The 288,358-nt window shown below is 39.1% G+C and overlaps 1 protein-coding gene and 1 pseudogene across 2 annotated transcripts; one reads left to right on the top strand and one right to left on the bottom strand.

The window, feature by feature from the left end:
• Positions 1-84,715: 84,715 nt before the first annotated feature.
• Positions 84,716-189,581, bottom strand: EDA2R (ectodysplasin A2 receptor). Of its 2 annotated transcripts, none has more exons than XM_043897502.1 (7): positions 189,468-189,581; positions 166,947-167,043; positions 93,404-93,582; positions 92,766-92,851; positions 91,018-91,182; positions 87,721-88,120; positions 84,716-86,481 (listed from the first exon to the last, which is right to left on the bottom strand). In XM_043897502.1, exons 2-6 carry the CDS (start codon positions 167,031-167,033, stop codon positions 87,744-87,746), a joined length of 894 nt encoding a protein of 297 aa, XP_043753437.1. In that variant the 5' UTR covers positions 167,034-167,043; positions 189,468-189,581; the 3' UTR covers positions 84,716-86,481; positions 87,721-87,743. The 2 variants fall into 2 exon arrangements, with proteins under 2 accessions (XP_043753437.1, XP_043753436.1); XM_043897501.1 differs by lacking the exon at positions 189,468-189,581 and adding an exon at positions 167,594-167,617.
• Positions 189,582-268,974: 79,393 nt separating this feature from the next.
• LOC122690621 lies at positions 268,975-270,382 on the top strand (annotated as a pseudogene).
• The last annotated feature ends 17,976 nt before the right edge of the window (positions 270,383-288,358 follow it).

Raw genomic sequence — 288,358 nt, 5'->3', positions numbered from 1 at the left:
CCTAATTACATTTAAAAGCTTTGGCACAATGAAAGAAACTATAAGGGGAAAAGACAACCCACAGAATGGGACAAAATAGTAAACAAAACAACTGACAAAGAATTGATCTCCAAAATATACAAGCAGCTAATCCAGCTCAGTGCCAGGAAAACAAACAATCCAATCAAAAAGTGGGCAGAAGATCTAAACAGACATTTCTCCAAAGAAAACATCAGTTCAGTTCAGTCTCTCAGTTGTGTCTGACTCTTTGCAACCCCATGGACTGCAACACACCAGGTTTCCCTGTGCATCACCAACTCCTGGAGTTCCTCAAACTCATGTTCATTGAGTCGGTGATGCCATCCAACCATCTCATCCTCTATCGTCCCCTTCTCTTCCTGCCTTCAATCTTTACCAGCATCAGGCTCTTTTCCAATGAGTCGGCTCTTCGCATCAGGTGGCCAAAGTATTGGAGTTTCAGCTTCAGCATCAGTCCTTCCTATGAATATTCAGGGTTGATTTCCTTCAGGATGGACTGGTTGGATCTCCTTGCAGTCCAAGGGACTCTCAAGAGTCTTCTCCAACACCGCAGTTCAAAACCATCAATTCTTTGGTGCCCAGCTTTCCTTATAGTCCAACTCTCACATTCATACATGACTACTGGAAAAACCATAGTTGTGACTAGATGGACCTTTGTCGGCAAAGTAATGCCTCTGCTTTTTAATATGCTGTCTAGGTTGGTCCTAACTTTTCTACCAGGAAGCAAGCGTCTTTTAATTTCATGGCTGCAGTCATCATCTGCAGTGATTTGGAGCCCCCCAAAATAAAGTCTGTCACTGTTTCCATTGTTTCCCCATCTATTTGCCATGACGTGATGAGACCGGATACCATGATCTTAGTTTTATGAATGTTGAGTTTTAAGCCGACTTTTTCACTATCTTCTTTCACTTTCATCAAGAGGCTCTTTAGTTCTTTGTTTTCTGCCATAAAGGTGGTGTCATCTACATAACTGAGATGACATTATTGATATTCCTCCCGGCAATCTTGATTCCAGCTTTTGCTTCATCCAGCCTGGCATTTCGCATGATGTACTCTGCTGGATCATTGAAAAAGCAAGAGAGTTCCAGAAAAACATCTATTTCTGCTTTATTGACTACACCAAAGCCTTCGACTGTGTGGCTCACAATAAACTGTGGAAAATTCTGAAAGAGATGGGAATACCAGACCACCTGACCTGCCTCTTGAGAAATCTGTATGCAGGTCACGAAGCAACAGTTAGAACTGGACATGGAACAACAGACTGGTTCCAAATAGGAAAAGGAGTACGCCAAGGCTGTATATTGTCACCCTGCTTATTTAACTTAGATGCAGAGTACAACATGAGAAACGCTGGGCTAGAAGAAGCACAAGCTGGAATCAAGATTTCTGGGAGAAATATCAATAACCTCAGATATGCAGATGACACCACCCTTATGGCAGAGAGTGAAGAGGAACTAAAAAGCCTCTTGATGAAAGTGAAACAGAAGAGTGAAAAAGTTGGCGAGTGCAGCTATGAAATTAAAAGACGCTTACTCCTTGGAAGGAAAGTTATGACCAACCTAGATAGTATATTAAAAAGCAGAGACATTACTTTGCCAGCAAAGGTCCGTCTGGTCAATGCTATGGTTTTTCCAGTGGTCATGTATGGATGTGAGAGTTGGACTGTGAAGAAAGCTGAGTGCCGCAAAATCGATGCTTTTGAACTGTGGTGTTGGAGAAGACTTTTGAGAGTCCCTTGGACTGCAAGGAGATCTAACCAGTCCATCCTAAAGGAGATTAGTTCTGGGTGTTCATTGGAATGACTGATGCTGAAGCTGAAACTCCAGTACTTTGGCCACATCATGCAAAGAGTTGACTCATTGGAAAAGATCCTGATGCCGGGACAGATTGGGGGCAGGAGGAGAAGGGGACGACAGAGGATGAGATGTTTTGATGGCATCACTGACTCGATGGACATGAGTTTGAGTAAACTCCGGGAGTTGGTGATGGACAGGGAGGCCTGGCATGCTGCGATCCATGGGGTCGCAAAGAGTCGGACACGACTGAGTGACTGAACCGAACTGACTGACTTTGCATATAAGTTAAATAAGCAGGGTGACCATACACAGCCTTGACATACTCCTTTCTTGATTTGGAACCAGTCTGTTGTTCCCTGTCCAGTTCTAACTGTTGCTTCTTGACCTGCATATAGATTTCTCAGGGGGCAGGTCAGGTGGTCTGGTATTCCCACCTCTCTCAGAATTTTCCACTGTTTGTTGTGATCCACACAGTCAAAGGCCTTAGCATAGTCAGTAAAGCAAAAGCAGATGTTTTTCTGGAACTCTCTTGCTTTTTCAAAAGGCTTTCATCAAAAAGTCTACAAACAATAAATGCTGGAGAGGGTGTGGAGAAAAGGGAATCCTCTTACCCTGTTGATGGGAATGCAAACTGATACAATCACTATGGAGAACAGTAGGAGATTCCTTAAAATCTTGCACTAGAACTATCATATCACCCAGCAATCCACTTCTACGCATATACCCTGAAGAAGCCATAATTGAAAAAGACACATGTGCCCCAATGCTCATTGCAGCACTATTTACAATAGCTAGGATATGGAAGCCATTTTGATGTCCATTAGCAGATGAATGGTGGAAAAGGAAACGGCAACCCACTCCAGTATTCTTGCCTGGAGAATCCCAGGGACAGGGGAGCCTGGTGGGCTGCCGTCTATGGGGTCGCACAGAGTCGGACATGACTGAGGTGACGCAGCAGCAGCAGCAGCAGCAGATGAATGGATAAAGAAGTTGTGGTACATACACACAACAGAATATTACTCAGCTCTAAAAGGAATGCATTTGAGTCCATCCTAATGAGGTGGATGAACCTAGAGCCTATTATACAGAATGAATTAAGTTAGAAAGAGAAAGACAAATACCATTATTAACACATGCATGTGTGATATACAGAGTTCATACTGATGATCCTATGTACAAGGCAGCAAAGGAGACACAGACATAAAGAACAGAATTTGGACTCAGTGGGAGAAGAAGAGGGTGGGATGATTTGAGAGAATAGCATTGAAACATACATCACCATATGTAAAAGAGATAGCCAGTGGGAGTTTGATGTATGATGCAGGGCAACAAAAGTCAGTGCTCTGTGACAACCTGGAGGGGTGCGGTGGGGAGGGAAGAGGGAGGGGGGTTCAGGAGGGAGGGGACACATATATACCTTTGGCCAATTCATATTGAAAGTGAAAGTCGCTCGGTTGTGTCCAACTCTTTGCAACCCCATGGACTATAGAGAGTCCATGGAATTCTTCAGGCCAGGATGATGGAGTGGGTAACTTTTCCCTTCTCCAGGGTATTTTCCCAACCTAGGGATGGAACCCAGGTCTCCCACATTGCAGGAGGATTCTTGATTTATGGCAAAAATCATCACAATGCTGTAAAGTAATTATCCTCCAGTTAAAATAAATAAAAATTTAAAAAAACATATCAAAATTGGTGAATTTTTATATAGCAATTTTAATATAGAAGAAGGAAGAAAAAAGGAACATTTTGGGATATTATTATACTTTATTATATCAAGAAAGGTAAAAACTCAATTGAAATGCAAGAAAAGATTTATGCAGTGTATGGAGAAAGTGCTGTGACAGTTTCAGTGTGTCAACAGTGGTTTGTGAAGTTTCATGCTTGAGATTTCTCACTGGCCGATGCTCTACAGTTGGGTAGACCTGTTGAAGTTGACAGAGATCAAATGGAGGCATTAATTGAGATCAATCAACATTATACCACACGGAAGATAGGTGGCATACTTAAAATATCCAAATCAAGTCTTGGAAATTATTTACATTAACTTGGTTATATTAATCACTTTTATGTTTGGGTTCCACATAAGTTAAGTGAAAAACAAAACAAAACACCTTCTTGACCATATTTCCACATGTGATTCTCTATTTAAACATAACAAAAACATCCCATTTTTAAAACAAATTGTGATGGGTGATGAAAAATGGGTACTGTACAAAAATATGGAATGGAAGAGGTCATGGGGCAAGCGAAATGAACCACCACCATCCACTCCAAAGTTTGGCCTTCATCCAAAGAAGGTGATGTTGTGTATATGGTGGAACTGGAAGGGAGTCCTCTACTATAAGCTCCTTCCAGAAAGCCAAATGATTAATTCCAACAAGTACTTTCAATTAGACCAATTGAAAGCAGCACTTGCATCATCCCGAATTAGTCACTAGAAAATGCATAGTCTTCCATCAGGATAACCCAAGACTGCATGTTTCTTTGATGATCTGGCAAATAACTATTACTTTTTGGCTAAGAAGTTCTGAGTCATCTGCCATATTCAGCAGACATTGCACCTTCGGATTTCCATTTACTTCGGTCCTTACAAAATTCTCTTAATGAAAAAAAAAAAAATTCAATTCCATGGAAGACTGTAAAAGGCACCTGGAGCAGTTCCTTGTGCAAAAAGATAAACGGTTTTGGGAACACAGAATTATGAAATTGCCTGAAAAATGGCAGAAGGTAGTGAAACAAAATGGTGAATACATTGTTCAATAAAGTTCTTGCATAAAAATGAAAAACACATCTTTTATTTTTCACTTAAAAACTGAAGGAAAATTTTTGCCAACCCAATAAAATATTGCCTGTCATTTATACACATTTTTTAAGGAGAGAAGGAAATTTTCTGGTGCTCCAATGGTTTGGACTTGGTATTTTCACTGGGAGGACCTGTCTTCAATTCCTGGTTGAGAAACTAAGATCCTGCAAGTCAAAAATTAAATAAATAAATTTTAAAATAAGAAAAAATACTATCTTTAAAAAACTAACAGAGATTAGTGAGATAAAAAGCAGATGTCACATGAAACTTGACAAGTGTATGGGTTGAAAGGACAGTATCTACTGAAGTTTGACTCTCAAGTGGCTCAGACAGATTGAGGAATTGAAGAGGAACAGTCATGGCATACTACTGAAATGTTTGTTTGTTTAAAAAAACTTTATTATTTTTTAAAGGAGTTTTGAGTTCACAGCGAAGTTAGGCAGAGTACAGAGAGGTGCCATAAGTCCCCTGCTTTGCTATTCCCACCTCCATCCCTTCATCCCCACCCCCACACAGTTGTTCGAAACCTACTGCTCCCCAACTGTCCTATCAATATTCTGTGTGTCAATTACTATGGATGAATCTACTTGAATACATCATGGTCATCAGAGTCCAGCATCTACATTAGGCATCATTCCTAGTGTTGTACATTCTACGGATTTTGACAAATTTATCTCACCATGAGTTTATTACACTGTATAATTTCCTGTCTTAAAAATCCTCTGTGCTTGACCTACTTATTACTCCCTGACCAACCCCTCAACCCTGTCACAAACTCCTGGCTATGCACTGATCTTCTCACCCTTTCTGTGGTTTGCCCTTTCAGGAATATCCTAGGTAGGTGGTATCCTGAACTTTGCCACTTTTCCAGATTGGCTTCTTTCAATGAGTAATATGCACTTAAGGTTCCCCACCTGTCTCTCTGTGGTTCCATTTCTCAGATGTCTTTTCAACACCAAAGAACATCCTGTTGCATGGATGGAGTCCAGTCTATGTGTCTATTCACCTCCCGAAGGACATCTTGGTTCTGCCAGTTCAGAACTTGGTTCATCCAAGTTCTGCCAGTTATGAATAAAGCTTCCATAAATGTTCTATGTAGATTTCTATAAGCATTAGATGAAAGCGTTTGACTCATTTGGGCCCACTGATACGAGAGAGTTCGAGGGATGGATCATATGGTAAGAATGTGTTTCATTTTCAGAGTTTCTGAAGATGGTAGCTGCCAGCATGCCAGCATACTGAGGAATTAAGCCAAGAAAGAAGGTAGAATTCAATGATGCCACCAAGAAAGATGTCGTCAAGACTAACCCATATTTCCACCCTCTTAGGATTGACAGTTGATCTTGAGAACTAAGTGGACACAAGACAGATGCACAGGAGAGAAGCATCCACATTTATTTCCCATGAGTTTTATTTAGCCCAGGGCACCCTCCTAAGGAAATGAAGAAAGACCGAGAGAAGTGGCAAAGCCAAAATTATTCTCTGTTTTGTTGAACAAATAGAGGTGACTGTGGAAAAGGAACTACACTATGTGGGGGAGGCTAAGGAGGATGAGGATTGTGTTCAACAAGACGTGTTTGTATAGAGTTCTCTCATTCTCAATTCTCTGCCCTTGACAACATCAATGTCATTCTCCTTCCAGTGGACAAGAAATATTCCATGGGGATGAGGGTGGAGATGTTCTCTCCCGCTTTCAGGAAGAAAGAGGGGAAGTCTCAGCTTACACTTCTTGCACTTGCTGTATTAAGGGGGTTGCTTTGTTATTGCTGTTTTTGAAAGTGTCTGTCTGTATGTACGTGTATGTGTTAATTGCTCAGTTTTGTCTGACTCTTTGTAATGCCATGAACTGTAGCTTGCCAGGCTTCTTTGTCTATGGAATTCTTCAGGCAAGAATACTGAAGTGGATAGCCATCCCCATCTCCAGGGAATCTTCCAAACCCAGGGACTGAACTTGGGGCTCCTGTGTTGCAGGCAGATTATTTACCATCTGAGTTACCTGGGAAGCCCCAAAGTACCTATAGCTCAAGACAATACTCTGGTTTCCTTTAAATCTAAGTCCTTTACCTGGGGTTTGCTTCTTATAGGAGGAGGGACACCTTTTTCTGCCATGATGGGTCAGGCAGGCAGAGGAGGATAAAATGGGTGTAGGCCGGTGTCTGCTCTTTTTTCATGTGTTAGGGAGATTATTCTGCTCTTGCTAGATGGGATCCAATCTCTCCATGAACAATCTAGCAAAATATCAGATGAAAAGAGGAAGAAAAAAGGTCAGGAGTACATGGAGAAGATTGATGATAGATGCTGGGGTCTCCTGAGCAATGGTTTTGTTAGAGGCACACACACATCCCTGGTCTCTGGAGCACCATGTTTATGGCAGATTTGGTGTGTCAGTCATTTTGAAGGTACTGTGCTACCATCAGGCCACTTTGGGGCACTGTGTCCAGCTCACTCACCAAGGATGCATCCTGACAGAGAAAGGGACACAGCAGTAAGTCATTTGAGCTGAAATCCTTCTGAGAGAGTGACTCTTAAGTGACTGAGGTGGAAGGAAACCAGCTGTAGGTTTGTTGGCTTCTTTGCTGAGTATTGGCTTGGGTGCTATTAGGATGAGGAAAAAGAACTCTTAAAGTGGAGGTGTTTGTACAAAGGGTCTGGTAGGATGGGAAGTGCAGGTCAGTCTATGTGCCAAGAAATGCAGAGACTCTGGAGAGGTTTCTAAGGGAGTTGCTCCAAAGGAGCAATTAAGATATAGGAATGAACCTCTACACTTTAATATATATCAAATGGAGAAGCCAAAAGGACATACAGAATACCACAGGAAAGTCTAGGGGACACACCGTAATCACCTTATAGGAAAAAGAACCAGAAAGAGAACATATAAACATCTAAGTGGTGACAAGTCAAGTTCTTGTAACACTAGAAACAAACAAACAAAAATCAGACTCAGCTTTTCTCAGAAATAGGCAAAGAGAGTAGTTGGCTTCAGTCATCACAGAGTTAATTGACACCTCAGCAGTCACGACAGAAGTTTCCCAGAACAAACTGATCTGCAGAAGCCAGCATATCTGCAGCCCTCCACCCTCAGGCCTCAGCTCTCAGAGTGTATCTTCCACAGGAGAGATTTATTTCCTGCTTCCAAGGAGACAGACAGGAGATGGAACCCTTAAACTTACCCTTGAATTGTGCCCTTTAACATGATACTGGGTATGGGAGAAGGACTGGCCACCTGAATCTTTCAGGGAGATTCCTTCCAGTCTCCGGCCTGAAGATGGAAGAGGAGGGATCCTCATCCTCCTAGTCACACCCAACTGGAGTTGATCCTTGTCAACCTGAGTTTTCAGCAGAAGAGAGGGAGCATGTCATGGAAAAGAGGGCATGGGTCAGGGTTAGTTGTCACATAGCTCCCTGTTCTTCAAAGATGTAGCTGACTATTTGGATTGTTTCTCCATTTTTGTCTGCTCTTAAGTCAATTTCCAGGACCTGAAATGGTCTGGTTTTTTTTCCTTCATATTTTTCACTAGTTTTGCCTGTTTACTAGGATGTGGGTCAAAGTTGTTCTTTGTGTGCTCACTATTCAGTCACTTCAGAACCACATGGAGTCATCAGAGAAACTGTGAATTTCGGAAAAGTTATAGCTAATCAGAAAACCAATGTTCATTATTCAAAATTGTTTATGTTTTTCCTAGAGCAAATAGTTACTGGAACCACAAAGTAAATAATAAAAGTTAATACCTCTACACTGTAATATTTAACATAGATTCATCTGAGCTTTATTTACACACCAAGACGAACATCTGAACTGCTCCTTAGTGTGGGCAACAAAACCTTTCAGTGAGCTCCCCTGAGCTCAGTGAGAAATGGGAGCATTTTCTCTGCATTTAACATACATGAGGCTGGGCATTAGGAATTCACAGATGTTGCAACTTTTAATTCTCTGAGTTATATGTGTTACCAAACTAGGTTTGTTCTCCCCATAGTGCATGTGTGCTCAGACATGTTCAACTCTTTGTGACTCCAAGGACTGTAGTCTGACAGGCTGCTCTGTCAGTGGGGTTTCCCAGGCAAGAATACTGGAGTGGGTTGCCATGCCCTCCTCCAGGGGATCTTCCTGACCCAAGGAGGAGGAATTAGGAAGTGTCTCGAGGATCAAGGGTAAGGGGGAAGAAATAATGAGACACAAACCTTGGGTGTTTCTCCTGGTCCATTGCACTCCAATTGACAATCCAAGCACAGGATTTTTCCTGAGGCTCTGCTTGCCCAAGGAACTGGAGTTGGGTTTGAAGAAATGCTGCCACCTTGTGGCCACATCCAGTAACAACTTTAAAACCAATTTTTTAAATATATACTAATTATTCCATTTTGCTTTTATTTTTTAATTTTTTTTCATTTATTTTTATTAGTTGGAGGCTAATTACTTTGCAACATTGCAGTGGGTTTTGTCATACATTGACATGAATCAGCCATGGAGTTACATGTATTCCCCATCCCGATCCCCCCTCCCACCTCCCTCTCCACCCGATTCCTCTGGGTCTTCCCAGTGCACCAGGCCTGAGCACTTGTCTCATGCATCCCACCTGGGCTGGTGATCTGTTTCCCTATAGATAATATACATGCTGTTCTCTTGAAACATCCCACCCTCGCCTTCTCCCACACAGTCCAAAAGTCTGTTCTGTACATCTGTGTCTCTTTTTCTGTTTTGCATATAGGGTTATCATTACCATCTTTCTAAATTCCATATATATGTGTTAGTATGCTGTAATGTTCTTTATCTTTCTGGCTTACTTCACTCTGTATAATGGGCTCCAGTTTCATCCATCTCATTAGAACTGGTTCAAATGAATTCTTTTTAATGGCTGAGTAATATTCCATGGTGTATATGTACCACAGCTTCCTTATCCATTCGTCTGCTGATGGGCATCTAGGTTGCTTCCATGTCCTAGCTATTATAAACAGTGCTGCGATGAACATTGGGGTGCATGTGTCTCTTTCAGATCTGGTTTCCTCCGTGTGTATGCCCAGAAGTGGGATTGCTGGGTCATATGGCAGTTCTAGTTCCAGTTTTTTAAGAAATCTCCACACTGTTTTCCATAGTGGCTGTACTAGTTTGCATTCCCACCAACAGTGTAAGAGGGTTCCCTTTTCTCCACACCCTCTCCAGCATTTCTTGCTTGTAGACTTTTGGATGGCAGCCATCCTGACTGGCATGTAATGGTACCTCATTGTGGTTTTGATTTGTATTTCTCTGATAATGAGTGATGTTGAGCATCTTTTCATGTGTTTGTTAGCCATCTGTATGTCTTCTTTGGAGAAATGTCTGTTTAGTTCTTTGGCCCATTTTTTAATTGGGTCATTTATTTTTCTGGAATTGAGCTTCAGGAGTTGCTTGTATATTTTTGAGATTAATCCTTCTTAAGGGTTCTTACTGTTCAAATGGAGAAGGAAATGGCAACACACTCCAGTATTCTTGCCTGGAAAATCCCATAGACGGAGGAGCCTGGTATGCTACAGTCCATGGGGTCGCAAAGAGTCGGACACGACTGAGCAACTTCACTGTTCAAAAGGCCTGAGACTGTAAATGACACCTACCCTTAAGGTCCCTCAGAAAATTGCCAGTAAAGAATTCAAAGCAGGGCCCAATTTCAAGAAGCCAATTTCAAGAGGTACATTGTATTTGCACTGTCTAAAGTCCAAAAGCATCTGGAAACATACTCCACACGACTACCTCCTGAAACGAGGCCAATCAAAACCACCACAAGGAATCACCTCATATTGCTTAGAAAGACCAGCATCAAAGAGATCTACTGATACTAAGTCTTGCAGAGGGCCTAGATAAAAAGGAATCATCCTCCCCCCTTCATTTGGATGTAAATTGATACAGGAAGGATGCAAAGCAGCATAGGGGTTTCAAAAAAAAAATCAAACCCTAGGAATAGGAGAACCTTCTGATGGGGCTAGCCCAGTCTCCCACTCCTGGGCTTAGATCTAGAGAAAATCAGAAGATGACATGTGCACCCCTGTTTTCAGGGCAGCATGATTTACAAAAGCCAAGACATCAGAATCAAACCAGTTGCCCAAAATAGAAATTGAGGTCTAAGAGGTTTACCTCTCCACTGGAATCCTGCTAACTTATAAGACAGCACAAAATAATGCCAGTGTCTGCAGCATAGATGGACCCAGAAACTGGGATACTATGGGAAGTGAGTCAGAGAGAGAAAGACAAATACCATAAGATAGCCTTGACCAGTGGAATCTAAAAATTCTTACAAAGGAACTCATTTACAAAAGAGAAACAGACTTACAAAACAAAATCATGATTTTCAATAAGAAAATGCTAGGGCAGAGGGAGCAATTAAGATGTCGGGCTGAACCTCTACACTTTAATATATATCAAATCAAGAAGCCAAAAGGACCTACTGAATACCATAGGAAAGGCTAGGGAACACACTGTAATCACCTTATAGGAAAAAGAACCAGAAAGAGAGCAGATGAACATCTAAGTGGAACCAAACTGAGTTCTTATACACTGGAAGCAAATAGGACAACACAAATTAACCCTACTCCAATACACAATAACAATGAAATTAAAGCAGGAATAAAAAAAAAAAAAAAACAGCGTGAGGCCTGAAGACATGTGGTCACCTATTTTTTTTTTTTTTTTGCCATAAAACCACTTGCAAAGGTGTGTGGATAAGCACTCCATATTCACAAGACCCATAGGGCAGTCAGAAATACCTCCCCTCACAAAATACCCTAGGGCTGGACATTGAAAAGGAATTCCAACCTGGGCAGACCTTCAAGAAGCCAATTTCGACAGGTAAGTTTCAATTACACCATTCTAAACAAGTCCTATGAACAATTGTCAACATCAATAAGTGTTAGAGAAATGGAAATCCAAAGTACCACAAGTTATCAACTCACACTGATCAGAGTGGTCATTGTCAAAAACTCCACAGATAGTAAGTTGTGCAGAGGGTGTGGACAAAAGGGAATGCTCCTCGACTGAAGTTGAGGATGGACCTTGGTAAGAGCCACGATGGACAACAGTGTGGAGGTTCCTTAAACAATGAAAAAGAGAATGAGACGGGAAGACTTGCTAACACCATACACCAAAAGAAACTCCAAGTAATATAAGGTTCTGAATGTAAGCATGGATCCTAGGAAATTCTGGAGGAAAATATCAGAGCAACACACTTTGTCATCAACCACATCAAGTACTTTTTACATGCACTTCTTAGAATATTGGAAAAACCAGAAACAAGAAAACAGGGCTGAATAAGAAAATGTTGGCTGCACAGTGCTGGAGTGGCAAGCAGCAGCTATCTGGCGATGGAGCAGCTGAGAGGAGATACCCCACGTCCAAGGTCAGGAGTGGCAGCTGTGCTTTGCTGGAGCAGCCGTGAAGAGAGATACCCCACATCCAAGGTCAGGAGTGGTTTGCTTTGCTGGACCAGCTGTGAGGAGATAACCCACATCCATGGTCAGAGAAACCCCAGTAAGATGGTAGGCGCTGGAGCGGCTGTGAGGAGATAATCCATGTCCAAAGGCAAAGGAGAAGCCCCAGCAAGATGGTAGGAGGGATGAATTTGCATTTAGAATCAAACCCCATTCCCGCCAGAGATGCTCAGAGGGCTCATACAAACCTTGTGTGCACCAGGACCCAGGGACCTCACAGAGACTGAGACAGAACTGTGTTTGAGCATCTCCTGTGGGTGTACGGGTCAGCAGTGGACTGCTGCAGGGGCAGGGGCTCTGGGTGCAACACACTTGGGTATGGGATAAGCCCTTTTGGAGGAGGTGGCCATTAAACCCACCACAGAGTTGCCAGAACTTACACAGGACTGGGAAATACTCTTGGAGGGCATAAACAGAACCTTGTGCACCAGGACCCAGGAGAAAGGAGCAGTGACCCCACAAGAGACTGACCCAGATGTGCCTGGGAGTGTCCAGGAGTCTCCAACGGAGGTGTGGGTCTGTGGTGGCCTGCTGCAGGATTGTGGGCACTGAGTGTAGCCGTACATGCATGGGATCTTTTGAAGGAGTCACCATTGTCTTCATTACCTCCATTACAGTTTGAAAGAAAGTGAAAGTCACTCAGTCATGTCCGACTCTTTGTGATTCCATAGACTATATAGTTCATGGAATTCTCCAGGCCAGAATACTGGAGTGGGTAGCCTTTCCCTTCTCCAGGGGATCTTCCCAACCCAGGGATCCAACCCAAGTCTCCTGCATTGCAGGCAGATTCTTTACCAGCTGAGTCACAAGAGACGCCCAAATAGTTTTGGCCCCAGGTAAATAGCAAGGAGGTAACACAGCTCCACCCATCAACATAAAATTGGATTAAAGATGTACTGAGCATGGCCCTGCCCATCAGAATAAGACCCAGTTTACCCCACAGTCAGTCTCTTCCATCAGGAAGCTTCCATAAGCCTTTTATCCTTCCATCAGAGAGCAGACAGGCTGAAAACCACAATCACAGAAAACTAACCAACCTAATCACATGGACCACAGCCTTGTTTAACTCAATGAAACTATGAGCCATGCCCTGTAGGGCCACCCAAGACAGACGGATCATGGTGGAGAGCTCTCACAAAATATGGTACACTGGAGAAGGGAATGGCAAAACACTTCAGTATTCTTGCCTTGGGAACCCCATGAACAGCATGAAAAGGCAAAAAGGTATGACACTGAAAGATGAACTCCCCAGGTTGGTAGGTGCCCAATATGCTACTGGCGTTCAGTGGAGAAATGACTTCAGAAAGAATGAAGAGATGGAGCCAAAGCAAAAACAATGCCCAGTTGTGGATGTGACTGGTGATGGAAGCAAGGCCTGATGCTATAAAGAGCAATATTTCATAGGAACCTGGAATGTTAGGTCCATGAATCAAGGCAAATTGGAAGTGGTCAAACAGCAGATAGCAAGAGGGAACATCGATATTTTAGAAATCAGTGAACTAAAATGAACTGGAAAGGGTGAATTTAACTCAGGTGACCATTATATTTACTACTGGGGGCAAGAATCCCTTAGAAGAAAGGGAGTAGCCATCATAGTCAACAAAAGAGTCCAAAATGCAGTACTTGCATGCAATCTCAAAAATGACAGAATGATCTCTGTTGGTTTCCAAGGCAAACCATTCCATCTCACAGTAATCCAAGCCTATGCCCCAACCAGTAATGCTGAGAAAGCTGAAGTTGAATAGTTCTATGAAGACCTACAAAACCTTTTAGAACTAATTCCAAAAGAGATGTCCTTTTCATTATAGGGGACTGGAATGCAAAAGTAGGAAGTCAAGAAACACCTGGAGTAACAGGCAAATTTGACCTTGGAGGACAGAATGAAGCAGAGCAAAGGCTAATAGTGTTTTGCCAAGAGAACGCACTGGTCATAGCAAATACCCTCTTCCAACAACACACAAGAAGACTCTACACATGGACATCACCAGATGGTCAACACTGAAATCAGACTGATTCTATTCTTTGCAGCTAAAGATGGAGAAGCTCTATACAGTCAGTAAAACAAGACCAGGAGCTGACTGTGGCTCAGATCATGAACTCCTTATTAACAAATTTGGACATAAATTGAAGACAGTAGGGAAAACCACCTGACCATTCAAGTATGACCTAAATCAAATCCTTTACGATTATACAGTGGAAGTGAGATTTAGATTTTAAAGGACTAGGTCTGATAGCAGAGTGCCTGATGAACTATGGACGGAAGTTTGTACAGGACATTGTACAGACATTGTACAGGAGTCAGGGATCAAGACTATGCCCAAGGAAAAGAAATGCCAAAAAGCAAAATGGCTGTCTAAGGAGGGCTTACACATAGCTGTGAAAAGAAGAGAAGCAAAAAGCAAAGGAGAAAAGAAAAGATACACCTATTTGAATTCAGAGTTCCAAAGAATAGCAAGGAGAGAAAAGAAAGCCTTCTTCAGTGGTCAGTGCAAAGAAATAGAGGACAAAAATAGAATGGAAAAGACTAGAGATCTCTTCAACAAAATTAGAGATACCAAGGGAACAGTTCATCCAATGACTGGCTCAATAAAGGACAAAAATGGTATGGGCCTAACAGAAGCAGAAGATATTGAGACGAGGTGGCAAGAATACACAGAAGAAGTGTACAAAAAAGATCTTCATGATCCAGATAATCACAATGGTGTGATCACTCACCTAGAGCCAGACATCCTGGAATTCGAAGTCAAGTGGGCCTTAGGAAGCATCACTATGAACAAAGCTAGTGGAGGTGATGGAATTCCAGTTGAGCTATTTCAGATCCTAAAAGTTGATGCTGTGAAAGTGCTTCACTCAATATGTCAGCAAATTTGGAAAACTCAGTAGTGGCCACAAGACTGGAAAAGGTCAGTTTTCATTCCAATCCCAAAGAAAGGCAATGCCAAAGAATGCTCAAACTACCGCACAATTGCATTCATACATGCTAGTAAACTAATGCTCAAAATTCTCCAAGTCAGAATTCAACAATACATGAACTGTGAACTTTCAGCTGTTCATGCTGGTTTTAGAAAAGGCAGAGGAAGCAGAGATCAAATTGCCAACATCCACTGGATCTTCAAAAAAGCAAGAGAGTTCCAGAAAAACATGTACTTCTGCTTTATTGACTATGCCAAAGCCTTTGACTGTGTGGATCTCAACAAACTGTGGAAAATTCTGAAAGAGATGGGAATACTAGACCACCTAACCTGCCTCTTGAGAAATCTGTATGCAGGTCAGGAAGCAACAGTTAGATCTGGACATGGAACAACAGACTGGTTCCAAATCAGGAAAGGAGTAGATCAAGGCTGTGTACTGTCACCCTGCTCATCTAACTTATATACAGAATACATCATGAGAAACGCTGGGCTGGATAAAGTACAAGCTGGAATCAAGATTTCCAGGAGAAATTTCAATAACCTCAGATATGCAGATGACACCATCCTTATGGCAGAAAGTGAAGAACTAAAGAGCCTCTTGATGAAAGTGAAAGAGGAGAGTGAAAAAGTTGGCTCGAAGTTCAACATTCAGAAAACTATGATCATGGTATCCATTCCCATCAGCTCATGGCAAATAGATGGGGAAACAGTGGAAACAGTGTCAGACTTTATTTTTTTGGGCTCCAAAATCACTGCAGATGGTGAGTGCAGCCATGAAATTAAAAGACGGTTACTCCTTGGAAGGAAAGTTATGACCAACCTAGACAGCATATTAAAAAACAGAGACATTGCTTTACCAACAAAAGTCCATCTAGTCTGGAGAAGCCAATGGTAACCCACTCCAGTACTCTTGCCTGGAAAATCCCATGCATGGAAGAGCCTGGTAGGCTGCAGTCCATGGGGTCGCAAAGAGTCGGACACGACTGAGAGACTTCACTTTCACTTTTCACTTTCATGCATTGGAGAAGGAAATGGCAACCCACTCCAGTGTTCTTGCCTGGAGGATCCCGGGGACAGTGGAGCCTGGTGGGCTGCCATCTATGGGGTCGCACAGAGTCAGACACGGCTGAAGCAACTTAGCAGCAGCAGTCTGTCTAGTCAAGGCTATGGTTTTTCCAGTAGTCGTGTATGGATGTGTGAGTTGGACTATAGAGAAAGCTGAGTGCTGAAGAACTGATACTTTTGAAGAAGTTTTGGAGAAGACTCTTGAGAGTCCCTTGGACTGCAAGGAGATCCAACCAGTTCATGCTAAAGGAAATCAGTCCTGAATAGTCATTGGAAGGACTGATGCTGAAGCTGAAACTCCAATACTTTGGACACCTGATGCAAAGAGCTGACTCATTGGAAAAACCCTGATGCTGGGAAAGATCGAAGGTGGGAGGAGAATGGGATGACAGCAGATGAGATGGTTGGATGGCATCACCGATTCAGTGTACATGAGTTTGAGTAAACTCCAGGAATTGGTGATGGACATGGAGGCCTGGTGTGCTGCAGTCCATGGGGTTGCAAAGAGCCTGACACAACTGAGCGACTGAACTGAGGTGAAGAAAACTGGACCTAATTAACCTCAAAGGCATTTGTACAGCAAAGGAAACCCAACAAAGACAACCCTCAGAATAGGAAAAACATTGGCAGACAAAGTTTGTTTGCAATACACACACTTTGTACAGCTCCACCCAAAATACAAACAACCCCCCCCCCCCCTTAAAAATTGGGCTATGTAGAAAAGGATATTTTTTGGAGGAAGGTATACAGATTGCCATTAGGCACATGAAAAATGCTCAACATCCCTAATTATTAGAGAAATGCTGATCCAAAGTCTAAAGAGCTCTCACCTCTCACTTGTTCAAAGGCTATGTGAAAACATCTCCAAAAACAAATACCTGAAAAAAAAAAAAGAAATACCTGAGAGGGTGTGGAGAGAAGGGAACCCTCCTTCCCTGTGGTAGGGAAAGTATACCGCTATATCCACTAGAGAATGGAGAATAGTGTGAAACTTCCTTAAAAATATAAACATTGAAGTGCCCTAGGACCCAGAGACCCCCAAACTGGGCAATGACCCAGAGAAAACCAATAATTTCAAGACATGGTTACCCCTGCTATCGAGGCAGCACTAGGGAACATTGTTAAGACATGGAAGAAACCTAAGAGGAGCAGAACTGAAGAATGGAGAGAAGGTGGGGTACATACATACACAATGCAATATTACTCAGCCCTAAATAGGAAATGATGCCAGGTCCAGCCACAGGGAAGAAATTCGTGAGGATCATAACAAGTGAAGTAAGGGAGACAAGCATCATATGAGGGTCACTTATCTTGGAATCTATAAACAGATACACATGAACCTCTTTACCAAAGAGAAACATCCTCAGAGAATTATAAGAGAAACTTATGGTTACCAAAAGAAGAAAGGTGTGGGGCAGGGAGAAATGAACTGGTTTAGACTAACATATGCACACCAGTATTGAGAAAATAAGCCACAGAAACCCACTATATAACACAAGAAACCTTACTCAACACTCTATAGCAAACTATCTGGAGAAAGAGGCTGAGACGAAATGTATGTCTCTATCTATAAGTAAACCAAGTTGCTGTAGATGAAAAATGAAAAAAAAAAGGAAATACAGGAAAGAAATGCCCACAACCTTGTAATTCACCTGTATAGTCCAGTTCAAATTATAGGATAAAAAACAAACAAACAAATGTTGAGTTTATTTTTCTTGGGCCATGGTGCCATGGGATGGTGTCACATCTCTGAAGCCTGAGCAAGCTGGGGCCCCAGGGCTGGAGTTTGGAGTGGCTGAGGGAGCTGGCAGCATGTGGCTGGCCATGTGTGCCCAGATGGACCTGGAGTGGCTCTTGCTAGGTTCATGAGCCCCCCAAACTCCGGATGCAGGCAGGCTTTCCTTGAGGAAATCCAAGCCTACTGCACCCAAACATAGTGGAGCCTCTGGGCTGCAAGAGCTTTCAAGACACCCTGAGTTGCATGTGTCCCTAAGACTGGGGTTGTAACCACCGGCCACCTGTCTTAGGGTAGCCTCAGCTCTGGATGATCGCACCCTTCCCAGTGTGGTTTTGCAGGAGTTAGGACGTATCCAAAGGATCGAGGGTAAGGGACAAGAAGTAATGAGACACAAACCTTGGGTGTTTCTCCTGGTCCATTGCACTCTAATTGACAGTCCACACACAGGGTTTTCTCTGAGGCTCCGCTTGCCCAAGGAACTCGAGTTGCGTCTGAAGAAATGCTGCCACCTTGTGGCCACGTCCAGTAACAACAACTTTAAAACTAGTTCTCAAGGGCTCTTACTATTGAAAAGGCCTGAGGCTGTAAATGACACCTGCCCTTAAGGTCCCTGGGAAAATCACCAGTAAAGAATTCAAAGTGGGGCCCAATTTCAAGAAGCCAATTTCAAGAGTTACATTGTATTCACGCTGTCTAAAGTCCAAAAGCATCTGGAAACATTCCACACGACTACCTCCTGAAACCAGGCCAATCAAAACTACCACGAGGAATCATCTCATATTGCTTAGAAAGACCAGCATCAAAAAGATCTAGTTTAACCAAGTCCCACAGAGTGCTTAGGGAAAAAGGAATCCTCCTTCCCTCTTTGTTGGGATGTAAATGGGTACAGGAATTATGCAAAGCAGCATAGGGGTTTCTTAAACAACAACAACAACAACTAAGCATAGGAGAACCTTCTGTGGAATGAAAATATTTTCTGCTGTATTAATACACAAGAAATGTCACAGCCATCAGCGATTTCTGGCCTCCATCAGTTCAGTTCAGTCACTCAGTCATGCCCAACTCTTTGCGACCCCATGGACTGAAGCACACCAGGTCCATCACCAACACCCAGAGCTTGCTCAAACTCATGTGCATTGAGTTGGTGATGCCATCCAACCATCTCATCCTCTGTTGTCCCCTTCTCCTCCTGCCTTCAGTCTTTCCCAAGCATCTGGGGCTTTTCCAATGAGTCAGTTCTTCGCATCAAGTGGCCAAAGTATTGGAGCTTCAGCTTCAGTATCAGTCATTCCAATGAATATTCAGGACTGATTTCCTTTTGGACTGACTGGTTTGATCTCCTTGCAGTCTAAGGGACTTCCAAGATTCTTCAAGAGGCTCTTTAGTTATTCTTCACTTTCTGCCATAAGGGTGGTGTCATCTGTGTATCTGAGGTTATTAATATCTCTCCTGGCAATCTTGATTCCAGCTTGTGCTCCATTCAGCCCAACATTTTGCATGATGCACTCTGCATATAAGTTAAAAAAGCAGGGTGACAGTATACAGCCTTGATGACTCCTTTCTTGATTTGGAACCAGTCTGTTGTTTCAGGTCCATGCTTCTTGACCTGCATACAGATTTCTCAGAATGCAAGTAAGGTGGTCTGGTATTCCCATCTCTTTAAGAATTTTCCATATTTTGTTCTGATCCATGCAGTCAAACGTTTTGGCATAGTCAATAAAGCAGAAGTAGAGGTTATTCTGGAACTCTCTTGCTTTTTTGCTGATCCAATGGATGTTGGCAATTTGATCTCTGTTTCTCCTGCCTTTTCTAAATCCAGCTTGCAAATCCAGAGGTTCATAGTTCACGTACTGTTGAAGTCTGACTTGGAGAATTTTCAGTATTACTTTGCTAGCGTGTGAGATGAGTGCAACTGTGCCATATTTTGAACATTCTTTGGCCTTTCGTTGTGATTGGAATGAAAACTGACCTTTTCCAGTCCTGTGGCCACTGCTGAGTTCTCCAAATTTGCTGGCATATTGAGTGAAGCACTTCCACAGCATCAAATTTTAGGATTTGAAATAGCTCAACTGGAGTCCCATCACCTCCACTAGCTTTGTTCATAGTGATGCTTCCTAAGGCCCACTTGACTTCGAATTCCAGGATGTCTGGCTCTAGGTGAGTGATCACACCATCTTGATTATCTGGGTCGTGAAGATCTTTTTTGTACAATTCTTCTGTGTATTCTTGCCACCTCTTCTCAATATGTTCTGCTTCTGTTAGGTCCACACTGTTTCTGTCTTTATTGTGCCAGTCTTTGCATGAAATGTTCCCTTGGTATCTGAATTTTCTTGAAGAGATGTCTTATCTTCCCATTCTATTGTTTTCCTCTATTTCTTCGCATTGATCGCTGATGAAGGCTTTCTTATCTCTCTTTGCTATTCTTTGGAACTCTGCAGTCAAATGGGAATATCTGTCCTTTTCTTCTTTGTCTTTAGCTTCTCTTATTTTCACAGCTATTTGTAAGGCCTCCTCAGACCGCCATTTTGTCTTTTTGCATTTCTTTTCCTTGGGGCTGGTCTTTATCACTGCCTCCTGTACAATGTCACGAACCCTTGATCCATAGTTCTTGAGGCACCCTGTCTATCAGATCTAATCACTTGAATCTATTTGTCACTTCCACTGTATAATCGTAAAGGATTTGATTTAGGTCATACTGGAATGATCCAGTGAGTTTTCCTACTTTCTTTAATTTAAATCTGAATTTGACAATAAGGAGTTCATGATCTGAGTCACAGTCAGCTCCTGGTCTTGAGCCACAGTTAACTCCTGTCATCTTTTTAGGATTGACCTTCTTGCCTTCAAGTGTGAATCAATTCAATTCAGTCGCGCATTCGTGTCTAACTCTGTGACCCCATGGACTGCAGCACACCAGGCTTCCCTGTCCATCACCAACTCCCAGAGCTTCCTTAAACTCATGTCCTTTGAGTCGGTGATGCCATCCAACCATCTCCAAGTATGAATGAGAGCTTCAAAAACTATGATCCAGCATATACTGCCACCTCCACGATGATTGCTGAGGAGCTGGGGGAATGCAAGAAGAAAGGTGAACAAGGAAACAGGATTGACCCCAGATAGCTGAGGTGCATATGGAAGGCATGAATTCAGTGATCCCAGAGGCTTGCATCTTCCCATACACAGAATGCTAAATTCCTTAACTTGATACCTGAACTTTGATGTTCAGACTGCCAGCTGCCTTTATTGCAAACTTGTATGTAGCCTGAATTCCCATCCTGCCTCCTTTGAGCACTTTTCTCAGAACTACTGAGATGCTGTCTCCAGGGCTTGGATTCCTAAACATTCCCACCGTATAAAATAACTCTCTACTTAAAGGTAGAGATGCTGGGAAAGATAGAAGGCAACAAGGAGAAAGGGATGACAGCAGATGAAATGGTTGGATGGCATCACTGACTCAATGGACATGAGTTTGAGCAAGCTCTGGGAGATGGTGAAGGACAGGGAAGCCTGGTGTGCTGCAGTCTATGCAGTTGCAAAGAGTTGGACACGACTGAGCAACTGAACAACAACAGCAGCTTTCAGGTTGTGAGTATATTTTTTAGTTGACACTTCTGATTGGGCTATCTCAGTCTCCCACTCCTGGGCTTATATCCAGAGAAAATCAGAATTCGAGATGACATGTGCACCCTGTTTCCAAGGCTGCATGATATATAATAGCCAGGATATCAGAATCAAACCAATTGTCCAAAACCAGAAATTGGAGTCTAAAATGTACACCTCCCCACTGTAATCCTGCTAAGTCATAAAACAATAATGCCAGTGTCTGCAGCATAGAAGGACCCAAATACTGGGATACTAAGGGAAGTGAGTCAGAGAAAGAAAGACAAATATCAAAAGATAACCCTGACTGGTGGAATCTAAAAATTCATTCAAAGGAACTCATTTACGCAAGATAAACATCTCACAAGCTTACAAAACACATTTGTGGTTCTGAAAAAGAAAATGTTAGGGCAGAGGGAACAATTGAGAGGTTTGAATGAGCCTCTACACATTTAATAGATAGCAGTTGGAGAAGTCAAAAATACCTACTGAATACCACAGGAAAGGCTAGGGAAAACACTGTAATCACCTTAAAGGTAAAACAAACAAACAAACAAAAAACCAGAAAGAGAACAGATAAACGTCTAAGTTAAACCAAATCAAGTTCTTGTACACTGGAAACAATCAGCACAGCACAAATTAACCCTACTCCAATACACAATAACAATGAAATCACAGCAGGAAAAAAACAGCATTGGGGCCTGAAGCATGCAGTCGCCTTCTGTTTTTTTTCCATAAAACCACTTGCAAAGGGGTGTGGATGGGCACTCCATATTCACAAGGCCCACAAGGCAGTCATTAAGAAACACCCCCCCCCAACAAATTGTCCTAGGGCTGGACATTAAAAAGTAATTCCAACCTGGGCAGACCTTCAAGAAGCCAATTTCAACAGTTAAATTTCAACCACACCATTATTGACTAAAAATACAGTCACAACCTGAAAGTAGAGAGTTATTTTATTTGGTGGAAATGTTTAAGACTCTGAGCCCAGGAGACAGCAACTCAGTAGCTCTGAGAAAATTGCTTCAAAGAGGCAGGAGGGGAAGTCAGGCTATATACAAGTTTGCAACAAAAGGAGCAGACGGTCTGAACATCAAAGATCAGGTGTCAACTTAAGAAATATTGCATTCTATGTATGAGAAGATGCAAGCCTCTGGACTCACTGATTTCATGTCTTTCATATGCACCTCAGCTATCTGGGGGCAATCCTGTTTCCTTGTTCACCATGCTTCTTGCATTTCCCCAGTTCTTCAGCAATCACTTTGGGGGATGGCAGCATCTGCTGGATTGAAGATTTGGGAGCTCTTCTTCACATTGGGCCAGAAATCACTGATGGCTGTGACATTTCTTGTGTATTAACATGGCAGGAGATATTTCCATTTCACAGTCCCTCGCTTTGCTCTTAAATATGAACATGTTAGAGACACATTTCATAACTTTTTTTTTTTTTTGGCTCATGACAGTTCAGTTCAGTTCAGTTGCTCAGTCATGTCGGACTCTTTGCGACCCCATGGACTGCAGCAAGTCAGGCCTCCCTGTCCATCACCAACTCCCTGAGTTTATGCAAGCTCATGTCCATTGAGTTGGTGATGCCATCCAACCATCTCATCCTCTGTCATCACCTTCTCCTCCTGCCCTCAATTTTTCCCAGCATCAGGGTTGTTTCAAATGAGTCAGTTCTTTGCATAAGGTGGCCAAAGTATTGGAGTTTCAACTTCAACATCAGTTCTTAAAGTGAACACCCAGGACTGATCTTTAGGATGGACTGGTTGGATCTCCTTGAAGTCCAAGGGACTCTAAAGAGTCTTTTCCAACACCACAGTTCAAAAGCATCAATTTTTCGGCGCTCAGCTTTCTTTACAGTCCAATTCTCACATCCATACATGACCACTGGAAAAACCATACCCTTGTCTAGACGGACCTTTGTTGGCAAAGTAATGTCTCTGCTTTTTAATATGCTGTCTAGGTTGATCATTACTTTCCTTCCAAGGAATAAGTGTCTTTTAATTTCATGGCTACACTCACCATCTGCAGTGATTTTGGAGCCCTCCAAAATGAAGTCTGTCACTGTTTCCACATCTATTTGCCATGAAGTGATGGGACCAGATGTCATGATCTTAGTTTTCTGAATGTTGAACTTTAAGCCAACTTTTTCAATCTCCTCTTTCACTTTCATCAAGAGACTCTTTAGTTCTTCTTCACTTTCTGCCTAAGGATAGTATCATCTGCATATCTGAGGTTATTGATATTTCTCCTGGCAATCTTGATTCCAGCGTGTGCTTCTTCCAGCCCAGTGTTTCTCATGATGTACTCCACATATAAGTTAAATAAGCAGGGTGACAATATACAGCCTTGACATACTCCTTTCCTTATTTGGAACCAGTCTGTTGTTCCATGTCCAGTTCTAACTTTCTTCCTGACCTGCATACAGATTTCTCAAGAGGCAGGTCAGGTGGCCTGGTATTCCCATCTCTTTCAGAGTTTTCCACAGCTTTGGCATAATCAATAAAGCAGAAATAGATGTTTTTCTGGAACTCTCTTGCTTTTTCAATGATCCAGCTGGTGTTGGCAATTTAATCTCTGCTTCCTCTGCCTTTTCTAAAACCATCTTGAATATCTGAAAGTTTACAGTTCATGTATTGTTGAAGCCTGGCTTGGAGAATTTTGAGCATTACCTTACCAGCATGTGAGATGAGTGCAATTGTGCGGTAGTTTGAGCATTCTTTGGCATTGCCTTTCTTTGGGGTTGGAATGAAAACTGACCTTTTCCAGTCCTGTGGCCACTGCTGAGTTCTCCAAATTTGCTGGCATATTGAGTGAAGCACTTACACAGCATCAACTTTTAGGATTTGAAATAGCTCAACTGGAGTCCCATCACCTCCACTAGCTTTGTTTGTAGTGATGCTTCCTAAGGCCTACTTGACTTCGAATTCCAGGATGTCTGGCTCTAGGTGAGTGATCACATCATTGTGATTATTGGGATCATGAAGATCTTTTTTGTACAATTCTTCTGTGTATTCTTGTCACCTCTTCTCAATATCTTATGCTTCTGTTAGGTCCCATACCATTTCTTTCCTTTATTGAGCCAGTCATTGGATGAACTGTTCCCTTGGTATCTCTAATTTTGTTGAAGAGATCTCTAGTCTTTTCCATTCTATTTTTGTCCTCTATTTCTTTGCACTGACCACTGAGGAAGGCTTTCTTATCTCTCCTTGCTATTCTTTGGAACTCTGAATTCAAATGGGTATATCTTTTCTTTTTTCCTTTGTTTCTTGCTTCTCTTCTTTTCACAGCTATGTGTAAGGCCTCCTCAGACAGCCATTTTGCTTTTTTGCATGTCTTTTTCTTGGAGATAGTCTTTATCACTGCCTCCTCTAAAATGTCACAAACCTCCATCCATAGTTTATCAGGCACTCTGTCTATCAGATCTAGTCCCTTAAATCTATTTCTCACTTCCACTGTATAAATGCAAGGAATTTGATTTAGGTCATACCTGAATGATCTCGTGGTTTTCCCTACTTCCTTCAATTTAAGTCTGAATTTGTTAATAAGGAGTTCATGATCTGAGCCACAGTCAGCTCCTGGTCTTGTTTTTGCTGACTGTATAGAGCTTCTCCATCTTTGGCTGCAAAGAATAGAATCAGTCTGATTTCGGTGTTGATCATCTGGTGATGTCCATGTGTAGAGTCTTCTTGTGTGTTGTTGGAAGAGGGTGTTTGCTATGACCAGTGCGTTCTCTTGGCAAAATTCTATTAGCCTTTGCTCTGCTTCATTCTGTCCTCCAAGGTCAAATTTGCCTGTTACTCCAGGTGTTTCTTGACTTCCTACTTTTGCATTCCAGTCCCCTATAATGAAAAGGACATCTCTTTTGGATATTAGTTCTAAAAGGTTTTGTAGGTCTTCATAGAACTATTCAACTTCAGCTTTCTCAGCATTACTGGTTGGGGCATAGGCTTGGATTACCGTGATATTGAATGGTTTGCCTTGGAAACCAACAGAGATCATTCTGTCATTTTTGAGATTGCATGCAAGTACTGCATTTTGGACTCTTTTGTTGACTATGATGGCTACTCCCTTTCTTCTAAGGGATTCTTGCCCCCAGTAGTAAATATAATGGTCACCTGAGTTAAATTCACCCTTTCCAGTCCATTTTAGTTTGCTGATTTCTAAAATGTTGATGTTCCCTCTTGCCATCTGCTGTTTGGCCACTTCCAATTTGCCTTGATTCATGGACCTAACATTCCAGGTTCCTATGAAATATTGCTCTTTACAGCATCAGGCCTTGCTTCTATCACCAGTCACATCCACAACTCTGCATTGTTTTTGCTTTGGCTCCTTCCCTTCATTCTTTCTGGAATTATTTCTCCACTCTTCTCCAGTAGCATATTGTGCACCTACTGACATGGGAAGTCATCTTTCAGTGTCATATCTTTTTGCCTTTTCCTACTGTTCATGGAGTTCTCAAGGCAAGAATACTGAAGTGGCTTGCCATTCCCTTCTCCAGTAGACCACATTTTGTCAGAACTCTCCACCATGACCCGTCTATCTTGGGTGGCCCTACACAGCATGGCTTAGTTTCATCGATTTAGACAAGGCTCTGGTCCATGTGATCAGATTAGCTAATTTTCTGTGATTGTAGTTTCAGTCTGTCTGCCCTCTGATGCCCTCTCTCAGTGCCTACTGTCTTATTGGGGTTTCTCTTGCTTCAGACGTGGGGTATCTCTTCACAGCTGCTCCAGCAAAGCACAACCACTGCTCCTGACCTTGGATGTGGGGTATCTCCTCTCGGCCGCATGCCGCTCCAGCGCCACCCAGCCACCACTTGCCATAATAAAAGAGTCTCTGTATCCTCTATCTTGTAACCTAACAGGATCCAGGGGATATTTCCCTTGTTGCTTCTTCCCATACCTAGAACCACACTATTACATTTATTCTACATTATAAATGTGATCTATTTCTTTAAGATGTTTCAGTTCAGTTCAGTTGCTCAGTCGTGTCCGACTCTTTGCAACCCCATGAATCGCAGCATGCCAGGCCTCCCTGTCCATCACCAACTCCTGGAGCTTACTTAAACTTATGTCCATTGAGTTGGTGATATTATTAACTCGGCCAGAGGCTTCATTATACATCACAAAAGACAACAATCTTTTAAAATAAACAGATTACAAGTAATACAGCTAATAATGTGATTAAAGTTGCACATAGGGATCTAAGCCATGAGCTTTCAGAACCAAACCATCTTCTTAAAACATCACCCCTTATAGGATTCATCTGGTGCCGGGTGCAGCCCTGGTGGAGTCCAGGGGTTCTCTTCAGATGAGCGGCATCAGCGAAGAAAAGAAAGCGAGTGGAGTCTTGGTTGAGTGCAGGATCAAGACTACTTTATTCTCTTACATCTGTGCTTATATACCCTAAAACCAATAAATCTTTATAGAGGTTTAAGGAGGTGGGAATGATAATATTGTACCGGGTGCAGCAGCGTGAAAAGCCATCTACAAACCTTATCTTGGGAAGCTCAGCCCCAGGCTGAGCTCTGGTATGTAATCCTAAGGGTCAGAGGTCTCATGAATTCCCTCCTGATCACACCCTAAGGAATCTTCTCAATCTCTAATGGACTCTTTATCTACTTTTGCTTATGGGATAGATAGGCCTGTTGCTAGCAGACTTGGTTTTATGCTAGAAGGGTTTTTTTTTTTTTTTTTTTTTTGCAAACATGAGCATTCCAGATTCTAAATTGGCAATCATAATTCCAACAGAGCCAGAAGAGGCAGGATATTCTGTGTAATATTTTCCTTACTTCTGGCCTGTTTATTGGGACCCATGTGCCTCCAGGGACTGTGTTGCTGCCATGCAAAGGTTTCAAGGAGGGATTTTAGGTAAGAGTCAGACTAGTTTTTAGGGAACATAGAAGAACGCCAAGCATCAGAAGATGAAAGGACGAAGGCCTGGGAGTAGATGGTGGGGCGGTCTCAAGAAACCCGCAGAGGTCCAGACGCCTTTGCATGTGGAGCAGTCCCGGAGGTCCAGATGCCTTTGCGTGCCAGCTCCTTGGACCCAGACCTTGTCACGGGCGGGGTTTCTCTCGCCGGCTCCCAACAATCTGGTATATTAGCACAACATTTAGTTTGAATTATAGCACAGGAGTCCTCTTGAGATGCTGTGAGGATATCAAGGGCCATACAATTTTGTAAGACAGCTTTTTTCATCACAGAGACCTCAGAATATAGTAGACTAATAACCTGGTTGGTATCATTTAATGCCTTTTGAGGGAATTTTGTTAAGTCTTCGATGTGAGAAATAACATTTTCCAACCCTACTGATGGTGTAAAAATAGCTGCTAAGTGATCATACCAGTGAAATACAAATCTCTTGGTCAACTGGGCTCATAGTGATGGCAAATTTGCTGGAGTCACATCTAAATTTGTACATAAGTAGTCTTGAGTCCAGGGGAATCTGAAAGTGTACTTCCTAGCCAGCCTGGTGGAAGCCAGAGTCATAGATTGGACCCACAAAGTAATTGAGTCCTGTTAGGCACCAGTCAGTATATTTCCGGACATCTGATCTAATCTGTTCTATATCAAGTACTGCCTTTAAGAGAAATGGTACATTGGCAGTTTCATAAGATACCCAGCCTAATTTTCTAGTGTTATTAGGTTCATTATCTTTGGTATGATTTAATTGTTCCCAGTATAGTGGGGCCTTTAAGCTTAGGTTGCCATAGCCTGGTTGTAGCCAGATAAATCCATCCTATAACTGAGGAAGTGTCCTTCTTAATAGTCTAGAGTTTACATTTTTGACTGGAATTTAGCCTGTTGTTCTGACTGAGCTAGAGTAACCTTAAGGTAAAATGCATATTTATGGCGTTAGAATAAGTATGTTTGATTGGCCAAGTGAGTGTTTACTATCTAGTGATATCAGTAGTAGCCCTGTTCAGTTCAGTCTCTCAGTCATGTCTGACTTTTTGAGACCCCATGGACTGCAGCACACCAGGCCTCCCTGTCTGTCACCAACTCCCAGAGCTTACTCAAACTCAAGTCCATTGGGTTAGTGATGCCATCCAACTAACTCATCCTCTGTCATCCCCTTTTCCTCCCACCTTCAATCTTTTCCAGCATCAGGGTCTTCTGAAATGAGTCAGTTCTTCACATCAGGTGGCCAAAGTATTGGAGTTTCAGCTTCAGCATCAGTCCTTCCAATGACTATTCAGGACCAATTTCCTTTAGGATGGACTGGTTGTATCTCCCTTGCAGTCCAAAGGATTCTCAAGAGTCTTCTCCAACACCACAATTCAAAAGCATCAATTCTTCAGTGCTCAGCTTTCTTTATAGTCCGACTCTCACATTCATACATGACTACTGGAAAAACCATAGCTTTGACTAGATGGACCTTTGTTGGCAAAGTAATGTCTCTGCTTTTTAATATGCAGTCTAGGTTGGTCATAACTTTTCTTCCAAGGGCAAGCATCTTTTAATTTCATGGCTGCAGTTACCATCTGTAGCGATTTTGGAGCCCAAAAAGATAAAGTCTGTCACTGTTTCCACTGTTTCCCCATCTATTTGCCATGAAGTGATGGGACCAGATGTCATTATCTTAGTTTCCTGAATGCTGAGTTTGAAGCCAACCTTTTCACCCTCCAGACAGAACTATAATTCCTATCTTTTAAAATAAACTTTCCAAGAGCCATCCAATTAAACCCTTGGAGGGGAGAAATCCACTGAGGTAAATCAGAGGTACTGGATGCAAGTAATTGACCACAACCCAACAACTTGATTTTTAAAATTTGCATAAAATCATGCCCATGATAGAAAAACATTCGATTTATGCATAAGAGTCCAAGAAATCAAGAAAAAAACGTTATGAACAATCATATGAGTCAGGTCATCTTGAGTCAGCTGTCTACTTCTGATGTTGCCTTCTCACTCTGGCATTGGTTTTTTGTTATTATTACAGCATCTCTTTAAGGTGAGCTTGAGGTCAGCAGTTCTCTCTATAGACCAGTCTGGTGCCAGAGCCCTTTTTAGGTGGGAAATATGTGCCCAAGAGTCAATTCCCTTCCATTTCACTGTGCATGAGCTAGTCAAAAGAACCTGATAATGGCCCTTCCATTTAGGTTGAAAAGAGTCTTTTAAATTATGTCTTTTCCAATGTAAATAATCTCCTGATTTTAAGTTATGGGACATCTGATCTTCATTTGAGGATAGATTACTGCAATAAGCTTTAGAAACACCTTTAGACTGTCTTTGGAGGAGGCAATGGCACCCCACTCCAGTACTCTTGCCTGGAAAATCCCATGGACAGAGGAGCCTGGTAGGCTGAGGTCACTAAGTGTCAGACATGACTGAGTGACTTCACTTTCACGCATTGGAGAAGGAAATGGCAACCCACTCCAGTGTTCTTGCCTGGAGAATCCCAGGGATGGGGGAGCCTGGTGGGCTGCCGTCTATGGGGTTCACAGAGTCGACACGACTGAAGTTACTTAGACTGTCTTGTCAGTAATTTGATTAAACCCTTGTGTATATATAATACAATATATCTCTCTTAAGTAATACAGAGTCATAGTCTTTCATCCAATCTCATTGTCTCCATGTAATAATCTCAAAGGGAGACAAATGATGTTTGCCAAAGGAGTGGATCTGAGGTTGAGGAAAACCAATGGAAGAGCCTTAGGCCAAGGGAAGGAATTAGTATCCATAATTTTAGGCCAGCTGAGTTTTACTTGTTTCATTTGTCCTTTCCACTAACCCAGAAGACTGGGAGGTGATAGTCACAATGGAAATGTTGCATAATCAGCCAAATTTTATGAATTTCCTTAACCATTTGTCCAGTAGAATGGGTCCCTCTGTCACTATGTAGTTCAGTTTTCCCCAGGTGGGAATCACTCTAAAAGCCACTTCCCTACTGATTGTGCCATGGCCTTTCTACATGGTTAAAGATTTGAACAATGTAGTTAGGAAACTTGGATACTTCTGCAACATATAACATTTTAATCTTCAGCAGAGGCATGGGTTGACAGTGGTCTGCTTCAGGGTCAGAGGCACTGAGTGCAGCAGTTCCTGCATGGGATCTTCTGAAGGAGGTCTCTATTATCTTCATTACCTCCACCATAGTTTGGCCTTAAGTCAAGCAACAGGGAGGGAAAACAGCCCCACCCATCAACAGAAAATTGGATTAAAGATTTACTGAACATGGCCTATCAGAACAAGACCCAGTTTCCCACTCAATAAATATCTCCCATCAGGAAGCATCCATAGGCCTCTTATCCTTCTCCATAAGAGGATAGACAGAATGACAACCACAATCACAGAAAACTAACCAAACTGATCACATGGACCACAGCCTTATCTAGCTCAAAGAAACTATGAGCCATGCCCTATAGGGCAACCCAAGACTGACAGGTCATGTCGGAGAGCTGTGATAAAACGTGGTCCACTGAAGAAGGGAATGGCAAACCACTTCAGTATTCTTGCCTTGAGAACTCCATGAACAGTAGGAAAAGGCAAAAAGGCATGACACTGAAAGATGTACTCCCCAGGTCAGTAGGTGCCCAATATGCTACTGGAGAAGAGTGGAGAAATAACTCTGAAAGAATGAAGAGATGGAGCCAAAGCAAAAACAACACCTAGCTGTAGATGTGACTGGTGATGGAAGTAAAGTTGGATGCTGTAAAGAGCAATATTGCATAGGGACTGGGGAATGTTAGGTCCATGAATCAAGGCAAATTGGAAGTGGTCAAACAGCAGATAGCAAAAGTGAATGCCATCATTTTAGAAATCAGTGAACTAAAATGGACTGGAAAGGGTGAATTTAACTCAGATGACCATTATATCTACTACTGTGGGCAAGAATTCCTTAGAAGAAATGGAGTAGCCATCAAAGTCAACAAAAGGGTCCAAAATGCAGTACTTGCATGCAATCTCAAAAATGACAGAATGATCCCTGTTTGTTTTCAAGGCAAACCATTCCATCTCACAGTAATCCAAGTCTATGCCACGATCAGAAATGCTGAAGAAGCTGAAGTTGAATGGTTCTGTGAAGACCTACAAAACCTTCTGGAAATAACACCCCCAAAAGGTGTCTTTTGTAGGGGACTGTAATGCAAAAGTAGGAAGTCAAGAGCTACCTGGAGTAACAGGCAAATTTGGCCTTGGAGTACAAAATGAATCAGGTCAAAGGCTAACAGAGTTTTGTCAAGAGAACACACTGGTCATAGCAAACACCCTCTTGCAACAATACAAGAGAAGACTCTACACATGGACATCACCAGATGGCCAACATCAAAATCAGACTTATTATATTCTTTGCAGCCAAAGACGGAGAAGCTCTATACAGTCAGCAAAAACAAGACCATGAGCTGACTGTGGCTCAGATCATGAATTCCTTATTACCAAATTCGGACTTAAATTGAAGGAAGTTGGGAAAACCACAAGACCATTCAGGTATGACCTAAATCTAATCCCTAACGATTATACAGTGGAAGTGAGAAATAGATTCAAGTGATTAGATCTGATAGACAGGGTGCCTGATGAACTATGGATGGAGGTTCGTGACATTGTACAGGAGGAAGTGAAAAAGGCCATCTCCAAGAAAAGAAATGCAAAAAAGCAAAATGGCTGTCTGAGGAGACCTTACAAATATCTGAGAAAAGCAGAGAAGCTAAAGGCAAAGAAGAAAAGGAAAGATATACCCATTTGAATGCAGAGTTCCAAAGAATAGCAAGGAGAGATGAGAGCCTTCCTCAGTGATCAGTGCAAAGAAATAGAGGAATACAATAGAATGAGAAAGACAAGGTATCTCTTCAAGAAAATTTGAGATACCAAGGGAACATTTCATGCAAAGACGGGCACAATAAAGGACAGAAACAGTACAGACTTAACAGAAGCAGAAGATATTAAGAAGAGGTGGCAAGAATACACAGAAGAACTATACAAAAATGATCTTCATGACCCAGATAACCAGGATGGTGTGATCACTCACCTAGAGCCAGATATTCTGGAATGTGAAGTCATGTGGGCCTTAGGAAGCATCACTACAAACAAAGCTAGTGGAAGTGATGGAATTCCAGTCGAGCTATTTCAAATCCTAAAATTTGATGCTGTGAAAGTGCTTCACTCAATATGCCAGCAAATTTGGAGAACTCAGCAGTGGCCACAGGACTGGAAAAGGTCAGTTTTCATTCCAATCCCAAAGAAAGGCAATGCCAAAGAATGTTCAAACTACTGCACAATTGTGTTCATCTCACACGCTAGGAAAGTAATGCTCAAAATTCTTCAAGCCAGGGCTCAATAGCTTGTCAACCATGAACATCCAGATGTTCCAACTGGATTTAGAAAATGCAGAGGAACCAGAGATAAAATTGCCGATATCATCTGTATCATAAAAAACGAAAGAGAGTTCCAGAAAAAAAATCTGCTTTTGCTTTATTGACTTTGCCAAAGCCTTTAACTGTGTGGATCACAACACACTGTGGGAAATTTTTAAAGAGATGGGAATATCAGACCACCTTGAGAGGGTAAGAGGCAGGAAGACCAGGGGTCTCCAAATGGAGGAAATAGGCTGCAAGTGTCAGACATTTTTATCTCTCTTAAGCGGCAGGAGGAAACAAACTAGTGATATTTTTTTTCCCATCTCTATACAAATTTAAAAGGAGGTTTCTCTTAAAATACTGTGTTGCCATCACACCTGGTTTCACCTGAAGCTAACTATTCTTAAACCTTGAGTTAACCAATATATTTTTCTTATGGAAATGTTTATCTTAAGCTATGTTAATGTACTATGCATTTACCCCAGACTCTGTCTTCAAGTCACTTCCGCCTAATGGCTCAGAATCTACTTGACAAACCAGTATGTTATACTCAGATATGGTTCCCCTAATCTATGTAAATGAAACTATTTATATGGTAATCTGCCCTTCTACAAGATTAAAGTCAATCGTTTTATGGCCCAGGATGAATCATCTGGTGCCAAGATTATCCCAAAATGCATCTTACTGATGAGGGGCCTGGTGCCATTCTGAGTTTTAAGACATTTCTTTCTTTTCATTAACAGACTGCTAGTGACTCTATAACATCCAGCTGAAGACTAGTAGTGGGGTACTCTTTCTGGCTCCTTCTGTTGCCTATGTCAGAAGCTTTCTCTATCTCCTTTATGCTTTAATAAAACTTTATTACACAAAAGCTCTGAGTGATCCAGCCTCATCTCTGGCCTCAGATTGAATTCGTCTCCTCCAGAGGCCAAGAATCCCAGCCTCTTATCGTTCAGCAACAACCTTTCACTCTGACCTGCCTCCTAAGAAATCTGTGTGCAGGTCAAGAAGAAACAGTTTTACTGGACTTGGAACAATCAACTGGTTCAAAATCAGGAAAGGTATATGACAAGGCTGTATATTGTCACCCTGCTTATTTAACTTATATGTAGAGTACATCATGAGAAACGCTGGGCTGGAGGAAGCACAAGCTGGAATCAATTGTTGGGAGAGATATCAATAACCTCACATATGCAGAAGACACCACCTTCATGGCAGAAAGCAAAGAAGAACTAAAGAGCCTCTTGATCAAAGTGAAAGAGGAGAGTGAAAAAGTTGGCTTAAAGTTCAACATTCAGAAAACTAAGATCATGGCATCTGGTCCCATCACTTCATGGCAAATAGATGGGGAAAAAATGGAAACAGTGAGAAACTTTATTTTGGGGGGTTCCAAAAATCACCACAGATGGTGACTGCAGCCATGAAATTAAAAGACACTTGCTCCTCAGAAGAAAAGTTCTGACTAACCTAGACAGCATATTAAAAAGAAGAGACATTACTTCACCAACAAAGTTCTGTCTAGTCAAACCTATGGTTTTTCCAGTAGTCATGTACAGAAGTGAGAATTGGACTGTAAAGAAAGCTGAGCACCGAAGAATTGATGCTTTTGAACTGTGGTGTTGGAGGAGACTCTTGAGAGTCCCTTGGACTGCAAAGGAGATCCAACCAGTCCATCCTAAAAGAAATCAGTCCTGAATATTCATTGGAAAGACTGATGCTGAAGCTGAAATTCCAATATTTTGGCCACCTGATGCGAGGAACTGACTCATTGGAAAACACCCTGTTGCTGGGAAAGATTGAAGGTGGGAGGAGAAGGGGGCAACAGAGGATGAGATGGTTGGATGGCATCACCGACTCAATGGACATGAGTTTGAGTAAGCTCTGGGAGTTGGTGATGGACAGGGAAGCCTGGCGTGCTGCAACCCATGGGGTCGAAAAGAGTCAGACATGACTGATGACTGAACTGAACTGATTGATAACATTTTAACATAATCACTTGAATTATGACTGATAACATTATATCAAGGGCATGTCAGATGTTAGGGATTCCATATAAGTTTTGGAATATCTGTATTAGTGCTATTTATTTATACATTGCAACCTAACATTTACTTTCAATCATTTGACAATGGTTTTGAATTAAAACTATCAAATAAGCTTAGCTTAACATTTGTGTCTGAGGTTTCACAGAGATGTTTTTTCAGAACATCCATCCCAGAGTCAGCTGGAGGCTAAAAAGGATTAGTTAGATTTTGTTTTCTGGAAAGTTTGTTAGAAATATAAGAAAGATTTTAAAACACAGGATCATAGGTCACTGAAACAATATCTATTAATTTAACCAAGGTGTCAAATAAAATAAATATAGATCATTTAAGGGCACAAAAACATACAATCTGTTATCAAAAGGAGCACTGACAGAAATAAAATTTCCAGTCTTGCATTAGCTCACTTAGCAAAGCCCATTTACTTAGATTTAGTCTAAATTTAGTTAATTCTGACTATGCATAAACTTTTCCCTCAGGGTTCCTCTTTATAATCTCTCTTCACTTTTTAAAATCTAGTCTCTTTAATTTTTCATCTAAATAAAATTAACAAGGTTATTCATTTTTTTACTAAAATGTAATTTCATTGCTCATATATTCTTTACTGAAGACATATATTTTATTTCTTACTGTATTCTGAAAATTACTGTATTATTTTAATAGTTTAAATTACATGTTTAAATTAGAATCCTCAACTCTTAAAACTTTAATTTTAGTAAAACTAAGAAGTAAGCAATTAAGCACTGTCTTTACAATGGCATTTTATAAATTGGTGAGCTTAAACATCAGTGGTAATTTAAAAAAAAAAAACAAAAAAAACACATTTGTTTTCTTATAGAGAGTAGCTTGGGTGATACCAAACACTTGGATGAATATTCTCAAATGCTTTTAATTTTTGAAATTTAGTAAACAATGTCTCAGTATCTTTTAAATAAATAAACTTTCATCACTTAGCTTAAATTGGCACAGTTTTAGAATTTTAAGTTACCAAATGTCTGGAAAGGTCATTTTAAGTAGACTTTTCTAAAATATGATTACTTTAAAGCTTTATCCCAAAGTTTTTATCTCATTTACATTTACCTTGAAGTTTCATCATGTCATTATTTTCTTGCAAGAGATTAGTAAGTTCTTATTCTTTAAACCTAGGTACAATAAAGTATTATTCTTAATTTTGATGACTGTTAATGACATCTATATTAATTTAGATCCACACACTTAAACATTAATATCAGATATCAACTTAATATTGAATATTTCCCAGTTCATGTGAACCTGAAAGTCATCTTGACCAGTATTCTTTAAATGTAAGCATTTTTATTTAAAATTAAATAGAGCTCTTTATAAGTTTAATCCTAATACCTTTTAGAAGAATTAATATCTCATATGTATATAGTGTGCACAGACATAGACAAACTAGAGATCTCATGGCTTTACTAAAACTTAGATATGAACCAGGTATTATAATAATGATAAAAATTACTAGTTAACAAAAAGTTGGAATACCTTAAAGTTGCTTGTTCAGATGATTAAGACTTACTATCTATAAGGTTTGGCTGTGGGAACATTTTGAGCAGTTTAGATTTAAAATTGCCACTTTTCCCCACCTTGGTCATGCAGGTCTTGCCCACTTAATTGGGCTTAGTCTAGGTCCTTGTAGCCTGTATTCATATTCTGGTTTAGGCATTTGAAAGGCAGTTGTTTAGTTTTTTAAAGAATGGTTTTGTCACCCATGGTTACTAAAATCAGTGACAAGATTTGTATCAAACTGAAATGTAATTTATGAAGTTCTGTGTTTTATAACTTTCAGTTCAGTTCAGTTCAGTTGCTCAGTCGTGTCTGACTCTTTGTGAGCCCATGGACCACAGCACGCCAGGCCTCCCTATCCATCACCAACTCCTGGAGTCCATCCAAAGCCATGTCCATTGAGTTGGTGATGCCATCCAACCATCTCATCCTCTGTCGTCACCTTCTCCTCCTGCCCTCAATCTTTCCCAGCATCAGGGTCTTTTCCAATGAGTCAGCTCTTCTCATCAGGTGGTCAAAGTATTGAAGTTTCAGCATCAACATCAGTCCTTCCAATGAACACCCAGGACTGATCTCCTTTGGGATGGACTGGTTAGATCTCCTTGCAGTCCAAGGGACTCTCAAGAGTCTTCTCTAACACCGCAGTTCAAAAGAATCAATTCTTCAGCTTTCTTCAGCGCTCAGCTTTCTTTATAGTCCAACTCTCACATCCATACATGACCACTGGAAAACTCATAGCCTTGACTAGACAGACCTTTGTTGGCAAAGTAATGTCTCTGCTTTTTAATATGTTATCTAGGTTGGTCATAACTTTCCTTTCAAGGAGTAAGTGTCTTTTAATTTCATGGCTGCAGTCACCATCTGCAGTGATTTTGGAGCCCAGAAAAATAAAGTCAGCTACTGTTTCCACTGTTTCTCCATCTATTTGCCATGAAGGGATGGGACTGGATGCCATGATCTTAGTTTTCTGAATGTTGAGTTTTAAGCCAATTTTTTCACTCTCCTCTTTCACTTTCATCAAGAGGCTCTTTAGTTCTTCTTCACTTTCTACTGTAAGGGTGGTGTCATATGCATATCGGAGGTTGATATTCTCCCTGCAATCTTGATTCCAGCTTGTGCTTCCTCCAGCCCAGCATTTCTCATGATGTACTCTACATATAAGTTAAATAAGTAGGGTGAGAATATACAGCCTTGACATTCTCCCTTTCCTATTTGGAACCAGTCTGTTCCATGTCCAGTTCTAGCTGTTGCTTCCTGAAATGCATACAGATTTCTCAAGAGGTAGGTCAGGTAGTCTCGTATTCCCATCTCTTTCAGAATTTTCCACAGTTTATTGTGATCCACACTTCCAAAGGCTTTGGCACAGTCAGTAAAGCAGAAATAGATGTTTTTCTAGAACTCTCTTGTTTTTTTGATGATCCAGTGGATGTTGGCAATTTGATCTCTGGTTTCTCTGTTTTTTCTAAAACCAGCTTGAACATCTGGAAGTTCATGATTCATGTATTGCTGAAGCCTGACTTGGAGAATTTTAAGCCTTACATTACTAGCGTGTGAGATGAGTGCAATTGTGCGGTAGTTTGAGCATTCTATGGCATTGCCTTTCTTTGGGATTGGAACGAAAACTGACCTTTTTTTTTATAACTTTAGAATTTTAATTTATCAGGTCTTCAAAGGTTTGTATAATGTATTTAGCAAAGATCTTTCTAAGTTTATAAAATAAACCAAAGAAAATCACTATTTTAAAAAAATAACCCTGGCAAGTTAGTTCCCAGTTTAGTTATTTTGTATGACTCAAGTAACTATTGGTTTCTTCAGTGTGTTTAGTTAATATTTCCTTAGTGGCAGTCTATATACCTTGTATATCTGACGTTATGATTAAATAAGAGCTGTAACCATCTTACATAAAACCCATTTAAATATACCAATTTATATATATTTATCTAAATTTCACCAACTTCTATACCTTTAATTTTAACTTTCATAAGGGTCCAACCAACAAGCTTTGGCCTTATGGGAAAGTTTAAAAAGCTTTTTCTTTTTGTTCCCTATCTATTTTACCTACTTTAATATAAAAGGCTCTGGAATCCCCAGAGTCAAGGAAGTCAGACCGTTTGATCTAACTATACCTACTTTAATATAAAAGGCTCTGGAATCCCCAGAGTCAAGGAAGTCAGACCGTTTGATCTAACTATCCCAAAATAAGTGGTCAGATATCTCAGTGTAAATTTTCTAGCCTTTTAAATACATAATTTAACACTGAGGTAAGTAGAACAGACTTGTTTAGCTTTTAATGTTGGGGACCAGTAGGGTGTCCCTCTTGTCTCATTAAATTTAAGTCCTGTCATATCAAATCTTGTTTAATCATGTAAATGTCTATTTTATTTATCCCATCCTAAATAGCCATCCAGGGAATTTTTATTTATTTGAGGTAACTACTTAAAAAATAATTCCCCCCTCCCCTGTTGAAATAATAGCTAGATATTTTTCTTCCAAGTTTTTTGTTGTTGTTATAGATAATCTTAATTGCTCTTATTAGCATCTCTAAGGCCCATTGAGAAGGCCTCAATGAAATGCTCTAAACCAAATTTTCTTGTTCTCAAAAAAAGTTCTTAGGCTAATTTGACTTTTGTTTTATAGATACCAATAAAAGAGGTGTTTACAATAAGAGTGCTCTAGATTTACTAATTTGTTAGTTTCTCTAATTTTCAAATGATTCTTCATTTAGCCACCAATAAATTACATTTCCACAGAGACACAAATGATTAAGAATGTAAAAAGACCTCTTGTGGGCATAATACAAACAAACAAACACACAATAAAACAACCTAAGAAGATCAGATAGGACACTTATATCTCAAAGACACAGAGAAATCTGAGCTTCTCCCTAGAAGGCCTTACTTAACGTTTTACCAAGACAGCTTTTAATTTTTAACTGCATATGTATTGAAGGGTTTCCTCAATATTTAGGGTGAGATTTAATTTCTCCAGTTAACTAGGCACTTACAAGTATGAGCTTCCATCCTTATGTCTTTCTACAATGGAGCCACCTTGGTGTCTTTCAACATAGTCCTGGGTATTTCTCAGTAAAACCAAGCCTGCCCCCACCCCAGCCTTTTGGATCTCAGTGAGGTGTATAATCATGCAGGTTACCTCATTAGAGTTGACCTAGAAATTCCAGACTGATGGGTTTAAAATTCCAGTCCTGAGGCTGAAACTGCAATTAGGTTAGGTGTTAAGTCTTGGTGTTGTTTAGCAGAAGTGATTCCATTTTGGGCTTGTTTCTTTGACAATAGGTTTAAGGCATGTTGACTGAGAAAAAAAAAAGCAGAACCTAAACATTGAGAATCATGTTTTATTTGGCAGATTGAATAAGGAATTAGCCTGAGATATAGACTCTCAGCTCTGAGGGACTGCTCCAAAGAGCTAAATGAGAAGCCAGGATATATAGGAAATTTTTGCTGGAAAATAAAACATATGGTCAGACATTGAAAAATTACTCCTGATCACAAAAAACCGAACATCTCAAGTTTTCTACTTATGGGATGATTCGAGAGTCTGGGTTCATTGAGATTATACCTTTGGTATACACCTTAAATATCTAGGACCACTATCTTGATTTTTCTCCATCCAGAATTCCCCTCTTGTACTGATGGGGTCAGCTGCAGTGAATGATGGCTTGATGACAACTTCCTTTGTATATGGCAGATAATATTTATTGTCCATAGTCTCTCCTCTTGACCATAAATTCAACCAAAGTTTGGGAGGCATTGTATGACCAGTTTTGTTCCACTGTGCTATGAAGACTCATTCCTAGATCTACAGAGAATTCTGTGACATTTTTGGATTAAGCTTTGTTGATAATTCAAAATTCTCTGGATCAAAATTCTCTGTCTTACTAGTCTATTATGATTCAGGAAAAGTTTCTCTTGTTGTTTCTTCCCATAGCTAGAGTTGCATGACTATGATTATTTCATATAGAGTTATATTTATGATAGATTGCTTCAAGATATTTAGCTATCATTAATTTTATCTGAGGCCTGGTTACACATAGGATATAAGTAATACAGAGTAATGTCAATAAGGTCACTGTACAGCAGAAAGAGGCACAGGCATAAATAATTTGAAAACAATGAGAGAACAAATTGAAACAATGATTAGTATAAGTTGTAATCTGGTTAAAATAAGCCATCAAATCCATACAGAAAACATCTGAAGAAGCCAAATTCTGGAAAGATCAGGTAAAGAGAAAAAGATAATTTAAAAAATTTGTTTATGAAGGTATAATTTTCAATTTATCATAGTATAAAAGAAAGGTTTTCTGGAAAACAAATATTAAAATCCAATTTTTCATAAAAATGTCATAAAACTATGTCATAATTATCAGTTTATTTAGTCCTATGTAATCGTTTTCTTTTGACGTGTGAAGTCATCAGATTTTCCATTAGAGTTTTAAATTTCTTGCCCAGTTCAGTGGCATGATCTAAAAGTCATCAGAAACTTTTACTTCTCAAAAGTCCTTTTTATGAATCTTCTTGAAGCTCTTCATTTTCTAAAAGCATCAGAATAAGACAATGATCATGTATAATTGACAAAAGACTTAAAATATCATGGCTAAAGATTTGATTACAATTCAATTGACAAGAAAATTGGTTATTATCTGTGATATACATTTTAAGGTAACAATTGGTATTATGACTGATAATGTTATACTAGGACATTAGGATTTTAGAAATTCAAAATAAGATTTGAAATATCTGTATTAAAGACATTAACCCATATAACTTAAGGAGCTTTTATTACCACTTATTTGACAATTTTTTCCACTTAACATACCAAATAAACCTAATTAATTTAGTATGTCTCTTTGGGATGTTTCATGGTCCCTTTGAAGCATCCCAAAGTTAGCCAGAGTTAAAAAGAATTTTATTTGGAATTTGACATTTGTACAGTTTGTCAAAAAACATCAAAAGCTTTTTAAAAAAAACACCTTTTTATATAGAATCATAGACCACCACGAAGCAATACTTAATCAACCTGACAATAAAAGATTTTTAAGGCAAGTATAGAGTGTTTGGAAAGCAAAGAGATTCACAATCTGTTATCAAAAGTAGCTCAACATTACAAGAAAACATTGTTCTTTTAAGAGAAAATCAAACTCCAATCCTGCACGGTCCACCCTCAATAACAAAATTCATTTACTTAGTAATATTCAATCCAGTCCCAGCCTTCACAGGTACAAAACTCTTTTTAAGGGCTCCATTTTGACAAACCTTCTACAACTTTATATATCCATATTCATTTAGCCCTTATTTTTCCATCAAAACAAAACAAAACAACTGTATGACAAAATCATTATTTCCCCTTAGTAAAATACATTTTCATTCCTCATACCTACTTTTGCTGAAAACTCATATCCTACTTTCCTTGCGTACTGACACAATTCACTTATTATCTCTAGTAGTTTTGATTACATATTTTAATTTCAACTCTTAAAATATAATCTCTTAAAATCTCTAGCAAAACTTGAGAGGTAAAAATTTTGAACTCTGTGGAAAACCAACATTTTCTGATTGCCAGACTTTGGAACATTCTATAACCTTTAGAAATGTATAACTTTTCATGCTATTTCTTTTCTCAATGTGGTACGAGACATGTGTATAATAAACTTCAAATATATTTAGGTTCACTCTTGTAAAGAGACAAAAGTAGGTAAGTTTAGTCTTGTTTAGCAGTCTGTGTTCCAGTATTTTATCTTATGTGAAATGCTCTGGATGGTCAATGAATTTCATTACTTAAGTTAGCAAAACTCTCAAGTTTCAAGTTACAAAATGTCTGAAGAAACTAATTTAGATAGACATACCCAAAGCATTAGTATTCCTGAAGGGTTCACCTGAAAGCTCCTACATCATTTATCTTTATTTTATAACTTATGAAAATACAATTGTCAGGGGAGTGGGTAATTTCCTTGGTTCTGTCTCGTCACAACAAATATTTGAAATGACAGACGTTAAAACCCTCAGCGCATCACGTCTCTTGGACTGTCTGCATTATAGCTCTCGGACAGACTGTGTTATAGCTCTTGGACAGATCAGTTTTATTTAGAAAATAAAAGAAAATACATCCTCAAGGCGTGAGGTCATGCTTACCCAAAAGACGTGAAGAGAAGAGAGAGAGAGAGCGGGAGAGAGAGAAAGAGAGACCCTTGGCCCTTTGGCTCCTCTTTTTATGTTTTTCCTCCCCCTGGGCCTGTCCTATGTAAATTGGGCTAGCCAGGAATGCTGTTTGTTCTACCTGAAGACCTTCCTTTGTTCTATTTTCACGGGCTTTTGCCTTCCTTCTCTTTTAGCCACTGCCATTCTGGACTCATTTTTCATATTCTAACTACCTAACATTCCCCCTTAAAGAGGTGGGAGACAGAATTCTTTGGGAATAGGGGCGTCAAGGTCTTTCTGGCTACTTCCTGCTGAACTGGGATGGCGAGGGGCATTGGGCCACCCCCTCTTGCTAGTCACAGGCCTCAGAGTCCTTATAGTCGTGTCCACCTAAGGGTGAGTGATATTTTCCGTGGTCGGCTGTAGTTTTATATATCCCTTTGAACTGGCACTGCATGTTGTAGCTTGTTGACGTGGGCAGAGACATAACAGGTTAGACAATTGATAATACATGGAACAATCACAAGCAGCCATCAATATGGCATAACAAGGACTAGTAGGGGCATTAACCAACTCCAAATTTCCATCACCAAGTTGGCTCAAGTCCCTCCTTGTTCAGGGTTCAGAAGATCTTTCTCCTGTCTGTTTTGGAGTACAAACCCTGCCAAGCTGTGTTGGCTCTTTAGAGCTGTCCTGAGAAATCTTATCCCCAGAAAATAGATTTTGGGGATGTTCATTAGAACGGCACTCATTTGTAGTTCTGAATAGGTATCTGAGATGTCCCAGGGGCTCACAGGTGTATTGAGTGTCCTCTTCTGTTTTCTTCCATGGCTTGACTCATGAGTAGTGAATCCGGGAGTCATGTCCTGGTACCTTGACTGCTGTGGGGGTAGAAAGTATTACAGGGTAGGAACCCTTCCATGTGGGCTGGAGTTGAGCCTTTGGGGACCCATCTTTCCAGACTTTAATTAGGACTTGAGTCCCTGGAGCATATAGTGGTGACTCCTTAGAATCTTTTGGATCCTGGTTCACACCCCACAAGCGTATATCCTGTTGGAATTGCCCAATGTCCACGGTATAAGACTGGAGGGTCTGAGCCTCTGAATCTAGGAAGAGGTCATTGACATAAATAAAAGATTTCACATATAGCATCTCATAAGGACTAAGACCAACCTGTGCCTTAGGGACAATAGGGGTGTGGAGGAGAGCTATTGGTAAAGCCTCCTTCCATCCCAGGGAGGTCTCCTGGGTTATCTTTTTTATCACTGATTTTAAGAATTGGTTGGCTCTTTCTACTTTTCCTAAGACTGAGGCCTGCAGGCACAATGGAGATAATAAGTAATGCCCAATGCTTTAGAGACCCCTGGGTGACCTTAGAAGTAAATGATGTCCTATTGTCACTTTGTAATGACCTGGGCAGACCAAATCTCGGAATGATTTCATGGAGCATTTTTTTTTTTTTTTACCACCTCCTCAGCCTTCTCAGTCCAGGTGGGAAAGCCTTCAATCCATACTGTGAATGTATCTATCATGACTAATAGGTATACATACCCTTGAGAAACTGGTATCTGGTTGAAGTCCATCTGCCAGTCCTCTCCTGGGTAGGTCCCATGTCGTTGGATGGACTGGGTCAGCTGGGGTCTTCGATCTCTGCCAGGGTCCAGCTCCAGCGGAGTCCAGGAGTTCCCTTCAGATGAGTGGCATCAGCAAAGAAAAGAAAGTGAGTGGAGTCTTGGTTGAGTGCAGGATCAAGACTACTTTATTCTTTTACATCAGTGCTTATATACCCTAAAACCAATAATCCTTCAAAAAGGTTTAAGGAGGGGGAAATGATAAGATTGTACCAGGTGCATAATCACGGTTTACATAATAAATAACTTTCCAGAAAATCAATACCTACACATAACTTTTAAATAATTCAATGGTAGCAGCTAGTCAACTGTGAAAAGCCATCTACAAGCCTTATCTTGGGAAGCTCAGCCCGGGCAGACTTAACTCTGGTATGTAATCCTAAGGGTCAGAGGTCTCATGAATTCCCTCCTGATCACACCCTAAGGAATCTTCTCAATCTCTGTAATGGACTCTTATCTACTTTTGCTTATAGGATAGATAGCCCTGTTGCTAGCAGAATTGGTTTTGTGCTAGAAGGGTTTTTGTGCAATCATGAGCATTCCAGATTCTAAATTGGCAATCATAATTCCAACAGAGCCAGAAGAGGCAGGATATTCTGTGTAACATATTCCTTACCTCTGGCCTGTTTATTGGGGCCCATGTGCCCCTAGGGACTGTGTTGCTGCCATGCAAAGGTTTCAAGGAGGGATTTTAGGTAAGAGTCAGACTAGTTTTTAGGGAACATAGAAGAACGCCAAGCATCAGAAGATGAAAGGACGAAGGCCTGGGAGTGGATGGTGGGGCGGTCCTGAGAAACCCCCAGAGGTCCGGACGCCTTTGCGTGTGGAGCGGTCCCGGAGGTCTGGATGCCTTTGCGTGCCAGCTCCTTGGACCCAGACCTTGTCAGGGGCGGAGTTTCTCTTGCCGGCTCCCAACAGATCTCCTTGGTAGTTGTTTAATTAGCAAGTGGGACAAGAGGAGAACACTTGCTTTATAGTCGTTTGGAGGCCTGTTCCTTTGAAGGAACTTTCTAGTAATCTTTGGAGGGCTTTTCCCCCTAAATTAGTGGTGGCATGTAAGGAGTTAACCAACTTCCATTGGAGGTTTCCAAGCAGAAAAAGGAGTCCCTCTTTTTGGAACCATCCTATATGATCTTCTTGAAAGCCCTCACTCTTAGCTTTAAGAGTCTCACCTTCAGTATATGAAGGAGTTTCTGGCAAATTAGTCTGTGGAACAAGGTGGCAACACCTATTAGGTCATTGTTCTGTAATTCTGCTCTCCTAGCTGCCTGATCAGCTGCTTGGTTCCCTCGTGACACTTCCGTGCTCCCTTTTTGGTGTCCTTTACAGTGGGAGACTGAAACCTCAGTGGGTTGTCGGGCTGCCTCCAAGAGTCTAAGGATTTGATCACCGTAGTTGATTGGGGAACCTTGAGTGGTCAAGTGGCCCCTTTCTTTCCAAATAGCAGTATGTGCATGTAGCACCAGAAAGGCATACTTGGAGTCAGTGTAAATTGCTACTCTTTTTCCTTTTCCCAGCTCTAAAGCTCAAGTCGGGGCTATGAGCTCAGCTAATTGGCCTGGAGTACCTGGTGCCAAAGCCTTAGCCTCTATAGTCTCAAAATTGGAGACTATGGCATATCCGGCTCATCTTTTTCCATCCAAGGCAAAGCTGCTTCCATCAGTGTACCACATTTCCTCAGGATTGGTCAGAGGATCTTCTGACTATCCCTCTTGGGGTTTTGTCCAGTGGTCCAAGGTTTCTAGGCAAGAGTGAAAGCAAGGTTTCTAGGCAAGAGTGAAAGGGGACAGAGCCCTTCTGGCTAGGCAGGGGGGGTGGCTGGGTTAAGAACCTCACAACGGGGTATAGTGAGGCCTGTATTTTCCATCAGCACTACTTGATATCTGAGGATTCCTTTATCAGACGACCACAAATTGCCTCTCCTGTTTAGGAGTTGTTTCACTTTTTGGCTGGTAAAAATAGTTTGCCCCCAAAAGAGAGTTTTTAAAACATCTTCTATCAGGATTGCAATCACTGCAGAATTCCGAAGGCAGGAAGGCCAGCCTCAGGTGGTTGGATCAAGCCTCTTGGATAAGTAAGCTACGGCTAGGGCTCAGATCCCAACCTTTGAGTTAACACTCCCTAGGTTATTCCTTCTCTTTCGTGGACATAAAGTTGGAATGTTTTTTCTGGGTCTGGCAAACTCAAGGCAGGTGCTTGAGTTAATGCTTGTTTTAGTGTAGCCTCTGCCTTCTTTTGAGGAGTTTCCCACATTAGTGGGATTGAATTATCCTGTCCCTTCAAGTTTTCATATAAGGGTTGGGCAACTAGACCATAGTTGTGTATCCAGATTCTACAATACCCCATTAGCCCCAGGAAAACTTGCAATTGTTTTCAAGTTGTAGGGGGGCAACTGGAGGATTCCTTGTACCTGATCAGAGGACAGCCTTTTGGATCCCTGTGTAATCTAAACTCCCAGGTAAGTGAACTTTTTCTCGACCATCTGTGCCTTAGCATGGGAGACGTTATATCCCCTCTCTGCCAAAAAGTTTAGAACCTGAATTGCATGTTGTTGGGCATTTTTCTCATCTGGAGAGCAGATTGGTAGGTCATCTATGTTTTGTAATATTTTCCCATTAGGTCCCAGGTCCAGATCTAGGACATCCCAGCTAAGAGCCTGTCCAAACAGGTGGGGGCTATCTCTGAACCCTTGAGGTAATACTGTCCAAGTCATCTGTTGATGCTTTTCTCCTGGAGCCTCCCACTCGAAGGCAAAAGGATACTGGGATTATTAAGCCAGTGGTATGCAAAAATATGCATCTTTGAGATCCAAGACTGTAAACCACTTGGCACTGGGTGGGATTTTTCCCAAGATTACATAGGGATTGGGTACTGTGGGATGGAAGGGGACTACAGCTTCATTTCTGATCCAGAGATCTTGAACCATTCACCAGGTTCCGTCCTTTTCCTTTACAGAGAGTGTAGGGGTGTTACATAGCGAATTGGTGGGGACCAATAGCCCACAAGCAAGGAGTATACTTATTAGAAGCTGTAGTCCCTCCCGAGCCTCTCTTCTGAGGGGATATTGTTTCCGGTTAGGAAATCGAGTGGCATCTCAGAGGACAATGATGACTGGTTCAGCTTGGTAGGCTCGTCCAGGAGTCCCCTGGTTCCACACCTGGGGGTTAATTTTATCCTCCCATAGTTTTTGGTCCCTCTCTATTGGAGAGGGTGTAATGGGTTCTTCAGTAGTAACCAGAAGCTGTAGGGCTCTAGGGGCTGAAAAGCTTCCCATCACAAGGGTGGTCCCCACTTTAGTGAGTATATCTCTTCCCAATAAGGGAGTAGGACACTCAGGGACCACCAGAAACTGGTGGGAAAATATTTGTCCATCCCAGAAACAAAGAAGTACTCGGGTGAATCTTTTAGTAGCTGTTTTTCTAGATTCCATATAAATACATTGGAATACAATATTTATCTTTCTCTTTATGACTCACTCTACTCCATATAATAGGCTCTAGATTCATCCACCTCATCAGAACTGACTCAAATGTGTTCTTTTTCATGGCTAAGTAATATTCCATTGTGTATATATACCAAAATTTCTTTATCCATTCATCTGTCAATGGACATCTAAGATGCTTCCATGTTCTAGCTGTTGTAAATAGTGCTGCAATGAACAATGGGATACATGTGTCTTTTTCAATTTTTGTTTCCTCAGGGTATATGCCTAGGAGTGGGATTGCTGGGTCATATGGTGGTTTTATTCCTAATTTTTAAAGGAATCTCCATACCATCTTTCACAGAGGCTGTATTAATTTGCATTCCCACCAACAGTGCAAGAGCGCTCCCTTTTCTCCACACCCTCTCCAGCATTTATTGTTTGTTGATAGTTTGAAGATATCCATTCTGACTGGTGTGGGATGATATCTAATTTTATTCTTCACTTGCATTTCTCTAATAATGAGTAATGTTGAGCATTTCTTCTTGTGTTTGCTAGCCATCTGCCTGTCTACATTGGAGAAATGCCTGTAGATCTCCTGCTCACTTTTTGATTGGGTTGTTTGCTTCTCTGGTATTGAGCTGAATGGGTCGGTTGTATATTTTGGAGATTAATCCTTTGTCAGTTGTTCCATTTGCTATTATTTTCCAACATTCTGAGGTTTGTTTATTCACTGTGCTTATAGTTTCCTTCACTGTGTGAAAGTTTTATAAGATTAATTAGGTCCCATGTGCGTGTTGCACACCAATGGGTTGCTGTCGCTGCAACAGGCCTAGGACCTGGGCCTCAGCAATGGTTTGTGACGCTGGCCAACAACCGGCTGGACTTTGCCAACTCGACCTGTGACACAGCCACACAGCCACGGACTTCGCAGGCAATGCGGCCCTGCTGTTCTCCTATTTGGTGGCGGGCATGAAGGCGCTGCAGCAGCAGGCCACTGGCTGCATGGGCTACTAGCTTGGTTACTACGTGCAGACCATAGGGCTGGAGTGTGCACAGCTCCCCTGCGATAATGAGATGCCAAGTCGGGCTAGGTGCCGCAGTCACCGCTGCATAGCTGGCGCCAACCTCTGCCTGGGCAAGGAGGTCAAGGGCCTGTCCGCAGAGTGCTCGCTGCTGCCACCTGGCCCGCCAAGGACTCTAAGCCCAAGGACCTGTCTGACACCAGCTGGATACAGACGCCCTCCTCCATGAAATCCTTTTGACTTGAGTGACTCTGGCATTTACAGGCAGGCCAAAAGGAGGCAGATCTTGCCCACCAACATGCCCATGTCCGAGACCTCATCCCCACTCAAGAGCGAGGTGCTGGCCCAGCGGGACTGCGAGAACTGTGCCAAGGACACAGGCGGCTACTATGGCTTCTACTCGCACAGCTAGGCTGGCTCCTCATGCCTCTCCCTCTGCTCACGCCCCACCTGGTGCACCCCCTCAGTTTATTTGACCTTAAAACACCACCTGCAGCGAATTAGTACAGGTCTCCTGAGTGTGATTTTAACTTTTTTTTTGCACAGCAGTTTCTGCAGTTACCACATCAACCTTCAACTTGGCCATAAACCTTTTTGGTTTGCCTACTTAACTCTCCCTCTGTGAAATTATCCTAACAGTCCCCCAGCACCGCCCCGTCTTTTTCTCATGGTCTTCTTGTCTTTCTCTTGTCAGGAAACTCTTCACCTTTAGGAGACCTGGGCAGTCCTGTCATGCAGCAGCGATTCCGACACACCAAGTCTCAGACTCACCATTAACCGTAGGATGTTGACTGTAGAACCTGAACCCATCCAGTGCGTTCTTTCTTATCCCCGAGTGGATGGATGGATGGATGGTAGGGATGTTAATAATTCAAGTGGAACAAAGCCTGTGAAATGACTGTATATAGTGTTAATTTACTGTAATGAATGACTAGTTTTTATTCATATTGTCAAGGCACAAAACCAGTTCACGCTTAAACTTTCTCATTAATTTCCTTTTTCTCGAGCTCCCCCTGCCCCTGAAAATGTTTTCTTGTGAGATTATTAACAGTATTCTAAGAGGCTCTGGAAGCTTGAAAGACTAATGAAGAGTTTCTCGCTTCTCCTCAATCCGTTGCATGAAATAACTACTCCGTGCCCTACTGCACACAAATAGCTAAGGAGATTCTGACCAAAAACCTGTAAAGGATAGTGTCTGTTCATAGGCAAGCCGATTAAGTGGCATGATGCCTGCAATGCAAAGTTAACTGGAGTTGTTTGTTTTTTCCTCCTTCCTTCTAAATAGAATAGCTTGACATCAGCAATATTATTTTGCCTTGTTTGTTCTTCCCCAAAGTGACAAATCCATTACTGGTCTGTGCAGGTGCCAAATATGCTGACAAACTGTTTCTGAATATCTTTTCAGTCCCCCCCCCCGCCCACCACCTTTATATGCTTTAAATCTTTGTAGTGAATATTTTACTAATGATATAGATGACTGAATTGTTGGACTCTAGAGTAGTATAGTGAAGATGAATTTTGTGAGTTATATATTTTACTGCCTTTTAGTTTTGAAAATGATTTCCCCACCACCTAGAAACAGTTGAAATTTGACTTCCTTGGGAAAACACTAGCATTAATGCAAGTAAGACTATTTATTCCCCCCTTTAAGTCTTGTTATATTTAATAAGGAGCTCTGATTCCCCCTGAAAATAGATTAGTAGGATTTCTAATGTTGTGTAGTAGACCTATACTTTTTTTTTTTTTTGTATTTTAAAATTAATGTGAACTATACCTTATATACAATGTTCAGTCTAGATTCCAGTCCATTGGGGAGATGTCTTTTTCCTAATAGTAATTCAGGGTCTAAACCTGTGTATATTTTGGCTCTTCTGTAAATCTAATGTTGTGATTTTTATATTTATTTTGCTTTGTCTGTGAACTGAATAATTTATACAAGTACACACTCCATTCAGAAATGTTTTGTTTCTTGCTCGTTTGTATCATCTGTGTATAACAAGTTTGTATTGTTTGTGTATAAGTAAAATAAATCTGGTAAAACTAAAAAAAGAGATTAATTAGGTCTCATTTGTTTATTTTTCTTTTTATTTCCTTTAGTCTAGCAGGTGTGTTTTAAAGGATCTTGCTGTGATTTATGACAGAGTGTGTTCTGCCTATGTTTTCCTCTAAGAGTTTTAAAACTTCTGGCCTTACATTTAGGTCTTTAATCCATTTTGTGTTCATCTTTGTGTATGGTGTTAGTAACAGGATTCTCAGGTGGCTCAGTAAGTAAAGAATCCACCTGCAATGCAATCTCTGGGTCAGGAAGATCCCCTGGAGGAGGGCATGGCAACCCACTCCAGTATTCTTGCCTGGAAAATCCCATGGACAGAGGAGCCTGGCATGCTCCAGTCCATGAGATCACAAAGAGTCAGATACGACTGAAGCAACTGAGTATGCACACATGCACATGGTGTTAGAAAGGGTTCAAATTCCATTTTTTTTTTTTAAGGCACATGTCCAGTTTTCCCAGCACCACTTATTGAAGAGACTATCTTTTCTCATTGTGTATTCTTGCCGCCTTTGTCAAAGATAAGGTACCCATGGGTGCATGGGTTTATCTCTGGGCTTTTATCTTGTTCCATTGGTCTATATTTCTTTTTTTGTGCCAGTATAATACTGTCTTAATGACTGTAGCTTTGTAGTATAGTCAGAAGTCAGGCAGTTTGATTCCTCCAGCTCCATTCTTCATTCTCAAGATTGCTTTGCCTATTTGGGGTATGTTCTGTTTCCACAGAAATTGTGTATTTTTTGTTCTAATTCTGTGAAAAATACCATCAGTAGTTTGATAGGAATTGCATTGAACCTGTGTATTTAGTTATTTCAGAATATTGATTCTTCCAATCCAGGAACATGGTATATCTCTTCATCTGTTTGTGTCATCTTTGATTTCTTTCATCAATGTCTTATAGATTTATGCATACTTGTCTTTTGTCTCTCTAGGTAGATTTTTTTCATGGGTGTTTTATTCTTTTTGTTGCAGTGGTGAATAGGGAATATTTCCTTAATTTCTCTTTCTGATTTTTTATTGTTAGTGTATAAAAATGCAGAGGATTTCTGTGTATAAATTTTGTTGATGTGGGTCTGCTCCCATTTTTTTCTTGATGAGTCTTTCTAATGGTTTGTCAATTTTGTTTATCTTCTCAAAGAGCCAGCTTTTAGTTTTATTGATCTTTGCTACTGTCTTCTTTTATTTTTTACTTATTTCTGCTCTGATTTTTATGATTTCTTTCCTTCTTCTAACTTTGAGGTTTTTTAAATTCTTGTTTTTCTAGTTGCTTTAGGTGTAAGGTTAAGTTCTTTATTCAATGTTTTTCTTGTTTCTTTGGATAGGCTTGTATTACTATAAACGTCCCTCTCAGCATTGCTTTTAGTGCATCTCATAGGTTCTGAGTTGTCATGTTTTCATTGTCATTTGTTTCTAGGTATATTTTCATTTGCTTTTTTATTTCTTCAGTGACCTATTGGTTATTCAGAAGTGTATTGTTTACTCTCCATGAGTTGTGGTTTTTGTATTTTTTTTCCTGTATTTGATATCTATTCTTATAGTGTTGTGGTCAGAAGAGAGGCTTGAAATGATTTTTTTTCCCTAAATTTACCAAGGCTTGATTTTTGGCCCAAGATGTGATCTATCCTGGAGTAAGTTCCATGTGCACTTGAGAAAAAAAGTGAAATCTCCTGTTTTTGGATGAAATATCCTGCAGACATTGATTAGGTCCAAGTGATCCAATGTATCTTTTAAAGCTTGTGTTTTTGAAAGGGTTAATAGCCTTGGTAGGGAGGTCAAAGGTCCCCAAGCAGCAGGAGGAAATAAACTGCAAGTGACAGACTTCTTTTTTTCTTCCCTACACAAAATTAAAGGAGGCTTCTTTTAATTCTGTGTTGCCATGACAACACCTGGTTCTACCTGAATTTATATTTTTCTCAAACCTTGAGCTAACCAATGCAATGTTAGCTGTGGAAATGTTTTTCCTAAGCTATGTTAATAAAACTATTTGTTTTGGAATCTGCTTTTCTTCAAATCGGTTCCACCTAAGGCCAACCTTTTTCTCAAACTTTGAGTTGATAATAGCTCAGCAAACCAGTATGTCTTACTCAAGGAAATGTTTTCTTAAACTATGTTAATGAAACTAAATATTTGCTTGGGAATCTGCCTTTCTTCAAGATTCATGTCAATTGTTTCATGGCTGGAGATGACTCCCCTTGTGCCATTCTATCTCAAAATGCATGCTGTGGGAGAGGGTGCAACTCTCTCAGTCTTAAGGTGTTTCTCTTATCTGATTAGAAACTTGTTAACAGGTATAAAACATCTTGCTAAAAACTAGCAAGGGGGAATTCTTTCTGTCCCCTTCTGATGTCTATGTCAGAAGCTTTCTCTGTCTCTTTTTATACTTTAATAAAACTCTGCTACACAAAAGCTCCAAGTGATCAAGCCTCATCTCTGGCCCCAGATCAAAATCTTCTCCTCTGGAGGTCGTGAATACTGGTGTAGCTCATGCCTCATGATCACAACCTTTCATGTCCTTATTAATTATCTATCTGGATGACCTGCCCACTGGTGTGCAAGTGGTATTAAAGTCCTGAACTATTTTTGTGTAGCTGTCTATTTCTGCTTTAATAGTTTTTGACATTTGTTTTATGTATTCAGGTGCTCTTATGTTGGGTGCATATATATTTATAATTCTTATATATTCTTAGATTGATCCCTTGATCATTATGTAGTATTCTTCCTTGTGTCTTATACGTTCTTCATTTAAAAGTTTATTTCATCTGATGTGAGTATTGCTACTCCCATTTTCTTTTGATTTCAATTTTCATGGAATATCTTTTCCTAGCCCCTCACTTTCAATCTGTGCATGTCCCTAGGTCAGAGATGAGTCTCTTGTAGACAGCATTTATAGGGGTTTCGGTTTTGTACCCATTTAGCCAATCTCATTTTATTTTCCAGATTTTGGATCATCTTTACTATCATTGCTCTGAATTCTTTTTTCAGGTAGGTTGCTTATTTTCTTTTTCTTTATTTGGTCTTATGGGTTTTTACCATGTCCCTTCATTTGCTACATGTTTTTCTGTCTTTTCAATTCATTTAATTTACTGTGTTTGGGGTCTCCTTTCTGCAGGTTGTGGGGTTACTATTCCTCTAAATTGTGAAGTCTGCTCCCCACAGGTGAAGTTGAAGAAGTGCCTTGAGAAGTTTTCCTGGTTGGGAGGACTTGAGACTGCTCTGGTGGATGGACCTGGATCTTGTCTTTCTGAAGGATTGTACCATATCCAGTATTATGCTTTGGGATGTCCATGGGCTTGGTATGGTTTTGGGAATCCTTAGTACTAATGGTCAGGTTTGTTTTTCTCTTGTTTTTTTTTTTTTTTTTTTAAAGCGTGTCTTTCTCTTTATTTGTAATTTTCCTAAGAAACAGTTTGAGGCCAAACATTCAGCTTGCATTCGTGGGGACAATGTCGTAAGAAGGGATTCTTTCATGCACTATTCACTGCATTTCTTTTTCAACTTTTTTTTTTTTTATTAGTTGGAGGCTAATTACTTCACAACATTGCAGTGGGTTTTGTCATACATTGATATGAATCAGCCATAGATTTACACGTATTCCCCATCCCGATCCCCCCTCCCACCTCCCTCTCCACCCGATTCCTCTGGGTCTTCCCAGTGCACCAGGCCCGAGCACTTGTCTCATGCGTCCAGCCTGGGCTGGTGATCTGTTTCACCATAGATAGTATACATGCTGTTCTTTTGAAACATCCCACTCTTACATTCTCCCATAGAGTTCAAAAGTCTGTTCTGTACTTCTGTGTCTCTTTTTCTGTTTTGCATATAGGGTTATCGTTACCATCTTTCTAAATTCCATATATATGTGTTAGTATGCTGTAATGTTCTTTATCTTTCTGGCTTACTTCACTCTGTATAATGGGCTCCAGTTTCATCCATTTCATTAGGACTGATTCAAAGGAATTCTTTTTTAACAGCTGAGTAATATTCCATGGTGTATATGTACCACAGCTTCCTTATCCATTCATCTGCTGATGGGCATCTAGGTTGCTTCCATGTCCTGGCTATTATAAACAGTGCTGCGATGAACATTGGGGTGCACATGTCTCTTTCAGATCTGGTTTCCTCAGTGTGTATGCCCAGAAGTGGGATTGCTGGGTCATATGGCAGTTCTATTTCCAGTTTTTTAAGAAATCTCCACACTGTTTTCCATAGTGGCTGTACTAGTTTGCATTCCCACCAACAGTGTAAGAGGGTTCCCTTTTCTCCACACCCTCTCCAGCATTTATTGCTTGTAGACTTTTGGATAGCAGCCATCCTGACTGGTGTGTAATGGTACCTCATTGTGGTTTTGATTTGCATTTCTCTGATAATGAGTGATGTTGAGCATCTTTTCATGTGTTTGTTAGCCATCTGTATGTCTTCTTTGGAGAAATGTCTGTTTAGTTCTTTGGCCCATTTTTTAATTGGGTCATTTATTTTTCTGGAATTGAGCTTCAGGAGTTGCTTGTATATTTTTGAGATTAATCCTTTGTCTGTTTCTTCATTTGCTATTATTTTCTCCCAATCTGAGGGCTGTCTTTTCAACTTACTTATAGTTTCCTTTGTAGTGCAAAAGCTTTTAAGTTTCATTAGGTCCCATTTGTTTAGTTTTGCTTTTATTTCCAATATTCTGGGAGGTGGGTCATAGAGGATCTTGCAGTGATTTATGTCAGAGAGTGTTTTGCCTATGTTCTCCTCTAGGAGTTTTATAGTTTCTGGTCTTACATTTAGATCTTTAATCCATTTTGAGTTTATTTTTGTGTATGGTGTTAGAAAGTGTTCTAGTTTCATTCTTTTACAAGTGGTTGACCAGCTTTCCCAGCACCACTTGTTAAAGAGGTTGTCTTTTTTCCATTGTATATCCTTGCCTCCTTTGTCAAAGATAAGGTGTCCATAGGTTCGTGGATTTATCTCTGGGCTTTCTATTTTATTCCATTGATCTATATTTCTGTCTTTGTGCCAGTACCATACTGTCTTGATGACTGTGGCTTTGTAGTAGAGTCTGAAGTCAGGCAGGTTGATTCCTCCAGTTCCATTCTTCTTTCTCAAGATTACTTTGGCTATTCGAGGTTTTTTGTATTTCCATACAAATTGTGAAATTCTTTGGTCTAGTTCTGTGAAAAATACCATTGGTAGCTTGATAGGGATTGCATTGAATCTATAGATTGCTTTAGGTAGAATAGCCATTTTGACAATATTGATTCTTCCAATCCATGAACACGGTAGATTTCTCCATCTGTTTGTGTCCTCTTTGATTTCTTTCATCAGTGTTTTATAGTTTTCTATGTACAGGTCTTTTGTTTCTTTAGGTAGATATACTCCTAAGTATTTTATTCTTTTTGTTGCAATGGTGAATGGTATTGTTTCCTTAATTTCTCTTTCTGTTTTTTCATTGTTAGTATATAGGACTGCAAGGGATTTCTGTGTGTTAATTTTATATCCTGCAACTTTACTATATTCATTGATTAGCTCTAGTAATTTTCTGGTAGAGTCTTTAGGGTTTTCTATGTAGAGGATCATGTCATCTGCAAACAGTGAGAGTTTCACTTCTTCTTTTCCTATCTGGATTCCTTTTACTTCTTTTTCTGCTCTGATTGCTGTGGCCAAAACTTCCAACACTATGTTGAATAGTAGTGGTGAGAGTGGGCACCCTTGTCTTGTTCCTGATTTCAGGGGAAATGCTTTCAATTTTTCACCATTGTGGGTGATGCTTGCTGTGGGTTTGTCATATATAGCTTTTATTATGTTGAGGTATGTTCCTTCTATTCCTGCTTTCTGGAGAGTTTTAATCGTAAATGTTTGTTGAATTTTGTCAAAGGCTTTCTCTGCATCCATTGAGGTAATAATATGGTTTTTATGTTTCAATTTGTTAATGTGATGTATTACATTGATTGATTTGTGGATATTAAAGAATCCTTGCATTCCTGGGATAAAGCCCACTTGGTCGTGGTGTATGATTTTTTTAATATGTTGTTGGATTCTGTTTGCTAGAATTTTGTTAAGGATTTTTGCATCTATGTTCATCAGTGATATTGGCCTGTAGTTTTCTTTTTTTGTGGCATCTTTGTCTGGTTTTGGAATTAGGGTGATGGTGGCCTCATAGAATGAGTTTGGAAGCTTACCTTCATCTGCAATTTTCTGGAAGAGTTTGACTAAGATAGGTGTTAGCTCCTCTCTAAATTTTTGGTAGAATTCAGCTGTGAAGCCATCTGGTCCTGGGCTTTTGTTTGCTGGAAGATTTTTGATGACAGTTTCGATTTCCTTGCTTGTGATGGGTCTGTTAAGATCTTCTATTTCTTCCTGGTTCAGTTTTGGAAAGTTATACTTTTCTAAGAATGTGTCCATTTCATCCAAGTTGTCCATTTTATTGGCATAGAGCTGCTGGTAGTAGTCTCTTATGATCCTTTGTATTTCAGTGTTGTCTGTTGTGATCTCTCCATTTTCATTTCTAATTTTGTTAATTTGGTTCTTCTCTCTTTGTTGCTTAATGAGTCTTGCTAATGGTTTGTCAATTTTGTTTTTTTTCCCAAAAAACCAGCTTTTAGCTTTGTTGATTTTTGCTATGGTCTCTTTAGTTTCTATTGCATTTATTTCTGCCCTGATTTTTAAGATTTCTTTCCTTCTGCTAACCCTGGGGTTCTTCATTTCTTCCTTTGCTAGTTGCTTTAGGTGTAGAGTTAGGTTATTTATTTGACTTTTTTCTTGTTTCTTGAGGTAAGCCTGTAATGCTATGAACGTTCCCCTTAGCACTGCTTTTACAGTGTCCCATAGGTTTTGGGTTGTTCTGTTTTCATTTGCATTCATTTCTATGCATATTTTGATTTCTTTTTTGATTTCTTCTATGATTTGTTGATTATTCAGAAGCGTGTTATTTAGCCTCCATATGTTTGAATTTTTAACAATTTTTTTTCCTGTAATTGAGATGATCTAATCTTACTGCACTGTGGTCAGAAAAGATGACTGGAATGATTTCAATTTTTTTGAATTTTCCAAGACCAGATTTATGGCCCAGGATGTGATCTATTCTGGAGAAGGTTCTGTGTGCACTTGAGAAAAAGGTGAAGTTGATTGTTTTGGGATGAAATGTCCTATAGATATCAATTAGGTCTAGCTGGTCCATTGTGTCATTTAAGGTTTGTGTTTCCTTGTTAATTTTCTGTTTATTTGATCTATCCATAGTTGTGAGTGGGGTATTAAAGTCTCCCACTATTATTGTGTTACTATTAATTTCCTCTTTCATACTCGTTAGTGTTTGTTGTACATATTGCGGTGCTCCTATGTTGGGTGCATATATATTTATAATTGTTATATCTTCTTCTTGGATTGATCCTTTGATCATTATGTGGTGTCCTTCTTTGTCTCTTTTCACATCCTTTATTTGAAAGTCTATTTTATCTGATATGAGTATTGCAACTCCTGCTTTCTTTTGGTCTCCGTTTGCATGAAATATTTTTTTCCAGCCCTTCACTTTTAGTCTGTATGTGTCTCTTGTTTTGAGGTGGGTCTCTTGTAGACAGCATATATAGGTGTCTTGTTTTTGTATCCATTCAGCCAATCTTTGTCTTTTGGTTGGGGCATTCAACCCATTTACATTTAAGGTAATTATTGATAGGTGTGGTCCCGTTGCCATTTCCTTTGTTATTTTGGGTTTACGTTTATACAACCTTTCTGCATTTCCTGTCTAGAGAAGATCCTTTAGCATTTGTTGAAGAGCTGGTTTGGTGGTGCTGAATTCTCTCAGCTTTTGTTTATCTGTAAAGCTTTTGAATTCTCCTTCATATCTGAATGAGATCCTTGCTGGATACAGTAATCTAGGTTGTAGGTTATTCTCTTTCATTACTTTCAGGACGTCCTGCCATTCCCTTCTGGCCTGGAGGGTTTCTATTGATAGATCAGCTGTTATTCTTATGGGAATCCCTTTGTGTGTTATTTGTTGTTTCTCCCTTGCTGCTTTTAATATTTGTTCTTTGTGTTTGATCTTTGTTAATTTGATTAATATGTGTCTTGGGGTGTTTCGCCTTGGGTTTATCCTGTTTGGGACTCTCTGGGTTTCTTGGACTTGGGTGGCTATTTCCTTCCAAATTTTAGAGAAGTTTTCAGCTATTATCTCCTCGAGTATTTTCTCATGGCCTTTCTTTTTGCCTTCTTCTTCTGGGACTCCTATGATTCGAATGTTGGGGCGTTTCACATTGTCCCAGAGGTCCCTGAGGTTGTCCTCATTTCTTTTGATCCTTTTTTCTTTTTTCCTTTCTGCTTCATTTATTTCCACCATTTTATCTTCTACCTCACTTATCCTATCTTCTGCCTCCGTTATTCTGCTCTTGGTTCCCTCCAAAGTGTTTTTGATCTCATTCATTGCATTATTCATTTTTAATTGAGTCTTTTTTTATTTCTTCTATGTCTTTATTAAACATTTCTTGCATCTTTTCACTCTTTGTCTCCAGGCTATTTATCTGTAACTCCATTTTGTTTTCAAGATTTTGGATCATTTTTATTATCATTATTCTAAATTCTTTTTCAGGTAGATTCCCTATCTCCTCCTCTTTTGTTTGACTTGGTGGGCATTTTTCATGTTCCTTTACCTGTTGGGTATTTCTTTGCCTTTTCATCTTGTTTAGATTGCTGTGTCTGGAGTGGGCTTTCTGTATTCTGGAGGTCTGTGGTTCCTTTTTATTGTGGAGGATTTACCCAGTGGGTGGGGTTAGACGATTGGCTTGTCAAGGTTTCCTGGTTAGGGAAGCTTGTGTCAGTGTTCTGGTGTGTGGAACTTGATTTCTTCTCTTTGGAGAGCAATGGAGTGCCCAGTAATGAGTTTTGAGATGGGTCTATGTGTTAGGTGTGACCTTGGGCAGCCTGTATGTTGACGTTCAGGGCTATGTTCCTGCGTTGCTGGAGAATTTGCGTGGTATGTCTTGCTCTGGAACTTATTGGTTCTTGGGTGGTGGTTGGTTTCAGTGTAGGTATGGAGGTTTTGGACGGTCACTTATTACTTAAAGTTCCATGTAGTCAGGAGTTTTCTGGTGTTCTCAGGTTTTGGGCTTAAGTCTCCTGCCTCTGGATTTCAGTTTTATTCTTCCTGTAGTCTCAGGACTTCTCCAACTATACAGCACTGACAATAAAACTTCTAGGTTAATGGCAAAAAGATTCTCCCCCATTAGGGACACCCAGAGAGGTTCACAGAGTTACATGAAGAAGATGAGAGGGAGGAGGGAGATAGAGATGAGCAGGAGGAGAAAAAGGGGGACTCAAGAGGAGAGAGACAGATCTACGCAGTTGTCTGTTCCCAGAGTGTTCTCCGTAGCCCAGACACCTACAGAGATTCACAGAATTGGATTGGGAATAGAAGGGGAAAGGAGGAAATAGAGGTGTTCTGAGGTAGAAAACAGAGAGTCAAGATTGGGAGAGAATAATCAACACACTCCTGAATAAAAATGGGAACTGAATTTCGGTTTAAAAATAGGGCTTCTCTTCTTTTTTTTTGGTAAGGTTATAGTGTATTGAAAATGAAAATTAAGGAGTAGTGGAGGAGTACTAGAGGACTTTAAAAGAAATAAGAGAAAAAGAAAAATAGAAAATAGAAGAGAAAAAGGAAAGGAAAAAAAGAAGAAAAAAAAAGAAAAAAAATTTTTTTCCCTAATTAAAAAAATCGTAAAAATCTATGAAAATGAAAGTTAAGGAGTAATGGGGGAGTAATAGGGAATTTTAAAGGAAAATAAAAGAGAAAAATAAAAAAGAAAAAAATAAAAAATTAAAAAAATTTTTTTTTCTTACTTAAAAAAAAAAAAAAAGTAAAAATATATCTAGGAATTTCTCTGGAGCTGTTGCGGTCAGTGTGGGTTCGGCTCAGTTTCAGATAGCTCCTCGATCCAGCTTACACTTCTCGATATCTACAGGCCCCTTCTGGTGTAGTCGGTGTTTTCTACAGGGATTTTAATCTGTTGCACCGGTCCCTTCTGAAGCGGTTCCCTTTGTTTCTTTGGCTTCCGTTTGCCGGTCTCTTCAGAGCCTCATTTCCGCCCTGACACAGGCGGGCGGAGGTGGACTCTTATTCAGGTAGCTAGTTCCGTCGCTCTGCGGGAGGGGCTGGCGCTGCGGGGAGGGGCTGGCGCTGCTTTCTCCGTCTGCGCTGCTCAGGCTCCTGGCCGCTCCATATGGAGCGCGCCCCGCGCTGCGCGCGGTTCCAGCCCTCGGGTGTTCCACAAAAGTGCGGAGCAAAAAGCTGCACCTGCTCTCTGTGCCTTCCCCGTCAGAGCAGTCCAGGCAGCCAGGGGCTTGATGGGCGCACTCTCCCCAGGTGTGGCGCGCCCACTCCCTTCCGCGGACCCAGTGTCGGTTTCCGCCGGCGCCAGTCCGGTGCGTGCGCCTTCTGCCCTCTGCGTCCCCAGCCCCAGTCCCTGCCCGCGCCGGTCGGGTACCTGCACCCTGTGTCTCGCCGCGACCCTCCCCTCCCCCCGTCTCCTGCCTCCGGTGGGGCTGGGCCGGTCCGCAGCCTGCGAGCTCTTCTCTGGACTTTCTTGGTCCCTTTGTTCTGCGAACGGCCAGCAGTGTGTTCGGGCCGGTTAATTTTCTCTCTCTCTGTTTTGCTCTCCCACCGTTCAAGTTGGCAACTCACAGAAGCACCCTCCGATTGTCCTCAGGGCACTCAGGCCCGGACCCTACCCCAAGCAATGCCGCCTAAGACTCCCTTCCCGGGATGGATCTCCGTCCTTAGCTCCTTTGTCTCACTTTTTATCTTTTATATTTTGTCCTACCTCCTTTCGAAGACAATGGGCTGCTTTTCTGGGCGCCTGATGACCTCAGCTAGCGATCAGAAGTTGTTTTGTGAAGTTTGCTCTGCGTTCAGTTATTCTTTTGATGAATTTGTAGGAGAGAAAGTGGTCTCCCCGTCCTACTCCTCTGCCATCTTGGCTCCTCCTTCAGGTTTGTTTTTCTCTTTTGCTAATGGTTTGGCATGAGATGTCTGACATTGGGGCTTTTCAGCCTTTGGGTAGTGTTTGGTCTTAGTGTTGAGATGAAGGGATTTGGAAGAGTTCTCTTCAATTAATTCTCAATGGGGTCTTGAGGTCTCTGGCAGTTCAATGTCCTGGACTTGGATCTACCACCTTGGGGGTTCAGGCCCATCTAACTGTAGCACCAAGAATTCACAGGCCTCACAACGTAGAAGACAAAACTTGCACACTTACAAAGATAAAGGAAGAGAAAAAGGTAAAAAAAAAGGATTAAAACAAGAGTCAAAAAGAAGAGTAATCAATACTTTAAAAATAAAAAGAAATAGAAAATAAATTTATTTAAAAATAAGGTGTTTTACACATGGAAAGTACCAGTTGTAAAAAATAAAAATTAAAGGAATAAAGAAAGAACATGAGAACAATATGGGGGGAAATGAAAATGAAGGAAGGAAGTTAAAAAGAAAGTAGAATAATGTATATAGGTTGGTAGTTCCACCTCTGCCTCCCTAGGAGACCCTCCAATACCAGAGTGTTCTCTGGACCTGCTTTGGCAACAGCTCAGACTCTAATCTGGCTCTACTCATGCTTGTATTTGTCTTCAGTGTACACTGTTGCCAGAGCTAGGGCTTTTCCTTTTGTGTAAGCACTCATTGTCCTTTTATATACTCCATAGACACAAAGTCTACCTAGTTGATCATGTGGATTTAATCTGCAGTTTGTACAGCTGGTGGAAAGGTCTTTGGTCCTCTTCCTTAGCCACACTGTCCCTGGAATTCAGTTGTGGTTTTATCCCCACTTCTGCGTATGAGTCACATACAGGAGTTTGCTCCTAAGGCTGCCCTGGAGGACTTGGCTCTGTCCCAATGAGGGCTGAGCATGGAGGTGGTGCAGCTGCTTGGATCCTGGGGAACTTGGCAGCACCAGGTACACAGGGGAGCCAGTGGCCACAGGTGCAGGGGGATATGGTGCTATTAGTGTTTTTTCCCCCTTGCCTCCGGCACTTCTGCCTCAATGAAGATAGGACATGGAGTTATGGCTGCTCGGATTGTGGGGAACCTGGATGTGTCAGGTGTTCAAGGAAGCCTGCATCCATGGGTGCAGTAGATAAGGCACTATTAGAATCTTTTTCTAGCCTTTGGCATCTTGCATTAAAAAGGGCTTCCCTGGCTGGTCCTTCTGTGTTGCTTGGTGCATCAGGTGCTCAAAGCCCTCCACTGCCCCTCTCCCCCACATGGCTGGGGTCTTTCTCAATTGTTCCATGAATGAGGTACTCAAAGGGCCACCATGTCTGAGGTTTTCCTCCATTGGTCAGCTGCTGGGCACCGGCATGTGGGGAGAGGGAGAGGCTACAGTGATGGCTTCACCCCCTGCATGTGACTGAGCAGTTTTGCCCTTCCTCACATCAGGCTCTCCTCCCAGGGTATTCCCTGCTGGGATCTCCTTCCTAAGCTCCCCTTGGGCTATCTCAACACAGTCAGTAGCTGTCCTCACCCTGGGGTTGCCATCCAATCCCTAAATTTCAGCTCCCATCCACTGCTTGTACCAATGACCAGTGTCCCTGTCCAGGGTATGTAGGGCTGAGGTACAGAATTGTCTGTGTGTTTCTCACCCCATTCAGACTGTCACAGATCAGCTGCTGCACTCTCCAGCAGCCTCAAATCCTTACTTTCTGTCCCAAACAATTGTCCTGATATGGGAATCTGACCCTGCTTCAGTTCCTCCGCCCCTCTGGTGCTTGTTCAGTCCCATTCACTTTCCTCCTCTTTTTCTCTTCCTTCCTTCTTCCCACCGAGTTTTGTGTGAAGAAGTGAAGTGAAGTGAAAGTTGCTCAGTCATGTCAGACTTTTTGCGATCCCATGGACTATAGCCTGCCAGGCCCCTCTGTCCATGGAATTCTCTAGGCAAGAATACTGGAGCGGGTTGGCATTCCCTTCTCCAGGGGATCTTCCTAACCCAGGGATCAAACCCGGGTCTCCTGTGGCTCCTGCATTGCAGGCAAATTCTTTATCATCTGAGCCACCAGGGAGGCCTGAGTTTTATGTGGATCTATATATTTCTTTTCAGTGATCAGGGACTCCAGCCAGCTCTCAGCTGGTGCTCTGTGAGATCCTCTGCATCTGAAGATGTATTCCTGATGCATCCATAGAGAGTACTCCAAGTCTACCTACTCCTCTGCCATCTTGTAATCTCCTTAACCCTCCTTTTAAAGTTAAGTTTGGATGTTGCTTGCTTTCACAGCCTGAAGACTCTGCCCAGGAAGCTGACATATTAGAAACCATCTGTATTTGAGCATAAGTTTACACCTGATTTTGTAATTGGGATGATTTGTAGGGGATTAGTTAATATACATTAGGAATAATACCAGTTTCAACCTCAAAGGGCAAAGAGTTGAGTTTAAGAGAAGGATGGGGAGGCAGGAAACAAAGTTGATGGAAGTTTTTAAAGGGTATTTTAGAGGAGCAAGTAGATTACCTGTGGCCATAACCATGATAAAGAAAGCTGTGAGTAGGAGAGAGAATTTTTCTATAGGGAAGAGGTTTTCAACCCCTGGCTACTTATTAGTATCACTTGGGGAGGTGTTTTTGCTTTTTTAAAATTATGTTCAGGCCGTACTCCAAAACAAGTTAAAATCTCTAGAGATGGGATCTTTGCAACAGTATTTTTTAAACCTCCCCAAGTGATTCCAGTATAAAACCAAGGTTAAGAATCACTGCTGCAGGGGTGTTGGACTAGAGTAGGAAGGCTCAATTCACGTTAATAAGAAACACATCCCATACAAGACAATTGGAAGGTAAAATGAAGAAGTGATTAATCAGTGATTATCAACAACTAAGGCTTCTTGAAGAGAATCTCTGACCAAAACCCAGTCTTTCAATTTTTATCCAAATGTGTTGTTTAATATAATATTTTTCAATATTGTTACTGATTTATGACTTTAACAAGAGATCTAGTGTTATATACAACATACAAATGAGAAGCAAAAATGCATCATGGTCTGGCTCCTTTGTTGTTACTATGGAAAGCTTACTTTCTCAGATACATCTGGAGGATCTGAAAATTACCCCTAGAGGCACATTTAATGAATATTTAGTTAAAATTTCAGGGTATTAATAACAGATGATTCCAAAATAGAATGGAAAGCATCAATAAAACTCATAGGTTAAAAAAGTTGCATTTACTCAGTTGCATTCTAGTCCCTATTTCTGGTTATCTTCTCTGTCCTTCCTCTCCTCTGAAATATCCTGCTACCAAGAGTGAGTCTATAGCAAAACTAGTTCTTGTATGTTCATTGAACATCAGTGTTGGAAAACTCTCATAGATCACTGAGTCCAATATTCTTTGTGCACCATGGGGGAAACTGAGGCCACAAAAAGTACCCTTTTCTTACTCCAGCAACTTAGATCTCCAGCATGTTCTTTCAATGACAACATTGTGGCCAAGGAGACAACATGACCAATGTGGTCCTTCTGATTATATGGGAATGATTAATGTATCATGAGCTCATAATACATTGACACTGCTATGTGATACTTAGAGATGTCTGGGGAGACTCTCTGATGTAGCTTACCAAGCTGGGAACTATGAGAAATCCAGCGGGATAAATAATATTCTCTTTCCTGAGGTATGTCTTAGAGAGGCAGCTGCGGCATAGTGGGAAATGCTTGTGCCTCAGAGTCAGACAGACTTAGACTGGACTTCCAGCACATCATTTACTATTGCATCACCATAAAAAAATCATTAAATCTGTGAATTTGAGTTTCTTTTGTAAAACAAATGTTATAAACAGCACCTACTGCTTAGGGATATCATGAGGATTGAATGAGACAAAATATGAAAATGAGAGCGTACATGGGAGATAACCACTAAATATTGATTATACTTTCCTCTTCTATTTCACTTTTGCACTATTCCTTAGAAAGGAGATGTGAAGGAAGGGAATATACTGGCACTGGAGACCACAAGGCAAACAAAAGCTTTGGGGATGATAATCATGTAACTAGGCAGCTGCTCTCACTGGAGATCTATTTTGTCAAGGCAGGCAGCATTTGAGAAATCAACACACACACACACACACACACACACACACACACACACACACACACACACACACTTTAGAAAGCCTTAAAAAACTACCTGCTGGGTGTACAGAAACTTGCCAATCATGTTGTGAACATAAAGTGAAAGATCATGATATTAGTAGAAATATACAAGTGTTCCTAGTCCCTAATAAAAATAATCAAAGAATGCCTTATTTGACAGTTTGATGACTTGCTTGCTGCTTTAATCCATCTGATTTCCCTATGTCCTTCTTGGGTAAGGAGTAGGAATTCACTGCCCTATGACTTGTACAAGCACACACTGATATTGACTACAACAGATAAATGCTAACCCTTCCTGTGCCTTAATCACTTTCTATAAATTAGAGCATTAAATCTCTTCTACTGTAGCAGGATTCAATTTTTTTGAGTAAGAATGGGAAGTCTGATTGGGGAAAAAGGTCTTTTCTGACACAATAGCAGGACAGACTTACCAAAGGGCCTGGATTCTTACCTGCCAATTAATTCCCAGTTACTGTTCCTCATTCCATAGTGGTTCCCTCAAAAAACTGTAGCCTGTGACGGTATCTTCCAACATCTCTTTTCCCATACCCACCCTTGAAGTTATAGCAGTTTCCTTTGTTCTTTCTCCTTTGCTTTTGAATGATACATCCTGTAAGTTCCTTCTTGATCATCCTTTCTCTTTCCTTCAGGTTAAGTAGAGAGCTCAAAATGAAGAGAAGCAAATAGGACTCTAGTTTTGTCTCTTTCTTTTGTCTTTAGTAATTGGGTCATGTGTGTGTGTGTGTGTGTGTGTGTGTGTGTGTGTGTGAGTGTGTCTGTCTGTCTACCTGAGAGAGGGAGAGAAGGAGAGAGGGAGAGAAAGGGAAAGAGAGAAATTGATATTACTTCTGTCAGTGCAAGTATTTGGAAAGTAATCAGATTGTTAAGTCAAACTCAAGTCTACTCAGATCAATGGTCACAGAATATTTTAAAAAAAGTTTTATTGAAGGATATTTTACATATGACAAAATTCATCCATTTCAAGTGTGCTTTTCAATAATTTTTATTAACTTTACTGAATGTTGAAGCAATCAACCATAGCTCAATTTTAGAACATTTTCATCCCCAAATAAGATCCCTCATGCCTATTTACATTTATAGATTTTTCTTGACTTACAATCAGGTTACATCCTGATAAATTCATCATAATTTTAAACTATCCTGTGTAAAATGCATTTAATGCTCTTAACCTACCAATCATCACAGCTTAGTCCAGTCTGACTTAAATGTGTTCAGAACACTTATATTAGTCTACAGTTGGGAAAAAAAATCATAAAACATTAAGTTTATTTTTATAACAACGTCTTGAATATCTCATGTGATTTATTGAATAGTGCACTGAAAGTGAAAAACAGAATGGCTATATGGATAGAGAATGGTTATAAGTGTATCAGTTGTTTACCTTTGTGATTTTATAGCTGACCAGGAGCTGTGACTCTCAGCATTACAAAAGTAATTAGAGAGGGGTGGTCCTAATGGCAGAGGAATAGGACAGGGGAGACCATTTTCTTTCCCACAAATTCATCGAAGGAACATTTGAACGCTGAGCAAATTACACAAAACAACTTCTGAATGCTGGCAGAGGACATCAGGCACCCAGAAAGGCAGTCCATTGTCTTCGAAAGGAGGTAGGACAAAATATAAAAGATAAAAAGAGAGACAAAAGAGGTAGGGACAGAGATCCGTCCCAGGAAGGGAGTCTTAAAAGAGAAGTTTCCAAACATCAGGAAACACTTTCACTGGCAGGTCTGTGGGGAATCTTGGAATCTTGCCCTCAGAGGGCAACATAACTGGGAGGAAAAATAAATAAATAAATGATTAAAACCCACAGGTTACGTGCCAAACAGCAACTCCCAGTGCTGGCAGCTGCCACCAACAAGCAGAGGCTGAACAGGGAGGCATGGGCTGCATTGCTTGAGGTAAGGACTGGTTGGAGTGTCCTGAGGGCAATCTGAGGGAGCTAATGTGAGATAGCAACCCAAACTGTGGGATAGCCAGAGAGAGAGAAAAATAAAAAAAATAAAAGAGAAAGAGAGAGAGAGAAAACTTCCTGCAAAAAGCCCTAAAATGAGGCACTGCCAGGCCTGCTCATAGAACAAAGGACTGAGGAGAGCTAGCAGGCTGTGGACCGGCCCATCTCCCATCAGAGACAAGCAGGCGGGGGTGGGTGGGGGGCAGCCAAAGCCAGAAAGGGGCAATCATGGCCCCAGACAGGCATCCTCTACCAAACTGCAAAAAGGCTCCATTGCTGACCAAGAGTTCTTGGGATTCTGGATGGTTGACATCCACTGGGAGGGTCACAGCCAGAGATCAGCTCCCCAGAAGAGACACACGTCACACATGAGAAGGCGCGCCCCTTGTATACACAGGAAACTGAGCAGCTGGGGTGGGGAAACAATAAGACGCACCGCCCACCTGTGGAGAGTGTGCTCACCGAGCACCTGGTCACCTGAGCTGCTTGGACCTGGGAAGGGCACAAAACGCAGGCCCAACTGAGTCTGCACCTTTAGGGTGTACTGGAGAACCTGAACCTGAGCAGCTTAGACCTGGGAAGTGCACGCAACCCAGGGCCCACCTCAGACAGTTCCCAGCAGAGCAACCTGGAGCCTGAGCAGTGTAGACTGGGAAAGCACACACGCTGTGAGCGGGGGCAAATCAAGTGTGGCTGAAACACTGTGAGCACTCCCCACACACGTCAGGGATATTTGTCTGCAGTGTTCCTCCCTCCCCACAGCACGACTGGACAAGTGAGATTAAAAAAAAGTGACCTCCTTCACCCCCTTGTGTCAGGATGGAAATTAAACACTGAAGAGACCATCAAACAGAAGAAGCTAAAATAGAGGGAACTGCTTTGGAAGTGACAGGTGCAACAGATTAAAACCCTGTAGTTAGCACCGACTACATTGGAAGGGGCCTATAGATCTTGAAAAGTATAAGCTGGATCAAGGAACTATCTGAAACTTAACTGACCCCACACTGTCCACAACAACTTCAGAGAAATTCCTAGATATATTTTTACTATTATCATTTTTTAAATTAAAAAAATGTTTATTTTTAAGTCCTCTATTACTCCTTTAATTTTCATTTTTATAGTCTACTATTACCTTGCAAAAATGAAGACCCTATTTTTAAAGCAAACTTCATATATATATTTTATAATGTTTGTGACTATTTTGTTTTTTAAATATTGTATTGTTGAGCATCTAACCTCTACTCTAGATTTTTAATCTTTGCTTTTTGATATTTGTTATCAATTTTGTACCTTTAAGAACACAATCTTCAGTACCCATTTTTACTTGGGAGTGTGATTACTGGCTTGATTGCTCTCTTCCCCTTTTGGCTCTCCTTTTTCTCCACCAGGTTGCCTCTATCTTCTCCCTCCCCCTTCTCTTTTCTACCCAACTCTGTGAATATCTTTATGTGTTCTGGGCTGTGGAGAACACATAGTGAACTGATTACTGGCTGGATCTGTCTCTCTACTTTTGATTCCCCCTTTTCTCCTCCTGGTCACCTCTGTCTCCTCCCTCCCTCTTCTTTTCTCTGTGTAACTCCGTGAACATCTCTGAGGGGTCCAGACTGTGGAGAGCACATAGGGAAGTGATTACTGGCTAGCTTGCTCTCTCCCCTTTTGATTCCCCCTCTTCAGCTCCTGGTCACCTCTATCTTCCTCTTCCCTCCTCTCTTCTCTATGTAGCTCTGTGCACCTCTCCAGGTATCCCTCACTGTAGAGAAACTTTTCATCATTAACCTAGATATTTTATCATTGGTGCTGTACAGATGGAGAAGTCTTGAGGTTACTGTAAGAATAAGACTGAAATTCAGAGGCAGGAGGCTTAAGTTCGAAACCTGAGAATACCAGAGAACTCCAGACTCCAGGGAACATTATTCAATAAGATCTCATCCAAAAGCCTCCATACCTACACTTAAACCAAGCATCACCCAAGGGCCAACAAGTTCCAGAGCAAAACATACGATGCAAATTCTCCAGCAACAAAGGAACATAGCCCTGAGCTTCAATATACAGGCTGCCCAAAGTCACACCAAACCCAGTGACATCTCAAAACTCACTACTGGACACTTCATTGCACTCCAGAGAGATGAAATCCAGCTCCACCCACCAGACACCGACACAAGCTTCCCTAACCAGGAAACCTTGACAAGCCACCCATCCAACCCCACCCAAAGTGAGGAACCTCCACAATAAAGAGGAACCACAAACTGCCAGAATATGGAAAGGCCACTCCAAGCACAGCAATCTAAACAAGATGAAAAGGGAGAGAAATACTCAGAAGGTAAAGGAAAAGGATAAATGCCCACCAAACCAAACCACAGAGGAAGAGATAGGGAATCTACCTGAAAAAAATTCAGAATACTGATAGTGAAAATGATCCAAAATCTTGAAAACAAAATGGAGTTACAGACAAATAACCTGGAGACAAGGGTTGAGAAGATGCAAGAAATGTTTAACAAGGACCTAGAAGAAACAAAAAAGAGTCAATATATAATGAACAATGCAATAAATGAGATAAAAAACACTCTGGAGGGAACCAACAGTAGAATGACAGAGGCAGAAGATAGGATAAGTGAGGTCAAGATAGAATGATAGAAATAAATGAAGCACAGATGAAAAAAGAAAAAAAAAAGAATTAAAAGAAATGAGGACAACCTCAGAGACCTCTGGGACAATGTTATACGCCCCAACATTCAAATCATAGGAGTCCCAGAAGAAGCAGACAAAAAGAAAGACCATGAGAAAATACTTGAGGAGATAATGGTTGAAAAATTCCCTAAAATGAGGAAGGAAATAGTGACCCAAGTCCAAGAAATCCAGAGCGTCCCAAACAGGATAAACCCAAGGCGAAACACCCCAAGACACATATTAATCAAATTAACAAAGATCAAACACTAAATACTAAATACTAAAAGCAGCAAGGGAAAAACAACAAATAACACACAAGGGGATTCCCATAAGGATAATATCTGATCTTTCAATAGAAACTCTTCAGGCCAGAAGGGAATGGCAGGACATACTTAAAGTGATGAAAGAGGAAAACCTATAATCCAGATTACTGTACCCAGCAAGGATCTCATTCAAATATGAAGGAGAAATAAAAAGCTTTACAGACAAGCAAAAGCTGAGAGAATTCAGCACCACGAGACCAACTCTCCAACAAATGCTAAAGGATGTTCTCTAGACAGGAAACACAGAAAGGGTGTGTAAACGCAAACCTAAAGCAGCAAAGTAAATGGCGACAGGATCATACTTATCAATAACTACCTTAAATGTAAATGGGTTGAATGCCTCAACCAAAAGACAAAGACTGGCTGAATGGATACGAAAACAAGACCCCTATGTATGTTGCCTACAAGAAACCCACCTCAAAACAAGGGACACATGCAGACTGAAAGTGAAGGGCTGGAAAAAGATAGTCCACACAAATAGAGACAAAAAAAAAAAAAAAAAAAAAAAAAAGCAAGAGTAGCAATACTCATATCAGATAAAATAGACTTTAAAACAAAGGCTGTGAAAAGAGACAAAAGTGGACACTACATAATGATCAATGGATCAAACCAAGAAGAAGATATAACAGTTATAAATATATATGCACCCAACATAGGAGCACTGCGATATATAAGACAAATGCTAACAAGTATGAAAGGGGAAATTAACAATAACACAGTAATAGTGGGAGACTTTAATACCCCACTCACACCTATGGATAGATCAACTAAACAGAAATTAACAAGGAAACACAAACTTTAAATGATACATTAGACCAGATAGACCTAATTGATATCTATAGGACATTTCACCCCAAAACAATGAATTCCACCTTTTTCTCAAGTGCACATGGAACCCTCTCCAGGATAGATCACATCCTGGACCATAAATCTAGCCTTGGTAAATTCAAAAAAATTGAAATCATTCCAAGCATCTTCTCTGACCACAAGGCAGTAAGATTCGATGTCAATTACAGGGGAAAAACTATTAAAAATTCCAACATACGGAGGCTGAACAACATGCTGCTGAATAACCAACAAATCACAGAAGAAATAAAAAAAGAAATAAAAATATGCATATAAAAGAATGAAAATGAAAACACACCAACCCAAAACCTATGGGACACTGTAAAAGCAGTGCTAAGGGGAAGGTTCATAGCAATACAGGCTTACCTCAAGAAACAAGAAAAAAGTTAAATAAATAAGTTAACTCTGCACCTAAAGCAACTAGAAAAGGAAGAAATGAAGAACCCCGGGTTAGTAGAAGGAAATAAATCTTAAAAATTAGGGCAGCAATAAATGCAAAAGAAACAAGAGACCATAGCAAAAATCAACAAGTTAAAAGCTGGTTCTTTGAGAAGATAAATAAAATTGACAAACCATTAGCCAGACTCATCAAGAAACAAAGGGAGAAGAATCAAATCAACAAAATTAGAAATGAAAATGGAGGAATCACAATAGACAACACAGAAAAACAAAGGATCATAAGAGACCACTATTAGCAACTTTATGCCAGTAAAATGGACAACTTGGATGAAATGGACAAATTCTTAGAAAAGTACAACTTTCCACAACTGAACCAAGAAGAATTGGAAAATCTTAACAGACCCATCACAGGAACGGAAATTGAAACTATAATCAGAAATCATCCAGCACACAAAAGCCCAGGACCAGACGGCTTCACAGCCGAATTCTACCAAAAATTTAGAGAAGAGCTAACACCTATCTTACTCAAACTCTTCCAGAAAATTGCAGAGGAAGGTAAACTTCCTATGAGGCCACCATCACCCTCACACCAAAACCAGACAACAAAGCCACACACACAAAAAGAAAACTACAGGCCAATATCACTGATGAACATAGATGCAAAAATCCTTAACAAAATTCTAGCAAACAGAATCCAACAACACATTAAAAAGACCATACATCATGACCAAGTGGGCTTGATCCCAGGGATGCAAAGATTTTTCAGTATCCGCAAATCAATCAATGTAATACACCACATTGACAAATTGAAAGATAAAAACCATATTATTATCTCAATGGATGCAGAGAAAGCCTTTGACAAAATTCAACATTCATTTATGAAAAAACCCTCCAGAAGGCAGGAATAGAGGGAACATACCTCAACATAATATAAAGCTATATATGACAAACCCACAGCAAGCATTATCCTCAATGTTGAAAAATTGAAAGCATTTCCCCTAAAGGCAGGAACAAGACAAGGGTGCCCACTCTCACCACTACTATTCAACATAATTTTGGAAGTTTTGGCCACAGCAATGAGAGCAGAAAAAGAAATAAAAGGAATCCAGATTGGAAAAGAAGAAGTAAAACTCTCACTATTTGCAGATGACATGATCCTCTACATAGAAAACCCTAAAGACTCCACCAGAAAATTACTAGAGCTAATCAATGAATATAGTAAAGTTGTGGGATATAAAATCAACACACAGTAATCCTTTGCATTCCTATACACTAACAATGAGAAAACAGAAAGAGAAATTAAGGAACAATTCCATTCACCATTGCAACGAAAAGAATAAAATACTTAGGAATATATCTACCTAAAGACACAAAAGACCTATATATAGAAAACCATAAAACACTGATGAAAGAAATCAAAGATGACACAAATAGATGGATAAATATACCATGTTCATGGATTGGAAGAATCAATATAGGGAAAATGATTATACTACCCAAAGCAATCTATAGATTCAATGCAATCCATATCTAGCTACCAATGGTAGTTTTCAGAGAACTAAAACAAATGATTTCACAATTTGTATGGAAATACATAAAACCTCAAATAGCCAAAGCTATCTTGAGAAAGAAGAATGGAACTGGAGGAATCAAGCTGCCTGACTTCAGGCTCTACTACAAAGCTATAGTCATCAAGACAGTATGGTACTGGAACAAAGACAGAAATATAGATCAATGGAGCAAAATGGAAAGCCCAGAGATAAATCCATGCACTTATGGACACCTTATCTTTGACAAAGGAGGCAAGAATATACAATGGAGAAAAGACAATCTCTTTAACAAGTGGTGCTGGGAGTAAGACCAGAAACTATAAAACTCCTAGAGGAAAGCATAGGCAAAACACTCTCTGACATAAATCACAGCAGGATCCTCTATGACCCACCTCCCAGAGTAATGGAAATAAAAGCAAAAATAAACAAATGGGACCTAACTAAACTTAAAATTTTTTGCACAACGAAGGAAACTATAAGCAAGGTGAAAAGACAGCCTTCAGAATGGGAGAAAAAATAGCAAATGAAGCAACTGACAGAGAATTAATCTCAAAAATACACAAGGAACACCTGAAGCTCAATTCAAGAAAAATAAACCACCTAATCAAAAAATGGTCCAAAGAAGTAAACATACAGTTCTCCAAAGAAGACATACAGATGGCTAACAAACACATGAAAAGATGCTCAATATCATTCATTATCAGAGAAATGCAAATCAACACCACAATGAGGTACCATTTCATGTCAGTCTGAATGACTGCTATCCAAAAATCTACAAGCAATAAATGCTGGAGAGGGTGTGGAGGAAAGGGAGCCCTCTTACACTGTTGGTGGGAATGCAAACTAGTACAGCCACTATGGAGAATAATGTGGAAATTCCTTAAAAAACTGGAAATAGAACTGCCATATGACCCAGCAATCCCACTGCTAGGCATATGCACTGAGGAAATCAGAATTGAAAGAGACACATGTACCCCAATACTCATTGCAGCACTGTTTATAATAGCCAGGACATGGAAGTAACCCAGATGTCCATCAGTAGACGAATGGATAAGGAAGTTGTGGTACATATATACAATGGAATATTACTCAGCCATTAAAAAGAATACATTTGAATCAGTTCTAATGAGGTGGATGAAACTGGAGTCTATTATACAGAGTGAAGTAAGCCAGCAAGTAAAACATCAATATAGTATACTAACGCATATATGTGTAATTTAGAAAGATGGTAACAATGACCCTATATGTGAGACAGCAAAAGAGACACAGATGTATATAACAGTCTTTGGACTCTGTGGGAGAGGGTGAGGGTGGGATGATTTGGGAGAATGACATTGAAACATGTTTATTATCATATGTGAAATGGATCGCCAGTCTAGGTTTGATGCATGGGACAGGGTGCTCAGGGCTGGTGCACTGGGATGACCCAGGGGGATGGGATGGGGAGGGAGGTGGGAGGGGGTTACAGGATGGGGAACACCCATGTACACCCGTGGTGATTCATGGCAATGTATGGCAAAACCACTACAATATTGTAAAGTAATTAGCCTCCAATTAAAATGAATAAATTTATTAAAAAAGAAGTAAAAAAATGTAATTAGTGTGCACACTGCTAGTTCAGGAAAAGATCAAAACTCAAAATTTGAAGTATGGTTTCCATTGAATATTTATCACCTTCACACCACAATAAAGTCAAAAGTTGTATGTTAAACAACTTACTTATCATAAATTGGGGACTGTCTATAATTCCTTTCCTCAACGCCAGCCTCAGACAACTTTAATTTAACTTCTGTCTCTATTAGCTTGCCTATGTGGACATTTTATACAAATGGAATCATACAATATGCAGTTTCTTTTGTCTGGCTTTTTCACTTAGCTTGCTTTGAGGTTCATTTATGATGCGTCATGTGTTAGTTCAATCCTCTTTATTACTGAGCATTACATTATATGTATACTTGATAATTTGCTTATCCATTCATCAGTTGATAGACATTTAAGTTGTTTCTACTATTTGGATACTGTAAATAATGTTTCTATGAATATTTGTGTAAAATTTTTTTGTGCACATGTATTTTTAATGACCTTGAGGTACATAATAGTGGAAATATTGGATCATGTATTAATTCTAACTTTAACTTTTAGAGGAATTGTTAGGCTGTTTTCAAAAGTAGGTGCACCACTTTACAATCCCACTGAAAATGTATGGGCTTCCCCATTCTCCACAGCCTTGCCAACATGTGTTGTTAGCATATTAAATATGGGAGAAACTTAGATTACTCTAGGTCTTAAATAAGATTATAGTAAAACACAGAATTGAAAGTTAAATAGTATCTCTTTAGGTGGTTCTTTAAATTCAATGAGATTGTAAACAGATTCTAAAATGGCCAGGTAGTACTTCTAAGAGATAATAATCTAGACAGTCTAAAGATAATATGCTTCTATGCTTTAAAAAAATACTATGATCAAAATGAAAAAAAAAAAAATACAAACTCATATTTTGCAGACCTCACAAGATATGTGCATAGTCCTCTTAGGATGGAACCCTGTTTTAAGAAGGGCTAGTTTAGCACACAAAAATTTTATTAGATCTGTAGCCTATGAAAAAGACAGATGCCATAAGCAATTCAGAAATATTGAAGGAAAACTTAGATTATAACCCAGATCTCTTGGGTGGCAACTCAGTGAATCCCACTACCCTTCGTGCTGGATCCACTGATAAGAAACATGTTTCATTGCTATACTCACTGAGCAAAGACACACCAGCCAAAGGAGGCGCCTTAGTTATTTGAAAGTAGAATAATAAACAAGGTTTTTGGATGCATTTTTTCTTTATTGGCTAATATGAAATATCTCCAGAGCATCAGAAATAAAACATTCTGTCAGTAGCTACCACATACATAAGGCTCAAGATTCAACAAAATGTCTCCAAATAACCAATTTAGGATAATAAAAGTAATTGAAATTTACCCACATTCAGTGTAAAACACTAGAGACCTTGGTAGTGAGGTGAGCAGGGTGTTACATGCATAAGAGATTATCTTCCCAGTACAGTAGGGGTTTGTGTTTCAGAGAGGGTGCTACAGTATTGACACTTTTACTGAGCCTGAGTCTGAGAACCTTGAAGGAGAAAGTTGTTCTCCTAGGCTCCTCTCTGTCAAAATTCAAATCTAGGTATACAGAGAAGAAAATACTGAACCAAAAAAGTAAACTCATACCCAGCAAATACCTCCCCTCCCTTACAAACAAGAACACTTTTCTTTTGCTAGTTCAAATATAGACAACTCAATTATTATCTAGTCTTAGGGGCATGTTGAAAATGTTTCCATCACGTGTCTTTTGTGCTTCCACTAACAAATATTACCCAAATAGAATAGACACATGAAAGCAAGGCATTCAAAGATACCTGTACTTTAAGAGTAATGAAATCTTTAAAAGCACTCCCCAGGAACAAAAACTTGAGTGTGACATTTGCCATGACCAAGCAGCAATTATGGAGAAGAACATGGCAACCCCCTCCAGTATTTTTGCCTGGAAACCCCATGGACTGGACGGAGGAGCCTGGTGTGCTGCAGTCCATGGGGTCACAAGGAGTCAGACACGACTGAGCGACTTCACTATAAGCAGTAATTATAAAGAAGAAAAGCATCCTTCACCTCACCTCTACCCAAGATGTCTTAAAAAGCAAAGTAAAACATTTCCCTAGTTCAATTGCTAACTGCAATTTTTAAAATTAACTTATTTAATTGGAGGATAATTACTTTACAATATTGTGATGGTTTTTGCCATACATCAACATGAATCAGCCACAGGCATACATGTGCCCTCCTCATCCTGAACTCCTCTCCTAGAACCAAGGTGATTTTTGTTATGACTTGGGATGATCCCACAATGTTCATACCATGAGGACCTTGCTCCTGGTTGGCATATCCATGTACTGAGGTAAGCTTGGCAACAAAGGCTGGTGTCTTAATTGCTACAGAAAAGGTCATTGCTAAGAAGTTATTCTGGGCTGTGTATTCTAGCCAGAAAGTTTCTTGTCTTGGGTGGAGCTTACAATGAGCTTTGTAGTGATTGTGTTTAAGGATATACCATTGGGAAATTTTGCTACATGGCTGCTGGTTATTTTTCTGCAATGTTGCCCTCAGTGTCACTATGGTAACTGTACCATGTTAAAGCAATTGTTAAAGTGAAATTGTTAAGGGTAAACAGTGGAGAAAGCCCTGGTCCGGGGATCAAAAGACAGGTTAGACTGACCTCTAGTCTGCCAAGTGATATATCTAATATAAGCTGCTTTTCTCTTCTTCAAAAGGAATATTATAACACCCTATTCAGGGGATTGTGAGGATGAAATGAGACCACAAATATATAAAAGAGCTTTGTAAATTATAGTCTAGAGCAGGCACAGTGAAGATGGCTGGCTGTAATATTTTATCATTATATTATTGCTAATATAATTGTGACACAATCACTACCTTTCCCATAGATGCAGCAATATTAGACTTGAACCATGGCAATGCAAATGGTGACTTTTGAATACCTAAGGCCTCCTCAAGCTGAATCATCTTCAATTTGGATACTGGTTCTTGCCCTGCCAGAAGCTCCAGACATGGCTAATTAGAGTCAGTGAGATAAGAATAAACTGTCCCAGAAAGAAAATAACAGAGAACTTAAAAGTCAAGACCTAAACCCTTGGCTCACACATATTTACCAATACCTGTGTTAGGTCAGGCTGCTTGATACAAGCTTGCAATTCAATTGCTTCTAATCCCCAGTGCAGTACAATGGGAACTTCTAATTTTTTCTTAGGTGCTTTTTAGCACCTTGACTAGTGGGTTGCCCTGGGAACCCTCAATCAGTGTTTGTAGATGAACTGTTCCCAATGATACATTTAATAAAACCTTGAAAGCAGAAGTCTGTTGTAGAGAGCATTCATTTGCCAGTGCTAGGACCTATTGAAGTGCACACGCTGTTTAGTGTACTTAATTAACCACCAAGTAATTGTGGGACAAGAATTAGCTGTAAAGGACTCAACAACAACAACAAAAACAGATAATACAGAAGAATACAGCCTCCAAGTTACTTATTACATCATGGTCATGAGATATATCATTTCAGTTCATTTGCTCAGTCATGTCCTACTCTTTGCGACCCCATGGACTGCAGCACACCAGGCTTCCCTGTCTATTACAAACTCCCAGAGCTTGCTCAAATTCATGTCCATTGAGTCGGTGATGTCATCCAACTATCTCATCCTCTGTCACTGTCATCCCCTTCTCCTCCCACCTTCAATCTTTTCCAGGATCAGGGTCTTTTTTAATGAGTCAGTTCTTCGCACCAGGTGGCCAAAGTATTGGAGCTTCAGCTTCAGCATCAGTCCTTCCAATGAATATTCAGGATTGATTTCCTTCAGAATTGAATGGTTTGATGTCCTTGCTGCCCAAGGGACTCTCAAGAGTCTTCTCCAATACCGAAGTTCAAAAGGATAAATTCTTTGGTGCTCAGCTTACTTTATGGTCCAACTCTCACATCCATACATAACTACTGGAAAAACCATAGCTTTGACTATAAGGACCTTTGTTGGCAAAGTAGTATCTCTGCTTTTTAATATGCTGTCTAGGTTCTTCCAAGGAGCAAGCATCTCTTAATTTCATGGCACAGCCACCATCTGCAGTGATTTTGGAGCCCAAGAAAATAAAGTCTGTCATTGTTTCCATTGTTTCCCCATCTATTTTCCATAAAGTGATGGAACCAGATGCCATGATCTTCATTTTTTGAATGTTGAGTTTTAAACCAGCTTTTTCACTCTCCTCTTTCACTTTCATCAAGAGGCTCTTCAGTTCCTCTTTGCTTTCTGCCATAAGGGTGGTGTCACCTGTGTATCTGAGGTTATTGATATTTCTCCCATGAGATATATAGTTAGGAATTAAAGGAAAAGCATAATTCTGAAGGAATCAAACTGGAAGGAATGATGAGAAATATGAGATCCAACTGACATGTCAATAGAAAGAGACAGTAGGTCTTCTTTCCTCTCCCCACCCAGCTACCCTTAAGTATGTTGGGGGATATCTTTGGAGGTCTGCTAGGAGGTACTTTGGGGAAATCAGGCCCAAGAGGGAAGGTCACTTTGGCTCCTAAACTTTCTATAAGGTTCCAAGAAGCCAAATTCCCACCTTGCTCCCTGTTGGAGGCAGGGAGTTATAGGACTTCAAATAAAGGGTGAGGCCCAGGAGATTCACAGGGAAAATATTTGCCCCACCCTATGTTGCAACACAGAACTATCACTCTTAAAACATGCATAAGACGGTCCAGCTGACCCAGGGAGTGTGGTGAGTCTAAAGTGACTTGGAAGAAGGCAGGAGAAAACTTGTAGGCCATAGGAATTAAGAGCTATGTGGAGAGTAAAGCAAAAAAGAAAAGAAACCTTCTCTATCTTGGATGAGGATAAAGCCATGTGCTGTTTTTCAATGGAAGACTATGCTGCTGCCTCCACAACTTAGATTACGGAGCCAGCTGCTTTTTCTGGTGGTGGAAATGAACTGCTTTACTCAATATCCAAAGTCTCTTCCCTATGGTCCTTAATGATCTTTTAAAGGTTATTTAGGCAATGTCTAGTGGATAGAAATAACCAGTGCCCTCCAGCACCTCTGTCTGTCCTGCCATGGTGGTAGTGGTTTAGTCGCTGAGTCATGTCTGACTCTTTGCGAACCCATGGACTGCATGAGATTACCAGGCAAGAATACTGGAGTGCATTGCCATTTCCTTCTCCAGGGTATCTTCCTGACCCAGGGATCAACCCTGGGTCTCCTGAATTTTAGGTGAACTCAGGGAAGCTGAGCCACCAGGGAAGCCCTTCTGCCAGAGTCAAGAGCAGTTTCTGCTTTACCTGACCTTCCCTGGGCTCTATTCTCAGTCATGAAATCCATACTTTGGTCTGGGGATGGGAATATGGAACAGGCTGCCTTTCCCAGATGTGAATTGCTTTGAGTAAGTTACTACTCCTGTCTTGAACTCAGGTTCTTCATCTTTAAAACAGGTATAATGTATGAAAGAACTTTTTTACAATATAAAGCACTAAAGCATTATAATTGACAGATTTTTTCAAATATCTGAAATCTATCTGGGAGAGGCTTTTAAAGATGGGATATTTGCCCTCTCCCACCTCGAAATAAAGTTGAAGACTCAAGCCACTGCCAAAACTAAGATCAGAGACTCTTAAATTGAACACAGGAGGGTAGGAAGGACAAGTAGAGTGTACACTCCTACTGGTGTCAACCTTTCTCTCTTACCCCCCAGGGGAATATGAGGTAAGACAGATGAAGTCCTGTCTGACATTACAGCTATTCTCACTTTTCAATCTCTTGAGAGACAGTGCTGATGGAAAGTCTCTTACTTTACCACTGGCAGAGAATATACATCCAGGCTGGATATAGGGTAGGAGTAGGGGAGCTGATGGGAGGCAGAGAGAATAGGCCTGGTATTGTGGGCAAAGGTATTACATTAATACATTCAGGCATAAGGGCCTTATTTGGCACCCCACCCATTTTCCTTCCCCAAAGAGTTATTTTCTGGAACAGATATGCCAGAAAACCTGCTATTCCAAACACTTCTAGAAAATGAAAATTTCAAGACACTGGAGAGGCCCCTAGCTTTAATAATTATGCTATACATCACTGAGTAACTTAAGATCAGCCACCTTTCATCTCTGAGCCTCAGCTTCATCATAGGCAAACTGGGGATGGTAATCCTGGCCTTCAGTTCAGTTCAGTTGCTCAGTCGTACCCGACTCTTTGTGACCCTGTGAACCACAGCATGCCAGGCCTCTCTGTCCATCACCAACTCCCAGAGTTTACTCAAACTCATGTCCATTGAGTTGGTGATGCCATCCAACCATCTCATCCTCCATCGTCCCCTTCTCCTCCTGCCCTCAATCTTTCCCAGCATCAGGGTCTTTTCAAATGAGTCAACTCTTCACATCAGGGGGCCAAAGTATTGGAGTCTCAGCTTCAACATCAGTCCTTCCAATGAACACCCAGGACTGATCTCCTTTAGGTTGGACTGGTTGGATCTCCTTGCAGTCCAAGGGACTCTCAAGAGTCTTCTCTAACACCACAGTTCAAAAGCATCAATTCTGTGGCACTCAGCTTTCTTTATAGTCCAACTCTCACATCCATACATGACTACTGGAAAAACCATAGCCTTGACTTGATGAACCTTTGTTGACAAAGTAGTGTCTCTGCTTTTTAATATATTGTCTAGGTTGGTCATAACTTTCCTTCCAAGGAGTAAGCATCTTTTAATTTCATGTCTGCAATCACCATCTGCAGTGATTTTGGAGCCCCCCAAAATAAAGTCAGCTACTGTTTCCTGGCCTTGGGTCTGTATAAAGATCCAAAGAGATGATTGCTCTGAATGCAAACTGCAAAGTTTAGTGCATATATGTAGTAAATTCTAGCATTCACATTCTAATATGATTATGTCTAGTCTTGGTTTTTGCAAGTTAAATCACCTCCAACATTCTGGACTATGTTGATGTTCAGTCACCAAGTCATGTCCAGCTCTTCACGACTCCACGGACTGCAGCACGCCAGGCTTCCCTGTCCCTCATCATCTCCTGGAGTTTGCTCAAGTTCATGTCCATTGCATCAGTGACACCATCCAACCATCCCATCCTCTGTCACCCTCTTCTCCTTCAATCTTTCCCAGCTTCAGGGTCTTTTCTAATGAGTCAGCTCTTTGCATCAACTAGTCAAAGTATTGGAGTGTCAGCTTCAGCATCGGTCCTTCCAATGAGTATTCAGGGTTGATTTGCCTTAAGACTGACTGGTTTGATTTCCATGCAGTACAAGGGACTCTCAAGAGTCTTCCCTAGCACCGTAGTTTCAAAGCATCAATTCTTCAGCGCTCTGCCTTCTTTATGATCCAGCTCTCACAACCATACATAACTACTGGAAAGACCATAGCCTTGACTCTATGGACCTTTGTCAGTAAAGTGAAGTCTTTGCTTTTTAACCTACTGTCTAGGTTTGCCATAGCTTTCCTGCCAAGAAGCAATCATCTTCTAATTTCATGGCTGTAGTCACCATCCACAGTGGTTTTAGAGCCAAGAAGAGGAAATCTGTCACTGCTTCCACTTTTGCCCTTCTATTTGCCATGAAGTAATGGAACTGGATGCCATGATCTTAGTTTTTTTAATACTGAATTTTAAGCTTTTTTGCTCTCTTCCTTCACCTTCATCAAGAGGTTCTTTAGTTCCTCTTCACTTTCTGGCATCAGAGTGGTATCATCCACATATCTGAGGTTGTTGATATTTCTCCCAGAAATCTTGACTCCAGCTTATAACTCATCTAGCCTCGAATTTTGCATGATGGGCTCCGTGTATAATTTAAATAAACAGGGTGACAATAAACAGCCTTGTTGTACTCCTTTCTTGTAATTCTGTGACCCTGAGCCAGTCAGCTGTTCCATGTTGTTGTTGTCCAGTCACTCAGTCATGTCTGACTCTTTGTGACCCCATGGAATGCAGCACACCAGGTTTCCCTGTCCTCACCATCTCCCAGAGCTTGCTCAAACTCATATCCATTGAGTCGGTGATGCCATCCAAAAATCTCATCCTCTGTTATACCCTTCTCCTCCTGCCTTCAATCTTTCCCAGGATCAGGGTCTTTTCCAATGAGTCAGCTCTTTGCATTAGGTGGCCAAAGTATTGGAGCTTCAGCTTCAGCATCAGTCCTTCCAATGAATATTCAGTATTGATTTCCTTTAGTATTGATTGGTTTGATCTCCTTGCTGTCCAAGGGATTCTCAAGAGTCTTTCCCAACACCACAGTGCAGAAGCATTGTCTTTGGCGCTCAGCTTTCTTTATGGTCCAACTCTCACATCAATACATGACTACGGGAAAAACCATAGCTTTGACTAGATGGACATTTGCTGGCGAACTAATGTCTCTGCTTTTTAATATGCTGTCTAGGTTGGTCATAGCTTTTCTTCCAAGGTGCAAGCATCTTTTAATATCATGACTACAGTCATCATCTGCAGGGATTTTGGAGCCCTGGAAAATAAAGTTTGTCACTGTTTTCATTGTTTCCCCATCTATTTGCCATGAAGTGATGGGGCCAGATGCCATGATCTTCGTTTTTTAATATTTTTTTTGATCTTCGTTTTTTGAATGTTGAGTTTTAAGCTAGCTTTTTCACTCTCCTTTTGCCTTCATCAAGAGACTCTTTAGTTTCTCTTTGCTTTCTGCCATAAGGGTAGTGTTAAAGTGCCAGTAAATTTGGAAAACCCAGCAGTGGACACAGGACTGGAAAATGTCAGTTTTTCATTTCAATCCCCAAAAAAGGACAGTGCCAAAGAATGTTCAAACTACTGTACAATGGCACTCATTTCACATGCTAGCAAAGTAATGCTCAAAATCTCTATGCTGGGCTTCAACAGTATGTGAACCAAGAACTCCCAGATGTTCAAGGTGGATTTAGAAAAGGCAGAAGAACCATAGATCATATTGCCAACATCTGTTAGATCATAGAAAAAACAAGAGGATTCCAGAAAAACATCTACTCATGCTTCATTGACTACTCCAAAGACTTTGTGTGAATCACAGGAAACTGTGGGAAATTCTTAAAGAGATGGGAATACCAGACCACATTACCTGCCTCCTGAGAAATTTGTAGGCAGGTCAAGAAGCAACAGTTAGAACTGGACATGGAACAATGGACTGGTTCCAAATTGGGAAAGGAGTACGACAAGGCTGTATGTTGTCACTCTGCTTATTTAACTTATATGCAGAGTACGTCATGAGAAACACCAGGCTGGATGAAGCACTAACTGGAATCAAGATTGCTGGGAAAAATATCAGTAACCTCAGATATGCAGATGACACCACCCTTATGGCAGTTGTTCCATATAAGGTTCTAACTGTTGCTTCTTAACTAGCATATAGGTTTCTCAGAGACAGGTAAGATCTCTCTAAGAGCTTTCCACAGTTTGTTATGATCCACACAGTCATCAAAGGCTTTAGTATAGTAGATGAAACAGAGGCAGATGTTTTTCTGGAATTCCCTTGCTTTCTCTATGATCCAGTGAATGTTGGCAATTTGGTCTCTGGTTCCTCTGCCTTTTCTAAACTCAGCTTGGACATCTGGAATTTCTCAGTTAATGTAATGCTGAAGCCTAGCATGCAGGATTTTGAACATAACCTTACTAGCATGGGAGATGAGTGCAACTGTCTGGTGGTTTTAACATTTTTTTGTACTGCCTGTCTTGGGAATTTGGATGAGGATTGACCTTTTCCAGTCCTGTGGCCACTGCTGGGTTTTCCAAATTTGCTGACGTATTGAGTGAATCACTTTGATAGCATCATCTTTTAGGAATTTAAATAGCTCTGCTGGAATTCCATCACCTCCACTAGCTTTATTGACAGCAGTGCTTCCTAGGGCCCACTTAACTTCATACTCTATACTCCATACTTCATACTGGCTCTGGGTGAGTGACCACACCATCATGGTTATCCAGGTCACTAAGATCTATTTTCTATAGCTCTTTTCTGGGTATGCTGGACTATATAGGCTGCTATTAATACCAAGCAAATAAAATAATTGCTCTATTCATCTGGGCAATTTTTATTTCAAAATGTGATCTATGTAAGGGAGTAGATGTCAGCCTAATTATCCTATTATGGACATAAGGGAGACTTAAAATCAGTACGTGGTGCCTACACCTGAGCCTCGATGTTCCAATCTACCATGTAGTATCAGCCATGGAGGGAGAAGTTCTACTTTATTCTAAGAAGCGTGTGAAACTGGTCTTGATGGCTTAGCAATTGATTGGTTTTTCTCTAAACTAAGAGCACCAATGTTTCCTGAGAGGCCCTGGGGCAGGCTTTAACAAAAACCTAAGGTCTTAAGTGTCCCCCTAGAGCTCAGGGACTTCACAATCACCCTAAAAATGCTCTGAGCTCTGAGTTTGGCCCTGGGGATGTAGAGACTCAACCTTGGGCTTAAGAAGATCAGGCACCATGAAGGGACAAAAGAGGCAAGAAAAGAAGATAAATAAGATAAAAGGAACTTTAGGAAGTACCATTTTAAAGGAAACTGAGTTGGATCCCCACTAAAGAAGGTAAGAAACCTGTAAGGGGAAAGGGGGCAAAGGGATTAGCTCTGTGATTGTCACAGCCACAGCAGTCTAAGAGATGTATGGGGAATTGAGGTTTCACGCCTATCCTAACATGTGTGTAGGGGTGTGTGTGTGTGTGTGTGTGTGTGTGTGTGTGTGTGTGTGTGTGTATGTGTGTGTGTGTGTGTGTGTGTGTGTGTGTGTGTGTGTACTGGGGAGGGGAGCAGTGCAGAGTAGCTGAATAGGAAAAGTTTGATTTTGTCTCTAAAGTACAAGGTAGATGTATCAATAGGATACTGAGAGGCTCCTCCTTTAGGTTCACCTGACCAAAAAGGCAGGCAGTAAAACTCTACCCCATTCACTGCCATCTATTCCCCTCTTGTCTATAATCAAGCTGAGCTAGGAACATGTCTGGTAGTCCCACGACTGGGTAATCTGGCTTTCTAGGCTAGCTAGGATAGGAACGCAAGAAATGCTGCTGGTTAGTCTTGGGAAAATGATGAAGAATCAATCCTTTGGTAGGATGAGATAGGATGTGCTCTGTCTGTATAGTACAGGCTGTTGTAGATATCATATCTCATGCCCCTGCTGCTGTTGTGGTTTAAGAACAAGGCAGGAGACTCCAGAGAGAATGATTGGGCTGCCATGAGCCCAAGAGACCTAGGGAGGGAGTAGAGCAAGTTAGAAACCAATGGGGCAATCTCATTATCTGCTTCTTCTCTCCATCCCTCAAAAAATGGTTTAGGCCAGTGGTTAGGGTACAATAGCAGAAAAACGTCACCTGTTTGAGGTGATTACTTGACAATTCTATCTTACTCTACATTGGTAAGACAATTTCACATGAAACTGGATTCAGTTTTAAGTACCCCATACTTTAAATGAACCAAAGTGGTACTTTCCAGACAGGAGATGCTCTCTTTAGACTTCTTCAGGGCTATCTCACGACACAGGAAGCAGATGAGGTCTGTGTGGCCCAAGGAGCAGAGCAGGACCCAGGGTTGGTTACTATAGAGAGAAAGAAAGTTTTTCTTTACAATGAGCTCAAATCCATCAGTCATAGCAACAATACCCATTGATGAGTAGAACTTTCTGACACTGTAAGTATGTGAGCAAGGATGACACCAACACTTCGTGGGGATATTATAAAAGGGACTCAAGCATGGATTGAAGGACTTGGAAGGGAGGTTGGACTATATGACCTTGAAGGTATCTAGACTGACCTTAGTAGCAGTCTTGGCTTTCACCTACATATTGTTTACATTTTCTTAGGTAAGATATAGGGAGGGGTAGTCAATGGGGAGCCTGGACACTATCATAGCTTAGGAGAAATATTGAAATGGGTGGTGAAAGTAGTTGGTTAGTTGAAAAACAAGAGTCCACTCTCATGCTTCATACTGTCCCTTGTTACTTTCTTAAGCGTTTGAGAAAGTAACATTGGCCATGGAACAGTCACATTGATTGAATTGGACAAGCTCTGGATTGGAGCTTCAAAACCTGGGTTCTAGTTCAGTTCTGCCACTGAAATGCTCTGTGACTTTGAGCAAATCATTTCTCCTCTCTGTGTCTCAGGTCTTGCCTCTATAAAATGAAGCTAACAAACCTTGAACTGCTTACCACAAAGGGATGTTATGAAGACCAGATGACTGTAGTGTGTATGTAGGGATATATAAATTGTGACTGGGAGCAAGGAAGGGAAAGAAAAACTAACATGGTTTAAATACCTCTAATGAATTAGACACTGTAAAAGACACTCGCACATGCCATTTCTCACTCACCTCTCACACTATAAGGTGAATAGTATTTCTTATTTTTCACAGATTAAGAACCTGAGGCTCAGAGAGGTGAAGGAATTTATACAAGGTTCACACAGCTATTAAGGAATGGAGGTAGATTTGAAATATAGGACTGCCAGATACTGAGATTTGTGTATTTTCCCATTGTACCTTGCTGATTGAACACATGATGGGAGATAACTGAATATAACTATTAGACAGTGGGGCCCCAAGAAAGTTTTCAAAAGGCCAGGATATAGAAATTGTTATTATGTCAACCTGGCTAGTTACTTGACAACTATAGGCCCAGATCTGATGTATGACTGACTGGCTCAAAATAATTAGCATTACCATTGTTGTCCCTCTATCTACCAGTGTTCTTAGTTTGCTGTTCCTCTACCCCTAGCCCTACTGAACTCCAGGGGATAATTCCTCTGGGGATGGTCACCAGTTTCTGGTCTTTCTGTCTTACCTTTCCAGCTCACCTCAGTAGAGTTAAGGGCTGAGGACTTCAAAGAGCACAGTGAGCTCCGGCCTGTCTCCAGAGCTTTCAGCTGCATTTCCTGCTAATGTCTCAGCTCCAGTATAGGAAGCAGAACTGGAAAACTTTCGCAGGTCCAGCTCTGTGCATTCAATGGGAGTGTGGACCCAGTGGGAGTGGCTCTCTGAGGCGCAGGAGGCCAAGGTAAAAGATTCTTGTATGGGGAAGCCATGAGTTGAGCTGCTGTTGTCATCTAGGATGGAATTAAGTGGCTGGGTCTCAAATATGCTTTCACTCAGTGGGGACTCAGGGCTGGTCTTCTGGCCAGGTGGTATGGGGAAGAGAGATTCCTCCTCTGCTGTCTCACCAGCCTCATACTGAAGCGAACTTCCTGAAATTTGAAACAGAAAGCCACTGGGTCAGAGGAAGCCAAAAGTAGGGGCTCTTCTCAGTGGAGCAGCTGGCCCTGAGCACAAAATTGGGAAATATCTGGGAACTAGTGCACTCCTTCCCATCCCTGGGAATCAGAGCACATAGCACCAGGCTGAGATGACAAAGTTGAGAAACACATTTGCATTGGGGTATCAGATTGAGGCTACCTGGTGGTGGATCAGGGAAAAAGAATCAATTTCTCCAGAGAAAGAGAATCCTTTGTGGGAAGCAGGAGTTTAACAATCTCCACTCTAGATCTGGCAATGAGCTTTATTTCCTGGTGCTATTCCCGTGTATATTTTGTGTTATATGGCAAAAGGCACTTTGCAGGTGGAATTAAGATTATGGACCTTAAACAGGTAGATTATCCTGGATTACCCAAGTGGGCCCAATGTAATCACATGTGTCCCTATAAAGGGAATATGGAGTAAGAAGAGTCAGAGAGAGTATCAGATATGCAAGATGAAAAGCTTTTGACCACCATTGCTAGTTTTGAAAATGGGAAGGGGTCATAAGCCAAAGAGCAGGTGGTATATAGAAACTGGGACTGGCCCTCAGCAAGGAAATGGGACCTCAGCCCTATAACTGCAAGGAACTGAATTCTTCTATCTTTCTGAATGATTCAGGAAGTAGATTATCTTCTGAAGCCTCCAGAAAGGGATAAAGCCTTGGCAACACCTTGATTTCAGCCTCGCTAGACTCTAAGTGATGATCCAGCCAAGCTTACAAAGCTTCTGATCTATGGAAAGGGTAAGATAATAAATGAGTGTTATTTTAAGCTATTAACTTTGTAGTAATTTATTATAGAAGTGATAGAAAATTAATATGCCTTTCATGCATAAATCTAATTCAACATCAGGTTACAAATTAAGAGCCTATGGGATGTGTATTTGTTTGACCCCTGCACTGTGGCATTGGTTGCTTTTAATTACAACTCATTGTTAGAACTTAACACTATTTCATACAAAGATTTAGATTCTTGGCTTCTCTTGAAAATTCAGAAGGTTTTGAAACATTGAATATTCCTACATGGTAGTAAAGAGCTAAAGCTGGGTAGTAGATTCCCTTTAGACAGGGGATGAACTATTCAATTTGTCACAATTCCTACTCCTCTCTATTGTACCTTATATTGGATCCAATTCACATATTAATCTCACCCATACAAGCCCAGTATGCATATAAGTCAGTGACTTCTGATAAACACCTTCCCCAAATGAGAAAATGTCTTACCCTTTTTCCCCTATGGAGACCATGAGGGAGCTACCTGCCCTCGTATCCTCAGAGAAGGGTACTGCATTATTATTTTGAAGACAGAGGAGGTGCCGAGAAAGGTTACCCATTTCTCCTCTCCTAAGGCAGGGGGAGGGAAACAGGTGGCTCTCAAATGTTGCTTCATCTTCTTCCTTCTGGGCCCTGGAGCCAAAATGTTTCATTGCCCATGCCCAGAGATGGGTCAACTGCTCTTATCTGAGAAACTGGCCTCCAAAGTCAGAGACAAGATGGTTCACCCTGAGCCACAATGTTCCGGGAGACATCAGAGAGTAGAGGTGAGAGAACCAGAGTTTTGGAAGGGTCATAAAGGGATAAGAAGGAAATGGCAACCCACTCCAGCATTCTTTCTTGGAGAATCCCATGGACAGAGGAACCTGGCAGGCTACAGTCCATGGGATCGCAAGAGTCAGACACGACTTAATGACTAAACCACAAAGGGATAATAGTGTTCCCCTTGTGCCCTACATCCCTTGAAATTTTAGATTTATCTCCACTTAAGTGGTAGAGTCAAACGTATCCGCTAGGCTTTTTGAAAATCATATATCAGGTCCTAGATCTGAACCTGTAAAAGGCAGGTCTATATAAGCAGGATCTTTACATAGAGAGGTTGAAAAAAGTTGTGTTGCTTTGGATCCAATATCCAGTAGACTGATGAGGAATCCTAAGCATCTGTGTATCTATTAGAATGTATCTTCCCTTACTAAGTCAACTCCATTTACTAGCCTGGGTTCCTATTTTGGTGTTTCTGTTTAGCTCTCAGCTCCCTTGAGGGCACTGAGGGTACACCAAGCCTCAGTACTCTTGATTAAAAATTTAACCCCTTGTTTGGTTTTGGCCAGTCACCATCCCACCTCCCCCATATTTTCCCTCAGTGACCTGGACTTTCTGTCCCACATTCTTGGTTAATGGCTGGACTTGTGCTGAACACAGATCATGATGTTATTCCTAACTTTAAATCTCTTATGGGCTGGGCCAGACCTCTTTGGGTATCATTACTGTCTGAGAAAAAATGTCTCATTTTGTCAGTTCTTCTGGACACTGCACTCTGTTACTCACATCTGGTATATCACTATACTGATAACCGTTGCCTGAGACCTCACTCACTTTTATTACAGTCATGTCTCATTCCAGCCAGCCTCCCTCTTTTCCTGCTCCAGAATCTATACCTATTTGTAGAAATGACTAGTTAGAAAAGAACTTAGAAATTAACTCTATCATTTTAAAGGTTAAGGAGAAAGATTTAAATATTAAGGAGAAAGAAGCTAGATGACATCTGAAATTACACAGTGATTTAGAGGTAGATTTAGAACCTAGGTCTCCAGATGCCTTTCTCAAGGGTTTTCCTAGTGTTGTAGTCCTTTATGAACTCCTGTACCTTAATGAACCAGGTCCCATAAACACACAGGGTCACCCTCAATTATCTCTGAAGTCTTGTGCCCATTGCTACCCTCAGATAGTCTACCTTTGAGGCTTTTCATCACTGTAGGGAAAGTCCATTAACTCTCAATCTCAGAAAATTTCCTCTATTCAGCTAGTCAGAAACTTGTTCCTGATTCATGTAATATGTGAAGCAGCTACCCTTACCACGCTGGCAATGTCTGTTGAAGAACTGCTTGCAGTAGAGGAAGAAGAGCCCCAGGAAGGCCAGGGTAAACACCACGAGCAGACTGCTCACCAGTGCAACAAGTGTGGCCTCCTGAGGGGATACTGTGGGTACATCTGCCTTCACTAAGCTCAGCTGGAAGGCACCTGTGAGACAAGAAAGTGGGGGAGGTCAGTCACTGTAAGCAGTCAATAGTCATCCTGACACTGGGTCTGGACTTCCTCAAGCCATCACCTTCTCCCTAGGGTCTTACTCAATTAGGGTTGATAAATTGGTTCTACTCCCTTGTAGAGCAAAGAACAAAGTGGAGGGACTCGAATATATTGCTGATATGGTATAAATTAGTATAGCTACTTGAAGATTCACATATCCTATGGTCTTTCCATGTCACATCTAGTTATATAACCTAGAAAAATAGAAACAAACTAAAATGTTCATCAGGGCACAGGATAAATAAATCATGATATAATTCTATAATGTGATATTATATAGCATTTAAAATAAAAGACTTATATGGTTCAATATAAATAATCCAGAGGGGAAAAGTAAATTGGAGAATATATAGTTTGATATCATTTAAGCAAAATATTACAAAAATTAAAAAAATAGCATATATTGCCTATGAATATATATATATATATGTATGTATTTATATGTATCAAAATATGGTTGGAGAGTATGGCAGAGTCATAATGCTCACCGGTTATCCACATGCTTCTCTACATTTCCCATATACCCTTGTAGTAAGGCCATCAGAGTAATTCTGGCCAATGAACTGTGAGTGGAAGTAATATATGTTACCTGCAGACTGAAATAGTTAACAGCTAATATGTCTGTCTCCTCTATCTCTTACACTGTCCCACCAACCTGGAAGCCACATGATTTGATGGTATAGTCACAAGATGGAAGAAGACCTTTGCATAGCAAAAAGCAAACTTTTATTATATTAAACCACTGAGATTTGGGAGTTTGTTATTGTAGTATATCCTACCAACAAGATATACACAATTTCATGTTACTGGTTGCCTCTGGGGAGGTAAAGAGAGAATGAAACTCAGAAAGGACAGAAAAATGAGCTCTGTTTAACCTGTGGAATCTTCATTTTAAAAAATATCTGAAGCAAATATGTATGATTTTAAGATTTATTAATTACTGATACTGTATAATTGAACATTTTTATTTTTTATATTTTTCTGCATTTAAAATATTTTTACATTTGAAATACTTCATGTTTTAGAAAGATATCACTCAAAAAATGTGAGTTGACATATAGACAGTAGATAGACAAAAATGATAGACATATAAATGGATAGTGATATGGGTACAGACTAGAACCTAGTACTTCAGCCTGTTACCAGTCCTAACCATTAGGGACTCCTATAAACTTCAAATAAATAATCCACAATTGTACAAATGTTATAATTTATAAAGTGCTTCTAACCTATTATTTCATTAGAAATAGACAGCATCCCACAAGGTATGAGGAACAACAATTTTCATGACTTACATTTTTTTTCAGATAAGGGAAATGAAGTTCAATGAGTTACAATGGCTTTTAGAAGGTTACACAGAAAATATATTGTGAAACTATTATTCAAATGTATCAGATTCCCTTGCCAATCTACCCTATAGGAAGGAGGAGGAGAGGGTAGGGGAAGACTTTACTACCCCATTTTGCTGTCATCCTATGGATTGGGGAAGAAAGGGGAGAAGAGAACTGGATACACACACTGAACTTCAGAGGAGGGTGTCTGCTTTGTGCACGGGATACATTCTTGATCTTGTAGGCCTCCAATACGTGTCTTTTGGTAGAATCTGTGGTCAGAACAATAAGAAATGGCAAGGTGGTCAAACAAGCAATGTACTTGGATTGGTCTGTCTTGAACCATAGGCAGGTTCTAAGAGTCTTGCCCTCTAGGATGCCATCTCTCATTCTGACTCCTTTTGAGTTCTCTGCCTCTATGTCTGTTCCTGACTTAGAATCCCAGACTCCTCACCTCTTCCCCCATTCACCAAACCCTATAGCCAAAAGAGGAACTAGTCTCACAAGAGAAGGAAACACTGCTTTGATACCAACTGCTTCCCAGTCTCTTTTAGATCTACAGTGAGATTTACCTTGAAACTTGGATCTGAGCAAAGTATGCAGGCATGATAAAAAAAAAGCTGTTTACAGCTCATCTATAACTGACTGTGTGCTAGGCACTTTATAGGAGGATCTTGAGAAGATACTGTTTTGCCTACATGGGAGCTTAACCTCATCATTATATGGACAGAAAACTTCAACTAGGCTCTGAGAGGTAAGGGTCAGTGAGACCTCCAAGGTCTAGAGAAGGACCAGAAGAGCTTGACCTCATACAGAAGGCTCACCTGGGCAGACAGTTCCCACAGATGGCATTAGAGGTAGCTGTACAATTGGCCTTCTGGATACGATTGATGACAGCACAGGTGATGCAAGTCTGACATCTATGGTGTCCCCAGCTGCTTTTGTATCTGCGAGGAGGGCAGGCTGTGCAGTATGCATCTCCACCCTCTCCATAACCACAATCCTGTAGAGAAATGTGAGTTACTAACATCACAGAGATTTTGAGAGAGGATTAGCTATGGGACTAGTGGACACTGCATATAGCAACATTTTGCACACTGCAAGTTGCAACCCATTACTGAATCATGACATCAATTTAAAAGGTTTCAACCAGTATTGAAAGTTGAAATAAGATAAAATAAAATAATGACACCAAATGTCAGAGTGCAGAGCATGTACTAAAGCTAGGTATTTATATCAATCATCATAGGCTAGGTCAGTTCAGCACAGTTCACTTGCTCAGTCATGTCTGACTCTTTGCGACCCCATGTACTGCAGCACGCCAGGCCTCCCCATCCATCACCAACTCCCGGAGTTTATTCAAACTCGTGTCCATTGAGTCGGTGGTGCCACCCAACCATCTCATCCTCTGCCATCCCCTTCTCCTCCTGCCTTCAATCTTTCCCAGCAACAGGGTCTTTTCCAATGAGTCAGTTCTTCCCATCAGGTGGCCAGAGTATTGGAGTTTAAGCTTCAGCATCAGTCATTCCAATGAATATTCAGGACTGATTTCATTTAGGATGGACGGGTTGGATCTCCTTGCAGTCCAAGGGACTCTCAAGAGTCCTCTCCAACACCATAGTTCAAAAGCATCAATTCTTCAGCACTCAGCTTTCTTTATAGTCCAACTCTCACCTCTATACATTACTACTGGAAAAACCATAGCTTTGACTAGACGGACCTTTGTTGGCAAAGTAATGTCTCGGATTTTTAATATGCTATCTAGGTTGGTCATAACTTTTCTTCCAAGGAGAAAGTGTCTTTTAATTTCATGGCTGCAGTCACCATCTGCAGTGATTTTGGAGCCCCAAAAGATAAAGTCTGTCACTATTTCCACTGTTTCTCCATCTATTTGCCATGAAGTGATGGGGTCAGATGCCATGATCTTAGTTTTCTGAATGTTGAGTTTTAAGCCAACTTTTCCACTTTCTTTCACTTTCTTCAAGAGGCTTTTTAGTTCCTCTTCACTTTCTGCCATAAGGGTGGTGTCATTTGCATACCAGAGGTTATTGATATTTCTCCCAGCAATCTTGATTTCAGCTTGTGTTTCATCCAGCCCTGCTTTTCTCATGATGTACTCTGCATATAAGTTAAATAAGCAGGGTGACAATATTCAGCCTTGACGTACTCCTTTCCTTATTTGGAACCAGTCCGTTGCTCCATGTCCAGTTCTAACTGTTGCTTCCTGACCTGCATGCAGATTTCTCAAGAGGCAGGTCAGGAGGTTTGATATTCCTGTCTAAGAATTTTCCACATTTTGTTGTGCTCCCCACAGTCAAAGGCTTTGGCATAGTCAATAAAGCAGAAATATATATTTTTCTGGGACTTGCTTGCTTTTTCGATGATCCAGCAGATATTGGCAATTTGATCTCTGGTTCCCCTGCCTTTTCTAAAACCAGCTTGAACATCTGGAATTTCACAGTTCACATACTGTTGAAGCCTGGCTTGGAGAATTTTGAGCTTTACTAACATGTGAGATGAGTGTAATTGTGTGGTGGTTTGAGCATTCTTTGGCATTGTCTTTCTTTGGGATTGGAATGAAAACTGACCTTTTCCAGTCCCTTGGCCACTGCTGAGTTTTCCATATTTGCTGGCATATTTAGTGCAGCACTTTCACAGCATCCTATTTTAGGATTTTAAATAGCTCAACTGAATTCCATCACCTCCACTAGTTTTGTTTGCAGTGATGCTTCATAAGACCCACTTGACTTCGCAGTCCAGGATGTCTGGCTCCAGGTGAGTGATCATACTATCATGATTATCTGTGTTGTGTTTAAAATATTTTCAAAGCAAAGCAATAAGCCAGAGATGCCTGGGGAAAGAAATTATGAGTGGAGACATATAATAGACTGCCTAAGAGAAAGCTGGAGAAGATCATTTGGGAAATTAGGATATTCAAAAGCACCACTATATTTGGAGGGGTAGTTTAAAAAGGTAGCAGCATGTCTATGGCAAGATACATGATTAGAAAAAAGTGGAAAAAACCCAAAGCTTACATGTAAGACTGACCTACAGGCTAAGTGCCAGTTTGGCTAAGTGTTGAAGGAGTGCTTCAGCACAGAGCCGATCTGCAAAGCCTGGGTGAGATATGTGGGGGTTTTGGGTTGTTATTGTTGTTGCTTGCTTTTAACTGCTGGCATTCAAGGAAATCCCTGTTAAAATATTAGCTGAATATGATCTAAATGAATACAGATTTCAGTGATCACATATAACAAGAAATACAGCTTTTGTGCAAATAGTTTTGTTACTGGTTAGGGAGAGGGTCCAAGGGGAACCTCCCTCATGGGCCTCAGTCCTTGTTGAGGACACAGAGAAGAATATGAGCTCTCACCTGTGAAAAATCAAGTTTATTAAGGAAAGATCAGAAACAACACCTCAAGGGAGAGGTAGGCCAAGCCAAGAGAGGCACTGGACCAGGAATGATGAAGTATCAGAGATTTTAATGGTGGGGTGTTTACATATTTATTTAGATGGGCATGAACTGAGAATTTTGATTGATAATTGTAAGTTACATACCAACAGGTTCTATTGTGCGTATCTTTCCCATAACTCAGTCTGCTATAATAAGACGTATGTATGCCTGCAATGCAGGAGACCTGGGTTTGATCCCTGGGTTGGGAAGATCCCCTGGAGGATGGCATGGCAACCCACTCCAGTATTCTTGCCTGGCAAATCCCCATGGACAGAGGTGTCTGGTGGGCTACAGTCCATAGGGTCACAAAGAGTCAGACATGACTAAGCAACTAAATACATGGCACATGTATGTATAGAGTATTTATGAACCCTTAATTGGTTAGAACTGGACATGGAACAACAGACTGGTTCCAAATAGGAAAAGGAGTACGTCAAGGCTGTATATTGTCAACCTGCTTATTTAACTTATATGCAGAGTACATCATGAGAAACGCTGGGCTGGAAGAAGCACAAGCTGGAACCAAGATAGCCAGGAGAAATATCTATAACCTCAGATATGCAGATGACACCACCCTTATGGCAGAAAGTGAAGAGGAACTAAAAAGCCTCTTGAAGAAAGTGAAAGAGGAGAGTGGAAAAATTGGCTTAAAACTCAACATTCAGAAAACTAAGATCATGGCATCTGGTCCCATCACTTCATGGCAAACAGATGGAGAAGCAGTGAAAACAGTGGCTGACTTTATTTTTTGGGCTCCAAAATCACTGCAGATGGTGGTTGCAGCCATGAAATTAAAAGATGCTTGCTCCTTGGAAGGAAAGTTATGACTAACCTAGATAGCATATTAAAAAGCCAAGACATTACTTTGCCAACAAAGGTCCATCTAATTAAGGCTATGGTTACTTTCCAGTGGTCATGTATGGATGTGAGAGTTGGAATGTGAAGAAAGCTGAGTGCTGAAAAATGGATGATTTTGAACTGTGGTGTTGGAGAAGACTCTTGAGAGTCCCTTGGATTGCAAGGGGATCCAACCAGTCCATCCTAAAGGAGATCAGTCCTGGGTGTTCATTGGAAGGACTGATGCTGAAGCTGAAATTCCAATACTTTGGCCACCTCGTGCGAAGAGATGACTCATTGGAAAAGACCCTGATACTGGGAGGGATTGGGAGCAGGAGGAGAAGGGGACAACAGAGGATGAGATGGCTGGATGGCATCACTGACTCAATGGACATGAGTTTGAGTAAACTCCGGGAGTTGGTGATGGACAGGGAGGCCTGGCGTGCTGCGATTCATGGGGTCGCAAAGAGTCGGGCACGACTGTGTGACTGAACTGAACTGAACTGAATAGGTTCCCAGCTGCCTAAGGTCACAGCTGTGTATCAACGGGGCATGTGCCAGGCCTGGAGAAGCCCTATGGTTAGTTTGTATACACTGTGTGCCTAGGGAGCATACACTGGAGTTGGAAAGGTCTCTGTGGTTATTTTGTATATGTGTGAGCTCTCCTTGGCTGTTCTGTGGCATGTCTGGGGTAGGATTTAGAGATCAGCTGGCATCCTTTTCAGCTAGACCACCCCTCATTGCTCATGCCTATCTTCCTACCTGATGGTATGGTTAAAACTCCTAAACAAATGGACTACTATAGCCATCATCAAATAATGTAACAACTGAAAACAGTTAACAATGGGGAAGTGGGGTAATCTGATTTCCAGATTTACCATATTATAATTAAAACAGTGACCAGTTTTTACCAATGACAACAAAAACACAAGGCATAAAAAGAAACAGGAATGTCTGACCCATTTAAAGTAACAAATAAAATTGACATAAACTGTTCCTGAGGAAGTCCAGACATCAGACTTACTAGACAAAGGCAGAAAAGTACTTTCTTAAATGTGTTCAAAGAAAACCATGGAAAAACAGAGACAAAGAATTAAAGAATATAAGGAAATAAATGTATGAACAAAATGGGACTATCAATAAAGAAAAATTGTAAAAAGGAACAAAACAGAAATGCTAGAATTGAAAAGTAAAATAGCGGAAATAAAAAATTCATTAGAAGAGTTCAACAGCTGATCTGAGAAGGTTTAAGAATAAATGAGCAAACCTAAAACGTTACAGTTGAAAGTATAAAGTCGGAGGAGCACAAATTTAAAAATAAGGAAAAAGGCAAACAAAACCTGAGAGACACCATCAAGTGGGCCAATATACACATTATGGGAGGCCCGGAAGTAAGAGAGAGAGAGAGAAAATCAGAAAAAAAAATTTGAACAAATAATGGCTGAAATTTCTCAAGTTTGAGAAAAGACATGAATAACACATTCACCATGCTCAACAAATATCAAGTTGGAAAAACTCAAAAAGATCCATATTGAGACATAAACAAGATGTAGATAGTCAAAGACAAAATGAAAATCCTGAAGCAGAAGGAGAGAAACAATTTATCTAGTACAAGGGATCCTCAATAAATTCAACGTTGATATCTTTTCAGAATCTGTGGAAGCTTGAAGGCAATAAGATGACATACTTAAGTCTCAAAAGAAAAAAACTGCTAGTGTATAGGAATGCAATCCTATACACTAAAAATGAGAAAACAGAAAGAGAAATTAAGGAAAAAATTCCATTCACCATTGCAAAAAAGGAATAAAATACTTAGGAATAAATCAAACTAAAGAAACAAAAGACCTATGTATAGAAACACTGATGAAAGAAATAAAAGATGACACAAATAGATGGAGGAATAGACCATGTTCATGGATCAGAAGAATCAATATAGTGAAAATGAGTATATTACCCAAAAGCAATCTATAGATTCAATGCAATCCCTATCTAGCTACCAACAGTATTTTTCAGAGAACTAAAACAAATAATTTCACAATTTGTATGGAAATACAAAAAACCTCGAATAGCCAAAGCAACCTTGAGAAAGGAGAATGGAACTTGAGGAATCAAGCTGCCTGACTTTAGACTATTCTACAAAGCTACAGTCATCAATGCAGTATGTTACTGACACAAAGACAGAAATATAGTTCAATGGAACAAAATTGAAAGCCCAGAGATAAACCCATGCACCTATGAACACCTTATCTTTGACAAAAGAGGCAAAAATATGCAATGGAGAAAAGACAATCTCTTTAACAAGTGGTGCTGGGAAAACTGGTCAACCACTTGTAAAAGAATGAAACTAGAAACACTAGAAAGTGTTAGAAACACTTTCTAACACCATACACAAAAATAAACTCAAAATGGATTAAAGATCTAAACGTAAGACTAGAAACGATAACACTCCTAGAGGAAAACATAGGCAAAACACTTTCTGATATAAATCACAGCAAGATCCTCTGTTATCCACTTCCCAGAGTAATGGAAATAAAAGCAAAAATAAACAAATGGGACCTAATCAAACTTAAAAGCTTCTGCACAATGAAGGAAACTATAAGCAAGGTGAAAAGACAGTCTTCAGAATGGGAGAAAATAATAGCAAATGAAGCAACTGACAAAGAATTAATCTCAAAAATATACAAGCAGCTCATGCAGCTCTATACCAGAAAAAAAAAAAACCCCACAAAAACAACCCAATCAAAAAATGGGCTCAAGAACTAAACAGACATTTCTCCAAAGAAAACATACAGATGGCTAACAGATACATGAAGAGATGCTCAACATCACTCATTCTCAGAGAAATGCAAATCAAAACCACAATGAGGTACCATGTCATGCTGGTCAGAGTGGTTGTGATCAAAAAGTCTACAAACAATAAATGCTGGATAGAGTGTGGAGAAAAAGGAATGCTCTTACACTGTTGGTGGAAATGCAAACTAGTACAGCCACTATGGAGAACAGTGTGGAGATTCCTTTAGCAACTGGAAATAGAACTGCCGTATGACCTAGAAATCCCACTGCTGGGCATACACACCAAGGAAACCAGAATTGAAAGAGACATGTGTATCCCAATGTTCACTGCAGCACTATTTACAATAGCTAGGACATGGAGGCAATGTAGATGTCCATTAGCAGATGAATGGATAAGAAATCTGTGGTACATATACACAATGGAATATTACTGAGCTTTTAAAAAGAATGCATTTGAATCACTTCTAATGAGGTGGGTGAAACTGGAGCCTGTTGTGCAGAGTGAAGTAAGCCAGAAAGAAAAACACCAATACAGTATATTAACGCATATATATGGAATTTAGAAAATGGTAACCATGACTCTATATGCGAGACAGCAAAAGAGACACAGAGATAAAAAACAGACTTTTGGTCTGTGGGAGAAGGTGAGGGTGGGATGATTTAAGAGTATAGCATTGAAGCATGTATATTACTATATGTGAAATAGATCACCAGTCCAGGTTCGATGCATGAGACTAGGCACTCAAGGCTGGTGAACTGGGATGACCCTGAGGAATGGGATGGGGAGGGAGGTGGCAGGGGGCTTCACGATGGGGGACACATATACACCCATGGCTGATTCATGTCAATGTGTGGCAAAAACCACTACAATATTTTAAAGTAGTTAGCCTCCAATTAAAATAAATAAATTAAAAAATAAATAAAAGAAATAATCTGTTAACCAAGAATGTTATACCCTGAAAAAAATCATTCAAAAATGAGGGAGAAGGGCTTCCCTGCCAGTCCAGTGGTTAAGACTTCACCTTCCAATGTAGGAGGTATGGGCTTGATCCATGGTCAGGGAGCTAAGATCCCACATGCCACATGGCCAAAAAGTCAAAACATAAAACAGAAGCAGTATTTAACACATTGAATAAAGACTTTTAAAATGGTCCACACTGAAAAAAACAAAACAGAACAAACTTTAAAAACATGAGTGAGAAATTAAAACATCCCTAGATAAAGAAAAGAAGCTAAAGGTGTTTGATACTATTAGAGTAGCATTTTAATAAATGCTAAAGGGAATTCTTCACATTAAAATGAAAGCACAGTTGTTTGTAACAGAAAAAAGCAAAAGAAGCAAAAATAGCACAAAGGAAGGTGATATCAAACTGTACAAGAGCAGTTTTTGTATCCTATTGAAGTTATCAATAAGCTGGTATCAATTCAAACCACATTGTTAAAATTTATTATGTAATATATGAAATAACTAATGAGGACCAACTGTATAGCACAGGTAACTCTATTCAATATTCTGTAATGGCCTATATGGGGAAATAATCTAACAAAAGGGGATATATGTATATGTATAACTGATTTACTTTGCTGTATACTTAAAACTATCAACATTGTAAATCAAGTATACTCTAGTAAATTTTTTAAAAAATAAATAAAATTGAGTATGTTAAAGGGAATCCACATGGTAACCACAGAGAAAAATATCCAAAAGAATCTCATGAAAGAAATGGTAAGGGAATTAAAACTTTTCATTGCAAAAAAACAAAAAACAAACAAACAAACCAAAAAAACTAGCACAAAAACAGCAATAAGTAAGACAATAAACAAAAAATGATGTAAGAAATACATAAAACAAACAATAGAATGCCAGGAAGACTCTTTTATCATTATTAATCTTTATGTATGTGGATTAAACTCTTCAAATGTACAGATTGCTGGATAGATAAAAAGAACATAATCTACCTATATGCTATACAGTGAGATTCACTTTAGATCCAAAGACACAGATAAGTTGAAAGTAAAAGAATGGAAAACATAGTCCATGCAAATAGTACTGAAAAGAGAATTGGGATATCTATACTGATAACAGACAAAATAGACTTTAACGTTAATACTTTTATAAGAGAAAAGGAAGAATATTATATATTTAATAAATGGTCAATACATCAAGAAGTTATAACAACCCTCAGCATACATTCACCAAAGAACTAATCCTCCCCCCCCAAAAAAAATCTATGAACCATTGACACAATTTAAATGAGTAATAGCAGTTCTACAAAAATAGTTGGAGACTTTAATATCACATTTAAATAATGGATTGAATATATAGAGAGAAGATCAATGACAACATAGACGGCTTTAATAACACTATAAAACAACTAGATATAACTGACCTATATAGAACACTACACCTAACAAAAGAAGATAACGTTTTTCTCAATTGCACATGGAACACTTTATAAGTTAGATCACACATGTTAGGTAAAAACACAAGTTTCAGTCAATTTTAAAAGACTGAAATTATACAAATTGCTTTTTCTGACCACAAGACAATGATGCTGTAAAACAAAAACAGAAAGAAAATTGAAAAATCTACAAACATGTGGAAATTAAAACACCACATTCTTAAAGGAACTAATGGATCAAAGAAAATAGCTTAAGTGAAACTATAAATTACTTTTAAACTGAATGAAAATGAAAATACCACATACCAAAATGTATAGTATACATCAGGGCAGTAGCACTCTGAAAGAAATTTATACCTGTAAATGCCTATATTAAAAAAGAAAAGAGATTTCAAATCAATAATCTAACTTTACATCATGAGAAATGGGGAAAAAAGAGCAAAGTAAACCCAAAGCTAGCAGAAAGAAGGAAATAATATAGATTAGAGTGGAGATAGAGTAGAAAAAACAACAGGGTAGATGAAATAAAAAGTAGATTCTTTGAAATGAAAAACAAAATTTCCAAGCTTTTAGCTATATTGACAAAGAAAAAAAGAAGATAAGAATGACTAAGATCAGAAACGAAAGCGAGAGTTTCCTGACAAGATGATGGAGTAGAGGGACCTAAGTTTAACTTCTCAATGAAAATACTAAAATCACAACTACCTGCTGAACAGCCATCAACAAAAAAGTACTGGAATCTAGGAAAAGATATTTTACATTCAAAGACAAAGGAAGCCACAGTGAGATGATAGGAGGGGCACATCTGCAATAGAGTGAAATCCTGTACCTGCCAAGTGGGCAACCAACAAACTGGAAACTAAATTTCAGAGGATCTCCCACAGAACTGAGAGTTCTGAGCCCCACATCAGGCTCCCAAGTTTGCTGCTATGGTGTCATTAGGAGGAGCCCCCAGAGCATTTGGCTTTGAAGACCAGTGTGGCTTGATGGCAAGAACTCTGCAAGACTTGAAAAAATAATAACACTCTTAGAGGGAACACATAAGGTTTCATGTGCACCACGACCTAGGGAGAAAAGCAGTGACTTCATAGTAGTCTGGGTCAGACCTACCAGCTGGCCCAGGAGGGTCTCCTGGATAGATAGGAGGCAACTGTGGCTCACTGTGGGGACAAGGACATTGGTGGCAGAGGTAGAGGGGAGTACTCATTGGCATGAGCTGTCTAGGAGGCCACCTCTGACACTATGACCTGGTTCTACACAACAGCCCTTAGACTTCAGTGCTAGGAGATCTCAGACTAAACAACAAACAGGGCAGGAACATAGCCTAAACCATTAGAAGACAGGCCACTTAAAATCTTCCTGAGCACACAGCCATCTCTAAATACACACCTTAACACAGTCTTGCCAACCAGAGTGACAAGACACAGTTCTACCCACAAGTGGGCAGACACCAGTCCCTCTCACCTGGAAGTCTGCACAAGACCAGCCTCAACCACCAGGGGGCAAACACCAGAAAAAAGAACTAAAATCCTACAGCCTGTGGGATCCAAAACACAAAAAGTTAGGCAAAATGAGATGGCGGAGGAATATTTTCCAGATGAAGGAACAAGATAAAACCCCAGAACAACTAAGTGAAGTGGAGAGAGGCAATTTACCCAAGAAAGAGTACAGAGTAATAATTGTAAAGATGATCCAAGAATTCATGAATAGAATGGATGCAGAGAGTGAGAAAATACAAGTTTTTAACAAAGAGGTAGAAAATATAAACAATAACTAAACAGAATTGAAGAATAAAATGACACAAATGAAAAGTACACTACAAGGAACCAAAAAGAGAATAAATGAGGTAGAAGAAGAGTTAAGTGAGCAGGAAGAAAATATGGCAGAAATTAATGTTGTAGAATAGCATAAAGAAAAATGAAAAAAGTAAGGACAGTCTGAGACACTTCTGGGACACATCAACATTCACATTATAAGGGTACCAGAAGGATACAAGATAGATAAAGGATGTGAGAAAATATTTGAAGACACAATAGCCATAAACTTTCCTAACATGAGAAAAGAAATACCCATCCACATCCAGAAAGCACAGAGAGTCCCATACGTGATAAACCCAAAGAGAATTCAGTACCACCAAATGAGTTTTACAGCAAATGATGAAGGAGCTTTACAACAAATGATGAAATAGGCTGAAAATGCCACAATTAGAAACAGGAAAATTACATAATGGGAAAGCTCAACAGTAAATGTAAACATACAGAAAATGTATGGAATCATTCATACACATATTATTGAAACCCACAATCACGAGAAGAGGAGAATACAAACGCAGGATATTGTAAATGTGTTTGAAATGGATAGACCAGCAACTTTAAAGCAATCTTTAAAGCAATATATATGTATATATTTTATGTCAACACCTCATGGGAAGCACAAACCAAAAATCTGTAATAGATACACACATAAAAAATAAAAAAAGAATACAACAGAACTCTTAAGATAGTCATCAAATCCCTGCTGCTGCTGCTGCTAAGTCGCTTCAGTCATGTCCAACTCTGTGCAGCCCCATAGATGGCAGCCCACCAGGCTCCCCTGTCTTTGGGACTCTCCAGACAAGAACACTGGAGTGGGTTGCCATTTCCTTCTCCAATACATGAAAGTGAGAAGTGAAAGTGAAGTCGCTCAGTCGTGTCCGAATCCCAGCGACCCCAGGGACTGCAGCCTACCAGGCTCCTCCGTCCATGGTGTTTTCCAGGCAAGAGCACTGGAGTGGCGTGCCATTGCCTTCTCTGCATCAAATCCCTAGAGAAGAGAATAAGAAGGAAGCGGGGGAAACCTAAAAAACAAATCTAAAACAATTAACAAAATAGCATTAAGACATAAATATCAGTGATTACCTTAAGTGTAAATGGATTAAATGCTCCAACCAAAAGATACAGACTGACTGAATAGATACAAAAACAATATATATATATATATTCTCTCTCTCTCTCTCTCTCTCTATATATATATATATATATATATATACTGTCTATAAGAGACCCACTTCAAATCTAAGGACACACACAGACTGAATGTGAGGGGATGAAAAAAGGTATTCTATGCAAATAGAAATCAAAAGAAAGCTGCAGTAGCAACACTTATATGAGAAAAAATGGACTTTTTTTTAAAATTTATTTTTTAATTTTTATAATATCTTGGTTTCTGCCATACAACAATGCAAATCAGGTGTAATTGTACATACATCCACTCCCTCTCTCCCTTCCCTCCTTTCCCCCACCCCAACCCTTGAAGTCATCACAGAGCACCAGATTGGGTTCACTGTGGTACATAGTAACTTCTCATCAGCTATCCATTTTAAACCTGATAGAGTACATACATTGATGCTACTTTCTCCATTCCTCCCACTTTTGCCTTGCCCCACTGTATCCACAAGTCGATTTTCTACATCTTCCTCTCCATTCCTTCCCTGCAAATATGTTCATCAATGCCATTTTCCCAGATTTCATATACATGTGTTAATATACTATAGTTGTATTTCTCTTTCTGACTTACTTCATTCAGTACAACATGCTCTGGATTCATCGACCTCACTAAAACTGACTCAAATTCATTCCTTTTGATGACTGAGTAATATTTTATTGTATATATGTATCACATCTTCCTTATCCATTCATCTGTCATTGGACATCTAGGTTGTTTCTATGTCCTGGTTACTGTAAATAATGTTGCTATGAACATGGGTGAAAAGTGAAAGTGAAGTTGCTCAGTCGTGTCCAAGTCTTTAGGGTACCTGTGTCTTTTTCAATTATGGCATTCTCAGAGTATATGCCCAGTAGTGGGGTTGCTGGGTCATATGATAGATTTATTCCTAGTTATTTATGGAATCTCCATACAGTTCTTCATAATGGCTGTATCAATTTACATTCACACCAGCAGTGTAGGAGAGTCGCCCTTTCTCGACATCCTCTCCAGCATTTATTGTTTGTAGATTTTTCGATGAGGGCCTTTCTGACTGCTGTGAGGTGAGGTGATAACTCATTGTAGTTTTGATTTGTATTTCTCTAATAATTAGAGTGCTGAGCACATTTTCATGTGTTTACTGTCCATCTGTATGTCTTCTTTGCAAAAATGTCTGTTTAGATCTTTTACCAAATTTTTGATTGCTCTGTTTTCCTAACAAAGCTGTATGAGCTGCTTATATATTCTGGAGATTAATCCCTTCATGGATCACAGCCTTATCATGATAACACATGGCATTGTGTTATCATTGCATAACACAATGAAGCTATGAGCAATGCATTGAAGGGCCACCCAAGACGACTGGGTCATAGTGAGCAGTTCTGACAAAATGTGGTCCACTGCAAGAGGGAATGATAAAACATTCCAATATTCTTGTCAGGAGAACCCCTTGAACAGTGTAAAAAGGCAAAAAGATATGACACCAGGAGGTGAGCCTTCCAGGTGTCCAATAAGCTACAGGGTAAGAGCAGAGGACTATTATTAATAGCTCCAGAAAAGCATGAAGTGGCTGGGACAGAACACAAATGATACTCAGTTGTGGATGTCTGGTGGTGAAAGTAAAATCTGATGCTGCAAATAACAATATTGCATAGGAACCTAGAATGATAGGTTCATGAATTAAGATAAATTGGATGTGGTCAAGCAGGAGATAGCAAGAGTGAACATTGACATCTTAGGAATAAGTGCACTAAAATGGATAGGAACAAGTGAATTTAATTCAGATGACCATAACATCTACTACTGTGGGCAAAAATTCCTTAGAAGAAAGGGAGTGGCCCTCATAGTCAGCAAGAGTCCAAAATGCAGTAATTGGGTGCAGTCTCAAAAATGACAGAATGACCTTGGTTCATTTCCAAGGCGAACCATTCAGCATTACAGTAATCCAAGTCTATGCCCCAAACAGTAATGCAAAAGAAGCTAAAGTTTGCCAGTTCTATGAAGACCTACAACACTTTCAAGAACTAATGCCCAAAAGATGTTTCTCTCATCATAGGGGGTTGCAAAGCAAAAGTAGAAAGTTAAGAGATGCCTGAAGTAACAGGCAAGTTTGCCCTTGGATTTCAAAATTAATCAGGGCAAAAACTAACCCAGTTTTGTCAAGAGAACACACTGGTCATGGCAAACATCATAGTCCAACAACACAAGAGGTGACTCTACACATGGACATCACCAGATGGTCAATAAAATCAGATTAATTCTATTTGTTGCAGCTGAAGATGGAGATCTATACAGTAAGGAAAAACATGATCTGGAGCTGACTGTTGCTAAGATCATGAGCTTTTTATTGCAAAATTCAGGCTTAAATTGAAAAAAAAAAAGTAGTGAAAATCACAGGGCCATTCAGCTATAGCCTAAATCAAATCCCTTATGATTATACAGTAGAGGTGGGGAATAGATTCGAGGGAGTACCTGAAGAACTATGGATGGAGATTGATGACATTGAATAGAAGTCAGTGAAAAAAAGAATCTCAAAGAAAAAGAAATGTAAAAAGGCAAAATGGTTGTCTGAGGAGAGCTGAGGAGAGAAGAGAAAAAAGAGCTGAGAGGAGAAGAGAAGCAAAAGTCAAGGGAAAAAGAGAAAGATACACCCAACTGAGTGCAGAGTTTCACAGAAAAGCACAGAGAGATAAGAAGGCCTTCCTAAACGAACAATAGAAATAAGAAAGGAAAACAATAGAAAGGGAAAGGCTAGAGATCTCTTCAAGTAAACTGGAGATGTCAAGGGAATATTTCATGCAAGGATTGGCATGATAAAGGACAGTAACGGTAAGGCCCTAAGAGAAGCAGAAGAGTTTAAGAAAAGGTGGCAAGAATACACAGAAGAACTATACCAAAAAGGTAATAATGACCTGCATAATCACAATGATTTGATCACTCACTAAGAGCCAGACATTCTGGAGTGTGAAGTCAAGGGACATTAGGAAGCATTACTACAAACAAAGCTAGTGGAGGTGATGGAATTCCAGCGGAGCTATTTAAAATTCTGAAAAAAAAAAAAAAAAAAAAAGATGCTGTTAAAGTGCTCCACTCAATAAGTTATAAAATGTGGAAAACTTGACACTGGCCACAGGACTGGAAAAGGTCAATTTTCATTCCAATCCCAAAGGAGGGAAATGCCAAAGAATGTTCAAACTATTGTACAATTGTACTCATTTCACATGGTAGGAAATTTATGTTCAAAATACTTCAAGCTAGGCTTCAGCAGTATGTGAACTGAGGACTTTCAGATGTACAAGCTGGCTTTAGAAAAGACATTGGAACCAGAAACCAAATTGCCAACATTCACTGGATCACAGAGAAGGCAAGAGAATTCCAGAAAAAAATCATTTAATTCTGATTCATTGACTATGTTAAATATTTGATTGTGGATCACAACAAGCTGTGGAAAATTCTTAAAGAGATGAGAATACCAGAGCACCTTACCTTCTACTGAGAAATTGGTATGTGGGTCAAGAAGTAACAAAAGGAGACATGGAGCAACTGACTGGTTCAAAATTGGGAAAGGAGAAAGACAATAGCTTATTTATTTTATATGCAGAGTACATCATATGAAATGCTTGGTTGGATGAATCACAAACAGGAATCAGGATTGCTGGGAGAAACATCCAACAATCTCGGATATGCAGATGATACCACTCTAATGGTTGAAAGTGAAGATGCACGAAGGAACCTCTTGATGAGGGTGAAAGATGAGAGTGAAAAATCTGGCTTAAAATTCAACATTCCAAAAACTAAGATCATGGCATCTAGATCTATCACATCATGGCAAATAGAAGGGGAAAAAGTGGAAGCAGTGACAGATTTTATTTTCTTGAGCTCTAAAATGACTGAAGATGGTGACTCCAGCCATGAAATTAAAAGATGCCTGCTCCTTGGAAGGAAAGCTATGACAAACCTGGACAGTGAATTAAAAAGTAGACATCACGTTGCACAAAAAGGTCTATGTGGTCAAAGCTATTGTTTTCCCAGTAGTCATGTACTGATGTGAAATTTGGACCATAAAGAAGGCTGAGCATGGAAGAATTGATGCTTTTGAATTGTGGTGCTGGAAAATACTCTTGAGAGATCGTTGGACTATGAGGAGATCAAACCAGTCAATCAGAAAGGAAATCAACCCTGAACATTCATTGGAAGGACTGATCCTGTGAATAGCCAACTCATTGGAAAAGTCCTTGATGCTGGGAAAGATTGAGGGCAAAATGAGAAGGTGGTAGTACAGGATGAGATGGTTAGATTGTACCACCAATTCAATGAACATGAATTTGAAAAAACTCTGGGAGATAGTGAAGGATAGGGGAGTATTGTGTGCTGCGGTACTTGGGGTCACAAAGAGTCAGATATGACTCAGAGACTGAAAAACAACAAAAACAAATTTTTCGTTTGATTTGCAATAATGTTCTCCCATTCTGAGGATTGTCTTTTAATCTGTTTATTGTTTCCTTTTCTGTACAAAAGCTTTTCAAAAAAAATCAATACTGTGAAAATGACTATAATACCCCAAGCAATCTACAGATTCAATGCAATCTGTAGCAAATCACCAATAGTATTTTTTGCAGAACTAGAACAAAAAATTCACAATTTTTTGGAAACACAAAAGACCTTGAATATGCAAAGCAATCCTTAGGAAGAGAAATGGAGCAGGAGGAATCAACTTTATTGTCTTCAAACTATACTACAAAGCTACAGTCATCAAGACAGTGCAGTACTGGGACAAAAACAGAAATAAAGATCAATAGAACAAGACTGAATGCCCAGAGATAAACTCATGCACCTATGGGAACATTATCTTTGACAGAGGAGGTAAGAATATACAGTGGAGAAAAGATAGCCTCTTCAACAAGTGGGGCTGGGAAAACTGGATACCTACATGGAAAAGAGTGAACATAGAACACTTCCTATCCCAATACATAAATATAAACTCAAAATGGATAACTCATGTCCATTGAGTTGGTGATGCCATCCAACCATCTCATCCTCTGTTGTCCCCTTCTCCTCCTGCCTTTTATCTTTCCTAGCATCAGGGTCTTTTCCAGTGAACTGGATCTGTACATCAGGTGGCCAAAGTATTGGAGCTTCAGTCTCAGCATCAGTCCCTTCAATGAATATTCAGGACTGGTTTCCTTTAGGATTGATTGTTTTGATTTTTCTTCAGTCCAAGGGGCTCTCAAGAGTCTTCTCCAACATCACAGTTCAAAAACATTGATTCTTCAGTACTCAGCCTTTATGGTCCAACTCTCACATCTATACATGACTACTGGAAAAACCATAGCTTTGACTATATGGACATTTTTCAACAAAGTAGTGTCTTTGCTTTTTAATATACTGTCTAGGTTTGTTATAGCTTTTCTTCCAAGGAGCAAGCATCTTTCAATTTCATGGCTGCAGTCATCATCTGCAGTGATTTTGGAGCCCAGGAAAATAAAAAACATTACCTCCTAGACTAATTGGACTAAAAGCAAAAGTAAGCAATTGGGTGTAATTAAACTTAAAACCTTTTGCAAAATATATTTAAAATAAAGAGACAAACAAGGATACTACATAATAATCAAGTTATCAATCCAAAGAAGATAACAGTTGCAAATATATATCCATCCAACATAAAAGTACCCCCATATATAAGGCATACACTAACAGTTATAAAAGAAGAGCTAGGTAACATAATAATAGTGGGGAGAGTAACACCCCAATTACATCAATAAATATTCAGACAGAAAATTAATAAGGAAATGCAGGCCTTAAATGACACAATAGACCAGATGAATTTAATATTTATACATCATTCCAACCAAAAGCAGCAGAATACACACTCTTCTCAAGCACAGTTAGAATAATCTACAGGGTATATTACATTCTGAGCCATAAAGAAAACCTTGATAAATTTCAGAAAACTGAAATCATATCAAGCATCTTTTCCAACCACAGTGCTATTAGATTGGAAAACAACTTTAAGAAGAAAATTGTAGAAAACACCCACGAACACATGGAGGCTAAATAATATGCAACTAACAAACAAGATCACTGGATAAATCAATGAGCAAATTAAAGGAAAAACCTAGAGACAAAAGAAAATGGAAACATAGTGATCCAAAAATGATGGGACACAGCAAATGCAGTTCTAAGAGGCAAGTTTATTATAGCAATACTTTATTACCTCAAGAAACATGAAAAACCACAAATATACAACCTAACCGTATACATAAAGCAACTAGAGAGAGAACAAACAAAATCCAAAGTTTCAGGAGGAAAGATGTCATAAAATTTAGAATAGTGGTAAATGAAAGGGACTTAAAAAAATAGAAATGGTCAATGAAAATACAAGCTGGTTCTTTGAAGACATAAGCAAAATTGATAAATCTTTACCTAGATCCATCAAAATAAAAAGAGAGAGGGTCAAATCAATAAAATTAGAAATTAAAAAAGAGAAATCACAATTGACACCACAGAACTACAAAGGATAATGAGACAACTACAATCAACTATATCCCCCCAAAATGTACAACTAGAATGGACAAATTCTTAGAAAGTTACAATCTCCCAAGACTAAACCAGGAAAAAATAGAAAACATGAAGAGACCAATCAGAAGTACTGCAATTGAAACTGTGATTTAAAAAAATAAAGTCAAGGACCTAGTAGCTTCATAGGTGAGTCAACATCCTTCTAAGTACCTTCCCTCCTGAAACTCTTCTAAAAAAGTGCAGAGGTAGGAACATTTAGGAGCTTATTTTGTGAGGTAATCATCACCCTGATACTATCACATCAAAAGAATAAAATACCTAAGAATAAGGCTATTTAAGGAGACAAAAGACCTCTACTCTGAAAACTAAGATGATAATGAAAGAAATCAAAGATGACTCAAACAAGTGGAAAGATATAACATGATTTTGGATTGGAAAAATGGTGTCAAAATGACTATACCACACAAGGTAATCTACAGATTCAATGCAACCTCTATCAATTTACCAGTGGCATTTTTTTAAGAGCTTCTACAAAGCTACAGTCATCAAGACAGTATGTTACTGACACAAAGACAGAAATATAGATCAATGGAACAAAATTGAAAGCCCAGAGATAAATCCATGCACCTATGGACACCTTATCTTTGACAAAAGAGGCAAAAATATACAATGGAGAAAAGACAATCTCTTTAACAAGTGGTGCTGGGAAAACTGGTCAACCACTTGTAAAAGAATGAAACTAGAACACTTTCTAACACCATACACAAAAGTAAACTCAAAATGGATTAAAGATCTAAACGTAAGACCAGAAACGATAACACTCCTAGAGGAAAACATAGGCAAAACACTTTCTGATATAAATCACAGCAAGATCCTCTATAATCCACTTCCCAGAGTAATGGAAATAAAAGCAAAAATAAACAAATGGGACCTAATGAAACTTAAAAGCTTTTGCACAATGAAGGAAACTATAAGCAAGGTGAAAAGACAGTCTTCAGAATGGGAGAAAATAATAGCAAATGAAGCAACTGACAATGAATTAATCTCAAAAATATACAGGCAGTCCAGGCAGTTCTATACCAAAAATAAATAAATAAATAAATAAATAAATAAATAACCCAATAAAAAAATGGACTCAAGAACTAAACAGACATTTCTCCAAAGAAAACATACAGATGGCTAACAGATACATGAAGAGATGCTCAACATCACTCATTCTCAGAGAAATGCAATTCAAAACCATAATGAGGTACCATCTCACACCCGTCAGAATGGCTGCTATCCAAAAGTCTACAAACAATAAATGCTGGAGAGGGTGTGGAGAAAAGGGAGCCCTCCTACACTGTTGGTGGGAATGCAAACTAGTACAGCCACTATGGAGAACAGTGTGGAGATTCCTTCAAAAACTGGAAGTAGAACTGCTATATGACCCAGTAATCCACTGCTGAGCTTAGACACCAAGGAAACCGAACTGAAAGAGACACGTGTACCCCAATGTTCATCGTAGCACTGTTTATAATAGCCAGGACATAGAAGCAACCTAGATGTCCATCGGCAGGTGAATGGATAAGAAATCTGTGGTACATATATACAATATAATATTGCTCAGCCATTAAGAAGAATACATTTGAATCAGTTCTAATGAGGTGGATGAAACTGGAGCCTATTGTATGGAGTGAAGTAAGTCAGAAAGAAAAACACCAATACAGTATACTAATGCATATATATGGAATTTAGAAAGATTATAATGATGACCCTATATGTGAGACAGCAAAAGAGACACAGATGTATAGAACATTCTTTTGGACTCTATGGGAGAAGGCAAGGGTGGGATGATTTGAGAGAATAGCATTGAAACATGTATATTATCATATGTGAAACATTGCCAGCTCAAGTTTGATGCCTAGATAGGGTGCTCAGGGCTGGTGCCCTGGGATGACCCTGAGGGATGGGATGGGGAGGGAGGTGGGAAGGGGGTCAGGATGGGGAACACATGTACAGCCATGAGTGATTCATGTCAATGTGTGGCAAAAACCACTACAATATTGTAAAGTAGTTAGCCTCCAATTAAAATAAATAAATTAAAAAAAAGAACATTCTCAAACACCATACACAAAAAATAAACTCAAAATGGATTAAGGACTTAAAATAAGACTGCATGCTATAAAACTCATAGAGGAAAACATAAGCAGAACAGTCTATGATATAAATTACAGACATATCTTTTTGTATTCACCTCCAGAGTAATGATAATAAAGATAAATGTAAACAAATAGGACCTAATTAAACTTAAAAGGGTTTTCATGGCAGTAGAAACAATAAACAAATCAAAAAGGCAACCCACAGGATGGGATAAAATATTTCCAAATAATGCAATTGACAAAAGATTAATCTCCAAAATATACAAACAGCTCAATATTTTTTTAAAAAGGCAAAGAACCTTATCAAAAAATGGGGAAATGATCTAAATAGATCTTTCTTCAAAGAGGAATAATGGATGGCCAAAAAACACGTGAAAAGATGCTCAACATCACTCATTATTGGGCTTTCCAGGTGGCACCAGCCATAAAGAATCCACCTGCCAATGCAGGAGATGCAGGTTCAAACCCTGGGTCGAGTAGATCCCCTGGAGAAGGGAATGGCAACCCACTCCAGTGTTCTTGTCTGGAAAATCCCGTGGATAGAGGAGCCTGGTGGGCTACAGTCCATGGGGTCACAAAGAGCTGGACATGGCTGAGTTTCTGAGCATTTTTGGAATTAATAATCACTAATTATTAGAGAAATACAAATCAAAACTGCAATGTAATATCACCTCACACTGGTCAGAATGACCATCTTCAAAAAATCTATAGACAATAAATGCTGGAGAGGACGTGGAGAGAAGGGAACCCTCTTGCATTGTTGATGGGAATGTAAATTGATAAAGCTACTATAGAGAACAGTATGGAGGTTCTTCAGAAAACTAAAAATAGAGTTACCAGAAGATCCAGCAATCCCACTCCTGGGCATATACATGGCAAAAACCATACTTCAGAAAGATACTTGAACTCAAATATTCATTGAGCACTATTTACAATAGTCAAGGTATGGAAATAATCTAAATGTCCATCTACAGTGAAAGGTTAAAGAGATGTGGTACATTTGTATAATGGAATATTATTTAGTTATAAAAACTGAAATAATGCCCTTTGCCACAACACAAATGGAACAATAGATTATCATACTAAGTGAAGTAAGTCAGACAGAAAAAAAAAAACAAATACGATATCATTCATATGTGGAATCTATATCAATGTATGACAAAACCCACTGAAATGTTGTGAAGTAATTAGCCTCCAACTAATAAAAAATAAAAAAATTAAAAAAAAAACAAAAAACATATCACCACAAAAAAAAAAAAGTGATACAAATAAACTTATTCAAAAAACAGAAAGGGACTCACAGATTTAGAAAATAAACTTATAGTTAACAAATGAAACGTTGAGCGGAGGGATAAATTAGGAGGTTGGTTTTAACAGATACACATTACTATATATAAAATAGATAATCAACAAGGACCTACTGTATAGCACAGAGAACTCGTCTCAGTATTCTCTAATAACCTATATGGAAAAAGGATCTGAAAAATAATATATTATGTACACATGTATAACTAAATCACTTTTCTGTATATCTGAAACAAACGCAACATTGTAAATCAAGTATACATATAAAATAAATATTAATAAAAATAAATGAATCTGGGTATATTATTATTAATTACAAGCTTACAGAAATTAAATAAAATTAGCAAAGAATATTTAAATAATTATATATTAACAAATTAGATAATCTAGATGAAGGGGGTAAGCTCCTAGAAATCCACAAATTACCTAAGCTGAGTCAATAAGAAATAGATAATATCAACAGAGTTATAACAAGGAAAGAGTGTGAATCAGTAATCATAAATCTCTCAATGTAGAAAAATCCAGGAAGAGATAGCTTCTCTACTGACTCTAACAAACATTAAAAGAATTACTCCTAATCTTTTTCAAAATTTACCAAAAAATTAAATGAAGTTTAATATCTAACTCATGTTATGAGGCCAGCAATAACCTGATAAAATACCAGATAAAAACACACCACAAGAAAAGAAAATTATACACCAATATTGCTCATGTATATTCACTTAAAAATTTAAAAAAATATAAGCGTAATGAATCCTATAGCATATTAAAAGGATTACACACCAAGAGAAGTTTATCATAAGCATGCATGGATGATTTAACATGATAAAATAAGTGTTAACATCATTCACTAATAGAATAAAGAGAAAAAAAAGACATGATCATCTCAATTGCCAAATTAAAGTAGAAATAAAAGGGAACGTCCCCATTATGGTAAAAAACATACATGAAAAATCCAACGTTTATATCAAACTCAATGGCAAAATACTGACACCTTCTCCCTATGATTAGAAAGAAACAAAAAGAATGGCCACTTTTACTACTACAAGTCAGCATCTTAATAGAAGTTCTAGCCAGAGTTATTATAGAAGGAAAATATATAAAATAAATACAAATTGGAAATAAAGAAGTCCCTGGACCACTAGGGACTCCCCTGGTGGCCCAGTGGTTAAGACTCTGCACTTCCAATGTAGGGGGTGAAGATTTGATCCCTGATTGGGGAATTAAGATCCCACGTCCTGTGCAGCATGGCCAAGAAAAAAAGTAAAACTATACTTGTAGATCACAAGATCCTATGTGTAGAAAAACCCAATTATTCCACACAAATGCCTACTAGTAAATTTTATGGGCTAAATTATGTGCTGTGCTTATTCACTCAGTCAAGTCCAACTCTTTGTGACCCTATGTACTGTAGCCTGCCAGTCTCCTCTGTCCATGGAATTCTCCAGGCAAGAATACTAGAGTGGATAGCTTTTCTCTTCTCCGGGGGATCTTCCCAATCCAGGAATCGAACCCAGGTCTCCTGCATTGCAGGTGGATTCTCTTATCAGTTGAGCCACCAGGGGAGCCCAAGAATACTGGAGTGGGTAGCCTATCCTTTCTCCAGTGGATTTTCCCAACCCAGGAATTGAACCAGGGTCTCCTGCATTGCAGGTGGATTCTTTACCAGCTGAGCTACCAGAGAAGACCACAGAATTATGTCCCACCCCTCAAATCATACGTTGAAGCCATAACTCTTGTACCTCAGAATGTGACTGTATTTCCAAACTGGAACATTTACAGAGATAATTTAATTAAAATGGGATGGTAGGGTGTACCCTAATTCAATATGACTAATATCCTTACAAGAAGAGATTTTGGGGGGCAGTCCCAAGATGAAGGAGGAATAGGATAGGAAGTTCACTTTCTCCCCCCAAAATACAACAAAAGATCATCTGCATGTGGAGCAACTCCCACAGAACAACTTCTGAACACTGATGAAGGACACCAAATGCCCAGAAATGCAAACAAATCTCAGAATGATGATAGGGATGAAAAGAGAGACAAAGGGTTTTGGGACAGGGACTCTTCTTGGGGAGGGAGTCATGAAGGAGAAGAAGTTCACACACAATAGGAAACCTTCTCAAAGGCAGGGTCAATGGGAGCTTAGGAAACTCAGAGAGAAGACCGAGAAAACTTCACCACAGAAATAGTGCTGAGAAGAGGCTCACATGCTTGCATCCACCCACAGCGAGTGGGAGCTGGGTGCAGAGGCATGGGCTGTGTCATTGGTTCTCAGGGAAAGGACCTGGGTTGAATGCTGTGAGGATACTCTGAGGGGGCTAATGTGACAAAGCACAGACAGAATGGGGAAAACGTGGGATTGCCAGAGAAACAAAGGACCGTTCCCAAAGGACAGCTCTAATGCCTCATTTTGATTCCCAGTGTGCTCATAGAATCAGAATACCAAAGTGGGGTGAGCTTGCCCTAGTGAATATCACAGTGGGGTGAGCTTGCTGCCATTTATAGCCCAGGAAGCAGAGAGGCAGGTGTGCACCAGCCAGAGGCAGAAGGCAAAGGGCCGCTGCAGTCTCAACCCCAGAGACCACATCTGCTGCCAAGATATGAGCAGACTGCCAGCCACTACCCATGTCTTCCTGGGATCCTGGACAGCTCAGATCTGCTGGGAGTGTCACAACTTGAGACCAGCTCCCCTGAGGAGACCCATGGTCCACCTGGGACTGTGACCTCACAATACACCTGGGAGCCCAAATGGATTGGCCCTGGGAGATGCACACCCACCATGAGCTGGTGGCAATCCCTGTGTGGTCCATCCACTCATACACACCAGCAGTATCTCTCCCTCTCCACAGCACAACTGAGCAAGTGAGCCCGAATAAGTGGCCACTCTTGCCCCCTAGTGTCAGGGTGGAGATCAGACACTGAAGATAGACTTGCAAGCAGAAGCAGCCTGCGAGAGTAAAGAAAGAAGGGGGAACCACCCCAGAAATGGCAGGTGCAACAGATTAAAATCCTGCAGGCCTTCCTAGATATATCAGAAGGCCTTCTGAGTGAGCAACTCACCTGGAGCAGGGAAAGAGAACATTCACCTAAGTACCACTGGATACATACTTTCTGCCTCCTATAAATTTTTATTATAATTATTATTTTAATTTTTTATTTTATTATTTTAAAATTTTAATTTTTTTCTTTTTTCCCCATTTTCCCCCTTTCTTTGACCTCCTTTTTTCTTTTTTCCCTCATACTGTCCTATATGCTTCTTTATTACTATTTTAACTTCCATTTTTTACTCTACTTTTATCTTTATAAAAAAATTTATTTTAAAATAAATTCCACCAAGGAAACCAGATCTGAAAGAGACACATGTACCCCAATGTTCATCGCAGCATTGTTTATAATAGCCAGGACATGGAAGCAACCTAGATGCCCATCAGCAGACGAATGGATAAGAAAGCTGTGGTATATATACACTATGGAATATTACTCAGCCATAAAAAAGAATTCATTTGAATCAGTTCTAATGAGATGGATGAAACTGGAGCCCATTATACAGAGTGAAGTAAGCCAGAAAGATAAAGACCAATACAGTATACTAACGCATATATATGGAATTTAGAAAGATGGTAACAATAACCCTATATGCAAAACAGAAAAAGAGACACAGATGTACAGAACAGACTTTTAGACTCTGTGGGAGAAGGCGAGGGTGGGATGTTCAGAGAGAACAGCATTGAAACAAGTATACTATCAAGGGTGAAACAGATCACCAGCCCAGGTTGGATGCATGAGACGGGTGCTCAGGGCTGGTGCACTGGGAAGACCCAGAGGGATGGGATGGAGAGGGAGGTGGGAGGCGGGATCGGGATGGGGAACACATGTAAATCCATGTCTGATTCATGTCAATGTATGGCAAAAACCACTACAATATTGTAAAGTAATTAGCCTCCAACAAATAAAAATAAATGGAAAATCAAATAAAATAAATTCAATAAGTTTTAAAATGTTGTATTTGATTTTGTCTTTTTTTTTTTGATTTTGTCTTTTATATTGCACTTTTGAGAGTCTAATTTTTATTCTAGGTTTTAATTTTTGCATTTTGATCTTTTGTTATTTTGTGTCTTAAAATTCTAATTTTTTAGTATTCATTTTCACTTAGGGATTTGATTATTGGATTGATTGCTCTCTTCCCTTTTGACCCTCCCTTTTTCTCCTCCTTGTCACCTCTTTCCCCCTCCTCCCTCTTCTCTTCTCTATATAACTCTGTGATTCTCCTAGGATGTTCCTGGCTGGGGAGAGTTGTTTCAGCATTAATATATGGGTTTTGTCTTCTGTGCTGTGTGGACTGAGAAGTGAAAACCTGAGGCAAGAGGCTCAACTCCAGAACTTTGGGCCATCATAGAAATCCTGAGCCCAGGGAACATTAATAGATGAGAGTCTGCCCAAAAGCCTCTACACGTCTACTGAAACCAAGCACCACCCAAGAGCCAAAGTTCCAGTGCAAGACTCCCCATGCTTATCCTCCAGCAAAACAGGAAAATAACCCTGATCATTAACAGATAAGCTGCCCAAAGCCATGCCAAACTCAGAGACACCGCAAAACTCACTACCGGACACTGTACTGCCCTTCAGAGAGACAAGATCCAGCTCTATCCACCAGAACACAGAAATTCCCCCACCCAGGAAACCATCACAAGGCACTGGTCCAACTCAACCCAGAGGGAGCAAACTTTCTGTTTGCAGAAAGGAGACCCCAAACAGAGAAAACTAAACAAAATGAAAAGATAGAGAAATATCTAGCAGGTAAAAGAACAGGATAAAAACTTACCAAAGCAAACTAAAGAGGAGGAGATAGGGAGTCTACCTGAAAAAGAATTCAGAATAGTGATAGCAAAGATGATTCAAAATTTTGAAAACAAAAGGGAGATACAGATAACTAGACTAGAGACACGGATTGAGAAGTTGCAAGAAATGTTTAACAAGGACCTCGAAGAATTAAAGAACAGCCAATCAACAATAAACAACACAATAACTGAGATTAAGAACACTCTAGAGGAAACCAAAAGTAGAGTAACTGTGGTGGAAGAATGGATAAGTGAGCTAAAAGCAGATGGTGGAAATAAATGAAGCAGAGTAGAATAAAGAAAAAAGAATAAAAAGAAATGAGGACAGCCTCAGAGATCTCTGTGACAATGTTAAGCACCCCAGCTTTTGAATCATAGGTGTCCCAGAAGAAGACAAAAGGAAAGGGCATGAGAAAATACTTTAGAGATAATAGTCAAAAACTTCCCTAAAATGGGGAAGGGAATAGCCACCCAACTCCAAGAAGCTCAGAGAGTCCCATACAGGATCATTCCAAGGAGAAACACACCAAGATACATATTAATCAAGCTAACAAAAATTAACCATGAAGAGCAAATATTAAACACAGCAAGGAAAAAGCAACAAATAACATACAAGGTGACCCCCCAAAGGCTAACAGCTGAATTTTTCAACAGAAACTCTGCAGGCCAGAAGGAAATGGCAGGGTATACTTAAAGTGATGAAAGGGAAAAACCTACAAGCAAGATTACTCTATCCAGCAAGGATCTCATTCAGATGTGAAGGAGAAATAAAAAACTTTACAGATAAGCAAAAACAAAGATCATTCAGCACCTCAAAGCTGGCTCTTCAACAAATGCTAAAGGGAAACAGACAAGGTCAATAAAAAGGAATTCAAAACAATGAAGTAAATGGTAATGGGATCATACTTCTCACTAATTACATTAAATGTAAATGTGTTAAGTGCTCCAACCAAAAGACACAAATTGGCTGAATAGATATAAAAAATAAGACTCTATATTTGCTGTCTACAAGAGACTCACTTCAAACGTAGGGACACATACAGACTGAAAGTGAGGGGCTTGAAAACACTATTTCATGCAAACAGAGACCAAAAGAAAGTGGGAGTAGCAATGCTCATATGAAATAAAATAGACTTTAAAATAAAGACTGTTATAAGAGACAATGAAGGGCACTAAATAATGCAGGGACCATTCCAAGAAGACACAACAATTATTATTATATATGCACCCAACATAGTAGAACCAAAATACATAAGGTAAATGCTAAGAACTATCAAAGGGGAGTTCATCTTTCAGTATCATATCTTTTTGCCTTTTCATACTGTTCATGGGGTTCTCAAGGAAAGAATGCTGAAGTGGTTTGCCATTCCCTTCTCCAGTGGACCACGTTTTGTCTGAACTCTCCATCATGACCCGTCCGTCCTGGGTGGCCCTACATGGCATGGCTCAGAGCTTCATTGAGTTAGACAAGGCTGTGATCCATGTGATCAGTTTGGTTAGTTTCCTGTGATTGTGGTTTTCATTCTGTCTCCCCTCTGATGGATGAGGCTGAGGCTTGTGAAAGCTTCCTGATGGGAGGGGACTGCCTGTGGGGAGAACTGGGTCTTGCTCTAGTGGGCAAGGCTATGCTTAGTAAATATTTAATACAATTTTCTGCTGATGGGTGGGGCTGTGTTCCCTCCATATAGTTTGGCCTAAGGCCAAATTATGGTAGGGGTAATGGTGACCTCCTCCAAAGGACTTATGCCAGTATGATGCAAAGAGTTGACCCATTGGAAAAGACCCTGATGCTGGGAAAGATAGAAGGCAGAAGGGGGAGAGGACAACAGAGGACCAGATGGCATCATTGACTCAATAGACATGAGTTTGAGCAAGCTCTGGGAGATGGTGAAGGACAGACAAGCCTGGCATGCTGCAGTCCATGGGGTTACAAAGAGTCAGGCACAACTGAGTGGCTGAACAACAACAAAAATAAAGGGGAAATTGACACTAACCCAACAATAGGGGGGACTTTAATACTCTAGTCACACAATGAACATATCATCCAGACAGAAAATTAATAAGAAAACACAAGCTTTAAATGATACATTGGAACAGTTGGATATAATTGATATATATAGGGCATTTCATACAAAAAAAATGGATTTCACCTTTTTATCACGTACACATGGAATATTCTCCAGGACCAATCAAATCCTGGGCCAAAAATCAAGTCTTAGTAAATTAAAAAAAATAACTAAAATATTTTCAAACATCTTTTATGATCACAATGCTATAAGATTAAATATCAACAATAAAAAAATAACAAACACATGGAATTGTGTTCATTGTTCAGAAAAACCACCCTTCTGAATAACCAACAGATCACTGAAGAAATCAGAAAGGAAATCAATATCTGCATAGAAACAAATGAAAATGAAAAAAATGACAAGTCAAACCTATGGGATCAGTAAAAGCAGTGACAAGAGGGAAGTTTATAGCAATACAGTCTACCTCAAGAAACAAGAAAAACATCAAATAAACAACCTGACATTATACATAAAGTGACTAGAAAAAGAAGGAAAAAACCCACTAAAGTTAGTAGAAGGAAAGAAATCATAAAGATTAGAGCAGAAATAAATGAAAAGGAAATGAAGGAGAATATAGCAAAAATTAATACAAGAAAAAAATGGTTCTTTGAGAAGATAGAATAGAAAAAAACATTAGGCCGACTCATCAATAAAGAAGGGAGAAGACTAAAATCAATAAAATTACAAATGAAAAAGAAATTACAACAGACAACACAGAAATAGAATCATAAGATACTACTATGAGCAATGATATGCCAACAAAATGGACAACTTGGAAGAAATGGAAAAATCCTTAGAAAAGTATAACCTTTCAAAACTGAACCAGGAAGAAACAGAAAATATGAACAGATCAATCACAAGCACGGAAGTTGAAACTATGATCATAAGTTTATAAACAAAAGCCCAGGACCACATGGCCTCACAGGAAAGTTCTACCAAAAATTTAGAGAAGAGCTAACACCTATCCTGCTCAAACTTTTCCAGAAAATTACAGAGGAAGGAAAACTCAAAAAATCATTTTTAGAAAGCCACCATCACCCTGATACCAAAACCCAACAAAGAAAGAGAAAATTACAGGCCAATATTACTGATGAACACAGGTGCAAAAACCAAACCCCAGCAAAAAGAAACCAACAACATATTAAAAAGTTCAAACATCATGATCAAGTGGGCTTCATCCCAGGGATGAAAGAATTCTTCAATATATGCAAATCAATCAATGTTATATACCATACTAACAAATTGAAAGATAAAAACCATACAATTATTTCAATAGATGCAGAGAAAGTCTTTGATAAAATTAAAAGTCTGTTCATGATTTAAAAAAAACTCTCAAGAAAGTAGGCACCGAAGGAACAAACCTCAATATAATAAAAGCCATATACTCAAACCCACAGCAAACATTATCCTTAATGGTAAAAAATTGAAAGCATTTCCTCTAAAATCAAGAACAAGACAAGGGTGCTTCCTCTCATCACTGCTATTCACCATAGTTTTGGAAGTCCTAGCCATAGCAATTAGAGTAGAAAAAGAAATAAAAATAATTCAGGTTGGAAAAGAAGAAATAAAATTCTCACTGTTTCCAGGTGACACGATTCTCTACATAGAAAACCCTAAAGATGTCACCAGAAAATCACTAGAGGTAATCAATGAGTATAAATCACAGGATATAAAATTAATACCCATAAATCCTCTGCATTCCTATATACTAATAATTAAAAATCAGAAAGAGAAATTAAGGAAAGAATCTCATTCACCACTACAACAAAAAGAATAAAATACTTACAAATAAATTTAGCTAAAGAGAGAAAAGACCTGTATAGAGAAAACTACAAAATGCTGATGAATGAAATCAAAGATGAGACAAATAGAAGGAGAAATATATCATGTTCTTGAATTGGAAGAATCAATATAGTGAAAATGACTATATTACCTAAAGCAATCTATAAATTAAATGCAATTCCTATCAAACTACCAATGGTACTTTTCACAGAACTAGAACATATCATTTCACAATTTGTATGGGAACACAAAAGATCTTGAATACCCAAAGCAGTCTTGAGAGAATGAAAATGGACAAATCTACTTTCCTGACTTCAGACTATAGTACAAAGCTACAGTCATCAAGAGAGTATGGTACTGCCACAGAAACAGAAATATAGATCAATGGAACAATATAGGAATCCCAGATATAAATCCAAACACCTATTGAAACCCTATCTTTGACCAAGGAAGCAAAAATATGCAAGAGAGTAAAGACAGTCTCTTCAACAAGCGGTGTTGGGAAAACTGGTCAATTATATGTAAAAGAATGAAACTACAACACTTTCTAACACCATACACAAAAATAAACTCAAAATGGATTAAATGCCTAAGTGTAAGACCAGAAACCATAAAACTCTTAGAGGAAAACACAGGCAGAACACACTCTCGACATAAATCACAGTAAGATTTTCTATGACCCACCTCCCAAAGTTATAGAAATAAAACAAAAAATAAACAGAGCTTAATTACACTTAAAATCTTTTGCACAATGAAGGAAAGTATAAGCAGGTGAAAAGACAACCCTTAGAATGGGAGAAAACTATAACAAATGAAACCACTCACAAAGAATTAATCTCCAAAAAATACAAGTAACTCATGCAGCTCAATGCTAGAAAAACAGACAACCCAATCAAAAAGTGAGCTGAAGACCTAAACAGACATTTCTCCAAAGAAGACATACAGATGGCTAATAAACACATGCTCAGCATCACTCATATTATAGAAATGCTAATCAAAACTACAATGAGGTATCATCTCACACAGGTCAGTATGGACATCGTCAAAAAGTCTACAAACAATAAATGCTGGAGAGGGTGTGGAGAAAAGGGAATCTTCTTATACTGTTCATGTGAATGCAAACTGATACAAGTAGTGTGGAAAACAATATGGAGATTCCTTAAACAAAAACAACTAGGAATAAAACTATCATACAACCCAGTAATACCACTACTGGGCATTGAAAAAGACACATGTACCCCAGTATTCATTATAGCACTGTTTACAATTGCTAGGACTTGGAAGCAACCTAGATTTCCATTTATAGATAAATGGATAAGGAAGTTATAGTATATATACACACAATGGAATATTACTCAGCTATAAAAAGGAATGAATCTGAGTCAGTTCTAATGAGGTGGAGGAACCTAGAGCCTATTATACAGAATGAAGTACGTCAGAAAGAGAAAGACAAATATCATGTATTAACACATATATATGAAATCTAGAAAGATGGTATCAGTGATCCTATGTACAGGGCAACAAAGGAGACACAGACATAAAGAACATATTTTGGACTCAGTGGGAGGAGGAAGGGTGGAATGATTTGAGATATTAGCATTGAAATTTATACATTACCACATGTAAAAGAGATAACCAGTGCGAGTTTGATTTATGAAGCAGGGCACCCAAAACAGGTGCTCTGCGACAATCTGGAGGAATACGGTGGGGTGGGATGTGGGAGGAGATTCAGGAAAAAGAGGGGACACATGTATGCTTATGGATGACTCATACTGATGTATGGAAAAACTGTTACAATATTGTAAAGTAATTATCCTCCAAATAAATAGATAAATTAATTAAAAATAAGAAAGAGATTAGGGCATAGAGAAAGGGAGATACCAGATTCACACATATACATGCATAGAGAGAAAATCGTGAAAACAAAGAACAAAAAGAGAGATGTAAGCAAGGAGGGCCTCAGAATAAACAAAAGCTAGTCTACACTTTGATTTCAGCATTCTAACCTCAAGAACTATGAGAAGTAAAACTTCACTGCTTGCATATATATATATATATATATATATATATATATATATATATATATTCAGTTCAGTTCAGTTCAGTTCAGTCACTCAGTCGTGTTTGACTCTTTGTGACCCCATGAACTGCAGCACGCCAGGCTTCCCTGTCCATCACCAGCTCCCAGAGTTTACCCAAATTCATGTCCATTGAGTCAGTGATGCCATCTAACCATCTCCACAAGCGGGTGTTGTTTTTGCTTTGGTTCCATCCCTTCATTCTTTCTGGAGTTATTTCTCCACTGATCTCCAGTAGCATATCAGGCATCTACCGAACTGGGGAGTTCATCTTTCAGTGTTTTATATTTTTGCCTTTTCATACTGTTCACGGGATTCTCAAAGCAAGAATACTGAAGTGGCTTGCCATTCCCTTCTCCAGTGGATCACATTCTGTCAGACCTCTCCACCATGTCCCAGCCATCTCGGGTGGCCCCACACGGCATGGTTTAGTTTCACTGAGTTATACATATATACATACATACACACACATATTTATAACAACTGTTGATGTTGTTCAGTCACTACGGCTCATCTGACTCTTTGAGACCCCATGGACTGCAGCACACCAGGCTTCCTTGTCCTTCATCATCTCCTGGAGTCTGCTCAAACTCATGTTCATTGAGTTGGTGACACCCTCCAACCGTCTCATCTTCTGTCGCCCACTTCTCCTGCCCTCAATCTTCCCCAGTGTCAGGGTCTTTTCCAGTGATTCAGTTCTTTGCATTAGGTGGCCAAAGTATTAGAGCTTCAGATTCAACGTCAGTCTTTTCAATGAATATTCAGGGTTGATTTCCTTTCTGATTGACTGGTTTGATCTCCTGGCAGTCCAAGACTCTCAAGAGTCTTCTCCAGCAGCACAATTCAAAAGGGCTCAGCCTTCTTTAAGGCCCAACTCTCACATTGGTACATGACAACTGGAAAAATGGGTTTTTTTGGCCAATGGACCTTTGTCAGCAAAATGATGTCTCTGCATTTTTGCTGTCTAGGTTTGTTATAGCTTTTCTTCCAGGTATCAAGAAACTCTCAGTTTCATGGCTGCAGTCACCATCTGCAGTGATTTTGGAACTCAAGAAAATAATGTCTGTCACTGTTTCCATGTTTTTCCCATCTATTAGCCTTGAAATGATGGGACCAGATACCATCTTTAGTTGGCATCTTAGTTTTTTGAATGTTGAGTTTTAAGCCAAATTTTTCACTCTCCTCATTTATCTTCATCAAGAGACTCTTTAGTTTCTCCTCACTTTCTGTCATTAGGGTGGTGTTGTCTGCATATCTGAAGTTATTGATATTTCTCCTGGCAATCTTAATTCCAGTTTGTGATTCATGAAGCCCAGCATTTCCCATGATGTACTCTGCATAAAATTTAAATGAGCAGGGTGAAATTATACAGCCTTGACATACTCTTTTCACAATTTTCAACCAGCCCATTGTTCCATGTACGGTTATAACTGTTGCTTCTTGTCCTGCATACAGGTTTCTCAGGAGGCAGGTAAGGTCCTCTGGTATTCCTATCTCTTTAATTATTTTCCAGTTTGTTGTGATACACACAGACAAAGGCTTTAGAATAGTCAATGAAACAGAAGTAGATGCTTTTCTGGACTTCTCTTGAAGTTTCTATGATCCACAATTGTTGGCAATTTGATCTCTGGTTCCTCTGCCTTTTCTAAGTCCAGCTTGTACATCTTGAAGTTCTCAGTTCATGTCCTGTTGAAGCCTAGCTTGAAGAATTTTGAGCATTACCTTGCTATTATGTGAAATGCAGACCATTGTACAGTAGTTTGAACAGTCTTAGGCATTGCCCTTCCTTGGGATTGGAATGAAAACTGACCTTTTCCAGTCCTGTGGTCGCTGCTGAGTTTTCCATGTTTGTTGGCAGATTGAGTGCAGAACTTTAATAGTATTATCTTTTAAGATTTTAAATGGCCCAGCTAGAATTCCATTATCCACACTAGCTTTGATTTTAGTAATACTTCCTAAGGCTAAAGGAGATCAGTCCTGGGTGTTCATTGGAAGGACTGATGCTGAAGCTGAAACTCCAATACTTTGGCCACCTCATGTGAAGAGTTGACTCATTGGAAAAGACCCTGATGCTGGGAGGGATTGGGGGCAGGAGGAGAAGGGGACGACAGAGGATGAGATGGCTGGATGGCATCACCGACTCGATGGGCATGAGTTTGAGTAAATTCCGGGAGTTGGTGATGGACAGGGAGGCCTGGCATGCTGTGATTCATGGGGTCGCAAAGAGTTGGACATGACTGAGTGACTGAACTGAACTGAACTGAAGGCCCGCTTGATTTCCCACTTTAAGCTCTGTCTCTAGGTGAATGAACATACCATCATGGTTATCTGGGCCACTAAGACCTTTTTTTGTGCAGTTCTTCTGTGTATTCTTGCCACCTCTTCTTAATCTCTTTTGCTTCTGTTAGGTCCTTGCCATTTTTGTCCTTATTGTGCCTATCTTTGCATGAAATTTCCCCTTGGTATCTCTAATTTTCTTGAAGAGATCTCTAGTCTTTCCCATTCTATTGTTTTCCTGTATTTCTTTGCATTGTTCATTTAAGAAATTATATATACATAGATTCCAGACACATATATAGTTATAGTTCTACAGCTATAGTAGCCCTAGCAAAGTAATACATATATGAACTCAGAAAAGTAGCAGTATATAAGATAAACACAAAAAAACTGGTGTATTTCAATACCCCACAAGAAGCAATCCAAAGAGGAAATTAAAAAGCAGTTACACTTCATGATATCTAAATACATAAAATATTTGGAAGTAAATTTAACTGAAGAGAGGAGTGCCCAAAATGGCACAATAGGAATATTCTGAACTAATCCTCTGCCATCAACATACAATTGCAATTATTTACAGAGGACCTATTGATGACAAAGCTTGGAAGATTAGAAAAAAAAAAAAGATCTTCCACAGCTCAAGGTAAAGAAAGAACTACACCAAAAACGTAGGACAGACAAAAGTATGATATATTCAAGACTTACATCCCAATGTGGGTGATTCATAATTAGGAGGACAACTACAACTGCAAAAGTTCTCCCTTAAGGAGTAAGGGGGCCGAGACCCACATTAGGGTCTACAGTCCAGGAGTCCTGAACTGGGAACACAAGTCCTCAGGACATTTGGCTCTGAAGGCCATTTGGGTCTACTTACAGGAGAGCCAGAGGGTTGTGGGAAACAGAGACTCCATTCTTATTTTTTTAACAAATAAATTTATTTGGCTGCACAAGTCCTAGTTTTGTCATGCAAAATCCTCTAGTTACACCATGTGAACTCTTAGTTGTGGCATGCTGGGTCTAGTTCTCTGACCAGGGATCAAACCCCAGGACCCCTGCATTGGAAGTGTGGAATCTTAGCCACTGGAACACCAGGGAAGTCCCATAGAGACTCCATTCTTAGAGGATGGAGAGACTAGAGAGCAATTGTACCAAACAAAATCTCACACACTCTAGGACCCAGATCAGAAGCAGTAATCTTATAGGATGCTGGGTCATACCCACCTGTTGGTCTTGGATTGCCTCCTGGAGAGACAAGATGCAACTGGAGACAGTTCACCCTGGGGACATAGATACTTATTGCAGCAATTTTTTTGTGAGCTGGTTCTACCATGAAGATGCTGGTGCTGGTAATTGCCATTTTGTAATTACCCTTCTAGTTTATTAGTGCAGGGAGCCAGCCCTGCCTGCCAGCCTGTCAGCAACAGTATTGGGACACCTACAGCCAAACAACTAGTCACCAGGCAGGGATGAAGACCCACTGATGAGGAGGAAGGCTGCCTTAAGATCCCTTGAGCCTACGGTCAACCAGGAACACAACTCAGTCCACCAGAGGGCCTGAAACTTTGGCCTGCAACAAACCAGTTCACCAGCACTAGACCTGGGAATGCAGGGCCTTGCAGCCACAGATGCTGAAATCTGACTATGTTCACTACTGGACCACCATTAGCTCTGAGATCAGCTTCACTCCCCAGTTGATAGAAACTGTCCCCAGGTCCCAGTGAGTTCAATTCTGCTCACCAGGGACCTTAAACACCAACACTAGGATCCCCATGGTCCCATGACCTGGTTCTGCCACCAATGATCTGGTACTAGCCTTGAGAAATTCTAGGCCTCAGTCCTACCCTCCAGTGGGCCAATACAAGCTCTGGGATGACCAGGCCCTGCAGCCAGAGGCCTCAGGATATGGTTCTGTCTACCAGTATGCCAGCACTAGCCCCAGGGCATGGTTTCACCCACCAATGAGTGGACAACTGCCCAGAGATAACTTGGACCCTAGCCAGGTGACCCATGATGTAGATCCATTCACCAAAAGGCCAGCATTTATTTGGGATGCCCTAGACCCAGGAAATGACCTAGCTCAACAAAAACAGATCTGGGAATACCAACCCTCAACCACCCAATGCAGAACCTGGCTCCCCTCACCAGAGGGCCAGGACTAGCCCTGGGAAAACATGGGGTTCTGTAGCCAGCTACCTTGTGATCTGGCCCTACCAATCTGTGGCAGGTAGCCTCTTCACAAGGAAGGGCCTAGCAACCAACTTGACTGGGAGTGAGAGACAACCTCCAGACCACACACAATAGTCAGCCTGCCACTACAGAAGGACCCACACAACTCACATGGGGGATAACCCTATCTCTGACGACCAAAAAGGAGTGCAATGCTGAGGTGCATAGGACATTTCCCCCAAAAGGCCACTTATACAATGTAACCAATATACCAAATGCACAGAAATGAAAAGAGAATTAGACAAAATGAATATGTTCCAAATGAAGGAATAAGATAAAACTACAGAAGAACTAGTGAAGTGGAGATAGACAACCTACCTGATAAAGAGTTCAAAGTTATGTTCATAAAGATGCTCAAAGAACTCATGAGAAGATGATATAAACAGAGCAAAACATTTAAAGTTTTAAATAAAGAACTAGAAACTATAAAGAACAATAAAAGAGATAGAAAATGACATAAGCAAAATGAAACATACAATAAAAGGAATCAATATTAGAATATATGACAATGATACAGAAGACCAGATCAGTGACTTGAAAAACAAAGTAGTGGAAATCACTGAGGAGGAACAGAAAAAAGAAAAAAAATACATAAAAAATGAGGAGAGAAACATAAGTTCAAGATGGCAGATTTGAAGGACGTGGGCTTAACCCTTTCTACAGAAACACCAAAATCACAACTAACTGCTGAACAGTCATTGACAGATAAATGCTGGAACCTGCCAAAAAAATTACCCTAATAGTCAAAGACAAAGAAGAAGCCACAATGAGATGGTAGGAGGGGTGAAACTGATAAGATCAAATTCCATACCTGCTGGGAGTGTGACCCACAGACTAGAGAGCAATTGTACCACAGAGGCCCTCCCACAGGAATGAAAGCCTTGAGCCCATGTCAGGCATCCCAGTTGGGGTTCTGACAATGGGAGGAGGAGCCCACAAAGAATCTGGCTTTAAAGCCAATGGTGTTTGATCACAGGAAATCCATGGACTGGAGGAAACAGAGACTCCACACTTGGAGGGTGCAACAAGGTCCAGTATGCACCAGATCTAAGGGGAAAAAGGCAGTGAATCCATAAGAAACTGAGACAGACCTACTTGCTAGTACTGGAGACTCTTCTGTAGAGACAGGGTGGCTGTGGCTCACTGTAGAGACAAAGACAATGGTGGTAGCAGCTCTGGGGAGTACTCATTAACATGAGCCCTCCCAGATGCTGCTATTAACCACATCCAACATTCTGTTGGCTCCAGAGCTGGGATGTCTTTTGCCAAACAACCAACAAAGGGGGAAGACAGCTGCATCCACCAGCATAAGCTGCTTAAAGGTTTTCTGAGCATGGCCCTGCCCACCAGAGGGACAAGATCCTGGTCCACCTACCAGTGGAGCCCTTCCATCATGAAGCATGCACAAGCCTCTTAGACATCCTCATCCACCAGAGGGCAGATAGCAAAAGCAAGAAGAATTACAATCTTGCAGCCTGCAGAACAGAAACTGCAATCACAGAAAGTTAGACAAAATGAGATGGCAGAGCAATATGTTCTAGATGAAGTAACTAGATAAACCCCAGAAGAACAATGAAGTGAAGTGGAAATAGACAACCTGCCAAAAAAAAAAAAAAGAATTTAGAAAAATGTTAGTAAAGATGATCCAAGACCTTGGAAAAAGAATGTAGGCAAGGATTGAGAAGATGCAAAAACTATTTAAGAAAGATCTAGAAGAAGTAAAGAACAAACAAACAGAAGAATAATGCAATAACTGAAATAGAAAATATACTAGAAGGAATCAATAGCAGAATAACTGAGGCAGAAGGTGGAAATCACTGCCATGGAACAGAATAAAGAAAAAAGAATGAAAAAAATGAGGTCAGTTAAATAGATCTCTGGGACAACATTAAACACACTAGCATCTACATTATAAAGGTTTCAGAAGGAGAAGAGAAAAAGAGAAGGAACCTAAGAAAATATTTGAAGAGTTAATATTAATAGCAGAAAACTTCCCTAACATGGGAAAGGAAATAGTCACCCAAGTCCAGGGAGGGCAGACAATCCGAGGAAGGATAAACCCAACAAGGAACATACTGAGACACATAGTTATCAAATTATCAAATTGACAAAAATTAAAGAAAAAATATTAAAATCAACAATGTAAAAACGGACAGATAACATAATTGGGAACTCTCATAAGGTTAACAGCTGATTTCTCAGCAAAAACTCTGCAGGCCATCAGGGAGCGGCATGATATATTAAAGTGATGAAAGGAAGAACCTACAACCAAGAATACTCAGCAAGGCTCTCATTCAGAATCAATGGAAAAATCAAAAGGTTTGTTGTTCAGTCACTCAGTTGTGTCCAACTCTTGCAACCCAATGGACTGAAGCACACCAGGCTTCCTTGTCCTTCACCATCTCCTGGAGCTTGCTCAAACTCATGTCCATTGAGTTGGTGGTGCCATTCAACCATTTGTCCTCTCATTCCCTTCTCCTCCTGCCTTCAGTCTTTCACAGCATGAGGGTATTTTCCTGTGAGTCAACTTTTCGCATCAGGTGGCCAAAGTATTGGAGCTTCAGCCTCAGCATCATTCCCTCCAATCAATATTCAGGATTGATTTCCTTTAGGATTGACTGGTTTGATCTCCTTGCAGTCTAAGGGACTCTCAAGAGTCTTGAGACTCAAGAGACTCAAAAGGTTTACAGACAAGCTAAAGCTAAGAGAATTCAGCATCACCAGTCTAGCTTTGCAACCAATGCTAAAGGAACTTCTATGGGTGGAAAAAGGAAAGGACATGTTAAAAACAAGAAAATTACAAATAGAAAAACTCACCAATTAAGAAAAAACATACAATAAATGTAGCAAATCATCTGCACACAAATATGATATCAAAACCAGCAATTGTGAAGAGAGCACAAATGCAGGATATTGGAAATGCATTTGAAATCAAAAGACCAGCAACTTAAAACAATCTTCCATATATAGTCTGCTATATCAAAATCTCATGGTAATTGCAAACCAAAAAACTACAATAGATACATACACAATAAAAGAGGGAAATTGACAGTAACACAGTAAGAGTAGGGCATGTTAACACCCAACAGATATATATATATATATATAGACTTATCATCCAGATAGTAAACCAATAGGATACACTGGCCCTAAATGACACATTGTACCAAATGAATGTAATAGATAACATATAGAACATTCCATCCAAAAGCAGCAGAATATGCATTCATTTCAAGTGTACATGGAATATTCTCCAGGATTGATCACATGCTAGGCCAGTAAACAAGCCTTGGAAATTTAAGAAAATTAAAATCATATCAAGCATCCTTTTCAACTATAACTATGAGACTAGAAATCAACTGCAAGGAAAAAATTCTGCAAAAACAATAAACACATGGAGGCTAAACAATATGCAACTATAAAACCAAGGAAATAAAAAATACTTGGAGACAAATATAAGCAAAAACATGATCCAAAATCTAAAATTCATAGTGATAAAAGTTTGTTTCAGCAAACAAGAAAAACTCAATTAAACAATCTAATCTTATACTTAAAGGAACTAGAAAAAGAACAAACAAAATCTAATGTTAGTAGAAAAAATTATAAAGATCAGAGCAGAAATAAAAAATGTAGAGACCAAAAAATAGACAAGATCAATGAAACTAAGATATAGTTCTTTGAAAAGATAAATAAAATTGATAAGCCTTTAGCCAGACTCATCAAGAATAAAACAGAATGGACTCAAATAAAAAAATCAGAAATGAAAAAGGAGAAGTTCCAACAGACACTATAGAAAGGTAAAGACTCATAAGAGACTACTATGAAGAACTATATCTCAGTAAAATGGATGGCTTAGAATGGAAAAACTCTTGGAAATTTACAATTTCCCAAGAATGCATCAGAAAGAAATAGAAAATATGAGCAGATCACTTACCAGTAATGAAATTTAATCAAAAGTAAAAGGGAAAAATCACAACAATCAAAGTACAGAACCAGAAGCCTTCCCAAGTAAATTTTACCAAACATTTAGAGTTAACACATATCTTTCTTTTTTCCCTTTTTTTAATTAGAGAGTGATTGCTTTAAAATTTTGTGTTAGTTTCTGCTCTACAACAATGCAAATTAACTGCAGAGAAAGGAATGCTGCCAAACTCACCCTGATACAAAAACCTGACAAAGATATCACACACAAAAAGGGTAGTTACAGGTCAACATCACTAATGAACATAGATACAAAAATCAACAACAAAATATTAGCAAGCTGAATCCAATAATACATTCAAGAGATCATGCACCATGATAAAGTGGGATTTGTTCCAGGATGCAAAGGTTGTTCAGTATCCATAAATCAATCAATGTGGTACAGCAATGTAATAAATTGAAGGATATAGATCATATGAACGTCTCAACAGATGCAGAAAAAACTTTTGATAAATTAAACATCCATTTATGGAAAAAACTCAGTAAGATGGGTAGAGAGGGATCATATCTCAACACAATTAAGGTGATATATGATGAGCCCACAGCTAACAGCATACTCAATGGTGAAAATGGAAAACTTTTCTACTAAGAGCAGGAACAATACAAGGATGTTCACTCTCTCTCCTTTTATCCAACATAGTTTTGGAAGTCCTATACACAGCAATTAGAAAAGAAAAAAATAAATAAAAAGTATCCAAACTAGGAAGGAAGAAGTAAAAATGTCACTGTATACAAATGACATGATAATATACATAGAACAAAAACTGTAAATATGCCACAAAAAAACTACTAGAGCTATCAACAAATTCAGTAAGTGGCAGGATACAAAATTAATATATAAAAATATTTATTGAAAGCTTTGATTTGTCTGTTAAGGACTTTGACCTTTCTGTTAGTACTTGTTGGCCACTTTGGCCTGACTCTGAAATCAGGCTGTCCCTACTGGAAATGTGCTAGCCTTTGCTCTAATTCCTTTTGGAACTGGACTGTTCCTATTAGAATTGTGTTGTTTAGGACTTTCCCCCCTTTACTCCAGAGAAAAATATCTCTAGGAAATGGGATCCCAATTATATAAATGCTCTGAGTATGCCCCTACTTCAGGGATTCTGGCCAGCTTAATGTTTCAAAACTGCAATTCCTCCTCACATGCCTTTTAAACTAAATGGACCAACTTAATTTAGAATACCAGTGGCCATTATGGGGAATTTTTGAACTCCCCAAACATGCTTTTCTTAAAACAGAATTGAATAGCCATGACTCTAAAATTTTCAAAACTGAATAACACACCTATTATAATTGGTATTTTGCAAGTTCCAAATGTGATCACACAAGTCTAAAATTGCCTCACTGGAAAATACAACTTTTAAAATAACTGAAACAAACTATTGAAAAAAAGACAAAATGGCTCCTGAGGCCTTTCCCCATCTCCATCTTCCATCCCTGGATGTGCAGCAGCCATGTTAATGTTAAGCTGTGCCTCTAGTGCTATCTTCCTCCTTTCCTTATGGACTGCCTCTAAGCCTCAGATTCTCCTTTCTAATTCTCGCATTGAACTTCCTATTTTTGTTAAATCTCTCCCTGCTCCTTCCTCTGAATCTTTTAGAACCTGCTTCTTTAAAGTTAAGTCTTCTGAGCATCCAAACAAATTCCCAAGTTCATTTTGTTCCCTGGGCTAAGGACAAGTTGTGAGCCATAGTTGAAGAATTTTATAAATTAACTAAGGACCAGCCACCCAGGTTTGCTGATGAATTGAACATAGTTATTCAAACTTATTAACCTGGGTTTTCAGATCTGTATCAGTTAGTCCACATGCTTGTTGGTGAGGGTCAAGTGAAACACAGGATAAAGTTACCCAGTGGGAAAATCTTGAAAGAGATTTAGAAAAACAAGTGCTAACTTTTGGCAAGAGGCTAAAACACTTGCTGGAGAACTCCAGTGAGAAATATAGTAGCTTTCCCTAAGCCTATTGATTGAAACAAAATTCAGGGTTGCATACAAAATCTAATGAGCCTATTAATGACTATTATAAGTTGTGTGTTTGTTAGTTGCTCATTTATGTCTGACTCTTTGCGACCTCATGGACTGTATCCCGCCAGGCTCCACTGCCCATGAAATTCTCCAGGCAAGAATACTGGAGTGGAGAAGATTCCCTTCTCCAGGGGATCTTCCAAATCCAGGGATCAAACCTGGGTCTCCCGTATTGCAGGCAGATTCTTTATCATCTGTGTCACCAAGGTTTACTTAAAACTATTTTCAAAGGGAATTCTGGGTTTCCTTCAGATGTTAAATATAACTGGGTAGCCTTTAACTCTGTGTTTATGAATGAGCTGAAACAGGATATTTCTCTTTTCGTTAAAAGGACCCAGATGGAATGGTAAACTATGTCCACCCTGGATTTAGTTAATTTGGCAAATCAGCTTGCTTGCACCCTACATTAGTCACCAAAGAGAAAAATGCTAATATTCTTAATTTTCAACTCTGAAAACTGGAGGTCCCTAAACAAAACAACCTCTTAGTTTCAGCTATTATTGCAAAGAGCCAAGACACTGGCAAAAACAAACAAACAAAACTACACAAACTTAAGCACTTTAGGTGCCTTCAACCCTCTAATCAGACTTTCCAATTCCCTCCCATTTCTCAAAAACTGGGGCTCCAAGGATCTATAGGGACTCCTCCCAATTCTTCCTCTTAATCAGCTCAGATAAATAACTCCATGTTGGTAATGAATATCTTACTGTCCTTACTGACACTGGAATCACACTGTCAGTGTTCAACTCCACTGTTATAAAGCAACTCCTGTCTCAGGATCCTAAAATAGTTCAAATAATGGAGATTTCTAGTGAACTATAAAATGTTCCTGTCTCTGAACCTATTCCATCTTGATTAGGTCCGAGAGATACCCACTCTTTTCTTCTTATTTCCTCTACCCCTATCCACTTATTAGGTTAAAACTTCTTGGAAAAGTATCATGCTGGAATTTCTTTCTTCCAGAAGGGGGAAATAATTTTAGAATTTGACAGCAGCAATGAAAATAGCTAACCAGATTAAATAAATGATGCTTCAACATCTTTCCTTATCTCTGACGGTACTTGAGCTGATTCTGGAGACACTGACAATTCATCCCTATTGAGCCAACTCCCACCTTTCTTATGGGAAAAATCTCCAACTGATATTGCCAAAATTCACAGTGCACCTCCCATCAATACTCAAACAGATCCCTCAAATCCTCTCCCCAGAATTAACCAATGCCCTAAAAGTAAAGAAGCCCTTCAAGGTATGAACCCCATAAAAGAAGATTGCAAGGCTCAGGGTCTCATTATCCCTTACACTAGTATCTGTAATATTCCCATTTTACCTTTGAGAAAAACCCAAGGAGGTGAGTCCAGGATCTCTGAGCAATAAACAGTATTGTTTTCTCTCGACACCCTGTTGTTCGTATCCCCATACATTACTAACATCCATTCCTATAGAAAGCTAATTTTTCACCATAACTGATCTATGCAGTACATTCTTCAGTATTCCAGTTGATAAGGGTAACCAATAAATGTTTGCTTTCACCTGGAGAGGGAGACAACACATCAAGACAGTAGTGCTGCAGTGTTTCCCAGAAAACCCCTCTTTTTTTTTTGGTGGGGGGGCTGTGCCACACAGCTTGTGAGATCTCAGTCCTCTGACCAGGGATAGAACCTCTGCAGTAAAAGTGCAGTTCTAACCATTGGATCATCATGGAATTTCCAGAAAGCCCCTCTTAACTTTCACAAATCTTTTTTTTTTTTTTTAAATTGGAGGATAATTTCTTTACAATGTTGTGCTGGATTTCTGCTGTACAATAATGAGAATCAGCAATAAGTATACATATACCCCTTCCCACTTGAGCCTCCCTCCCACCTGCCCCCATCCCACCTCTCTAGGTCATCACAGAGCACCAAGATGAGCTTCCTGTGCTTTATAGAAGCTTCCCACTAGCTTTCTATTTTACACATGGTAGTGTATATATGTCAATGCTAATCTCATTGGATGAATGCTAATTCATCCAACCCTCTCCTATTCCCGCTGTGTCCACAACTCTGTTCTCTACATCTCCATCTATATTCCTGCCTGGAAAATAGGTTCCGCAGTGCCATTTTCTAGATTCCATATATAAGTGATATTTGTTTTTCTCTTTCTGATTTACTTCACTGTATAACAGAATCTAGGTTCATCCATCTCACTTCAACTGACTCAAATTTGTTCCTTTTTATGGCCGAGTAATATTCTATTGTATATATGTACCACACTTTTTATCCATTCATCTGTTGAACAATCCCACTACTGGGCATATACCCTGAGAAAGTGAGTGAGTGAAGTTGCTTAGTTTTGTCCGACTCTTTGCGACCCCATGGACTGTAGCCTACCAGGATTCTCCATTCATGGGATTTTCCAGGCAAGAGTACTGGAGTGGGCTGCCATTTCCTTCTCCAGGGGATCTTCCCAACCCAGGGATCGAATCCAGGTCTCCTGCATTGTCAGCAGATGCTTTACCATCTGAGCCACAAGAGAAAACCATAATTAAAAAAGACACATTTACCCCAATGTTCACAGCAACAGTATTTACAATAGCTATGGAATTTTCACAAATCTTGAAAGCTGATTTGAACAATTTGAAGTTTTCTACTGGCTCAAAGTTGTTACAATATACACATAATTTGTTTCTATGCTCTCCTGATCAAACCTCTTCACACAAAGACAACATCCATCTGTTAAAACTTTTGGCCTTAAAGGACTATAAAGTCTCCAAAGAAAAATAGCTGTTTGCTCAAACTCACGTTGGGTATTTAGGGCACTTGATCTCTGAACAAGGGACTACATTTGGATCTATGTAGGCTTCATGGAATTCTGAGCTTCTCTAAACCTAAAACTAAGGGTCAATTTATGGTGGCTCAGACGTTAAAGAATCTGCTTATGATGTTGTAGGCCCGACTTCAGTCCCTGGGTCTGGAAGTTCCCCTGGGGAAGGAAATGGCAACCGACTCCAGTATTCTTGCCTGGAGAATTCCATGGACATAAGAGTCTGGTGGGCTACGTTCCATGGGGTTGCAAGGAGTTGGACATGACTGAGCAACTACACATTTTATGAGGTTTTACTGGGCTAGCTGGCTACTGACATAATTGGATTCCAAATTTGTTTCTTATCTCCCAGCCCATATTTGCTTTATGAATAACAGCGAGCTTGACCACATTACTTGGGGCAATGAAGATGACATAGCTTTTGGAACCTTAAAGAAAAGCTTTATGACACTACCTGCACTTGGACACCCTGTCAGCTTCCCCTTTACTTCTTTGCAAGAAAGAATGCAATGCCATTGGCATATTCATCCAAAAACAGAGACTGTCATTGGCTCCTACTGTATCATAGAAAACAGCTGGACCCTGTGGCATGGGATAACCCCCTTGCCTCACAGCCATTCCAGCCATTGCCCTTCTAGTTAAATCTGCTGAAAAAATAATCATGGTACTCCATGCATAGACACCCTCCTGAATTCTCATCACATTCAATACTTTTCAGTCACCTCACTTCTTATGAAATTAACTGCAAAAGGATTCGCAAAATCCTGCAAGTGAACTCTTCACACAACTCTTTCACATTGTCATAACTCCAAACCTGCTATTTGTCTCTGATTCTTCACTGACAAAACCCTTTAGGACTGCTTATCACTGACAGATAACCTTTTGACTCCTTGTAATGATTTACAGGAGACTCCTCTATTCAATGTACATTTTTCATGGTTTTCTGATGGTTCCAATTTAAAAGATGAAAAAAGTCAACATCATGTTGAGTATGCTATTACAACTCCTCTTGAAGTTGTTGAGGCAGCACCTTTGCCTTTGGTGGCTACTTTAGCCCATTAGGCTGAATTTTACACTCTCCTTGGGCTTGTAATCAAGTCAAGGGCAAAACTGCAAATATTTATACTGCTAGCTGATATGCCTTTGGGGTGGTGTGGAAACACTGGGATTTTCTTATCTCTAATGCATAAACAATTAAAAATGTCTCTTACATGCAAAACCTATTGGATGCCATACTTTTGCCAGCTGCCTTGGCTATTATTACCATCCCTGGGCACTCTAAACTTGACTCCCTAGAGGCTTAAAGAAACCATCTAAGTGATATTTCCACCAAAACACTACTATCAAAGGAACTAATGGCCTAATCTCTGTCATGGTCCAAAGGCATGCTCCCCGGGATGACAGTCTAGAAAAAAAATGACTAGAATTTCCCAACCACTGGCCTTCAAAAAGGGGGAAAAAATGGGCATCTAGTAACTGTTGGCTCAATAAAGACAGAACTCTGGTTTCAGCCAAATAACAAATCAGCCCTAGCAGAAATTCTAAGATTCCCACTCCTTACCATTGTATGTGCATTAAATCATAGGTCCACTGACAAAATAACAGCATTCCTGAGCCGATACTGTTGGGGAAATATTAATAATGCCACAAAAATTACCTGCTTTGCTTGACCCACCTGTTCAAAACATGCAATCCAGGAAAATATGTTCACACTGTTCCTGGACATTTTGAGTTGCTTAATGGGCCATTTGAGATTTGGTAAATGGACTTAACACAGCCACCCTCATCTCATGTATATCAATGTTTTAGCTATGGGCTATATGTTTTCTCACTGACTGAAGCTTTCCCTTGTAGATAGGCCACTGCTTCTTCTGTGGATAAAATTTTGTTAGTCAAGATTATCCCTACCTGGGGAACCCCTCTCACTTTTTACAGTGACCATAAAGTCCATCTTACTGGTCAGATGCTTCAACAAATCTGTGTTACTTGGCCAGTTTTACACTTTCATGGTGCTTACCATGTTCAGTTCTCAGGGTTAGTCAAATGCACTGATGGTGCTATTAAAACAAACTTATGGTTACAAAAGGAGAAAGGGAGGGATAAATTAGTGGGAATCTGGGACGAAAATATACACACTACTATATATAAAATAATCAACACGGACCTACTGTATAGCACAGGGAACTATACTCAATATCTTGTAATGACCTATAATGGAAGAGAATGGTGAAAATAATATATATGTATATTATATTTAAAACTGAATCACTTTGATTTGCATCTGAGACTAACACAACATTGAAAATCAACTACATTTCAACACTTTTTTTTTTTTTTTTTTTAAGATTCATTCAGCAAAATTGGTAGAGGTTCTCCAAGCATAAAGAATTGACATTGATCTTTCTAAATCTCAGATCTATCCAACTTGGAACTCATAAACTCATCCTTTGAAATAGTCACAGGACACTCAAAGCACCTGGTCCCCATCTCTTTTGATCTTGATAAAAGGAGACATACTTCAATATTATAAAGGCTTAATTGCTCTTATTAAAAATAACCATGCCCCGGTACAGCAATCTTTTTACAATGTTATTCTTAAGAATCATACCTTGCAACCTGGAGATGTCATCTATTGGAAAAAAGCACCTTCTAAAGAACCTTTCCAATCCCACTGGAAGTCCCCTGTCAGGTTCTGCTAACAAACCCCTGTGCTGCCAAAATCCAGGGAATTCACATGCCACAACTAAAGAAAGCATCAAACTTGCACATCATCTGGTAACCTGAAGGTAAGCATTTCCCAGAATTGAAGCAGATGACACCTGATGAGACAGCTATCCCAAGATGCCTGGACTAAGCCTATTAGAAGATTTAGAATTCATGTAAGTCTCCTTCTTTCATCTGGACTACTAACCGATTCTGGATTGTTATCCAAATTCATGATCTCAAAATTTGCAACCTAGAGGCTGTATTATTGACAAAACATTTGGTTACAAACAGTCATTTTGAGATAACAATATTGTCTAAAGTTGCCAAAAGTTCATCAGCGATTGCTTCATATTTATTCCTGGACTGTGTCTTCCCAAAGTGCTTGTTTAATTCAGTGTTGAATGTGCTCTTGCTGTATTGAATATTCTAAAATACAGACTTTAGATAGAAAACATCTGCAAATCTCCCTCCTACCCCTCCTTGTTAATTGAACGTGACCTCAATAGGTTTCCAATCTGTGTACTTTTCTTCTAATATGGGACATGACATCCAGGAAAGGTCCTTCCTGATATCAAGGGACAAAATGTCACTGAATCCAGCAACACAAACAAATAAAAAATCTCTGACTCCTGGTTAGTGATGCTTTCAGAGAAATTTCTCTTTTTAAAATAATTTTTGGAGTATAGTTGATTTACAGTGTTGGGTTAGTTTCAAGTGTATAGAAAGGTGATTTAGTTATACATATATTAATTTTCAGATTCTTTACCCATATAGGTTACTACAGATTGCTGAGTAGAGTTCTCTGTGTTATATAGTGGGTCTTTGTTACTTACCTATTTTATATGTATTAGTGTGTGTATGTTAAATCCCAAGCTCCTAATTTATCCCTCCTACCCATGTTTCCCCTTTGGCAGCCATAAATTTGTTTTTGAAATCTGTGAGTCTGTTTCTCTTTTATACATAAGTTAATTTGTATCATATTAAAATTAGATTCCACACATGAGTGATAATATGATATTTGTCTTTCTCTGACTTACATTTAATTCTTTTTATGGCTAAGTAATATCCCACTGTATATATGCACCACATCTGCTTTATCCATTACTCTGTCGATGAACATTTAGGCTGCTTTTGTTTCAGCTATTGCAAATAGTTATGCAGTGAATATTGGGGTACATGTTTCTTTTCAAATTATCGCTTTTTCCAGATTATATGCACAGGAGTGGGATTGCTGGATCATATGGTAGGTCTATCTTTAGTATTTTAAAGAACTTCACACTGTTCTCCATAGTGGCTGTACCAATTTACATACCCACCAATAGTGTAGGAGGGTTCCCTTTTCTCCACACAATCTCCAGCATTTACTGTTTGTAGACATTTTGATGATGATCATTCTGACCAGTGTGAGGTGATACCTCATTGTAATTTTAATTTTAATTTCCATGATAATTAGTAATGTTAAGCACCTTTTGAAATTTCTTAATCAAAAGGAGAAAATGAAAATTAGTAAGCAGAAATCTCATTTAAAATAGAGTTGGGAGGCCAGAAAGGAGAGCTCTTATGCCCTACTGTTCAATGTGAATTGCAGGCCCAACGGGAAGAGATATATGTTTGCAACTTAAGTAGGAAAAAGGTTATTACTTTGTTAACTAGAAGGAAGAAGGAATAATTTCACTTTGCCTGACATCAGCCTAGCTAATGAGAGACTGTCACAACTCAGGCAATGAAAAGTCACTACATTTTGAACTTCCAGTTTTCTCCAATGGACATTTTGTTTAAATCAGCCCCTCCTAACTGGCCTTTCTCCTCTATGAAAGAATATTACTTTCTTTTATTCTCCAGGCTTGCCTGTGGTCGACCCACCATAGCATGCCTATCTGAATTGATTGTTTTTTGCTGTTCCTAAATAAACCAACTTTTCTTGTAAAAATAACAGGCTTTTTTTTATTGTTTTAGGTTAACAGACTTTAGCTAATGCCTTATAGACTAACTTGGAAAAATCCATTTCACCAAATCCAGCTCCCTGCTGGATACCAGGAATCTGATAGGCTGTATGGAGGGAACATCTGTTATCAGTGCTCGTCATTTTATTTACAATCTGGAATTAAGGGGAAGGCAAGGGGCTTCTTATTAATAGAAATTCTGTTACATTATATGAAGCATTGGAATAGTGATGATGTCACATCTGTTTGACAGGGTGAACTAAGGGTCAAAGCAGTACAACATACATGCAATGATATAATGCCCTGTTTCCAGAGTCAAGATGAGCTTTAATGTCCGTCTATACCAAAGACCAAATCATGTAACAACAACAAAATCTCTGGGCCTGAATGGTCTTGTCAACTAAGTCAGAGCTAATGCTACCTACACCTCATAAGTTTATTAATATTAAATGAGTTGAGCAAATAAAGAATGAAAGCAGCTCAAATCACTGAGTAAAAATTGGTCTTTTTAATTTGTCATGTCGAATAACTGGATAGCCATATGATAAAATTTGATCCATATCTCACATTATATACCAGAATAAATTCAAAATGGATCATTGATTTTAAATATAAGGATGAAAACTTGCAAGTATTGAAACAAAATATGAATGAATTCCTCGCTTTTTAAATTTATTTTTTATTGAAGGATAACTGCTTTACAGAACTCTGTTGTTTTCTATCAAACCTCAACATGAATCAGCCATAGGTATAAATATATCCTCTTCCTTTTGAACCTCCCTCCCATCTCCCTCCCCATCCCACTTCTCTAGGTTGATAAAGAGCCCCTGTTTGACTTTCCTGAGCCATATAGCAAATTCTCATTGGCTATCTATTTTACATATGGTAATGTAAGTTTCCATGTTACTTTTTCCATACATCTCACCCACTCTTTCCCTCTTTAATCTAGGAATAGAGTGCTATTCCTTAACTACAGTTCAAAGTCCAGAAGCAATAATGGAAAGAGAGAAAAATTCAATTTACCTACATAAAATTTTAAAGTGTTTTTCAGGACAAAAGATTCATAACCAAAATTTTAAAAAGTGAAAAACTAGGAAAAATATTACATAATTACCTTTATATTTTAATTAATTTAAATATATTTCATTAACATAACTATATTACATAACAAAAAGCTTACATAACACACTGAATATTAATATCCTTAATATGTGTGCTTAGTTTCTCAGTCTTGCCCAACTCTTGTGACCCCATGGACTGTAGCAAGCCAATATTTCCTGTCTATCACCAAATCCCAGAGCTTGCTCAAATTTATGTCCAATGAGTCGGTGATGCCATCCAACCATCTAATCCTCTGTTGTACATTTCTGCTCTTGCCTTCAATCTTTCCCAGCATCAGGGTCTTTTTCAGAGAGTCAGTTCTTCAATCAGGTGGCCAAAGTACTGGAGCTTCAGTTTCAGCATCATTCCTTCCAATGAAGATTCAGGACTGATTTCCTTTAGGATTGACTGGTTTGATCTACTTGCAGTCCAAGGGATTCTCAAGCATCTTCTCTAACACCACAGTTCAAAAGCATCAATTCCTTGGCGCTCAGCTTTCTTTATGGTCCAAGTCTCACATCCATACATGACTACTGGAAAAACCATAGCTTTGACTAGATGGACCTTTGTTGGCAAAGTAATGTCTCTACTTTTTAATATGCTGTCTAGATTGGTCATAGCTTTTCTTCAAAGGAGCAAGCATCTTTTAATTTCATGGCTGCAGTCACCATCTGCAGTGATTTTGGAACCCAAGATAATAAAGTCTCTCACAGTTTCCATTTTTTCCTCATCTATTTGCCATGCAGTGATGGAACCAGATGCCATGATCTTAGTTTTCTGAATGTTGAGCTTTAATCCAACTTTTCCACTCTCCTCTTTCACTTTCATCAAGAGGCTCTTCAGTTCCTCTTCACTTTCTCCCATAAAGGTGGTGTCATCTGCATATCTGAGGTTATTGATATTTCTCCCAGCAATCTTGATTCCAGCTTGCGATTCATTGAGCCTGGCATTTGGCACGATGTAATGTGCATAGAAGTTAAATACACAGGGTGACAATATACAGCCTTGAGGTACTCCTTTCCCAATTTGGAACTAGTTTGTTGGTCCATGTCTGGTTCTGACTGTTGCTTCTTGACCTGCATACAGAATTCGCAGGAAGCAGGTTAGGTGGTATAGTATTCCCATCTCTTGAAGAATTTTCCACAGTTTGTCATGATCAACAAAGTCAAAGCTTTAGTGTAGTCAATAAAGCAGAAGTAGATGTTTTTCTGGAACTCTTGTGCTTATTCAATGATCCAATCGATGTTGGCAATGTGATCTCTGGTTCCTCTGCCTTTTCTAAATCCAGCTTGAACATCTGGAAGTTCTCGGTTTACATACTGTTGAGGCCTCACTTGGGGAATTTTGAGCATTACTTTACTAGCATGTGAGATTAATGCAACCGTGTGGTAGTTTGAACATTCCTTGGCATTGTCTTTCTTTGGGATTGGAATTAAAAACAACATTTTTTCCAGTCCTGTGGCCACTGCTGAGTTTTCAAGTTTGCTGGCATAGTGACTGCAACACTTTAACAACATCTTCTTTTAGGATTTGAAATAGCACCACTGGAATTCCATCACCTTCACTAGCTTTGTTCATAATAATGCTTCCCAAGGCTCACTTGACTTCACACTACAGGATATCTGGCTCTAGATGAGTGATCACACAATTGTGGTTATCTGGGTCATTAAGATCTTTTTTTGGATAGTTCTTCTGTGTATTATTACCACCTCTTCTTAATATCTTCTGCTTCTGTCAGGTCCATACCGTTTCTGTCATTTATTGTGGCCATCTTTGCATGAATGGTCCCTTTGTATCTGTGATATTCTTAAAGAGACCTCTAGTCTTGCCCATTCTATTTTTTTCCTATATTTCTTTGCACCGATCACTGAGAAACATATTCTTGTCTCTCCTTGCTATTGTTTGGAACTCTGCATTCAGATGGGTATATCTTTCCTTTACTCCTCTGCCTTTAGCTTCTCTTCTTTTCTCAGCTATTTGTAAGGCCTCCTCAGACAACCATTTTGCCTTTTTGAGTTTATTTTTCTTGGGGATGATATTGATCACTGCCTCCTGTACAATGTCACGAACTTCCATCCACAGTTATTCAGGCAATCTGTCTATCAAATCTACTCCCTTGAATCTATTTGTCACTTCCACTGTATAATTGTAAGGGATTTGATTTAGGTCATACCTGAATGTATTCAAGCTGGATTAAAAAAAAAAAAGGCAGAGGAACCAGAGATCAAATTGCCAACATCTACTGGATCATCAAAAAAGCAAGAGAGTTTCAGAAAAAAATCGACTTCTGCTTTATTGACTATGCCAAAGGCTTTGACTCTGTGGATCACAATAAACTGTGGAAAATTCTTCAAGAGATGGGAATACCAGAACGCCTTACCTGCCTCCTGAGAAATCTGTATGCAGGTCAAGAAGCAACAGCTAGAACTGGACATGGAACAACAGACTGTTTCCAAATTGGGAAAGGAGTACATCAGGCTGTTTATTTTCACCCTGCTTATTTAACTTATATGCAGAGTACACCATGTGAAAATGCTGGGCTCGATGAAGCACAGCTGGAATCAAGATTTCTGGGAGAAATATCAAGAACCTTAGATATGCAGATGGCAGAAAGTGAAGAAGACCTAAAGAGCCTCCTGATGAAAGTGAAAAAGGAGAGTAAAAAAGTTGGTTTAAAACTCAACATTCAGAAAACTAAGATCATGGCATCCGGTCCCATCACTTCATGGCAAATAGATGGGGAAACAATGGAAACTGAGAGACTTTATTTTTTCAGGTTCCCAAATCACTGCAGATGGTGAGTGAAGCCATGAAATTAAAAGATACTTGCTCTTGAAAGAAAAGTTATGACCAACCTAGACAGCATATTAAAAAGCAGAGACATTACTTTGCCAACAAAGGTCCGTCTAGTCAAAGCTATGGTTTTTCCATAGCTTTTCCATGTATGGATGTGAGAGTTGGACTATAAAGAAAGATGAGCACCGAAGAACTGATGCTTTTGAGCTGTGGTGTTGGAGAAGATGCTTGACAATCCATTGGACTGCAAGGAGATCCAACCAGTCTATCCTGAAGGAAATCAGCCCTGAATATTCATTGGAAGGACTAATGCTGAAGCTGATGCTCCAATATTTTGACCACCTGATGTGAAGAACTGACTTACTAGAAAAGACCCTGATGCTGGGAAAGATTGAAGGCGGGATGAGAAGGGGAAGACAGAGGATGAGATGGTTGCATGGTATCACTGACTCAGTGGGCATGCATTTGGGTAAGCTCTGGGAGCTGATGATGGGCAGGGAAGCCTGGTGTGCTACAGTCCTTGGGATCACAATGAGTCGGACACAACTGAGTGACTGAACTGAACTGAACTGAATGGTCTAGTGATTTTCCTTACTTTCTTCAATTTAAGTCTGAATTTGGCAATAAGGAGTTCATGATCTGAGCCACATTCACCTCCCAGTCTTGCCTTTGCTGTATATCCCAGTCTTGCCTTTGCTGTATAGAGCTTCTCCATCTTTGGTTGCAAAGGATATAATTAATCTGATTTCAGTATTGACCATCTGGTGATATCCATGTGTAGAGTCATCTCTTGTGTGTTGCAAAAGGGTGTTTTCTATGACCAGTGCTTTCTCCTGGCAAAACTCTGTTAGCCCTTGCCCTGCTTCATTCTGTACTCCAAGGCCAAACTTGCCTGTTACTCCAGGTATCTGTTGACTTCCTATTTCTGCATTCTAGTCCCTTACTATGAAAAGGACAGCTTTTTTGGTGTTAGTTCTAGAAGGTCTTGTAGGTTTTCATAGAACTGTTCAGCTTCAGTTTCTTCAGCATTACTGGTTGGAGCATAGACCCAGATAACTGTGATATTGAATGGTTTGCCTTGGAAACGAACAGAGATCATTCTGTCATTTTTGAGATTGCACACAAGTGCTGCATTTCGGACTCTTCTTGACTATGAGGGCTGCTCCATTTCTTCTAAGGCATTCTTGCCCACAGTAGTAGATAAAATGGTCATCTGAATTAAATTCTCCCGTTCCAGTCCATCTTAGTTCACTGATTCCTAAAATGTCAATGTTCACTCTTGCCATCTCCTGTTTGACCACTTCCAATTTACCTTGATTCATGGACCTACTATTCCATGTTCCTATGCAATGTTGTTCTTTACAGCATTGAACTTTACTTCCATCACCAGTCACATCCACAACTGTGTGTTGTTTTCACTTTGGCTATGTCTCTTCATTCTTTCTGGAGCTATTTCTCTACTCTTCTCCAGTAGCATATTGGGCATCTAGTGATCTGGGGACTTCATCTTTCAGTGCCATATCTTTTGCCTTTCCATAGTGTTCATGGGGTTCTCAAGGCAGGGATACTGAAGTGGTTTGCCAGTCCCTTCTCCAGTGGATCATGTTTTATCAGAACTCTCCATCATAACCCATCCATCTTGGGTGGCCCTACACAGCATGGCTCATAGTTTCATTGAGTTAGACAAGGGTGTGGTCCATGTGATCATTTTGGTTAGTTTTGCCTGACTGTGGTTTTCATTCTGTCTGCCCTCTGATGGATAAGGATAAGAGGCTTATAGGAGTTTCCTGATGGGAGAGACTGACTGTGGGGGGAAACTGGGTCTTGTTCTGATGGTTGGGGCCATGCTCAGGAAATCTTTAATCAAATATTCTATTGGTGGGCGGGGCTGTGTTCTCTCCTTGTTTTTGGCCTGAGGTCAAACTATGGTAAGGTTATTGAAGGTATTGGCACCTTCTTTTAAAAAGTCTATTTCTCCAGTCCTGTGGAAGTTCTATAAACAAATCCTACTAGCCTTCAGAGGGACTGGGGGTTCTCAGTCCCTCTCTCAGATTCCCAGGTTGAGAAATCTGTTGTGGGTACTAGAACTTTCTTAACAGTGCAGGAATTTCTTTGGTATAATTGTAAACATGTGTGTACACACACACACACACACACACACACACACACACACATACACAGAAGGAGAGAGAGCCTTAATATATAGAGCTAGGAAAGATTAAAAAAAAAACAGCAACAACCCTATAGAAAAGTAAACATACATGTCACAGAAAAAGAAATATAAATGGTTCTTATTTCAATGAAAGATGCTCCACTCCACTCATAATAATAAGGGAAATTAAATATAAAACTATATTGAAGTACCATTTTTAAACTAATTAGATTGACAAAATTCCAAAAGTTTGGCAACATGGTCCATTGGTAAGGCTGTAGGGAAACGGGCATACTGTTGGTGATGATGCAAAATGGTGCAGTCTCTATGGAAGGGAACTTGGCAATATCTAACAAAATTACATAAGCATTTAATTTATCCTAGCAGTCACGCATTTAGAAACCTATTTCACAGATACAATGACATTAGTAAAAAATGGAAAAAATGGTTCATGTGTGAGGCTACTCATTATAATACTATTTGTAATAGAAAAAAATTTCATCAGGAGGAGACGGGTTGAATAAACTATGGAAGATAAACAATAGAGTACGTTGCAGGTATAGAAAGGAATGAGGATAATCTATATAGAGTGCAATGGAATGATCTCCTAGACATATTGTCAAGTGAAAAAGAAAATCAAGGTCAAGAAAAGCAAGCTACCATTTATCTAAATATGAAAGAGTAAGGTTGGTCCAAGTACATACACATACATACCTGCTTATATTACAAAAAGAAACAATAGAAGGATAAACCATAAAACAAAAATTAAAACAATAATGGGGAGGAGGTGACATACCTAAAAGAAGAAGGAAGGAATAAGTTGGATGGGACAAGTATAGAACTGAGAATTTGGGAATAAGCTTTGTTTTATAGATTAGGCTATGAAAGAATGCAAATAACTTACATAATGATACAACAAGATTAAATTGAAAATAAACCAATTCTTTAAAATTTAAATGAAACAAATCAACCTAAAATGAAAGAGAAAGAGAGAGGGGAAGAAGAAGATGATGAAGAAGAAACTGAAGGAGAAGAAGAAAGGTGAGGGGAGGAGGAGAAGAAAGAAGAGAAAGGGGAGAAAAGAGGAAGGAAGAGGAAGGAGGATGTGTGTGTGCATAATGCTGTCATCATGCCTGGAACATAGTAAGTCTTTAATATACAGTAGATATTGTTCTTATAGGAGGCATTTCTTTATTGTGAGCACTGGAATAAAAAAATCTGGACCTCACCCCTCCCTTGTTCACTTGCTAGTCAAGGGAATGATGAGATCTAGCTAGCTAGTATTTATTGGGAATCAACCATGTGTCAGTCATGCCTCTTTATTCTATTCATAAATTCAAAAAATATTTAATGAGCAACTACTCTCTATAATGACACTATTCTAGATGTTGTGACTAAACTGAATCAATCAGACAAATTCCTGTATAACAATCCCAAGTTGTACATTCTCATCTATGTTTCACAAATAAGCAGGCTTGAGGTACAGTGGTGTATCATAACAAGTGACCCATCCTGGGAAAACTCTTCCATAATCAGAGATACTAGGCTGTAGTGGGTGCAACACGGTCAGTTGTTCAGTTGTGTCCAACTCTTTGTGGCCCCATGGACTGTAGCCTGCCAGGATCCTCTATCCATGGGATTTCCCAGGCAAGAATACTGGAGTGGGTTGCCATTTCCTTCTCCAGGGCATCTTCCCGACCCAAGGATAAAACCCACCTCTCCTGCATTGGCAGGTGAATTCTTTACCACTAATGCCACCTGGGATGCAAGGGGGATTCCAAAGCAACATGTGTCCAATCCAAAAAGACTCTCTGTCCTGTGAGTCTGAAACTTCTAGAGACAGGTGGCAATGGTGTATTGGTGCTTTGTGATGGTATCCTACCACAAAAAGTGCACTGGCCTGGGAAGTGTCCTTTCCTTTCTTCCACAACTCGGAGACTTCTTTCCTCTAATCTAGATGCATCAGAGACCTGGCTCAATCTCTTACATCCCCTAGGCAGGATCAGCTGAGAGTACTGAGAGCCAGAGAAGAACTAGGTAAATCACACAGACCAAAATCACAACCACAAAGACCCTGAAATTTAAATTACTAGAACCAGACTTACAAAAGTAGACTAGGATCTGTGTGATAAACACAAACAGGTGACTGTCTGCTAAAATAAAAGATTTAAATAGAACCCAGAATCTCCTAATATAATTGACAAAATGTCCAAAATGTGAAGGAAAAAATCTCCTGTCAAAACAAGAATCAGGGAAATGCAACGTGAATAAGAAATGGCAATCAACTGACACCAATACTTAGATGAAACTGATGTTGGAATAACCTGACAAGGATTTTAAGGCAGGCATCAACAAGAAATCACAAATTATATTGAGACAAAAGAAAAATTAGAAAATCACAGCAAAGAAATATGAATTATAAAAATATGCAATTTTACATAGAAACTATAAAAATAAAAACAAATAAATCTCACTGTATGAACTCAACAGTAGTGAGGAGATGGCAGATAATAGAATCACTAAACTTGAGGACAGAAAAACAGAATGTATGCAATCATGGACCTGTGGAAAAACAATGAAAAATCAAACAATTATATTATCAGAGTTTCATGAAAATAAAAGGAAAATATGTGTCTGAAAATATTTTCAAAGAAATAAATGTTAATACTTCACAAATTTGGCAAAACAGCTACTGATTCAAGAGGATGAGAAATTCCTAAATAGAGCAAGTTTAAAGAAATGCAAACCAAAACATATTGTAATGAAATTTCTAAAAACTAAAGACAAAGAAAAAATCTTAGAAGTAGCTAGAAATAAATGACACTAACTAAAGACAATACTAATAGAAATGACATGGGTTTTCTACTTGAAATTATGCAGGCTGGAATGAAGAGGTCAATGTTTTTCAAGTGCTGAAAGAAAAAAAAAACTGTCATAAGTGCAAATTCTATATTCAGTGAAAGTACCCTTCAGGAATTAAGAGGAAATAAAGATATTCTGAGGCAAAGGAAAATTAAAAGAATGTGTTGCTAGTAAGTCTATCCTTAAAGAATGGATAAATGGAGTTCTTCAAACAGAAATAAAAATTCAAACAGAAAATAAATGATTAAATTATAGAAGAAGAAATTCTGGAGCATCAAGAAGAAAAAAAGAATATTGAAAGAGCAAAAATGTGGGTATATACAATCAACTGTCCTCATGAGTTTTATAAATTGTGTTTATTTATTAAAAGAAAAATCTTAAAATTATCTGATACTCATAGCAATATTTGTAAGTGAGAAAGTAAAGGAACCTAAGTAGAATTAATGTTTCCATACTGTACTAAAAAAATGATAAAATGTTGATACCAGTGGAGAGTGTTAATTCACATGTGTATAATACAGTAAATCCACTCTAAGTCCACTATATACAAATGAGTTCCATTCTGAGAGCATATTCATTAAGCCCAATTCGTTTGTAAGTCCAATTTGTTTGTAAGCCCAACAAAGTTAGCATAGGTACCCAGTTGGCTATAAAGTACTGTACTGTCATAGGTTTATAATACTTTTCACACAAATAATACATGAAAACAAAAAATAAAGAAAACATTTTAAATCTTACTGAATAGCACCTTGAAAAGTACAATAGTACAGTACAACAGCTGGCACACAGGGGTTGACATCTATTGAATGGGCAAGACTTAATGACTGGAGAGGGAGAGGAGGTGGGAGATGGTAGAGATAAAGGATTGTCAGCAGTAGGAGATGGAGGGAAAGCTGCCATGTCACTCACATCTGACACTGTTGGAACACATACTTGCATCTTTGAAAATTCACAACTTGAAGGTTCATATGTAGGGGACTTAGCATACTCAGAATGATGTTGAGGAAAGCTATACAAAATTATTACAAATAAATAAATATGGAATCCTAAAAATTTGTTCAAGTAATCCACAGGGAGGCGAGGAATGACACATGGAAGAACAAGAAACAGAAAAAAAAAAGGATAAAATGGCAGACTTAGGGTCTAACATATCAACAGTTACTGTAAATATTAAAAAAAATTAGTACACCAATTAAGAGCTGAGATTGGCACAGTGTATAAAATAAATGCTATCAAATTGCCCTCAGTAAGAATTTCAGGGATGGCTTCAAGATGGTGGAGGAATAGAATGTGGAGAGCACCTTCTCCCCTACAAAAGATCACCTCTCCCACATCAAAAGATAATCTCCATGTGGAACAATTCCACCAAACAACTTCTGAACACTGACAGAGGACCCCAGATGTCCAGAACAGCAAAACAATCTCCTCAGAATGAGGGGTTATGTCTTCTGTGCTGTGTAGCCTGAGAAGTCTTGATGCTACTGTAAGAGGTTGGGTCTGAACCCCAGAGGCAGTAGACTCAACTCCAGTTCTCTGAACCATCAGAGAACTCCCAAAGCCATGGAACATTAATAGATGAGAGCCCACCCAAAGGCCTCCATACCTACACTGTGACAAAACTCCACCAAGAGCCAGCAAGCTCCCAGTGCAGCATGCCCCATGCCAATCCTCCAGCAAAACAGGAACACAATCCTAAATATTAGCAGACAGGCTGCCCAAAGCCATAGCAAACCCATAGACACCCCAAAACTCACTACTGGACACAGCAAAGCCCTCCAGAGAGAAGAGATCCAGTTCTATCCAACAAACACTGGCACAAGTCCCCACACCCATGAAACTTTCACAAGGCACTGGTCCAACCCCACCCATGGGCAGCAGACTCCACAATTAGGAGGAACTACCACCCTCCAGCCTGCAGAAAGGAGACCCTAAACACAGCAAACTAAACAAAATGAAAAGACAGAGAAATACACAGCAGATGAAGGAACACGGTAAACACTCAAAAGATCAAACAAATGAGGAGGAGATAAGGAATCTATCTGAAAAATAATTCAGAATAATGATAGGAAAGATGATACAAAATCTTGACAACAAAATAGAGGCATGGATAAATAGATTGGAGGCATGGATTGAGAAGATACAAGAAATGTTTAACAAGGACCTAGAAGAATTAATGAATAAACAGTCAACAATGCAATAACTAAGTTTAAAAATACAGTGGAGGGAACCAACAGTAGAGTAACTGAGGCAGAAGAATGGATAAGAGAACTGGAAGACAGAATGGTGCAAATAAATGAAGCAGAGAGGAATAAAGAAAAAATAATAAAAAGAAATGAAGATAGCATAAGAGATCACTGAAACACCATTAAGCACCCCAACTTTTGAATCATAGGCATCCCAGAAGAAGAAAAAAGGAAAGGGCATGAGAAAATATATGAGATTATAGCTGAAAACTTCCCTAAAATAGGGAAGGAAATAACCATCCCAAAGCCCAGAGAGTCCCAGGCAGGATAAGCTCAAGGAGAAACATATCAAGACACATATTAATCAAACTAACAAAAAATTAAACACAAATATTAAAAGCAGTGAGGGAAAAATTTTTTAAAAATTAAAAAAAAAAAAAGCAGTGAGGGAACAGCAACAAATAACACACAAGGGGATCACCATAAGGTGAATGACTGAATTTCAACTCTGCAGGCCAGGAAAGAATGGCAGGAATACTTAAAGTGATGAAAGGGAAAAATCTACAGCCAGGATTACTCTATTCAGCAAGGATCTCATTCAGATGGGAAGGAGAAATCAAAAGCTTTACATACAAGCAAAAAAAAAATACAAAAATACAAAAAATACAAAATAAAAAAAATACAAAAATACAAAAAAAAATACAAAAAAAAAAAATCGGGATGGGGAATACGTGTAAATCTATTGCTGATTCATGTCAATGTATGACAAAACCCACTGAAAAAAATAAATAAATAAATTAAAAAAAAAAAAAAAAAGCTAAGAGAATTCAGTACCACCAAACCAGTGCTTCAACAAATGATAAAGGAGCTTCTCTAGATAGAAAACACAGAAAAGGCCTATAAAAACAAATCCAAAACAAAATAACAAAAAATAAACATAGTATTAAACTCAAAACAATAAAGTAAATGGTAATGGTGTCACACTTATCAATAACTACCTTAAATGTAAATGGGCTAAATGCTCCAAGCAAAAGACATAGATTGGCTATATGGATACAAAAACAAGACTCCCACATATGCTGTCTACAAGAGATTCACCTCAAACCTAGGGACACATATAGGCTGAAAGTGAGGGGCTGGAGAAAGATATTCTATACAAAAGGAGACCAAAAGGAAGCAGAAGTAGCAATACTCATATCAGATAACATAGACTTTAAAATAAAAACTGTTTTAAGAGATAAAGAGGGACATTACATAATGATCAAGATATCAATCCAAGAAGAAGACAATTATAAATATATATGCACCTGATGTAGGGGCACTTCAATCCATAAGGCAAATGATAACAACTATTAAAGGGGAAACTGACAGCAACACAGTAATAATGGAAGTCTTTAATAAATACTCCACCCACATCAATGGACAGATCATCTAGACAGAAAATTAATAAGGAAATACAAGCTTTAAATGACACATTGGAGTAGCTGGACCTAACATATCTACAGGGCATTTAATCCAAAACCAATAGATTTCACTTTTCTCAAGTGCACATGGAACATTCTTCAGGATAGATCACATCCTGGACCACAAACTAAGCCCTGTTAATTAAAAAAAAAAAAAAAACTGAAATAATTTCAAACGTCTTTTCTGATCATTATGCAGTAAGATTAGATATCAACTACAGGAAAAAAAAACTATAAAAACCACAAACACATGGAATATAAACAACACAGTTCTGAATAACCAACAGATTACTGAAGATATGAGAAAGTAAATCAAAATATTCATAGAAAAAAGTGAAAATGAAAACACGACTACTCAAAACCTACAAGATGCAGTAAAAGCAGTGCTAACAAGGAAGTTCTTAGGAATACAAGCTTACCTCAAGAAACAAGAGATACATCAAATAAACAACCTAACATCACACCTAAAGCAACTAGAAAAAGAAAAACAAACAAACAAAAAAAACCCCAAAGTTACTAGAATGAAAGAAATCAGAAAGATCAGAGCAGAAATAACTGAAAAATAAATGAAGGTGACTATAGCAAAGAACAATAAAACTAAAAGCTGGTTCTTTAAGAAGATAAACAAAATGGACAAACCATTAGCCAAATTCATCAAGAAAAAAACAGGGAGAAGACTCAAATCAATAAAATTAGAAATGAAAACAGAGAAGTTACAACAAACAAACCAGAAACACAAAGGATCATAAAAGACTGCTACAAGCAACTATATGCCAATAAAATGGATAACTTGGAAGAAATGGGAAAATTCTTAGAAAAATATAGCCCTCCAAAACTGAACTAGGAAGAAATAGAAAATATGAACAGATCAATCACAAGCATGGAACTCAACACTGTAAACAAAAATCTTCCTAACAAACAAAAGCCCAGGACTAGATGGCTTCACAGTTAATTTCTACCAAAAATTTAGAGAAGAGCTAAGATTTATCCTACTCAAACTCTTCCAGAAAGTTTCAGGGTAAGGAAAACTGCCAAACTCATTCTATGAGGCCACTATCACCCTGATACCAAAACCAGACAAAGATGACACAAACGCAAAAAAAAAAAAAAAAAAAAAAAAAAAAAATTACAGGCTAATATCACTGTTGAACGTAGATGAAAAAATCATCAACTAAATTCTAGCAAACATAATTCAACAACATATTAAAAAGATCATACATCATGATCAAGTGGGCTTTACTGTAGGGATACATGGATTCTTCTATATATGCAAATCAAACACTGTGATATGCCATGCTAACAAATTGAATGATAAAAACCAGATGATCATCTCAGTAGATGCAGAGGAAGTCTTTGACAAAATTCAATACCCATTATGATAAAAACTCTCCAGAAAGTGGGCACAGAAGAAACATACCTCAACATAATAGAGACCATATACAACAAACCCATAGCAAACATTATCCTCAATGGTGAAAGACTTAAAGCATTTCCTCTAAAATAAAGATGGGGGAACCACTCTCACCATGACTATTCAACATAGTTTTGGAAGCCTTAGCCACAGCAGTCAGAGAATTAAGGAGATAAAAGGAATTCAGATTGGAAAAGAAGCAAAACTTTCACTGTTTGCAGATGACATGATTCTCTACATAGAAACCCTTAACAACAACACCAGACAATTGCTAGAGCTAATCAGTGAACATAGTAAAGTCATACGATATAAAATTAATACACAGAAATCACTTGCATTCCTATACACTAACAATGAAAAATCAGAAAGAGAAATTAAGGAAACAATCTCATTCACCATTGCAACAAAATGAATAAAATACTTAGGAATAAATTTACCTAAAGAGAACACCTGTATGCAGAAAACTATAAGACACTGATAAAAGAAATCAAAGATGACACAAATAGAGAGACACACCATGTTCTTGGACTGGAAGAATCAATATAATGAAAATGACTATGCTACCTTTGAAAAACAAGGCAAAAAAATACACTGGAGAAAATAGTGTCTTCAACAAGTGTGGCTGGGAAAACCAGTCAACTATGTGTAAAAGAATGAAATTAGAACATTTCCTAACATCATACACAAAAATAAACTCAAAATGGATTAAAGATCTAAATGTAAGATCAGAAAATGAGAACTCTTAGAAGAAAACAGGCAGAACACTCTCTGACATAAATCAACAGAAGATCCTATATGACCTACCTCTTAGAGTAATGGAAATAAAAACAAAAATAAACAAATGGGACCTAATTAAAAGTTTTTACAAAATGAATGAAACTGTAAGCACAGTGAGAAGACAACCCTCAGAATGGGAGAAAATAATAGCAAATGAAACAAGTGACAAAGAGTTAATCTCCAAAATGTACAAACAGCTCAAGTACATCAATACCAGAAAAACAAACAATCCAATAAAAAAGAGGGCAGAGGATCTAAACGGACATGTCTCCAAAGAAGACATACACATGAAAAGATGCTCAACAGCACTCATTATTAAAGAAATGCAAATCAAAACTACAATGAGTTATCATTTCCCAAATGCCAACAGAGGTCCCTATAGTCAAACTATGTTTTTTTTTTTTTTCCGGTAATCATGTATGTATGTGAGAACTGGACCATAAAGAACGTTGAGCTCTGAAAAATTGATGCTTTCAAACTGTGGGGCTTGAGAAGATTCTTGAAAGTCACTTGGACAGCAAGGAGATCAAACCAGTCAAACCTAAAGGAAATCAACTCAGAATATTCATTGGAAGGAGTGATGCTAAAGCTGAAGCGCCAAAATTTTGGCCACCTGATGCTAAGAGCCAACTCATTGGAAAAGACCCTGATGCTGGAAAGCCTGAGGGCAGGAGGAAAAGGGGGTGACAGAGAATGAGATGGTTGGATAGCACCACCGACTCAATGGACTTGAGTTTGAGCATAGTCTGGGAGTTGAAAGCAGGGAAGCCTGGCATGCTGCAATTCATGGGATCACAGAGTCGGACATGACTTAACAACAAACAACAACATCATCTCATACCAGGCAGAATGCCACCATCAGAAAGTCTACAAACAATAAATGCTGAGAGGGTGTGGAGAAAAGGGAACCCTCTTACACTGTAGGTGGCAATGAAAATTGATACAACCACTATGGAGTACAGTATGGAGATGCCTTGAAAAACTAGGAATAAAACTACCATGTGCCTCAGCAATCCCAGTACTTGGCATATACCCTGAGGAAACCATAACTGAAAAAGACACATGTACCCCAATGTTCACTGCAGCATTATTTACAATTGCTAGGATATGGAAGCAACCTAGATGTCCATTGTCAGATGAATGGATAAGGAAGTTATGGTGCATACACACAATGGAATATTAATCAACCATAAAAAAGAGCACATTTGAGTCAGTTCTAATGAGGTGGATGAACATAGAGACTACTATACGGAGTGAAGTAAGTCAGAAAGACAAATATCATATATTAATGCACATATATGAAATCTTGAAAGATGGTACTGACAATCCTATGTGTAGGGCAACAAAGGAGACATAGACATAAAGATGAGACTTTTGGACACAATGAGAGGCAAGGTGGGGTGATTTGAGGAAATAGCACTGAAATATACACATTACCAAATGTGAAATAGATAGCCAGGGGGAGTTTCATCTATGATTCAGAGAATCTAAAGCTGGTGCTCTGTAACAACCTGAAGGGGGGCGGGTAGGGAAGAAGTTGGAAGGGGGGGTTCAGGAGGGCAACAATACATGTATGCCTATGGCCAATTCATGTTGATGTATGACAGAGGCCATTACAACATTGTAAATTAATTATCCTACAATTAAATTAATTAATTAAAAAAAAGAATTTCTTAAATAGAAGTTTCATTTCTTAAGAAATTAAAAAGGAAGAAAGTATCATGAAAAATTTATATTGAAAATTTTATTTCCTAATGGGGAAACAAAGAAAACATGTTCAAATGATCATGTCCCCCCAAATTCTTTTCCTGCTAATTAGTTTTATAACAATAAAACATTGATCTTCTTAATTAATTTTACCAAGCTAGCACAGTTCTGATATAAATTTTGATGCTGATAGCACCAAGGGCTTCCCTGGTGCCTCAGACTATAAAGAATCTGCCTGCAATGCAGGAGTCCTGGGTTCGATCCCTGGGTTGGGAAGATCCCCTGGAGAAGAGAATAGCTAACCACTCCAGTATTCTTACCTGGAGAATTCCATGGACAGTGGAGCCTGGCAGGCTACCATCCATGGGGTCACAAAGAGTCACACACGACTGAGCGACTAACACTTTTACTTCACTTTTAGCATAATTCTGATATCAATTTTGACGCCAATAGTGTACTTATTTATTATACATATTTATAAATAAGAGTACTTATTTATTATAAATAAAATATTAACTTATAAAACATAAGAGGTCATTTAACCCAAAATCACAATAAAAAATGCCTTGTCCTGGGTATGGAAGATTTTTTAATTTTGGAATTTATTAACATAGGTTATCAAATTAATATATCAATGATACATTCATTAAATAGTCAAGAGATAATGACAAAATCAAATAAAATTAAAAACCATTTCTAATTTTTAAAAAATTATACATTATATAAAAGATTTTTAAGCTACTCCACATTCTGTTATATGTATTTCTAGTCAGGTGCCCTACATGAGTGAAGAATGAATGAGAAACAGTGAGTAGAACAGGAAAACAAAAATTCAGAAACAGTTCACATCACTGCAAATAAACAAACACCAAAAGGTGATATTTTCCCCTATAGAATAAAAAAAAAAAAAAAAAACTCCTTACATGTTAGTAATTTAATGTGACAAAGGAAGACATAAAATAGATGATAGACACATACATTATTTATGCTTGGTTAGGTTTCTGGGATATAAGAACTCCATGCACTATTGAAAACAATTGTAATTATAGTGGAAATTAGTAAAATAAAGAAATAAAAGCAAGTGTTATCTGCTAATATATTACAGGAATCTTAAAACTGAATGCATTCTTTAGCTTGATTATTTTACTTCTAAAAATGTCCTGCTGGAAGAGTGTTGCTCTTCTCTAAAGATTTATTTACAGTGATGTTTACAGTTCATCCTGGAGAAGGAAATGATAACTCACTCTAGTATTCTTACCTGGAGAATTCCATGGACACAGAGGAGCTTGGTGGGTAACAGTCCATGGGATCACAAAGAACTGGATACGACTGAGTGACTAACACTTTACAGTTCATATGAGTGAACTTAAAAACTAAATAAAATAAATAATAAAAATAAGATTGTGTCAGATGCTGTTAGCTTCTTATCAAAAATTCATTGCTCATTTTCTTCCTTATTAATATAACATTGATTTCATTCTGGGTGGTAAAGTGACCAGTCTCAAGAACTGATTCTTAATTGGTCTTATTCTGTTATGGCAATCCCATTTTTGTTTGCCAAGTACTCATGTCCTAGCATCCATTGCAATTTTGAGATACTTATAATGCCCAACTCTGGTTAATATGATACAAAAGATTCAAAAGGAAATCTGTTGGGGAGCTTCTAGGAAAATGTGTGTGTGTGCTAGGTCGCTTCAGTTGTGTCCAACTCTTTGCGATCCTATGGACAATAGCCCACCAGGCTCCTCTCTGTACATGGAGTTCTCCAGGCAAGAATACTGGACTGGGTTGCCATGCCCTTCTCCAGGGGATCTTCTCAACCCAGGTATCAAACCCGTGTCTCTTCTGTCCCTTGCATTAGGCAGGCAGGTTCTTTACCACTAGCACCACCTTCTCCCCTAACAATATTAAGCTGCTTTTTTCCCCTGCCCCTTCTTCCTAACTTTGACTATGATGTAAGGATGTAATGCTTTCAGTTATGGTAACCAAAAGAACACAAGCATGAGGAAAAAATAGCAAGGTGCCCAGGATGTTGACAACATTCTGCCCAACCAACATCAAGGTTTCTTGCTTCCAAATTTCATTACATAAATAAATGTGTTTATGGTTCAAGTCTGTTAAGTTTTATGTTATTTTTAACTTAGTACATCCTAACTGAATAAAAGATTAATTTGCCCACAGCAAAGCTGGGACTCAAATCCATGTGCATCTGCCTCATGTTTATTTTTACTGAACCATTGTGACTTTAAACAAGGCACATATCCTCTTTGAGTCTTAGTTTCATCATCTAAAATGGGGATTATAATACTTTCTTGGTGAGAATGACAGCCAAATTAGATAATGCACATGAAAGCTCTTTACAAAGCACAGACTGCTATACAAGCACAAGCTGTTTATATGTAAAGTTGTTGCAAAAACACAGTATTGCAGTTACTTCATTTTTTTCTGAGGTTTATAGTAGTACTAAAATAAATTACAACCAAAGAGATGCTTAGACAAATATACATTTCATTATGGGCCACTTTTTGAGAGTTTGGTAACAAACAGCAGTTTGACAGAAAGACCTGTTTTTTCCCCCTTAGAAAAGTTCAGGTTTGTAAATATGGGTGACTTTAAAGGTAATGGCCATGTACATAACAGGAATACATCTAATACCTTGTTCTTATAAAAGTGCTGAGACTTCTGATCATGAAGATCAATGTGATATTTAAAATAGATTTTGTAAAGCCAAGTAGCTTATTCCATTGGGTCCATCATAATGTCCAGCATGACTGAAATCTTGGTGATCATTCCTTGGTCTTGGGATCCCTTATAAACAATGTGGGTACCCCACTGTGGTATAGAATGTTATGTGTAGAGGAGTTAAAATTAGAATTAGTGCTTGTTTCTGGATATCCCTGGGCCTTAGTCTCTATTTGCAAAATAGGTAGAAAAGAGGCAGGCTAAATAATCACTACATTTTGTTTCAGTCAGGGGATCATGTCACTCTCTAACCTGTGAAGTGAAGTGATAGTTGCTCGGTTGTGTCCTACTCTTTGTGACTCTTGGACTGTAGTCTGCCAGGCTCCTTGTCCACGGAATTCTCCAGGCAAGATTACTAGAGTGGGTTGCCATTCCCTTCTCCATGGGATCTTCCTGATCCGAGGATCAAACCTGGGCCTCCTGCATTGCCGGCAGATTATATACCGTCTGAGCTACCAGGGAAGCCCAAACCTAAAACTCTCCAAAGGATTCCTGGTGCACTTAAAAATTTTTTTTCTCATCATAAACTTGAAGAGTCCCCATGATTTGGCCAATATCTCTCTCTGAGACCTCATTATGTACTACTCTGTCTCTCACCCAAAAATCATCAGCTGTACTTACATTTTTCCTCTTCCTTGAACATTCCTAGTTCCTTCTCACCTTGGAACTCTGCACTGGTTCTATCCTCTTCCCAGAAGGCACCTCCTTAAAAAGGCATTCCCATACTACACGATAGGAGCTAACCAGTCACTCTGTATAAGATCACTGTAATTTAATGCTTGTCATACTTCCATACCTATGTACGTATCTTGTTCACTGTTTCACTAATTGACCTATGACTGATTCATGTTGAGGTTTGACAGAAAACAGAAAAATTCTGTAAAGCAATTATCCTTCAATAAAAAATAAATCAATTTAGAAAAAAAAGGTAAGGTTGGTGAAGGCAAAAATATTTGTCTGTTTTGCCACATCCACAGTGCCTAAAACCATGCCTGCCAGTTTGTAGGTGTTTAAACCATTCCTAAGAAAAAGAAATGCAAACAGGCAAAATGGTTGTTTGAGGAGACCTTACAAACACTGAGAAAGGAAGAGAAGCACAAAGCAAAGAAGAAAGAGAAAGATATACCCAACTGAATGCAGAGTTTCAGAGAATGGCAAGGAGAGATAAAAAAGACTTTTTAAGTGAACAATGCAAAGAAATCGAGAGAAAACAATAGAATTGGAAAGACTAGAGATCTCTTCAAGAAAATTAGAGATACCAAGGGAATATTTAATACAAGTGTTAGTCACTCAGTCATGTCTGACTCTTTGCGACCCTATGGACTGTAGCCTACTAGGTTCTTCTGTCCATGAGATTCTCCAGGCAAGAATACTGGAGTGGGTTGCCATTCCCTTCTCCAAAGATGGACACAATAAAGGACAGAAATGGTATGGACCTAAGAGCAGCAGAAGAGATTAAGAAGAGGTGGCAAGAAAACACAGAAGAACTATACAAAAAAGGTCTTAATGACCTGGATAACCACAATGGTGTGGCCACTCACCTACAGCCAGACATCCTAGAGTGTGAAGACAAGTAGGCCTCAGGAAGCATTAGTAGAAACAGATCTAGTGGAGGTGATGGAATTCCAGTGGAGCTATTTCAAATCCTGAAAGATTATGCCATTAAAGTGCTGTTCTCAATATGCCAGCAACTTGGGAAAACCCAGCACTGGCCACTGGACTGGAAAAGGTCAGTTTTCATTCCAATCACAAAGAAGGGCAATGTGAAATAATGTTCAAACTACCACACAATTGCACATTGCTTTCACATGTTAGCATGGTAATACTCAAAATAATTCAAGCTATGCCCCAACAGTACATCAACTGAGAACTTCCAAATGTACAAGATGGATTTAGAAAAGGCAGAGGAACCAGAGACCAAATTGCCAACATCTGTTGGATCATAGAACGAGCAAGGGAATCTAGAAAAACACCTACTTCTGCTTCACTGACTATACCAAAGCCTTTGACTGTGTGGATCACGACAAACCGTGCGAAATTCTTAGAGATGAGAGGACCACACCACCCACCTTACCTGCCTTTTGAAAAACCTGTATGCAGACCAAAAAGCAACAGCTAGAACCAGACATGGAACAATGAACTGGTTCCAAATAGGGAAAGGACTACGTCAAGGCTGTATATTGTCACCCAGCTTATTTAACTTATATACAGTCAGTTCAGTTCAGTCACTCAGTCATGTCCAACTCTTTGCAACCTCATGGACTGCAGCATGTCAGGGTTCCCTGTCCATCACCAACTCCCAGAGCCTGCTCAAACTCATGTCCATTGAATCAGTGATGCCATCCAACCATCTCATCCTCTGTTGTCCCCTTCTCCTCCTGCCTTCAATCTTTCCAAGCATCACAGTCTTTGTCAATGAGTCAGTCCTTCCTATTAGGTGGCCAAAGTACATCACGTGTACAGATATACAGAGTACATCATGTGAAATGTTGGGCTGGATGAAGCTCAAGCTGGAATCAAGATTACAAGAGAAATACCAATAACCTCAGATATGCAGATGACACAACCCTAATGGCAGAAAGCAGAGAGGAACTAAAGAGCCTCTTGATGAAGGTGAAAGAGGACAGTGAAAACGCTGGCTTAAAACTCAACATTCAAAAAACTAAGATCATACCATCCAGTCCCATTACTTCGTGTCAAATAGATGTGGAAACAATGAAAACAGTGACATACTTTATTTTCTTGGGTTCCAAAATCACTGTGGACAGTGGCAGCAGAAATTAAAAGACGTTTGCTCCTTGGAAGAAAAGCTATGACAAACCTACCCAGCATATTAAAAGGCAGAGACACCACTTTGCTGACTAGGTTCATACAGTCAAAGCTATGTTTTTTTTTTTTTTCCAGTAGTCATGCATGGATGTGAGAGTTGGACCATAAAGAAACCTGAGCACTGAAGACTTGATGCTTCTGTGCATCAATACTGTGGTATTGGCAAAGACTCGTGACAGTCCCTTGGACAGCAAGGAGATCAAACCAGTCATCCTTAAAGGGAACCAACCGTGAATATTCACTGGAAGGACTGATGCTGAAGCTCCAATACTTTGGCCAACTGATGCGAAGAGCCAACTCATTGCAAAAGACCCTGATACTGGGAAAGATTGAGGGTAGGAGGAGAATGGGGTGACAGAGGATGAGATGTTTGGATGGCATCATTGACTCAATGGATATGAGTTTGAGCAAACTCAGGAGATAGTGAAGGATAGGGATAGGGAAGCCTGGTGTGCTGTAGTCCATGGGGTCACAAAGAGTAGGGCATGACCTAGCGACTGAATAACAATGAACAAAACCAGTAAGTGATTGCTGAAGTAATAGACAACTGCATAAAATATGTGAGTGTGAAAAAAAATCTGCTGACTGTCTGCTCCCAAACTTTGTGTCCCCAACTGCAGTCTCAATTTAATACCACCCTCAGTTTCTGGGACCAACAGGGACCTGAAGCAGAAACAATTATGCAGCTCTACAAATCAGGGTTGAGTATATAATTCCTGCCTTGTGGGTTGTTTTGTTACCAACTGGGATTCTAGACCCTTCCTAGTTCCCCATCAATGAATCCTCTCTTGCAGTTTCCTCAGTGGTCCAGTTCCTCTATACAGAGGCCACACTTCAGCCTACTCAGTTCTCTCTTTTCCATTCCTAAGACTTGATAGATGGCTCCTGGACCCCAGAGGAGTGGCTCTTGCTTTAGTTGACATATGTCCCTAATACTTAACAGCCTTCCTAAGCCTTTGCATTATATATCTCCTCTTGAGATACTCCATTATCTCATGGAATCCTCCCCTGCCTCTAATGCTGCCAGGTTGAATTCCTAATGAAACTGTGACTGCTATTGTCATAATCTTTGGATTTCATATGTTTTATTTACTAAACATATTAGCCACAGATGGGGTCGACTCTCCTAATCTTGGACTTTCTTGGTTGCCAGTCTGCTTTTGTAGGATGTAACAGAAATAAGTATCCTGACCAGGGGTACTTACCTTGGAGAGCTCTTGTCCAGGTCCACACAGTTGGCAAGTGACACACCGTCCCCATTGGTCCCAGTACTCATTTTCTTGGCAATCCATTGTGAGAAGGCTATGGGCACAGAATACAATTAGGGAACAAATGGAAAAGGATCTCAAGGCAAGTAGTGGCTTCCATCTCAGTTGGTTTATGGACCTCTTAGTCTAGCCTCTGGACCTGGGTTAGAAGGTTTGAGGAAGCCAACTCAAAACAGCTAATGCCTATACAGCACTAACCATGTGTCAAGAAGTCTTAAGTGGTTTACATGTAATCATTCAAGCTTTGAAACAACCATATCATGAACTATTATTAGTCTAATTTTGAATGTGTGAAGAATGAGGCATAAAGGCCAAGGAATTCACCAATGTTCATACAGTTAGTGGCTGTAACACTTGCTGAACTGGAAAGAAAATGATAAGACAAGGAGCTGGTATCTGTCTAGGAACTAGAGTATAGCCACAATCTCTCACATGTTACCAGCTATTAACAGTTTTGAAAGCACTTTCATACTCATTATATTTGATCCATACAAAATCCATGTTGTAAGCAGTAGAGATTATTATCCTTTTGTGGATGAGAAAGCTGAAACATGGTTTTCTTTTGCCAAAACTGTCTCAGGTACCTTTGAGGACAACTAGCTGTCATTGCTTCTGTCCTTGGAAGTGTGGGAGAGGAGAATGATCCAGCATGAAGAAATGTCCTGGTACATTAAAGTGCAGAGAAAAGGAAACATTACTCAGATAACAGTTCTCAAAATACAAATGGTATAGGGCACTGGCACTAGCATTAGTCAAAGAGTTGGGAGGTATGGGTTCTATCCTGGATACAGGTTTGCTTAGGACTAATAAGTTTTCTCAGGATATGGGACTTTCAGTGTTGAAACTAGGACAGTCTCAGATAAACTGGGATGGTTTGTCAACTTACTTGGCTCTTCTTTCAATCTATGATTCTGTATGAGTCACTTATTTTTTATGGCTTCAGTTACTTAATCTGAAGAAAGGGGTCGGTATTTTCCTTACCTACCTTATATAGCCCTTGGAATGATTAAATGAACAAAGGTCCATCAAAGCATTCTGAAGGATTTGAGAAGTTATACAAAATAAGACAGAGTTGAGTATATAGAGAGGTAGTTTTCTACAAAGATGAATTTTAATGTCAGTAACTGATACATGAGGCTTGCATTACTCAAAGAGAAAGGTGGAGTGAGATTCTTTTGTTCACTCCTTAACCTCATACCATGGTGAACTGCAGGTGGTTTCTCAAAGTATATAAAATCTTAAATGTGTTCTTCCAGACAGAAGAGAGGAGAGTATGTATGTATACCCTGTGCTAGATACCACCATTCCTCCCTTCAAAAGTCCCCAGTAGCAATGGAGTAAGCTTTCCTGTCTGGCATTCTTGCTTGAATGTACCTTTGCCCACGATCAACTGGGCCATTTTTTCCCATTTCTTCATTCAGAAGAAAGTAGGCTACGAAACCCATTTTTTACATAAGCTTAAGATGCCCCTGTCTATGTTGTTTTGATTATTGACCCATATTGTCAGCCTCAGTAGGCACACTCCCCTCCCTACCCCACATCATGTCATTAAGAACAAGAACTATCAGTGGTCTCACAGCTCTCATGACAAGAGAATTAAGTGTCATGGGCACAGGGCCAGAATACTCGTCTGGGCAACTCCCCTGTATCCTCTTCTTGCCCACAAAAACAGAAAATCATTGGCAGGAGCCAAAGAGCAGTCATGCCCTTAAGATAAGCTCCCAATATAGGCATCTGAAATATCCAAAGCAGCTGTTTCTGCCCTTTGGGTATCTGAGACACTCTATTCTATTTGGTATCCAGAGCCCCTTCCATCTAATAAATGTCATGTGGCATGAATCTTAACATGTCCCTCTAACCTTGGCTTTGAGACCTGTGAGTAGGCAAGTTAGGTGTATGGCCAAATCCCCATATCAGGCTCCAGGGAACGAACATAGTCCTTTTTTCCCCCCATTTTGTCAAACTGTTTATCCCAAGCAAGCAAATTAAACTGTCTCTCACAATAAGTTTAACCAATTACCTTTTTTTTTTAAAAGAGAAGAAAGCCACAATGACTCTGATCTGTTCTGAAGAAGCCGTGGCCATGAGTAAAATTGTCTAATAATGGTTAAATTATTACCAAGGGACAAACTCAGGCCTTATGTCAAGTTCTTCCCTGTGGTCAGCAGTGTCCTGTTGTAGACGTACTGCCTTTTATTTTAAGAGAAGGTGAGAGAGAATAATTAAGTTTTGAGAAAATCAGAGCTACTGTGAGGTGCCCTATAACTGCAGCTAGACACTCTTCCAAGGTATCCCAGAAGATACATCTGAATCGTCCAAACTGCTGTATAAGTCAGCAACATAGATGGACCTATAAAATTTCGACATATGTATGGATGCATGCTAAGTCACTTCAGTTGTCACTGACTCTTTGCAACCCCATGGACTATAGCCCACCAGGCTCCTCTGTCTCTGGCATTCTCCAGACAAGAATACTGAAGTGGGTTGCCATGCCCTCCTTCAGGGGATTATCACAAACCAGGAGTATAACCCACAGCTCCTGTTTCTCCTAAATTGCAGGCAGATTCTTTACCATTGAGTCACCAGAGAATATACTCATATAAATGCTTCCAGATAAAGATACAAAACCTTTTCATTACCTCAGCAGACTCTCACACCCCCCTTCCAGTCAATGCCATTCCCTTCTCTGAAGTAACTTCTATTCTGACTTCTATCACCATTATTAGTTTAACCTGCCCTAAATGTCATATAAATTTGATTCATATGAGAGCCCTCTTTTGTTTCTGGCTTTCTTTGCTCAATACAACATCTGTGAGATTTACCCATGACATTGTGTATAGTAACATTTATTCCTTATCATTGCTGTGTAGTATCCCATTGTTTGGATATGCCACAATTTATTTTATGTGTGTGTGGTTTTTTTTTTTTTGTTGTTGTTTTTTCTTTTTTTTTTTTTGGTTGATGGGCATTGGGCTGTTTCTAATTTGTGGCCATTTAGAATAAAGTTATCCTAATTTTTAAGATTTCTTTCCTTCTACCAACCGTGGGGTTCTTAATTTCTTCCTTTGCTAGTTGCTTTAGGTATAGAGTTAGGTTATTTATTTGACTTTTTTCTTGTTTCTTGAGGTAAGCCTGTATTGCTATGAACCTTCTCCTTAGCACTGCTTTTACAGTGTCCCATAGGTTTTGGGTTGTTGTGTTTTCATTTTCATTCCTTTCTATGCATATTTTGATTTCTGTTTTGATTTCTTCTGTGATTTGTTGGTTATTCAGCAGTGTGTTGTTCAGCCTCCATATGTTGGAATTTTTAATAGTTTTTCTCCTGTAATTGACATCTAATCTTACTGCATTGTGGTCAGAGAAGATGCTTGGAATTATTTCATTTTTTTTTTTTAATTTACCAAGGCTAGATTTATGGCCTAGGATGTGATCAGTCCTGGAGAAGGTTCCTTGTGCACTAGAGAAAAAGGTGAAATTCATTGTTTTGGGGTGAAATGTCCTATAGATATCAATTAGGTCTAACTGGTCCATTGTATCATTTAAAGTTTGTGTTTCCCTGTTAATTTTCTGTTTAGTTGTTCTGTCCATAGGTGTGAGTGGGGTATTAAAGTCTCCCACTATTATTGTGTTATTGTTAATTTCCCCTCTCATACTTGTTAGCATTTGCCTTACATATTGTGGTGCTATGTTGGGTGCATATATATTTATAATTGTTATATCTTCTTCTTGGATTGATCCTTTGATCATTAGGTAGTGTCCACCTTTGTCTCTTTTCACAGCCTTTGTTTTAAAGTCTATTTTATCTGATATGAGTATTGCTACTCCTGCTTTCTTTTGGTCTCTATTTGCATGGAATATCTTTTTCCATCCCTTCACTTTCAGTCTGTATGTGTCCCTTGTTTCGAGGCGGGTCTCTGGTAGACAACATATATAGGGGTCTTGTTTTTGTATGCATTCAGCCAGTCTTTGTCTTTTGGTTGGGGCATTCAACCCATTCACATTTAAGGTAATTATTGATAAGTATGATCTCATTGCCATTTACTTTATTGTTTTGGGTTCGAGTTTATACATCCATTCTGTGTTTCCTGTCTAGAGAAGATCCTTTAGCATTTGTTGGAGAGTTGGTTTGGTGGTGCTGAATTCTCTCAGCTTTTGCTTGTCTGTAAAGCTTTTTATTTCTCCTTCATATTTGAATGAGATCCTTTCTGGGTACAGAAATCTGGGCTGTAGGTTATCTTCTTTCATCACTTTAAGTATGTCCTGCCATTCCGTTCTGGCCTGAAGAGTTTCTATTGAAAGATCAGCTGTTATCCTTATGGGAATCCCCTTGTGTGTTACTTGTTGTTTTTCCCTTGCTGATTTTAATATTTGTTCCTTGTGTTTGATCTTTGTTAATTTGATTAATATGTGTCTTGGGGTGTTTCACCTTGGGTTTATCCTGTTTGGGACTCTCTGGGTTTCTTGGACTTGGGTGATTGTTTCTTTCCCCATTTTAGGGAAGTTTTCAACAATTATCTCCTCAAGTATTTTCTCATGGTGTTTCTCCTTGTTTTCTTCTTCTAGGACTCCTATGATTCGAATGTTGAGGCATTTTACAAATTCTTAGAAAAGTACAACTTGCCAAAACTGAGTCAGGAAGAAATGGAAAATCTTAACACACAAGATCCATCACAAGTATGGAAATTGAAACTGTAATCAGAAATATTCTAGCAAACAAAATCCCAGGACCAGATGGCTTCACAACTGAATTCTACCAAAAATTTAGACAAGAGCTAACACCTATCCTATGCAAACTCTTCCAGAAAATTGCGGAAGAAGGTAAACTTCCAGACACATTCTATGAGGCCACCATCACCCGAATACCAAAACCTGACAAAGATGCCACAAAAAAAGAAAACTACAGGCCAATGTCACTGATGAACATAGATGCAAAAATCCTTAACAAAATTCTAGCAAACAGAATCCAACAACATATTAAAAAGATCATACACCATGAGCAAGTGGGCTTGATCCCAGGTATGCAAGGATTCTTCAATATCTGCAAATTAATCAATATAATACACCACATTAACAAATTGAAAAATAAAAACCATTTGATTATCTCAATAGATGCAGAGAAAGCCTTTGACAAAATTCAACATCCATTTATGACAAAAACCCTCCAGAAAGCAGGCATAGAAGGAACATACCTCAACATAATAAAAGCTACATATGACAAACCCACAGCAAATATTATCCTCAATGGTGAAAAACTGAAAGCATTTCCCCTAAAGACAGGAACAAGACAAGGGTGCCCATTCTCACCACTACTATTCAACATAATTTTGGAAGTTTTAGCCACAGCAATCAGAGCAGAAAAAGAAATAAAAGGAGTCTAGATTGGAAAAGAAGAAGTAAAACACTCACTGCTTGCAGATGACATGATCCTCTACACAGAAAACCCTAAAAACTCCACCAGAAAATTACTAGAGCTAATCAATGAATATAGTAAAGTGCAGGATATAAAATTAGCACACAGAAATTCCTTGCATTCCTATACACTAACAATGAGAAAACAGAAAGAGAAATTAAGGAAACAATTCCATTCATTATTGCAATGAAAAGAATAAAATATTTGGGAATATATCTACCTAAAGAAACAAAAGGCCTATATATAGAAAACTATAAAACACTGGTGAAAGAAATCAAACAGGACACAAATACCCTGTTCATGGATCAGAAGAATCAATATAGTGAAAATGAGTATACTACCCAAAGCAATCTATAGATTCAAGGCACTCCCTATCAAGATACCAACGGAATTTTTCACAGACCTAGACCAAAGAATTTCACAATTTGTATGGAAATACAAAAAAACCTCAAATAGCCAAAGCAATCTTGAGAAAGATGAATGGAATTGGAGGAATCAACCTGCTTGACTTCAGGCTCTACTACAATGCCACAGTCATCAAGACAGTATGGTACTGGAACATAGACAGAAACATAGATCAATGGTCAAAATAGAAAGCCCAGAGATAAATCCATGCACCTATGGACACCTTAATTTCGACAAAGGAGGCAAGGATATACAATGGAAAAAAGACAACCTCTTTAACAAGTGGTGCTGGGAAAACTGGTCAACCACTTGTAAAAGAATGAAACTAGAACAGTTTCTAACACCATACACAAAAATAAACTCAAAATGGATTAAAGATCTAAATGTAAGACCAGAAATTATAAAACTCCTAGAGGAGAATATAGGCAAAACACTCTCTGACATAAATCACAGCAGGTCCTCTATGACCCACCTCTAAGAATATTGGAAATAAAAGCAAGAATAAACAAATAGGACCTAATTAAAATGAAAAGCTTCTGCACAACAAAGGAAACTATAAGTAAGGTGAAAAGACAGCCTTCAGAATGAGAGAAAATAATAACAATCAGAGCAACGGACAAGGAATTTATCTCAAAAACATACAAGCAACACCTGCAGCTAAATTCCAGAAAAATAAAAGACCCAATCAAAGAGTGGGCCAAAGAACTCAATAGACAGTTCTCCAAAGAAGACATACAGATGGCTAACAAATACATGAAAAGATGCTCAACGTCACTCATTCTCAGAGAAATGCAAATCAAAACCACAATGAGGTACCATTACACGCCAGTCAGGATGGCTGCTATTCAAAAGTCTACAAGCAATAAATGCTGGAGAGGGTGTGGAGAAAAGGGAACCCTTTTACACTGTTGGTGGGAATGCAAACTAGTACAGCCACTATGGAGAACAGTGTGGGATTCCTTAAAAAACTGGAAATAGAACTGCCATATGACCCAGCAATCCCACTGCTAGGCATACACACTGAGGAAACCAGAATTGAAAGAGACACGTGTACCCCAATGTTCACCGCAGCACTGTTTATAATAGCCAGGACATGGAAGCAACCTAGATGTCCATCAGTAGACGAATGGATAAGAAAGCTGTGGTACATATACACAAAGTAACATTACTCAGCCATGAAAAAGAATATATTTTAATCAGTTCTAATGAGGTGGATGAAACTGGCATCTATTATACAGAGTGAAGTAAGCCAGAAAGAAAAACACCAATACAGTATACTAATGCAGGTATATGGAATTTAGAAAGATGGTAACAGTAACCCTATATGTGAGACAGCAAAAGAGACACAGATGTATAGAACAGTCTTTTGGACTCTGTGGGAGAGGGCGAGGGCAGGATGATATGTGAGAATGGCATTGAAACATGTAAATTATCATATGTGAAACAAATCTCCAGTCCAGGTTCGATGCATGATACAGGGTGCTCGGGGCTGGTGCATTGGGATGACCCAGAGGGATGGGATGGGGAGGGAGGTGGGGGGGGTTCAGGATGGGGAACACATGTACACCCATGGCGGATTCATGTCAATGTGTGGCAAAACCAATACAATATTGTAAAGTAAAAAAAAATAATAATAATAAAAATAAAAATTTAAAGAATAGAGTAAAAAGAAATAAAAAATAAAAATTAAGTTTGAAATATGATTTACATACCAAAAAAATAGCATAAAGTTGCTACACTACAGTCAAATGATTTTCAAAGAGAGTGCGAAGACAATTCAATGGGAACAAAATAAGCTTTTCAAAAAAACGTATTGTGACACCTGCATAGTCACATGAAAAAGAATCAAATTGGCCCCTTATCTCACACTATATATAAAATTAACTTAAAATGGACCAAACCTCTAAATGAAAGATATAAACCTATATAACTCTTAATGGAGTTTTTATAAGAAAACACAAATATTTATAATTAAATTTTTTTCTTATAGGAAAATATAGGTATAAATCTTTGCGACCTTTAATTAGGCAATGGTTTTTTAGATCATAGCACCGGAAGGAACACAACAAAACAGAAAAAAATGCATAAACTTTACTTAACCAAAATTTAAAACTTTTGAGCTTCAAGGGCACTATCAAGAAAATAAAAAGACAACCTACATAACAGGAGAAAAAAACAAAACAAAACTGCAAGTTATAGAGAACTGACAAGCCATGTGTAGGGCTTCCCTGGTGGCTCAGGTAGCAAAGTATCTGCCTGCAATTCAGGACACCCAGGTTGGAGAAGGGAATGGCAGCCCACTTTAGTATTCTTACCTGGAGAATTCCACGGACAGAGGTTGCAGGCTACAATCCACGGGGTCACAAAGAGTCAGACATGACTGAGTGACTAAGCATGAACACACAAACTATATATCAATGTATGTGTGTATATACATATATAATGCATATGTATAATATATATATTGTAATATAATATATATTATATAATGTATATATTGTAATATACACACACACACATATATACACCCACAAATATATAATGGGCCTCCCAAGTGGCAACAATGGTAAAGAAAGGGAAAGGGAAGTTGCTCAGTCGTGTCCAACTCTTTGCGACCCCATGGACTGTAGCCTACCAGGCTCCTCCAGCCATGGGATTCTCCAGGCAAGAATACTGGAGTGGGTTGCCATTCACTTCTCCAGGGGATCGTCCCGACCCAGGGATCAAACCCAGGTCTCCTGCTTTGCAGGCAGATGCTTTACCCTCTGAGCCACCAGGGAAGCAGTGGTAAAGAACCTGCCTGTCAATGCAGGAGACATAGGAGATGCAGGCTCAATCTCTGGGTCAGGAAGATCCCCTGGAGGAGGGCATGACAACACACTCCAGTATTCTTATCTGGAGAATCACATGGACAGAGGACCCTGGCAGACTACAGTCCATAGAGTTGCACAGAGTCAGACATGACTGAAATGACTTAGCACACATGCATGCATACATATACAACATGGAAATCTTATGACTCAACAATAAAAGGGCAAATAATCCAATTAAATATTTGAATATACACTGCTCAAAGATGCTTTAACATCATTAGCAACTAGGGGAATGCCAATCAAAATCACCATGAAAACTATTTCACACCCACTGCTGCTGCTGCTGCTAAGTCACTTCAGTCACGTCCGACTCTGTGCGACCCCATAGATGGCAGCCCACCAGGCTCTTCCATCTCTGGCATTCTCCAGGCAAGAACACTGGAGTGGGTTGCCCACTAAAGTGGCCATAATAAAAAAAAGGGGGGGGGATGATTAAATGTTGGGAAGGATGTGGATAAATTGCAACTTCATATATTGCTGGTAAATGTAAAGTGGTGTACTCTCTTTGAAAAATGGTTTTGCAGTTCCTGAAAATATTAAACATAAAGTTACCATGTGATCCAGCAGTTCTTATCTTTGTTATATAACCAAAATAAATGAGAATATATATTCACACAAAAATCTGGACATGAATGTTCTTAGCAGCACTATTCATAATAGCCAAAATCATAGAAACAACTCAAATATAAATCAACTGATAAGTGGATAAACAAAGTGTAGTCTATCAATACAATTAAATATTATTTAGCCAGATAAAGGAGTGAAATACTCAATAAGGACTACAACATGGATGGACCTTGAAAACATAATGCTAAGTGAAAGAAGCTACACAAAAGGAAAAATGCACGATTCCATTTATATGAAATATCCAGAATAGACAATTCATAGAGGCAGAAAGTAGGCTAGTAGTTGCCAGGGACTGAGGGAAGGAGAAAATGTGAAATAACTACTTAATGGGTACTGTCTGGAACTAGATAGTAGTGATGGTTGTGTGATTTGGTGAATATGTTAAAAAAAACAGTGAACTGTACACTTTAGAAAAGTGAAATTTATGATATGAGAATTATATTTCATAAAAAACCTAGTTCTTTAGCATTTTCTTTAATACCTTGAACTACCCTATATCATGCTTGTTACTCCTCAAATTAAAATTTAAAAAAAGGTTTAATTAGGTCCCATTTGTTTATTTTTGATTTTATTTCCAATATTCTGGGAGGTGGGTCATAGAGGATCCTGCTGTGATTTATGTCAGCGAGTGTTTTGCCTATATTCTCCTCTAGGAGTTTTATAGTTTCTGGTCTTACATTTAGATCTTTAATCCATTTTGAGTTTATTTTTGTGTATGGTGTTAGAAACTGTTCTAGTTTCATTCTTTTACAAGTGGTTGACCAGTTTTCCCAGCACCACTTGTGAAAGAGGTTGTCTTTTTTCCATTGTATATTCTTGCCTCCTTTGTCGAAATTAAGGTGTCCATAGGTTCATGGATTTATCTCTGGGCTTTCTGTTCTGTTCCATTGATCTATATTTCTGTCTTTGTGCCAGTACCATACTGTCTTGATGACTGTGCTTTGTAGTAGAGCCTGAAGTCAGGCAGGTTGATTCCTCCAGTTCCATTCTTCTTTCTCAAGATTACTTTGGCTATTCGAGGTTTTTTGTATTTCCAAAACGAAGCAACAGACAAAGGATTAATCTCAAAAATATACAAGCAACTCCTGCAGCTCAATTCCAGAAAAATAAATGACCCAATCAAAAAATGGGCCAAAGAACTAAACAGACATTTCTCCAAAGAAGACATACAGATGGCTAACAAATACATGAAAAGATGCTCAACATTACTCATTCTCAGAGAAATGCAAATCAAAACCACAATGAGGTACCATTACACGCCAGTCAGGATGGCTGCTATCCAAAAGTCTACAAGCAATAAATGCTGGAGAGGGTGTGGAGAAAAGGGAACCCTTTTACACTGTTGGTGGGAATGCAAGCTAGTACAGCCACTATGGAGAACAGTGTGGAGATTCCTTAAAAAACTGGAATTAGAACTGCCATATGACCCAGCAATCCCACTTCTGGGCATACACACTGAGGAAACCAGATCTGAAAGAGACACATGCACCCCAATGTTCACTGCAGCACTGTTTATAATAGCCAGGACATGGAAGCAACCTAGATGCCCATCAGCAGACGAATGGATAAGAAAGCTGTGGTACATATACACCACAGAATATTATTCAGCCATTAAAAATAATTCATTTGAATCAGTTCTAACGAGATGGATGAACCTGGAGCCCATCATACAGTATGAAGTAAGCCAGAAAGATAAAGACCAATACAGTATACTAACGCATATATATGGAATTTAGAAAGATGGTAACGATAACCCTATATGCAAAACAGAAAAAGAGACACAGATGTACAGAACAGAATTTTGGACTGTGGGAGAAGGCGAGGGTGGGGTGTTTCGAGAGAACAGCATCGAAACATGTATATTATCTAGGGTGAAACAGATAACCAGCTCAGGCTGGATGCATGAGACAAGTGCTTGGGCCTGGTGCACTGGGAAGACCCAGAGGAATCGGGTGGAGAGGGAGGTGGGAGGGGGGATTGGAATGGGGAATACATGTAATTCCATGGCTGATTCATGTCAATGTATGACAAAAACCACTACAATATTGTAAAGTAATTAGCCTCCAACTAATAAAAATAAATGAAAAAAAAATTTAAAAAAAGGTATTATGAATAGTCTTTATCTTTCTGGCTTACTTTACTCTGTATAATGGGCTCCAGTTTCATCTATCTCGTTAGAACTGATTCAAATGACATGGCTGATTCATGTCAATGTATGACAAAAACCACTACAATATTGTAAAGTAATTAGCCTCCAACTAATAAAAATAAATGAAGAAAAAAAATTTAAAAAAAGGTATTATGAATAGTCTTTATCTTTCTGGCTTACTTTACTCTGTATAATGGGCTCCAGTTTCATCTATCTCGTTAGAACTGATTCAAATGACATGGCTGATTCATGTCAATGTATGACAAAAACCACTACAATATTGTAAAGTAATTAGCCTCCAACTAATAAAAATAAATGAAAAAAAAGGTATTATGAATATTCTTATATATGCCTCCAAATGATTTTTTTTAACTCAAATTTATCTATTAAGTGCTGTTTGGGTTATTGATTGGGTTTAACCAGAGGTGCTGACAAGTGGCAAGATGACTAGAGTATCTCCTTATTTTGTCTGTCTGTGTCATGTGACTGTTCACCCTGTCTATCCTCTTGTCCTGATCCTGTCCCCTTTGAAAAAAATAACCTAGAAAAATAAGAATACAAGTTGACAGGGAAAAAGATAAGCAATGAAGCTGACATTAATAGTAATTCCCACATGAGCTCATGGCGCCCTGAAAAATTGATGTTGCCAAGTTTCTGCTGATATTAGGTACTTAAACTACTGCCAGTGCAGCTGCCTCTGGCCACAGCTTGCGACTGCTGTTCTTCTCAACTTGCACATGCCTGTGGGATGAAACGTGCTTTCTCTATCTAGGACGGGTGGGCAAAACAGGATGACAGGTCTAAATTAAGAACTCGGGACTTCATGGAAGATATTTGCCTTGCCTGGGCAGTGCAGGAGATGTGAGATTAAAGAGGATGAGGAAGGCAGCAGGTGGTCCATGCCCTGCCCATTCCTCTCCTTGTGAGCCTACCCAGTCACCCACATGCAGGGGACTGGCAAAAATCAAAGTAGTTGCTCAGTGTGGGCTTGAGAACAGTAATTTCTTTGAAAATCAAGCTTCTAATCTGTGCAATGCCTTCATCATTTCCAGATGATTGGCCTATAATCCAGATGGAGTTTTATCACTTGGTGCTAGCTCTCAGCCTTCTCTTTCTTGGCATGGCTCAGGGCCACTTCTATCCCAGCTTTCTCTTGCCCATAATCTGCTTCCAAACTACCAAACCTCTTATCTTCTTTCTGCCCACATATTTGTGAATTCTGCATTCCTCAGAATGGTGAGTGGTCCCAGGTCTAGCTCTGCTATCAAAAGTGTATTCCTCCCCACTGCTGGACTCAAGGTCCCCAATCATACCATGAGGATTTGGTCAAATCTTTGACTAGTGGTTCTCATCTAGTGCATCTTGGGAACTCCAAGAAACACGTATATTTGGTTCGCATTCCTGAGATTCTGATGTATTTGGAATTTTTAAAAATTCAGCAGGTGATTCTCATGTACAGCCAACTTTGAAAGTCTTTGTTTTTTTCTGTTTTGGTTCTTCAACTCAGCTTGTGGGATCTGAGTTCCCCAACCAGGGATCAAACCTAGGCCCCCAGCAGTGGAAGTTCAGAGTCCTAACCACTGGGTAGTCAAGGAATTCCCTGAAAATCATTGTTTTAAGGTTCTTTTTGGCTCTTGTACATTTTGTCTGAATATTAGATGCAGTTAGAAAAAGGACTTTATGTCCCCTCACACTTAGAGGGAACTTGATGAGGGAGTAACTTGGGGCCTACTCATTTTTTTCTGGAAAGAATGAGTGATAGTGTGACATGGGCTGAGGGTGGAATGATTCTTTTAAAACATGTTAAATCATGTCACTTCCAACCTCAAAATGCACTGATGGTTCTCCCTACTCAATAAAACTAAAGTCCTCAAAATGGCCAATGAGGCTTTAGGTGGTCTTCCTACCTTCCCATCACCTCTTTGATCCCATAATCTACTATTCTTCCTATTATTCTCTTAACTCAAACCATGCCAACCTCCTTGCTCTTCCTGAAACTAACCTGAAAATGCTCCCACATTAAGGCCTTTCACACTCACTGTTCTCTTAGTCAGGCATGTGTTCCCTTAGATATCTACATGACTACTTTCCTCACCTTCTTCAGTTCTTCGATCTTATAATATCTTCTTTTTATTTATTTATTTATTTATTTTTTAATTTATTTTTATTAGTTGGAGGCTAATTACTTTACAATATTGTAGTGGTTTTTGCCATACATTGACATGAATCAGCCATGGATCTATCTTCTTAGTGAGGCTTTTCTAACTACTCTCTTAAAACTTCAACTTCCCACCATATTCTCTATGTCATTCTCCTGTTTCATTCTTCTCAGTAGCACTTATGACAATCTGACACATTTTATATCTTACTTATTTACTTATTTATTGCTCATTTCTAACCCAACTAAAATGTAAACACCATGAGATCATGGTCGTTATGTTTAGTACTTCATCCCCCATGCCTAGAACATGCCTGGCATACAGTAGGGACTAAATAAATATTTGTTGGATTTAATGGTAAACATTTACAAAAAATGGTAACAATCTTCTGGACTAGTGAAAGGTTTCACAATTGGAAAGGGTTTCATACCAGTTAGCTCAATAGCTTTTTCCAATAACTCTGAGAATAAGCCATGGGTTATTATCACCAATTAATGGATTTTTAAAACAGAGGCTTAAAGAGAAAAAAAATACCTCAAATACACAGAAGAACTATACAAAAAAGATCATGACCCAGATAACCACGATGGTGTGATCACTCACCTAGAACCAGACATCCTGGAATGCGAAGTCACGTGGGCCTTAGGAAGAATCACTATGAACAAAGCTAGTGGAGGTGATGGAATTCCAGTTGAGCTATTTCAAATCCTAAAAGATGATGCTGTGAAAGTTCTTCACTCAGTATGCCAGCAAATTTGGAAAACTCAGCAGTGGCCACAAGACTGGAAAAGATCAGTTTTCACCCCAATCCCAAAGAAGGGCAATGCCAAAGAATGTTCAAACTACCACACAATTGTACTCATCTCACACACTAGCAAAGTAATGCTCAAAATGCTCCAAGACAGGCTTCTAGAGTATATGAACTGTGAACTTCCAGATGTTCAAGCTGGATTTAGAAAAGGCAGAGGAACCAGAGATAAAATTGCCAACAAATCGTTGGCAATTGTTGATCCACCAAACTGTTGGATCATCAAAAAAGCAAGAGAGTTCCAGAAAAAAAATCTACTTCTGTTTTATTGACCACACCAAAACCTTTGATTGTGTGGATCATAAGAAACTGTGGAAAATTCATAAAGAGATGGGAATACCAGACCACCTTACCTGCCTCCTGAGAAATATGTATGCAGGTCAAGAAGCAACAGTTAGAACTGGACATGGAACAACAGACTGGTTCCAAATCAGGAAAGGAGTATGTCAAGGTTGTATATGGTCACCATGCTTATTTAACTTATATGCATTATTTAACTTATAAGGCGAGTATATGATGCAAAATGCTGGGCTGGATGAAGTACAAGCTGGAATCAAGATTGCCGGGAGAAATATCAATAACCTCAGATATGCAGATGACACCACCCTTATGGTAGAAAGCGAAGAAGAACTAAAGAGCCTCTTGATGAAAGTGAAAGAGGAGAGTGAAAAAGTTGGTTTAGAACTCAACATTCAGAAAACTAAGATCATGGCATTCAGTCCCATCACTTCATGGCAAATAGATTGGGAAACAATGGAAATAGTGAGAGATTTTATTTTTGGAGACTCAAAAATCACTGCAGATGGTGAGTGCAGCCATGAAATTAAAAGATGCTTGCTCCTTGGAAGAAAAGTTATGACCAACCTAGACAGCATATTAAAAAGCAGAGACATTACTTTGCCAACAAGTTCTGTCTAGTCAAAGCTATGGTTTTTCCAGTAGTCATGTATGGGTGTGACTATAAAGAAAGCTGAACACTGAAGAATAGATGCTTTTGAACTGTGTTCAAAAGAGTCCCTTGGACTGCAAGGAGGTCAAACTAGTCAATCCTAAAGGAAATCAGTCCTGGGTGTTCATTGGAAGGACTGATGCTGAATCTGAAACTCCAATACTTTGGCCACCTGATGGGAAGAACTGACTCATTGGAAAAGACCCTGATGCTGGGAAAGATTGAAAGCGGGAGGAGAAGGGGACGACAGAGAATGAGATGGTTGGATGGCATTACTGACTCAATGGACATGAGTTTGAGCAAGCTCTGGGAGTTGGTGATGGGCAGGGAAGCTTGGCCTGCTGCAGTCCTTGGGGTTGCAAAGAGTCAGACATGACTGAGCAACTGAAGTGAACTGACTGAAATTTATTTAACTAGAATTAAACAAAGCCAGGACTGACAGGTAATTTAAGACTTATGATTATGGCATGCTTTCCAAGGCAGTATTGAACTCTAAAATAGGGAATGTAGTTCCTCCCAGGCTGTCACTTAAATTTACTATTTCCTCAGTGATCTTATAGGGACAAAAATATTTTCTGTACATTCATCTGTTCTTTAAAGAATGGCTAGATAGGTTTTCTGCTCAAGTCCTAGGAGAGAACAGCCAGGATAATGATGGGAGCAATAGAAGCAGAAAGGAAGTGATGATGGGAGATACAGCTCTTACAAGGAAAGTCCATAGGACCCTACAATTACATGGGCGTGAGAACCGAAAGACATGTCAGAGAAGATTCTAAAGGTTTCTGCCTAGGAAGCCCGGATAACCTCGGGACCACAAATAGTATGAAAGGGGAGCTCCTTTTATTTAAAAAAAAAAAAAAAGACAACATTCTCAGTTTTAAATTGTTTTAAGTTTGGAAAGTTGGAGTGAACAAAGGAGCATGTCAGTGGTGGTGCCCAACAGGCAATTAAAATATGTAGAACATAGGTGAGGGCTAGAAATAAGTCGAACGCATAAAAATACCAGCTCAGTTCATGAATGCACATCAGAATTATCTGGGGTACTTTAAAACATAGGGCTTCCCTGTTGGCTCAGATGGTAAAGAGTCTGCCTGCCATGCAGGAGACCTAGGTTTGAGCCCTGGGTCAGGAAGATTCCCTGAAGAAGGGAATGGCTATCCACTTTAGTGTTCTTACCTGGAGAATTCCACAGACAGAGGAACCTGGCAGACAACAGTCCATGAGTCACAAAGAGTCGGACACAACTGAGCAACTAACATTTTCACTTTTAAAACATACTTAAACCTTAGATCAATTAAAAAAAAAAACTTTTGGAAGGCTAAGCAACATTGGCCTAAGTAAAGCACGACAGAGGCTTAGATGAGCTAAGAAAAATGTTAAGAATGAAACACTAATGGACATCCATATTTGAAGCTGGAAGAAGAAGAATAGTCAGCAGCAACCAAGAAGGGGAATCCAGGGAAGAAAGACTAGAACCTGGATGGGATAGTACAGGACAAAGTTTTAAGAAGTAAAAGATAAGCAATAGTGTCAGCTGTTGGTACAGGTAGGTGAAGGAGCATCAGGACTGGAAATGCATTATCTTGTTGGTATGTGACAAAAGTATATTGTCTTTTAATATTCAAATATATCACAATATGTGCATGGAATAGAAATAATTCAGAAACCACAGGTGGTTGTTACAGTTTTTATCAAGCTTCTCTTTTCATTTCCAAAGTGGTTGAAGTATTTCAACTGTTAGTGATAGCAACGTTTGGTCCAGTACTGTTGATCAGTATATCAACAGAGGAGAATAAAGAGAGCTAGCAAAGTTAAAGATGTCACAATTATTTACCTTGTTTTTTTATTCCAGTGTACAGAGCAACAGATAATGACTCAGCAAGAATAAAGGTGTTGGGGTAGAAAAATAAAAGAAAATTTTATTAAAAACAATTGTCACTGTACAGATAGAATTAATATCCCATGGGGCAATTTTAATTCAGCCAAAAGCAAATGTTAACCATGTGGGTTAACATCTTTCTCCTTCAAAACATGTGAAAACACACACATACACAATAAAAAAAGCTCAAATATAAAAAAGACAAACATAACTTAAAAGACTAAATTGAGGGGGGGAATGCTAAAAAGTATATAAATATATGGTTAGTGTCTGGAAACTGCTGAAAAAATTGTTAAAGGGAGTGGGGAAGAGAACAGTGTAGCTAAGAATATAGTGATATAATTAAAACCAGCCATCTTTGGGCTGATTATGAAAACATATCCAGTTCAGTTCAGTTCAGTCGCTCAGTCATGTCTGACTCTTTGTGAGCCCATGAACCACAGCATGCCAGGTCTCCCTGTCCATCACCAACTCCCAGAGTTTACCCAAACTCATGTCCATTGAGTCAGTGATACCATCCAACCATCTCATCCTCCGTCATCGCCTTCTCCTCCTGCCCTCAATCTTTCCCAGCATATTAGGAAAACATTGGACTGTAGTTTACCAGGCTTCTCCATCCATGGGATTTTCCAGGCAAGAGTACTGGAGTGGGTTGCCATTTCCTTCTCCAGTAGGAAAACATTAATGATTGCTGAAACAGTTTTCCCAAGTATGAGCAAGGGTACAAAAACTACCCTGGATGATGTTCAAGGGATAAATGAGATAATGTATGTGAAAGTTTTCTGGAAACTCCAAACTGTGCTACACATATGAGGGGTTGCTATGAGTGTTGTTTCTATTCCACCCAGAGTTTGGGAGCAAAGGGCATTGAAGAGAGGCCACAGACCAGACAACCAACCAATACTCCAAACCACTGCTTTTGTTTCTCAGTGTCCCTAGCCAAAGTGAGTCACATTCATGTACTGACCAACACAAGATACCATGAAATTCTGATATCATTAAAAGCTACTTACATCACCAGCAGTAGGCTTCTCAGGTGGTGTTAGTGATAAAACAAACAAACAAACAAACAAACCCACCTGCCAATGCAGGAGGCTTAAGAGACGTGGGTTTGCTTCCTGGGTCAGGAAGATCCCCTGGAGGAGGGTGTGGCAACCCACTCCAGTATTCTTACCTGGAGAATCACCATGAACAGAGAAGCCTAGCAGGCTACAGTCCATAGGGTCACAAAGAATCAGACACAACTGAATTGATTGAGCATGCACACAGGTGCACGCACACACACACACACCACCAGCAGTACTAGGTGACTTCCCAAGGAGGATATACTCTTGACTGAGTTCTCCCAGCTGAAAACTGGATTTGTGGTATGATTTTTTTACAGGGTTAAGAACTCGATAAAACTCATTCAAGTGCTCTCATTTCTGATTTTTATTAATGTTCTTTGGTCTTGCCCCATATTCTCTCCACCCTGTCCAATTTACCAGACTATCTGGAATAGCTGTATCTCTCTGAAGATGTCAATAAGAACAGTACTTTTTCTCACAAAGCAATCTAAATTCTATCATATGCATTATCTCTTCCTCACAGGCCAGCAATATCCTAAGGAAACACATTCAAACTGATAAGCATTTGCAAGCATAGCTCAGGGCTGCTTATCCTCACAATATGAATGGGAGAATCAGTCCATAGAGTGTAGCCTGTCTGTACAGGATGAGATATTGATGCCAAAATATTGCTTGACTTTTATTTTTCAGGCTGTCTAAGGAAAAGATAGGTGGCGGGATAGTGTGGAAAAGGTGCAACTGATATAACAAGAAGTTCATGATCTCATATGTAAATGCACATCCTGTAAAACAATGTTCAGTATTGTACAATCTTAGAGTTAGATGGAAATTCAAAAGTCATCTTATTCCCAAATGTCTGTTGCCCAATAAAAAAATGCCATCCATATCTACTTGAATTCCTTTAGTAAGAGGCAGGCACCTCAGTTCATTATGTTTTTTTTTTTTTTTCTCATCTTTGGTAACTGGCTAAAACTTCAAGGCATCAAATAACTAAAAACATTGTCATGGAATCTCAAAAGGATTCTTTAAGACAACCTAACCTCATTCCCTTGATGATCCAGATGGGGAGACTGAGGCTCCTCTAGAAAGCATAGAATTTCTCCTCATTTAGATAGCCAGTCAGTGGCAGAGCCAGGACTAGAATTCAAAGCCTCCAAATTTAGGACCTAGTGTCAAAATTAAAACAAAACAAAACTGACCTTGGAGTAAGAAAAATCTGGTTTTCAGGTTTTGCTTAGACACTTACTAACTCGATCTCTAGCAAGTTTCATTTTCTTTGGGCCTATTTGGCCACCTGTACAATTAAGACCAGAAGACCTGAACCTTCCCTAGGGGTAAGTAGTCAGTGGGATTATGGATTTGAAAGTACGTGGCACATAGTGGGAATTTAAGAAATAATAAATTACAAAGGAACTTGTCACATTCATCCATCATGTTCATTTTAGTGTTTCCCATCACTTATGAAGATACCACCACCACTGCAACTTATAAAGCTTAAAATCTCAGAGTCTTATTTGACTTAACAGCATGCTATAAGAGAAAAGATGGAAGAGTTTTTGACCTGGGAATGAAAGATGAATGAGAATCTGTTCTTTGGTTTTCAGATCTTTGAGAAACAATCCTGAAGAGACTGAGTGGCCCCAGAGAGAATGACTAGAACCTCTGGAAGCCACAGGAAGACTGAGTTTAGCTTAACAAAAGGAAGAACTTTTGCAGAGTCAAGGCTTTCTATGAAGGGAATGGACTCTCTCAGAAATTAGTAAGTGCATTCCCTCTGAAAGTATTCAGGCAGATACTAGCAAAGATGTTATAAGGCGTAGCTAATTGGAGTGAAAGAAAATTATGATTCATAAAAACCTACTATGCATCAGATATTACGCTAGGCATTTTACAAGGATTACTTCTTTTAATCCTTTCAATAAACCTATGATATGGATACTATTCTCCCTCTAAACAGTTTTGGAGAAATTCATATTTCTCAATGGGCTTGCTACCGGTATAATAAGTGGGTAGTAGGAACAATGCTTTGTTGTATCAAACTGGTTGGCATTAAATGCAGTAGTACTTCATTCCTTGTGTACAAAAATCACACTCCCAGGACATATTTCTAAATGTCCTATGAGTACTGTTTTGATCCTGGTTGGAAATAAAGAATAATTGATATGCTTAGGATCACAAACAGCAGGTAAGTAGCAGACCCAGAACTTTAATAAGCTGTGTCTAACTCAGAAAGTGGACACCCTTTCTATTTGTACCATCCACAAAAATGGATGGACTTATTGAAATACACACCTTTTAAAGTCTAAACCAATCCCAAAAGATATTGATTCTCTCATTCTTCTTTTTTCAATCTCATGTAATTTGTCAACTTCCAAATTCTGCAGATTCATCTTCTGTGATGTCTTGTTAAATTCATTATCTCCTTTCCATGCCCATAGTCACCACCTCCAGGGTCTCATTCCCTCTCTGCATCTGGTTTATCTACCTCTCATGTTTTCTTATTACAATTAAGGTAACTCATGTTTACCAGATTATTCTTCCTGAAACATAGATTTGTATTTTTCCTTTAGCTCAGAAATTTTCAATAATTTTCCAAAGTCTGATGAATTAAAGAGAAAATCTAGCATTCAAAAGTCTTCCATGGTTTGTCATCAATCTACCATGGCAACTTTAACTTCATTTTCCACCTAATTGTACTCTAAAATCCAGTTCAGCTGGTGTTCTTTTCACAAGCCCAGAGCTTCCCTGACTCCAAACAGTTGTTCTTGTTTTTTTCTCTGCTTGGACTGCTGTCTCTCCTGTTTCCACCTGTTGAAATCCTATCTGTGTTTCATGGCTCATCATAAATAATAATAATAGTTAACATTTATAAAGTGCTTATTTTGGTCCAGGCACTGTGCTAAGTGTGTGCAATTATTTCACACAGATTATCTAATTTAATCCTCACAGAAACTTAATAAAGTAAGCTCTATTATTATCTCTGGCTTAGCCTAGACTAAAACAGAATTCAGAGAGGGTGTAGTAATTATGCTTGATCAATGTCACACAAGTTAATAAATGGTAGGGGTGGGATTTGAGTGTAAGTAGTCTGGCTTTGCAGCTCTGAAAGGTGCTAAAATGTCAAAAAAAATCCAAAAACCCTTTCTGATTTTCTCTGGCTCAACTAGATGTGATCCTTCTCTGACAACATCAAAACATTTTGACAGGATCTTTAAAGCTTATCTTATTTAATTGCTCTTATATCCATGACGAGGTGCCAGTGGGCACAGACTATGTCTTAGGCATATGTCTGTCTCATACAGTGTGGCACAGAATAGGTGCTCAGCGAGAGTGTTATGTTGAATTGGAGGTATGCTGGGGTGAAGGAAGGGACTAAAGAATTGTGTGGGGGAAGATACCCCATACTCTCCTGCCTTAGCCACCCTGCATGGTGTGATACTGGTCAAAGCTGCCAACATCTGTCTAAATCAGATCTTGCAGTCTCTGCTTCCCCAGCCTAGTTTCCTGGCGGGTCTTTTCTTGTCCCCCAGTTCTCACAGCTGCCTCAGCCTTGGCTAATGTTTGAGATAAGGCAGGATCAAAATATCACTGCCCTGGGCAGTTTCCAGGAATGAAGGATCAAGTGAAACCCAGCCGGGTGGGTGAGGGTGAAAACTGAAAGCCCCCAAATAGAGCCTGCAAGCTCTTTACACAAGCCCTGACTTGCCCAGGGGCCACGTGGGTAGGCCAGCAGCTCAACTTCCTTCGGGATGCTTTACAAATATGATCAGACTCCTGCCTCCCTTCCCTAAGCTCCTAGACTCCTTCTCTTCCTTATCTCCCAACCGCAGATAGGGTGGTTGGACAGTCCAGGCATGCTTCCAAAGGACATAGGGGTGCAGTAAAAGCCTACCCAGGGTAACTGGCTCACCAAGGTCATCAGAGTATTAGTGCAGGTCCCTGGCATCTTACACAGCACTTTCTGGATACAGATGGGTGGGTAGACAGACAGCCACAGGACACCTTCCCAGCCATTCTGACTTTGTAGCACCTTAGCAGAATCATCCTAACATGATCCTGAACTCCCATACCTATGCTCAGCCTTGAGCAAATCTCAACCACCTTGCCACACCAGAGAGTGTTCCACACTTACCCCGTAAATGAATGGATGGATGGATCTTGCTCCAGCAACAGAATTCTTGGACAAATGTACCTCAGTGCCGGCCAGATATCCCACCAAGTCCCCACTTCTCAGCCCCCAGCCTCCATACCACACACTCAGTAGATGAAATCCATTAACAGTCAAAGCTCTGCTCTGACTCATTTCACATGTGCAGCAACAACAGCCAGAACCTATTCTCTTTCCTTTCACGCTACTGCCTACTTCCCCGCCCCCATGAAGCAGCTATTGGATCACTGCAGTGTCTAGGCGTGGCTACACAAAGAAGTTTCACCCCTGACAGGGAGAGTAGGGGAGGAGTTGGGGAAGGGTGGGTGAATAGTGAAAAAGCCCCGCCTTTGGCAGTAACTGGAAAGCTCCAGGGACTAAAGCGGGGAGAAAGGGAATAGAAGCAGGAGAGGTTGTGGAGCTGGTTAAGATCTGTGGTTTCTCAGTAGGACTTGAGACTTTGTGGCAGAGTGTCACTTCTGTATATAAGCTTCACTCATTCAAGTGGTCCCTTTGTCCACTGCATTATACTTATTTCCTTACTGTCACTGAATTGTAATCTGTAATAATTTAATTTATAAATTTGCTTGGTTGTTTAATGTCTGTCCTTTCCCTTCCACTAATCGGTAAGCATTATGAGCTAACACTCAGTAACAACACTTATGCAACACTTGATATCTTCCAGGCACTCTTCTTAATATTTTACGTATATTAACTAATTTAATCCTCATAACTACCCTAGTTTGATTCACAATTTAGAGGTAAGGAAACTGAGACATAGTCTGATTGCCCAATGTCAAACAGCTAATAAGTGACAGGGCTGGGAAGGAGACTGGTATATAGAAGAAGGAATAAATAAATTAACTAGAGAACCAGGGGTAAAGGACAAAATGGAAGAGGTCAGAAAGACTTTGAATATGTTGAAGTTGAGTAGCCACAGAGCCCCACAAGATGAAGAAATGTGAGCTGGCAGCAAGAGGACCCTTTAGCCTGGGGGCACTCTCTCACAACACAGCCTTGCTGTCTTTTATTTTTTAAACACAAGTCCTTTCCAGCTAAGATGGGAACATTCTTCAAGGTCAGAGTTAGGGGATTTTCAACAACCCTAGCCTCAAGAGCTCAAGATCTTCCCTTCCCCCTTTCCCTATAAACCATGCCTTATTTTTTGGTACTTTGTTTTTTATTCTTTTTAAAAAATTATTGGAGTATAGTTGATTTACAATGTTGTGTTAGCTTCTGCTGTACAGCAAAGTGAATCAGTTATACATATATCCACTCTTTTTTAGTCTTTTCCCATGTAGGCCATTACAGAGTACTGAATAGCGTTCCCTGTGGAACTCTAATAAGTAGGTCCTTATTAGTTATCTATTTTATATATAGTAGTGTGTATATGTCAATCTCAATCACCCAATTTATCCCCCTTTACACTCTGATAGCCATAAATTTGTTTTCTACATATGCAATTTTATTTCTGTTTTGAAGATAAATTAGTTTGTTCCCATTTTTAGATTCTATATATAAGTAATATCATATGATATTTGTCTTTCTCTCTGACTTAAACTTCACTCAGTAGAACCAAGACTCATTTTAAAACTACTTCCTCACTGGTATCTTTATTATTCACCTTCCCCTTTGTGCCCAACTTTTCTACCCACAAAACATACACTTCTTCCCACTGCAAAGTAAAATCTTCTACCACACTGCCTCTTCCTCAAATAATAGCCTCATCTCTCTTTCTTTCTCAGCCAAATTTCTGACTAAAGCAGTCTTCACTCACTGTTTCCATGTCTTCACTTTCCATTAGCTTCCCAATTTATTGTAATCTGGCTTCTAGCCCAATGCTCTTTCCCTGAGGTCACAAATGACCTTTATACTTCCACATTTTAGAAAACATTTTCACTCATTTTCTTATTTATTTTCAGGTTTTTTTTTTTCCAGTATCAGCCACCCTTTTCTTTGGGAAACATTATTGCTTGTATTGGAAAACATGGTCATCTCCCGGTTTTCCTCTATTTCTCTAACCCTTCTCAGATTATGTCACTGGATATTCTCCAGTAATATAATATTGATGATGCTGGGACTCTCAGAACACTTTATACATACAATCTCATTTATCCCACAGAACAACTCTTTGAAGTATTATTTTCCTTAGTTTATACATGTGGAAACTCAAGATCAGACAAGTTAACTGAATAGTCCAAGGGCACACAGCAATTACAAGCTTAATCCAGAATTATAACCAGAACCTGACTCTAAGCATGCTACATCATGCTGTCTTGCTCCAATGAGTAAGGACATGGAACAATAGAATGTCTTTGGAGTCTGAATTGGGATTCCAGAACTGCCACTTAAAATTTGCATGCTGTGTCATCTTAGGCAAGTACTTTAATCTCTCAGAGATTCTGTTTCCCTATCTATAAAATATGGAAAGAAACAAGGTCAGAAGATTTGAGAATATTTATAGATTTTTTAATCCAGTTCCAGACACAGGAACTCAATAACTGAGACCTGTTAGAATGACAGTGATAACTACTATGTCTATAATTATTCATCTTTTCCCTCTAATTTTTCTACCTTTTATTACTATTTTAACCTTATTAGTCTACTTTCTTGTCACTAGTTTCTAATTTTATTTGTTTGTTTCCTGATTCAATCCTCCTATAAGAGAATGTAATTTCGACTGAGGCAATTAGTCAAACTCCTGTGTTTTTCCTACACACTACCTTCTCAGGCCTAGGACTGGAAGTTAAGCACACAGTGACCAGAAGGCTGTATAACTGACTATTTTACATATGTATTTGCTAATAATATTACTTTAAAATAACAGGTAGCATAGTCCTCTAGAATTATTTACACATATATTTCCTTTAATCCTTATAACTATGGGAAGGTGCCATTATTATTATTATGCAAATTTACTAATTGGAACCTGGAAAAGGAAATGGCAACCCACTCCAGTATCCTTGCCTGGAAAATCCCATGGACAGAGGAGCCTGGTGGACTATAGTCCATGATGTCACAAAAGATTCGGATATAACTTGGCAACTAAACAACACCACCACTAATTGGAAAGGGCAGAAATGCCATCTCTTGCATGTGTACTATATGCAGGCGCTGAGATAGGTGATTTATATGTTATTTCACTAACCATTCTAGAGCACATCCAAGATCTGAGGATTATTAGCTCTATCTTAAAAGTGAAAAATAATTAAATGGAATATATAAAACATTAAGTGACATCCAAATGAGCACAGAATTGCTAAGCAGAGGTGTTGAGATTTGGACTCTTTTTACTACACCATGCTACTTTTCACCTACCGACAGCCTTGTGGGGATAGACAACTGTCACTGGGAATGGAAAAAAAAAAAAAAAGAGAGATTTAGATACTTCATTCTAAAGCTCTACTTACAGGATGAGGGCCATAGTAATTTGAAGCAGCATTTCTGCAAAATATTAGAATTGTTTAGCTCAGTTCAGTTTCAAAATGAATCCACAGCATGATAGACTTGGCACATAAATAAACACATAAGTTGACTATAAATAAATGCGTAAATAGGAGAAAGAATAAAACCTATTGTGACAACACTAAGGGATACACAATCATAAAAAATTAATAATCATATAAGGGATTTATCTAGTATCTAGAGAGCAGGTTCTAAAATTCTTATTCTTAGCATTGGTGAGACATCCAGATACCCAGGCATTGCTACACTCCACACCCCACTATGTTTGGTTTGAGAAGACTCAAGAAGACTTGGTCACTTTCTGCCAATATCTGAAGGGAAAGGCTGTCATAGGGTAGAAGGTTTAGATGAGGTTTGTATCTTAAGGGAGCAAAGTGAGGACATATGGGTAGAATGTACAGGCAGACAGATTTATACTCAGTATAAAGTATGGTTTTCTAATAATCACAATGAAGGGTCAAGTCAGTCTCCAGGGCTCCAGATAACAGTCTCTCCCATGTATCTTCACTAATATAATGTTACCAGCCTGGAGCTGGGCAGCTATGGTTATTTTCTTTAGTGTCTGCCTCCTTTCTGGATTCGGAGCGATTCCACCAGGGTAGAGTTTAGATCCAAGATTGCCCTCCATCTAACCACCTCTCAAGGCTCTCCCTAGCAGGATCTTGTGAACTTTGGCTGTGTTTGCATTCAGTGAGGTGCAAGTCAGCCTCTTATGAGAAAGCTTAAAGCTAACCAGGCAGGCTGGAGAAGGAGGTGGATGCAAACTTAGCTATAGAATCTATAGGCAGAGTTACTACTAAGCCTCAGGGAGTAGGTCTCTCCAGACATATCCCTAGAAACCAAACAGCACCTAGGAGTGAGGTGAAGGCAGTTTGAGGGCCTGGACTTAGAGATAGGGGTAGGGCAAAGAGAAGTTGCCAGAAAAAAATAGGATTTTTAAGTTCTCCATATTGCTCCTAAGCTACTATCAGGCCCTGTTCTAAGTGCTTTATGTGTCTCAACTAATTTATAACAGCCTTATGAGATAGGTACCATGATTATCATCCTTATTTTTCAGATGAGAAACCAAGATATAGAGAGGCCAAGGAGCTTGTTCATGGTAATACAGCCAGAAAACAGCAGTGGATTCAAGAACGCTCACTCAGGTCTCTGGCAGCAGAATCATTACATGGAAATTTTTGTATGTGTGTTTGTGTTCTTTTTTTTTTAAATGGAAATTCTCTAGCCCCAACCCAGATCTAATGAATCAGAAATTTCTAGGGATAGGCCCAGAAATCTGTGTTTTAACAAGCCCTCCAAGGTAATTCTGATGCCCACTCAAGTTTGAACACCACTGTTCTAATGCACTAAATGAAATAACTTCTGTCCTTCCCAAGTAGAAGATGTCCTTCCCATCTTCCCTGTACAACTATTCTAAATTTCTACAGTTTCCCTAAAGTCCCTATTTTGGCATCTTGTTATCAGTCCAGAAAAATGGACCCCTACCCTTATCATTAAGAAAACAGATGCTATTAGGTATGAATCCCTTCCATCACTTTCCCTTATGCCAGTAAATTTCTCTCTCCATCCACCCTGGCTTTTCCTCTTGGTGGAGAGGAGAGAGAATGAGCCTCTCCTCTTTCTCCTGTCCGCTATGCACCGTGCTTTATTAACCTCTTTTCCACAGGTACCTTTATTGTTCACCTTTCCTCTTGTGGCCAGTCACTCTACCCACAAATATATTTGAATTCCTCCCATTGGTGGGGTGGGGGGTCCTTTTCTCTTGACATCTTCATGATTTACTATGCCTCTGGGTTTATTTCAAGAGACTTCAAGATTCTCCAGCAATAATCCCATGCCTACTTTTGCTTAACCACTTCCCTCAACTTCCCTTTAATAACCTCTATCTCCCTAATCCCCAGCCCTCCATCTATGGAGAAGTAACCTCACTAAGCTCAGAGGTTTCCCCACCTGATCCACCTAGAAACCAATCTTCAGCCCCAGAACATTATTAGTTATCATGTCACCCCCTGCTGGGGAGTCTCCACACTTAAGAAATGAGAAGATTCCACCCACTTCCTCTATCACTCAGTTCAGTTCAGTCGCTCAGTGGTGACTGACTCTTTGCGACCCCATGAACCACAGCATGCCAGGCCTCCCTGTCCATCACCAACTCCTGGAGTCCACCCAAACCCATGTCCATTGTGTTGGTGATGCCATCCAACCATCTCATCCTCTGTCGTCACCTTCTCCTCCTGCCCTCAATCTTTCCTAGCATCAGGGTCTTTTCAAATGAGTCAGCTCTCCGCATCAGGTGGCCAAATTATTGGAGTTTCAGCTTCAACATCAGTCCCTCCAATGAACACCCAGGACTGATCGCCTTTAGGACGGACTGGTTGGATCTTCTTGCAGTCCCAAAAACCTACATGACAGCCTCCCACTGCATATGGCATAAAATTTGAGTCTTTTAATGTATAATGTTGGTTTGGACTTGGATGAAACTGTTAAGAAATAGTTGGATTTTGTATTTACTTTAAAGGTAAGATTTAGATTATATTCTATTGAATTGGGTATGGGCAGTGTGTAAAAAAAAAGTAGGACTTGATGGATTCCTAGGTTCTAGGGCTGAACAACTGGATGCATGGTGACAACATTTATTTAGTTGAGAAGACTGGCAGAAAAGCAGTTTTATGGAGGTAGAGAATCAAGTATGTGGTTTTGGGCATATTAAATATATAGTTTTTCAAAATAGTGATAATTTCAATTGATAGTTTTGCCTTTTTAAAATTAATTTTAATGGAGTATAGTTGATATACAATGTTGCATTAGTTTCTGCTGTACAGCAAAGTGAATCAGCTATGTATATACATATATCCACTATTTTAAAAATTCTTTTCACATATAGGATATTACAGAGTATTGAGTAGAGTTCCCTGTACTATTCAGTAGGTTCTTACTAATTATCTACTATATATATATAGTAGTGTACATATGTCAATAACAATCTCCCAGTTTATCCCTTCCCCACCCAACCTCATTAACCCCTGGTAACCATAAGTTCATTTCTAAATCTGTAACTCTATTTTCATTTTGTAGATAAGTTCATTTGTTCCCTTTGTTTAGATTCCACATATAAGCAATATCATATGATATTTGTCTGTCTGAGTATGTCACTCAGTATGTCAATCTCTAGGTCCATCCATGTAACTGTAAACAATGTTATTTCATTATTTTTATCACTGATATTACTACATCTTCTTTTATCCATTCCTCTGTTGATGTACATTTAGATTGCCTCCATTTCCTGGTTATTGTAAATAGTGCTGCAATGAACTTTCAGGTGCATATATATTTTTGAATTATGGTTTTCTCCAGATATATGCCCAGGAGTGGGATTACCACAGAACATGGTAGTTCTATTTTTAATTTTTTAAGGTACCTCCATACTGTTCCCCAGAGTGGCTGTACCAGTTTATATTCCCACCAGCAGTGTAGGAAGGTTCCCTTTATTCCACACTCAGTCTAGCATTTATTGTTTGTAGAGTTTTTGATAATGGGCATTCTGACTGGTGTGAGGTGATACCTTAATGAGGTATTGATTTGCATTTCTCTAATAATTAGTGATGTTGAGCTTCTTTTCATGTACTTTTTAGCCATCTTCATGTCTCCCTTGGAGAAAAGGACCCTTTGCTCATTTTTTGACTGAATTGTTTGTTTTTTTAGATATTGAGTTTCATGAGCTGTCTCTATATTTTGGAGGTTAATCCCATGTTGGTTGCTTCATTTGTAATATTTTCTCCCATTCTGAGGGTTGTTTATTGTTTTGTTTATGGTTGCCTTTGCTGTGCAAAAGCTTTTAAGTTTAATTATATTCCATTTGTTTATTTTTATTTTTTATTTTCATTACTCTAGGAGACAGATCAAAAAAGATCTTGCTGCAATTCATGTCAAAGTGTATTCTGCCAATGCTTTTCTTTAAGAGTTTTATAGTGTCAGACCTTATATTTAGGTCTTTAATCCATTTTGAGTTTATTTTGTGTATGGTGTTAGAGACTGTTCTATTATCATTCCTTCACATAGAGCTGTCCAGTTTTCTCAGCACCACTTATTGAAGAGACTGTCTTTTCTCCACTGTATATTGATGCCACCTTTGTCAAATATTAGGTGACCATTGGTGCATGGGATTATCTCTCAGCTTTCTATCCTATTCCATTGATCAATATTTCTGTTTTTGTGTCAGTGCCATACTGTTTTGATTACTTTAGCTTTGTAGTATAGTTTGACATCAGGGAGTCTGATTCCTTCAGCTCCATTTTTTTTCTCAAGATTGTTTTGGCTATTTGAGCTCTTTCATGTTTCCATACAAATTGTCAAATATTTTATTTTAATTCTGTGGAAAATGTCACTGGTAATTTGATAGGTATTGCATTGAATCTGTGAATTGCTTTGGCTAGTATAGCTATTTTTACAATATTGACTCTTCCAATATGAGAATATAGTGTATCTGTCCATCTGACTGTGTCATCTTTGATTTCTTTCATCAGTATCTTACAGTTTTCTGGGTATAAGTCTTTTACTTCTTTAGTATTCCTTTAGTATTACTTCTTTAGTATACTAATACTTCAGTATTACTTCTTTAGTGTATTCCTAGGTATTTTATTATTTTTGTTGCAGTGGTAAATGGAGTTATTTCCTTAATTTCTCTTTCATTGTTAGTGTATTGAAATGCAAGAGATCTCTGTGTATTAATTTTGTATCCTGAAGCTTTACCAAATTCATTGATGAGCTCTAGTAATTTTCTGCTAGCAAATTTAGGGTTTTCTATGTATAGTATCATGCCATTTGCAAACAGTGACAGTTTTACTTATATTTTCCAAGTTGGATTCCTTCTATTTATTTTTCCTCTCTGATTGCCATGGCTAGGACTTTCAAACTATGTTGCATAATAATGGTAAGAGTGGACATCCTTGTCTTGTTCCTGATCTTATAGGAAATGCTTTGACTTTTTTTCACCATTCAGAATTATGTTTGCTGTGGGTTTGTCATATATGGCTTTTATCAGGTTGAGGTACGTCCCCTCTATGCTCACTTTCTGGAGAGTTTCTATTGTAAGTAAATATTGAATTTTGTCAAAAGCTTTTTCTACATCTTCTGAGATGATCATATGGTTTTTATTCTTCAATTTGTTAATGTGGTGTACCATATTGATTTATTTGCATATATTGAAGAATCCTTGCATCCTTAGGATAAACCCCACATGATCATGGTGTATGATCTTTTAAATGTGTTTTTGGATTTGGTTTGCTAGTATTTTTTTATGAATTATTGTGTCTATGTTTATCAGTGATATTGGCCTGAAATTTTCTTTTTTGTGTGTGAGATCTTTGACTGGTTTTGGTATCAGGGTGAGGGTGGTCTCACAGAATGATTTTGGAAATGTTTCTTCTGAAAATTTTGAAAGAGTTTCAGAAGTTATATGTTAACTCTTCTCTAAATGTTTGATAGAATTTGCTTGTGAAGCCATCACATTTTCTATGATATTGAGCTGTATAAGCTGCTTGTATATTTTGGAGACTAACCCTCTGTGAGTTGTTTCATTTGTAATTATTTTCTCTGTGATATTGAGCTGTATGAGCTGCTTGTATATTTTGGAGACTAATCCTCTGTCAGTTGTTTTATTTGCAATTATTTTCTCCCATTATGAGGGTTGTCTTTTAATCTTATTTAATGTTTCCTTTGCTGCACAAAAGCTTTTAAGTTTAAATAGGTCCCATGTGTTTACTTTTGTTTTCATTATTCTAGGAGGTGGGTCAAAAAGTATCATGCTGCAATTTATGTCAAAGACTGTTCTTCCTCTGTTTTCATCTAAGAGCTTTATAATTGCTACCTTTATATTGAATTCTTTTTTTAATTCATTTTTATTAGTTGGAGGCTAATTACTTTACAATATTGTAGTGGTTTTTGCCATACATTGACATGAATCAGCCATGGATCTACATGTGTTCCCCATCCCGATCCCCACTCCCACCTCCCTCCCCATCCCATCCCTCTGGGTCTTCCCAGTGCATGTTCTGAGAGAATAGCATTGAAACAAGTATATTGAATTCTTTACTCTATTTTGAGCTTACTTTTGTGTATGGTGTTAGGAAATGTCTTAGTTTCATTTTTTTTTTAACATGTAGCTGCTCAGTTTTCCAGCACCACATATTGGAGAAGCTATCTTCTCTTCATTGTATATTCTTGCCTTCTTTGTCAAAGATAAGGTGCTCATAAATGCATAGGTTTACTTGGGCTTTCTAGCAGCTCAATACCAGAAAAATAGTCCAATCAAAAAATGGGCAGAAGACCTAAACAGACAAATCTCCAAAGAAGATATCCAGATGGCCAATAAACACAGGAAAATATGCTCAAAATCACTAATTATTAGAGAAATTCAAATCAGAACTACAATGAAATATGACCTCACACCAATCAAAATGGCCATCATCAAAAAATCTATGAACAATAAATGGTGGAGAGGATGTAGAGAAAAGGAATCCCTCCTACATTGTTGGTGAGAATGTAAGCTGATATGGCCACATGGAGACTCCTTTAATAACTATGAATAAAACTACCATATGACCCAACAATCCCACTACTGGGCATATAATCTGAGAAAACCATAATTGAAAAAGACACATGTACCCCAATGTTAATAGCATCATTGTTTACAATAGCTAGGACATGGAAGTAACCTAGATGTCTATTGATAGATGGATGAATAAAGAAGTTGTGGTACATATATACAATGGAATATTATTCAGCCATAAAAAACATGTTTGAGTCAGTTGTAGTAAGATGGATGATCCTAGAGCTTGTTATACAGAGTGAAGCAAGTCAGAAAGAGAAAAACAAATATTGTATATTAACACATATATACGGAATCTAGAAAAAATGGTATTGATGAATCTATTTGCAGGGAAGGAATGGAGATGCAGATGTAGAGAATAGGCTTGTGGACACAGTGAGGAAAGGAGATAGTGGGGGTGAATGGAGAAAGTAGCATTGACATATGTACACTATCATGTGTAAAATAGACAGCTGGTAGGAAGTTGATATATAACACTTGTTTTGTATATATATATATATATATATATATATATATATATATATATATATATATACAGCCTGGTACTCTGTGATGACCAGAAGGATGGGATGGGGGGAAAGGGAGGGATGTTCAAGAGGGAGGGAATACATGTGCAGTTATGGCTGATTTATTGTGTTGTATGGCAGAAACCAACACAACATTGTAAAAAGTAAATTTAAAAAATAAAGAGAAGAACTAAAGTAATATAAATCACAGTTTCAATTTCAGTAATTGTGATTGTCCTGTTTATATTTTCTATTTCTTCTTGGGTCAATTTTGGAAGATTATACCTTTCTAAGAATTTTTCTATTTCTTCTAGGTTGCCCATTTTTATTGGCATATAGTTGCTTGTAGTAGTCTCTTATGATCCTTTGTAGGTTTTTGGTGTCAGTTGTAATTTCTTTTAATTTCTAATTTTATTGAATTGAGTCCTCTCCCTTTTTCCTTTGATGAGTCTGGCTAACAGTTTATCCATTTTATTTATTATTAAAAAAAAAAACAGCTTCTAGTTTCATTGATGTTTGCTATTTATTCCTTCATCTCTATTTCATTTATTTCTGCTCCGATCTTTAAAATTTCTTTCCTTCTACTAATTTCAAGTGTTGTTTGTTCTTCTTTCTGTAGTTGCTTTAAGTGTAACATTAGGTTGTTTACTTGAGCCTTTTCTCATTTTCTGAGGTGAGATTTTATTGCTTTAAACTTCCCTTTCAGAACTCTTTTTTGTGTCCCACATGTTTTCAAGTATCATGTTTTCACTGACATTTTTCTCTAGGTATTGTTTGATTTCTGCTTTGATTTCTTCAGTGATCTACTGGTTGTTTAGTAACATGTTCTCTAGCCTCCATGTGTGTGATTTTTTAGTTTTTCCCCTGCAACTGATTTCTAATGTCATAGCATAGTGATCGGAAAATATGCTTGATGTGATTTCAATTTTCTTATATTTACTAAGGCTTGATTTTTGGCTTAAGGTATGACACATCCTGAAGAATGTATCATGTGCACTTGAGAAGAAGGTGTATTATGTTGCTTTCAAATGGAGTATCCTATAGGCTGATCTACTAGCCTAAAGTGTCTTACCTACTAAGTCCATTTCTTTATTGCATCCTTCAAATCTTAGTCCTTATATTCCCTTCATTCATCACTGCTGTCAAGTAAGAAATCTTGCTTGATTCCTCTCCTCTGGAGGGAGAAGACCATACAAAGCAAACCAGAGCTACATATATTCCAAAGTTTTCATTCCTTATAGACAATGATGGTGGTAAAACTGAATAAGTTGTTATTTTTATAGTTACTTGTATTACAGAGACAGTTTTATAAAACTGCTTATTCTTGCAGATTAAAAGATTAATGGTAATTAGTAGGGGAAGGATTGGAGAAGGAAATGGCAACCCACTCCAGTGTTCTTGCCTGGAGAATCCCAGGGACGGGGGAGCCCGGTGGGCTGCCATCTGTGGGGTCACACAGAGTCGGACAGGACTGAAGTGACTTAGCAGCAGTAGCAGCAGCAGCAGTAGGGGAAGGATACTTTGAACGCCAGGTGGTATAGTTGTTACATCTTAGTGTTATCTTTCCTTGTAGACACTTGTTATTTTTGCATTCTGTTTTGAATTCCTGTAGTTCTGCCAAAGTTATTTAGGGTAAAATTAGGCCAGATGATATTTCTGAATTGATAGTGAAGAAAACAGTCAAAGGGCTCTAGACTTTTATCGAAACAGGGGCTAGTGGAACATTTCAACTTTGTTTGCAGACATTTTTTTTTTTTTTTTTACCAAAATGAATTTGGAGGCCAGAAGCAATCATGCCCCTGCGTGATTTCTTGAGGTGGTGGGGGATACTGCTCCTTCACATCTCATCAATCAACTTAATGCAGGTGTGAGTGAAGTATAGCTTTAATGGTGACAATGAGATAGATACGGTGTCTTATGTTACTCATACTAAAATAGCAGATAACATCATGAATACTTCCTGAAAGGACACAAATGAAACCTTCCTATAATACTATTTCAAGTTTGTAAAGCACTTTGCATTTATCAAAGCACTTGCATTAAATCACCTACTTTTGTGGGGTATGCATTGTAAACATTGTACAGATGAAAACTGAAGTTCAGAGAGGAGTATGGGACTAATCAAGGATCATATGGCCAAGCAGTTGAACTGGGATAAAAATGGAACACTTTTGACTTCCAATTTAGTGGTCTTTTCATTATACTAGTTTTCATCTGATATTGGTAGCGATTTTTTAAAAGAAGAAATCATCACTTTGTAGGCAACTGTTTTGGCTGTCAATTTACTCATTAAGTTTCACAAAAAGCAATCATGTTACCTTGTCCTGGAGTGGACACTTAACCACACCTTCCTCATTTCACTGCTAAAGAAAGCAAAATATAAAAAAGGAAACAAGTAATATACTTCAGACTTATTATCTGATAGGTGCTGTGACACATACACAATTACATGTACATCTTTGGCTCATCTCACACAATTCACTAGTGTTCTTATAGATGGTCTTCAGTTTATTATGAAACTAAAATTAAACCACATATTTCAACACACCAAAGCCAAGGAATTTAAAATAATTCTCACTAAAAACATTAAAATAGAGAGAGGCTGGCGGCTGACAGTGCCAAGCACATGCAGGGCCCGCTGGGGACCGGCCCAGGCCGGGCTTGCCACTGCAGCAACCCCGAGGTGATGGAAGAGCAGGCGCGCGAACCTGGGCCTGTGGCGCCCAGGGCTATAGCGCAGAAGCTGCTGAGACCGGACTCGCTGGTCATCTACCGTGAGAAATGCGAGTTCGCCCGAGGGTGGGTCGGGAGCTGACGACGCCAGACCTCAGGGGAAGTCTGAAAAAGAAGCTCTTCCAGGGGCTGAGCAAGGACAAGACGCTGGAGCCTCCTGGCACCACTGGGGTGGGAGAAGAGTTGGGGGCCAAGGCCCAGGAGGACGCTGGGACTGAGCCTGGACCCTCCAAGTCCCCGGTGCCCACCCAGTCTGTCGGGGCTCCCTCCAAGGTTCCAGCTGTGCCCTAGGGCTCGGAGCTGCTCCAGGCCAGGGGCCAGGGGCCAGGGGCCAGGGGCTGCAGCGCTGTAGTCAGATTTCAGCTTACACTACTCCGCATTCTTGGCCAAATTTGACACTTTCTTTCAGTACTCCGGCCTGGATGCCAACGTGGTGGATCGAGGAAGCAAGCCGATGATGGGGACTCCTTGAGGCATGTCTGGATGATTGGGACCCCAGGTCCATCCTCACTGCCAGGTTTTGTGTAGAGTACCCAAGTATCCATATGATTGTTCTTTTCCCGGGAATAAAATACATCATTGAAGAAGTTTGTCATTTCAGAAGGTTTCAAATGCTGTGGAGGAGGTGGGAACACAGAACTTGGAAATTAGCTGAGTTTTAACTATTATGACACAGCTGAAGCTCTGGAAGATATTTTCTTATGTTAGGTGGATCTATTTTTGCTTCCAGAGGGCAGCAGAAGAAGGAAAAGCTGCTTGGAAATATTTTCAATAGCATCTTTTTGAGTGGCTTGCTGATAAAGAGGTACCATGATACATTTTAATGATATTTTAATTAATTTTGAAAAGAAAAAAGGCAAGGAGCATGAATATCAAACACAATGTCATGGTGTTTACTGCTTTCAATCATATTGAACAGATTGGCACCATTTAAATCAAAGTTCTGTGATCATAAGATCTTAAGAAGATCACACAAATACTGTGGTTAACAAAGAGCAAACATGCTCACACTTACACATTCACACACATACCTCCCTTTCTAAGCACCACTGCACCATAAACTACAGTGAATTCCCAGCTCTGCAATTGATCATCTTATGAAGTGAATCAAAAAGCACTTTTAAAACCATTTGTGAGCTGTGAATGCCACTCCTGTTGGGCTGTAGACATGCAGTGTTAACATTAAAAGATAAAGATTTGAAATACTGCTAGGAAACCTTTTCGTGTACCTGGACAGTTTCAAGTTGGCAGAAGAATACTGGAGCTTCCTTCCTTCAAATCTGTATCAGTGGTCCTCTTCTGTAGCAATGTGTAGAATGTGCCTCCATGGTTCTCTTGTCACCAGTTTCTGAAAAGGATAAAAAAACCCTTTATTTAGACAGAACATGGACTCATGCCATGTGAAATGCCCTACCTTTTGGTCTAATTCTCACCCCCATCTATCATGTAATCATTCCTAATTTGGCAGCAGTTCACTTTCTCTGAATAGGGTGTTTGAGACAAGTGGCAGTGCCTGGGTGGCTGGGAAACTGTAGGATCAGAGTGTTGGTAAGGAGTTACTGTGACCCTAAATCTGTCCCAGCTCATGACACTCAGAGTAAATAGATTTCAAATTCAGAACCTTCTGAGAAAAATTTTGTATCCATGAAAGCAACCCAAAGAATTTTTCACCCAGTCAACTTTTACAATGTTTGATTAAAATATGTCTAAGAATATAATTATTAGAACAGGGAGTGAAGAGAAGCAGGTTTCTCAAGAGTAAAATATTTTATAAACCAATTTTGATATATTCATTTAATTCTTTATTCATTTAATACTGTATTGTATTTTTGTAACTTTTACTATGAGGATAGGTCCTAGAGTTAGATATTTATTTTTACATAATTATTGATCTTCAAATAGTTTTCCTACACTTCATATGGTTTTGGTTTTAATCAGTATAATTTTAAGTCATTCTGTCCTTGGTTATCTATTTGTATGTTGTTTAATTGAATTTTCAATTCGACTGTCAGCAGCATGTTCAGTACTCTGTACTGTGCTCAGTACTGTAGGGATTTGTTTGTAAATCAAAACCACAATAAGGTACCATTACACACCAGTCAGAATGGCTGCTATCCAAAAGTCTACAAGCAATAAATGCTGGAGAGGGTGTGGAGAAAAGGGAACCCTCTTACATTGTTGGTTGGAATGCAAACTAGTACAGTCACTATGGAGAACAGTGTGGGATTCCTTAAAAAACTGGAAATAGAACTGCCATATGACCCAACAATCCCACTCCTGAGCATATACACCGAGGAAGCCAGAACTGAAAGAGACACGTGCACCCCAATGTTCATTGCAGCACTGTTTATAATAGCCAGGACATGGAAGCAACCTAGATGCCCATCAGCAGATGAATGGATAAGAAAGCTGTGGTATATATACACAATGGAATATTAGTCAGCCATTAAAAAGAATACATTTTAATCAGTTCTAATGAGATGGATGAAACTGGAGCCCATTATATAGAGTGAAGTAAGCCAGAAAGATAAATACCAATACAGTATACTAATGCACATATATGAAATTTAGAAAGATGGTAATGATAACCCTATATGCAAGACAGGAAAAGAGACACAGATGTATAGAACAGACTTTTGGACTCTATGGGAGAAGGCGAGGGTGGGATGATCTGAGAGAATAGCATTGAAACATGTATATTATCAAGTATGAAACAGATCGCCAGTCCAGGTTGGATGCATGAGACAATTGCTCAGGGCTGGTGCACTGGGATGACCCAGAGGGATGGGATGGGGAGGGAGGTGGGGGGAGTCAGGATGGGGAACCCATGTAAATCCATGGCTGATTCATGTCAATGTATGGCAAAAACCACTACAATATTGTAAAGTAATTAGCCTCCAACTAATAAAAATAAATGAAAAAAAAAAGTCACAGATGTGCATGCCTCTCTCCATGTAGACTCTAAAGACAGATTCCCTGCTCTAAGAAATTTTCCCTTTTTCTTTTTAACTGCTGCTACTTTGCTATTCACTGGATTATACTTAGTTTAAAAGATAATGTCAAAGATGAGAGTTTTCTTTAAATGATCTTTTTGTACTTGCAGTTCCCCTATTTGCAGGTTCCCTTAATTTTATATGTCAATGCTTTAAGTGAAATTGTTATGTGCCTTTCTACCGTCAGAATAGGATAAAGTATATCCTAGATAAGATTTATCTGAGACTGAAATGATGTGAACTCTGCCACCCATGTGGGCTTCCCTGGTGACTCAGCAGTAAAGAATTTGCCTGCAGTGAAGGAGATGCAGGAGATGTGGGTTTGATCCCTGGGTGCGGAAGATCCCCTGGAGGAAGGCATGGCAACTCACTCTAGTACTCTTGCCTAGAGAATTCCATGAACAGAGAAACCTGGCAGGCTACAGTCCATAGGGTCACACAGAGACAGACGTGACTGAAGTGACTAAGTAGCTACCACCTATGTAATAGATGAAAAGCAGAAAAACAAATTGGTTACTGTTTAAAAGCACTGAGATCTTCCGGAATCATTTGCATATCAGTGAAGGTGACTCCAGGAAATAGATGTGAGAGGTGGGTATGAGGCAGGAACAGGTTGTCCCAGGCCCCAGAAGGATCAGGTTAACACTTCCTCTTATCTGTCTGGATTCATGCCTCAGCTCAGGGCCTGAGTGTGTGGTTGGAGTCAGGAAGTCCTTTTCTAACTCTGAATTAACCCAATTCACTGAGTGATTCTGAGAAAATCAAACTTTGTAGCTCACTCTGAATAAAAAAAAGTTTATAACTACTTTTCACAAGAATGAATAATAGTTATTACTGAAAAAATAGTTTCATTTGTTCAGGAAAGAATAACATATGAGGTAATATGATTAAGCACAATGGAGAGGAAAAGTTATTGGAAAATTATTGATAAAACCTGGAAAGTAGCTTGACAGTATCTAATTCTTTAATATATGGGTACAGATCACCAGTGCCTCAGACTGAAAGGTAGTTATGTGATAGAAAGGTAGTTATATAACTGAAAAGTTTCCTCACTATGCATATAGTTTTTAAACTTCTGGTCACTGACATTGGAACAAAAAGAAGGTTTTATCAAACATTGCCCTTTTCACTGGGCTAAAGGTTCAGTGCTGTAGTTATAGTTAGTGATGCCAGAAAATATCAGGCCCAGACAATCGTTATGGCAGTCTAAATAGAGTTATTTTTTTACACACTACTTGCAACGTGAATGCCATATTGTGTATTCTGTATCAAATAAAAATATTTTTAATATAACAGAATTTGTACAATATGAAAAAATTGAAGCAAGAGTATGGCTATTATAACTACTCATCTTTTTTCTCCCTTCCTCCTAAATATCATCACAGCAGATTATCAGTCAAAATGAAGAGTACATTCTAAAACTTGAACTAGGAGAATCATGTGGCATCTAAAACTCCAGTTCTCTATGGAGATGGAATACAATAAAACCAGTTTGAATATTAAAAAAACATTAAAATACATCTTAGCATTTAAATGCTTAAATCTTTCAAATAACTTACTAGGATATTTCACTTTCTGGACATCCAGTAGCAGTGTATTACTACTTGATTAAGACTCTTTTAAGCCCATCACAAATCTATAACTAGTAATTCAACAAATATTTACAGGGTCCTTACCACAAGTCAGGCACTGAGATATGCTATGGGGTACACTATGTTTTTATAAGAAATAGATACTGCTATGAATATGTTCAGTTTTTAAATCCCTTTTATTGTGAAATACTTTTTTTTAACCAGGTTATTGTGTGGGGCTGGGTCTTGGTGGAAAAAGGTGGACCTCAGAGAGAGCTCATGCTGATCAATATTCCCTGGAGCTTCCAACTACCAGTATCCTTGCCTCCATGGTAAGATACAATAGACCTTCACTTCCCCATGAGACCCTCCAAGACCCCTTGGTAGGTGTATCCAAGATTCCTCTGGAAATACTGCTTTGTGATGAGACCTAGTGCACATGAGGCCTTGTATGCATCCTCCAAGAGTGGAATGTTTCTTCCCCTAGCCCTGTGGAGCTCCTGCACTCAAGCCCCACTGGACTTCAAGGCTAAAAGCTGTGAGGGGTTCTTCCTCTGGATGCTAGACTCTCAGACTATTTTGAAGGCTATTTTTATTTTTTTTTTTTTTGCAGTATAATTGATTTACAATGTTGTGTTAGGTTCTACTGTACAGCAAAGTGAGTCAGTTATACATATATATCCACCCTTCAAGATTCTATTCCCATATAAGTCATTACAAAGTACTGAATAGAGTTCCCTGTGTGATAAAGGAGGTTCTTATTAATTATCCATTTTATATATAGTAGTGTGTATACGTCAGTCTCAGTATCCCAATTTATCCCTCTCCCCTTTCGTCCATGGTTAACTCTAACTTTGTTTCTTAACATCTGTGATTCTCTGTTTTGTAAATAGATGCATTTGTATTATTTTTTTAAGATTTAACATATAAGCAATATCATATAATATTTGTCTTTCTGTGGTTAACTTCCTTCAGTATGACAAAATCTACGTCCATTCATATGACTGTAAATGACATTATTCTTTCTTTTTTATAGATGATTAATATTCCATTATCTGTACATGTACCACGTCTTCTTTTTTTATTTTATTTATTTTAGTTGGAGGCGAATTACTTTACAATATTGTAGTGTTTTTTGCCATACATTGATATGAATCAGCCATGAGTTTATATGTGTTCCCCATCCTGAACCCCCCACCCACCTCCCTCCCCATCCCATCCCTCTGGATCATCCCAGTGCACCAGCCCTGAGCACCCTGTCTCATGCATAGAACCTGCACTGGTGATCTGTTTCATATATGATAATACACATGTTTCAATGCTATTCTCTCAGATCTTCCCACCCTCGCCTTCTCCCACAGAGTCCAGAAGACTGTTCTATACTTGTGTCTCTTTTCCTGTCTTGCATATAGGGTTATCGTTACCATCTTTCTAAATTCCATATATATATATATATATATATATATATATGTATGTATGTTAGTATACTGTATTGTTTTTTTTTCCTTTCTGGCTTACTTCACTCTGTATAATAGACTCCAGTTTCATCCACCTCATTAGAACTGATTCAAATATATTCTTTTTAATGCCTGCGTAATAGTCCATTGTGTATATGTACCACAGATTTCCTATCCATTCGTCTGCTGATGGATATCTAGGTTGCTTCCATATCCTGGCTATTATAAACAGTGCTGCGATGAACATTGGGATGCACATGTCTCTTTCAGATCTGGTTTCCTCAGTGTGTATGCCCAGGAGTGGGATTCCTGGGTCATATGGCAGTTCTATTTCCAGTTTTTTAAGGAATCTCCACACTGTTCTCCATAGCGGCTGTACTAGTTTGCATTCCCAACAACAGTGTAAGAGGGTTCCCTTTTCTCCACACCCTCTCCAGCATTTATTGCTTGTAGACTTTTGGATAGCAGCCATTCTGACTGGCGTGAAATGGTACCTCATTGTGGTTTGATTTGCATTTCTCTGATAATGAGTGATGTTGAGCATCTTTTCATGTGTCTGTTAATCATCTGTATGTCTGTTTTGGAGAACTGTCTGTTTAGTTATTTGGCCCATTTTTTGATTGGGTCATTTATTTTTCTGGAATTGAGCTTCAGGAGTTGCTTGCATATTTTTGAGATTGTTTGCCCGTTGTTTCATTTGCTATTATTTTCTCCCATTCTGAAGGCTGTCTTTTCACCTTGCTTATAGTTTCCTTTGTTGTGCAAAAGCTTTTAAATTTAATTAGGTCCCATTTATTTATTTTTGCTTTTATTTCCAATATTCTTAGAGGTGGGTCATAGAGTATCCTGCTTTGATTTTTGTCAGAGAGTATTTTACCTATGTTTTCCTCTAGGAGTTTTATAGTTTCTGGTCTTACATTTAGATCGTTAATCCATTTGGAGTTTATTTTCGTGTATGGTGTTAGAAAGTGTTCTAGTTTCATTCTTTTACAAGTGGTTGACCAGTTTTCCCAGCATCACTTGTTAAAGAGGTTGTCTTTTCTCCATTGTATATTCTTGCCTCCTTTGTCAAAGATAAGGTGTCCATAAGAGCGTGGATTTATCTCTGGGCCTTCTATTTTGTTCCACTGATCTATATTTCTGTCTTTGTGCCAGTACCATACTCTGTTGATGACTGTAGCTTTATAGTCGAGCCTGAAGTCAGGCAGGCTGATTCCTCAAGTTCCATTCATCTTTCTCAAGATTGCTTTGGCTATTCGAGGGTTTTTTGTATTTCCATACAAATTGTGAAATTATTTGTTCTAGTTCTGTGAAAAATACTGTTGGTAGCTTTATAGGGATTACATTGAATCTATAGATTGCTTTGGGTAGTATACTCACTTTCACTGTATTAATTCTTCCAATCCATGAACAGGGTATATTTCTCCATCTATTTGTGTCCTCTTTGATTTCGTTCACCAGTGTTTTATAGTTTTCTATATATAGGTCTTTGTTTCTTTAGGTATATATATATCCCTAAGTATTTTATTCTCTTCATTGCAATGGTGAATGGAATTGTTTCCTTAATTTCTCTTTCTGTTTTCTTATCGTCAGTGTATAGGAATGCAATACGTGTACCACATCTTCTTTATCCATTCTTCTGTAAATGGACATTTAGGCTGCTTCTATAACCTGACTATTGTAAATAGTGCTGCAATGAACATGGGGGTGCGTGTAGCTTCTCAAATTATGGTTTTCTCTGTATACATGCCAAGGAATGAGATTATTGGATCATTTGTTGTTGTTCAGTCACTAAGGAATATCCAACTCTTTGTGACCCATGAACTGAAGCATGCCAGGTTCCTCTGTCCTCCACTATCTTCCAGAGTTTGCTCAAATTCATGTCCACTGAGTTAGTGATATTATCTAACCATTTCATCCTCTGCTGCTCTCTTCTCCTTTTGCCTTTGATCTTTCCCAGCATCAGGGTCTTTTCCAATGAGTTGGCTCTTCCCATCAGGTGGCTAAAGTATTGGAGCTTCAGCTTCAGCATCAGTCCTTCCAATGAATATTCAGGGTTGATCTGCAGTGTTCTGAGATAGGCAGGATTGAAGCCTGGCTTCCCTTGGAGGGAAATCACCGAGTATTTCTCCTCTAGAGCTGTTCACCTATGAGTGTGCTCTGCTGCATCACTTTTCACCCACTATATGAGTTTTCAGATTTCACTGTTTTTGGCACTGCTCTTAACCATGTGTATGCCCACAGTTGGCCTAGTGTTTCCCAGATGTTGTTCTTACCAGGCTACCAGTGAATATCCACTGAAGTCAGGTCCCAACATTGCAGTAATTATGGATCTGGACCTACTGTGGGTGCTATGGGGGCAACTCATGGAAATCAGAGAAGATAAAGAAAAAAAGGAATCCAGATTGGAAAAGAAGTAAAACTCTCACTATTTGCAGTTGACATAACTCTCTATATAGAAAACCCTAAAGATGCCACCAGAAACTTATTAAAGGTAATCAAGGAATATTATAAACTCACAAAATAGCTAAGATGGCAGAGGAACAGAAGGGGGTGACCAGTTTGTCCCCCACAAATTCATCAAAAGATCATTTGAATGCTGAGCAAATAACACACAAAATATTCTGAACACTGGTGGAGGACACCAGGCACCCAGAAAGGCAGCCCATTGTCTTTGAAAGGAGGTAGGACAAAATATAAAAATAAAAAGAGAGACAAAAGAGTTAGGGATGGAGACCCATCCCAGGGAGGGAGTCATAAAAGAGGAGAAGTCTCCAAACACCAGGAAACCCTTTCACTGGCATGTCCGTGGGGTGTTTTGGAATCTCAGAGGGCAACATAACCAGGAGGAAAAAATAAGTAAATAAAACCCAGAGATTACACACCTAACTGCAACTCCCAGCAGAGAAGTAGCCCAGATGCTTGCATCCACCACCAGCAAGAGGGGACTGAAAAGAGAGGTGTGGGCTGCATTGCTTAGGGTAAGGACTGGGCCTGAATGCCCTGAGGGCAATATGAGGGAGCTAACATGAGATAGCAACCCAAACTGTGGGATAGCCAGAGAGAAAGAGAGAGAGAGAGAAAAAAAAAAAAGAGGAGAGAGAGAGAGAACTTTCTGTGAAAAGCTCTTACCTAAGGCACTGTCAGGTCCGCTCACAGAACAAAGGACTGAGCGAATACCAGAGTAGAGCTAGCTGGCAGCAGACCGGCCCATCCCCCACCAGAGGCAGAGAGACACGCAGGCGACAGCCAGAGCCAGAAGGCAAGGGGCAAACTCGGCCCCAGAGACAGCAGCCTCTACCAAACTGTGAGGCTTAGCAACTGGGAGGCTCCCAGTTGCTAACAAAGTCTTCCTGGGATCCTGGATGGTTGACATCCTCCAGGAGGGTTGCAGCCAGAGATCAGCTCCCCAGAGGAGACCCACGGCACACCTGAGATGGCACTCTCGCTGCGCACCCAGGAAACCGAGCAGCTGGGACAGGGGAGGTAAGACACACTGCCCCACCTGGGGAATGTGCGCTCACCAAGCACCCGGTCACCTGAGCTACTCAGACCCGGGAAGGGCACAAAACTCGGGCCCAACCAAGTCTGCATCTTTATGGAGTACTGGAGAACCTGAACATGAGTGGTTTAGATCTGGGAAGTGCACGCAACCCAGGGCCCACCTTAGACAGTTCCCCTGCAGAGCAACCTGATGCCTGAGCAGTGTAGACCAGGAAAGCACATGCGCCCTGAGTGGGGGCAAACCCAGTGTGACCCAGACACCATGAGCACTCCTCACACATGCCAGTGATATTTGTTTGAAGTGTTCCTCCCTCCCTGCAGCACAACTGAACAGGTGAGCCTAAATAAATGACCACCTTCAGCCCCTTGTGTCAGGGCGGAATTTAGATACTGAAGAGACTTACAGAGGAAGCCAAAATAAACAAAATAGAGGGAACCGCTTTGGAAATGACAGGTGCAACAGATTTAAAACCCTGTAGTTAACACTGACTACATTGGAAGGGACCTATAGACCTTGAGAAGAAGTATAAGCTGGAACAAGGAACTATCTGAAACTGAACTGACCCCACATTGCCCTTAACAGCTCCAGAGAAATTCCTAGATATATTTTACTATTACCATTTTTTAATTATTCTAGTTTTTCTTTTTATTTTTAAGTTCTTTATTACTCCTTTAATTTTCATTCTTAAAACCTACTATTACCTTGCAAAAAAGACCCTACTTAAAAGCAAATTTCATATATATATATATATATATTTATTTATTTTATAACTTTTGCAATTTTTTTCATTTATTTTTATTAGTTGGAGGCTAATTACTTTACAATATTGTAGTGGTTTTTGCCATACATTGACATGAATCAGCCATGGATTTACATGTATTCCCCATCCCAATCCCCCCTCCCACCTCCCTCTCCACCCGATTCCTCTGGGTCTTCCCAGTGAACCAGGCTCGAGCACTTGTCTCATGCATCCCACCTGGGCTGGTGGTCTGTTTCACCCTAGATAATATACATGTTTCAATGCTGTTCTCTAGAAACACCCCACCCTCGCCTTCTCCCACAGAGTCCAAAATTCTGTTCTGTACATCTGTGTCTCTTTTTCTGTTTTGCATATAGTGTTATTGTTACCATCTTTCTAAATTCCATATATATGCATTAGTATACTGTATTGGTCTTTATCTTTCTGGCTTACTACACTCTGTATGATGGGCTCCAGTTTCATCCATCTCATTAGAACTGATTCAAATGAATTACTTTTAATGGCTGAGTAATATTCCATGGGGTATATGTACCACAGCTTCCTTATCCATTCATCTGCTGATGGGCATCTAGGTTGCTTCCATGTCCTGGCTATTATAAACAGTGCTGCAGTGAACATTGGGGTGCATGTGTCTCTTTCAGATCTGGTTTCCTCAGTGTATATGCCCAGAAGTGGGATTGCTGGGTCATATGGCAGTTATAATTCCAGTTTTTTTTTTAATTTAATTTTTTTTTATTAGTTGGAGGCTAATTACTTCACAACATTTCAGTGGGTTTTGTCATACATTAATATGAATCAGCCATAGAGTTACACGTATTCCCCATCCCGATCCCCCCTCCCACCTCCCTCTCCACCCGATTCCTCTGGGTCTTGCCAGTGCACCAGGCCCGAGCACTTGTCTCATGCATCCCACCTGGGCTGGTGATCTGTTTCACCATAGATAATATACATGCTGTTCTTTCAAAACATCCCACCCTCGCCTTCTCCCACAGAGTTCAAAAGTCTGTTCTGTACTTCTGTGTCTCTTTTTCTGTTTTGCATATAGGGTTATCATTACCATCTTTCTAAATTCCATATATATGTGTTAGTATGCTGTAATGTTCTTTATCTTTCTGGCTTACTTCACTCTGTATAATGGGCTCCAGTTTCATCCATCTCATTAGAACTGATTCAAATGAATTCTTTTTAACAGCTGAGTAATACACACTGAGGAAACCAGATTTGAAAGAGACACGTGCACCCCAATGTTCATCGCAGCACTGTTTATAATAGCCAGGACATGGAAGCAACCTAGATGCCCATCAGCAGATGAATGGATAAGGAAGTTGTGGTACATAATTCCAGTTTTTTAAGGAATCTCCACACTGTTCTCCATAGCGGCTGTACTAGTTTGCATTCCCACCAACAGTGTAAGAGGGTTCCCTTTTCTCCACACCTTCTCCAGCATTTATTGCTTGTAGACTTTTGGATAGCAGTCATCGTGACTGGCATGTAATGGTACCTCATTGTGGTTTTTTTTTTTTTTAATTTTTTTATTAGTTGGAGGCTAATTACTTTACAACATTTCAGTGGGTTTTGTCATACATTGATATGAATCAGCCATAGATTTACACTTATTCCCCATCCCGATCCCCCCTCCCACCTCCCTCTCCACCCGATTCCTCTGGGTCTTGCCAGTGCACCAGGCCCGAGCACTTGTCTCATGCATCCCACCTGGGCTGGTGATCTGTTTCACCATAGATAGTATACATGCTGTTCTTTTGAAACATCCCACCCTCACCTTCTCCCACAGAGTTCAAAAGTCTGTGGTTTTGATTCACATTTCTCTGATAATGAGTGATGTTGAGCATCTTTTCATGTGTTTGTTAGCCATCTGTATGTCTTCTTTAGAGAACTGTCTGTTTAGTTATTTGGCCCATTTTTTGATTGGGTCATTTAATTTCCTGGAATTGAGCTTCAGGAGTTGCTTGTATATTTTTGAGATTAATCCTTTGTCTGTTGCTTCGTTTGCTATTATTTTCTCCCAATCTGAGCGCTGTCTTTTCACCTTGCTTATAGTTTCCTTTGTTGTGCAAAAGGTTTAAGTTTAATTAGGTCCCATTTGTTTATTTTTGCTTTTATTTCCAATATTCTGGGAGGTGGGTCATAGAGGATTCTGCTGTAATTTATGTCGGAGAGTGTTTTGCCTATATTGTCCTCTAGGAGTTTTATAGTTTCTGGTCTTACATTTAGATCGTTAATCCATTTGGAGTTTATTTTTGTGTATGGTCTTAGAAAGTGTTCTAGTTTCATTCTTTTACAAGTAGTTGACCAGTTTTCCCAGCACCACTTGTTAAAGAGATTGTCTTTTTACCATTGTATATTCTTGCCTCCTTTGTCGAAGATAAGGTGTCCATAGGTTCGTGGATTTATCTCAGGGCTTTCTATTCTGTTCCATTGATCTATATTTTTGTCTTTGTGCCAGTACCATACTGTCTTGATGACTGTGGCTTTGTAGTAGAGTCTGAAGTCAGGCAGGTTGATTCCTCCAGTTCCATTTTTCTTTCTCAAGATTACTTTGGCTATTCGAGGTTTTTTTTGTATTTCCACACAAATTGTGAAATTATTTGTTCTAGTTCTGTGAAAAATACCGTTGGTAGCTTGATAGGGATTGCATAGATTACTTTGGGTAGTATAGCCATTTTCACAATATTGATTCTTCCAATCCATGAACACGGTATATTTCTCCATCTGTTTGTGTCCTCTTTGATTTCTTTCATCAGTGTTTTATAGTTTTCTATGTATAGGTCTTTTGTTTCTTTAGGTAGATATACTCCTAAGTATTTTATTCTTTTTGTTGCAATGGTGAGTGGTATTGTTTCCTTAATTTCTCTTTCTGTTTTCTCATTGTTAGTGTATAGGAATGCAAGGGATTTCTGTGTGTTAATTTTATATCCTGCAACTTTACTATATTCATTGATTAGCTCTAGTAATTTTCTGGTAGAGTCTTTAGGGTTTTCTATATAGAGGATCATGTCATCTTCGAACAGCGAGAATTTCATTTCTTCTTTTCCTATCTGGATTCCTTTTACTTCTTTTTCTGCTCTGATTGCTGTGGCCAAAACTTCCAAAACAATGTTGAATAGTAGTGGTGAGAGTGGGCACCCTTGTCTTTTTCCTGATTTCAGGGGAACGCTTTCAATTTTTCACCATTGAGGGTGATGCTTGCTGTGGGTTTGTCATATATAGCTTTTATTATGTTGAGGTATGTTCCTTCTATTCCTGCTTTCTGGAGAGTTTTAATCGTAAATGTTTGTTGAATTTAGTCAAAGGCTTTTTCTGCATCTATTGAGATAATCATATGGTTTTGAAGCACACTACATAATGATCAAAGGATCAATCCAAGAAGAACATATAACAGTTATAAATATATATATGCACCCAACATAGGAGCACCACAATATGTAAGGCAAATGCTAATGAGTATGAAAGAGGAAATTAATAGTAACACAATAATAGTGGGAGACTTTAATACCCCACTCACAACTATGGAGAGATCAACTAAACAGAAAATTAACAAGGAAACACAAACTTTGAATGACACAATGGACCAGCTAGACCTAATTGATATCTATAGGACATTTCACCCCAAAACAATCAACTTCACCTTTTTCTCAAGTGCACATGGAACCTTCTCCAGAATAGATCACATCCTGGGCCATAAATCTAGTCTTGGTAAATTAAAAAAAGTTGAAATCATTCCAGTCATCTTTTCTGAGCACAGTGCAGTAAGATTAGATCTAAATTACAGGAAAAAAATTATTAAAAATTCAGCCATATGGAGGCTAAATAACACGTTTCTGAATAACCAACAAATCATAGAAGAAATAAAAAAATCAAAATATGCATAGAAACGAATGAAAATGAAAACACAACAACCCAAAGCCTATGGGACACTGTAAAAACAGTGCTAAGGGGAAGGTTCATAGCATTACAGGCTTACCTCAAGAAACAAGAAAAAAGTCAAATAAATAACCTAACTCTACACCTAAAGCAATGAGAGAAGGAAGAAATGAAGAACCCCAGGGTTAGTAGAAAGAAAGAAATCTTAAAAATTAGGGCAGAAATAAATGCAAAAGAAACAAAAGCGACCATAGCAAAAATCAACAAAGCTAAAAGCTGGTTTTTTGAAAAAATAAACAAAATTGACAAATCATTAGCAAGACTCATTAAGAAACAAAGGGAGAAGAACCAAATTAACAAGATTAGAAATGAAAAAGGAGAGATCACGACAGACAACACTGAAATATAAAGGATCATAAGAGACTACTACCAGCAGCTCTATGCCAATAAATTGGCCAACTTGGAAGAAATGGACAAATTCTTAGAAAAGTATAACTTTCCAAAACTGAACCAGAAATAAATAGAAGATCTTAACAGACCCATCACAAGCACAGAAATCGAAACTGTAATCAGAAATCTTCCAGGAAACAAAAGCCCAGGACCAGATGGCTTCACAGTTGAATTCTACCAAAAATTTAGAGAAGAGCTAACACCTATCTTAGTCAAACTCTTCCAGAAAATTGCAGAAGAAGGTAAACTTCCAAACTCATTCCATGAGGCCACTATCACCCTAATTCCAAAACCAGACAAAGATGCCACAAAAAAGAAAACTACAGGCCAATATCACTGATGAACATAGATGCAAAAATCCTTAACAAAATTCTAGCAAACAAAATCCAACAATATATTAAAAAAATCATACATCATGACCAAGTGGGCTTTATCCCAGGAATGCAAGGATTCTTTAATATCTGCAAATCAGTCAATGCAATTTTGTTTTGTTTTTTTAATATTATATTTTTGAGAGTCTAAACTCTAGTCTCAATTTTTAATCTTTGTTTTAAGGTATTTGCTATCAATTGTGTACCTTTAAGCTTCCAATTTTCAGTACCCATTTTTACTTAGTAGTGTGATTACTGGCCTGATTGCTCTCTCCCATTTTGCCTCTCCTTTTTCGCCCTCAGGTCACCTCTATCTCCTCCCTGCCCCTTCTCTTCTCTACTTAACTCGGTGAATCTCTTTGTGTGTTCTGGGCTGTGGAGAAAACTTAGGGAACTGACAACAGGCTAGATTGGTATCTCTCCTTTTGACTCCCCCTCCTCTTCTACTGGTCACCTCTATCTCCTTCCTTCGTCTTCTCTTCTCTATGGAAATCCGTGAACCTCTCTGAGTGTTCCATAGTGTGGAGAGCAAATAGGGAACTGATTACTGCCTAGATTGTTCTCTCACCTTTTGATTCCCCCTCTTCTCTTCCTGGTCACCTCTATCTCCCTCCTCCCTCTTCTTTTCTCCATGTAATTATGTGAACCTCTCTGGGTGTCCCCCACTGTGGAGAATCTTTTCACCATTAACCTAGATGTTTTATCATCAGTGCTGTATGGATGGAGAAATCTTGAGGCTACTGTAAGAATAAGAGTAAAAGACAGAGGCAGGAGGCTTACATTCAAAACTTGAGAACACCAGAAAACTCCTAACTCCAGGGAATATTAATTGAGAAGAGCTCATCCAAAGGCCTTCACACCTACACTGAAACCCAAGCTCCACCCAAGAGCCAACAAGTTTCAGAGCAAGGCATATCAAGCTAATTCTCAAACAACACAGGAACATAACCCTAAGCATTAAAATTCAGGCGGCCAAAAGTCACACCAATGGCTTCATAGCTGAATTCTACCTAAAATTTAGAGAAGAGATAACACTTGTCCTACTCAAACTCTTGCAGAAAATTGTAGAGGAAGGTAACCTTCCAAACTCATTCTATGAGGCCACCATCACCCGAATACCAAAACCAGACAAAGATGCCACAAAAGAAAACTACAGGCCAGTAACACTGATGAACAAGATGCAAAAATCCTTAACAAAATTCTAGCAAACAGAATCCAACAACATGTTAAAAAGATCATACATCATGACCAAGTGGGCTTGATCCCAGGGATATAAGGATTCTTCAATATTTGCAAATCAATCAATGTGATACACCACATTAACAAATTGAAAGATAAAAACCATATGATTATCTCAATAGATGCAGAGAAAGCCTTTGACAAAATTCAACATCCATTTTTGATAAAAACCCTCCAGAAAGCAGGCATAGAAGCAACATACCTCACCATAATAAAAGCCATGTAGGATAAACCCACAGCAAACATGATCCTCAATGATGAAAAAATTGAAAGCATTTCCCCTAAAGTCAGGAACAAGACAAGGTCACCACTACTATTCAACATAGTTTTGGAAGTTTTAGCCACAGCAATCTGAGAAAAAAAGAAATAAAAGGAATCTAGATTGGAAAAGAAGAAGCAAAACTCTCACTGTTTGCAGATGACATGATTATTTACATAGAAAACCCTAAAACTCCACCAGAAAATTACTAGAGCTAATCAATGAATATAGTAAAGTTGCGGGATATAAAATTAACACACAGAAATCCCTTGCATTCCTATACACTAACAATGAGAATATAGAATGAGAAATTAAGGAAACAATTCCATTCACCATTGTAATGAAAGGAATAAAATACTTAGGAATAAATCTACCTAAAGAAAGAAAAGACCTATATATAGAAAACTATAAAAGACTGATGAAAGAAATCAAAGATGACACAGTTAGATGGAGAAATATAGCATGTTCATGGATCAGAAGAATTAATATAGTGAAAATGAGTATACTACCTAAAGATTCTATAGATTAAATGCAATCAGTGTCAAACTACCAACGTTATTTTTCAGAGAACTAGAACAAATAATTTCACAATTTGTATGGAAATACAAAAAAACCTCGAATAGACAAAGCAAACTTGAGAAAGAAGAATGGAACTGGAGGAATCAACCTTCCTGACTTCAGGCTATGCTACAAAGCAACAGTCATCAAGAGAGTATGGTACTGCACAAAGACAGAAACATAGATCAATGGAACAAAATAGAAAGCCCAGAGATAAATCCACAGACCTATGGACACTTTATCTTTGACAAAGGAGGCAAGAATATACAATGGAAAAAAGACAACCTCTTTAACAAGTGGTGCTGGGAAAACTGGTCAACTACTTGTAAAAGAATGAAACTAGAACACTTTCTAACACTATACACAAAAATAAACTCAAAATGGATTAAAGACCTGAATGTAAGACCAGAGACTATAAAACTCCTAGAGGACAACATAGGCAAATCACTCTCTGACATAAATCACAGCAGGATCCTTTATGACCCACCTCCCAGAGTAACGGAAATAGAAGCAAAAAACAAACAAACAAACAAAAAACAAATGGGACATAATTAAACTTAAAAGCTTTTACACAACAAAGGAAATGATCTTACCTAAAGAGACAAAAGACCTGTATACAGAAAGCTATAAAGCACTGATGAAAGAAATCAAAGATGACATAAACAGAGGGAGAGTTGTACCATGTTCTTGGATTGGAAGAATCAATATAGTGAAAATGAGTGTACTACCCAAAACCATCTATAGATTCAATGAAATCTCTATGAAACTACCAACATTATTTTTCACAGAACTAGAAAAAATCATTTCACGATTCATATGAAAACACAAAAGACTCCATATAGCCAAAGCAACCTTGAGAAAGAAGAATGGAAATGGCGGAATCAGCCTTCCTGACTTCAGACTATACTACTAAGCTACAGTCATCAAATAGTATGGTACTGGAACAAAAACAAAAATATAGGTCAGTGGAACAAAATGGAAAGCCTGGAGATAAATCCATGCACCTATGGACACTTTATCTTTGACAAAGGAGGCAAAAATATACAATGAGAAAAGACAGTGTCTACAAGTGTTCCTGGGAAAACTGGTCAGCTACATTAAACATAATGAAATTAGAAAACACCTTAACACCATACACAAAAGTAAACTCAACATGGATGAAAGACCTAAATGTAAGACCAGAAACTATAAAACTCTTAGAGGAAAACATAGGCAGAACCCTTTCTGGCAAATCACAGCAAGATCCTCTATGATCAGTCTGCTACAATAATGGAAATAAGCAAGTGTAACCCAATTAAACTGAAAAGCTTTTTCATAATGATAGAAGCATTAAGCAAGGTGACAAGATAACCCTCAGACTGGGAAAAAATAATAGCAAATGAAACAACTGACAAATAATTAATCTCCAAAATATACAAGCAGTTTATGCAGCTCAATACCAGAAAAATGAACAACCCAATGAAAAAGTGGAGAGAAGACCTCAACAGACATTTCTCCACAGAAGACAGAGATATGGCTGATAAGCACATGAAAAAATGCTCAACGTCACTCATTATTAGAGAAATGCAAATCAAAACCACAATGACGTATCATCTTATATCAGTCAGGATGACCATCATAAAACATCTAAAAACAATAAATGCAGGAGAGGGTGTGGAGAAAAGGGAACCCTCTTACACTGTTAGTGGGAATGCAAATTGATATAACCACTATGGAGAACAGTATGGATTTTACATAATAATACAGGGAATAAAAATATCATATGGCCAAGCAATCCCAATACTGGGCATATGTCCTGAGGAAACCAGAACTGAAAAAGACACATGTACCCCAAATGCTCACTGCAGCAATATTTGCAATATCTAGGACATGGAAGCAAACTAGATGTTGCAGATGAATGGATAAGGAGGTTGTCATACATATACACAATGAAATATTACTCTGCTATAAAAAAAGAATGCATTTAGGTCCATTATTATGAGGTGGATGAACTTAGAGCCTATGCCACAGAGTAAAGTAAGTCAGAAAGAGAAAGACAGCTACTGTATATTAACACATACATATGTAATCTAGAAAAATGGTTCAAACAGCCCTACATGAAGGGCAGCAAAGGAGACACAGACCTAAAGAAAATACTTCTGGACTCAGTGGGAGAAGGAGAGGGGAGGATGACTTGAGAGAATAGCAATGAAACAAATACATTACCATATATGAAACAGACAACCAGTGCAAGTTTGATGTATGAGGCAGGGCACACAAAGCTGGTGCTCTGTGACAACCTGGATGGATGGGGTAGGGAGGGTGATTCAGGATGGAGGGTTATACAAGTATACCATGTATATTATTACTGATTCATACTGATGTATTGCGAAACCATCACAATATTGCAATTATTCTCCAATAAAAATAAATAAAATTTTTTAAAGAGAGAAAAAAAAGATGATGCTGTTAAAGTGCTATACTCAATATACCAGCAAATTTTGAAAACTCAGCAGTGGCCACACGACTGGAAAAGGTCAGTTTTCATTCCAATTGCAAAGAAAGCAATGCCAAGGAATGTTCAAACTACTGTACAATTGTGCACATTTCACATGCTAGAAAGGTAATGCTTAAAATCATTCAAGCTAAGTTTCAACAGTATGTGAATTGAGAACTTCCAGATGTACAGGTTGGGTTTAGAAAGGGCAAAGGAGCCAGAGATAAAATTGCCAGCATTTGTTGAATCATGGAGAAAGCAATGGAGTTCCAGAAAAACATCTATTTCTGCTTCATTGACTATGCTAAAGCCTTTGACTGTGTGGATCACAACAAACTGTGGAAAATACTTAAGAGACGGGAGTACCAGATCACTTTACCTGTCTCCTGAGAAATCTGTATGTGGGTCAAGAAGCAACAGTTAGAACTGGACATGGAGTAACAGACTGGTTTAAAATTGAGAAAGGAGTAGGGCAGGTTGTATCTTGTCACCCTACTTATTTAACTTATATGCAGAGAACATCATGTGAAATGCCAGGCTGGATAAATCACAAACTGGAATCAAGTTTTCCAGGAGAAATAACGACATCAGATATGCAGATGATACCACTCTAATGGCAGAAATTGAAGAGAAACTAAGGAGCCTCTTGATGAGGATGAAAGAGGACAGTGGAAAAGCTGGCTTAAAACTCAACATTCAACAAACTAAGATCAGAGCATTTGGTCCTACCACTTCATGGAAAATAGAAGAGGAAAAAATGGAAACAGTAACAGATTTTATTTTCTTAGGTCCCAAAATTACTGTGGATGGTGACTATAGCTATGAAAGTAAAAGACACTTGCTCCTTGGAAAGAGAGATATGACAAACCTAGACAGCATATTAAAAAGCAGAGACATCACTTTTCCAAAAAAGGTATGTATGGTCAAATATATGGTTTTTTCAGTAGTCATGTACTGTCATGTACAGTAGTCATGTACAGTCATGTACAGTCATGAGAACTGAACCATAAAAATAGTTGCACACCAAAGAATTGATGCTTTGGAATGTGGTGCTGGAGAAGACTCTTGAGAGTTCCTTGGGCTGCAATGAGATCAAACCAGTGAATCCTAAAGGAAATCAACCCTGAATATTCATTGGAAGGACTGTTGCTGATGCTGAGGCAACAATTCTTTGGCCAACTGATGCAAAGAGCCAACTCATTGTAAAACACCCTGATACTGGGAAAAACTGAAGGCAAAGGGAAAAGGGGTGCCAGAGGTTGTTAGATATCATCAGTAATTCAAAGGACATGAATTTGAGCAAACTCTGTGTGATATTGGAGGACAGAAGAACCTGGTATGTGTCCATGTGGTCGCAGAGTCAGACATGACTTAGTGACTAAGAAAACAATAATATTCAAATAAAAAGAAATAGTAAGCTGTAGACTCAGGGCTTCATCAAACAGATTTCCAGTCTCTTGAATAACATTGAGGAAAATATAGCATTTTGACACTGAATTAGGAAAAGATTTTCTACAAGTGCATTTCTTTATTTCCTGTACTCCATGTAGGCTTTTTCTATACAGTGTTGATATGTGCTTACTACAATTTTTGAAAGTGTTTACTTTGATAGTGTTCACTTTGATATTGAACTCATATCAATATGATGACAAAGGGTCTGCTATAAATATTCTTGTGAAGAGCTGAAATAAACTGGATCCTTAGAAAAGACAGAAAATGAAAAAAAAAAAAAAAAAAGAAAAGACAGAAAATGGGACGTAAATCACCAATTCTAAATTCCAGTAAGAAGTGAGAATTGGCTGAAAATCTTATCACAAATTTACCAACAAGTTTTAGAGGATTACATATAACCTAAGTTGTCTGCCAACTGCAAAGAACAACTTTTCTGATATAATCCTATTTGCTGACACTCAGGGAAATCCAAAATGTCCTCTTGCCTTTGTACTCTTTTTGACAGAATAGATCCACTGCCCTTTGAAGAGAAGATGATCACTTTCCCAGATCTGAGAAGCCCATGTAAAGATGTGTTTCAAGCATCACAGTTTTGGTTACAAGGCAATCCATTTTGAGGAATGCCATTTTACAATATGTAGTAAAGAATGTTAGAAACATACATGGGCTTTGATTTAGTAAACCCCTTCTGATAATCCATTCTGAGGAACCATAAAATGTATAAACATATTTTTATGCATAAAATGTTTATTACAGTGTTGGGGTTTATAATAGTACCACATTGCAAATAATCTCAATGTCTAATAAACCTGCTCAGGTTCAAATAAATCATAGCATGATGGGGTATTATGCAGCTATTAAAATGATGCTTACATGGATCTGTAAAAGGGAAATTAGACTATATTTCTCATATAAAGAGAAGAGCCATCTCATTGCAAAAGACCCTGATGCTGGGAAAGAATGAAGGCAGGAAGAGAAGGGGATGACAGAGGATGAGGAGGTTGAGTGGAACCACTGACTCAATGGACATGAGTTTGAGCAAGCTCCAGGAGATGATGAAGGACAGGAAAGCCTGGAGTGCTACAGTCCATGGGGTTGCAAAGAGTTGGACACAACTGAACGACTGAACAACAACTCATAGAAAATGAGAAATATATAAATTTATATAACAATCACACAATTATACATATGAGTGCAACTATGTTAACACAAGTACAGAAAATAGAAGAAAACATACCTAAACATTAATGATGATTATTATAATTTAGTAGGACAATTAATTATTTTTATTTCTTTCTTTAATTTTTGTATTTATCAAATTTTCTATGATGAGCATATACTGCTCTTATGATTGGGGGAGGCTGTCTATAAATATATATATATTATATATATTTATATATAAATATTATATATTATATATATTTATATATAAATATTATATATATATATATAGAGAGAGAGAGACAGATACATAGACTGACATACATATAGAATAAATATACATATCAGTTTTAAGGGAAAAAAATGGTTATTTGACAATTTTCTTTTTAACATTGGTGTGTGTTGGGATGGAAAAAGGAATGCCTAGGAAGGGGAGGAGTCTGAAGTGCAACTAGTTGGTGGTTCTGCAGTCGCTCCATAGGAATAGAGAACTGAGTCTTCTAGATGCATATACAGTGACCTGAAGACACTGCCACAAATTGTATACATAACACTTCAGCTTCACCCAAGTTCCTTGTGAAATATGAACACACTATTCAACTTGTTGGTCATCTAATATAGCTAATCATGAAAATGTATTACAGGATCCCTGTATCATTCAAATAAAATTTAGGTGTCTGGTCTAGGATTAAATGACTTGGGGATCTTGAGCAGTATGTAAGGTTGAGTTTCTGCACATGTCCAAGACCAGAAACTAGTATCTGTAGCCTAAAGAGACCAAATTCTATCAGAGTGAAGGTCCACTATCAGAGTGAAGGAACTACAAAAATGTCTTATCTTGGGAAAGTATTACAGTTGGTGTAAGTGTCAGTTGTCCCTGTGTTATAATTAGATTGACTATACCCCTAGATCCTTCTTGCCAATCAATCCATGGATGGGTGAAACAATGTGGCAAGTTTGTGGGGAAAATCTTAACCAAATTAACATACTGACTCTGTAGCACATTGCTTTATGGTCTTAAACCTTGTGGTTAATGCTCAAAAATCAAGATGAAAGATTCCACTGCCTATGTAAGCCTTTATAGATTCTTGGCTGTAAGAGAACTTCATTGACATGGCTCCAGTAACAACAACAAAAAAGTAATAACGATGGTTAGATGACCAACACCTGACAGCTGGATCTATTAACAAAAGCTCCTATCCCCTTAATATCTGAGCATGCAAACATATAAAGATTTTTCACTTTTAGCTCACACACTGAGAATGAGAAGGGAGACCTCTTTAAAAAAACAACAAAAATATATCACTAAGAAATATAGAAGAAATGACAGAAGTAGAAATCAGAAGAAAAAAAATGAGCTAAGTAGAAAGTAAAAATAAGGAGCTAGATCAAGAAGCTGGAGTACAGGACACTGAGCACATATTCCCCCACGAGTATATAAAAAGACACATCTATAGGTGAAATAGCTCTCTCTGAAAATAAACTGAAGACTGGCACGAAGTAAGAAATGAGACACAATCAGCTAGGAACCCACACCCCTAGCAGTGGACACAGAAGAGGAGGGGACATCATGGGCTCAGGGATCTTCCCTGGGGAAAGAGGGAAGATCTTCATGTCACATATTGGCACCCCAGCCTTGCAGTCCAGCAATGGGAAGATGAGTCCCCTTAACTGGTTTGAAAGCCAGTGGGACTTATAAAAGGGCTCTAAGAAATGAAGACTCCACTGGAGAAGAGCACATGCACTCACTTGCTTACTCCCAAGAACAAGGTAGAGGATGCAGATTGAAAACACCTGGGGCTCTAGCCACTTTCCTGTGACTGGCCCAGAAAATACCCCAGTCTGAACTGAGTGCCTGCTTCAACATCTCTTGCTCCCTCACAGCTCTCTACAAAGGTGAAGGTTATCACTGCCAAGGAGAGTGTACACACTTAGGAAACAGCCAGCTTGGACCTCACTCTGCCTCCGAACAGGGTGAAGTCAGCCATTACCAGTACACACACAGAGGCAGCAGACAAAAAAACTGCCTGGAACTCTGACCTAATATCCGGAATAACCCGAGTGCAGGCCCTGGCCTATGCCAGGTGCTGGTTCCAGCCCTCCCCCAGCCCCCGACTCTGGTACTACTCTCCATTGGAGTGAAGGTGTCTTTGCCCAGGAGAATGCACTCTGATCTGGCCTTGCCTCTGAACAAGGTTAGGATGGCCATTGCCATGGTGCATGCAAAGGCAGCAGATTAAGTTGCCTGAGGCTTTGAATAGTTTGCCAAGACTGTCCCAGAGCATGCTCCACTCGCATCAGGCCCCCCTTGCTCCAGCACTGCTCCCCACTGAGGTGTCAGTGCTGTTGTAAGGTGGGGGGAAGTGTAGGCACGTGGAAAAAGCAGAGTCAGCTTGGACCTGACCCTGCCTATGTATGGGGAGAGGCTTGCCTTTGTTAGCACAGGGCAACTGTGGACTAGAACTCGCCTGGAGCTTTGACCAGTTTTCCTGAACTGTTCCAGCACATATCCTGGCACACACTGGGTACCCACCCCTTCCCCTCTTGCTCTGGCACTGCTCTAAAATAGAGGAGAGGTACCTTTGCAGCAGGGAGAAGGAAGGGGAGGAAATGGAACCAGCTTGGACTGTCCTTAAGGTCATCTGCTTAGGGCTGGAAGTCCACTCCATATAAGGGCAGTGACTGCCACTGAATGTAGGAGAAGCCCTAGCTCATATCTAGCTCTGGATCTAGTCCCTCCATCTGCATCCTGACCTCTCACCAAGGTTGTAGCTGCCAGCACACTCTGGGGAATAATGTGACCTGTGCTCTCCCAGACCCAGCTTTCCCACCAAAGCCACTGGACACAAGCAGAATGCATAGGAACACTCACACAAGCACATCCCTTCAAACTCAGAATAGGTAACCATTTCACCTACTTTCATAGAGATAGAGAAAGTCTAGCAAAATGACAAGAGAAATGTGTTTCAAATTAAAAAAAGGAAAAACCAAAGAAAAAACATGAAAACCCTACTAAAACAAGAGATAATTACCAGATAAAGATTAAAGCATTAGTAATAAGAATACTAACTCAAGTTGAGAAAATAATAAGCACAATGAGAATTTTAGCAAGGAAACAGAAAATATATTCAAAAAAGAACCAGAGCTGAGAAATATAACTGAAATAAAAATACACCAGAAGGAACAAAAAGTAGACTAGTTGATACAGAAGAATGTGTAAGTGATCTGGAACATAGAATAATAGAAATCACTTAATCAGAACAGAAAGAAGAAAACTTCAAAAAAATGAGAACAGCTGAAGGAACCTCTGAGAGAACATCAAGCATACTAACATCCACAGTATAGGGTTCAGAAAGGAAAAAACAAAGGATAGAAATGTATATGATATAAGTATGTCTAAAAACTTCATGAACCTGAAAAGGGAAAGAAATATCCAGGTATAGGAAGCATAGAGTGTCCCAAACAAGAATGAGATTCACAAACTCCAAGAGATTCACATCAAGACAAATCATAATCAAAGCAGAGAGTTAAAGACAGAATTCTAAAGGCAACAAGAGAAAAATGAAGAGTCCATACAAGTAAATTAAATAAGGTTATCAGCTGACTTTTCTGCAGAAACTTCACAGGTTAGAAGGGAGTAGCATTATATATTTAAAATACTGAAAGGGAAAGGGTTACCACTCGGAATTCAAGGGGAGATTGGAGAACTTTTCATCAAGCAAAAACTAATTCATACGTACTGAACTGACCTTACAATAAATGTTAAAGGGTCTTCTTCAAGTGGAAAACAAAAGGTTACAACAAGAAGTTATAGGAAATGAAAAATACCCTTAGTAAAAGTAAATATATAGTAAATGTTGTGGACAAAGCACTTAAATACATTAGATTAAAAGACAAATCTGTACCATCAGCTATAATTATAATAAATAGTTAAGAGACATTAAGATGTAAAATACAGCATCAAAAACAGAAAATGTGGGGTAAGGGAGTAAAAAAATGTAGACCTTTTAGAATGTCTTTGAATTTAAATGATTATCAGTTTACAACAACTAGATATAGTTCAATATATATGAACACTGTGTTAATGAAATATAAAAATTCTACTATATATATATATGTATATATATATATACATATATATATATATATATATACAAAAGCTGGATAAAAAGGAACACAAGCATACCAGTAGAGAAAATCATTAAATCAGAAGGGATGAAACTAAAAAATAGGAAAGAACAGAGAACTAAAAAAACAACCAGAAAACAAGTAACTGAATGGCAATAAGTACATAATTACTTTAAATGTAAAAGGAGTAAATACTCGAATCAAAAGACACAGAAAGGCTGAATGGACAAAACACAAGATTCAAACATATGCTGCTTACAAGAGATTCACTTCAAAGATGAAGACACACACAATCTGAAAACGAGAGGATGAAGAATAACATTCCATGTAAATGTAAATGACAAGAAACCTGGGGTAGAGAACTTTCAAGATAGTGGAGGAATAAGAATGATATATCACCTTCCTCCACAAAAATGCATCAAAATACATCTACATGTTAAACAACAGAACAACTTCTGAACACTGACAGAAGATCCCGGGCTTCTTAAAAGGCAAGTCAATCTCCACAGAATGAGTGGGTGAATTTCTATGGGTGTTCTTATCTGTTGAGTGTTGCTTTCACCGTTTGTTTTGGGATTTTATCTGTTCATTATTTGTTTGTATGTTTGTTTAACCTTCTTTCTTCTCTTTTTTCTCCTCTCTGTCTCTTTCTTTCTCTCCTGGGCTGTGTGGCTCGTGAACTCTTGGTCCTAGAGTAAGGGGTTGGGCCTGAACATCCGAGGCTGGAGAACTGAGTCCAGGACTTTGGACAACCAGAGAATTCCTGACCCTATGTAACATTAATCAGCAAGAGCTCTCCTAAAGGCCTCCAATTCAACACTAAGACCAGGACCAACCCAAAGGCCAGCAAGCTCCAGTGTTGGATGCCTAATGCCAAATCATCAGTAAAACAGGAAAACAACCTTGCCCATTAGCAGGCAGGCTGCCCAAAGCTATGCCAAGCCCGCAATACCCAAACGAAGGCCACTGGATGTGGCATTGCCCTTCAGAGAGACCAGATCCAACTCCATTCAACAAAACACAGTCACCCACTCTCCCCAATCAGCATTGCAGGCGGACTCTTTACTGCTGAACCAATGGGGGAGCCTGGGCAAAAAACCACAAGAACAACCAAATGAAGAGGAAATAGGCTGTTTATCTGAAAAAGAATTCAGAGTAATGATAGGAAAGACCCAAAAACTTGGAAATAAAATAGAGGCACAAATAAATAAATGGAGGCATGGATCAAGAAGATGGAAGAAATATTTAACAAAGACCTACAAGAAATAAAGAATAGATAATCAGTAATGAATAACACAATAACTGAGATTAAAAAATACACTGGGGGAATCAATAGCAGAATAACAGGCAGAACAGATAAGTGAGCTGGAAGAAGATAGAATGGTGGAAGTAACTGAAGCAGACCATAATAAAGAAAAAAGAATGAAAAAAAAAAAAATGAAGACAGTTCCAAAGACCTCTGGGACAATAAGTGCACCAACATTTGATTTATAGGGGTCCCAGTAGAAGAAGAAAAACAAAGTGTATGAGAAAATATTTCAGAAGATTGTAGTCGAAAACTCCACTAACATAGGAGAAGAAATAGTCACCAAAGTCCAGGAAGCCCTGAGAGTCCCATACATGACAAAAAAAGAGAAACACACCAACACGCACATTAATCAAATGAACAAAAATTAAACACACAAAAATATTAAAGACATCAAGGGAAAAGCAGCAAATATTATACAAGGGAATCCCTATAAAATTAACAGCTGATCTTTCAGCAGAAATTCTGCAGGCCAGAAGGGAGTGGTAGATATACTTAAAGTGATGAAAGGAAAAAAACTACAATCAAGAGTACTCTAACTAGGAGATTTATCATTAATACTTAAAAGGGAGATTAAACGCTTTACAGATAAGAAAACGTTAAGAGAATATAGCAGCAGCAAGCCAGCTTTACAACAAATGCTAAAGAAACATCTCTGTACAGGAAACACAAGTGAAAGAAAAGACCTAAAAAAAGTAAAAACAATGAAATAAATGGTAATAAGATCATACACATCGATAATTACCTTAAGTGTAAGTGGAATAAATGCTCAAACCAGAAGACAAAGACTGGCTGAATGGATACAAAAACAATATTCCTACACACGCTGTCTACAAGAGACTCACTTTGACCTAGTGACATGTACAGACAGAAAGTTAAAGGCTGGAAAAAGGTATCCCATGCAAATGGAAATCAAAAGAAAGCAGAAGTAGCAATACTCAAATCAAATAAAATAGACTTTAATGTAAAAACTGTTATAAGAGACAAGGAAGGACACTACATAATGATCATGGGATCAATCCAAGAAGAACATTTAATAATTATAAATATATATGCATCCTACAAAGGATCATGTCAATAAATAAGGCAAATGTTACGAACTATAAAAGGGGAAATCAACAGTAACAGAATAATAGTGAGAGATTTTAACACCCTATTCACACCAGTGGACAGATCATCCATACAGAAAATTAATAAAGAAACATGTTTTAAATGATACATGGCACCAAATGGACGTACTTGATATCTACAGGGCACTTCATCCAAAAACAGTAGATTTCACTTTTTTCTTAAGTACACATGGAACATTCTCCTGGACAGATCACATCTTGTATGAAATTTCAACTTTGGTAATTAAAAAAAAAAAAAGAAATTATATCAAGTATTTTTTTTTCTGACTATAACACTATAGGATTGCATATCAGTCACAGGACAAAAGTTGTAAAAATACAGACATATGGAGGCTAAACAATATACATCTGAATAACCAAGAGATCACTGAGAAATCAAGGAGAAAATTTAAAAAATACCTAGAAACGAATGACAATGAAAACACTACAACTTAAAACCTATTGGGAAGTTTATAGCAATATAAGCATACCTCAAGAAACAAACTAACAAAAACACAAAAGAAACAGCATTACAACTAAAGCAACTAGAAAAAGGAGAATAAAAAGAAAACCCCAAAAATAGGAGAAGGAAAGGAATCATGAAGATCAAAACAGAAACAAATGAAAAAGAATTGAAGGAAACAATAGTAAAGATCAAGAAAACTAAAGCTTGTTCTTTGAGAAGATAAACAAAACCGACAGGGAAAAACTGAAAGCATTTCCTCTAAGATCATATAAAAGACAGGGTGCCCACTATCACCACCATTATTCAAAATAGTTTTGGAAATCCTAACCATGGCCATTAGAGGGGAAAAATTAAAAGAAATCCAGGTTGGAAAAGATGAAGTAAAACTTTCACTGATTGCAGATGACATGATACTATACATAGAAAACCTTAAAAATGCCACCAGAAAATTACCACAGCTAATAAATGAATATAGTAAAATCACAGGGTATAAAATTAATACACATAAATTGCTGGGCTTCCTATACACTAACAATCAAAAAGCATACATAGAAAGTAAGGAAATTAAGGAAAGAAACTCCATTCACCATTGCAACAAAAATAATGAAACACCTAGGAATAAAACTACCAAAAGAGACAAAAGAACTGTATGCAGAAAACTATAAGACACTGATGAAAGAAATCAAAGATGACACAAACAGATGGAGAGATATACCATGTTCTTGGCCTGGAAGTGTCAATATTGTGAAAATGACTATACTCTCCAAAGCAATCTACAGATTCAATGTAATCCTTAAAAACTACCAATGGTATTTTTCACAGAACAAGAACAAAATATTTGAAAATTTGTATGGAAACACACACAAAACAAATAGCCAAAGCAATTTTGAGAAAGAAGAATGGAGCTGGAGTAATTAACCTTTCAGACTTCAGGCTAGCTATACTACAAAGCTACAATCAAGGATATAGTAAGGTACTGGCCAGAGACAGTAGTATAGACCAATGGAACAAGATAAAGAGCCCACAAGACTATGAGGAACTTATTTTTGACAAAGGAGGCAAGAGTATACAAGGTAGAAAAGATAGTCTGTTCAGTAAATGTAGCTAGGAAAACTGGACAGCTATATGTGAAAGAATGAAATTAGAACACTTCCTAACACAATGCACAAAAATAAAATAAAAATGGGTTAAAGACCTAAGTGTAAGATAAGAAACTATAAAACACAGGAAAACAGGCAGAATACACTTTGACATAACTGACAGCAAGATCCTCAATGACCCACCTCCTAGAGGAATGGAAATAAAAACAAAAGTTAAATCAGCCCCAATTAAAATTAAAAGGTTTTGCACAGCAAAGGAAACAATAAACAATGTGAAAAGACAACTCCACAAATGGGAGAAAACAATAGAGAAAGAGAGAGCAGGATGAATTGGGTGAATAATATTGAAATGTATACATTACTGTATGTAAAACAGGTAGCCAGTGCTAATTTGCTACATGATGCAGGGAGCTCAAATCTAGTGCTCTGTGGTAACCTAAGTGGGTGAGATGGAGTGAGAAATGGGAGGTAGTTTCAAGAGGGAGGGGCCATATGTATAAAAGTGTGTGATTCATATTGATTATGGCAGATACCAGCACAATATTGTAAAATGATTTTCCTCCAATTAAAATTAAATACATTTTAAAAGTGTGATTCAAAATCTTGGACATAAAATGGAGGCACAGATAAATACAATGGAGGCATGGACTGAGAAAATGGAAGAAATTTTTAGCAACAACCTAGAAGAAATAAATATTAACTAGCAATGAATAACATAGTAACTGAGATAAAAATACACTAGAGGAAATCAATAGCAGAATAACTGAAGCAGAATAATAGATAAGTGAGCTGGAAGACAGAAAGGTGGAAATAACTGAAGCAGAGCAGAATAAAGAAAAAAGAAGAAAAAGAAATGAAAACAGTCTCAGATACCTCTGGGACATTAAGTGTACCAACACCTGATTTATAGGTATTTCAGAAGAGGAGGAAGAAAAAGAAAGGGAATAAGAAATATTTTAGGAGATTATAGTTGAAAACTTCTCTAACAAGGAAAAAGAAATAGTCACCAAAATCCAGGAAGCCCAGGGAGTTCCATCCATAATAAACAAAAAGAGAGACACACCAAGACACACATTAATCAAACTAATGAAAATTAAACATAGAGAAAAAAATTATTAAAAACAGCAAAGGAGAAGCAGCAAATAACAGAATGGCCATCATCAAAAAATCTACAAATAATAAATGCTGGAGAGGAGGTGGAGAAAAGGGAATCCTCTTGCACTGTTGGTGGGAATATAAACTGATAACAGCCATTAGGGAGAACAGTATGCATGTTAAGTCACTTTGGTCATGTCTGATTTTGTTGTGACCCCAAAGTAGCCTGCCAGGCTCCTTTGTCTATGTTCCAGGGAAGAATACTGGAGTGGGTTGCCATTTCCTTCTCTAGGAGATCTTCCTGATCCAGGTATCAAACCTGTGTTTCTTACATCTCTTGCATTGGCAGGCAGGTTCTTTACCACTAGTGCCACTTGGGAAGCCCTGGGAGAACAGCATGGATTTCTAGGTCATACAGCAGATGTATTCCTAGTTTTTAAATGGAGAACAGTATGGAGATTCCTTAAAAAAACTAGGAATATATCTGCTGTATGACCCAGCAATCCCCAATTCTAAAAGACCTATGACCCCAATATTCATTGCAGCACTATTTACATTAGCCAGGACATGGAAGCAACCTAGATGTCCATTGGCAGATGAATGGAGAAAGAAGATACGGTACATATATGCAATGTAATATTACTCCATCATAAAAATTAACAAATTTTAGCCAGTGGCAGTGAGTTGGATGTACCTAGATCCTGTTATCAGAGAAGGCTATGGCACCCCACTCCAGTACTCTTGGCCTGGAAAATCCCATGGACAGAGGAGCCTGGTAGGCTGCAGTCCATGAGGTCGCTAAGAGTCGGATACAACTGAGCGACTTCACTTTCACTTTTCACTTTCATGCATTGGAGAAGGAAATGGCAACCCACTCCAGTATTCTTGCCTGGAGAATCCCAGGGATGGGGGAGCCTGGTGGGCTGCCATCTATGGGGTCGCACAGAGTCGGACATGACTGAAGTGACTTAGCAGCAGCAGCAGCAGAGCCTGTTATACAGAATGATGTAAGTCAGAAAGAGAAAACAAATATTATATATTAATGCATATATATGGATTCTAGAAAAATTGTACTAATGAACTTATTTTTATGGAAGGAATGGAGAAGCAGATGTAGAGAACAGACATGTGGACACAGCAGAGGAAGGAGAGGGTTGGTGGATGGAGAAGGTAGCATTGACATATACATAATATCTTGTATAAAACAGATAGCTAGTGGCAAGTTGTTACATAACATAGAGAGCCCATCCTGGTGCTCTGTGATGACCTACAGGGATTGGGGGAGGGGATGGAGGCTCAAGAATGAGGAATATATATAACTATGTTTGATTTCCTTTTTGTATTGCAGAAACCAACACAACATTGTAAGGAAATTTTCCTCCAATTAAAAATAAATTTTTAAAAAAGAAAACCTGGGTAGCAATATTCATATCAGATACAGTAGACTTTTTTTAAGTCTATAAAGAAAAACAAAGAACAGCATTTTATAATGATAAATGGATCACTACAAAAAGAGTTTATAACATTCATTAACACTCCACTGACCTCAATAGTTAGGTCATTCAAACAGAAAATCATTTGGAAATAGTGGCCTTAAATGACACATTAGACCAGTTGGACTTAGTAGGTATCTATAAGGCATTCCACCCAAAACCAGCAGAATTCACATTCTATTTAAATGCACATAGAACATTCTTCAAGGTAGATCACATGCTAAGCCATAAAACAATTCTCAACAAATTTAGGAGACTAGAAATTATATCAATTTTTCTGAACACACTATTATGAAAATTATCAATTAGAAAAAAATGGGAAAAACATAATCATGTGGAGACTAAACAGGCTACTAAAAAAACCAATATATTTATTCCATGGCTTGAGCATTATGTATAAGGTTTTAAACAAAATTAGCACTTTTCACTCACTATTGGAGTAAAAAAAAAATCAATAGGTCAATGAAGAAATCAAAGAGGAAATAAGAAAATACCTCAAGAAAAATGAAAATAAAAATACAACTTAAATTTGTATTTTCATTTTACAAGGATGCACACTATTACCACTTCTATTCAGCAAAATATTGGAAGTCCTAGCTGCAGCAATCAGACAAGAATAAGAAATAAAAGGAACCCAAAGTGGAAGGAAAGAATTAAAACTCACTTTTGTAGAAGACATGAAGAAAACCCTGAAGTCTCTACGAAAAAAACTATTAAAATTAATATATGAACTCAGTAAAGTTGTAAGATACAAGATTAACACCTATACACTAATATGAACTATCAGAAATAGAAAGCAAGAAAACAATCCCATTTAAACTGTAACAAATATAATAAATGAGGAATTAAAAAAACCGTATTCTGAAACTGTAAAATTATGAAGACATAGCATGTTTGAGGATCAGAAGAACTAATAATGTTAAAATTGTCATACTATCCAATGCAATCAACAGGTTTAATAAACATCAAATCAAAATACCCATGATATTCTTCACAAGACCAGAACAAATAATCCTAAAATTTATATGGAACCACAAAAGACCCCAAATGGCCAAATCAACCTTGAGAATAAAACAAGGTTGGAGACATCATGCTCCCTGATTTTAGATCATACTACAAAGCTATAGTAATGAAAATAGCATGGTAGTGGCACAAAAACAGTCATATAAATCAATGGAAAAGAATAAAGAGACAGTAAATAAACTGAGACACTTATAGCAAATTAGTCTACAACAAAGGAGGCAAAAAATGGGGAAAAGACAGTCTTTTCAAGAAAAGGGGTTGGGAAAACTGGACAGCTACACACGAAAATGAAATTAGAACATTTTCCCCACTATATAAAAATGCAAACTCAAAATGGACTAAACACACAAATGTATGACTGAAAACCATAAAACTAGAAGAAAACATAGGCGTAACACTCTTTTACATAAGACACAGCAATTTTTTTTTCTGGGCGGGGGGGGTGTTTGTCTACTCAGACAAAGATAAAGAAAAGCAAAAATAAACAAATGGGATATAATTAAACTTAAAAGCCTTTTCTCAACAAAGGAAACCATCAGCAAAATGAAAAGGCAACCTAATGAATGGGAAAAAAATTCCAAATGATATGTCTGATAAGGGATTAATATATAAAATATATTGTATAGGACTCTTTCAATATGTCAAAGAAGGAGGATGTAGAGTACATCTCTCTTCACAAATGTATCAAGAATACATCTACAGATTGAGCAATTCTCACAGAGCATGAGCTGAAACTGGCAGAGGGACTTGAACACTGGAAAGAACAGGAAGTATCCCCATGTGGCCAGGTAAGATGAAAGAAAAATCAAGGGAAAAGAAGAGGCTATGAAGTGGGACAGAACCTGAAGCCCTGGGGGACCTGAAGGGTTGAGAGTTCCCACATCCATGAAAACCCCCTCACTGGTGGGGAAATCAGTTGGGACAGAAGGGGAGCATTTGAGGGTGCTTGGTAAGGATGAAATGACCAGTCTGTAGCAGACAGAACAGAGTGAGACCTACGCAGATGGTCCAGGCAACAGCCTTGCACACCACAGGTTAGGATGTGTGTCTGCTAGTGTGCACTAGGACTGGGAGCTGGAATGCAGGGCCTGCGGAGGAAGTCTAGGAGGATGACTGTTGTTGGCTGCAAGGAAGCAACCTGAGGTGATGGGAGGGAGGAAATACACAATAGGGAATGTTTCTGGAGGAAACCCAGACTGCCGTGGAAGCAAGGTGCCAGTGTTGAGTGACACTCAGGGAATGGAGCTGTCATTGCAGCCTCTCTCTCCACATGTAGCATCCCTTCCCCTCCAGGTGCTAGGAAAGGGCCATGCCAAGGCTGGCCCTTGTATGCCTGCTGCCAGGCCCTAGGAAAGGCCCCTGCAAAGGCTGATTCTCTCACATCAGCCAGTTAGTTGTTGTTTAGGTGTTAAGTCCTGTCCGACTTTTTGTGACCCCATGAACTGCAGCATGCCACACTTCCCTGTTCTTCACTTATCTCCCTGAATGATGAAATCCAACTATTTCATCTTCTGTCGCCCACTTCTCCTCTTTCCCTAAATCTTTACCAGCATCAGGGTCTTTTCCAATGAGTCAGTTCTTCCCATTAGGGACCAAAGGATTGGACCTTCAGCATCAATCCTTCCAATGAATATTTGGGTTGATTTCCTCTAAGGTTGACTGGTTTGATCTCCTTGCTATCCAAGGGACTCTCAAGAGTCTTCTCCAGCACCACAGTTTCGAAAGCATCAATTCTTTGGTGCTCAGCCTTCTTTATGGTCCAACTCTCACATTCATACCTGACTACTGGAAAAACCATAGCTTTGCCTATACAGACTTTGGTCAGCAAAGTGATGTCTCTTCTTTTTAATACACTGTCTAGGTTTGTCATAGTTATTCTTCCAAAAATCAAGCATCTTTTAATTTTGTGGCTGTAGTTACTGTCTGCATTGATTTTGGAGCCCAACAAAATGAAATATAACATGGGTTTCTACTTTTTCCTACATCAATTTGCCATGAAGTGGTGGGATCAGATGCCATGATTTTAGTTTTTTGAATGCTGAGTTTAAGTCAGTTTTTTTGCTCTCCTCTTTCACCTTCATCAAGAGGCTCTTTAGTTACTTTTCACTTTCTGCCACTAAAGTGGTATTATCTGAACATCTGAGGTTGTTGATATTTCCCCTGGCAATCTTGATGCCAGCTTGTGATTCATCCAGCCCAGCATTTTGCATGATGTACTCTGCATGGAGGTTAAAATAAGCAGGTTGACAATATATGGCCTTGACATACTCCTTCTCCAATTTTGAATTAGTCCTTTGTTCCATGCCCAGTTCTAACTCTTGCTTCTTGTCCTGCATACAGCTATCTCAGGAAGCAGGTAATGTGGTCTGGTATTCCCATCTCTTTGAAAATATTTGACAGGTTGTTGTGATACACACAGTCAAAGGCATAGTGAGTAAAGCAGAGGTAGATGTTTCTTTTGGAATTCACTTGCGTTTTTTTATGACCTACAGGATGTTGGCAATTTGATCCTTGGTTCCTTTGCCTTTTCTAAATCCAGCTTGTATATCTAGAAGTTCTGGGTTTACATACTACTGAAGCATAGCTTGAAGGATATTGAGCATAATCTTGCTAGCTTGTGGAATGAGTGCAATTGTATGGTAATTTGAACATTCTTTGACATTGCCTTTCTTTGGGATTGGAATGAAAACTGACTTTTTCCTGTGGCTACTGCTGAGTTTTCCAAAATTGCTGGCATAATGAATGCAGTATTTTAACAGCATCATCTTTTAGGACTTGAAATAGCTCAGCTGGAAATCTACCACCTCCACTAGCTTTGTTCATAGTAATGCTTCCTAAGGCCCACTTGACTTCACACTCCAGGATGTCTGGCTCTAGGTGAATGACCACACCAAGGTGGTTATCTGGGTCATTAAGAGTTTTTTTGTATAGTTATTTTGTGTATTCTTGCCACCTTTTCTTAATCTCTTCTGCTTCTATTAGGTATTTGCTGTTTTTGCCCTTTATTGTGCCTATCTTTGCATGAAACATTCCCTTGGTATCTCTAATTTTCTTGAAGAGATCTTTGGTCTTTCCCATTCTATTGTTTTCTTCTATCTGCTACGTGCTAGGAAAGGCTCCCAATAGGGCACGATCTTTAATATCCAAGGCTTTTGTCTTCCCTGCACACCTTGTCACTGATGGGATCGGATTTCTCACCAATGCCAGTGGGGATCTTACAACCCAGGCAGCTGTGCTATCTCCATGCACTGTCTTCACCATAGCATACATGAGTGTTTCAGGGCAGCCTCAGGAACAGATCACTGTGGTTGTACCACATTCAGAGTTGGGGCTATAACCACAGCTGAGCCCCAGAAGTAGGAATGAAAAGCTTTCTCTGCACCTATAAATACTGCAGATTAAGTCCCTGTGAATAGCTTGATAAACCCTGCACCTATGGAATCTGACTGGACAACAAGTGTTCCTACAACTGAGAATGGTCTAGTCCTAGCAGCAATGGACTTTAAGGGCAAGTATAGGTGGGAGTTGGGCCAGGTCAGAGTCTTATCTGCCCCCACAGTGGGAACACAGAACTAGAGGTGCTGGAGGGTCCCCTGGGGAGGAGGAGGTTGCCTGTGTCTCACAGTGGCGGCAAGAACACTGATACCTCAGACCCCAGGAAAATATTATTACTACTATTTTTATGGTTTGTTTTTGTTCTATTGTTTTATAATTAACATTTGTTAAGTTTTTAATATATTTTTGTTATTTCTCTATTTTTACTTTACATTTTATTGTATATGTTTTGTCTGTTTTTGTTTTTCCTTTCTTCTGATTTTTTTTAATCTTTTTATTATTTTGTGCATTTGTTTTATATTTTTTTCTTTCAGTGTGGATTCTGCTTTTGGATTTTTGCTAGTTTTCTTTTTAATTGTATAATTTTGTTTTCAGGTTCTTTGTCTGGTTGTTCTCTTGTTTTATGCTTTTATTTTTGTATCATTTCTCGGTGTTTCTTCATTTTTTTCTTTTTTTTTGCTTTTGCTTTTACCATTTGTCTTAGTTTATACATCTATTCATTTGTTTCTTTTTTTCTTTGGCTATCCTGTGTGATTTCAGGGTCTTTTTTTTTTCCCAGCCAGGGGTCAGGCCCAAGCCTCCATAGTGGGAGTGCTGAATTCGGGGCACTGGACTACCAGAAAATTCCTGGCCCCAGGGAATATTAATTGGTGAGAGCTCTCCATGAGATCTCCATCATGACTGCAAAACCTGGCTCCACATAACTGTCTCCAGGCTCTAGTGCTGGATGCCTCATGCCAAACAACAAGCAAGACAGAACACAAACCCACCCATCAGCAAAAGGCTGCCTAAAGTTTTACTAAGCTCACAGATACCCCAAAACACTCCAGACATGGCCCAGCCCAATCTAAGGACAAGATCCAGCTCCACCCACCAGAGCACAGCCCATCACACCAGGAAACTTACACAAGCCACTGGATCAACTTCACCAATGGGGTCAGACACCAGAAGCAAGAGGAACAAATACATTTAGCCTTCAGGAAGGAACCCTCAAACACAGTAAATTAGACAAGATGAAAAGACAGAAGTATATGTTTCAGACAAAGGGGCAAGATAAAAATGCACAAGATCAAAAAATGAAGAGGAAATAGGCAATCTACCTGAAAAGAAATTCAGAGTAATTATAATGAAGATGGTCCAAAATCTCATGAATAAAATGGAGGCATGGATATTGAAAATACAAGCAAATTTTAAGAGGACCTAGAAGAATTAAAGAACAACAGCAAAAAAAAAAAAAAAGTGATGTACAACACAGTCTCTGAAATGAAAAATTAAAGGAATTAATAGCAGAATAACTGAGACAGAGGAATGGATAAGTGAGCTGGAAGATAGAATGTTGGAAATAACTACCAAACAGTGGAATAAAGAAAAAAGAATTAAAAGAAATGAGGACACTCTCAGAGCTATCTAGGACAACATTAAATGCATCAACACTCGAATTATAGTGGTTCCAGAAGAAGAAAAGAGAGAAAGATTCTGAGAAAGTAACTGCTGAGACTGTAATTCAAAAAAAATTCTGTAACATGGGAAAGGGAATAGCCACTCAACTCCAAGAAGTGCAAAGAATACCATACATGGTAAAACCAAGAAACACACCAAAAATACACCAAAACACATACTAATTAAGCTAACAAAAATTAAATACAAAGAAAAATATTAAAGGCAGCTAGGAGAAAGCAATAATAATAATAATAACATACAAGAGAATTCCTATAAGGCTATCAGCTGATATTTCAGCAGAAATTCTGCAGGCTAGAAGGGTATAGCAGGATAGATGTAAACAGTTGAAAGGGATAAACCTACAATGAAGATTCTTCTACCCAGCAAGGATCGCATTCAGATTTGATGAAGACAAGCAAAAGCTAAGAGAGTTCAACATCATCAAATTAGCTTTACAACAATTGCTAGAGGATCTTTTTAAAAGGGGAAACACAATAGAAGAAAAAAGATCTGTAAAAACATGTCCAAAACAATTAAGAAAATGGTAATAGGGACATACCTATTGAAAATCACCTTAAATGTAAATGGATTAAATACTCCCCCAAAAGACACAAATTGGCTGAAAAGATAAAAAAAACAAGACTCAAATATATGCTGTTTTCAAGAGACCCACTTCAGACTGAGGGATACATACAGACTGTAAGTGAGGCGATGGGGAAAGGTATTCCATGTAAATGAAAATCAAAAGAAATCTAGAGCAACAATTCTCATATCAGACAAAATAGACTTTAAAATAAACACTGTTACAAGAGACAAAGGACACTAGACAATTACCAAGGGATCAATCCAAGCAGAAGATATGTCAATTAGAAATATTTATGCACCCAACATAGGAGCACATCAGTACATAAGACAAATGTTAACAAATATTAAAGGGGAAACTGACAGTAATACAATAATAGTGGGGACTTTAACACCCCAGATACACCAATGGACAGATGATCCAGACAGAATATTAATGCAGAAACACAAGCCTTAAATGATACATTAAATCAGATAGACTTAACTGATATTTATAGTACATTCCATTTGACAGCACCAGCATAAACTTTCTTTTCAAGTGCACAAAGAACATTTTCCAAGATTGACCATATCTGGGGACACAAATCAAGCCTCAGTAAGTTTAAGAAAATTGAAGCCATATTAAGCATCTTTTGCAACCACACCTCTTTGAGATTAGAAATCAATCACAGGAAAATAAAACTGCAAAAAATAAAAACCCAGGGAGGATAAATGATATGCCATGAAGATAACCAAGACACCACTGAAGAAAGCAAAGAGAACAAAATATACACAGAAGAAAATTACAATGAAAACTCAATGACTCAAAACCTCTGGGATGCAGCAAAGGCAGTTCTAAGAAGGAAGTTTATAACAATACAATCCTACCTCAAGAAACAACACAAGTTTCAAATAAACAACCTAACCTTACACATAAAGCTGCTGGAGAAAGAAGAACAAATGAAGTACTAAGTTAGTAAAAGGAAAGAAATACTAAAGATTAGAACAGGAATAAATGAAACAGAAACTATGAAATCAATAACAAAAATCAATGACTAAAACCTAGTTCTTTGAGAAGGTAAACAAAATTAATAAACATGTTTAGTCAGACTAACCAAGAAAAAAGAGAAAGGACTCAAATTAATAAAATTGGAAATAAAAAAGGTGAAATTACAATGGACACGTCAGAAATACAAAGATCATCAGTTCAGTTCAGATCAGTCGCTCAGTCGGGTCCGACTCTTTCCAACACCATGAATCTCAGCACACCAGGCCTCCCTGTCCATCTCCAACTCCCGGAGTTTACTCAGACTCATGTCCGTCGAGTCAGTGATGCCATCCAACCATCTAATCCTCTGTCATCCCCTTCTCCTCCTGCCCCCAATCCCTCCCAGCATCAGGGTCTTTTCCAATGAGTCAACTCTTCGCATGAGGTGGCCAAAGTATTGGAGTTTCAGCTTCAGCATCAGTCCTTCCAATGAACACCCAGGACTGATCTCCTTTAGGATGGACTGGTTGGATCTCCTTGCAGTCCAAGGGACTCTCAAGAGTCTTCTCCAACACCACAGGTCAAAAGCATCAATACTTCGGTGCTCAGCTTTCTTCACAGTCCAACTCTCACATCCATACATGACCACTGGGAAAACCAAAGCCTTGACTAGACAGAACTTTGTTGACAGAGTAATGTCTCTGCTTTTTAGTATGCTATCTAGGTTGGTCATAACTCTCCTTCCAAGGAGTAAGCATCTTTTAATTTCATGGCTGCAATCCCCACCTGCAGTGATTTTGGAGCCCCCCAAAATAAAGTCTGACACTGTTTCCCCATCTATTTCCGAAGAAGTGATGGGACCAGATGCCATGATCTTAGTTTTCTGAATGTTCAGCTTTAAGCCAACTTTTTCACTCTCCTCCTTCACTTTCATCAAGATGCTTTTTAGTTCCTCTTCACTTTCTGCCATAAGGGTGGTGTCATCTGCATATCTGAGGTTATTGATATTTCTCCTGGCAATCTTGATTCCAGCTTGTGCTTCCTCCAGCCCAGTGTTTCTCATAATGCACTCTGCATATAAGTTAAATAAGCATGGTGACAATATACAGCCTTGACGTACTCCTTTTCATGTTCGGAACCAGTCTGTTGTTCCATGTCCAGTTCTAACTGTTGCTTCTTGATCTGCATATAGGTTTCTCAAGAGGCAGGTCACATGGTCTGATATTCCCATCTCTTTCAGAATTTTCCACAGTTTATTGTGATCCACACAATCAAAGGCTTTGCATAATCAATAAAGCCGAAATAGATGTTTTTCTGGAACTCTCTTGCTTTTTCGATGATCCAGCGGATATTGGCAATTTGATCTCTGGTTCCTCTCCCTTTTCTAAAACCAGCTTGAACATCTGGAAGTTCATGGTTTACGTATTGCTGAAGCCTGGCTTGGAGAATTTTGAGCATTACTTTTCTAGCATGTGAGATGAGTGCAATTGTGTGATAGTTTGACCATTCTTTGGGATTGCCTTTCTTTGGACTTGGAATAAAAACTGACCTTTTCCAGTCCTGTGGCCACTGCTGAGTTTTCCAAATTTGCTGGCATATTGAGTGCAGCACTTTCACAGCATCATCTTTCAGGATTTGAAATAGCTCAACTCGAATTCCATCACCTCCACTAGCTTTGTTCATAGTGATGCTTTCTAAGGCCCACTTGACTTCACATTCCAGGATGTCTGGCTCTAGGTGAGTGATCACACCATCGTGATTATGTGGGTTGTGAAGATCTTTTTTGTACAGTTCTTCTGTGTATTCTTGCCACCTCTTCTTAATATCTTCTGCTTCTGTTACATCCTTACCATTTCTGTCCTTTATCAAACCCATCTTTGCATGAAATAGTCCCTTGGTATCTCTAATTTTCTTGAAGAGATCTTTAGTCTTTCCCATTCTGCTGTTTTCCTCTATTATTTTTCACTGATCTCTGAGGAAGGCTTTCTTATCTCTCCTTGCTATTCTTTGGAACTCTGCATTCAAATGGGAATATCTTTCCTTTTCTCCTTTGCTTTTTGCTTCTCTTTGTTTCACAGCTATTTGTAAGGTCTCCTCAGACAACCATTTCGCCTTTTTGCATTTCTTTTCCATGGGGATGATCTTGATCCCTCTCTCCTGTACAATGTCACGAACTTCCGTCCATAGTTCATCAGGCACTCTGTCTATCAGATCTAGTCCTTTAAATCTATTTCTCACTTCCACTGTATAGTCATAAGGGATTTGATTTAGGTCATACCTGAGTGGTCTAGTGGTTTTCTTGCTTTCTTCAATTTCAGTCTGAATTTGGCAATAAGGAGTTCATGATCTGAAGCGACAGACAGCTCCTGGTCTTGTTTTTGCTGTCTCTATAGAGCTTCTCCATCTTTGGCTGCAAAGAATGTAATCAACCTGATTTCAGTGTTGACCACCTGGTGATGTCCACGTGTACAGTCTTCTCTTGTGTTGTTGGAGGAGGGTGTTTGCTATGACCAGTGCATTCTCTTGGCCAACATCTATTAGCCTTTGCCCTGCTTCATTCCATACTCCAAGGCCAAATTTGCCTGTTACTCCAGGTGTTTCTTGACTTCCTACTTTTGCATTCCAGTCCCCTATAATGAAAAGGGCATCTATATTGGGTGTTAGTTCTAAAAGGTCTTGTAAGTCTAAATAGAACCATTCAAATTCAGCTTCTTCAGCATTACTGGTTGGGGCATAGGCTTGGATTACTGTGATAGTGAATGGTTTGCCTTGGAAACGAACAGAGATCATTCTGTCATTTTTGAGATTGCATCCAAGTACTGCATTTTGGAATCTTCTGTTGACCATGATGGCTACTCCATTTCTTCTAAGGGATTCTTGCCCACAGTAGTAGATATAATGGTCATCTGAGTTAAATTCACCCATTCCTGTCCATTTTAGTTTGCTGATTCCTAGAATGTCGACATTCACTCTTGCCATCTCCTGTTTGACCACTTCCAATTTACCTTGATTCATGGACCTAACATTTCAGGTTCCTATGCAGTATTGCTCTTTACAGCATCAGGCCTTGCTTCTATCACCAGTCATATCCACAACTGGATATTGTTTTTGCTTTGGCTCCATCCCTTCATTCTTTCTGGGGTTATTTCTCCACTGATCTCCAGTAGCATATTGGACACCTACCAATCTGGGGAGTTTCTTTTTCAGTATCCTATCATTTTGCCTTTTCATACTGTTCATGGGGTTCTCAAGGCAATAATACTGAAGTGGTTTGCCATTCCCTTCTCCAGTGGACCACATTCTGTCAGCCCTCTCCACCATGACCCACCTGTTCATTTTGGGTTGCCCCACATGGCATGGCTTAGTTTCTTTGAGTTAGAAAAGACTGTGGTCCATGTGATCAGATTGGCTAGTTTTCTGTGATTATGGTTTCAGTGTTTCTGCCCTTTGATGCCCTCTCACAACACCTACCTTGTGGGGTAGCTCTTCTTGACCACCGCCCCTGACCTCGGGCATGGGGTAGCTCATCTCATTCGGTGCCCCTGACCTCGTATGTGGGGGTAGCTCCTCTCAGCCGCCGCCCCTGACCTCAGATGTGGGGTAGCTCCTCTCCGCCACTCCTGTGCCATTGCAGCCTCACACTCTCGGTTGCCGCCCCGGACTTTGGGCCCCTGAATTTGGGCTTGTGCATGGTCCGTTGCAGCTGGCATGCTTCTGCCCGGTCTGTGGCAGCCGGCCATACAAAGATCATAAGCAATTATTATAAGCAACTATATGACAATAAAATGGACAGCATAGAAGAAATGGACAAATTCTTAGAAAGGTACAACCTCCCAAGACTGAATGAGGAAGAAATAGAAAATTTGAACGTACCAATCACAATATTGAAGTTGAAACTGTCATTAAGATATCTTCTAACAAACAAAAGTCAGGATGAGATGACTTCAAAGGTGAATTCTATCAAACATTTAGAGAAAAGCTAACTCCCATACTTCTCAAACTTTTCCAAAAAGTTCAGAGAAAGGAGCACACACAAGCTCATTCTGAGTCTACCATCATACTGATACCAAAGCCAGGCAAAGATATCATAAAAAAAGAAAATCACAGACCAATATCACTGATGAACAGAGGGACAAAATCCTCAACAGAATACTAACAAACAGAATCCAACAACATATTAAAAGGATCACACATCATGATCAAGTGGGATTTATGCAAAGGATGCAAGGATTCTTCAATATTTGCAAATAAAACAATGTGGTACAGCAGAACAACAAATAAAAGGATAAAAGCCATATGATCATCCCAATGGATGCAGAAAAACCTTTATAGAAAATTCAATACCCACTTATAGTAAAAACTCTTCTGAATGTGGATATAGATGGAACCCACCTCTACATAATAAAGGCCATATAAGACAAATCCACAGCAACACAGCAAACATCATTCTCAATGGTCAATAATCAAAAGCATTTTCTGTAAGATCAGGAGTAAGACAAGGCTCTCCACTCTCATCCCTATAATTCAACACAGTTTTGGAAATTCTAGCCATGGCAATCATAGAAGAAAAAGAAATAAAAGGAATCCAAAATCAGAAAAGAAGTAAAACTCCCACTATTTGCAGATGACATGATACTACACACAGAACATACAAAAGATGCCACCAGAAAACTATTTCAGCTTAATCAATGAATTCATTAAAATTGCAGGAAATAAACTTAATGAAATCTTTGCATTGCTATACACTAACAATGAAAGATCAGAAAGAGAAATTATCATTTACCATTGTAACAAAAAATAAAATACCTAGGAATAAACCTACCTAAGGAGGCTACAGAACTTGTTCATAGAAAACTGTAAGATATTGATGAAAGAAGTTAAATAGAACACAAACAGGTGGAGAGATTTACCATGTTATTGAATTGGAAGAATCAATATTGTGAAAATGACTATACAACAAAAAGAAACCTACAGGTTCAATGCAATCCTTATCAAATTACCCATGTCATTTTTCACAGAATTAGAACAAATTTTCTTTTACAATTTATATAGAAACACAAACCACAAAGCAATCTTGAAAACAAAACATGTAGCTGAAGGAATCAGACTAACTCCTTACTATACTACAAAGGTACAGCAATCAAGATTGTATGATACTGTTACAAAAACAGAAATATAGATCAATGGAACATGATAGAAAAACCAGACATAAACCCTCACATCTATGACCATGTAATCCTTGAAAAAGTTTGCAAGAATATACAACGGATAAAAAACAGTCTCTTCTATAGTGGTGCTGGGAAAACTGACCAGCTACATGTAAAAGATTAAAATTAGAACACTCTCTAACAAAATACACAAAAATAAACTCAAAATGGACCAAATGGAGATGGAAGAAGATGATGGAGGAGGAAGATGGGGAGATCACCTGCCTCCCCACAAATACATCAAAAATTCATCAGAATATGGAACAACTCCTATAAAACAACTTCTAAACAACAGCAGAAGACTCAAACCTCCAAAACTGGAAGCCAATCTCCTTTGAATGAGGTAGGACAAAAGATAAAGACATAAAAAGAGACAAAGAATTTCATGATGGGGGCTTGGGCCCCAAGGAAGGGAGGGGTCCTGAGGTAAAGTTTCCATGCACTAGGAAACCCCCCCTCACATGTGGAGCCAAGGGGGAGCTACAGAACCTCGGAATGCTATGCAACAGCTGGGGCTCAGATGGTGAAACACAGAGAAAAATCACTACAGAAATGTATGCTGCTGCCAAGCATCACTGTTCAGCCAGCCAATAAGTGGCTCACAAGCCTCAGCCCTGACCAGAGGGTGGGGGCAGGGAGCTGAAAGAAGCTGCTAGCAAGCCTCTGCTTGCATCACAGGGTGGGGGTGGATTGCCAAGGCTCTGGCAAAGATCCCAGGAAGAGGTCTGGGTTTGTAGCCCTGAGGATATGCTGAGAGGGCTACTTTGGCACAGCTGCAGAATTAGACATGACTGCCGCTGCCAAAGCCTGGGAAGGTGATTGAGGCAGTGGACAAAACACTGCTGATGCAGTCCGGACCCCAGAGGTGGCAGCTACCACCAGACTGAGCAGGCACAGGTTACTGCCTGCACCTTTTTGGGAGCTTAAAAAGCTTGGCTCCTCCTAGGGACACACAAACTGGGAGAACTAACGACCTGCCTCAGACTGTAACAGCATTAAACAGGTTTTTATTGTCCCAGGCATTCCCTGGTACATCCCAATTGTGGCTGCCATATTCTGCCCTCTCTCCAGCCCAAGAAAGCAAATGAGCCATAATGAGCCTCGGCCTTCACCCACTCGTGTCCAGGCAGGGAACAGACTGTGGACTTTAGGGGAAACTGAACTTTAGGAGCAAATATAAGCTGGAATGAGGCCAGATCTAAGACTAAACTAACCCCATACTGCCCACAACAGGTCCAGAGAAATTCTTAGAGATGTTAGTGGACTTTGGTGTAAGTCTTATGGGTGTTCTGGGCTGCCAAGTGTTGCCTTCATCAAGAGTCTTGGGGACGTGCCTTGTGCACTGTGTAGCTTGGGAGGTCTTGGAGCTATAGTAGGAATTGAGCCTGAACCCCTGAGATGGGAGACACTAGTCTAGGACTTTAATCCACCAGAGAACTGCAGACCCCAGGGAACATTAATAGGCAAGAGCATCCCCAAAGGCCTCCATTTCAACACCAAAACCGAGCGCACTCAAAGGCCAGCAAGCACTAGTGCCCAGAAGCCACACACCAATTCTTCAATAAAACAGAAACGCAGAGGAACAAGATAGCAGAGGAGTAGGTGGATGTGGAGTACATCTCTCTCCATGGATACATTAGGAATACACCTTCAGACACAGATTAGCTTACAGAACACCAGCAGAGAGTGGGCAGGAGTACATTACCACTGGAAAAGAATATATAGAACCACACAAACTAGGTAGGACAAAGGAAAAAGGGGGAAAGAGGTGAGTTGGTAGGACTGGACCTGCCTTTGGCAGATGGGGGAACTGAAGCAGGGGTCCAATCCCTACATCAGGGCAATTGTTTGGGACAGAGGAGAAACTTGAGGCTGAGAGTGAAGCAGCTGATCTGTGACAGTCTAAATGGAATGATAATCATACGGACAATTGCTGTCACAGCCATACATACCTTGGACAGGGATGTGGGTCCCCTAGAAGGCACAGTGGCTGGGAACTGTAGCATAGGGATTGTGGAGCAGTCCCAGGGTGAGTTTGGTGTTGACTGTGGGAATATGGCAAAAGGGGATGTGAGGGAGGAGATTGTGGTGGTAAATGCCTGTGGAGGAAAACCAGGCAGCCATGGAGGCAAGGCAATGCTATAGAGTCATGGGTAGGGTGTGGAGCTATCACCGTAGCCTCTCTATCCCCACACACCAGAATCTGAACAATAGAGAGCCTGGCCCTTCAACCAACTGACATGCTGAACAACAGAGTAGGACATCAGCCAGGAGTCCCCTTTAAGTGCCTGATGTGCTGAATGATGGAGAAGGACCCCAGCCAGAGGAGCCCTTTAAGTGCTTGAATGGACAGAGCAACAGAGAAGGACCAAAGAGGCCTTCTGATTGCCAGCTGCCAGAGGCTAGAAAAAGACTCTGATAGGGCCATAGCTACTGTGGCTGAGGCAGTCTGTAACCCTACACACTTGTTGTCACCAGGGTCCCCACGACCCAAGCAGCTGCACCACCTTCATGCTCAACTCTCACTGGGGCAGAGCTGCCACAGGCTAGAAAAAAGCCAAATAACACCATGTCTCCTGTGACAACAGCCGCTGGGGAGGAGAGGTGGACTGTGACTCCCAGCGAGGGAAAGGAAGCCGAGAACAGAGATTCAAATTTTTGAATTCAAATATTTGAATTCAAATATATGTATATTTGAATATATATATATATATTATACTTTGACTTGTTCTGTAGATGCTTCTATTTTTCTTTTCTTTCTTTTTCCTCCCCCTTTCCCTTCTGTTGTTGTTTTTGTTGATTTTATTAGTACTATTGAATCTATTGAAGCTTTTGAGAATTATTTTTTAATCATCACACTGTTTAGTTCTGTTATTATACTTTTGCCCCTACATTGGCCTTTTGCAGTACTATAGGGCTTTCCTTTTTGCTCGTTTTAATTTAAATTATTTTTTAAAATTTATTATTATTTTTTCTACATTTTGTTTTGCTTTTCCTACTGTTCTGTTCCCATTGCAGTTAATCTTTAATATATATATAAATCTTCTTTATCTACCTCTATTTCATTTTGCATTTCTATTCTGTCCGTCTTTTCTTTCTTACATTTCTTTTTCTCACAGTATTTGTTAGTTTGTTTTACTTTTGCTGCTTTTTCCACAGTTTGCACCTTGCTTTCATTTTATTTTCCAGGCTTGTACTTTAGTTAGTTTTGCTCTTAAGTGGTGGATATAATTTTTGGTTTCCTTTGTTCACCAGGTCAATCTATTGTATGATTTTCTGGACTGTTTTGGTTTTATTAATGGGTGTATAAGTATGTGAGTATATTCCATTATTTTAGCTATTATTTGCCTGATATTGTAATTGCCATTTGTCTGGGGTGCATCTTTTGTTTCTCACTTTTGTGTATTTGTGTTAATCCCATTTAATGCCATAAAGCCATCTGTGAAATTACCATTACCCAGCCAGTGCTCAAGCCCTGAACCTTTGGAGTGGGAGCACTGACTCCAAAACCCTAAACTACCAGAGAACTCCTAACCCCAGGAAGTATCCGATAGTGAGAACTCCAACAAAGGCAACCAATTGTGTAGAAGACCCAGCATAATCCAGCTGCCAGTAGCACCCTGTGCAGGACACCTCATCCAAACAACAAGCCAAATAAGACAAAAATACAAACCCAATCTTCATCAGACAGGATTACCATCTCACTCAGCCCTGCCCATCAGAGGAAAAAAAAATTAGAAAAACTCATCTCCTCCCACCAGAACTCAAGCACAAGTCACACCCTACATGAAGCTTACACAAACCACCTGACCAAACACAGGAGGGCAGAAACCAAAAGGAGGAAAGAATTCAAAGTCGAATACTGGAAAAGGAGACCTCAAACAAAATAAGTTTAAAAAAATAATGTAAAGGCAGAGAAATACTGCACAAATGAAGGAAAAATCTAGACACACAAATCCAAATAAATGAAGAGGAAATAGGCAAACTATTTGAAAAAAAATTTCAGAAAAAATGATAGTAAAGATGATCCAAACTTCAAAAATAAAATGGAGAAAATGCAAGAATCAATTAACAAAGACCTAGAAGAAATAAAGAATAAGCATACAGAGAAAAGCAATATACTTGCTGAAATTAAAATTACTCTCAGTTCAGTCGCTCAGTCACGTCCAACTCTTTGCCACCACATGGGCTGCAGCATGCCAGACTTCTCTGTCCATTACAAACTCCTGGAGCTTGCTCAAACTCATGTCCATTGAGTCAGTGATGCCATCCAACCATCTCATCCTCAGTCGTCCCCTTCTCTTCCTGCTTTCAATCTTTCCCAGCAGGGTCTTTTCCAATGAGTCAGCTCTTCGCATCAGGTGGTCAAAATACTGCAGTTTCAGCTTCAGTATCAGTCCTTCCAGTGAATATTCAAGACTGATTTCTTTTAGGATTGACTGGTATGATCTCCTTGCAGTCCAAGGGATTCTCTAGAGTCTTCTCCAACACTACAGTACAAAAGCACCAAATCTTCAGATCTCAGCATTCTTTAGGGTCGAACTCTCACATCCATACATGACTATTGGAAAAACCATAGCTTTGGCTATATGGACCTTTGTCAGCAAAAAATGTCTCTGTTTTTTAATATGCTGTTTTGTTTGGTCATAGCTTTTCTTCCAAGGAGCAAGCACCTCTTAATTTCCTGGTTACAGTCACCATCTGCAGTGATTTTGTATCCCAAGAAAATAAGTCTCTGTTTCCATTCTTTCCCATTTCATTTGCCGTGAAGTGATGGGACAAGATGCCATGATCTTTGTTCTTTGAATGTTGAATTTTAAGCCAGCATTTTTACTCTCCTCTTTCATTTTGATCAAGAGGCTCTTTAGTTCCTTTTCAGTTTCTGCCATAAGTGAGGTTTCATCTGTATATCTAAGGTTATTGATATTTTTTCTGGCAATCTTGATTCCAATTTGTGCTTCATCCAGCCCAGCATTCCATATGATATACTCTGCAAAAAAGTTAAATATGCAGGGTGACAATATACAGCCTTGACATGCTCCTTTCCCAATTTGGAACTAGTCTGTTGTTCCATGACTCATTCTAATAGTTTCTTCTTGAGCTGCATACAGATTTCTCAGGAGATTGGGCAGGTAGTCTGGTATTCCCATCTGTTTTAAGAATTTTCCACAGTTTGTTGTGATTCACACAGTCAAAGTCTTTGGCGTAGTCAATAAAGCAGAAATAGATGTTTTTCTGGAACTCTCTTGCTTTTCCAATGATCCAGTGGATCCTGGCAATTTGATCTCTGGTTCCTCTGCCATTTCTAACTCCAGCTTGGACATCTGGAACTTCACAAATGACATACTGCTGAGGTCTGGCTTGGAGAATTTTGAGCATTACTTTACTAGCATGTGAGATGAGTGCAATTATGCAGTAGCTTGAACACTTTCCAGCATTACCTTTCTTAGGGATTGGAATGAAAAGTGAATTTTTCCAGTCTTGTGGTCACTGCTGAGTTTTCCAAATTTGCTGGCATACTGATTGCAGCACTTTCACAGCATCATCTTTTAGAATTTGAAATAGCTCAACTGGAATTCCATCACTTCCAGTAGCTTTGTTCATAGTGATGCTTCCTAAGGCCCACTTGACTTCACATTCCAGGATATCTGAATCTAGGTGAATGATAACACCATCATGGTTATCTGGGTCATTAAGATCTTTTTTGCATAGTTCTTTCATGTATTCTTGCCACCTCTTCTTAATATTTTCAGCTTCTGTTAGGTCCATACTGTTTCTGTCATTTATTGTGCCCATCTTTGCATGAAATATTCCCTTGGTATCTCTAATTTTCTTGAAGAGATCTTTAGTCTTTCCCATTCTATTGTTTTCTTCTATTTCTTTGCATCACTTAGGAAGACTTTCTTATCTCTCCTTGCTATTCTTTGGGACTTTGCATTTAAATGGGTATATCTTTCCTTTTCTCCTTTGCCTTTATCTGCTCTTCTTTTCTCAGCTATTTGTAAGGCCTCCTCAGACAACTATATTGCCTTTTTGCATTTCTTTTTCTTGGGGATGGTTTTGATCACAGACTCCTGTACAATGTGATGAACCTCTGTACATAGTTCTTTAGGCACTCTGTCTAAAAATCTAGTCCCTAGAATCTATTTGTCACTTGCACTGTATAACCATAAGGGCTTTGATTTAGGCCATACCTGAATGGTCTAGTGGTTTTCCCTACTTTCTTCAATTTAAGTCTGAATTTGGCAATAAGGAGTTCAAGAACTGAGCCACAGTCAGCTCCCAGTCTTGTTTTTCTGTCTGTATAGAGCTTCTCCATCTTTGGCTGCAAAGAATATAATCAATCTGATTTTGGAATTGACCATCTGGTGATGTCCATGTGTAGAGTCATCTCTTGTGTTGTTGGACGAGAGTGTTTGCTATGACAAGTGCGTTCTCTTGGCAAAACTCAGTTAGGCTTTGCCCTGCTTCATTTTCTACTCCAAGGCCAAACTTGCCTGTTACTCCAGGTATCTCTTGACTTCCTACCTTTGCATTCCAGTCATCCATGATGAAAAGGATTTTTTTTTTTTTGGTGTTAGTTCTAGAAGTTCTTGTAGGTGGTCACAGAATCATTCAGCTTCAGCTTCTTCAGCATTTGTGGTTTGGCACAGATTTGAAAAATTACTGTGATATGGATATGTGTGTTTGCCTTTAAAACAAACAGAGATCTTTCTGTCGTTTTTAACATTGCACACAAGTACCGCATTTCAGTGTTTTGTTTACTATGAGGGATACTCCAATTCTTCTAAGGGATTCCTTCCCACAGTAGTAGATATAATGGTCATCTGAATTCACTCATTCCAGTGCATTTTAGTTCACTGAGTCCTAAAGTGTCCATGTTCACTCTTGCCATCTCCTTTTTGACCACTTTCAATTTACCTTGATTCATGAACTTAATATTCCAGGTTCCTATGCAATATTGTTCTCTACAGACTTTACTTCCATCACAAGTCAAATCCAAAAATGGGTGTTGTTTTTGCTTTGGCTCAGGCTCTTCATTCTTTCTGGAGCTATTTTCCCACTCTTCTCCTGTAGCATGTTGGGCACCTACCAACCTGGAGAGTTCATCTTTCAGTGTCATACCTTTTTGCCTTTTCATACTGTTCATGGGGTTCTCAAGGCAAGACTACAGAAGTGGTTTGCCATTTCCTTCTCCAATTAAAAAATACTCTAGAAGAAATCAATAGCAGAATATCTGAGGCAGAAGAAAAGATCAGTGAGGTGGAAGGTAAAATGGTAGAAATTACTGCTGAGGAGCAGAATAAAGTAAGAAGAATTAAAGGAATTGAGGATAGTATCAGAGACTTCTGGGATGATATTAAATGCACCAACATTTGACTTATCAGGGTTCCAGAAGAAGAAGGGAAAAAGAAAGTGTATGAGAAAATTTTTAAGAGGTTATAGTTGAAAATTTCCCCAAAATGGTAAAGGAAATAGTCAAGTCCAGTCCAAGAGGTGCAAAGAGTCAGATACAGGATAAATCAAAAGTGAAGCACATAACAATCAAACTAACAAAGATTAAACACAAAGAAAGAACATTAAAAGCAGCAAGGGAAAAGCAACAAGTAACATACAAGGGGAACCCCATATGTCTAACAGCTGATCTTTCAGCAGAAACTCTGCAGGCCAGAAGGGAATGGCAGGATATATTTAAAGTACTGAAAGAAAAAAATCTGCATCTAAGATTACTCTATCTGACATGGATCTCTTACAGTACTGATGGAGAAATCAAAAGCTTTACAGACAAACAAACGTTAAGAGAATTTAGTACCATCAAAGTAGTTTTATAACAAATTGTAAGGGGACTTACATAGTCAGGAAATACTAGTGAAGAAAAAGTTCTACAAAAACAAACCCCAAACAATTAAGAAAATGGCAATAGGAATATATACATCAGTAGTTACTTTAAATGTAAATGGATTAAATTCTCCAACCAAAAGACACAGATTGGCTGAACGGATACCAAAACAAGACCCATATATATGCTGTTTATAAAAACCCACTTCAAACCTAAAGGCACATATAGACTGAAAGTGAGAGAATGGGAAAATATCTACTATGCAAATGGAAATCAAAAGAAAGCTGGAGTATCAATCCTCATATCAGACAAAATAACCTTAAAATAAAGAATATTACAAGAAATAAGGGAGGACACCACATAGTGATCAAGGGATCAATCCAAGAGGAAGACATAACATAAAGCACCTAGACATCTATGCACCCAACATAGGAGCACCTCAATACATAAGAAAATACTAACAGATATAAAAGGAGAAACTGGCAGTAACATATTAATAGTATAAGACTTTAACATCCTGCTTACACCAGTGAACTGATCATCAAAACAGAACTTTAATAAGGAAACAAAAGCCTCAAAGGGCACATTAGCCCAGAAATATCACTGATATCTTCAGGACATTCCATCCAAATGCAGAAGAATACAATTTCTTCACATATGCACAGGAAACATTCTCCAGGATAGACCACATCTTGGGTCACAAATCAAACTTCAGTAAATTTTTTAATTAGTAAAACTGATATCATATCAAGTATCATTTCTGACAATAATGTTATGAGAGTAGATCTCAATTATAAGAAAAACCTGTAAAAAACCCAAACATATGGATATTAAACAATACATTTATAAACAACAAACAGATTACTGAAGGCAAAAAAAGGGAAATAAAAAATTACTAGACACAAATGACAGTGAAAACCCAACAAGTCAAACTATTCAATTCAGCAAAAGCATTTCTAAGAAGGAAGTTTAGAGCAATACAATCCTACCTCAAGAAACAAGAAAAACACTGAATAGACAACCTAACTTTACATCTAAAACAAATGGAAAAAGAACAAAAATTATCAAAGTTAGCAGAAGGAAAGAAATCATAACGTTCAGAACAGAAATAAATGATAAAGAAATGAAAGAAACTAGTACAGATTAATAAAAGCTAAAAACTGGTTCTTTAAGAAGATACACAAAATTGGCAAACCTTTAGCCAGACTCATCAAGAAAAAAAAAAAAAAAAGAAGAATCAAATCACCAAAATTAGAAATGAAAAAGGAGAGGTTACAACAGACAATGCAGAAATACAAAGAATTATAAGAGCCTATTACGAGCAACTAAATGCCAATAAAATGGACACTTTGGAAGAAATAGACAGAGTCATAGAAAAGTTCAGTCTTCCCAGACTGATCCAGGAAGAAATAGAAATTATGGACAACCCAATTACAAGCACTGAAACCAAAACTATGATAAAAAAAAAAAAACTCCCCCAAAACAAAAGCCCAAGGTCAGATGGCTTCACAGGTGAGTCCTATCAAATATTTAGAAAAGAGCTAATGTCTATCCTTCTATACCTCTTTCAAAAACCTGCAGATGTAGGAACACTTCTAAACTTGTTCTATGAGGCCACCATCACCCTGATACCAAAACCAGGCAAAGACAACTGAAAAGAATATTACAGGCCAATATCACAGATGAACATAGATGGAAAAATCCTGAACAAAATTCTAGAAAACAGAATTAAACAACACATTAAAAAGCTCATACACCAGGATCAAGTCTGGTTTATCCCAGGGATGCAAGGGTTTTTCAATATATGGAAATCAATATGATACCCCGTATTAACAAATTGAAAGGTAAAAACCATGTGATAATCTCAATAGATACAGAAAAAGCCTATGACAAAATTTAGCACCCATTTATCATAAAAACTCTTCAAAAATGGGCATAGAAGGAACCTGCCTCAACACAGTAAAGGCATATATATTGAGCCCACAGCAAATATGATTCTCAATGGTGAAAAACTGAAAGCATTTGCCCTAAGATTAGGACCAAGACAAGTGTGTCCACTCTCACCACTATTATTCAACATAGTTTTGGAAGTCCTAGCTATGGCAACCAAAGAAGAAAAATAAACAAAGGAATGCATATTGGAAAAGAATATGTAAAACTCACTGTTTGCAGATGACATGATACTGAAAGGTTGTTGCTGAACCACAAAAAGACGCCGGGATTCTTGGCCTCTGGAGGAGAAAAATTCAATCCGGGGCCAGAGACTAGGCTTGATCACTCAGAGCTTTTGTGTAATAAAGTTTTATTAAAGTATAAAGGAGCTAGAGAAAGCTTCTGACATAGGCATCATAAGAGGGCAGAAAGAGTTCTCCCTTGCTAGTGTTAGCAATGGAGTTATATACTCTCCAGTGAATCCAAAGAATGACTGGAGGTTGTAAAGACCTCACCAGACCTACTCCAATAATTTACATTTTAAGATAACAGAATTAGCCAGAAGGTTTAATCCAGAGACTGTCCTCAGTCAGGATACATTATTGTTATATAATCCTTGTAAAGACCAGACCTACTCCCATAATTTACATATTAAGATAACAGGATTAGCCTGAAGGTTTAATCCAGAGACTGTTGTCAGGCAGGATACATTATTGTTATATAATCCTAAGGAATATAGAGGGAAAAAAATTTTGTCCTTTCTTCCTCCTTGAGACTTCCAGACCCCTCTCTCCTTGGGGACTCCTAGACTTCTTATCTTTTGGATTGCCTTTATTTGGCATTGGAATGAAAACTGACCTTTTCCAGTCCTGTGGCCATTGCTGAGTTTTCCAAATTTGCTGGCATATTGAATGCAGCACTTTCACAGCATCATCTTTCAGGATTTGAAATAGCTCAACTCGAATTCCATCACCTCCACTAGCTTTGTTCATAGTGATGCTTTCTAAGGCCCACTTGACTTCACATTCCAGGATGTCTGGCTCTAGGTGAGTGATCCCACCATCGTGGTTATCTGAGTCATGAAAATCTTTTTCGTACAGTTCTTCTGTGTATTCTTGCCACCTCTTCTTAATATCTTCTGCTTCTGTTACATCCTTACCATTTCTGTCCTTTATCAAACCCATCTTTGCATGAAATGGTCCCTTGGTATCTCTAATTTTCTTGAAGAGATCTTTAGTCTTTCCCATTCTGTTATTTCCTCTATTTTTTGCATTGATCTCTGAGGAAGGCTTTCTTATCTCTCCTTGCTATTCTTTGGAACTCTGCATTCAAATGGGAATATCTTTCCTTTTCTCCTTTGCTTTTTGCTTCTCTTTGTTTCACAGCTATTTGTAAGGTCTCCTCAGACAACCATTTTGCCTTTTTGCATTTCTTTTCCATGGGGATGATCTTGATCCCTATCTTCTGTACAATGTCACGAACTTCCGTCCATAGTTCATCAGGCACTCTGTCTATCAGATCTAGTCCTTTAAATCTATTTCTCACTTCTACTGTATAGTCATAAGAGATTTGATTTAGGTCATACCTGAATGGTCTAGTGGTTTTCCCTACTTTCTTCAATTTAAGTCTGAATTTGGCAATAAGGAGTTCATGATCTGAAGCCACAGTCAGCTCCCAGTCTTGTTTCTGCTGACTCTATAGAGCTTCTCCATCTTTGGTTGCAAAGAATATAATCAATCTGATTTTGGTGTTGGCCATCTGGTGATGTCCATATGTAGAGTCTTCTCTTGTGTTGTTGGAGGAGGGTGTTTGCTATGACCAGTGCGTCCTCTTGGCCAAACTCTATTAGCATTTGCCCTGCTTCATTCTGTACTCCAAGGCCAAATTTGCCTGTTACTCCAGGTGTTTCTTGACTTGCTACTTTTGCATTCCAGTCCCCTATAATGAAAAGGGCATCTATATTGGGTATTAGTTCTAAAAGGTCTTGTAAGTATAAATAGAACCATTCAAATTCAGCTTCTTCAGCATTACTGGTTGGGGCATAAGCTTGGATTACTGTGATATTGAATGGTTTGCCTTGGAAATGAGCAGAGGTCATTCTGTCATTTTTGAGATTGCATCCAAGTACTGCATTTCGGACTCTTTTGTTGACCATGATGGCTACTCCATTTCCTCTAAGGGATTCCTGCCCACAGTAGTAGATATAATGGTCATCTGAGTTAAATTCACCCATTCCTGTCCATTTTAGTTTGCTGATTCCTAGAATGTCGACATTCACTCTTGCCATCTCCTGTTTGACCACTTCCAATTTACCTTGATTCATGGACCTAACATTCCAGGTTCCTATGCAATATTGCTCTTTACAGCATCAGGCCTTGCTTCTATCACCAGTCCCATCCAAAACTGGGTATTGTTTTTGTTTTGCCTCCATCCCTTCATTCTTTCTGGAGTAATTTCTCCACTGATCTCCAGTAGCATACTGATCACTTACCAACCTGGGTAGTTCCTCTTTCAGTATCCTATCATTTCCCTTTCCATACTGTTCATGGGGTTCTCAAGGCAATAATACTGAAGTGGTTTGCCATTCCCTTCTCCAGTGGACCACATTCTGTCAGTCCTCTCCACCATGACCTGTCTGTCTTGGGTGGCCCCACACGGCATGGCTTAGTTTCTTTGAGTTAGACAAGACTGTGGCTCCTGTGATCAGACTGGCTAGTTTTCTGTGATTATGGTTTCAGTGTGTCTGCCCTCTGATGCCCTCTCACAACACCTACCATCTTACTTGGGTTTCTCTTACCTTGGACGTGGGGTATCTCTTTATGGCTGCTTCAGCAAAGCGCAGCCACTGCTCCTTACCTTGGACGAGTGGTATCTCCTCATGGCTGTCTCTCCTGACCTTGACCATGGAGTAGCTCCTCTCGGCCCTCCTGCGCCCGCACAGCCATTGCTCCTTGGATGTGTTCAGGCTGGTTTTAGAAAAGGCAGAGGAACAGGAGATCAAATTGCCAATATCTGCTGGATCACTGAAAAAGCAAGAGATTTCCAGAAAAAAATCTATTTCTGCTTTACTGACTATGTCAAAAGTTTTGACTCTGTGGATCACAATAAACTGTGGAAAATTCTGAAAGAGATGGGAATACCAGACCACCTGACCTGCCTCTTGAGAAACCTATATGCAGGTCAGGAAGCAATAGTTAAAACTGGACATGGAATAACAGACTGGTTCCAAATAGGAAAAGGAGTGTGTCAAGGCTGTATATTGTCACCCTGCTTATTTAACTTATATGCAGAGTGCATCATGAGGAACGCTGGGCTGGATGAAGCACAGGCTGGAATCACGATTGCCGGGAGAAATATCAATAATCTCAGATATGCAGATGACACCACCCTTATGGCAGAAAGTGAAGAGGAACTAAAAAGCCTCTTGATGAAAGTGAAAGAGAAGAGTGAAAAAGTTGGCTTAAAGCTCAACATTCAGAAAACTAAGATCATGGCATCTGGTCCCAACACCTCATGCAAAATAGATGGGGAAACAGTGGAAACAGTGCCAGAATTTATTTATTTATTTTTGGGGGGCTCCAAAATCACTGCAGATGGTGATTGCAGCCTTGAAATTAAAAGATGTTTACTCCTTGGAAGGAAAGTTATGACCAACCTAGATAGCATATTAAAAAGCAGAGACATTACGTTGCCAACAAAAGTCCGTCTAGTCAAGGTTATGGTTTTTCCAGTGGTCATGTATGGATGTGAGAGTTGGATTGTGAAGAAGGCTGAGCACCGAAGTATTGATGCTTTTGAACTGTGGTGTTGGAGAAGACTCTTGAGAGTCCCTTGGACTGCAAGGAGATCCAACCAGTCCATCCTAAAGGAGATCAGTCCTGGGTGTTCATTGGAAGGACTGATGCTGAAGCTGAAACTCCAATTCTTTGGCCACCTCATGCGAAGAGCTGACTCATTGGAAAACACCCTGATGCTGGGAGGGATTGGGGGCAGGAGGAGAAGGGGATGACAGAGGATGAGATGGCTGGATGGCATCACCGACTCGATGGATATGAGTTTGAGTAAACTCTGGGAGTTGGTGATGGACAGGGAGGCCTGGCATGCTGCCATTCATGGGGGTCACAAAGAATCGGACATGACTGAGCAACTGAACTGAACTGTACTGAACTGAGACTTCTTATCAACCTGCCTAGTAAATGACTCTCTCAATACTATATGTAGAAAATTCTAAAGATACTATCAGAAAATTGCTAGAGTTAATCAGTGAATTTAGCAAAGTCAAAGCAGACAAAATTAATACACATGTATCATTTGCATTCCTACATAGTAACAACGAAAAATCAGAAAGAGAAATTAATCAATCCCATTCACTATTGCAACAAAGAGAATAAAACATCTAAGAATAAACCTAACTAAGGAGACAATAGAACTGTATACAGAAAATTATAAGACACTGATGAAAAAAATTAAAGACAACATAAACAGATGCAGAAATATTACATGTTCCTGGGTTGGAGGAATCAATACCATGAAAACGTCTATATAACCAAATGCAGTCCACCGATTCAATGAGATCTCTATCAAATAAATTACCAGTGGCATTTTTCACAGAAATAGAAGCAAAAATTTTGCAATTCATATGGAAACAAAAAAGACCCTGAATAGCCAATGCAGTCTTGAGAAAGAAGAATGAAGGTAGAGAAATCATCCTTCCTTACTTGAGACTATATTACAAAGCTATAGTCATCAAGACAGTATAGTGCTGGCACAAAAACAGAAATATAGAACTTGGAAGACATAGCTCAGAGATAAACCCATGCACCTATGGGTACCTTATTTTTGACAAAAGAGTCAAGACCCATCAATGGGCCAAAGATAGTCTCTCCAAAAATTGCTGTTGGGAAAACTGGACAACTACATGTAAAAAGAATGAAATTAGAACACTTACTAACACCATCCACAAAGATAAATTCCAAATGAATTAAATACCTAAATGTAAGACCAGAAACTATAAAACTCTTAGAGGAAAACATGGGCATAATACTCTATGACACAAATCAAAGCAAGATCCTCTATGACCCACCTAGAGTAATGGAAACAAACAAAAAAAATAAATAAACAAGTGGGACATAATTAACTTAAAAGCTTTTGCACAGCAAAGGAAACTATAAACAAGGTGAAAAGGCAATGCTCAGAATGGGAGAAAATAACAGAAAAGGAAGCAACTGACAAAGGATTAATTTCCAAAATATACAAGCAACTCATACAAGTCAATACCTGAAAAACAAATAACCCAATCAAAAACTGGGCAGAAGACTTAAACAGACATTTCTCCAAAGAAGGCATACAGATGGCTAACAATCACATGAAAAAATACTCAACATCTTTCATTATTAGAGAAATGCAAATCAAAAGTACAATGAGATATCACCTCACATGAGTCAGAATCAGTTCAGCAGCTCAGTCATGTCTGACTCTGTGATCCCATGGACTGTAGCATGCCAGGCTTCCCTGTCCATCATCAACTCCTGCAGCTTGATCAAACACACATCCATTGAATCAGTGATGCCATGCAATCAACTCATCCTCTGTCATCCCCTTCTGCTCCTGTCTTCAATCTTTCCCAGCATCAGGGTCTTTTCCAATGAGTCAGTTATTTGCATCAGGTGGCCAAAGTATTGGAGCTTCACCTTCAGCATCAGTCCTTCCAATTATTCAGGACTGATTTCCTTTAGGACTGATTGGTTTTATCTCCTGGCAGTCCAAAGGACTCTCAACAGTCTTCAATACCACAGTTCAAAAGCATCAATTCTTCAGTGTTCACCTTTCTTTATGGTCCAACTCTCACATCCATACATGACTACTGGAAAAAGCATAGCTTTGACTAGATGGACCTTTGTTGGCAAAGTAATGTCTCTGCTTTTTAATATGCTGTCTAGGTTGGTCATAGCTTTTCTTCCAAGGAGCAAGCATCTTTTAATTTCATGGCTGCAGTCACCATCTGTAGTGATTTTGGAGCCCCCCAAAATAAAATCTGTCATGGTTTTCATTGTTTTCCCATCTATTTGCCATGAAATGATGGGACCAGATGCCATGATCTTAGTTTTTTGAATGTTGAGTTTTCAGCCAGGTTTTTCACTCTCCTCTTTCACTTTCATCAAGAGGCTCTTTAGGTCTTCTTCACTTTCTCCCATGATGGTGCTATCTTCTGCATATCTGAGGTTATTGATATTTCCCCTGGCAATCTTGACTCCAGTTCATGCTTCATCTAGTCCAGCATTTCACATGATGTACTCTGCATATAAGTTAAATAAGCAGGGTGACAATATACAGCCCTGACATACTCCTCTCCTGATTTAGAACCAGTCTGTTGTTCCATGTCTGGTTCTAACTGTTGCTTCTTGACCTTTACACAGATTTCTCAGGAGGTAGGTAAGGCGGTCTGGTATTACCATCTCTTCAAGAATTTTTCACAGTTTGTTGTGATCCACACAGTCAAAGGCTTTGGCTTAGTCAGTAAACAGAAGTAAATGTTTTCTTGAACTCTCTTGTTTTTTCAATGATCCAGTGGATGTTGGCAATTTAATTTCTTGTTCCTCTGTCTTTTCTAACTCCAGCTTGAACATCTGGAATTTCACGGTTTACATACTGTTGAAGCCTGGCTTAGAGAATTTTGAGCATTACTTTGCTAGTGCATGAGATGAGTGCAATTGTGCAGTAGTTTGAACATTCTTTGGCATTGCCTTTCTTTGGGATTGGAATGAAAAATTACCTTTTCCAATCCTACAGCCACTGCTGAGTTTTCCAAATTTGCTGGCATACTGATTGCAGTATATTCACAGCATCATCTTTTAAGATTTGAAATAGCTCAACTATAATTCCATCACTTCCAATAGCTTTGTTAGTAGTGATGCTTCCTAAGGCCCACTTGACTTCACATTCCAGGATGTTTGGATCCTGCTGAGTGATCACACCATTGTGGTAATCTGGGTCATGGAGATATTTTCTGTATTGTTCTTCTATGTATTCTTGCCACCTCTTTTTAATATCTTCTGTTTCTGTTAGGTCCATAACATTTCTGTCCTATATTGTGTCCATCTTTGCATGAAATGTTCCCTTGGTCTTTTATATCCAGTCAGAATGGCCATCATCAAAACATCTACAAAAATTAAATGCTGGAAAGGGTGTGGAGAAAAGGGAACACTCTTGCACTATTGATGGGAATGTAAATTGAAACAATCACTATGGAAGATAGTATGAAGATTCCTTAAAAAAAAAAACAGGAATAAAATCACCATATGATTCAGCAATCTCACTACTAGGCATACACCCTGAGGAAACCAAAATTTAAAAAGACACCTCTAGTCCAACAGTCATTGCAGCACTATTTACAATAGCTAGCACATGGAAGCAACCTAGATATTCATTGACAGGCGAATGGATAAAGAAGCTGTGACATATCTATCTATCTATCTATCTATCTATCTATCTATCTATCTATCTATCTATCTATCTATCTATCTATCTATCTATATAAGGAATACTGCTCAGCCACAAAAAGGAATGCATTTGAGTCAGTTCTAATGAGGTGGATGAACCTAGAGCCTATTATACAGAGTGAAGATTTGAAAGTGAAAGTCGCTCAGCATATCCTATTCTTTGTGACACCATGGACTAGCCTGCCAGTCTCCTCTGTCCATGGAATTTTCCAGGCCAGGAAACTGGAGTGGGTAGCTGTTTCCTTCTCCAGGGGATCTTCCCAACCCAGGGATCAAACCAAGGTCTTCTGCATTGCGGCCAGATATTTTATCAGCTGAGCCACCACGGAAGCCCATAGAGAGTGAAGTAAGTCAGAAAGAGAAAGATAAATATCATATACTAACGCACATATGTGGAATCTAGATAGATGGTACTGATGAATTTATTTGTTGAGCAGCAATGGAGAAACAGACATAGAGAACAGATTTATGGACACAGCAGGGGGAGGAGGAAGGAGAGAGTGAGATGGATGGAGAGAGTAACTTGGAAATGTATATTACCATATGTAAAGGAGATAGTCAATGGGAATTTGATCTATGACTCAGGGAACTCAAACAGGGTCTCTGTAACAACCTAGAGGGGTGGGATGAGGAGGGAAATGGGAGTGAGTTTCAAGAGGGAGGAAACATATGTATACCTATGGCTGACTCATGTTGATTTTTGGCATTAACAACAAAATTCTGTAAAGCAATTATTCTTCAATTAAAAAATAAATATATTAAAAAAAGCCCTGAAACACAGCATTGCACATTAGCAGACAGGTTGCATAAAGCCATACCAAATCAACAGATATCCCAAAACGTAATATTGGATTCAGCTCTGCCTTTCAGAGAGACGAGATCCAGCTCCATCCACAGGCACAAGTCCCTCAACCAGGAAACCTTCACAAGGCACTGTTCCAACTCCACACACTGGAGGCAGACTCCAAAATTAAGAGCTACAACCTTCCAGTCTGCAGAAAGGGGACCTCAAGCAAAGTAAACTAAACAAAATGAAGACAGAGAAATATGCAGCAGGTGAAGGAACAAGGTGTACACCTACCAGACCAAGCACGTGAGGAGGAAATAGGGAATCTGCATGAAAGAGAATTCCAAGTAATCATAGTAAAGATGATCCAAAACCCTCAAAACAAAATGGAGGTATGGATAAATAGACTGAACGCATGGATGAAGACAATGGAAGAAATGTTTAAAAAGGACATAGAAGAATTAAAGAATAAACAGTCAACCATGAACAATGCAACACTGAGATTAAAAATATACTAGAGGGAACCAACAGTGGAGTAACTGAAGAAGAATGGATAAGTGAGCTGGAAGATTGAACGGTGGAAATAACTGAAGCAGAGAAGAATAAACAAACAAAAAAAAAAGAATGAAAATAAATGAGGACAGCTTCAGAGACCTCTGGGACAAGTTTAAGAGCCTCAACATTTGAATCATAGGTATCTCAGAAGAGACAAAAAGAAAGGGCATGATAAAATATTTGAGAAGATTATAGTCAAAGATTCCCTAAAATGGGAAAAGAAATAGCCACCCAAGTGCAGGAAGCCCAGAGAGTTCCATACAGGACAAAATCAAGGAGAAATATTCCAAAACACATATTAATCAAACTAACAAAGTTAAACACAAAGAACAAGTATTAAAAGCAGCAAGGGAAAAGCAAAAATAACATACAAGGGGATCGCCATAAGGCTAACAGATGATCTTTCAACAGAAACCCTGCAGGACAGAAGAAAATGGCAGGACATACTTAAAGTGATGAGAGGGAAAAGCCTACAACCAATATTACTCTATCCAGCAAGGATCTCATTCAGATTTGAAGGAGAAATAAAAGCTTTAGAGACAAGCAAAAGCCAAGAGAATGCAGCACTACCGAACCAGCTCCTCACCAAATGCTAAAGGAACTTCTCCAGACAGAAACCACAGAAAAGACTGACCAAAAAAAAAAAAAAAAAAACAAAAACAAAAACCCAAAACAATAAATTAAATGGTAGCAGGATCATGTGAAATGCCAGGCTGGATGAATCACAAGCAGGAATCAAGGTTGCTGGAGAAATATTAATAACCTCAGATATACAGATGACACCACCCTTATGGCAGAAAGTAAAGAGGAATTAAAAAGCCTTTTGATGAATGTGAAAGAGGAGAGTGAAAAAGCTGGCTTAAAACTCAACATTCGAAAAAGGAAGATCATGGCATCTGGTCCCATCACTTCATGGGAAATAGATGGGGAAACAGTGGAAACAGTGACAGGCTATTTTTTGGGGCTCCAAAATCCAAAATCAGAGTAGAAATAAATGAATAAGAAATGAAGGAGACTATAGAAAAAACTCAATAAAACTAAAAGCTGGTTTATCAAGGATGTGAACAAAATTGACAAACCATAAGTCAGACTTATCAAGAAAAAGAGTGAGAAGACTCAATAAAATTAGAAATGAAAAAGAAGTTACAAGACAACACAAAAATATAAAGGATCATAAGAGAGCAACTATATGGCAACAAAATGAATAACATGGAAGAATAGATAAATTCTTAGAAAAGTATAACCTTCCAAAACTGAACCAGGAAGAAATAGAAAATATGAACAGACCATTTGTTTATTTTTGCTTTTATTTCCAATCACAAACATGGAAATCAAAACTGTAATAAAAATCTTCCAACAACAACAAAAAAAGCCTGATAGTTCCCTGAGAGAGGGACGGCAGCTGCAAGTGTGCAGATAGCAGAGGCTGTGGCCCCCAGAGGCAGGAGCCACCAAATGTCCCTCCCTGCCCCTCAACCCCCCTCACCCCCACCCAGCCACCTGCCATTGGCCAGTATCCATGGTCGCAGGTGCCCGGTGCAGCCCCCCATACCCCATGCCCCACACCACCACCCTGTCCATGGATCCTTGCTGCCATGGCCAGTCTCACCTGGCATCACAGCCTGCCCGTCACAGCCCCAGTGCCCATGGTGATGGCCGAGATGACGGCAAAAGCGGTGGGGGATGCTGCTGGTTCTAAGACAGCACAGCTTGCCCACCAGACCTACTTATTTGTCTTGCTGCTTGTCTATGTTTACGAGTTTACAACTTTTCTAAGAACTTTTGTACACAAAGGAACTTTAAAAAAGGCTTTTATATTTATTTCAAAGAAGAAGGATCTTGGGCAATTGGGGGTTTTTGGTTTTGGCTTCATTTCTAAGTCTTCTTTTCCTCTTTGTTGACTTTGGGGTTCAGGTACCCCCACTGCTTCGGACTTCCAAGGGCTTTTTGGGCCCCTGCATTAATGAGGCAGCCACTTGGTGAGTATGACATGGCTGTCAGTGATGTGCTGCTCCTGTCCTTCTCCACATTCAAGTCCAGCCCAGCAGGAAGGGAGAAGACACTGTGTCCAGCAGGTGCCCCAAATAGCTACTGACAGCAAGAGCTCTCCTACGTGAATCGACTTCCCCTGGTGCTTCCTGGCCTCCCCTATGACCTGGTGGCAGTGACTGTGGCCACCGGTATGGAGAGTGACAGAGTTAGCAGGGATTGTGGCAGCAGCAATGCGACTCTCCTACCCTGGAGGGAGACGGAGGAGTTCGGTGATTTCCAGGACCTGAACTTTATCCTCTCCAACTCACTGTCGCATCAGGAGTCAGTGGCCGCCATGGTGTCCTCATCAGCATCATCCTTGTCCTCCCCAATGAGTAGCAGTTCTGCCAGGGTGCCCTCCACCTGCATCTTCAGCTATCCAATCAGGACAAGTATGGCACCAGGCAGCTCCAGTGGCAGCCTCCTCTATGGTGGTGAGTCTGCACCCCCTCCAACACTCCCTTCAACCTGGCAGACATCAGCGAAATGAGCCTCTCTGGCAGCAAGCTCCCACAGCCTGAACTGGACCCAGTGTACATTCCGCCACAGCAGCTGCAGTCAGCAGGTTGGCAGGTTGATGAGCAAATTTGTGTTGAAGGCATCACTGAGAGCTCCTGGCAGTGAGTAGGACAGGCCGTTGGTCATCAGTGTTAGCAAAAGCAGCCCAGATGGCAGCCACCTGGTGGTGGTGGTGGTGCCCTATGGCAGTGGGCCACTGTGCATGTACCCTAAGTTCAAGCATGAGACTATCTTCTCCTGCTTGGACCCCTCTCAGCAATGGCCACCAGTCACATGTGCATGACTTTCCCCTGGGGTGGCAGCTCCCCAGCAGGACTACTCCAATCCTGGGTGCCCAGGAGCTGCTGAGCAGCAGAGACTGTCATCCTGTCCTTTGGCTCCCTCCCCCCCACCCCTGGCTTCCATCCCCACCCAGGGCTCAACCACCCTTCCTTTCTGCCTGACAAGATGCAGCCACAAGTCCCACTGCTTCATTACCAAGAACTGAAACCACCCAGTTCCTACATGCCAGAAGAGTCCAAGTCAAAGAAGGGGAGAAGGTTGTGGCCCCAGAAAACTATGGCCACTCACATTTGTGATTACAGAGGCTACAGCAAAACCTACATGAAGAGTTTTCATCTCAAGGCACACCTCTGCACCCACACAGGTGAGAAACCTTACCACTGTAACTGGGATGACTGTGGGTGGAAGTTTGCCCACTCAGATGAACTCACCAGGCACTACTGCAAACACACCGGGCACGACCCCTTCCAGTGCCAGAATGGGATGGGGCATTCTCAAGGTTTGACCACCTCACCTTACACATGAAAAGGCGCTTTTAAATCCCCAAACAGTGGATGTGACCCACGCTGTCAGAAGAGAATTCAGTATTTTTAACCTCTCATATTGTCTTCCTGGTGAGTAGAGGAACCCAGCTGGAAAGTAGTATAATCATGGTCAAGTTCCCAACCAGTCAACTTGTGAATGGATAATCAGGAGACAGTAGGAAACCAAAAGACAAACAAACAAGCAAAAAAACTGATAGGGTCTGTGGCTGGATCTTCTATCATTCCAATTCTAAATCCAACTTGAATATATATTCCTGGACTTATGAAACGCCAAAGAGATGACTGGAAGTTGTGGATATCAGGATATAAATTAGATTTGAGAGTTGAGGGGAGGGAAGACCAGAACCCACTGAATTGGTTCAATGTAATATAAGAACAAACATCATGTTGTGTTCTCCTTGCATTCTAAAAGCCATTATTATGACCTTAGAAGAAAAGGATGAAATTCAAGTACAGAAAATGCTTTTAATAGCCTAAACGATGATGCTGGTTAAGTCTTGGTTCTAAAGGTACCAAGTGAAGCCAGAGTTCACAAACTGCTATATTCTTTGACAAGGAAAACCTACTTATGCCTTCGGAGCTACATTCATGGCCTAAGTCAGAGAAATACACTTGGTTTACTTTAAATCTTTTTATACAGACAGCCTGTTATGCACTGTGGTTTCAGATGTGCAATAATATGTACAATGGTTTATTCCCAAGTATACCTTAAGCAGAATAAATTTTTAATATAGTTCCTTGCCTTAATAAATATGTAATAAAAATTTAAGCAACCTTCTATTTTGTATATTTGTAAACTGCAAGGTAAAAAATTAACATTTTGTAGAGTTCATATTTTGCATACTCAAGATGAGAATTAAGTTTAAATAAACCTATAATATTTTATCTAAAAAGAAAAAAGCCCAGGGCCAGATGGCTTCACAGGTGCATTTTACCAAAAGTTTAGACAAGAGCTAACACCTATTTTGCTCAAACTCCTCCAGAAAATTGAAGAGGAAAGAAAATTTCCAAACAAAGCCACCATCACCATAATACCAGAATCAGACAAAGATGCCACAAAAAATTAAAAAAAAAAAAAGAAAATAAAGAGAAGAGAGAGAGAAAATTACAGGTGAATGTCACTGATGAACATAGATGCAAGAATCTTCAAATATTCTAGCAAGCAGAATCCAATAACACATTAAAAAGATCACACAGGGGGTGGTCCTAAGAAGGTGGAGGAATAGGATGGGGAGACCACTTTCTCTCCCACAAATTCATCAAAAGATCATTTGAACGCTGAGTAAATTCTACAAAACAACTTCTGAATGCTGGCAGAGGACACCAGGCACCCAGAAAGGCAGCCCATTCTCTTTGAAAGGAGGTAGGGCAAAATATAAAAGATAAAAAGAGAGACAAAAGAGTTAGGGATGGAGACCCATCCCAGGGAGGGAGTTGTGAAGGAGGAGAAGTTTCCAAACACCAGGAAACCCTCTCACTGGGGGGTCTGTGGGGAGTTTTGGAATCTCAGAGGGCAACATAACCAGGAGGAAAATAAAAACATAAAACCCACAGATTACACACCTAACCACAACTCCCAGCGGATAAGTAGCCCAGATGCTTGTGTCCTCCAGCAGTGAGCAGGGGCTGAACAGGGAGGCGTGGGCTGCATGCTTAGGATAAGGACCAGGCCTGAATGCCCTGAGGATAATCTGAGGGAGCTAATGTGAGATAGCAAACCAAACTGTGGGATAGCCAGAAGGGGAAAAAAAGAGAGAGCGAGCGAGAGAGAGAGCGAGAACTTTCCTGTGAAAAGCTCTAAGGCACAGCCTGGCCCACTCACAGAACAAAGGATTGAGCGAATACCAGAGCTAGCTAGCCGGCTGCAGACCGGCCCCTCCCCCTGCTGGAGGCAGAGAGGTGGGAAGGTGACAGCCAGAGCCAGAAGGCAAGGGGCAATCTCTGCCCCAGAGACGGCATCTTCCACCAAACTGGGAACAGGCTCCCAGTTGCTAACCAGGTCTTCCTGGGATCCTGGATGGTTGACATCCTCCAGGAGGGTTGCAGTCAGAAATCAACTCAGAAGAGAAGACAAATGGCACACCTGAGAGAGCGCTCTCGCTGTGCACCCAGGAAAGCGAGAGGCTGGGACCAGGGAGGTGATAAGATGCACAATCCACCCGGGAGAGTTCACTCGCCAAGCACCTGGTCACCTGAGCTCTTCGGATCTGTGAAGGGCATAAAATGCAGGCCCAACCGAGTCTGTGCCTTTGTGGAGCACTGGACAACCTAAACCGGAGTGGCTTAGACCCGGGAAGTGCACACAACCCAGGGCCTGCTTTAGACACTTCCCCTGCAGAGCAACCTGGAGCCTGAGCAGCGTAGAATGGGAAAGCACATGTGCCGTGAGTAGGGGCAAATCCAGTGTGGCCCAGGCACTGCAAGCACTCCCCACACATGCCAGTGATATTTGTTTGTAGTGTTCCTCCCTCCCCACAGCACAACTGAACAAGTGAACCTAAATAAGAGGCCACCTTTGCCCTCTTGTGTCAGGGCTGAAAGTAGACACTGAAAAGACTTGCAAACAGAGGAAACCAAAAAAAGTAAGAAGAGTGAACTTATTTGGAAGTGACAGGTACAACAGATTAAAACCCTATAGTTAGCACTGACTACAATGGAAAGGGACTATAGACCTTGAGAAGAAGTATAAGCTGGAACAAGGAACTATCTGAAACTGAAATGACCCCACACTGCCCTCAACAGCTCCAGAGAAATTCCTAGATATATTTTACTATTAACCTTTTTCAATTAAAAAAATTTTAAGTTCTTTATCACTCCTTCAATTTTCATTTTTATAACCTATTACCTTGCAAAAAAGACCTTATTTTTAAAGCAAATTTCATATATATATATATTATAATTTTTGTGATTTTTTTAATATTGTATTTTGAGAGTCTAACCTCTACTCTAGATTTTTAATCTTTGCTTTTTGGTATTTGTTATCAATTCTGTACCTTTAAGATTCCAATTTTCAGTACCCATTTTTAGTTAGGAGTGTGATTACTGGCTTGATTGCTCTCTTCCCCTTTTGACTCTCCTTTTTCTCCCCAAGGTCACCTCTATCTCCTCCTTCCACCTTCTCTTCTCTACCCAACTCTGTGAATCTCTTTGGGTGTTCCAGGCTGTAGAGAACACCCAGGGAACTGATCAGCTAGATCTGCCTCTCTCCTTTTGACTCCCCTTCTTCTCCTCCTGGCCACCTCTATAATCCTTCCTCCCTCTTCTAAGTGTAACTCTGTGAAACTCTTTTAGTGTTCCAGACTGGAGAGTAAAGAGGGAATTGATTACTGGCTATATTGTTGTCTCTCCGTTTGATTACCTCTCTTCTCCTCCTGGTTATCTCTATCTCTCTCCTCCCGTTTCTCTTCTCCATGTAAAGCTGTGAACCTCTCTGGGTGTCCCTCGCTGTGGAGAATCTTTTCACCATTAACCTAGATGGTTTATCATCGGTGCTGGATGGAGATGTCTTGAGGCTACTGTAAGAAGAAGAATGAAAACCAGAGGCAGGAGGCTTAAATCAAAAACTTGAGAACACCAGAGAACTCCTGACTCCAGGGAACATTAATTGACAAGAGCTCACCCAAAAGCATCCATACCTACAATGAAACCAAGCTCCACCCAAGAGCCAACAAGTTTCAGAGCAAGACATACCAAGATAATCCTCCAACAACTCAGGAACATAACCCTGAGCATTAAAATACAGGTGGCCAAAAGTCACACCAAACCCATAGACACCTCAAAACTCACTACTGGACACTTCATTGCACTCCAGAGAGAAGAGATCCAGCTACACCCACCAGAACACTGATGCAAGCTTCCCTAACTAGGAAACCTTGACAAGCCACTCATACAACCCCACCCACAGGGAGGAACCTCCACAATAAAGAGGAACCACAAATTTCCAGCACACAGAAAGGCCACTCCAAACACAGCAACCTAAACAAGATGAAAAGGCAGAGAAATATTCAGCAGGTAAAGGAACATGATAAAAGCCCACCATACCAAACAAAAGAGGAGGAGATATGGAGTATACCTGAAAAAGAATTCAGAATACTGATAGTAAAAATGATCCAAAATCTTGAAAACAAAATGGAGTTACAGATAAACAGTCTGGAGACAAGGATTGAGAAGATGCAAGAAATGTTTAACAAGGACATAGAAGAAATTAAAAAAAAAATCAATACTGAATAATGCAATAACTGAGATGAAAAGCACTCTGGAGGGAACCAAGAGTAGAATAACTGAGACAGAAAATAGGGTAAGTGAGGTGGAAGAGAGAATGGTGCAAATAAATGAAGCAGAGAGGAAAAGAGAAAAAAAGAAGTAAAAGAAATGAGGACAATCTCAGATACATCTGAGACAATGTCAAACACCCCAACTTTCGAATCTTAGGAGTCCCAGAAGAAGAAGACAAAAAGAAAGGCCATGAGAAAATACTTGAGATAATAGTTGAAAACTTCCCTAAAATGGGGAATGAAATAGACACCCAATTTCAAGAAACCCAGAGAGTCCAAGACAGGATAAACCCAAGGTGAAACACCCCAAGACACATATTAATCAAATTAACAAAAATCAAACACAAAGAAAAGATATTAAAAGCAGCAAGGAAAAAAACAACAAATAACTCACAAGGGGATTCTCCTAAGGATAACAGCTGATCTTTCACTAGAAACTCTTCAGGCCAGAAGGGAATTTCAGGGCATACTTTAAGGGATGAAAGAGAAAAACCTACAATCCAGATTACTGTAACCAGCAAGGATCTCATTCAAACATGAAGGAGAAATCAACAGCTTTACAGACAAGCAAAAGCTGAGAGAATTCAGCACCACCAAACCAGCTCTTAAACAAATGCTAAAGGATCTTCTCTAGACAGGAAATACAGAAAAGGTGTGTAAACTCAAACCAAAAACAACAAAGTAAATCACAAAGGTATCATATTTATCAATAATTACCTTAAATGTAAATGGGTTGAATGCCCCAACCAAAAGACAAAGACCAGCTGAATGGATACAAAAACAAGACCCTTATATATGCTATCTACAAGAGACTCACCTCAAACCTAGGGACACATGCAGACTGAAAGTGAAGGGCTGGAAAAAGATTTTTCATGCAAATGGAGACCAAAGAGAACAGGAGTAGCAACACTCATATCAGATAAGATAGACTTTGAAATAAAGGCTGTGAAAAGAGACAAGGAAGTAAACTACATCATGATCAAAGGATCAATAAAAAAAAAGATATAACAATTATAAATATATATGCAACCAACATAGGAGCACTGCAATATGTAAGGCAAATGCTCACAAGTATCAAAGTGGAAATTAACAGTAACACAATAATAGTGGGAGGTTTTAATAACCCACTCACACCTATGGATAGATCAACTAAACAGAAAATTAGCAAGGAAACACAAACTTTAAATGATACAATGGACCAGTTAACCTAATTGATATCTATAGGACATTTCACACTAAAACAATGAATTTCATCTTTTTCTCAAGTGCACACGTAACATTCTCCAGGACAGATTACATCCTGGGCCATAAATCTAGCCTTGGTAAATTCAAAAAAATTGAAATCATTCCAGTCATCTTTTCTGACCACAATGCAGTAAGATTAGATGTCAACTACAGGAAAGAAAAAACTATTAAAATACAAACATATGGAGGCTAAACAGCACACTTCTGAATAACCAAGAAATCACAGAAGAAATAAAAAAAGAAATCAAAATATGTATGGAAATTAATGAAAATGAAAACATGACAACCCAAAACCTATGGGATTCAGTAAAAGCAGCGCTAGGGGACAGTACATAGCAATACAAGTGTACCTCAAGAAGCAAGAGAAAAATCAAATAAATAACCTAATTTTACACCATAAGCAACAACAAAAGGAAGAAATGAAGAACCCCAGGGTTAGCAGAAGGAAAGAAATCATAAAAATAAGGGCAGAAATAAATAGAAAAGAAACAAAGGAGACCATAGGAAAAAACAGCAAGGCTAAAACTTGGATCTTTGAGATGATAAAAAAAAAAAAACATGATCCAGACTCATCAAAGAAAAAAAAGGGGGTGGGGGAGAATAATCAAATCAAGAAAATTAGAAATGAAAGTGGAGAAATCACAACATATAACATAAATACAAAGGATCATGAGACCACTATCAGCAACCATATGCTAATAGAATGGACAACTTGAAAGAAATGGATGAGTTCTTAGAAAAGTATAACTTTCCAAAACTGAACCAGGAAGAAATAGAAAATCTTAACAGACTCAACACAAACGCGGAAAATGAAATTGCAATAAAAAATCTTCCAGCAAACAAAAGCCCAGGACCAGACAACTTTACAGCTTAATTCTACCAAAAATTTAGAGAAGAGCTAACACCTATCCTACTCAAACTCTTCCAGAAAATTGCAGAGGAAGGTAAACTTCCAATCTCATTCTATGAGGCCACCATCACCCTAATACCAAAACCAGAAAAAGGTGTTATAAAAAAAATAAAATAAAATAAAGGAAGAAAAAAAGAAAGAAAGAAAGAAAACTACATGCCAATATCACTGATGAGCATAGATGCAAAAATCCTTAATAAAATTCTAGCAAACAGAACCCAACGACATATTAAAAAGATCATACGTCATGACCAAGTGGGCTTTATCCCAGGGATGCAAGGATTCTTCAATATCTGCAAATCAATCAATGTAATACACCACATTAACAAATTGAAAGATAAATACCAAATGATTATCTCAATAGATGCAGAGAAGGCCTTTGACAAAATTCAACAACCATTTATGATAAAAACCCTCCAGAAAGCAGGCATAGAAGGAACATACCTCAACATGATAAAAGCCATATATGATAAACCCACAGAAAACATTATCCTCAATGGTGAGAAATTGAAAGCATTTCCCCTAAAGTCAGGAACAAGACAAGGGTGCCCACACTCACCACTACTATTCAACACAGTTTTGGAAGTTTTAGCCACAGCAATCAGAGAAGAAACAGAAATAAAAGGAATCTAGATTGGAAAAGAATAAATAAAACTCTCACTGTTTGCAGATGACATGGTGCTCTACATAGAAAACCCTAAAGACTCTACCAGAAAATAACTAGAGCTAGTCAACGAATATAGTGAAGTTGCAGGATATAAAATTAACACACAAAAATCCCTTGCATTTCTATACACTAATAATGAGAAAACAGAAACAGAAATTAAGGAAACAACTCCATTCACCATTGCAATGAAAAAAATAAAATACTTAGGAATAAATCTACCTAAAAAAACAAAAGGCCTATATGTAGAAAACTATAAAATACTGATGAAAGAAATCAAAGATGACACAACTAGATGGAGAAATATACCATGTTCATGGATCAGAAGAATCACTATGCTGAGAATGAGTATACTACCCAAAGCAATCTATAGATTCAATGCAATCCCTATCAAGCTACCAATGGTATTTTTCAGAGAACTAGAGCAAATAATTTCACAATTTGTGTGGAAATACATAAAACCTCGAATAGCCAAAGCAATCTTGAGAAAGAAGAATGGAACTGGAGGAATCAACCTGCCTGGCTTCAGACTATACTACAAAGTTGCAGTCATCAAGACAGTATGGTACTGGCACAAAGACAGAATTATACACCAATGGAACAAAATAGAAAGCCCAGAGATAAATTCATGCACCTATGGACATCTTATCTTTGACAAAGGAGACAAGAATATACAATGGAAAAAAGACAATCTCGTCAACAAGTGGTGCTGGGAAAACTGGTCAACCACTTGTAAAATAATGAAACTAGAACACTTTCTAACAAAAATAAACTCAAAATAGATTAAAGATATAAGTTTAAGACCAGAAACTATAACCCCCCTGGAGGAGAACATAGGTAAAACACTCTCTGTGATAAATCACAGCAGGATCCTCTATGACCCACCTCCCAGAATAATGGACATAAAAGCAAAAATAAAGAAATGGTACCTAATTAAGCTTAAAAGCTCTTTCACTATTAAGGAAACTATAAGCAACGTGAAAAGACAGCCTTCAGAATGGGGGAAATAATAGGAAATTAAGCAACTGACAAAGAATTAATCTCAAAAATATACAAGGAGCTCCTGCAGCTCAATTACAGAACAGTAAATGACCCAATCAAAAAATGGGCCAAAGAACTAAACATATATTTCTCCAAAGAAGATATACAGATGAGTAAGCAGCACATGAAAAGATGCTCAATACTCATTATCAGAGAAATGCAAATCAAAACCACAATGAGGTACCATCTCATGCCAGTCAGAATGGCTGCTATCAAAAAGTTGACAAACAAAAGTCTACAAGCAATAAATGCTGGAGAGGGTGTGGAGAAAAGGGAACCCTCTTACACTGTTGGTGGGAATGCAAGCTAATACAGCCACTGTGGATAACAGTGTGGCGATTCCTTAAAAACTGGAAATAGAACTGCCATACAATCCAACAATCCTACTGCTGGGCATACTCTCCGAGGAAACAAGAATTGAAAGAGACACATGTATCCCAGTGTTCATTGCAGCACTGTTTACAATAGCTAGGACATTGAAGCAACCTAGATGTCCATTGGCAGATGAACGGAAAAGAAAGCTGTGGTACATATACACAATGGAATATTACTGAGCTATTAAAAAGAATGCATTTGAATCAGTTCTAATGAGGTGGATGTAATTGGAGCCTATTATACAGAGTGAAGTAAGTCAGAAAGAAAAACATCAATACAGTATATTAACACATATATATGGAATTTAGAAAGATGGTAACAATGACCTTATATGCAAGACAGCAAAAGAGACACATATGTAAAGAACAGACTTTTGGACTCTATGGGAGAAGGCGAGGGTGGGATGATTTGAGAGAATAGCATTGAAACATGTTTATTTCCATATGTGAAATGGTTCGTCACTCCAGGTTTGATGTATGAGACAGGGTTCTCAGAGCTGGTGCACTGGGATGACCCTGAGGGATGGGATGGGGAGGGAGGTGGGAGGGGGGTTCAGGATGGGGAACACATGTAGACACCCGTGACTGATTCATGTCAATGTATGGCAAAAACCACTACAATATTGTAAAGTAATTAGCCTCCAATTAAAATAAATAAATAATTTTTTTTAAAAAGATCATACATCATGATCAAGTGGGCTTTATCCCAGGCATTCAGGGATTGTTCATTATATGCAAACCAATCAATGTGATTCACTGTACTAACAAAATGAAAGATAAAAACTACATGATCATCTTACCAGGTGCTGAGGTAGCAACTGACAAAGTACAGCACCCATTTATGATACAATCTCTCCAGAATATAGGGATAGAAGGAACATATTTCAACAAAATAAAAGCTATATATGACAAGCCCATAGCAATCATTGTCCTGAGTGATGAAAAACTGAAAACATTTCCTCTAAATACAGGAACAAGACAAGGATACCCTGTCTCACCACTATTGTTCAACATAGCTTTGGAAGTCATAGCCACAGCAACCAAAGAAGAAAAATAAATAAAAGGAATAAAGATTGGAAAAGAGAATTTAAATTCTCAATGCATGAGACAAGTGCTCCGGCCTGGTGCACTGGGAAGACCCAGAGGAATCGGGTGGAGAGGGAGGTGGGAGGGGGGATCGGGATTGGGAATACATGTAAATCCATGGCTGATTCATATCAATGTATGACAAAACCCACTGGAAAAAAAATAATAATAAATTCTCAATGTTTTCAGATGACATTGTTCTATAAATAGAAAACTGTAATGATGCCACCAGAAAAGTACTAGAGTGAATTCATCAATGAATATAGTAAAAATGCAGAATATAAAATTAATACATAGAAATCCCTTGCATTCTTATGTACTAACAATCAAAATGTAGAAAGTAGAAAGATAAATTAAGGAAACAATCCCATATACCACTGCATCAAGAAGAATAAAATACATAGGGACAAATTTACCTAAAGAGACAGAATACTTGTATGAAGAAAACTATAAGACACTGATGGAAGTAATCAAAGATGAAACAAAGAGATGGAGAGATATACCACATTCTTGGATTGGAAGAATCAATACAGTGAAAATGACTATACTACCCAAAGCAATCTATAGATCCAATGCAATCCCTATCAAATTACCAATAGTATTTTTCATAGCACTAGAACAAATAATTTCACAATTTTTATGGAAACACAAAAAACCACAAATAGCCAAAGCAATCTTGAGAAAGAAGAATGGAACTGGAGGAAGCAACCTTACTGACTTCAGACTAACTATGAAGCTACAATCATTAAGACAGTATGGAACTGGCACAGAAACATAGACCAATGGAACAAGATAGAAAGCCAGGAGATAAATCCTCATAATTATGGGCACTTTATCTTTGACAAAGGAGGCAAAAATATACAATGGAGAAAAGACAGTCTCTTCAGCAAGAGGTGTTGGGAAAACTGGTCAATTACATATAAAGATATGAAATTAGAACACCCCTTAACACCATACACAAGAGTAAACACACTATCAATTAAAGACCTCAATATAAGACCAGAGACTATAAAACTCTTGGAGGAAAATATAGGCAGAACACTCTCTGACATAAAGCAGAGCAAGATCTTCTATGACCCACCTCCTAGAATAATGGAAATAAAAACAAAAATAAACAAATGGGACCTCATTAAACTTAAAAGCTTTTATACAACAAAGGAGACTACGAGCAAGATGAAAAGACAACACTCAGAATGGGAGAAATTAATAGCAAATGCCAAAACTGACAAATAACTAATCTCCAAAATATAGAAGCAACCCATACAGCTCAATCCCAGATGAAAAAAAAATCAAAAAGTGGGCAGAAGACTTAACCAAACATTTCTCCAAAGAAGACATACAAATCACTAATAAACACATGAAAAGAAGATGCCCAGTATCTCTCATTACTAGAGAGATGCAAATCAATACTACAATGAGGTATCATCTCACACCAGTTAGAATGGCAATCTTCAAAAAGTCAACAAATAATAAATGCTGGAGAGGGTGTGGAGAAAAGGGAACACTCTTATACCATTGGTGGGAATGTAAATTGATACAGCCACTATGGAGAACAGTATGGAGATTCCTTAAAAACTAGCAATAAAACTACCATATGACCCAACAACATTACTCAGCATATACCCTGAGGAAACCATAATTTAAAAAGATACATGTGCCCCAATGTTCACTACAGCACTGTTTCCAATAGCTAGGACATGAAAGCAATCTAGACGTCCATTGTTAAATGAATGGATAAGGTAGTTGTGGTACATTTACACAATGGAATATTACCTATAAAAAGAAATACACTTGACTCAGTTCTAATGAAGTGGATGAAACTGGAGCCTATTATACAGAGTGAAGTAAGTCAGAAAGAGAAAGACAAATATAGTATATTAATGCATATATATGGAATCTAGAAAGACAGAACTGACGATCCTACTTGCAAGACAACAAAGAGGCACAGTCATTTTGGACACAGTTGGGGAAGGAGGGCATGGGATGATGTGAGAAAACAGCACTGAAACATATGCCTTATCATATGTAAAACAGACAGCCAGTGGGAGTTCAATGTATGATACAGTGAAATCAAAGCCAATGCTCTGTGACAACCTAGAGGAGTGAAATGGAGAGGAAGTTAGGAGGGGTATTCAAGAGGGAGGGGACATATGTATACCTAAATGCTGATTCATGTTGATGTATGGCAAAATTCATCACAATATTGTAAAATAATTATCTCTAATGAAAATATCTAGGGATGTATAAGAAAGAATGTGTGCTTGGTCACTCAGTTGTGTCCAACTCTTTGCGACCCCATGGACTGTGACCTGCCAGGCTCCTCTGTGCATGGAGTTCCCAAGGCAGGAATGCTGGAGTGGGTTGCCATTCCCTTCTCTGGGAGATATTCCTGACCCAGGGATCTAGCTCACGGTTCCTGTGTCTGCTGCATTTGCAGGAGGATTGTTTGCCACTGAGCCACTTGGGAAGCCAATAAGAATTAATATTCTTTATAAAAACTATAAGCAAACTCTAACAAAAATAATATCTTAATCACTAATATAATGCAAAATCTGGAGTAGATACACAAGCTTTAGTATTCTGTGAACCCCTGAGAATTATGCGTAGTTTTATGTAGATATATTTTTGTGATGAAAAAGACTATAGCTTTCATGATTCTTTCAAAGGGTTTGCTTAAAATGAGTGAAGCACACTAAATAGATCTTGTCTCTTTTTTCCCACTAAATGTTTTCTCTAGATTTCCAATGCTGACTCATTTTCTCCCTCCTTTTCACTTCTGCAGTCTGTGCCTCTCCTGTCCTCAACAACTCAGCTATAACCTATGTATCAAATGTCTAACTTGAAAGTTTCATCTGAATTCTATACAGAAAAAGCAGTTACTAGTCAATGTATTAGATCAATTATCAAAATAAATAAGTGTATATACTTCTTTGGAAAAAATGGATCAAAGACCTAAATGTCAGGCCAGACACTATAAAATTCTTAGAGGAAAAGCAAGGCAGGACCCTCTTTGATATAAATCACACCACGATCTTTTTTTCATTTATTTTTATTAGTTGGAGGCTAATTACTTTACAATATTGTAGTGGGTCTTGTCATACATTGACATGAATCAGCCATGGTTTTACATGCATTCCCCATCCCGATCCCCACTCCCACTCCCCTCTCCACCCGCTCCCTCTGGGTCTTCCCAGTGCACCAGGCCCGAGCACTTGTCTCATGCATCCCACCTGGGCTGGTGATCTGTTTAACCATAGATAATATACATGTTTCGATGCTGTTCTCTCGAAACATCCCAGCAAGATCTTTTTTTAACCATGCCTAAATTAATGAAAATAAAAACTAAGATAAATAAATGGTACCTAATTAATATTAAAAGATTTTGCATAGCAAAGGAAACCATAAACAAGATAAAATGACAACCCTCAGAATGGAGAAAATATCGACAGTCCATGGGGTCACAAAAAGTGACTGAATGGCTAACATACACACCCGCAAATGAAGCAAGTGACAAGGGATTAATCTCCAAAATATACAAGTAGCTCTTGTAGCTCAATATCAAAAAACAAACAATCCAATCAAAAAATGTGCAGAAGACCTACATAGAATTTTTCCAAAGAAGACATACAGATGGCCAACAAACACGAAAAGATGCTCAAATAATATCTAAAATCATCTGTTTTCACCCCAAATTTGTAGCATTTCAAATTCAGAAAATGATACTGCCATCCACTTAATTGTTCAAGATAGAAACTAGGAACCTCAGACTTCTGTTCTCTCTACCTGACTACCTCCTTTCCTCATATATAATCACTCTCTATGTCCTATTAGTTGTACTCCCCAATTAATCCCTTAATATGCTCATCTCTCTGATCCTCATGGACACAAACCCAACAGAAGCCACCACCTCTCTTATCTCAAAAGCATCCTAAGTTGTCTCAAAATCTTCTGATATGCTATTCAGCAGGTAGACTTATCTTTACAAAATCCAAATTTGACCATGTCGTTTCCCTGATGAAAACTCTTCAGTAGCTTCTCATTAACTTCATGAAGAAGTCCAAATTATTTATTTGGCCTATAAAGCTCCTGTCCACTCCTTCACCCTTGTCTCATTACTTGTCTGGCATTCCTCTACATGCCAACTACACAGTGATCTTCTTTTTGATTTCCAAATGCATCACCCTCTCACTGCCTTGGGACATTGTACACATGCTCTCTTCTCTGCCCAGACTCTCTTCCTTCTCTTTATTTAATTCCCTCAACTCAAGCATCCCCTCTTCAGGGAAGTCTTACATAGTCCCAGGTTACATGCTCTCATAGCATATTACTTTTCTCATTTCCATAATTTAAAATTTTGATTAATTTAGTATGTGAATTACAGCTTAATACTGAGCTAGGTTCCCCAGTGGCTCAGTGGTAAAGAATTCACCTGCAATATAGGAGACACAAGAGATGCAGAAGACGTGGGTTCAATCCCTGGATTGAGAAGATGCTCTGGAGGAGGAAATGGCAACCCACCCCAATATTCTTGTCTGAAAAATCCTGTGGACAGAGGAGCCTGGTGGGCTACAGTCCAAATGGTCACAAAGAGTCAGACATGACTGAGTGACTGAGCACTAAGCTACACACTTGAATGAAAGTTGCATGAAGGCAGGGGCTTTGCTGGGACAAAGCTAGGTGTTGTATCTTCAGCATATAGCATAATGCTGGGAACAAAGTAGGTGCTCAGTTAGTATTTGTTAAATTAAGAGTTAAGGCAGAAAGAGGAATCAAAAATTATAGCATGGTTTCTGGCTTTGGAATGAAAACTGACTTTTTCCAGTCCTGTGACCACTGCTGAGTTTTCCAAATTTGCTGGCATATTGAGTGCAGCACTTTCACAGCATCATCTTTTAGGATTTGAAATAGCTCAACTGGAATTCCATCACCTCTACTAGCCATGTTCATAGTGATGCTTCCTAAGGCCCACTTGACTTAGCATTCCAGGATGTCGGGCTCTAGGTGAGGGATCACTCCATCGTGGTTATCTGGGTCATGAAGATCTTTTTTGTAGAGTTCTTCTGTGTATTCTTGCCACCTTTTCTTAAAATATTCAGCTTATGTTAGGTCTATACCATTTCTGTCCTTTATTGTGCCCATCTTTGCCTGAAATGTTCCCTTGGTATCTCTAATTTTCTTGAAGAGATCTCTAGTCTTTCCCATTCTATTGTTTTCCTCTATTTTGCTGCATTGATCATTGAGGCTTTCTTATCTCTCCTTGCTATTCTTTGGAAATCTGCATTTAAATGGGTATATCTTTCCTTTTCTCCTTTGCCTTTAGCTTCTCTTCTTTTCTCAGCTATTTGTAAGGCCTCCTCAGACAAGCATTTTGCCTTTTTGCATTTCTTTTTCTTGGGGATGGTCTTGATCCCTGCCTCCTATACCATGTCACGAACCTCCGCCTGTAGTTCTTCAGGCACTCTATTAGATATAATCCCTTGAATCTATTTGTCACTTCCACTGTATAGTCATAAGGGATATGATTTAGGTCATACATGAATGGTCTAGTGGTTTCCCCTACTTTCTTGTAATGGTCAAAATTCTCCAAGCCAGGCTTCAACAGTATGTAAAGCATGAACTTCCAGATAGTCAAGCTGGATTTAGAACAGGCAGAGGAGCCAGAGATCAAATTGCCAACATCCACTGGATCATTGAAAAAAGCAAGAAAGTTTCCGAAAAAAACATCTAGTTCTGCTTTACTGACTATGCTAAAGCCTTTGACTGTATGGATCACAACAAACTGGAAAATTCTTAAAGAGATGGGAATACCATACTACCTTTCCCGCTTCCTGAGAAATCTGTATGCAGGTCAAGAAGCAAAAGTTAGAACTGTACATGGAACAACGGACTGGTTCCAAATTGGGAAAGAAGTACGTCAAGTCTATATACTGTAACCCTGCTTATTTAACTTATATGCAGAGTACATCATGCGAAATGCCAGGCTGGATGAAGCATAAGCTGGAATCAAGATTGCCAGGAGAAATATCAATAATCTCAGATACACAGGTGACACCATCCTTATGGCAGAAAGTGAAGAGGAACTAAAGAGCCTCTTGATGAAAGTGAAAGAGGAGAGTGAAAAAGCTGGCTTAAAACTCAACATCCAAAAAACTAAGATCATGGCACCTCGTCCCATCACTTCATGGCAAATAGATGGGGAAACAATGGAGACCGTGACAGACTTTGTTTTCTTGGGCTCCAAAATCACTGCAGATGGTGACTGCAGCCTTGAAACTAAAAGACGCTTGCTCATGGAAGAAAGCTATGACCAACGGAGACAGCATATAAAAAGCAGAGACTTATTCTGCCAACAAAGGTCCGTATAGTCAAAGCTTTGGTTTTTCCAGTAGTCATATATGGATGTGAGAGTTGGACTATAAAAAAAGGTGAGCACTGAAGAATTGATGCTTTTGAACTGTGGTATTGAAGACTGTTGAGAGTCCCTTGGACTGCCAGGAGATCCAATCAGTCCATCCTAAACGAAATCATTCCTGAATAATTGGAAGGACTGATGCTGAAGGTGAAGCTCCAATACTTTGGCCACCTGATGCAAATAACTGATCATTGGAAAAGACCCTGATGCTGGGAAAGATTGAAGACAGGAGCAGAAGGGGATGACAGAGGATGAGTTGGTTGCATGGCATCACTGATTTGATGGCTGTGTGTTTGATCAAGCTGCAGGAGTTGATGATGGACAGGGAAGCCTGGTTGGCTGCAGTCCATGGGGTCGCAAAGAGTCAGTCATAACTGAGTGACTTAACTGAACTGAGTATTTATTTTCTCAACTCTAAAATGAGAGTCGGGGTTAGATTTAACACATGTTTAACTAAGGTCTTTTGCACAAGTTTCTCATGACATATTGATAAGACATGAGGTCAAGAATCTAGCAGACCTGGTTCTAAAATCCCAAGTCAGTCACTGACCAGGACAACCTCATATAAGTTATTTAGCCTATCTTTGTCTCAATTTTCTTCATGTGTAAATCAACCTCAGAAAATCACAAGGGAAATCAAAGGAGAGAATGGGTGTTGAAAGTGTTAACAACATGAGATATATATGTGTGTGTGTGTGTGTGTGTGTGTGTGTGTGTGTGTGTGTGTGTGTGTGTGTGTGTGTAATATATAAGCAGTATAATGCTGCCAACGGTTACTAAACTCTTGGGAACCATTAAATTATTTTTAGTTAATGTATCCTTAGTATAACAAATTTTAGTTAATAAACTCATTTTAACGCAACCCTCAGCAATAGGCACTGGTATTATCCCCATTTTACAGATGAAGAAGTGAAGCACAGGCAGGTTAAGATGCTTGCTTAAGTCACACAGCTAGCGATCTCCATAAAGATGTGAAACCAGAGAGTCTGGCTCTAAATTTCTGCATAATCATTTTGGTATGGTATTCTTCCCCAAGAGCCACAGCCTTTAAAGAACGGATTCACCAACCCTTTTGAAAAAACTCGTATGAAAGCTTTGGGCCCTCTGTCACCCAAAATACACAGAAATCCACACATATATGTTTTTACATACTATTTTAAGGAGTTCACTCACTGATCTTTACTACTGGCATAAATCCCTGCCATGTAGCTCATGTCTTAGATTAAACTTCTTTTGAAGTCTAAATTTCACCAGTCTTACACTTTAACTTAGCTTCAAATCCTCTCATAACAGCTAAGATCTAGAAACAAAGAGGAAACAGCTGAGGCTCTTATGCTACACTCTACCGCTGCCTACTGGACTGCCCGCTGTAATGACAACATCGCCATACCTGGAGCTCACAGACCTTTTAAAAATTTCCAGAGCGCTTTCTTAAGAGCATGCTGTCACAGCTCGGGATTCCAAAACCCCAATCTCAGCGGCCAGTGCCCAGAGTTCATCCTCCAATCATTGTTGCTAAATTCTTCCTGTCCTTCACAGTACGGAGCGTTGGAATGTCGCAGCCATTTTGACTTCTCAGACTGTCTGCGTCAGCACGAGTTAGATGACCAGCCTTTAGGATTCAGCAGAGGGCGCTGGAGTACATCTTTCTTGGTGGAGGTTGTGGTTAGCCAAATGGGCTGAACTCTCAACTTTCTGACCTGCTCTTTAGGGATTTGTCCACGTATTTTCTTCTCTGAGTAAACTTCCTTAGCACGCGCCCCCTCAAATCCTCTTAACCATTAACCATTCTTGGCCTTCTGACTGAGGAATGTTCTTTTGGTTTTAGCAGTAAAGTTTTGACCTCCTCTTCTGATCTTTCATTTTCTTGCCCTTCACACTTGTTATACCCATTCCTGTAGTCATTTTTTGCTGACCATACTCCAGCGCCAAACGTGGGAATACTAATTAGATCACTGGACCAG

The sequence above is a fragment of the Cervus elaphus genome, chromosome X, assembly GCF_910594005.1.
Source record: "Cervus elaphus chromosome X, mCerEla1.1, whole genome shotgun sequence".
In the NCBI taxonomy this organism is placed as follows: Eukaryota; Metazoa; Chordata; class Mammalia; order Artiodactyla; family Cervidae; genus Cervus; species Cervus elaphus.
The sequence above is the reverse complement of the archived record's forward strand: the minus strand, read 5'-3'. Positions and strand labels throughout refer to the sequence as shown.

What these genes read in the sequence shown, in the direction of transcription:
- EDA2R (XM_043897501.1), bottom strand. Translation starts at nt 167,616, where the DNA reads ATGACAGCTAGTTGTCCTCAAAG. An exon ending in ACAGCTAGTTGTCCTCAAAG is followed by an intron (nt 167,044 to 167,593) that starts GTACCTGAGACA and finishes CTGTGCCCATAG; the next exon opens with CCTTCTCACAATGGATTGCC. An exon ending in CAACAGACATTGCCAGCGTG is followed by an intron (nt 88,121 to 91,017) that starts GTAAGGGTAGCT and finishes TTCAAATTTCAG; the next exon opens with GAAGTTCGCTTCAGTATGAG.